General features: G+C 40.7%; 2 protein-coding genes, 1 non-coding gene and 1 pseudogene across 6 annotated transcripts; all 4 read right to left on the minus strand.

The window, feature by feature from the left end:
- Positions 1–25,140: 25,140 nt before the first annotated feature.
- Positions 25,141–25,243, minus strand: LOC113900582. Its single transcript, XR_003513212.1, has one exon. It is a non-coding gene; the product is annotated as a U6 spliceosomal RNA (small nuclear RNA).
- A 37,863-nt stretch (positions 25,244–63,106) lies between these two features.
- On the minus strand, positions 63,107–94,105 carry GCNT4 (glucosaminyl (N-acetyl) transferase 4). Of its 2 annotated transcripts, none has more exons than XM_027552891.1 (2): positions 93,908–94,105; positions 63,107–67,465 (listed from the first exon to the last, which is right to left on the minus strand). In XM_027552891.1, exon 2 carries the CDS (start codon positions 67,462–67,464, stop codon positions 66,100–66,102), a length of 1,365 nt encoding a protein of 454 aa, XP_027408692.1. In that variant the 5' UTR covers position 67,465; positions 93,908–94,105; the 3' UTR covers positions 63,107–66,099. The 2 variants fall into 2 exon arrangements, with proteins under 2 accessions (XP_027408692.1, XP_027408693.1); XM_027552892.1 differs by lacking the exon at positions 93,908–94,105 and adding an exon at positions 79,900–80,561.
- Positions 94,106–103,754: 9,649 nt separating this feature from the next.
- Positions 103,755–239,649, minus strand: ANKRD31 (ankyrin repeat domain 31). Of its 3 annotated transcripts, XR_003512955.1 has the most exons (29): positions 239,552–239,649; positions 239,298–239,446; positions 231,496–231,554; positions 229,611–229,646; positions 229,302–229,411; positions 220,695–220,735; positions 216,972–217,048; positions 215,146–215,189; positions 210,561–211,181; positions 207,717–207,985; positions 205,130–205,230; positions 185,685–185,840; positions 182,288–182,430; positions 174,178–174,322; positions 170,647–170,699; positions 168,153–169,656; positions 167,476–167,637; positions 165,158–165,295; positions 157,396–157,538; positions 150,167–150,329; positions 147,803–147,918; positions 140,557–140,644; positions 134,940–135,036; positions 131,401–132,400; positions 128,279–128,419; positions 119,245–119,347; positions 106,590–106,652; positions 104,643–104,910; positions 103,755–103,876 (listed from the first exon to the last, which is right to left on the minus strand). XR_003512955.1 is itself a non-coding variant. In XM_027552893.1 (28 exons), exons 2-28 carry the CDS (start codon positions 239,399–239,401, stop codon positions 104,765–104,767), a joined length of 5,823 nt encoding a protein of 1,940 aa, XP_027408694.1. In that variant the 5' UTR covers positions 239,402–239,446; positions 239,552–239,649; the 3' UTR covers positions 104,565–104,764. The 3 variants fall into 3 exon arrangements, 2 of the variants coding, with proteins under 2 accessions (XP_027408694.1, XP_027408695.1); XM_027552893.1 differs by lacking the exon at positions 103,755–103,876 and having other exon boundaries at positions 104,565–104,910; XM_027552894.1 differs by lacking the exons at positions 103,755–103,876; positions 106,590–106,652 and having other exon boundaries at positions 104,565–104,910.
- Positions 180,711–181,111, minus strand: LOC113899681 (annotated as a pseudogene).
- Positions 239,650–257,056: the final 17,407 nt, after the last annotated feature.

The following is a 257,056-nucleotide window of genomic DNA, read 5'->3' on the forward strand; positions in this document are numbered from 1 at the left end:
GTGGGTGCCATTGCCTTCTCCGAAATATTGGTGAGGATGTAGAAAAATGGGAACACTTGTACACTGTTGGGGGAATTTAAATTGGTGCAGCCACTGTGGAGAACAACATGGAAGGTCCTCAAGATATTAAAAATAGAACTACCATGTGATCTGTGAGCACTTCTGTAACTGGGTATATATCCAAATAAAACAACAACACTAGTTCAAAGAGATGCACGTACCCCGATTTCATAGAAGCATTCTTTGTAAGTGCCAGGATGTGGGAGCAACCTAAGTGTCCATCAGCAGAGGAACAGATAAAGAAGTTGTGACATACATATACACAATGGAAGACGACTCAGTCGTGAAAAGGATTGAAATTTTGTCGTTTGTCCCGACGTGGAGGGACCTGGAGGATGTCATATTTAATACAATATGTCAGAGAAAGATATACATTGTATGCTATCATTTATAAGTGGAATCTAAAAAATAAACTAGTCAATACAACAAAAATAAACAGACTCATAGATACAGAGAACAAATTCGTGTTTACAGTGGGGAGAGGGATGGCCAAAGGGGCAAGATGCGGTAGGGGACCAAGAGGCATAAACTACTATATACAAAATAAATGAGCTACAACATCACCAATATTTTATAATAACTACAAATGTAGTATAATTTGTAAAAATTTAGAATCACTATATGGTACACCTGAAATCAACATAATATTATAAATCAACTATATTTCAATTTTTAAAATATCTTTAAAAAAAGCAAGCAGAATTAACTAAAATACACACACAGCCTTTATATAATGGAAAATTTCAAATATGCATAACAATAGCATAATTGACTCATTAACCAACAACTGTCAACATTTTGCTAATCTTCTTCCATTGTAATAAAATGAAATTCCTCGCATTTCATTTATCTCAGAAGACCATGTTATTTTACTTGAAACACTCCAATGTAACACATAGGATATTAAAAAAAAAATACCACTAATCATATCCAACCAAAGTAATAATTCCTCAAATTCATTCCCAATTGGGAAAGATGTCTTTTACAGTTTGTTTCTTTGAATCATGGTTCAAACATGGCATTGGGTTGTTATTCTTCTAAGTCTCTTTAATTCCACAATAATTATCTTTTCTTTTTATCTCTTTTATGCCACCAATTTAATGAAGAAGCTGATAATTTGTCCTATAGAGTGTCTTACATTATAGATTTGGCCAAATATTTTCTTATGGTTACTTGTACCTCTGATCCCCATATTTTCCATAAGCTGGTAGTTACATCTAGAGAGGGAATCAAGTAAGAACCTTCTGGGGTGACGCCATGGACATCACAGAACGTTTGCTTCTGCAGCTTTTAGTGATGCTACGATTGAGTCATGGACTTAGAAATGTAACACATTTAAAAACAAAATCAAATAGGAGGAAACAACTGGGAGAATTCACTTAAGCAGATGATAAGAAGTACAGGGTCTGGATCAGTCAAGAGAAGGTGTACTTGTGTGTCAAGATTTGCAGACAGAAGGACTCGACCCAGGCCTTCTCGGCCTTCTATATTTTGTGATAGTACAACCCATATGAATGAGTTCTGTGACTCCTTTTGATGACACCATTCTCATAAAATTGGGGAGGATGTGACAATTTTAATATTGGTTCAGTTAATTCTTTGCAAAAACCTAATGCATTCTCTGGTTTGAGTCCACTACAGAAATGCCAGACACAGAGTAAACCAATTTCAGCCAAACGTGAGTCAAGGTCCCTACACTCCTTCAGCCCATTGAGGGCTCCTTGCTCACGACAACAGTCAGAACGGCCTCGCTACCCAGAATGCCATCTCCAAGTCATCCTTCACACCCCAGCTGCCAGATTCTCAAGTACAAATCAAACCATCTCTCTATCTGTGCTGGTTAGACTTTTCCAGTGGCTTTCCATGGTCTGCTGGAAAACTTGCAACTCCTTGTCACTCAAGGATGTTCCCCACCTTCCTTTTCTTCTGTCTTCTGTAGGCCATGCCTTCACCCAATACCGAATCCAACTCCATGTTGCTCTCCAGATGCTATGCTCCTTCACAACTCGGGGTCTTGAGGCAATTATCCCTCTTCGTAGAATGCCTTTCCTTTGGTCAGCCTGGCAGTTTCCCAACCATCCCTGAGACTCCTGGTGCCAGGCCACGCTGACCTCCCTGGTCTGACTTGAAATCTCCTCTCCCGTTTCTCTGTTTCCTCACGTCATATCATCACTCTGTCCCAGCAGACTTTCCTGGGCCTGGCATGTTGCAGGCACTCAGGAAACATTTGTTGAATCAATTAATTGAAAATGAAGCCCAGGAGGAACAATGAAGAAAGCTCTGGGTGAATCTGCCCTTGGGTAAATAGGCACGCTCAGAAGATGAGCTAAGTGCTACCTGACCACGTCTGCACTGGAACACCCCTGGCTTTGAACTTATTTCTGCCTGCTCAACGGTTTTATCCCTTTAAGAACTTGGCTTCAAATACAAATGACACCTCTTTACAGCTGTGTGGTCTTAGGCACTTTCCTGTTTCTTTTCTTGCTTTTATTTTTTATTTTTCTTATTTTATTTTTTATTATTTTTTATTTAAATTTATTTATTTTAATTGGAGGCTAATTACTTTACAATATTGTATTGGTTTTGCCATACATCAACATGAATCTGCCACAGGTATACACATGTTCCCCATCCTGAACCCCCCTCCCACCTCCCTCCCTGTACCATCCCTCTGGGTCATCCCAGTGCACCAGCCCCCAGCATCCTGTATCCTGCATCGAACCTGGACTGTGATTCGTTTCCTATATGATATTATATCAAAGGCTATGCTGGGTCTTCATTGCAGCTCTCAGGCTTTCTTTAATTGTGACACACAAGCTCAGTTGCCCACCCGCCCCCCACATGGGGGCTCTTAGTTCCCTGACTAGGGGTCAAACTCACATTCCCTGCATGGGAAAGTGGATTCTTAACAACTGGACCACCAGGGAAGTCCCTCTTACCAGTTTCATCATTTATAAACTGGAGACGATGACAGAATCCATGATAAAGCTTGTTTTGAGGAGTCAGTTAATATACATAATGTGCTTAGAGTGGTGCCTGGAACATTGTAATAGGAAGTTCTATTTAAATGCTTGTTATTAACATTTCTGCATAGGTCTTAACAGCTCTACTTGACGGCTGGTTCTTCAAATGCATAATTTATATCTGATTGAGTTGTATTTACTCCATAGCGTGTGGCATAAACGGCTGCAGGAATGAAATGAAATGAAAGAAAGCAATCAGGGAGATTGTTCAGGGTAGCCGTAAAGAGGATGGGCTTTGAGGCCAGGCTTCCTGGGTTTCCATCCCAGCTCCCCCATTGACCACCAAATGCCCTTCAGCACACAGCTTAAGCCCTTCGTGCCTCTGTTCTCCTTGTCTGTAAAATGATAATAGTTGTGGGTCTGTTGTGATGGTTGTGTGAGATCAGAGATCATTTGTGTAAACCTCTTAGCACAGTGCCTGCACATGGGAACTGCTCAATAGATTAAGTTAATATTATTATTTCTTTTCCTTCTTGAGGATATTTGCATTTTTGCATGAATAGGGAACCTATGCTGGGGCAAATTAGTATTTTGGACCTATGCCAATAATCCATCCTCTTTGGTTATTTTTTTCATTCTAAAGTCTGCTTATACTTACACAAATAAGGTAGCTGGAATCCTGTCTGTTCACCAGAATGAATGACATGTATGTCTGTCATTGGCTGTGTTCGGTGCAGCCCCTCCCACTAACTCAAAGTTAAAAAAAAATAAAAAGAGCAACCAGACCATTCAGGTCTAAAGATGGAACCAATCCAGGGAACTCAGGCCAAATGTGGTTCTTTAGCAGACTACCTATCAGTCAGGAGTGGGTGAGAATTCCCAAAGCTCTATGACCTAATGGCTAGGGCATCTTGGGCTAAAAACAGGCCCCAATGGATATTAAATTGGAATCCAGGCATGACTGCAATTCAGCACTAGGTTTGAGCTGAACTGACCATCCCTCTGGGAGTGCTCCTTAATGAAGAACAAGACCCAGTTAGCGAGCAGGATGGCGGACAGTGGCTTGGATCCCAGCATCCTCACAGGCTAAGAGCGCAGGGAAATGGACACCGGAAGAAACTGACTGGAGGTCACCTCACAATGACTTTTGTATCCTACATATGCCATATTTTTCCTGAAAGTTTATCTGGGGATGTTGTGAACATAGCTTCTTTGCTTTACAACCCAAGTTCAAATGTCCTTATCTTGTGACTACAGGTTAAAAATATCTTTCTTTATTTGAAAAAAAATTTTTATTGGATATGCATGCTCAATTGCTGAACTGTGTTTGACTCTGTGACTCCATGGACTGTAGCCCACCAGGTAAGAATACTGGAGTGGGTTGCAATTTCCTATCCCAGGGGATCTTCCTGACCCAGGGATTGAACCCACATCTCTTGCATCTCCTGCATTGGCAGGGAGATTCTTTATCACTGTGCCACCTGGGAAGCCCAATTTTGACTGGAGTATAGTTGATTTACAAAGTTGGTTAGTTTAAGGTGTGCAGCAAAGTGAATCAGTTATACATACACATATATTCATTCTTTTTAAAAGATTATTTTCCCATATGGGCCATTACAGAGAAAAAGAGCCTTCTTTCCTAAATGTCACTCCTCACTAATGCCCATAGATTACAGATACCAAAAAATTCTTATGATAAGCCATCAGACCATTCTAAAATATCTTCAGGCTGCCAAATGAAGTTCTATGTATCTATATAATTTGTAGTGATCAAGGAGGAAGATGATTTTGAGAATCTGGGATCTTTCTTATAATAATAACAGCAGACAACATTTCAAGGAGGAAGATGATTTTGAGAATCTGGGATCTTTCTTATAATAATAACAGCAGATAACATTTATTGAGCACTTTCTATGTGCCAAAAATGTTCCTTCATTATCTCATGCAGCCTCATAGGTGACAGGATTATGTACCAACATCCACCCCATTTCACATATCAGAAAACCAGTGAAGCAGAATTGAAGTAACTTTCCCAGGGTTGTACAGATAGCAAGTGACCAAACTACATTTCAGAGCAGGAGTGTCTGTCCTGGGAGCTGAACTTCTAAGTACAGTGTATGTATGGCTGTCATGTTCAGCAGCTTCAGTGGTGTCCAACCCTTTGTGACCCTATGGACTATAGCTCGCCAGGCTCCTCTGTCCATGGGATTTTCCAGGCAATAATACTGGAGTAGGTTGCCATTTTCTCCTACAGGGGATCTTCCTAACCCAGGGATCTAACTCACATCTCCTGCATTGCAGGTAGATTCTTTGCTGCTGAGCACCAGAGAAGTCCCTATACCTCTCCTCTTTTCCTACCACTTACATATAACTACAGATCTTCTTTGACTTAAGATGGGATTATATCCAGATGAATTTACCATAAGGTGAAAATATTACAAGTAAAAAATGCTTTTAATACCCCAACATATTGAACATCATAGCATTCTCCGAACACTTAATATTAGCCTGCTGCTGCTGCTGCTAAGTCACTTCAGTTGTGTCCGACTCTGTGTGACCCCATAGACAGCAGCCCACGAGGCTCCCCCATCCCTGGTATTCTCCAGGCAAGTGGGTTGCCATTTCTTTCTCCAATGAGTGAAAGTGAAAAGTGAATATTAGCCTACAGTTAGGCAAAATCATCTATCATAAATTCTGTTTTATAATAAAGTACTGAATAACCCATATAATTTACTGAATACCATACTAAAGGGAAAAACAGAATTAATAAAGTACTGAATAACCCATATAATTTACTGAATACCATACTAAAGGGAAAAACAGAATGGTTGTATGTAACAGAATGGTTTTAAGTTTATCAACTGCTTACTAGTCATGAGACAGTATAACACATATCACTAGCCCAAGAAAAGATCAAAATTCAAAATCAAAGTACAGTTTCTACTGAAAGCATTTCACCTTTACATGATCAAAAAGCTGAACAATCATAAGTCAAGCCATCATAATTTGAAGACTGTCTGTATATGCTATGGTATTTATTCCCCCTAAATTCATATGTTGAAATTCTAACTCCCAAGGTGATGGGATTAGAAGGTTGGGCATTTCTGAAGTGATTAGATCATGAAGGTGGGGCCCTCGTGACTGGAATTGTGGCTTTATAAAACAGAACCCCCAAAAGAGCTCCCTAGTTCCTTCCACCATGTGAGGGCACAATGAGAAGTCAGCCGTCTGAACCAAGAAGAGGGCCTCACTGGAACCTGACCGTGCTGTAACCCTGATCTCAGACCTCCAGCCTCCAGAACTGTGAGCTATATGTTTCTGCTGTTTGTAAACCACCCAGCCGATGGTATTTTGTTATAGAAGCCTGGACAGAGCAAGACAGTCTATAGGCACAGGGCAATATCACAGGGTTGGAAGCTCATGGTGATCATACCCTAGTTCCCTGAGGTCACAACCTTCTCTGCACTTACCATTCATCCTTTAAGTATCACTCAGTGAATATTTGAAACTGGGCATTGACAACATGTCACACCGAGAACAAGCCCTGGGGATACAGAGGTGATCAATAATTAACGCAGCCCTGCTCTTATGGAGCCTACAGTTTACATCAGATGCTGACGCACGTGAAGTAATTAAACACACGTGTGAAATTGCAGCTGGGCTAAGAGCTACAAGGCACAGGAATGAGATGCTGGAAACTGGGTAAAGCGCACTAGTTTGGGAGGTCAGGGAAGCTTTCCCTGACTCAGTGACAAAAGAAGAGATAGCTAAAGAAAGAGGAGAGGGGAAAGTCCCCCGGTGGGAAGCACAGCAGGGGAGGAGGCCCTGCATGAAGGGCATGTTGCACTCCTGGGACTGAAAACTGACCAGTGGCTGGGGGCACCCTGCTATGCTGAGGACTTGGTCTTGATCACAAGGGCAGTGAGAGGTCTTTGAATCCCAATTTTGACTCCTTTCTTAAAAAGCCGGTCGGAGCCAGCAGTGCCTCTAGAGTCAGCCCGTGTCTGCCTGGTACCTTGATGTCTGGAACATCAAGGAGGCAGTCTCTGCAGCACCAGCATCCCTAGAATTCAGCTTAAGTCATGGCGATGGCCAGCTTGGGAACAGGGAGAACGGGCCCTGGCAGCTTCCTGCTCTGCCTGTAAACACACTCCTTTGGCCTGGGAGCGAATAACAATTCCAGGAAAATGAAGGGTCACAAGATAGATAGTAACTATGGAATTTGCCCAGGACAAAGATTACCCATACTTCTTTGCAAGCAAATTGGCCCACAGTAAGGAGTAATTTTAGTGCACTGTGAACAGGATTTCACAGATTATATTCTCTGTCTCTGCCTTTTCTGCCAAACAATGCTAAAAATTCTTTCCTTGAGAAATGTGATTACATGTAGTTTTCTGACACAAAGCTCTCTGCTGGCATTCCATGAGCATAAAAGAGCGTGATTATGGTGACTCATTTATTACACTTGTGCTGTGCTCGTGCTAAGTCACTTCAGTCCTATCCGACCCCATGGACTGTAACCTGCCAGATTCCTCTGTCCATGGGATTCTCCAGGCAAGAGTACTGGAGTGTGTTGCCATGATTTCCTCCAGGGGATCTTCTTGACCCAGGGACAAACTCACATCTCTTGTGTCTCCTGCATGGGCAGGCGGGTTCTTTACCACTAGTGCCAACTGGGAAGCTTACTACTCCTGTTACTTAAATATTATTCACTAAACTTTACAAAGAATAAAAAGCTACTATAAAACAACTTCTCTGCCTCAATAGATACAATTTTCCCTTTGCATTCAGATGCCATTTCTATTGCCATCTAAGAAAACTCACTTTTTTGAAAGGTTTCTTCAGGGTTGCCGTGCTGTGCCTAGTCACTCAGTCATGTCCAACTCTTTGTGTTCCCATGGACCATAGCCCACCAGGCTCCTCTGCCATGGGAATTCTCCAGGTAAGAATACTGGAGTAGGTTTCTATGCCCTCCTCCACGGGATCTTCTTAACCCAGGGATCAAACCCAGGTCTCCCACATTGCAGGCAGATTCTTTACCATCTGAGCCACCAGGGAAGCCCCAGAATACTGGAGTGGGTAGCCTATCCCTTCTCTAGCGGATCTTCCCAACCCAGGAATTGAACTGGGGTCTCCTGCATTGCAGGCAGATTCTTTACTAGCTGGGCTACCAGGGAAGCCCTTCTTTGGTGTAGGGAGTGTTATTTATATCTCTCTTTCTCCATGAGGGTTCATCATTTTCTGTATCTCAGTATCAAAGGATGGGGCAGGAGACAAAGTAAGAGAAACAGAGGTTTTGGCTTAGAAAGTTCAGACTCTTGGTTAGGTGGGAGGGAGGTGGAAGACTGGAGGTCTTCTTATCCTACCTCCTACTCAAGGCAGAAGGGCTTTCCACAAGGTGCTGGTCATGCTCAAGCATGCAGTCCTCTGGTTTAGGCCTGAACACACTCATAGAGACATTGCTGCATGCTGGTTAAGAGCAAAGCTCTGAAATCTGACGCCTTGGGTTCTTCCTGGCCTCCACGTTTTAGTAGCTGTTTGACTCTGAGCACCCACACAAGGCCTCACTTGACTCATTTCTAAAATAGGGATAATAATAACACACATGGATTGTTAGGATTATCCCTTGAACTGGTTCGAAATGCAGAGTTCGGGTTCCAGGCAAAGTGCACACACCTTAAGTGTTGGCAGAAGGCTCTGACCAAGATGATGACGTACACAGGGCTAGTGCTAGAATTCTACAATAGGGCCCTAGAGGCCCCTTTGCAGTTTAAGCCTGCATAATGTTCAGCTCTGGCCAACATAATAAAAGTCGGATTTATAGGCGGGATTCTGAATAGTAGAAAGAGCAGAACTAGGGGGAGGCAGGACCAGGGCCATAGTAGGAGCTCCTGAGCTCTTCCATGGCACTGGCACCAGATGCCTCAACACCACCTGTCTGTGTGCTCAAGGCAAACTCTCCGATTGGCACAGCCTGCGTCCGTGCCTTCTTCTCTTGGATCAGTTGGCCCTGCCCAAGTTGAGGGGCAGCTGGGAAGGTGCTGAGCCAGGAGCCACCCCACTTTGTCTCCACCACAGAGACCATCTTCCAGGAAGATAGATGAGTCCAGATTTTTGCTCCAAGCGGCCTTCACAGATGTCCATTTAAATGAGCTATACGCATTGACAATTCTAGACAAAGTTAATGTAATGTGAGGCCTCTTAAACTTGCCTCAAGGAAGAAATCGTGAAGGGAGCCTGACTCAGAAAAAATTATTTTTGGAGAATAGTAGTGTATTTCCCTGATCAAATCATTGGAAACCACTAACACATTTGGTGTATGTTCTTCGTAGAGATTTTCTGGGGGGAGTTTAATCAGACAAAGGGTTCTTTGGGGATTGTAGCTTCCTCTGAAAGCGCCATTGTCACCACCAATGGGGGCTGAATCTGAAAAAATAGAGCCTGAATTTCCCAGAGAGCCGTGTCTGGACACCAGGACAGGGCTACGGTAATCTGAGGGAGAAAATAAGAAGAATTTCCACACCTTTATCTGAACTGCTGCTTTGATAAAACCCCAACAATCTGGAACTCAGGTCAGGAAAACACATTCTTGGCTCCCAGCCCTTTTATGCATTAAAGAAGTATCGTGGCCGTGTCTTCAAAAGGAATAACCCCACAGTTGTTTGAATTAGCTTGAGCTACACCTGGGGTGTGTCAGGTATGTGGGCTACTTTCTGAGAAGGGCGTTGGAAGTCAGAGGATTCCAGGTAAAGAGCATCAGAAAAATGAAGAGAAGTTCTGTACATCGGATTACACAAAGAACCATAAGATGTAGAACCAGGAATTGGGAACTGTGCTATTTAGGCAGAAGCTGCCTCTTCAGCCAGGCTGGCCAAGTGGACAAGGCAGACTACAGAGGTGTTTTCTCCTGCTCCTGAGGGGCAAACTGAGATCCTCAAGTGGTGGTGGTGATGGAGAAAGGGATTTTCAATGAATATAAATATCTTTATTTCTGACACAGAATCTCTATCATGGAGAAGATTGTCTGTGATTGGAGGAGATGCTGTGCTGCATCTAACTCGTGTTGGAGAGATTTCTGAAGCAGAAATGTCAGATTTTAAAGAATTAGAGGAGGTGAGGGAAACTCCTATCAAAAGGCAAGGAGATTCATGTTGATATATGGCAGAAACCAAGACAATATTATAAAGGAATTATCCCCCAAGTATGGGGAGGGAGGAGGGAGGAGGGTTCAGGATGCGGAACACGTGTATGCCTGTGGTGGATTCATTTCTATATATGGCAGAACCAATCAATATTGTAAAGTTTAAAAATAAAATAAAATTTAAAAAAAATTTTTAATACATTTTATAAAAAGAGTTAAGGAGTGGGGGTGTCGATTAGAGGCGAGACTACACATGTAGGGGGAGGGAGTAGAGGGGGAATCTCTGAAACTTTAGCTCAATTTTGCTGTGAGGCTAAAACCGCTGTAAGGAATAAAGTCTACTTTAAAAAACAGAGAGAAGCAAAAAGAGGTATCTGTTTGTTCCTGAGAGAGAGGAGTGAGTAGAAAAGGGAGATGGGGAGAGAGTAAAGCCAGCAAGAAGTGAGCAGGTGGCAGAATGGCAAGAGGCAGACCCAGGGAGGACAGAATGGATTTGAGAGTCAGAGCATCTCTTTGCTCCTTCCTTCCATCATTCATCTATATCTAGATCTAGAAATATTTTAAATGTTTGATTGAAGTATAGTTGATTTACTGTGGCTTCCCTTGTGGCTCAGATGGTAAAGAGTCTGCCTGCAATGTGGGAGACCCAGGTTCTCTCCCTGGGTGAGGAAGATCCCCTGGAGAAGGAAATGGCAACCCACTCCAGTACTCTTGCCTGGAAAATCCCATGGATGGAGGAGCCTGGCCAGCTAAACAGTCTGTGGGGTCGCAAAGAGTCAGACACGACTGAGTGTGACTTCACTTTCTTTTTTTTCTCCTTTGATTCACAATAACATGTAAGTTTCAGGTGTACACCAAAGCAATCCAGAGAAAACTCTAATCTGAAAAGATACATGCATCCCAATGTTTACAGCAGTGCTATTTAAAATAACCAAGACATGGAAGCAACCTAAATGCCTGTCAACAGATGAATGGATAAAGAAGATATGATACATGTATATAATGGAATGCTACTCAGCCACAGAAAAGAATGAAATAATGCCATTTACAGCAACAAGCATGGACTTAGATATGACCATACTAAGTAAGCCAGACAGAGAAAGACAAGATTCAGTAGATATTTTTGAGTGCTCAAACCTCTGTGCTAGGTGCTATCAGAGCCGCTGAGGACAGGGGGGTTAACACAGCAAACAGTGCCTACTCCCAAGCAGGCTCCCATTCTAGCGGGGAGATGCCAATAGGCCAACACATAAACACACAGTACATCAGCCCCTGGGAAGTGCCATGAGGAAAGAGAAAGCCGAGGAAAGCAGCTGGGCGAAGAGAGTGATACGGCCAGGTTGTACGGGTCTGAGGCAGTACAGAACTCACAGGAGCCTAGAGCCTGAGATAGTGTCCAAAACCCCTCACAATGTAAAGCACATTTGAAACTTGCAAATATCTTCAGGAAGACTTTAAACTTGAACATGCTCTGAAATTGTTAGGGTTGAAACCAACTCTACCCAGATTTTGCAGAATTGAGGAAGTCCTACATACACTTGATCATGAAATCTCTCTACAAGGTTCTCACAGGTGTATGAAACGTTCATCTCTGAAATAATCTACATCAAGGCTTCCAGAGGAGTGCTACTGCATTGCGTAGGAGGTTAAAATAAATAAAGTCTGGCATAGTACCAGGGTCACCTGGAGATTGTTTTAAAAATAGGTTTCTCAGCCTCACCTCCAAAATTCTGAATCATAATCTGGAAAATGGAGACCAGGAATCCATCCCCATTTAAAAAAAATGTTTCTGGGTTTCCCTGGTGGCTCAGTGGTGAAGAATATACCTGCCAATGCAAGAGACATGGGTTTGATCCCTGATCCAGGAGGATCCCACATGCTACAGAGCAACTAAGCCCGGGAGCCACGACAGCCGAGCCTGCGCTCTAGGGCCCGGGAGCCACGACAGCCGAGCCTGCGCTATAGGGCCCGGGAGCCACGACTGCCGAGCCTGCGCTCTAGGGCCCGGGAGCCACGACAGCCGAGCCTGAGCTCTAGGGCCCGGGAGCCACGACTGCTGAGCCCACATGCTGCATCTATGGGAGCCACCACACCCTACAGCCTGTGCTTCGCAAAAAGGGAAGCCTCCACAATGAGAAGCCCTTGCACTGCAACTAGAGAGTAGCCCCCATTTGCCGTAAACAGAGAAAAGCCTGAACAGCAATGAAGACCCAGCAGAGCTGAAAATGAATAAATAAATAAAAATTTAAAAAGTTTCCTACACCACCTAGAGATATGATCCAATGACAAAGAAAAATAAAATGTTTCTTACAAAAAAGTTTCCCTGGTACTTTTGATGCAATTAGAATATAGATTGCATTTGGAAACCACAAAATTAGATGACTTTTAAGGTTTTCTTCAGCTCAGAGTTTTTGATGGCATGAAATGTCAGCTCTTCTATGACGTCAACTCTAAACTTTCAACTGGAGTTTTAAACATCTTCTTATAGTTTTAAAGGAATACAGGTTTGTTATACAAATTTTGAATGATATAGAACTACAGGCTATACACCCTCAAAAATAACCATATTAACATTTACTATACCAGATTTTTCCATATATATGTGTGTATACTACTACTACTACCAAGTTGCTTCAGTTGTGTCCGACTCTGTGCGACCCCATAATGGCAGCCCACCAGGCTCCCCTGCCCCTGGGATTCTCCAGGCAAGAACACTGGAGTGGGTTGCCATTTCCTTCTCCAATATTTGTGTATACACATACCTAAATGCACATACACACATATGATAAAATTATTAATCTTTTGGTTCCTAAAAATTGGCCATAATTTACTGCAATTTGCTTTATCTACTTGATATATCTTCAAGGTCTTTCCACTGTATAGCTATGTTGTAATATAGTGGACTTTGGTTTTCAGTTTTTACTGTTACAAGCATTGCTGCAATAAACACCATTGCAGTATATTTCCTGGTTTTCCTTGAAAGTGTATTTGGCATAAATTCCTAGATTTGGAATTTTGAAGGTATTCCTATAAGGCTCTACCAATTTATACTCGTACCAACAGTTGTATTAAAAAGTTCCTGCTTCTCCATCCTCTCATTCTTCACTGGTATCATAAATCTTTTAAATTTAAGATAATCAGGTTCATGAAAAATATCTTCTTTTTGTTTCAATTTGAATTTATTTTGTACCTGCTGAGAATGGTATCATTACATATTTATGTCTATTGCTATTTGTTTTTCTTCTATAAATTACCTGTTCTTGCCTCTGTATTGTGACTTACAATAAGAAATGTGGTATTTGTCCATTTCTGGCACAGAACTCCTAAAACCTTCAGACTTTCATGACAAGCGCCTTTCAGCCACCCCTGAGTTTATGTTAATGAAGTGAATTTGGAAAGCCCTAAGGATAGGGGCTGGTTGCCAGGGGAAGCAATCTTATGATTAGAGGGCCGGAGATTGATTTAATCACCAACTTGGGCTTGTGAATGGCATCTGAAGTGTGTGTGAATGTGGCGGGGGGCAGTACTGTGGAACTGAACACTTACCCTATGGGATCCGATGCTAACTTTAGCTAGACAGTGTCAGGATTGACTTATGTTGTATGACACCCAGCTGGTGTTGTAGGATTGCTTGGTGCAGAAAAAATTACTACACGTTGGTGATCAGAAATACTGGGAGTAGCACGCCGAGAGTAGAGATAAACAGTAGAGGAGAGATTTTTCTGTGGGTCCCCTTTGCTAGCTTTCCTACCAGATCGAAACTTCTTATTGATTTGTGTGAACTTTTTATACTATTTTGGAGAAGGGAATGGCAACCCACTCCAGTATTTGTGACTGGAGAATCCCATGAACAGAGGAGTCCATGGGTCACAAAGAGCGACTAATACTTTATACTATTTACCATGGCTTCTCTTAGCTCAAGCTGCTATAAGATGAAGTGGCTTAAACAGCAGATATTTACTTCTTCCAGTCTTGGAAGTTCAGGACCTAGGTACTGGCAGGTCTGGTGTCTGATGAGATCCGCTTCCTGGTTTGCGAATGGCTGACTTCTCATTGTGTCCTCACAAGACACAGAGAGAGGGGCGTGGGCAAGGGGAGCACATGCACAAGCTCCAGTATCTCTCCCTATAAGGGCACTAATGCCATCATGTTAGTCACTCAGTCGTACCCAACTCTTTGTGGCCCGATGGACTGTAGCCCTCCAGGCTCCTCTGTCCATGGAATTCTCCAGGCAAGAATACTGGAGCAGGTAGCCATTCCCTTCTCCAGGGGAATCTTCCCAACACCAGGGATTGAGCCCTGGTCTCCTGCATTGCAGGCAGATTCTTTACCACTCAGCCGCCAAGGAAGTCATGTACAGTTGGACCGTAAAGAAGGCTGACCACTGAAGAATTGATGCTTTGGAACTGTGGCACTGGAGAAGACTTGAGAGACCCTTGAACAGCAAGGAGATCAAACCAGTCAATCTTAAAGGAAATCAACTCTGAATATTCATTGGAAGGACTGATGCCGAAGCTGAAGCTCCAATACTTTGACCACCTGATGCAAAGAACCAACTCACTGGAAAAGACCTTGATGCTGAGAAAGATTGAGGGCAGGAAGAGAAGGGCCAACAGAGGATGAGATGGTTGGATGGCATCATCGAATCAGTGGACATGAGTTTGAGCAAACTCTGGGAGATAGTGAAGGACGGGGAAGCCTGGCGTGCTGCAGTTCATGGGGTCGCAGAGATCGAACATGACTTAGTGACTGAACAACCACAGTGCCATCATGAGAACTCCAACTGCATTACCTACCTCCCAAAGTCCCTACTCCCTAATACCCGTCACATTAAGGGTTAAGATTTCAACCGTGAATCATGGGGGAACAAAAACATACAATTCTCAACATTTCATGATACAAGCACTCAGTCCATACCATGGCTGTTAATCTTTTATGAAGTTTCCCTAGAATGTCGTTTATCTTTCTAATCTAATTTTAAGAATCTAATAGATACTATATTTTATAAGATTCAAAAGTTAAAACTATTCAGAAAGGTAAACAGAGAAAAGTCTCATCTCCACCTCTATCCTCCAGTTTGTTCCTCCCCATCCCCTTTAGGAAACTCCTTTCCTGGTCTTCATTTTGTAAACATAAACAAAATTGTTTCTATAGTCTTTTCATTCTTTTTCTTACATAAAACATAGCAAACAAACAAACAAAAAATATGTTCTGACCTTAGTCTTTCTCTTAATTTACACTGTAGATCTGCAGGTGATCACTCCATATCCATACATAGGGGTCTTCTTCATCCTGCCAATTGCCCAATAGTCTACTGTGTGGATGCTCCACAGTTTATGCTGAATACTTGACTGATTTCCAGGTATTTTATAATTATAAGCAACATTTAAACGAATAATGCTTTCCATATATCTGTGAAGTATATTATAGGATAGATTCCTAGAAGTGAAACTGCTGTGTCAAAGAATTGTCACTTGTCTCTGAACTTTATGATGTCTTTCATTATAAAGAAATTTTAAGTTTTTATGCTATTTTTTTTCCTATTTAATACTTTTGGGTTTTGTTTTGCCTTCCTTGGGAAGACCCACTCTGATCCTAAATTATAAAAGCGTTCTATTTTCTCTCAAGGTGTGTAAGGACACATTTAAACACACACCTATCTTTATCATATATGGATTTCATATTGTCTGTGATGTAGAGTCCTACATCGTATTTTCTCGCATAAGGATATCCTGTAACACTTAATGCCTCATTCATGGAACTTATCACCTTCTTTCTCCTTCTTCCTGGAAAGGTGAATTTGTGTCAAATATTAACTTTCTATTTAACTGTGAGTTCCTGGATAGTAAACATTGTGCCTTATTCACTTTTATATGCCTGATAGCTCCTACCACAGTCTTAGCTTGTAATAGATGTTAAATACTTCTTGATGAATTCAATAGCAACTATAGAATGGCAGCCAGCCTTCCAATCTCAGGCATGATAAAATAAGAGAAAATAGACTTATGGTGCCATTAGAAACAGTGGAATTTGTGTTAAGATAAACTTCTAAAACTCCAGCAGTATGAGACACTGGTGTAAATGATAAAAGAAGGAATTCTTGGAGGTCTTACAGTCTATGAAAATTCTGGGTGAAACAAGTCAGAAGTGTTAAAAAAAAAAAAGAAGTTTTATAACATTGGCAGAAATAATTTTACAATACTGGGAGTGTGTTTCTGTGACTTCTTTAGAAATCAGTACCTTATGGGAGAAATCTCATCTGTTCAACAAGTATTAGACTGAGCCAGATGAAATTGCTAATACTGAACTGTTCTTTATCTATGAAAGCTGCAGTTTCATATGGAACCACCCAATATTTATTGAACTTTGTGCCGCAGGTATTATATAAATAAAGTGACATATGATATTTCATTGGAAAAAACAACTATGGTCCCCATCCTAATGGAGCTGAAAATTTAGTGAGCAAGACAGACTATAAACAAGAAAGTAAGAAAGAAGTATAAATAATGATAAATCTCTAGATTAGTATGTCTTTCTAATATTTATTTGACTCATTCAAAATGTGTTGAAGTTGCTATAAACTATAGTTTATAAGAAAGTATAACACTTTTTCATTACTTTATTTTATTATAACCCTTTGCTTCACTCTTAACCTTCTATATATCTTGTGTCTATACTTTCCAATCTTAATTAAATTGTGCTTAGTTAACATATGATTTTAAAGTCATTTTTATTGAAGTACAATTTAGATTGGCAATCACATTTACACTTTTTGAGTGTACCATTCCATGAATTTTAACAAATGGATGTATCTGTGTAACCACCACCTTGATCAAAGTGTAGAATATTTTTCTCACCTCAGAATGCTCCCTCATGCTCTTTGTAGTTTATGGTTGAGTTGATTAGCTTAACTCTCTGTTGTTAGACTGGGCCCCTCTGGATACCTACTCTTCTTTCACAGACAGCCTAGTCTTCTAGGTGTGAGGAGAGAGGTCTGGCCTTGAGAGAGGAAGTTTCAGGGACCTTGGTCATGCCCAGGAGATCTAGTTTATATGAAGCACCTAAAGGGGTGTGCAGTTTGGCTGGGATCCACCAGCCTGCATCGATAACCCATGACTCGCCAAACACGTCTGGACACATTTTCTCTCAACCACAGAGCTCAGCCCACCGGTGTATGTCTCCCTTTCAACTTACCAGTCTCTTTAGTTTGCCCACATATTGCTTATCTTAGCCTTCCCAAACCCTTGCGGTTCCTTTGAAGCCTTGAACATTTTAGGCATGGAATCCGTGGTCTGTGTAGGATGTGTGTATTGTAATAAATAGTTTGTCCTTCCTTTGAAGGGTCTGAATGCTGTAGAAAGGGAAAGATGAGTCTTCTATGAATGTCTCTGAGGAAAGAGGTTCAGGGACTCTGGCTCTGATTCACAGGAGACTGTGCTAAGTGACAGAGCTCATGACTCACATGTGGATGCAGCAGTTTGGCAGAGTTGGCAATGAAACGTTAGCTGCTGCTTTGTGCCTTTGCTAAGTATAACTGGATGAAGAATAAGTATTTCCAAGTAGTTGCAGCCATGTCACTATTCCTTTCAAACAAAGGAATACCAGCCAGTGGCCTCCTTTTCTAGTCTTCCAGATTTGCAGTCACAAGCAGGCTATTTATTTCAATAATGCGTATGATAAATGAAAGTAGCAACGATGTCTGAACTATTACTAATATGTGCTGTGTTAGATAATCAATAAATTAATAACTTGTATGCAGAGTACATCATGAGAAACACTGGGCTGGATGAAGCACAAGCTGGAATCAAGATTGCTGGGAGAAATATCAATAACCTCAGATAAGCAGATGACACCATCCTTATGGCAGAAAGTGAAGAAAAACTAAAGAGCCTCTTGATAAAAGTGAAAGAGAAGATTGAAAAACTTGGCTTAAAGCTCAACATTCAGAAAACTAAGATGATGGCATCTGGTCCTATCACTTCATGGGAAATAGATGGGGAAACAGTGGAAACAGTGTCAGACTTTATTTTGGGGGGCTCCAAAATCACTGCAGATGGTAATTGCAACCATGAAATTAAAAGACGCTTACTCCTTGGAAGGAAAGTTATGACCAACCTAGACAGCATATTAAAAAGCAGAGACATTACTTTGCCAACAAAGGTCTGTCTAGTCAAGGCAATGTTTTTTCCAGTAGTCATGTATGGATGTGAGAGTTGGACTCTGAAGAAAGCTGAGCGCTGAAGAATTGATGCTTTTGAGCTGTGGTGTTGGAGAAGACTCTTGAGAGTCCCTTGGACTGCAAGGAGATCCAACCAGTCCATCCTAAAGGAAATCAGTTCTAAATATTCATTGGAAGGACTGATGTTGAAGCTGAAACTGCAATACTTTGGCCACCTGATGTGAAGAGCTGACTCACTGGAAAAGACCTTGATGCTGGGAAAGATTGAAGGCAGGAGGAGAAGGGGATGACAGAGGATGAGACAGTTGGATGGCATCACTGACTCAATGAGCATGAATTTGAGTAAACTCTGGGAGTTGGTGATGGACAGGGAGGCCTAGCGTACTACAGTCCGTGGGGTCACAAAGAGTCGGACACAACTGAGTGACTGAACTGAACTGATGAATGTGTTTTTAAATAAACGTATTGGTTATCAAATACTACATATATTAGTATTAGATGTAATACTGGTTATCTAATACTAGATATATTCCTACAGTGAAGTAATTCCCACATACAATTAATTCTTGGAAGTATCTTCAGAGCTTATTGAAAATGCATATTCCCTGGAGATTCTGACTGAGTCATCTCGGGAAGGGTCTCAGAAATCTGCATTTTCATCAAACTCCCCAGTTGGTCCTGATAGCAGTAGCCAGGGTTGATCCTTGAAGGGCATCGCATTTGAAACAAGCAGGCCTGGGTTCTGGAGTTCTAGGGTTCCATCCACCAGCCGTGTGGCCTTGGTTTTGACATGTCACCTTCTGGGCCTCTGGGCCACTGGGAAATGGTTCACAAGCAGTTTCTGAGCAGAGCAGAAACATGGTGTGAGGTAGGCTTGGGGGAGGTTAAACTGGTTGAGTTGAGGCTTGAGACATGCGAGTTAAGAGATAGCTGCCACAGTGCAGGCAGAGCTGTGACAACGGATGATGGGAGGAAAGGCAAAGGGGGTCTGAGAGGAGAGCTGGTGCAGAGCAGGAGTCAGAGGACTCGGTGACTGCTACAGAGGGCGAGGAAGAGGAAGGGGAAAGGGAGCCCAGGACTTCACACCTGGGTGCCTAGGTCAATGGGAATTTCCTTTATAGAAATAAGGGAGTCGGGAAGAAGAGATGGATAAAACACCCACAGCGCCTCTGAGGGATGGTGGCCATGCACGGAGCTCTGTTCTGGAATGTGTCCCCATCTGGTTAGAGGATCTGTGACTGGGGTGCAGGAGAGGCAGACAGCAGCTCGTCATCACAGACTCCTTCCATCACCTTTGGCAAATCCACTCACCTCCTGGAATTCAGTTTCCTCATTTGTAAATTAAAGAAGAAGGACTAGAAACCAGGGATTCTTGCCGGATCTATGATACATGATAGGCAAGATGTTCATGAATGGGGCTATCTAAATTTTCTATGGAGAAGGCCTCGAGCTTTCATCAAGTTCTCAAAGGAGTAAGTGGCCCAAGAGGAGTTAGTAACTACAGGTAACAGACAACTTCTTTCAAAAAAACTTTCTATATGGAAAATTCCAAATTCAGAAAAGAGGATAAATGAGAGAGATATGCCCTTAATACTCACTTGACTTTAATAATTGAAATGATCTCTTAAGTCCTTTTTAGAGTGTTAGTATTTCATTGTATGGAGGTACCATACTTTAAGTGTGACTTTTCTTTCATGTATTGCCTCTGAGTAGGCTTGCCTCAAAAAAGTCACTGTTCCCTGTCAGAATGGTTATCATAAAAAACAAACACACACACACAAATATCAAATGTTGGTGAAGATGTGGAGAAAAGAGAACCCTTATACATTGTTGGTAGGAATGTAAATTGGTATAACCATTGTGGAAACAATACGGGGGGTTCTCCAAAAAACTAAAAATAGAACATATGACCCAGAAATTTTACTCCTGGGTATATCTAAAAAAAACACCACTAATTCAAAAAGATACCTGTACCCCAATGTTCATAGCAGCATTATTTACAAGAGGCAAGTTATGGAAGCAACTTAAGTGTCTGTCAATAGATGAATGGATAAAGAAGATTTGATTACATATATATATATATATATATATATACACACACACACACATATATATATATATACATATATATCTCACATCTTTTTATCCATATATCTGAATACATGTGTATGTGTGTGTATATATATATACATGTATATATATACTACTCAGCCATACCAGACATGGAACAATGGACTGGTTCAAATTCAGAAAGGAGTACATCAAGGCTGTATATTGTCACCCTGCTTATTTAACTTCTATGCAGAATATATCATGCAAAATGCCAGGCTGGATGAATGACAAATAGAAATCAAGATTGCCAGGAGAAATATCAATAACCTCACATACGTAGATGACACCACCCTAATGGCAGACAGTGAAGAGGAATGAAAGAGCCTCTTGATGAAGGTGAAAGAGGAGAGTGAAAAAGCTGGCTTAAAATTCAACATTCAAAAAACTAAGATCACGGCATCTGATCCCATTACCTCATGGCAAATAGATGGAGAAAAAATGGAAACAGTGACAGACTTTATTTTCTTGGACTCCAAAATCACTGTGGACAGTGACTGCAGCTATAAAATCAAAAGACGCTTGCTCCTTGGAGGAAAAGCTATGACAAACCTAGACAGTGTGTTAAAAAGCAGGGACATTACTTTGCCAACAAAGGTCCATATAGTCAAAGCTATGGTTTTTCCAGTAGTCACGTATGGATGTGAGAGCTGGATCACAAAGAATGCTGAGCACCAAGGAACTGATGCTTTCAAACTGTGGTGCTGGAAAAGACCCTTGAGAGTCCCTTGGACTGCAAGGAGATCAAACCAGTCCATCCTAAAGGAAATCAACCCTGAAAATTCATTGGAAGGACTGATGCTGAAAGTGAAGCTCTAATACTTTGGCCATCTGATGCGAAGAGCTGACTCATTAGAAAAGACCCTGATGCTGGGAAAGATTGAAGGCATAAGAAGAAGAGGGCGACAGAGAATGAGATGGTTTGATGGCGTCACCGACTCAAGGGACATGAATTTGAGCAAACTCCAGGAGAGAGTGAAGGACAGGAAAGCCTGGCATGCTGCAGTTCATGGGTCGCAGAGTTGGACACAACTTAGCAACTGAGCAACAACAACTAAAGCATCATGGCTTCAGAGGGTTAAGGTCTTTAAGTTCCTGCTTCTCTCTCTTTTTTCCCCCCAAAGAGAAGACTTTGTTATTTCTGCCAGAGTGAGTACAACATATTACTTAAACATACTTTGTATCCATGGAGATGAAGGCAAACCAGACAGTCACCGTTTTAAAGCAAAGAAACAAAAGAATACTCATCTGCTTTCACTTTTTAGATTATAAGCATCTAATTCTGTTATATAAAAGATTCATATATTTCTTCATCTGTATTTATCAATCTTCAAACACTTGTGAAAGTGGAAGTCGCTCAGTCATGTCCGATTCTTTGCAACTCCATGGACTTTACAGTCCATGGAATTCTCTACGCCAGAATACTGGAGTGGGTAATTTCACATATTACAGATGGAAAAACTCCATGCAACAGATTCCCAAAATGCAGATATTTGAATGGAAGGGTCATTCACAGCTAAGGTATGTCACTAGGAAATTTCAGAATCCGCTTCTTGCCGTTTTTTCAACCTCAAAATTCATTTTATTAAAAGTAGGGATGCATTTGACAGTCCCTGTTTCTCCGTCTTCACAATCAAATCTTGCTTTTGGCCATTGTCTCCTGTAAGGTTTCTGATGGCATGTACCACCCATTGGGTCAGAAAGGGGTGACTGTCATTGACACTGCAGCTGCTCAGGATCAAGAAACTGCTGTCCAGCTATTTACCTTGTCCTGGTGATCTTTGTTCTTACAGCACAGTTTTCCGATCAGACAAACGAAATGAGACATAAACGTTTCAGTCAGTCTTATTTGTGGTATCATCTTCGGCTCTTCTGCAACCAGAGGTACTGATGATGTTTGTGGTGTTTTTTGAGCTACATGAATCAGTCGTAAAAGACTTGATTGCAGGTTTTTAATACAAGGATATAACTCAGAAATGAAATGGTCAGATGGAGGCGATGTACAGGACAAAGTATGGGAAAGGGCATGGAGCTTTCATGCCCCTCCAAGCTCGCCAGTCTGGACACTTCCTGCTTCTCTTTCAAGAAGCCAAAGTGGATACTTCCCTGGTAGTCCAGTGGTTAAGACTCTGCCCACTCAATGCAGCGGGCCCAGGTTCCATCCCTGGTCAGAGAACTGGGGATGCCACGACTAAGACCTAGCACAGTCAAATAAATAAAGAAAAGAAGAAGCCAAAGTGATAGCTACTTAGAAAAATGCAAGACTGACTGTCATTAGCAGGCTTGTAGCTAAAGAAAGTGATGAATCTGATAGAAGTTGTAAGGAACATTTTCAGTAAATAGTATTAATGTGTAAGTCTCTTTTTTGTGATTTCCTGCTTTAACTGACTTTTTTCAATTACCAAACAAACCACCAATTTTAAGAGCTGGCAAAGAGGTTTGCAGAAAATGTTATCTCCCCCTCACTGTTCATGCTTCCCTTCTTCCACATGAAGAGATTCTCATTTTTAGCTGTGCTCTAGCCACCTCTCCATCCCAAATAAAAATATTTCTCTTAGTCCCTTGAAGTTCAGCATAACCATGTGACTAAAGCCTGGTGAACAGACAGACATATATTGAAATATCTTCTGGCAACTCCTGGGAATGTTCTTTAAGCAATAGCTATAATGTGCTCTTTGCTTCTCTCTTCTTTGTCTGCCTTCAATCCTGGTACCTGGAATGCATATGTGATGGCTGGAGCTCTAGCCACCAACTTGAGTTATAAGGAAAATGTAGAGGAGTCCTGGTCCTCTGAGGACTTTATGTACCCCAGTTGTCAGAATAACATGGAAATTTCATGTCTGCCTTCCTTAAATTACTATTATTTTAGTTCTCTGTGATTCACAATCAAGCTTCATTATAAATGATAAAGAGAGTTTGGGTCTTATTATTTTTTCTGAACTGAATTACAACTTGACCTGAATATTCTGGCAACCAATATTTATGTAGACATTATTACAACACTTAGGGGCTTAATAGAAGCAATACTGGAACTAGGAAGAGAACCCTCTCAGGTCTTTTAAACTCAAAGACTCCACAGTGCTACAATTTACTTGTTTTTTTTTTTTTTAAATCATAAAGTGTATGCCTTGTCCTGAGATAATCCTATTAAAACCAGTAATTCAGCTTAGTGGTCATAGTAAATACTTTTGCCTGCAAAATTTCCTCAGGCCATATTGATTTATTTTCCCTTGTCTAACTTGGAAATGGTTGCAGTTTTAGAGCCAGGACCAATGTGTTAACACAGATTGATGACATAAGTACCCTGTTCCCTCGGTTCTCTGTCAACAGAAGATGCATCACTGGCTTTGTAACAGCTTTTGAGAAAAGTATATTAAATGAACTCTTTTTTCCTTAATAAATGTTAATAGCAATATATGTGTGTGTGTGTATATATATATATATATATATATATAATGTGTATATACATTATATATATTCATTTTTTTTTCATCTTTTCCACATCTAATCTGAAGATTCTTTTGAATTACTTTTGTTTCACAATACACTGAGTCTCTGCTTTATCGAACAAGTTCTTGTGTTTTGGGGTCAATTTGCATCTGTGTTACTAACACTGTGAATGGTTAATACTACATGCTCCTATTTAATTGTCTTTAGATAAAGTTCTTTTCATCCTTTTCTCTATTTTTTCCCAATAGAATTAATCTTTAGGCCTGATTATTGTTTTGAAAGTTAATGAAATTCCAGAATCCAGCTTTAAAATGCAACTCCTCATAATGGACAAAAAGTTTCAGAAAAAATTGGAGCTGTGTCTTCCCCTGAACTTCAGAGAAGAAGGTTGATAGGGTCACATTGTGTCTATAGACAGCTTTGGGTAGTCTGGCTAACACAATGGCAGTTTACAAGTCACTTCCTAGAATGGTCACTGTTGGCATCCTGCCCAGAAACCCTTGGATACTTTTTACTAGCTCTGTTTAATCACTTTCTTTTCCCCCAAATCCCCTAGGGCATCAACAGAATATTTTACATAAAATATTTTACTTAAAAATGTTATCGAGTAAAGGAGGAATGTAGATAAATGGGTGGATGAATATATTTGTAGAATTTAATATATTTATTAAATCAATATATTATTTATTATAATTTATTGATTATATACTTGTTAATAATTAATAATGTTTAATATATAATTATTAATTATATATTAAATTAATATGTTTAATTTAATTTTTATTGAATAATTCATTAACTGATAAGGGAGAAAACTTGTTAATTATTATCCATTTGCCAGAATAGGTTTCAGAATAACAGAGATTTCGCTCAGGGAATGAAACTGAGGCAGGAACATTTATTCTCTTCTCCTGTGATTTGATTACTATTTTGAGGGTTGTATTTAGATTCCTTTTTGTGTGTGTGTGTGTATCTATTATAGATTTTTAGGTTGCAGTTTTTTTTTTTTGCAGGTTTTTTTTTTTGCTATACAAAAAAACATGAGGTTTTTTGTATAGCAGTCTCTCTGTCTCTCTCTATATATATACACACACACATATATATGATTGTTTTTAAGTTGCTGAACTCCTAATTTCAAAAGCATTAAAAATACTCTGATTTGTACTCTTTTCCCCTCATGATAACTGCTTTTGATACCATATTTTAACATTTAATTATTTTGTGTATCCTTTAACTGAAAAAATATGGAGGACTTCACAAATTTGTCTGTCATCCTTGCCCAGAGGCCATGCTAATTTTCTCTGTATCCTTCCAATTTTAGCATCCGTGCTGCTGAAGCACGAAGACAGGAACATTTACGGAGAAATTTCCAAGATCGGGCATGATAACCAGAGAGGCTTGCCCGGTTGAGTGAACGTAGAGGAAGGAAGATCTGCTTGTGTGGGGACAAAAGGAACACGAAGGACACGTTTATTTGGTCTTCATTTCCCTTCAGTAGACCCATAAAATATCACAGTTCTGTGTGCAAGGCAGACTGAGCCAGGAGAGGACAAGGCAAAGCACCACCGTCTGGTGACCAAATCTGGAAGGGTCGGAAACCGGCCAAGACACCACCCCGAGGGCAGTGAGGCTGTTCCGGGCTCCTAGACTGAAAAGAGCCTCCCAGCGTGGGGGGGGCTCGAATCACCCGGCTGCGTGTCTTTTTGTCTGCCCACCTCCCAGCTCATTGATTGGGGTGAGTGCTCAGCTGTCTTTTCCTGCTGAGAAAACTGCCTAAGTGCTGCTCTCCGCTCTCCTGCTCTTTCCGACACACACGCACAGACCCACTCCTAGCAGGAGATGAGCTCCAAGCGGCGCAGCAGTCATCTAATCTATTGATTGCCCTTTTCCGGTGGCCTTTCCTGAGGAGCTGCACTTACTGGGACGGCAATGTGTGGAGCTGACGTTTCAAGAAACAGAAGTTGAGAGGAGGTAGCAGCACAGACTGAGGCGCCTTGTTGTGAGAGCCAGGGTCTCATGGGTGGCCTGCACAACTTCCACGGGCCTCCCTGCCCAGGAGGGCCCATGGGTGACCTGCCCTTTGAGGGGGTTTGAATGGTAGCCAGTGTGTACACGCTCACTGCCTCAGCTCGGGCACTGTGAGTGACAAGACACAGGAGAGGGAAAGAGGTGGGACTGGGGGATTTTGCTCACTCACAGCTCTCACCAGCATCCTCCAAAGTTGCCCAAAATAAATATTAGATCCATATAACTGTTTCTGGCTATATAAATGCAGTTTCAAAATAAGTCCCTGACACCTCTTCCAACCATAAAGCTGCCCCAAGCCCTTTCTGGGAAGAAATTCTAAACTGAGGGACAACTTGGCACAGAACAGTTCCCTAAGAGAAGTTCTACAAATTAGAGTGGACATCAGCCTATCTACCAATATCGGATTCCTTTTGTAATCCAGGCCTGTGGAAGGCTGCACTTCTCAGCTTTTGTGTTCCTTGAAGTTGAAGAGGGCCATGTGACTAGTTGTGACAGCCACTGTAATGGCACACACCATTTCCAGGCTGAGACAGGGAATCGCCTGTGTGTGACTTTCCAGGCTTTTTCTTGCCCTACTGAGGCAATCGTGAGATGGAAGGTCCAAAAGATAGAAGCAGCCTGGACAACTCAGTCCCCGTGCAGAGGACAACTATACTAGAGAAATGCCTGGGCCTACAAAGGGCCTGGCATGAGAGAGAAATAAACTTTTGTTGTATAAAGCCTTTGAGTTTGGGGCTTGTCTGTCACTAATTTAGCCAATCCTTACTAATTAATATAAGACGTACTATTCAATGGAGTGCCTATTTTTCCCCCATATACACTATATTTTATTTGATTTGACTTTTTTTTTTTAATTGGAGGATACTTGCTTTACAGTGTGTTGGCTTCTGCTATACATCAACATGAATCTGCCTGTTAATTCTCCTCGGATGCCACGTTTCCTTCCTTCAGCTGAGTACTATCCTCTGAACCAGACCTCTCTCTTCCAATCTTCTCCCAAGCCAGATACCCCTTCCAGGCCTTGCTTCCACAGAGCCTGCTCAATTGTGGAGTTCATGCTTAACCACTCAAATCTTAGGGTGCTACAGACTCAAGAATCTTTCTCAGCCAGACTGGCCAAAGCAGGAAAGTCTGTTGAAAACTTATCCATTTGTTTCATGAACCAAAAAAATGTTAAGCCCCATGGGGAATTAGTTTGAGTATTCAGGGAAGAGAGACTATTTGCCTGTCTTCACTCAATAAGTATCTTTACCTGATTCAATTGTGAAGCAGATCAAGTATGTCTTCACTAGGTAAAGGTAAGACTACTTTCCTTTTTTCCTGACACCTGTAAGTCAATCTTAGGACTTAAAATGTTGGTGTAAAAATAATTGCTTTTCTATGTCTATGAAGTTAACACTTAAGTGCCCGGAGGCTCTGCCAATGACGAAACATGAAAACCCAAGCATTTCCACAGAAGGATGCCCCCTTGACCAAATAAAATGTCTCCTTGCTCTAAAAGTCAGGCTTGCAGGCTTGTGAACTGCTCCATTGATTTGTCTGAAACTTGCCATGACTGCTGGGAAGGAACTAACTAGGTCTCTTTTCTCACTGATCACCTCTGAGCCAAACCTACAGGATAAACAAAGCAATGTCTCCTCAGATGGGCTGTAAGAAATCTTCCAAGGTCACCTTTGAAGTTAGTGAAGTAGGCATCACTCAGACGGTATGTGCACTTGCAATTTTAACTTATTTAGAAGCAAGTAACAGAAAGTCTCAACACAGAGGTTTGAACAATTAGCATTCAATTGATGATTTCTCCTTGGTTTAATACTTTAGAGCTTCAAAGACCTCTTGAAGGTAAGAGGTATCCTTCAGAGAGCACTGGACTGTTATCCCTCGTCCCCAGGACACAGAAGCTTTTTTTTAAATGAGCTGTAGAAAGGCTGGAAAGCAGCCAATTGTCAGGAAAGTCTCTGTGGGTTATGTGCAGGGCAGTCATGCTGATCTTACTTTCTGCAGAAGACACTGGTAGTTGCCTCAGTGCTACAACCTGCTGCGTATCTATCCAACATCCAATGTTTCTCTCTTTCCTTCTCCAGCTCTTTCAGGGAGGCAATGGTCTACTGATAAATCATACCTAGCTTAAGCCAGTCATGACAGTGCCGTTTCCTGCTTTCTCAGATTCACAGATAAAGATGACCTCATTATGGCCAATGAGATATAAGGGTAGGTTTGCTAGGGAACTTCTGGGAAGATACTTGTATTTGTAATGAAATGAACAGGCATGGCTGGCACTAAATCCTGCCTTAAATGTAAAGATAATGCGTAGTGATAGAGCAGTCATTTTGCAATCATTAGACCAAGCAAGAGGGAGACGTTTCAAGAAAAAGCTTGAGATGCTAGCTAGCTCTCCCCTCAAAACCTCTGCATCTGGCTGAGATGGAGTGACAGGGATCAGGTTTACCCTTCTACCTGAAATGGACATAAAAGAGGACAAAATATATGAAGTGACAGATTTCAAGGCAATGAAAAACAGTGATATATAAGAAGCTGAGAGGAAAAAAACATGAGCTCTATGATTGCTCCAGATTTCTGCCTTGACAAGGGTTTCCAGGTTGTGGGACAGGAAGGAGGGACCCAGGCAGAGCTAGTGGCCTTCCTGAGTTAAAAAGATAGAGGAAGAACCTGAGGGGACAAGGGCAGCTAGGTTTGCAGGATGGGGTACTGGAGTAGAGGGAGCCACCGAGACAGAAATCCAGCAGTCTGCAGAGAGTTTTCCTTGAGTTTCAGCCAAATATTGATCAACACAGCATGTAAGAAAATTGTGTAAGGCCAGGGGAAAAAAACAAGTGAATTATGATATGTTGCCTGACCACATGGAATCAAATTAGAAATTAATAACAGAAAGATCTCTGAAAAATCCCTAAATATTTGGAAATTAAACACTTCTCAAAATAACTGTAATAAAGGAAATAAAAAGGAAAATTAGAAATTAGTTGGAACTAAAAAAAAAAAAGTATATCAACTTTGATGGGATGCAACTTGGCAGAAAGTTATAGCACTATTTTAGCAAAAAAGATTTTTAAGTACTTTCAAATTAGTGATCTAACCTTCTATCTTGAAAAAAAAAACAACAACTAGAAAAGAGCCAGTGAGACCCAAGATAAACAGAAGAAAGGAAATAATAAATTTTAGTGCAGAAATCAGTGACATAGAAAACAGAAAAAAAAAAAGATTGAAGAAATAAAAAGCCAGTCCTCTGGGAAGATTAATATATGTAATTAACAATCCTTATTAGTTAAAAAAGAAAGACAAAAATTAGCAATGTCAGGAATAGTAAAAGTAAAATTGCCACAGATCTACAAATCTTAAAAGGGTAACAGTGGAGTATTATGAATAAGTTTATGTCAATAAGTATGATAGATGAAAGGGAAAAATCCTTTGAAAGACCTACAAAAAACACACATAAAAAGAAATAATCTGACTAGCTCTGTATCTGTTAAAGAAATTGAGTTTATAGTTAAACTTGGTCTACATGACTTTGCTCATAAACTCTACCAAACACTTAAGGAATATTAATCCTAGAGAACTCTATTATAATTCTAACACAACTGACCCCACAGAAAATCTCCCCCCAAAATTGAAGATGAGGAAAATGTTTCCTAATTCAGTTTATATGGGCACATAACCCCGAGATTAAAACCAGATAAAGACATTACAAGAAAAGAAAACTACAGTGTAATATACCCCATAAATATGTATGCAAAAATTTTAAACAGACATTAGAAATGCAACATTGGTTTAACATTTGAAAACTGTCAATGTAATTCACCAAATAAACTAAAAACCAAGCAACTTTATGTGATCATCTCAATAAATGAAGAAAACATTTTTTAAAAACTCAGCATCCATTCCTTATATAAATTATCTGCAAACTAGGAATAAAAGGAATTTTCCTTAACCTGACAAAAGACATTTACAAAAATGTACAGATAACATCATACTGACTAGTGTCTTCCTAAGATCAGAAACAGGACAAAGATGACCTCTCTCAACAGTTCTATTCAACACTGCCATTGATGGCAGTGCGATCAGGCAAAAGTAAACAAATAAAAGCATTTGTTTTTATGGAAAAAACAAAAAGAAAGAAAGAAAAGGCATTCAGCTTGGAAAGAAAGAAATAAAACTATTTACATACATACACAGAAAACTGTGTAACCTATAAGAAAGCTACTAAAATAAAAAGGTGAGTTTGGCAAGGTTGCAAGATACATGCATAATCTATAAAAATCAATTTTATTTCTATATACTAACAATGGACAATCAAATATTGAAAGTGTAAAAAACAATACCAATTACTATAGCACAAAATATTTAAAATATTTAAAGATAAATCTAATGGAAGTGTTCAACATCTATATACTATACATATTATTAAAAGAAAATTCATAAGTTACAAATAAATGGACAGATCAATTGTGTTTATGGGTCTGAAAACTCAGTTATTACTACAATGCCATTCCTTCCCAAACTGTAGATTTGATGAATCTCAACCAAAATCCTAGCAAGCTTTTTTTTGTAGAAATTGACAAACTGATTCTAAAATTCATATTGTAGTACAAAAGACCAAAACTAGACAACCATCTTTGAAAAAATTTGTTGAAATTAAATTATTCGCTTTCAAGAGGTTACAAACCTACCATAATTGAGACAGGATGATAATAACACAGTTAGATAAATAGATGAATGAAACTGAATGGAGAGACCAAAAATAAGTCCATACCTATATCAATAACTTATTTTTCACAAAATTGCAAAAGCAGTTCAGTATAGAAAGATAACAGCAGAATAACTAAATATCCATATGCAAGAAGAAAAAGTGGAGTCTGAGCCTTGTGTGTGTGCGCTCATCACGTCTGACTCTTTGCAACCCTTTGGGTTATAGCCCACCAGTTTTCACGGTCCATAAGATTCTTTAGGCAAGATTACTGGAGTGGGTTGCCACTTTCTCCTCCAGGGGAATCTTCCTAACCCAGGGATCGAACCCACGTCTTCTGTGTCTCCAGCACTGCAGGCGAATTCTTTACCCCTGAACCCTACCTCATACTATACACACAATTAACTCAAAATAGATCGTAGACGTAAATGTAAAACCTAAAACTACATTAAAAAAAAAAAAAAAAAAAACTTCTAGAAGAAAGTATAGAAACTCATGGTGACTTTGGGTTACACAAAGGTTTCTAGATACTACAGTAAAAGCATAATTCATAAAAGAAATAATTTATAAATTGAATCTTATGAAAATAAAAAACGTCTGGGGACTTCCCTCTTGGTCCAGTGGCTAAGACTGCATGCTTCCAATGCAGGGGGGCCAAGGTTCATTCCCTGATCAGGGAACTGGATCCCAAATGCCACAAATAAGAGTTTGCATGCCGCAACAAAGATCCTATAAGATCCAGAGTGCCGCAACTAAGAACTGGCACAGCCAGAATGAATAAATAAATACTTTTAAAAATAAAAAAGTCTGCTTTTTGAACAACACACAGAGAATGAACAGGTAAGCCAAAAACTGGGAGAAAACATTTGCAAATAACATATCTTATAAAAGATTTGTTTCCAGAACACACAGAGAACTTTTAAAACCTGATAAAAAGGAAACAAAAGTCCAATCAAGAATGGGCAACAGTTTGGACGATGCTTCACTAGGAAAACACAAGGAAACAAACACAGAAAGGGAACAACGTTAGGGAAATACAAAGTGAAAACACAATGTGATACCACGGTAAACCCATTAGAATGGTGAAGATTTTTTAAAAATTATCATACCAAGTGTTGGATGAAGGATGAAGAATGGGAACTCTCATACTGACTGGTAAGAAGTTAAAATGGTGGAACCATGTTGGAAACAGAAGATCCCCTAGAGAAGGAAATGGCACCCCACCCCACTTCAGAATGGACCTTAAAATAATTACGCTGAGTGAAAGAATTCAGAGGAAAGGAGTCCATACTGTTGATTCTATTTATATAAAATTTGAGAAAATACAAATTAATCTATAGTGACAGAAAGCAGGTTAATGGTCGCGTGAGGAATGTGGGGACATGGAACAACAGGCTGGTTCAAAATCAGGAAAGGAGTACCTCCAGGCTGTATATTGTCACCCTGCTTACTTAACTTATATGCAGAGTACATCATGAGAAACGCTGGGCTGGAAGAAGCACAGCTGAAATCAAGATTGCTGGGAGAAGTATCAATAACCTCAGATATGCAGATGACATCACCTTCATGGCAGAAAGCAAAGAAGAATTAAAGAGCCTCTTGATAAAGATGAAAGAAGAGAGTGAAAGGCTGGCTTAAAACTCAACATTCAGAAAACTAAGATCATCATATCTGGTCCCATCACTTCATGGCAAATAGATGAAGAAACAATGGAAAGAGTGAGAGGTTTTATTTTGGGGGGCCCACTGCAGATGGTGACTGCAGCCATGAAATGAAAAGACACTTGCTCCTTGGAAGAAAAGTGATGACCAACCTAGACAGCATATTAAAAAGCAGAGACACTACTTTGCCAACAAAGGTCCATCTATTCAAAGCTATGGTTTTTCCAGTGGTCATGTACAGATGTGAGAGGTGAGTGCGGCAGAATTGATGCTTTTGAACTGTGGTGTTGGAGAAGACTTTTGACAGTCCCCTGGATAACAAGGAGATCAAACCAGTCCATCCTAAAGGAAATCAACCCTGATAATTCATTGGAAGGACTGATGCTGAAACTGAAGCTCCAATATTTTGGCCATCTGATACGAAGAGTTGACTTACTGGAAAAGACCCTGATGCTGGGGGAGGAGAAGGGGACAACAGAGGATGAGATGGTTGAATGGCATCACCAACTTGATGGACATGAGTTTGAGCATGCTCTGGGATTTGGTGATGGACAGGGAAGCCTGGAGTGCTGCAGTCCATGGAGTCGTAAAGAGTTGGACATGACTGAGTGAATAGAACAGAACAGAAGAATGTGGAGACAGACAGGAAGAAGGGATAAAACAAAGGAAGGAGTAAACTTTGGAGGGTGACAGACATGTTCACTATTTCGAGAATTGTGGTTTCATGGATATATACAAATGTAAAAATTTATCATATTGTATATTTAAATTACGCTGAGTCTCCTCCATGTCAATTATACCTCTAGAAAACTGGCTGGAAAAAGATGCTATCCCTGATGTTGTTAAGCCATTTAACCAATGGCTGTTTATTTCTAAATCATTGACTATGAAAAAAATCTAAATAATCCAAAATAAGTAATTTCCATATTTGCAGCTGGAAGAAAAATTTAATACTATATCTACCCAACACCTTGGCTTACATAATAAAAACCACAGCATATTAAAGCTTGAAGAGACCTTGAGGATTAGCCATTAAACTCTTCCCAACAACCCTCCCCCCCGTTTTTTTTTTTTTTTGCCAGATGAGGGAAATAGAAACCCAGAAAAGTGGAGGTTGCCCAGATATGTCAGGAGATCCATGACAAGAACCACAGTGTTCTCATTCCCAAAGCAGAGCTCTTTCCAGGATGCCATACCACAGTCTGCCATTTTAATTTTTTACTTTCTAAATTTTATTTCCTTAAAACAACAAAGAGAAAAAAAAATAACACAGAGTGGAATTTCATGCTTACAAGTGGAATTACCTATGGAACGGTTGTATGTTTTATAAATGAGGCAACAGAGCCTTGTGGTACAGGAAAGAAAGGTGATATTCTCTCCTAGAGTCTCAGAGCAAACATGAAACTTGCTGGTCCCTTGAAGAAAGTAAAGGAAAATGACATGACTCACGCCAGCAGTAATTCTCAAGTGTAGACTTACTTCCAGGAGCCAGGACCTGCTTCCCTTCACTGCCACTAAGTTCACACGGCTGGAATACTATCAGACATTTCAGTCCCGAGGCTTCCAAGGGTATTCACACATTAAAAGTGAAGTGCAACAACTCAGTCATGCTGTGTGGGTTGACGTTTTTTAAATGGCATGGGTTGTTTTTTTTTTTTTTTTTGTAACTTTAAATTTGTTTTAGATTAGGCTTACTCATGAAGAGCAGAAAGTTTCATTCCTTAAATGTTCCCCTCTTTGAGCAAAGCCCAAAGAGGGGCTTCCCTAGTGGCTCAGAGGTTAAAGCGTCTGCCTGCAAGGCAGGAGACCCAGGTTCAATCCCTGGGTCAGGAAGATCCCCTGGAGAAGGAAATGGCAACCCACTCCAGTATTCTTGCCTGGAGAATCCCATGGACGGAGAGCCTGGTAGGTTACAGTCCACGGGGTCGCAAAGAGTCAGACACGACTGAGCAATTTCACTTAACTTGAGCAAAGGCCAAACAATGAAAATTCTAACTGAAGTATGAGGGGAGCATGAATGTTTCTCTAAACCATGGGAGACTGAGAAACCTTCCTGGCTCCACATGCTGGGAGGGAGGCTGCTTTCTACTCACGCTTCTTCCTTTACCAGAAGGGTGACCAAATCTGGGCTCACGGGAGATGCTGGAAAGTCACAGTGACTCGTGGAAAAGTTACTAGAATGATTAAGCTTTGAAAGATATAAATGAGCTCTGAGGAAAGATGAAAGGAATGGCAATCACTGAGCCTCAGGGACAAGTTCAGAGGATACTGAATCTCTGCTACTGCTGCTAAGTCACTTCAGTCCTGTCCGACTCTGTGCGACCCCATAGACGGCAGCCCACCAGGCTGCCCCATCCCTGGGATTCTCCAGGCAAGAACACTGGAGTGGGCTGCCATTTATTTCCCAGCCTTCCTGTCCAACTCCTGCCGGAACTGCTCATGACATTAGTTACACCATATGGTGGACTCTGATATTTGCCCACTTGATATCCATTCCAGTTTCTTCCTCAAAAACAGAATTACGGTTTTGTTAAGGCATGGCAACGTGCCCAGCACAATTCCTCTCTACATCCCCTTGCAGCAAGTGTGCCCATGTGACCCTCGTCTGATCGATGTGAGACGAGCTGGGAGTTTCGAGGAATGCCTTCTCCCCTATCTTCCAGCACCCACTCCTCTACATCTTTTCTGACACATGGACAGGAAACCTGGAGGCGCAACAGATAGCTGGAGATGTAGGGGACAAGCCGAAGGAAGACATCCCAGGGGCCAACTGCCTTCCTGAAATTCTGCTAGGATTATCTCTGGCATTTCGGTCTCAACATTCCCCAAAGGGAATTCAGGATCTTTCCATTTCACACTTCGAGATTTCCTATTTTGCTAAATGGCATCACCACTCCTGCAGTTAAGACTGATCAAAAACCAGGACATCGTGTTGACCCACTCCTCTCATGTCCAAGTCCCCCTAATTCTACCAATCAAAATTTCCCTTTTTTTGTGGGTTCTTAGTTCCACAACCAGAGATCAAACCCAGCCCCCCAGCAGTGGAAGCCCTGAGTCCTAACCCTGGACTCCCAGGGATTCTTCTAACCAAATGTTTTCTAACAGGGTTCTTGCTTCCAATTTTTTACTCATTGTGGTAAAGTTCGCATCAATATAAAATTTAGTGTTTTACCCAAAGTGTAAGTTTGGTGGCATTTAGCACAAAGTTGTGCAAGCATCATCATTACTTTGACCTATATTTTTAGGGGTTTCCAAGTGTTTTCATATGTTTCATGATGAAAACATGTTTTCATCACCCTCACCCCTAAAGAAACCCCAGCCTCATTAAGCAACAGTTCTTATTCTCGCCTACCCTTGGCTCCTGGCAACCACTAATCTACTGCCTATGAATTTGTCTATTCTGGATATTTCATATAAATGAAATCATACAGTATGTGGCTTTCTGCATCTGGCTTCTCTCATTCAGCGTGATGTTTTCAAGGCCCATCTGTGTTGCAGCACACATCAGTACGTGTTCCCTTTCACAGCCAAATAAATTCAAGTGTGTGCATATGCCGCATTTTGCTTAACCATTCATTCCTTGAGGGACGTTTGGATTGTTTCTACGTTTGACTATCATGAATAGTATTGCTATGAACACTTAGTACAAGTGTGCATTATAACATCTGTTTTCAATTTGGGGGGAGGATATGTATTGCTGAGTGGATTTGCTGGGTCATATGGTAATCTGTGTTTAGCTTACTGGGGTACTGCCAAAATTTTTCGATAGTGGCTGCACAATTTTACATTCCCACCAGAAATTGGAGGGTTCCAATTACTCCACATCTTCATCACACACGTTCTTTTCTATTTGTTTTAAGTATAGCCATCCTAAGGATTGTGAAGTGGCATCTCCCCTCAGCTTCGATTTATATTTCCCTAGTGATGAATGGCACTCAGCATCTTGTCATGTCTTGTGGCCATTTGTGTATCTTCTTTGGGGAAATGTCTATTCAAGTTATTTCCCATTTTCTCTTGGCCTGTTTGGTTTCTTGCTGTTGAGCTGTGAGAGTCCTTTATATATTCTAGATAGTAGACCCTTATCAGATCTATGTTGGTGTTCAGTCACTAAGTCCTGTCTGACTCTCTTGTGTGCCCATGGACTGTAGTCCACCAGACTCCTCCATCCATGGATTCTCCAGGCAAGAATACAGGAGTGCATTGCCATTTCCTCCTCCAAGGGATCTTATCCACCCAGGGATGGAACCCCAGTCTCCTGCATTGCAGGCAGATTCTTTACCACTAAGATGACTGTTGAGTATTTTCTCCATTCTGTGGGTTGTCTTTTTACTCTTCTAGTAGCCTCCTTTGATCTACAAAAGTTGTTAATTTTGATGAAGACTAATTTACTTATGCTTTTCTTTTGTTGCTTGTGCTTTTCTTGTCTTTTATCCACTTTTAAATCCTTTACCTCATGCATGGCTCAGCTGGTAAAGAATCCGCCTATAATGCGGGAGACCTGGGTTCAGTCCCTGGGTTGGAAAGATCCCCTGGAGAAGGGAAAGGCTACCCACTCCAGTATTCTGGCCTGGAGAATTCCATGGACTACAGTCCATGGGGTCGCAAACAGTCAGACACGACTGACACAACTTTCACTTTCAGAGAAGAATAATATTTTAAATAGTAAAATCTGATTGTCACTTTCCTGCTTAAACCTTCAATGTTTCCCACTGTGATCAGGATAAAGTCCAAAATCCTCTCCATGGGCTACAAGGTTCTGCATAATTAGGTCCCTGTCTTTCTCTTTAACCTCGCTTTTCCACATTTTCCCTCACTTTCTTTGCTGTCGTTTCTCAAGTATGCCAGGCCCTCTTTAGTCCTAATGCTAATGCTCCTGCCTGGGGAGGGTGTCCACACCCCTTCTGTACAGCTAATTTTGCTAATTCCAGTTCATCTTTCAGGTTCCGTGTCACGTCCTCAGGAAAGCCTTCCTTAAACCCCTGGCTCCAAGCGTGTTCCCACTTGTGAGAGATGGAGTTTTGCAAGCTGGATATTAAACAGCCATGATTAAAAATTGAATTATGTAAACACAATTAGATAAATTATATTAAAAATCAATGCAATAAACACCTGGAACTCTTGCCATCCTAATTTCGTGTTACATTTACTATGACCCTCTTGAGGCATTCTCTACATACAAGTAGAATGTAGTGGTCTGCTATTGTGCATCCCATCCCACCTTTTCCCTGGTGACAGGGATAGGCTTGAAATCCATCATGGTGGGAGTATTTGGCCAAAGGCTACAAACCGTGAGTGGTTTTTTGGAGAGCAAGTGTTAACATTTACCAGCATACCACCACCAGTCAGATTTCCCATTACATGCTGACATGGCACTCTGAACTTGTCTGTGGTTTTTCTTTCCATGCTCACACTCTTTTAGTTTTTTATTCGCAATAAATATTGCATTTCACCCCTGTGTTTCTCACAAGAGTGAACTCTATGAGGGAAGAACCAGGGTCCATAGTGTTCCCCTTTGATCTCCGTACCCCTGCTGCTGCTGCTGCTTCAGTTGTGTCCGACTCTGTGTGACCCCATAGACAGCAGCCCACCAGGCTCCCCCGTCCCTGGGATTCTCTAGGCAAGAACACTGGAGTAGGTTGCCATTTCCTTCTCCAATGCATGAAAGTGAAATGAAGCCACTCAGTCATGTCCGACCCTCAGCGACCCCATGGACTGCAGCCTTCCAGGCTCCTCCATCCATGGGATTTTCCAGGCAAGAGTACTGGAGTGGGATGCCATTGTCTTCTCTGCTCCGTACCCCTAGCACTTAGCATACTTCTTGACACATGGTAAATAACTTTGTCAACAGATTGTCAACAAGGCCCAAGAAGCAAACTTCAATATTTTAAACATAGATGAATTGATGGCAGGGATTCACCTTAGAAAAGTATGAGGATTTAAATACTGCTGAACAGTCAATTACATTCAAAAGGCTTGAGGATTTAAATACTGCTGAACAGTCAATTACATTCAAAAGGCTAAAGCATTTCTTTGATGCCTTTTTCATTAAAAGAGAGCCCGCGATGGCCAAGGGCAATTTTCACCTGGCTCTCTGCACAGGCATACACCCCCTGTGTATTGGTTTTTCTAACGTGGTTTCCAACTTCATACGTCCAGCTCTGCCTGTTTCCACGTAGTGTTCTCTTATTTTTTCACTGTTTTCTTATAAGAACATCAGTCGTATTGGATTAAGGGCCCACCTTACTCCAGTAATGACCTACTCTTAACTAATTGCATCTGCAGAGACCCTATTTCCCCATAAGATCACATACAGAAGAACTGGGAGTCAGGACCTTACCATATTTTTTTTTTGGAGACAGTTCAAAATAACACACCTGCAAATGGCTCATTTCAAATAGCACTTTCTCAGTGTGTTGCAACCAATTGAACCCAGCAGATTGCAATTCGAATACGCAGCTTCACATGATCAGCCTAGGCAGCTCTTTACTTCCTCTAGCTCCAGAATTTGCCTTCACTGTCAGAGGAAGGAGTTCCCAGAACCTCAAAATAACCCCAAGTCCAAATACAGTCATTATGTTTTGTTTGAGGGTTTAAATAAACCCACCCACAGGCCATCATTGCCAGGGATCAGAAGCTGGCATCAGGGCACAAAGCATACTTTCCAGCCCTTGGCTGGGATACCTGAGAAGAGGGAGCCAATATTTACACAAACTCTACATAAGCCTTGAAACATCAGAAGTGATCACCATCCTTAGGATGCAACCTGTGAACCAGGTGGCTGACATAGAGGGTGGCCCATCTGGGCTTCCCTGGTGGGAAGAATTGGTAAAGAATTCACCTGAAATGCTGGAGACCCAGGTTCGATCCCTGGGTCAGGGAAGAGCCCCTGGAGAAGGAAATGGCAACCCACTCCTGTATTCTTGCCTGGGAAATGCCATCGACCTGGTAGGCTACTGCCTGTGTCTATGGGGTCACATGAGTCAGACACGACTTAGTGACTAACCCACCACCATCCTTTCCGGGTCATTTCTCAAATTATATTTCTACATTCCTCTGGGGATATATACTTTCAGTAGCCTTGGTATAGATTTAGTGATTGTAGAGCTAGAACTATCCAGAAAAGCTCTGTTCCAAGCCTCTATTTTACAAAACCCAGAAGCCTAGAGGAATGGAGAGGTAGCCTCGAGTCATCAGGCTGGAGAGTGATAGATCTCTCAGCAGTGGCTCTCAAACTGGGCTGCATACTGGAATCACTTGGAAACTCTAAATCCATACTGATATCTAGGTTCCCAGAGATCTAATGTGATGGGTCAGAAGTGCAGCCCAGGATTGGGGCTTATTTTAAGTTTTCCCTGGGTGATTATAATGCACAGCCAAGACTGAGAAACATCAATGAACCTACCAGTCAATATCTTCTTTTAAATGCTTCATTCCTGATCTTTTCAAAGAACGAACTTTTAGTTCTGATTTTCTCTATTCTTTGCCCATTTCCTGTTTATTTCATTGATTTCTCAACTTATTTCCTTTCTTCTGCTTATTTTGGGTTTAACTTGCCCTTCTTTTTTCAGTTTCTTAAGGTAGAAATGTAGAGCACTGATTTTAGACCTTTCTTTTTCCTCAGAAAATTTAATACTACAGATTCCCCTTAATGTACTGCTACAACGTGTGTATAAGTGTTGATGTATGGGCTTTCATTTTCATTCTGTTCAAAATATTTCCAGGTTCTCTTGTGATTTCTTCTTTGACATCTTATTTAGAAATATGCTGCCTGATTTTCAAGTATTTAGGTTTTGCGGTCACATATCCTTCTGTTACTGATTTTAAGTTTAATTCTACTGAGCAGAGAATATGCTTTGTGTTATCTTGATCCTTTTAAATTCAGTGAGACTTGTTTTAATGCCCAGAATATGTACTACTTGAATATTCTATGTTCATTTGAAAAGAATGTGTACTCTACTGTTGGGTGGAATGTGCCATAAATGTCAACGAGGTCAAATCAGCTGAGAGTATTACAAACCTGTCTATATGCTGATTCATTTTCTACTTCATCTGTTCATTATCGAGAAAGAAGTATTAAACTCTTCAACAATGATTTTAACTTTGTCTATTCCTTGAAGTTCCCAAAGTTTTTGTTTCCTGTGTTTGGAAGCTATGTTATTGTGGACCTACACACTTGAATTGTTATGTTTTCTTGACAAATTGTTCCCTTTATCACTCTGAAATATCTTTTTGTCTGTGATAATATTCTTTGTTCGAAGGACATTATTTTATTCGAATATGATCCAATACAGCCACTCCAGCTTTCTCATGGTTAGTAATTGTATGGCCTACCTTTGTTATTTACTTTTAACCTATTTGTTTTTATTTTGTAAGTAGATTTCTTATAGACAGCCTATAGATGGGTTGTCTTATTTTAAAGTTTAAAGATTCTTTTGATGGCATGACACAACACAATGACCCTCAGACAGCTGAAAGGCAGAACTCTGTTACTTTTAGGTCCAAAGGAGAGCAGGCCAGGGCCACACAGGGCTCTACACTCAGGGTAATAGCAAACTGGAGCTACAGAAGACAGTTTTCAGAGAAGGCAATTGCACCCCACTCCAGTACTCTTGCCTGGAAAATCCCACGGATGGAGGAGCCTGGTAGGCTTCAGTCCATGGGGTCGCTGAGTCGGACATGACTGAGCGACTTCACTTTCACTTTTCACTTTCAAGCACTGGAGAAGGAAATGGCAACCCACTCCAGTGTTCTTGCCTGGAGAATCCCAGGGATGGCGGAGCCTGGTGGGCTGCCGTCTATGGGGTCGCACAGAGTCGAACATGACTGACGTGACTTGGCAGCTTAGCAGCAGCTAGTTTCTTCAGGGTCTAGGAGATGGGGATCTCAAACAGAGACTGCAGGAAGCCCCCAAACAATGCTGAAGGGAAGCTGCAGGGTTACAGCTGTGCAGCAGCCCAGAGACAAATCAGTGCAGGTCATGGAGAAGGATAACTGAGGGACTGTTAAAAAGTGGGGGAGAAGGGGAGGAGATATTGTTATTTCCTTGATACGACTGTCCTGCAAAGAGCATGATTTAGCATGTTATTTAGAATTATGAAGGCAAATATGAAGAAATACAATGAGAAGATTTGAAAATGGTGGTTCTGGGTAGTGGGAGTTGAAGATCAGGAGGACCTTGGGGAGGTGATTGTTATTTTTGTTTTAATCCTGTTTTTCTATTTGATTTTTAGGATTGTATCCACGTATGACTTCAATACAGAAAAAATGAAACGGTAAGAGGCCTAAATCAAAATTCACAAATTCCAAGCCCCTTACTGGCACAAACTCTTCCCTGGTACCCTAAGGGGTGTGAATGTGACTGCTGTGTGAGTGAAGTCAGAGCATGGGGCTTGCACTCCAAGCCAGCTCAGGTCCAGAGTTCGGTCTTCCCCCTGGCGGATCTGAACCTAATAGGGTTAGGGTTGCTAGACTGCCTGCAAACTGGCTTACCATGTGAGTCTCTGAGAGACCGTGGCAGAAGGCCAGTTCAGCAGTTTTCAGTTAGAAATAACAGCTGTCCAGGACACTTGGGGGCCTTCCTGGTGGCTCAGGCGGTAAACCATCTGCTTGCGATGCAGCAGACCGGGGTTCAATCCCTGGGTTGGGAAGATCCCCTGGAGAAAGCCATGGCAACTCCAGTACTCTTGCATGGAAAATCCCATGGACGGAGGAGCCTGGTAGGCTATAGTCCATGGGGTTGCTAAGGACATGACTGAGCAACTTCACTTTCATTTTCACTTTTCAGAATGTTTGGGAATTCTTGTAGCAAGTCTGCTTCAAGAATTCCTCTTTAATAGGAAAACATACTCCGAAAGTCTAATAACATTCACAAGATTGCTTGAAAGAGGAACTCAAAGTGAAGGGTGTTACACAGCCCTCAGAAATATATCAGTCAGACCACAACAGCCGGGTAAGTCACTCTGCTCCTTTAATAGCCACTGAAGTTCAGCAAACTTTTCTATAAAGGGTCACATATTCAATGTTTTCAGCTTTGCAGACCATCTCCGCTGCAACCAGTCAACTCGAGGGTTACAGAGCAGCCACAGACGGTATGTAAATGGCGTGGCGGTGGCCACGGCACAACAGGACTTTACCTGAATCCATGCAGATGCCAGCTGGCCTGCCTGCCAGAGCTCTGTCCCCTGACACGCTGAGACTCACAGATTCTTATTCTCTGACTTCTCCTTTCTCTAACTATCTTCATTCCAATAATCTCAGAGTGTCTTTAAACTCTGGAGAAGGAAATGGCAACCCAATCCAGTATCCTTGCCTGAGAAATCCCAAGGGACAGAGGAGTCAGGCTGGCTACCGTCCATGGGGTCACCAAAGAGTTGACATGACTTCGCAACTAAAGAGCAAAAACAGAGAAAGAGTGACCTAATTTTAGTTCTAAATGACAGCATCTGGGTTAGATTAAGGAATCATCATAAGGTCAATAGTGGATCAGCCTCCAAATCAGCCTGCCTCAAAATTATTTGGGGAATTTTTTCCACTGAGGCAATGGGACAGAGGAAAGTGGGTTCTCCTGTCTTTCAGAAAGGAAGTTCCTTGCTTCCTCCTGCCCTCTCCACGTCCCTCCCCCCTCCTCCTTCCTTTCTTCTCCCTTCCCTCCCCCTTTTAAGCCTCTGTAGTTTTCATCACCATTGTTGCTAGACTTTTTTTCCTCTTTATCTACATGGCATAAACATCTTTCTGAGATACGTCATTATAAGCAACCTGTGATATGGCATGCATGCCCAGTCACTGAGTAGTATCTGACTCTTTGTGACCCCATGGACTGTAGCCCACCAAGCCCCTCTGTCCGTAGAATAATTCTGACAAGAATACTGGAGTGGGTTGCCATTTCCTACTCCAGGGGATCTTCCTGACCCAGGGATCAAACTCCCGTCCCTTGCATCTCCTGCACTGGCAGGTGGCACCATCTGAGAAGCCCCCTGTGATATGGCATAAAGATCTTTTTGAGATATATCATTAAAAGTGCCCTCTGAGATGTGTTTGCAGTGTTTGTGCTCATTGGGAGAAAAGGCTGCCAATATCAGGTGTGAATTAGGGTTGAGCTGGTTGTACAGCTGGTGAGCTGCTTTTGCAGTGATCTAGGCTCCATCTGTAAGGAAGCACCCAGCACACACTAAGGGGTGTCAGGCCAACCCTTGCTAAGATGCTTCCTAGACCCTACTTTGGCCTCCTATGAGGGCATGATGCTATTCCTATATGATAAAGGAAAGTATTTCCCTCACCTTCTCAGAGTCACAGAGCCCAAAACCCAAGGCCAGGCACATTTTCAGAGAAAAGGCAGAGGGCTGGATAATTCCGGCAGAGTAATTGCTTACTTGTCCTAATCCCCAGGTTTGATTCCACAAATCTGCTTGTCTAGGATTTTATCCTGGGATTATCCATTGATATGATTCTGAACCACTTATACTCCCTTTTAGAAATTCATATCTTATTGATCCAGAGATCTGGCTTCTCAGCGGATTACCAAGTCCAACGAGAGTTATAAATTTGAAGGGGATTTTGGCCATTCATGTACTCATTAACAGGCTGGGTGCTCTGGAAAAAATAAAAAGTTCATCCTTTAGGAAAGAGTTTACACCCACTGTGTGTGCCAGGCATTGTTCTAAGTGGTGGAAATGTTGCTGTTAACAAGAATCTGTGCCTTTCTGTAGTGGGAGTGTGGTTCTAGGCAGTACAGAGTAAGGGAACATACAAAATAAACACATCTGAGTTGGGTGGTGATGAGAGCTATTTAGAGAAATAAAACTCAACAAAAAGACAGGCATCTAGAGTTGGGAGGGGTCGGCAGGCTAGTTAGATGGGTGCTCAGGGAGGCCTTGCTTGGATATGGTGATGTCAGAGCAGAGACTTCACTGCAGTGACAGAGGAACCATGTGGATACAAGGGGATGAGGGCTCCTGGCAGAGGAAAACAGCGACTGCAAAGTCCTGAAGGGCTGATCAGTCTCAGCTGTACTCATGGGATTTCAGTTCATGAAGGTGACCAAGTGATGACGTGGAAACAATGATGCCATTGACAGAAGATTTCATTGCCTGAAGTTGCTGGGGGGATGGGGCATGCCACACCACGCAGGGCCACTCAGGGAAGAATGAGGTGGGGGCAGAGGGGAGTGAGGGGAGAGCCTCACCGCCAGAGCCTTGGATGGGGCTTCCACAGAAAAGGCAGGACCTGGCAGAAGAAACAGTGGAGAAGTGGCTAGTTTGAATAATGTAGCTGGGCTTTGGCTATAGAGGTGGTCGCTACCTGTTTGGTCACTGGCCCTGGGGTGATTTAGGGCCGTGGAAATACTGGTTCAGTGTGTGAGGATTAGACTAGGAAGTGGTTCAGTGTGGGCTCTGGATCACAGCCAAGTGTAAACAACTTTGAGCTTTAGTTTGGTGCTGTGATGAATGGATGCCAAACAGACGGAGAATCTAAAAAGGGCTTCCCTGGTGGTCCAGTGGTTAAGAATCCACCTGCTGATGCAAGGGACACAGATTCGATCCCTGGTCCAGGAAGACCCACAAGCCGTGGAGCAACTAAGCCTGTGAGCCACAGCTGCTGAAGCCCGCGTGGCCTAGCGCCCGTGCCCCACAACACGAGAAGCCCCACAACGAGCAGCCCCCACTCACCACAACTAGAGAAAGCCCGTCCATAGAGACGAAGACCCAGAGCAGCCAGAAATAAAATAAGTATAAAAGGTTTCAAAAAGAATCCACGGAAACTCAGAACACAATCACATAGGGTCATGAGAGCATAATCAGATCTTGTTTAAATTCCTACAGTGAGAAAACTGGATGCACCTCTGGAGAGTCAGGAATCCTTCCGGTCACCAGGACCTGTGTGACAGTAATAAAGATGAGCACTGACTGCTTGTACTCAGTTCTGAAGATTCCTACTGCCTCCGGTCTGATTTTAGACTCTATCTCTATGCGCATTCGTACAGCTGGTTACAAGTTTTATCTGAGCATTCTTGGCATCATTTAGCATGTCTTGTTTTTCCTATTTTTTTCCCTGTTCCAAGTCCTATTTTGTTTCTCTTCCAAGACAAGTAACAGCAGAACTTATAGCCAGGGACTTTCTAGAACAAGACCGATGATGACAAAGATGCCAGCAAGAGGCTGTTCTTTGTTATTTGTCATTAAGCTTTCATTTCATGGAAGAATGTAGCATGAGATTCACACTCATATTAGGACAATTTAAAGGTTCATTTTGTGAACTTAAAGATGCTTCTTAAAAAATTAAAGATGTCTCTCACAGCCTGGCTGTCTGACCAGTTCTGGCTTTTGTTCATTTTGTTCATTTGTTTTCACCGCAATTAAAAACCACAGCAATTATTCAAATGCAAAGAACTGAAAGAACCTTGTTATTGTCTAAACCTTGGAAATGAACATTTTGCTTCCCATATGCTGCATTCTGGTTTACTCAATCTGCTGAAAGCAAAAAGGCCAAATAAACAATGTCTTTGTAGAGCTGCCTGAGTTCATATGACAAAGAAACATCGATTGTAGGTTCAGTCACACAAAGCTCCGAATTTCATTCATTTGGCAAATATTGATGGAGCACTTACTGTGTGCCGGATACATAAGAGGATGTAGTGTTGAATGAAACAAACGTGGTCTCTGGCTTCATGCAACTCAGGTCTAGTGGCGAGACCTTTAAAACCGAAAAATGCCTAACTACATATGCAACTATAAACTGTGATATGTGCCAGAAAGGAAAAGAGGGGAATGTAACTTAGACTTGGAAGTGGTGTCTAAGGAGGACTCTTTGAAGAAATGTTATTTGATCTGGGGGTTAAAAAAGGTGAATAGGAATTTCTAGTTATCTATTACTCCCTGATGAAGTGAAGTGAATTTGCTCAGTCGTGTCCGACTCTTTGCGACCCCATGGACTGTAGCATACTACACTCCCCCGTCCATGGGATACTCTCTGATAACCCATCCCAAACTATGACATAGAATATCATGTTATTATACTCAAAAGTTCTGTAGGTCAGGATTTCAAACAAGACATGGTGATCACGACTTCTTTCTGCCCCACAATGTTTAGGGTCGTAGCCAGGGAAATGTGAGTGTCTGGGAGTAGCTCGAACACCTGGCGGGCGGGAATCATCTCCAGGCCACCTCACACACATGACTGGGGCTAAACAGTGGCTCCAAAGAGGTGGGCCAAGTCCTAGTCCCCCTTACCTGTGCAATTTGACCTTATTTGGGAAAAGGGTCTTTGTAGACACGATCACAGTTAAGGCTCTTGAAATGCTCTCATCCTGGGCTTAGGTGAGCCCTGAAGCCAATAACTGGTGTCCTTTTATGAGAAAGGAGAGAATTGAGAGGAGAAGCACAGGGGAAGGAGTATGAAGGTGGAGGCAGAGGTTGGGGTGATGTGTCGACAAGTCAGGGAACGTCAGCGATTGCCACATACCATTAGAAACTAGGACAGAGGAATGGAACAGACGCTCTCTTAAAGATGCAGGAAGCAGCAACACCTTTAACACCACGACACCCGCTGACATCTTGATTTCCGACTTCCGGCAGGATTCAGAACTGGAAGGAAATGGATTTCTGTTGTTTTAAGCCTCCATGTGGGCGGTAATTCATCATGGCGGCCACAGGAAACCAATATAGGTGCCTGGGAGGGATGCCCCGAAGGATGGAGCAGCTGCACGTGGCCTCTTCGCACAGCTTTGGCTGCTCATAGGGTGGTGACTACTTTCTGTGATGGAGCTTCCTGAGAGCAAGTGTCCCAGGCCTATGAGATCAAGGCAGAAGCTGCAAGGTTTCTTCTTTCCTAGCCTGGAAAGTCCTGTTGAAATCATTCCGGGACTTTGGGTAGCACGATGGTTAAGGCTCCGAGCTCCCGACACAGAGTTTGATCCCTGGCCAGGAAACCAGGACCCCCTTTGGTTGTAGTCTTAGTGGCTCAGTCATGTCCAACTCTGTGTAACCCCCTGGACTGTACCTGACAGGCTCCCCTGTCCATAGTATTTTCCAGACAAGAATACTGGAGTGGGTAGCTGTTTCTTTATCCAGGGGATCTTCCTGACCCAGGGATCGAACCCACATCTCTTGGGTCTCCTGCACTGCAAGAAGATTCTTAACCACCTGAGCCACTTTGGCTGTGGGTGTGCTGCCCACCCTTAATCACTTCTGTCACTAGGCACAAGCCCAGCTAGATTCAAAGAGAGGGGATATAGACCCATCTCTCAATTAGAGGCATGTCAGAGAATTTGTAACTACTCTCTAAAACCACCTGAAGGTGTAAGAAGCTGTGTGCCCCAGAGTAGTTGGGATCCGTACTGTCCATCCTGGCAGCTGCTAGTCACGTGTGATATACGTCTAAATATAAATTAATCTGATTTAATCTAAATATAAATTAATCTAATCTTAGTTTCTCAGCCATACCAGCCACATTTCAAATACTCAATGGTTACATGCAGCTAGTGTCTACCAAGTTGGACAACACAGATTAAGAATATCTCCATCACTAGAAGAGTCCTATTGGGCAGCCCTGCCTTAGACTAAAGGGACAGCATGGAGCAAGGCTCTGAGTTGGAAAATAAATGATCTTATAAGCCAAACAGATAAAAAGCTGGCTGTAAGGGTAGGGTCTGCCGCCGTGTGCCCACTGGACACGCAGCTCATAGCACGTCCTCACAAAGTATGTGTGTTACAAACAACACAGGCATAAGGCTGCAGTATTCCATGTGTCCTGCCAGAGAACGGTGGTATCAGATGAGACTGGACAAGCTGACAGAGTCAGATCACACAGGGCCTCTCTGACCCCTCTAAAGGGGGTATATATTTCATTCAAAGTGAAACAGAACTTGCCTATAACTTATTTTGCATTGTGAATACTTATGAGAGGTCTAAAAAGAAGCAGATTTGTGGTTAGTCGATGCATTTGTTAGTAAAATGTTCTGCTACAAGAGACAGAAGTCCAAACTATCACAAAGGCTTCCGGAAATTAGAAGTCTGTTTCTTAGTTTATGTAAATGCCGGCTGCCGTTGTCACCAGAGCTGCTCCAGGTCTTTGCTCACAGCCCTCCAACCCCCACCTTTGGCAGGGGTTCACCTAAATCTTTAAGTTGAAGTATCCATAGATAAGAAAGGAAGCTACAGACGAAAAACCAGATGGAACCAGCTGGGGCCAAGATGGCAATGAATCTGACCTCCAACAGACCTGAGTCTTATTAAACCTTGATTTTACTACATTAGCATATTAAGTGACACACCTACCAGTGACCAGGTGGTGCAGTGGTAAAGAACCTGCCTGCTAAGGCAGGAGACGCAAGAGATGCAGGTTTGATCCCTGGGTTGGGAAGATCCCCTGGAGGAGGAAATGGCAACCCACTCCAGTATTCTTGTCTAGGGAATCCCACAGACAGAGGAGCCTGGGGGGATATAGCAGCACCAGTGGCCATGATGGAACATTTAGGATCAAAAGAGGATGAAAAAAAAAAAAAAAGGGTGGGGTGCAATCGACTCCCTGAGAGAAAGCCTTTCCTGGTAGATTAGTTCATATACTTCCCCATCATTAGCCTCACTCCTTCTCCCTTTACTCTTTAAAATGAAATCTCTCTCACCAGGTGGGTGAGAAGTTGATCTGTGAACTTAGTTCATTTTCTCCATTCTTTGATCACTGAATAAAGCTTGTGCTGCATCCATCTCAGCTTCGATTATTATTTGGCTGCTCAAACCCCGAAAGGAAAAAGAACTCTCCCCTCCCAAGGCAGAGAGCTTCAGCCAGGCTAGGGCCTGAGCAAGGTCCATAGGACTTAACTCAGCAACACTATGGTGACTCTGGAGAAGGCAATGGCACCCCACTCCACTACTCTTGCCTGGAAAATTCCATGGACGGAGGAGCCTGGTAGGCTGCAGTCCATGGGGTCACTAAGAGTTGGACACGACTGAGCGACTTCACTTTCACTTTTCACTTTTATGCATTGGAAAAGGAAGTGGCAACCCACTCCAGTGTTCTTGCCTGGAGAATCCCAGGGATGGGGGAGCCTGGTGGGCTGCCATCTATGGGGTCGCACAGAGTCGGACACGACTGAAGCAACTTAGTAGCCGCAGCAGCAGCATGGCGACTCTACAGTCATCAGGAACCCAGGCTATCGGTTGAGGCTTCCACCTCATTGTCTAGAATGTCTGCTTTGGACCAGCTATTAATCTGTTTGCCAGCCAGAATACAACAGAAAAGGGAAGATGGAGAGCTGTTGCCCCTCATATCCAGGGCAAGCTCACTGCCAAATCTGTAACTTTGTTATATTTGCAAAAACCCTTTTCCCAAATGAGGTCATTCACAGTTATGGGGCTGAGGGCTTGGACACCTGCTTGATGTACATCCCATTGGCCAATACTTTGTCATATGACCACACCTACCTTGTGAGGAGGGCTGGGAAATACATGACCACACTCACTTTGCAAGGGAGGCTAGGAAATACAATCTTTCTTCCAGGGAGCATGTGCTCAGCTAAAGGAGAGTTCTGTCACTATGGAAGAAGCAGAGATAAGATGTGAACGGGCAGCAACTATCGATCCCTGGCATCGTTGTGAAACAGGAGGGAAGCGGGCAGGACACAGTGTTTAAAAGAATGACAAAGGCTGGTTAGAACTGACTAGGTCCAAGATGGTGGAAGATCTGACTTCCAGTAGACCTTAAGCCTCCCTGTACACTCATTCAATGTATTAGCATGCTAAATGCCACACCCACAGGGTCATGGCAGTTCTGAGGCTGTGAGCATTAAAAGCCCAAAATTGGGCAGTGGCTCAGCTCCTGGAAATTTCCTCCTCATTAGACTTTGAAATTACCCAGCCCATAAGAACTAACCACCCTATATTTAAGGGCCTGTGCCTTCTGAGCTGACCCAGACTCTGCATAGACTGTGCGTCTCTCAAGCCCTTCGTGCCTATTGAGATGGAGACTCTGTGCATAGACTGTGCCTCTCTCAAGCCCTTCGTGCCTGTTGAGATGGACTGTGTTCTATCTATAGAATGTGTACCTCTCTAAATAAATCCACTTCTTATCACTTTGCTTCTCACCGAATTCTTTCTACGATGAGACATAAAGAACTTGAACTTCATTAAGCCCCAAGACCAGATGTGTCATCTCAATTCAGACAGTGGGTTCAAGTTCCACTCCGGGTTGTACAGTTTCAGTTGTATGCACATATGCGTTTCCCCCTAGACTATGAGCTCCTTGGGGAGAGGGAACCAGTTTACCCTCAATCCCCAGCATTTAGCATGTAACAACCCATTGGTGATGTAGCATGTAACAACCCATCAGTGGTTACCATATAACCAGCCTTTGTCTTTCTGTTAAATGTTGTGTCCTGCCTGCTTCCCTCCTGTTCCACAACGATGCCAGGGACCCATAGTTGCTGCCTGTTCACATCTTATCTCTGCTTCTTCCATAGTAACAGAACTCTCCTTTAGCTGAGCACATGCTCCCTGGAAGAAAGATTATATTTCCTAGCCTCCCTTGCAAAGTGAGTGTGGTCATGTATTTCCCAGCCCTCCTCACAAGGTAGGTATGATCATATGACAAAGTACAGTAACAACCCTGCCTGCTTGATTTCAAAGTTCCAGCATCTTTTTCAGAAAGACTTATTTCCTTGAAGCAGCACCGTCTTTTCCTCTCTACTTGTTGGAAGTATGAGGGGACGTTTCTCTAGTCTTCACCTTGAGAATCTGATGATGCTTCAGGAAATAAACAAAAGGATAGACATCCTCCCCTATAAGCACCCCATCCCTCCCTGCCCCCATTGACTTTGGAATTTTCAACTCTCAAATTAGCCCACTCTGAGCCTCCAACAATTTGTCACTTACGTTTGCAATGTTCCCACCGCTACTGGCTCCAGCTGTGGACTTGTGCTTCTGGTAGGTTGAGATTCTCTGTATTTCCTCGTCCCTCCAACTTTCAGGGTGATGGTTGCCTTGTGACCTCAGTTTTCTGAGGGATCTAGGAAGAGGTGTTGATTTTCAGGTCAACTTTTCTCTTTTTGAGATGAGGATTTGAGAAGTGGATGGATTGGTAAGGGGAAATGAAGAGAGAGTGACATGGAGGAGAGGCAAGAAGCACAGGCAACGAAAAGGCTTGGAAGCCAGAGCCCCACCATCCTGTAACCATCGCACTTTTCTATCTGGCCAGGGATTCATCCAACTGACCACCCAATATCTGCTGCTGCTTCAGTCTCCAAAGCAGTGTTTTTCAACTCTGACTGTTCATTAGAATCAGCTGAGGAGCTTGTATAACTCCCTGCACCTAAGTCCTCCCTAGTTAGAAGCACATTAGGTGGCTCTAACGTGCTTCTAGGAGGTTAGGGGAGTTAGGTTCGATCCCTGGGTTGGGAAGATCCCCTGGAGAAGGGAATTGCAGCCCACTCCAGTATTCTTGTCTGGAGAATTCATGGACAAGTAGTCCATGGTGTCGCAAAGAGTAGGACACAACTGAGTGACTAACACTTTCACTTTAGGTGGCTCTAACATGCAATTGGTGCTGAGAACCAGTGATCTAGATTCTTGTTACTCGAAGAGTGGTCCACAGACCAGCAGTACTGTTATCACCTGCTAGCTTGTTAGAAAGGCAGCATCTTGGGAGCTACCCAAGATAGCACCAAGAGTGGTGCATGGGTGCTCAGTGGCTCAGTCGTGTCCAACTCATTGCAACCCCATGGACTGCAGCCCACCAGGCTCCTCTGTCCATGGGATTCCCCAGGGAAGAATACTGGAGTGAGTTGCCATGCCCTCCTCCAAGGGATCTTCCCAACCCAGGGACTGAACCCACATCTCCTGCATCTCCTGCACTAACAGGTGGAATTTTTACCACGGAGCCAGCTGGGAAGCCCCACCCTAAAGCTACTGAATCAGAATTTGCATTTTAACAACATCCTGGTGGGATTTGCATGCATATCAAAGTTTGAGAAGAAATGATGAGGTAATCCTCCTATACCTCCACTTCCAGTTGTCCTCATGAAGCAGCCAGCTCCCTGGGAAGTGCCATGTGAACTGGGCATCCTACTGACCATATCAGAGCAGTGGATCAGTCCAAAGCAGCTGGGATAGATGGTGTACCTGCTGTAATTCTCCAAGGCTAATATATTTGAAACGGACAGAATTAGATCTTCCAGCTGAGGGAGGTGCTTGGGCCCTTTAATCTGAAACACCAATGCTGGGGGTCACTAACTTCTGGCCCCACCAGAGTCAAATCACTCTAATTGAATATGTTATAATTAAAGAGCTGGGGTTAGCTTGGAGGCTGGGGTTGGAAGGAGGCTAAAGAGACTGAGCAAAAAAAAGAAAATAAATCAGGAGTTAAAGAGCAATGACCACTGGGGTAAGGAGGTGAGGGAAGGAAGACTAGAGGTCGTCCATTTTGGTGGGGGTGGGGGTGGTGAGGAGCATGGCAGCGAGGCTGGTGGACTCAAACAGGAATGCCTGGGGGTGGGTGACTAACGAAAAGAAGCGCAACAGACCACCCCAAATCCTGACTCCCCTGAGCCACATGGATGCAGTCCTTCAGCCCTGCTTACTTCCATAGGCTCTTATGTCCTTCTTCAGTACAAGATCTCAGCACTTTGTGAAATAAAATATATTAATAGGCGTGTGTTTGGCACTTCATTGCTCAGCAGGACTGGGGCATACTAGGCACAGATGGGGGAGGGGCTAAGAGCTTGGACTTTGGAGCCACATGGCCTGAATTCCACCCTCAACTCTGCTACTTACTAATGATGTTGGGCGAGTCAGCCGACCTCCTTGGGGGCGCTTCCTTGTTCACAAAACACAGACGATACTGGTAACCCCTTCGTGAGGGTAAACGCAGAATGGATGTGAAGCAAAGAGCACCCTGCCTGGCATAGGTGCATATCCACATGCACATACACATATATGGCATATTATTCAATGTAAAGTGTGGGTATAGTAAACAGTATAAACAAGGAGTTGGGACCTGATTCTTCTGACTTCTGTTTGAGGATTGCCCACCATCTCATGTCACCTTTCAAGGTTCCTTCAAGAGTGCTAAATGAGAGTGAGAACACTTAAAATGATATTTTAACCAAATCACTGTGGAGACTTTATTCAGATTCTGTTTGAACAAATGGTGGATACAGAGACATATTTGATACAAGTGGGAATATTTGAAAATGGACTTGGTGTTAGATATTAAGGAATTAATCTTAATCTTGTTAGGTGTGATAATCAGATCAGATCAGTCGCTCAGTCGTGTCCGACTCTTTATGACCCCGTGAATCACAGCACGCCAGGCCTCCCTGTCCATCACCAACTCCCGGAGTTCACTTAGACTCATGTCCATTGAGTCAGTGATGCCATCCAGCCATCTCATCCTCTGTCGTCCCCTTCTCCTCCTGCCCCCAATCCCTCCCAGCATCAGAGTCTTTTCCAATGAGTCAACTCTTCGCATGAGGTGGCCAAAGTACTGGAGTTTCAGCTTCAGCATCATTCCTTCCAAAGAAATCCCAGGGCTGATCTCCTTCAGAATGGACTGGTTGGATCTCCTTGCAGTATCAAAAAAAAAAAAAAAAGTCCTTAGCAGTTGGATTAGATTCATAAAGGGCTTCTCTGGTGGCTCAGATTGTGAAGAATCCACCTGCAATGCAGGAGACCAGGATTCAGCCCCTGGGTTGGGAAGATCCCGTGGAGAAGGGAATGGCTACACACGCCAGTATCCTTGCCTGGGAAATCCCATGGACAGAGGAGCCTGGCGGGTTACAGTCCATGGGGTCCCAAAGAGTTGGACAGGACTGAGCAACTAACACCTTCACTTTCAATTCATAATGAGGTATTAGATCAAGCCATATAATATTGCCAGTATTTGACCAGATAGCTTCAATATGAACAAAACTGGCCTTCGTTTGGCACCTTACTTTTCACCAGGACCAGTGCATAAAGCACAGGTAGATTGTAGGGGTTGAGTCGAACGTCTGGGATTTTCTTTGAACGTATTTCTAAGGAACAAAAAGGGTAGAAGGATAGACAGATGAAACAAGATAGTCAAAACATTAATAGTTGTGAAGCTGGGTGATGGAATGTGGAAATTATGCTCTTTCTACTTTTGTGTTTGTTTGCAACTTTCTGTAATAATCTTATTTTAAAGTTTTGTTTGATGCTTTTCGACTGTGTATCTATGACTACAATGGAAAGGAACCCAATTCAATCTTGCTTAAACAAAAGGAGGGATTTAACTGGCCAATGGGCAGCGTAGAGCTGGTCTGGAGGAAGATTGGATTTACTCCTTTGAATGCTTTGAGGACCCTCTTTGTCCTTCTCTATTCTCTGTTTGCTTTGGCACATTAATTTTGTTGGCTGGAAGGAACTTGTCCAGATGGTGAGGTAGAGGGCTGCCCTTACAAGTATATCCTAGGTTTTGTGATCAGAGAAGAACAAGAGGTTCTCACCCCTGGGCAGGAATTTGAAAAGCCCCAGGAAAGCTTAGTTTAAGTCATGTGCTTAGTTTGAGTCTTGTGTTTAGTTTAAGTCATGGCTTAGTTTAAGTCGTGTGCCACCTCTTAGGCCAATCACTGTGGCTGTGAGGATCTATAACTGGCCTATTACCCTGGGTCACCTGACCACCTCTGGAGCAAGGACGGTAGTTTTCTGAAGACTTGGGAGGGATGAGGGGAAGGACAAGGGCTGAGCAGACAGAAGCAACAGCTGCACTTATAAGGTTTCTTGTTATTTGCACTGTTAGATTACAATCAGCCTTTGATCACAGATCACGTCTTTTTCCTTTCCAGTATCTGTTTCCCCCCACCCCCAGTTTTTAGTTTAAGGTTTATGGAACTGCTTGCAAGGCTTGTTGAAAAAAAACAAAACAAAACAAAAAACCAGCAGTTTCCATCTCTTCCTCCATTTCCCTTCTTCAGAGGAAACTAGTTTCAGCTCTCTCAACTGGTTCTTTGGCTTTACTTTCACATATCTGAATAACATCCTTATACTCCTACACTTGACGTTTCAGTCTTAGGCATTATCACTGATTACCACCATGGGAGATGATTTTGACATCTCTCACATACACCTACACTCCCCACCCCACGGGTTCAATCCTTCTAATCTCCCCAAGTTCCCAATAAGTTATATCAGCATCCTGTTGATTAGATCAACATTTAAATATTACATAATTAACATTATATGATTATGCCTCTGAAAACAGTATCTAGTTAAGCCATAACTGTACTACTCTTTGTTCTCCTTAAATAATAATGATAATTTTTTTTCATAGACTTTCATTCAGTCCTCAATACTCTGATGATCTAATTTGCCTCTAAATAAATGCTCCCCTCATAGCTCAGTCGGTAAAGAATCTGCCTGCAATACAGGAGACTCAGCTTTGATCCCTGGGATGGGAAGATCCCCTGGAGAAGGAAATGGCAACCCACTCCAGTAGTGTTGCTTGGAAAATCCCATGGAGAAGGGAGCCTGGCAGGCTACAGTCCATGGGGTCGCAACAGTCGGACATGACTTATCAACTAAGCCACCACAAATACACTCAGATTTATTATGTATTCTGTGTTCATCATCCCCAAGAAATCTCTAAAGCCTTCTGACCTCTTCCAGTCTGTACTGGTTGCCACCCCCATTAGCACCCAGCTCTCATCCTGGGGTGTCCATTCAGCATCACCCTTGGGCTCCTCTTCACCTCTTCCCACATTGGAGTCCCTTTTTCCTGCACAATGATCTTCTTAACAAGTGTGAGAAAAACTACCTGTAAAACTGGTTTAATAATAATCTTTAATAAAAAATAATTAGTAGCCATTAAGACTAAATTAAGCAATGGTGAAACTTATCTCTTCCTTGTTGGAATTGAAAACAAAGTAATGAAAAAGACTCTAAAAATAGGAAGCAATTTCCTATTATTCAGTTCAGTTCAGTTCAGTCGCTCAGTTGTGTCCGACTCTTTGCAACCCCATGAATCGCAGCACGCCAGGCCTCCCTGTCCATCACCAACTCCCGGAGTTCACTGAGACTCACGTCCATGGAGTCAGTGATGCCATCCAGCCATCTCATCCTCTGTCATCCCCTTCTCCTCCTGCCCCCAATCCCTCCCAGCATCAGAGTCTTTTCCAATGAGTCAACTCTTCGCATGAGGTGGCCAAAGTACTGGAGTTTCAGCTTCAGCATCATTCCCTCCAAAGAAATTCCAGGGCTGATCTCCTTCAGAATGGACTGGTTGGATCTCCTTGCAGTCCAAGGGACTCTCAAGAGTCTTCTGCAACACCACAGCTCAAAAGCATCAATTCTTTGGCGCTCAGCCTTCTTCACAGTCCAACTCTCACATCCATACATGACCACAGGAAAAACCATAGCCTTGACTAGACGGACCTTTGTTGGCAAAGTATATTAAAGCACATACATTTTGCTGAGTTTTTTTTGGTTCCCTCCCCCGCCACCCCACTGCCTCTTTTTTTTTTTTTTTCAGTATCCACTCAGTGTTGAAGTAAAAACTTGAAAGCATTTATGAGATGGCACATAACTCTGTATCTATTTTGCATTGGCATTCCTGTAATGGCTTGAACCAGTGAAGAGTTAGAATGATAGGGCTGTTTCACTCTTTCAATAATTTTTCAGGACTGTCACATTTAGTTTGTGAAAAATTCCTTCTGGGTAGAGTCTGCCTCACCAGCAAATACCTTTGTTTAACAGAATTAACACATCAGTCTCAGCTTGAGACTTTACCACCACAACTTCAGGTTAAATTCATTTATTTTTATACATTTGATAAAATAGTTCCAAATAAGGTAGCAATGTGGTTGAAAATAACTGTAGGAGGACATGTAGATATGGAAATGTATATCAACTGTAGTCATTATTCAGAAAATAACAGATCGCTATTTCTTCAATGGTATAAGGAAAGCACACAAGGCAAAGCATATAAAACATATCTGGACTTCTGACCACAGTGCTTTAGGATCTGGAGGTATCTATTTTTATTGCCATCTATGTTTACTGGTGTTTTCTAAATGCATTTGCCCTAATGTTTAAGAAGTAATTTTGGGGAAAGATACCCTAATAGTAGTTCTCAAAATATGATCCGGAACAGCCTCATCTGGGAATTTGTTAGAGGTGCAAATTCTCTCCCCGCATCCACCCCATTTAATGAAAAGTTCAGGGAAGGAGGAGAGATCTGTGTTTCAACAAGCCTTCTAAGGCAAAGTTTGAAAAGCATTGTCTTAGAAAAACATTGTAAAAGTTAGGGCTCATGTTGTTCTGCTGTTAGTAATAGAGAACTAAAATAACAGTTGTTTAAATACACTTTTTTTCCTCCCATAAAAAAATACTGAAGGTAGGTAGAATTGGCTGATTCAAGTGTCATATTTTCATTGTCTTTGATTATAACTTATATACTCATGGTTTTAAAATGGCTGCTAAAATTCCAGCTATTACAAACACATTCCAGACAGTAAGAAAACGTAAGGGAGGAGGGAGGAAAGCAAGCTAAGTCAGCCACCTTTCAAGTGCATTCTCAGATGCCCCATGCAATGACTTCTGCTTTTTCTCCTTTGCCACCATTGATCAAAAGTGACTATATATTTCAGTTCAGTTCAGTTCAGTTGCTTAGTCTTGTCCGACTCTGCGACCCCATGAACTGCAGCACGCCAGGCTTCCCTGTCCATCACCAACTCCCGGAGTCTACCCCAAACCCATGTCAATCAAGTCAGTGATGCCATCCAACCATCTCATCCTCTGTCGTCCCCTTCTCCTCCTGCCCTCAACCTTTCCCAGCATTAGGGTCTTTTCAAGTGAGTCAGCTCTTCACATCAGGTGGCCAAAGTACAAAGTATTGAAGTTTCAGCTTCAACATCAGTCCTTGCAATGAACAACCAGGACTGATCTCCTTTAGGATGGACTGGTTGGATCTCCTTGCAGTCCAAGAGACTCTCAAGAGTCTTCTCCAACACCACAGCTCAAAAGCATTGATTCTTCAGTGCTCAGCTTTCTTTATAGTCCAACTCTCACATCCATACATGACTACTGGAAAAACCATAGCCTTGACTAGAGGGACCTTTGTTGGCAAAGTAATGTCTCTGCTTTTTAATATGCTGTCTAGGCTGGTCATAACTTTCCTTCCAAGGAGTAAGCATCTTTTAATTTCATGGCTGCAGTCACCATCTGCAGCAATCTTGGAGCCCAAAAAAATAAAGTCAGCCACTGTTTCCACTGTTTCCCCATCTATTTGCCAGGAAGTGATGGGACCGCATGCCATGATCTTAGTTGTCTGAATGTTGAGCTTTAAGCCAACTTTTTCACTCTCCTCTTTCACTTTCATCAAGAGGCTCTTTAGTTCTTCTTCACTTTCTGCCATAAGGGTGGTGTCATCTGCATATCTGAGGTTATTGATATTTAAGATCATTTAAAGAACAAAAAAAAATGAGTAACTGTGGTTCAGGCATCCAAAAGTGGAGGTGGGTGGCCACTGTGGATATAATTTCAGACACTTTCCTAAACCACTGAGAATTTGTATCATCTCTGAATTATATCAAACTCAACCACATAGCCAACCATTTTTAAAACAGTATCTGCTAGCAGCAGCTAGCTGCAAACTTGTAGTTGCAAAGTTCCCTCCCTCTTTGCAACTACGTAATCATTTCAGACCCTAACTAATCCTTGCTTAACACTCAACTTCTTGCCAGCTTCAATCCTAATTCATGACAATTTATTTAACTTTGTAGGGTTTTGCCTTTATAATCCTCCCCCATTTGCAGTCCAGGGCAACATAAGCACTTGCTTCTTGAATCTGTGTCTCCCTGACTGCAGTCCTAACAACTCCCCAATAAATGTCTCCTTACCTCAGTCAGGTCTCTGCTTCTGAAATTTTGGTTAACAAAAGGCTGGGAATTAATAGTTGCCCAGAATTAAGTCACTGAAGCTGGGGAGAATGGATACGAGAAGGAACTAGCAGCCTTTAGATCCTTACTGGAATGGAGTCAGTCATCAAAATGCAAACCTTTACTATTCTGAAAGGGCTTTCACTAACCATACAGCAAATGCCTTGATTTGTTAGAAGACTGGTTGCATCCTTGCTTTAAGCCAAAGTCTTTGCTTACCTTTGAGAATCAGACTAGCCTTTTATTGGAATAAACAAATAAAATTTATTTCAAATAGGTTGAGGCTGTAGTTGATATATACCAACTGGATGTCCCATACAATTTCTTGAGAGGGCGTTTTGCGACATACATGAAAATAAACTTTTAAAAATCCATTATCTTCAGGATTGTCACTTCTCTCTCAGAAATAAGGAAGTGACTCAAGGAAAGGAGAAGATTTATGTATAAAACTGTTTATAACACCGTTATTTATGACAGAAGGGAAAAAGCAGTTTACAATCCAAATGTCCTACAATCAAGGAAGGACTGAGGGAATTATGGTATGACCATTAGGTAGCCATAAAGATTAAGCAGCAAGCAACATGGGAAGTGATTGAAAGTATATTGGCAGTGGAAAGAGACAGAGGAGGTACATGATAATGGATAGATTAGAAGGGCATTCAAGATAACTATAATGGTTTTGTCAGGATGTTAGAATTATGAATATAAATGATTTCTGTTTAACTTTCCTTTATGCTCTATAGAAAACAGCAACATTAACAACAAAAAAAGGTGAAATAAATTTACCCTCATCATTGAACATGATTTTTTTCTCAGATTCTTTCCTGGCTATTTGTCCTCTGCATGACTTGGTCCAAGCTTCTCCCAGGAAGGACCATACATGAATGCCATACCTGAGGGCAGGTGAATAGTCTTTCTGGGGCTTTTATGCCTCCTCGTGGGCTGACACACTGATCATCCGTCTATGAGACAAAGCTCAAGCTGTTTACTATGCATCATCATAGGAATTTTTTCCCAGTAGTAGGAATAAATTTGCAATCATCTACTTTCTCTTGCCAAGCTTTCCTCATAATCAGTTTCATGAAACTAGAAGCCAGTTGCCCTAGTTTACATATAGATTTGTAGGCACCAAATGGGATTTTTAAAATATGGAATTGCTAATCTGGGAATCAAATAGCTTCTTTTCAAATACCTATGAAGAGAAGTGAAAGGCAAAGGAGAAAACGAAAGATATACCTATGTGAATGCAGAGTTCCAAAGAATAGCAAGGAGAGATAAGAAAGCCTTCCTCAGCAATCAATGCAAAGAAATAGAGGAAAACAATAGTACGGGAAAGACTAGAGCTCTCTTCAAGAAAATTACAGATACCAAGGGACCATTTCATGCAAAGATGGGCTCAATAAAGGACAAAAATGGTATGGACTTAACAGAAGCAAAAGATATTAAGAAGAGGTGGCAAGAGTATACAGAAGAACTGTACAAAAAAGGTCTTCACCACCAAGATAATCACTATGCTGTGATCACTCACCTAGAGCCAGACATCCTAGACTGCAAAGTCAAGTGGGCCTTAGAAAGCATCACTACGAACAAAGCTAGTGGAGGTGATGGAATTCCAGTTGAGTTATTTCAAATCCTGAAAGATGATGCTGTGAAAGTACTGCACCCAATATGCCAGCAAATTTGGAAAACTCAGCAGTGGCCACAGGACTGGAAAAGGTCAGTTTTCATTCCAATCCCAAAGAAAGGCAATGCCAAAGAATGCTCAAACTACCGCACAATTGCACTCATCTCACACCCTAGCAATGTAATGCTCAAAATTCTCCAAGCTAGGCTTCAACAGTACGTGGACCATGAACTTCCAGATGTTCAAGGTGGATTTAGAAAAGGCAGAGGAACCAGAAAAGGCAGAGATCAAATTGCCAACATCCGTTGGATCATGGAAAAAGCAAGAGAGTTCCAGAAAACATCTACTTCTGCTTTATTGACTACGCCAAAGACTTTGACTGTGTGGATCACAACAAACTGGAAAATTCTTAAAGAGATGGGAATACCAGACCATCTGACCTGCCTCCTGAGAAATCTGTATGCAGCTCAAGAAGCAACAGTTAGAACCAGACATAGAACAACAGACTGGTTCCAAATCGGGAAAGGAGTACCTCAAGGCTGTATATTGTCACCCTGCTTATTTAACTTATATGCAGAGTACATCATGCAAAATGCCGGACTGGATGAAGCACAAGCTGGAATCAAGATTCCCGAAAGAAATATCAATAAGCTCAGATATGCAGATGACACCACCCTTATGGCAGAAAGTGGAGAAGAACTAAAGAGCCTCTTGATGAAAGTGAAAGAGGAGAGTGAAAAAGTTGGCTTAAAACTCAACATTCAGAAAATGAAGATTATGGTATGCAGATCCATCACTTCATGGAAAATAGATGGGGAAACAGTGAAAATGGTGAGAGACATCATTTTGGGGGGCTCCAAAATCACTGCAGATTGTGATTGCAGCCATGAAATTAAAAGATGCTTGCTCCTTGGAAGAAGAGTTATGACCAACCTAGACAGCATATTAAAAAGCAGAGACATCACTTTACCAACAAAGGTCCATCTGGTCAAAGCTATGGTTTTTCCAGTGGTCATGTATGGATGTGAGAGTTGGACTATAAAGAAAGCTGAGCACCAAAGAATGATGCTTTTGAGCTGTGGTGTTGGAGAAGACTCTTGAGAGTCTCTTGGACTGCAAGGAGATCCAACCAGTCCATCCTAAAGGAGATCAGTCCTGGGTGTTCATTGGAAGGACTGATGCCGAAGCTGAAACTCCAATACTTTGGCCACCTGATGCGAAGAACTGACTCCTTGGGAAAGACCCTGATGCTGGAAAAGATTGAAGGCAGGAGAAGAAGTGGGTGACAGAGGATGAGATGGTTGGATGGCATCACTGACTCAATGGACATGAGTTTGAGTAAACTCTGGGAGTTGGTGATGGACAGGGAGGCCTGGTGTGCTGCAGTCCATGGGGTCTCAGAGTTGGACATGACTGAGTGACTGAACTGAACTGAACGGAATCTGGAAATCAAGCCTAATGGGTTGTCAATGCCATGCTGTATACCCACCCTACCACTGCCACTACCTAAAGCAGTCCGAATTCTTCCATGGGATTACTGTGGATTTGCAAAGTTGTCCAGCTTGGTAAGACCTAGAATTAATCTTAGGTTAAAGTAGATGTTAGTTTTTTATATTGAATTTTCCTAAAATAGCCTTATTCCTCAAGATGGATTGTGATTTATGAGTGTGACACGCATACTCCTTGTTAGTTAGGGAGGATGGTGACTGTTGCTGCTTTAGAAAGGGTGCTAGAAGAAAACTAACTGGCCAGGAGGATCTTCAGAGCAGGGGTGGAGGTGGGGGCGACAGTGATGCCAAATACCCCTCAGTTTAGTAGAGCTGCAAAGATGGTGTTACCCAGGACAGAGAGAAACTCATCCAGAAGCACCCAGCCATCGAGTCTGAGGATCCTGGTGCAGCCTCCTCATACCCGCGGGGCTCCCAGCCAGGGCAGGCATCCTGGTGCAGAGAGGAAGTATTGCTTTTCCAGGGACTGAGGAACGAAAGAGAAAGAGCTCAACCTACTCTGTTAAGAACAAACTTCCATAAAGTAATCAAGCAAGTGAGAATATTTCTCTATATAGTTAATCTGAGAGGAGAAACTAACCTGAAGGAGAATTAAGAGAAATTCTGGAACATTCTTTGAGACTTTGCCAAATTAAATTCAAATTTGTGAACCTATATTCTGCATATAATACACACACTGATTTTTAAATTTTGACTCTGAGGTGAAATTAACTGTCCTCTTCAAATACTGGGCAAGTGTCATCAACTGAAAGAGTGTGGGGAACCAGTACAACCAGAAAAAAGGAAACATCAGAGATTCCAAGGTCTTGGTTTTGGAGGCACATTTTATTTGACCGTACTAGAGATTAACATCTAGTAACAGCATAATACAAAAATGCAACCCCAATCTACTTAAAACTCATATAATGGGAACATGTCTTTCAAGAAACGTGAAAAAAAAGTTGGAGATTTCTAGACACGTTGATAAAAATGTTAACAAAAATCAAAGCTCATTCCATCATCATCATTCACTTTACAGTCTCATGAAAAGATTGTCATTTTGTTTTCTCCACAATATGTCAAAAATATATATACTTATGCATAATATTCACATTCTGGAAGGCAAGAGAAATCTTCGAATTTAATTCCCTAAATTTAAACATTACATATATTTCAATTAAAATAACCTAAACATTAAAAATAGCAGCAACACCAGTCTTTAAATTACAGTAGATTATTCACATAATGTAGACATATTTGGGTGGCTCTTTCATTATTATCTGATATAATTTACAAACTCCAAGGTAATGGTCTCATCGTCAAATAACATAGAATCTAGTGTCAATAAATACTATGCAAAGAATTATTATAAAACACAGATTGCCAAACATTCTCCAGACTAGAGAGAACCATACTAAAACATTTCAGGGGAGAATCAGGTTTGAAGGAGGTTTGAAGGCATGCAGGAATCTGTGGGATTCCCAAGGCAAGAGAGAATGATCTGACAAGCTCCCCCAAATGACAGGCAAACTGTCAGGAACTGAATCCTGAGAAATGTGTCCATGGGGACAAGGCACTGTCACCTCTTCATGGCGCCACGTTTCACTTGAATATGGCATTAAAGTGACTAACATCTGGAAAATTTCCCACTAAACAAAGGCTAGGATCATTTGTCACCAGGAGACAAGACATTGGACCAGGAGGTCGGTATTTCTCTATCATTTACATTATTCTGATGACCAAAAGCATAGCAAATATTTCAGCAGGGCTTTGTGTTTTTAAGCCTGGGTGGTAGGAAAAGTATTTCTACCCCTACTCCTGATTTAGGCCACTGGGCCAATTTCCTAATCCTACTGGCTTAAAAAGGACCCCAGGTGTCGGGACAGGGGTTTCTTCATAACTGGACTCAGTTACAGAAGTTGCCTTGAAGATTGTGCCTTCTTTGTATATTTGGAAGGTTTTTCAGAAAAGGTGCATGGTTAAGTATCACAATGGGGTTGGGATCTCCATTTCCCTCACAGTAAGACTGCTTGCTGGTATATCAATAATTTGTCCCCATCTTCAAGCCACTTCATACACGATTGCATCTGATACCCTCACACAGAAATCTGTGAGGCAGCCAGGACACACCCACGTGTTCCCTTTATAGACGAAGAAAACTGAGGCTCCTGGAGAGGAAAGCAACAAGCTTGTCACAGTCATACACATGGACAAACTGGTAATTTGAAGGAGGCAGAAAAAAAGAGAATATAAATGAATTCATGAGAAAAAGAAAGAGAGACAGAAGTGGTGCCACTTGGCAGACCGTATCATAAACTTTAAAACAAGCAAAAGGCATCTCACATGTAGAAAACAGACATTCAAAAACACATTTAAATACTTCAGTCTTCCCAACTGTCTCATACTAGCCTGGATTACCATATATTTATGTAGTCACTGAGGCTGACATTGAAACATAAGATCACCAAGAAATTCTGACATGAGTTTCATGATTTCCCAGTAGATGTAAAAACATCATAACCTGTTCTGAGGACCCTCACTCCTGTCTCATTTCACCTCCAGCACAGTAATTACAGGAAAATACATGTATATTTTGACTCATTTTGGTAGTTTTCTAAGGTGTAGTTTTCACAAAATATTATTAGTGAATTTCCTTGCTATGTCCTTAGGAAAATTAGCTTTTTCTCTCTTAGATCAAAGCTGAGAACACTGCAATAAACTTAGAGCTTTGATAATTTTACGTTTGAACTCTACTTGATAGTTGTTGGAGAAGAACACGTTTTAAATGACTAATAGTTAATTTAGAAAGCTGTCTTATTTCATACAATCTTTTGAAGAAAATTCAGTGATTTTTAGCTTGACAGTTTCACAAAACAAAATTGTACCTATTGCGGTGTAAAAAAAAAAAAAAAAAAAAAACAACAACTTACATATACTGATAATCTATGAATTGAAAGACTTAGGTTCAATGTTCTGGAGAGTGACGCTGAACTGTTAAGCAGTTTTTGATTTTAATCAGTAAATATGTTTTAAAGAAACAGCTGAATTAAAATAGGAGGCCATTCCGGACACCGCTGGGAAATGTGATGGAAAAGTCATACAGATCCCTTCATTCCCTCTCAGCAGCACTGCCGCTCCCCCAGGCACCCCACCGCCTTCCTGACACTCACACGCTAGAAACGCCCGGCCGCCTTCCTGACACTCACACGCTAGAAACGCCCGGCCATCGATGTCCCGGGCCGTGCACGCAACAGACAAGGTGCCACAAGGTAAGTTACGCTTTGGCAAGTAGGAAATCGAACAATTCTTTGAGTTCTTCTGAGGTAGTACAGTCTTTCTAATATTCTAATGGTTGAGAAGAGTCTAAGGAGCTGAATTAACAGGCAAGTGGAGTGCTGGTCACTGCGCTTGAACACTGCTCTGAAATTGGCGGCTAACACGGCTATGTAATCACTCCACTACTTCTTCAGCCGCACCCTGATTGTCATGTGGAGAACCTAAGATAGTAAGATTGCTGTGTGACTGGGGTAACTGTAACTCATGACAACTGGGATTTAATTCCTGTATGTTTTTTAAAAAGTGCCCGGTATACAGCAGAAACTCAACACATATCAGGTTACTGACTGTTTAAAATCTCCCACTTAGCTCAGTGAGATTACAAGTGAAAACAAACATAAAAACACCCAACCGATTGCAGACTAATTGTCACCAAAGGCCAGGTCTCTTTCCCTTGTTCAGGGAATTGTAGACACCTTTCAAATGGTACTGGCTGTGGTATAGCATGCAATTCCATCTTAACCTTTTTTCCATTACAGTTTTATCATGAGGTGGTTACGGAAGGTTTAGCCATAAATAACTTTGCTGAAGACAGTGTGATCCACTTTCTCTGCTGTTCTTCAAGCTTTTCTGCCAAGCATTTAATCAAGATGGGGTCCACCTTAGAGTCAAATTTATTAGCAAACCAATGTCCATATTTCATAAGCCACCTTAGTTCCGCTGCTCCATAGATACACACACTTCGGAGGTGAGAGCCAGTACAACTGGGATAGAAAAGGCCTTCTAGATAATTCCACTTGACCAGGCGGGTCTTACTCTGCAGGTCAGACACATCCTGGGCTGTCTTAGAAATCTCCCCAGGGATTCCTGGTACCCGAATTAAGGTAGCCCAGAAGTGCTCATCAGGTGAGTATGTATCTTTAGACCAGGCAAAAAAGTCTTTAACAAAGGAGTTGTTGAAAATATATTTAACAAATGCTCGACTTAACACAAAATAAGCACTGCCAACAAATATCTCGATGTTATGAGGGGGGGCCTCCTTGGAAATGTTCGTCCTCATCGGTAGTTTCACATATTCATAAGGTGCCTGTTTGAGCTCATGGTGATAAGTGAATCTTTCCGTCTTAGTGCTAGGGGGTTTCACTGTCTCTAACATATTTGATCCATTGAGTTTCTTCAACTCTGACACTAATTCGAAGTTTGACTTCAAAGGAAAATCCTGCCCACACAGGTTGATAACATATTTCCACTGAACTGAAGACTTGAGGAGGTCTGACAGGCAATTTAAATCAGCCTGGAGTCTGGAAATGTGTGCGTACTGCACAGTCTCTAATTTGGAAGCAATGAAAATATTGGAGAAGCACTTAGCTAAGTTGTTCATGGCAACTTTGAAGGTATCCGATGATTTTTGGTCATAATGGATGCAATAAATATTGTGCTGGTTGTATATGGCAAGGATTAGCCTTTCAACCATAATTGCATCTTTGTGAACAACCAAAGAATAGGCTATTGGGAAGCTCTTCTCCTCCTCTGAAACAAGCTTTTCATCGTAGCTTCGGAGGGCCTGATAAATCTCACAATCACTGGTGATTGCCACAACATCATCATCATCCAAGTCGATGATGGTTCTTCTTCTTATTTCCAGACTCTTGCCAATTTCCAAAGGCTCCTGTTCATAGACACCTGAACAGTTAATCTCATATCCAATTTCATTCTTGACATGGGTGTATCTGTTCCTTACAAAAGGCGAGGTACTTAGAGAGTACTCAACCAAGTAAATGCCCCGTTCAGGGAAGAGGAATCGTTTAACATTTAGGAGCTTCAACAACGAGAGCAGCCATAGGGTTAGAAACAGGATGAAAACTTTCTGTTGTAGGTGATACTTAAAACAACATTTGAATGTCTTCATTCTGTAAGAGAACAAACAAACAATTCAGTTGAAATAGGAAGAGAAAATTAGTTCAGTTCAACCAACATCCCCTAGGTGCCTACCACACACTAGGCAAAATGCGGGCCCAGAGATGATTTAAGTAAGTGTTCTTGCCCTTTAAAGAATCCAGAAATAAGGCAGTGGAAATATGTACAACAGTTGTATTTTGTTGTATTCTCTGTTAGATATCTAATTTTGAGAGATATTGGTTACCAAATATTAGAATGAAAAATAATGTTAACTCCTTAAATATAGGTACTGCTGCTGCTGCTGCTGCTAAGTCGCTTCAGTCGTGTCTGACTCTGTGTGACCCCGTGGATGGCAGCCCACCAGGCTCCTCTGTCCCTGGGATTCTCCAGGCAAGAATAGTGGAGTGGGTTACCATTTCCTTCTCCAAATATAGATACTAAGTATCTTAATTGTCTTATTTTCTGCTTAGTATATTTGTAGAAGGATTGCTGTGGTTTGGACAGAGGTCTAGACTGGACTTTTTAGTAGTCATATACAGATGTGAGAGTTTGACCATAAAGAAATCTGAGCACTAAAGAATTGATGCTTTTGAGCTGTGGTGCTGGAGAAGACTCTTGAGAACCCCTTGGACAGCAAGGAGATCCAACCAGTCCATCCTAAAGGAAATCAGTCCTGAATATTCGTTGGAAGGACTGATGCTGAAGCTGGAGCTCCAAAACTTTGACCACCTGATGCAAAGAGCTGACTCATTGGAAAAGACCCTGATGCTGGGCAAGATTGAAGGCAGGAGGAGAAGGGGATGACAGAGTATGAGATGGTTGGATGGCATCACTGACTCAATGCAGGTAAGTTTGAGCAAACTCTGGGAGAGAGTGAAGAACAGGGAAGTCTGGAGTGCTACACGCAGTTCACAAGGTCACAAAGAGTTGGACACACCTGAGCGACTGAATAACAACAACAAAGAGGTCACTGAAAATGTAAGTGACCCATCTGAGGCTAAAAGGAATACCCATCTTGATTTTTACCTTCAGATTCTGATTAGATCTTGATCTGAAGTCAAATGGGGAAAGCCCAGTGAACTCCACTGCTATTAACTGAATGTCTGCATCCTCCCCAAAATTTTAAGTTGAAACCTAATCACCAATTTAAGTTGATTATATCAGGAGGTAGGAGTTTGGGGGAAGTTTTTAGGTCTTGAGGGTGAAGTCCAAATACATAGGATAGGTGCTCTTATAAAAGAGATCCCAGGCAGTTAGCTCCCTTGCCCCTTCCATCATGTGAGGAAAACCCGTGGGAAGACTGTTATCTATGAGCTAAGAAGCAAGCTCTCATCAGGCATGGAATCTGCTGGAGTCTTGATCCTGGACATCCCAGCCACTAGAACTGTGAGAAATACATATCTGTTGTTTATAAGCCACCCAGTCTGTGATATTTTATTATAGCTGCCTGTGTAGACTAAGACACTCACCTTCAGAAATAAGAGCAGTGGGCAGACCTTAAAGGAGGCTATAGTAAATATTAGACATTGTAAAATTTTATTCAGATTACACAAATGTGGTAAACTTGCACATTTCCTTTATTTTGTTAGCTCCCGTTTCCTCACAGGGATTAGCAGTTTAGCCCTTAAAATGAAAAGAATCTGACTCATTGAGAGTATATTGTAGGGCGCCAGTTTGGCTGAATCTGTCCATTTTATGTACTCATCCAGAAGAGTTCATGTGTGTGTGAAGGTTCCCTGCAGGTCAGGCTAAAACCTGAAAACCACTAAAACATCCTACAGGGCAGTGGTGAATCACACCCAACCTGAGACGAATGTGTGTGTGCCTCTGTGGGACAGTCCACACCAGACTGTGAAACAGAAATAGGACTAGGCAGAAAACAGTGTAGAATGAGCTCACATGTGTGTCCAAAATAGACTGTATACACCCAGCAGCCTACACACAAGGAGCACACGTCAGTAAGCTTTTTCTTTCTCTGTCACAGCTGTTCAACTCTGCCACTATAGTGGGAAAGCAGCCACAGATAGTGTGCAAATGATTGGACATGACTGATTTACTTTTGTAGATTTCTTTTATATAGATTAATTGAAAAAGCTCCTGTAGGAATGACATTCTCTGATCCACCTTCACTTGAATCACTCCCTTTAAAGAATGACACCTTATTTATCAACAGTGAAGTGCCCTGCACAGTCTGTGTTCTCCTGCCACACCTCAGACCCTCCTCTGGTTTCCCCAGGGTCTTATTCTCAGCTTACTGCTCTTCTCACGAACACTGTCCCTTGCTTCCAGGATTTCACCTTCCATGTATACACTGCCAGCGTCTTTATCTTCAGCCTCCACCTCTTGACCAAGCTTCTGACATGAACATCCAATTGCTTGATAGACACCTCCACTGAGACAGCCCTTGGGCACCCCACTGAGACAGCCCACGGGCACTCCACTTCAATGAGTCGGTAAGTGAGCATGACACCTCTCCTGTGTTTTCTGTCTCAATTTATCCACTCAATGACTCAAGCTTGAAACACAAGAGCCACTTGACTCTTCCATTTCCTTTACACCCATATGGTCATCTCACAAATACCCCTCAAATTCATCTTTTCTTCTCCTTCCCAGTTACCAGGCCCAGACAACATCCTTGCTGACCATCATCCTCACACTTATTAAAAGCAAAGGCTTCAGCACCTGGGAGGATAACCTGCTGACTCTCCCCAGAGCTGGGAAGAGGCTGAAAGCCCCTTTCAGGATTTGATAAAAGCTCTTTCTGATCCAAGGGCTTGTACCTCCACCCCTTGTTCCTTCTAACTTGGGAAAGGGAGTGCTTTCAAAGGCATTTTTGGCCATAGTGAGCAGGTGAAGGGGCTTCACATGGACTTAGGACAGGACAGAACTGGAAGGCTGGTTACTTCCCTGATGTTAAAGGCTACCCTGGAGACAGGTAAGTTCTCCTTCTTAAAAATGCCTGGCATGTGGGGAGTCAGAAAGCAAGCTTCTGGGCCACCCAGATTCCCTCCCTGTCTTCCTTTAGAATTAACTCTTCTCCCTGGTTGGCGAAGCTCAGACCCAGGGCCCAGAACACTCCCATAGGACTTCTCTTAATGGGCTGCCACCTCTCCTGCCCCAGGCACCCTGCAACCCTCCCCTGGGCAGCCATGGCCTCCTGGCTCAGCTCAGACTGTCCTAGGAACCAGCACAGCCATGCCCCCTCGACAAGCACCCCATCTGCTCTTTCCCTCTGAATGGCTCATGGGCAGAGAGCAGGCAGGTGTGTCTCTCCTTGAAGTAGTCTTATAATTACATTACAAATAATCCCCCACTCCTGGGAGAAGGGGTTATTTCCTTCCTACCCAGCCAGGCAGGCGAGGAAGCTGATGTGCTGGGGAGTTATCACCACATGGGTGCAAGCGCCTCGTGATGACGCAGAAGGAAATGACAACAAAGGTTGACCGCTGCATCAAATGAGTTCTATCTGGATAATTCAATAAACCCCCAACAGGGACGAGGAATAAAGCATTCTTCCCAAACCATCTTCTTTCCCCTTGCCCTCCCAGGCATCTTTCACAGTCTTAAAGGAAACAGCAGGCACACCAAAGCACACCCCAGCTAAGTGGTTATAATTGCCTTCAGGGTTAAACGGCCACAGCCATTAGCAGCTCTTCAATGACCTCTCCTTCCTTCATCAGCAATTTAAAACCCAGGGCTGTCACTGCAAGACCTGCCTCCTCATGGGGGCAGGAAGGGGGACGGGAAATAACCAGGGAAGGAAAATGGTGAATGCGGTCTAGCTTGGGCACCGAGAATAGGGGGCCCACCGTCCATATTGCAGGCGAGCTGGCCTCTGCCCCACCCCCACCTCCCTCCCCTGCCTGCTCCCTCCCTGCACACCCGCACACCTTCCCAGGAGCGCACAGGGAGGGGGTGGGGGGGAGAGAAAGCAGATGGGAGGGCTCAGGCACCCAGACCCAGGCTGGAGTCCCCGGAGTGGCAGTGGCTTTAAGACTGAACAAGCGACCCTCTTGAGACACTCTTGAGTCTCAAACTGGGGACTGGAAAGGCTCCCCACTCCCCACTGGGCTGTGAAGGTTCAGGAGCCTGGGTGAAAGGAGTCCCCACGGAGGCCCTCGGAACACGTCCGGGTCTTTTCTTTCCCAGCGCCCAGCTTGCCTGGGAAGATTGAATCTTGGTTTTTTCCCCAGTGTATTACACAGGATGTACTGATTTTTTTTTTTTTTTTTTAAGAAAAGAATCCACTAGGTAATTATAGGCAGACGACGTGAAGGAAATGACCTGCACTTTTCTGACCACATGAGGAGGTGGAAAGGCAGAAGGAAGAATAGAGCGGCTGAGAGTTACGTTCCTGCTCCAGGCTGAGTGGGAGAAGAGGCGGTCACACGTGGTCCTGGCCGTACAGCCAGGCTTCAGCTCGTGGGAGGCCCCGTGAGCTCCTGGGCGAGCCCCTTACCCGCCACCTCTCTGCCCCATCAGTAAAAGGATGTAAATAACAGTAACTACCTAAAGGGATTTGAAGGCCAAATGAGGTAACGCACGGAGCTTGGGCACAGTCCAGATCCTGGCTCCCTGGTTAACGCTGGTGTGGCTTCCCCCTCAGCCTCATCATCTGCTCCTCAGCACCCCAGCCTCCTTCCTCCTCCCATTACCACCACTACTCACTGACTTCTTTAAAGATCCTGCCCAGACCTATGGCTTACTGGACTACTTTTCAACCTGTCTCCCATTTTACCCCAAACTGTTGACATAAATTCAATATTTTAGAATCAATGCCTGAATGCTTTCATGTAATGCTCTTTATTAATTTAACAATACCATGATTATTAATGTAGAACCACTCAGGAAAGAGTTGTTACATGGTTCTAAGTACTCCACATGTAGCAGGAGTTTCCTCCACAGATCAACCAGGTAGATGCTACCTCTATCCCTCTAACATGACAGGAAATGGAGGCACATGGAGATTAAGAAACTGCCCAAGATTATAAAGAGCTAGTACTGAAGAAGTGATGCTTTTGAACTGTGGTGCTTGAGAGTCCCTTGGACTGCCAGGAGATCCAACCAGTCCATCCTAAAGGAGATCAGTCCTGAATATTCATTGGAAGGACTGATGCTGAAGCTGAAGCTCCAATACTTTGGCCACCTGAGGTGAAAAGCCAACTCATTGGAAAAGACCCTGATGCTGGAAAAGAGTGAAGGCAGGAGGAGAAAGGGGTGGCAGAGGATGAGATGGCTGGATGGCATCACTGACTCAATGGACATGAGTTTGGGTAAACTCAGGGAGTTGGTGATGGACATGGAGGCCTGGCGTGCTGCAGTCCATGGGGTGGCAAAGAGTCAGACACAACTTAGTGACTGAACAACGACATAAAGAGCTAGAAAGTGCTTCAGCTGGAACTTGAACGCAAGACAGTTTTGCTGCAGGGACAAATCCTGTAGGCAATGCTGTTTTTTGGAATATAAATAAAAAATATTTTCACAAGAGTTTTAGTCCTCAGTTAAAATTTCTCATTACTATGTCTTATCTAACTGTCTTAAAGTTGGAACAGAAGTGAGCATCGAACCACGTTTGAGGTCCGGAGACCTTCCACCCGGTAGTTTAAGTGCTTGTTTAAATGGAGAATTAGCCTGGAGGAATGCTGGCTGATGAACAAGTTCTGTTCCTGCAGCCAGGGGCTGGAGTCAATCTACATGCTGATGAAGAGATCAGTCCACGGTTCAGTCAATGGAATCTAAGAAAGGAGAAGAAAGTGAGCTCACCCTTAGAAATTCTGCCATCACTTACTCTTGTGTTCTGTCACTGACTATTCACTGATTCACTTGTTCTTGTAGTGACCAGTGTTAAAAACTGGGTTCTCTGAGAATCCCTAATTATTTTAGAAAATTTTCTGGGTGCAATTTCTCTCTACCTAGTGAATATACCCTGTGTGTGTGTGTGTGTGTGTGTGTGTGCTCAGTCAGTCATGTCTGACTCTTTGTGACCCCATGGACTGTAGCGCACAAGGCTCCTCTGACCATGGAATTTTCCAGGCAAGCATACCAGAGCGAGTTGCCCAGGGCATCTTCCTGACCCAAGGATCACACTTTTATCTCCTGCACTGGCAGGTGGATTCTTTACCACTAGTGCCACTTGGGACAGCCTCCTATAAATTTTTAAAGTTTGAATCATTATACATCAGTGTAAAAAATAAGATTTGAAGAGTTTATTGATATAGAAATGTCAGAATTTTGTTTCTTTCTTACAGAGAGGAATTACTTAAAAACACTAATATAAAGATGAGCTCACTAAAAAAGAAATCCTGTCCTTCTACTGTAGAGCCTTGATTTCAACAAAGCCACTCATTCTCCCCTTGATGACATGCTCATCATCAAACCCAAGGAAAGTTATGGAGTAAGACCACGAGTGGAGGGATGGCACAGCCTAGATGCATTTCTTCAGTGCCCCCAGAGCACCTGAAGTCAGCAAAGGAGCAGGAAGGCCAGTTTTTTGCTCCGATGACCTTACATCTTCATTGTTCTAGAGGGACGATCGCAGTCAGTTCAGTTCAGTCGCTCAGTCATGTCTGCCTCTTTGTGACCCCATGGACTGCAGCACAGCAGGCTTACCTGTCTGTCACCAACTCCCGGAGCTCGCTCAAACTCATGCCCATCCAGTCAGTGATCCCATCCAACCATCTCATCCTCTACTGTCCCCTTCTCCTCCTGCCTTCAATCTTTCCCTGCATCAGGGTCTTTTCCAATGAGTCAGTTCTTCGAATCAGGTGGCCAAAGTACTGGAGTTTCAGCTTCAGTCCTTCCAGTGAATATTCAGGACTGATTTCCTTTAGGATTGACTGGTTTGATCTCCTTGCAGTCAAAAGGACGATTGCAAAAGGCAAGTAATTACCAGGCTGTGAGCAGGTAAAGAGAAGCAAAAAGCAAAGGAGAAAAGGAAAGATAAGAGCATCTGAATGCAGAGTTCCAAAGAATAGCAAGGAGAGATAAGAAAGCCTTCCTCAACGATCAATGCAAAGAAATAGAGGAAAACAACAGAATGGGAAAGACTAGAGATCTCTTCAAGAAAATTAGAGATACCAAGGGAACACTTCATGCAAAGATGGGCTCAATAAAGGACAGAAATGGTACGGAAGCAGAAGCAGAAGATACTAAGAAGAGGTGGCAAGAATACACAGAAGAACTGTACAAAAAAGATCTTCACGACCCAGATAATCATGATGCTGTGATCACTCATCTAGAGCCAGACATCCTGGAATGTGAAGTCAAGTGGGCCTTAGAAAGCATCACTACGAACAAAGCTAGTGGAGGTGATGGAATTCCAGTTGAGCTATTCCAAATCCTGAAAGATGAGGCTGTCAAAGTGCTGCACTCAATATGCCAGCAAATTTGGAAAACTCAGCAGTGGCCACGGGACTGGAAAAGGTCAGTTTTCATTCCAATCCCAAAGAAAGGCAATGCTGAAGAATGCTCAAACTACTGCAAAATGGCACTCATCTCACATGCTAGTAAAGTAATGCTCAAAATTCTACAAGCAATACATGAACCGTGAACTTCCTGATGTTCAAGCTGGTTTTAGAAAAGTTAGAGGAACCAGAGATCAAATTGCCAACATCCGCTGGATCATCGAAAAAAGCAAGAGAGTTTCAGAAAAAAACATCTATTTCTGCTTTATTGACTATGCCAAAGCCTTTGACTGTGTGGATCACAATAAACTGTGGAAAATTCTGAAAGAGATGGGCATACCAGACCACCTGACCTGCCTCTTGAGAAATCTGTATGCAGGTCAGGAAGCAACAGTTTAAACAGGACATGGAACAACAGACTGGTTCCAAATAGGAAAACGAGTACGTTAAGGCTGTACGTCACCCTCCTTATTTAACTTATATGCAGAGTACATCATGAGAAACGCTGGACTGGAAGAAACACAAACTGGAATCAAGATTGCCGGGAGAAATATCAATAACCTCAGATATGCAAATGACACCACCCTTATGGCAGAAAGTGAAGAGAAACTAAAAAGCCTCTTGATGAAGGTGACAGAGGAGAGTGAAGAACTTGGCTTAAAACTCAACATTCAGAAAACTAAGATCATGGCATCTGGTCCCATCACTTCATGGAAAATAGATGGGGAAACAGTGTCAGTCTTTATTTTTGGGGGGCTCCAAAATCACTGTAGATGGTGATTGCAGCCATGAAATTAAAAGACATTTACTCCTTGGAAGGAAAGTCGTGACCAACCTAGATAGCATATTCAAAAGCAGAGACATTACTTTGCCAACAAAGGTCTGTTTAGTCCAAGCTATGGTTTTTCCAGTGGCCATGTATGGATGTGAGAGTTGGACTGTGAAGAAAGCTGAGCACTGAAGAATTGATGCTTTTGAACTGTGGTGTTGGAGAAGACTCTTGAGAGTCCCTTGGACTGCAAGGAGATCCAACCAGTCCATTCTAAAGATCAGTCCTGGGTGTTCTTTGGAAGGACTGATGCTAAAGCTGAAACTCCAGTACTTTGACCACCTGATGCAAAGAGTTGACTCATTGGAAAAGACCCTGATGCTAGGAGGGACTGGGGGCAGGAGGAGAAGGGGATGACAGAGGATGAGATGGCTGGATGGCATCACTGACTCGATGGACGTGAGTCTGAGTGAACTCCGGGAGTTGGTGATGGACAGGGAGGCCTGGCGTGCTGCGATTCATGGGGTCGCAAAGAGTCGGACACGACTGAGGGACTGAACTGAACTGAGCAGGTAAACAGTAAGCACAGTGTGGCTTCCCTGGGGGCTCAGTGGTAAAGAATTCACCTGCCAAGCCAGGACACTGGGTTTGATCCATGATCTGGGAGGATCCCACATGCCGAGGAGCAACTGAGGCCTGCACTACAACTACCGAGCCTGTGCTCTGGGTCCGGGAGCCACACCTACTGAGCCGGCACTCTAGGGCCGGTGATCCAAAACTAAGCCTGTGCTCTAGGGCCCGGGAGCCACAACTACTGAACCTGCGCTCTAGGGCCCAGGAGCCACGACTGCTGGGCCTGCGCTCTAGGGCCCGGGAGCCACGACTGCTGAGCCTGCGCTCTAGGGCCCCGGAGCCACGACTGCTGAGCCTGCGCTCTAGGGCCCCGGAGCCACGACTGCTGAGCCCACGTACTGCAACTACTGAAGCCCATGTGCCGTAGAGCCCGTGCTCCACAAGAGAAGCCATCACAGGGCGAAGCCCGAGTACTCCAACTGGAGAGCAGCCCCTGCTTGCTGAAACTAGAGAAAAGCCGGCACAGCAAGGAAGACCCAGCACAGGCGAAAAATGAAAAGAAATGTGTGACTGCGTCAGTAAGACAGCACAGTATAAATCGAGGACAAACGGGCCTCAAATAATAAGAGGTTGTAGTCTCCAAAAGGAGGGGAAAAAAGGTTTTCCAGTCACTGTAAAAGTAAACTTTCTTTTTTCCCTATTTTTTTAAATCAGAAAGTCAGAATAGTCCAAGGAAGAAAACGAAGCTGACCAGTAATCCACCACCTGGCCATAGTACTCTGTGGACAGTGTACCCATCCAGACTGCTTTCAGTAAACATGCCTGTTTTGGCTTGTTCTTTTTGTTGTTGCTGTAAAAACACACTTTTTTTTTTTTTTTAATTAATTCTTAATGGAGGATAGTTGATTTTCAGTGTTGTTGTTAGCTTCTGCTGTGCAGCAAAGTGAATCCATTATATATGTAGATTTATCCACTCTTTTTTAGATTCTACATATAGGTCATTGCAGAGTACTGAGTGGACTTCCCTGGGCTATACAGTAGGTTGTTATTAGTTATCTCTTTTCTATATAGTAGTGTATATATGTTGATCCCAATTTATCCCCTTGCCCCCACCCTTGGCTTACTTTCAAATAAGAAATCTCACTTTATAAGCACGGTTGTAGCTATTTCTTTTATTTTGAAACATAGTGTGAATGAGTCCTATTCTAAACTGGGTTTGTGAACTGTTAGAAAATAAAGGATTTCTAACTGAGGTCAGCATACTTTTCTACAGGAAAAAACATTGAAACAATAGAATTGACTTTTTGGGGCTTTTCCCACAGAAGCTGATTTAATTATCCCATAATTCCTGAAGAAGCTTAGAAGCAAAAGCTAAAGCTGCCAGGGACTTCAGTGGCGATCTGAGTCCAAACTCCTTCTCTAAGTGAGGAAGCAGAGGCCTAGTTATCAATAGATGCTGTCTCACTCCTCACCTTCCCCCACTACATGCGCCTTTGTATTTCCAGCTGCTTCTCTTCAAGGAACTGGGCAGAGGGGGCCGTCTGCTGCCCCGCCCCCCAGGTCCCTCAGAAGGCACTCAGTCCATCTGGCTCCACTGCCCCCTTAGCTGAGGCTGTTCTGCCAGCGTGGGTGCACACAGGCCCATCTGTCTAATGGTCCATGCTGAGCCAGTACCATTTACAGTATCTTAGGAATTCCAGCCAGTAAACCTGTGGGGGAGGTACTGTCATCTCCATGTTTAAGATTAGGGAACTGAGTTTCAGAGGATAAAGAGCTAGGATGAGGAAGAGCCAAGATTTTCAACTGTGGCTGATTTCAGAGCCTACACTAGTAACTGTAAAGCAAGCCTGCCATTCAGTCTCCTGGCAGTAGAAGAACCCTGTTGGTTCTACAACTAAAAGGTCAGGGAGTCCACCCATCCCTTTCCACACTACAGGAGCCACCCTGATCCAGGCCAGCACCATCTTTTGCTTGTATATGAAGTAACCTCCTTACTCGCCCGCCTTGTTTCCCTCTAACCCACTCTCTGTACTGTATAGACAAAGGTATCTTTTGAAACCATCAGTCAGATCACACCCCCGGCCTGGCCCCACTCCCCACACCTACACCACCTTCATTTGGGTTTCACTGCATACAAAACTAAAATCCTAAGTCCTTGCCATGGCCAGAAGGCCTAGCTAGTTCCTGCCCCTGCCTTCCTCTCTAACTAACTTCATTTTATTCAGTCTTTTTTTTTTTTTCAATCACTCATTAAGCTCTAAGCAATTCCAGCCTTTCTATAAGTTCCTAGAACACCACCTCGGGACCTCTGCACTTTCCTGCCTCGGGACCTCTGCACTTTCCTTCCTCAGGACCTCTGCACTTGCTGTTCTCCCATTGGGATCATTTTTCCTGAATCCTGGCCTGACGGGCCCTTCCATATCCCTCAAGTTGTAAGAGAAATATTCTTCCCTCTGGTCCTCTCTAATCACCCTTCTCGAATCTCTTTCCTGAATGTCGTACTCCTATTTGCTTCTCAACACTCATCCCGCATAGGAGGCAGACTCTGCCCTCTGAGCCACCAGGGAAGCCCACCCTCATCACAGCAGCAGTTAACTTATTTACGTCTGTCTCTGGGACAAGCCTTATTTATACTCTACCGCCTGCCCCAAGTACACACCTACCTGGCCCAGAGTGCTGCTCAGCAGGACAAAGTCAGAAGACTCACGTTCCATCGGGGCTCTGCCACAAAAATGCCTCGAGTGACCCTGGTTAAGTCATTTAATCTTATCTGCACACGCATGCGTGCTCAGTTGTGTCTGACTCTTTGCGATCCCATGGATTGTAGCCCACCAGGCTCTTCTGTCCATGGAATTTTCCAGGCAAGAATACTGGAGTGGGTTGCCATTTCCTTCTCCGAGGACTCTTCCCGACCCAGGGATAGAACCTGCATCTCTTGCGTCTCCTGCATTGGCAGGCAGTGCCACCTGGGAAAGCCCCCATCTAATCTTGGATAAGTTTTTTATTTCCCAAGTGTTGAGCAAGATAATGGTTTTGCTCCCCAACAGTGCTGTTATGAATGTCTTATACCACCATGCATATGAAATAACTATGCAAAGAGAACTGTGATATGCAGAAGTCAGGTACTAGGACCTTTACAGGATGGATGATTTCTTGGGAAACCAACATATTGACTCTTTCCCAGTTTTATAAAATAGTACATTCATTATATTTCTAAAATAGTACATTCATTATTCTCTTCATTCTGACATTCAATTATTGTTTTTCACTTCCTGAAAGCATTCTTTTTTTGTTAATGCCTGATGCATAGTGTTCTTGAAGACATACACCTATCTTGGATTTTGAAAGGCAGAAAAATTTACTCTAGTTAAATTTAAAATTTTAAAATTTAGAATTTTTTCCCCACGTCTGCTCTATATCTTTTGAAAGATCAAGAGCCAAAGAATTCCTTTAAAAGACACCCAAGGAGAGCCAACAGAACTACTTCTGTGTGGTTACAACCACCCAAACTGTTTATGTAACTCCATGCATTGCAGTAGCTATAAACTTTCCCCGAGTTCATTATCTTTAGGGCGATTCTCTAGATAGTACAAAATTGAAGTGACTCCCTCTAGGATCCCTGGCAAGCAAAGCCAGCTCCAGGAACCACTAACAAAGCAGTCCTGAGAAAGCTGCAGCAATTTGAGTACCCAAAACATACCCTTGACCAGGGCCTCCCCTGGCTCAGTCGCTCAGATTGTCCGTTCAGTTAAAACTGTCCCACTGGGGCAACGAGATGCCCTTCATCCAAAGGGGAGCTGGTTATGGTCCCTGGGGAACATGTCACAACTGATAGTTTCCTCTACAGGCAGCAGGCTTCTGTTGACAAGTACGAGGACTATGGTCACAACTTTTCTTAAACAAAGGTTTACTTAACCCACAAGATGTGAGAACAGAGGTCTGAATAAAAATGCTGGATGGGAATCTCAGTCTATCAAACACCTCTTTACATTATAATTCTTCCAAATAGCAACTTGGCTGGCTCCTCTCAAGCTTAGGAGAGATTTATAGGGTCATTTAAGGTCACATGGAAACAAGCAACCCGAATCAGGATGTACTTACCTCACGTCCGACCCTCAAGGTCATCAGAAATCTGGGCTTGCAGCAATGGAGCAAAAAAGTGCCGAACTCAGCCAGCTTTTTATAGTCACACCAATTAGGAGACAGCCAAGGATTCTGGGCTTTGTTTCATCTGGTCCACAGGGCAAACCTCAAAACCTGATCGTGTATCCTGCTGGGCAAAGCTATATGACTTAAGAAGTCTTTGCTGAAGTCCATGGGGTTGCTAGGAGCTGGACATGACTAAGCGACTTCACTTTCACTTTTCACTTTCACGCATTGGAGAAGGAAATGGCAACCCACTCCAGTGTTCTTGCCTGGAGAATCCCAGGGACGAGGGAGCCTGGTGGGCTGCCGGCTATGGGGTCGCATGGAGTCAGACACGACTGAAGCGACTTAGCAGCAGCAGTAGGAAGTTGAAAGGACCAGAAATGATCTTACTGGGTGAAGTTTTTTATTTTGTAGCCATTTGTGCCCCTCATTATGTTGCAAAACAAGATTGGGGCTGGGGACCAGGTTGAGGGTTGGTTCAAAAATACCTATGCTCTCATATTTTAGCTCTGATGGCAATAGCTTAAATCAAATATTTCCTTCTTTGCAGATATAAAGGTTACAAACAAGATGTTTATTGATGTACTTAATCTTTATCTCCCAAGTTTATAAACAGCAAAGTTACATTCCTTTCTCTAGTTCTTCTCATCTCTGCCTTCCATACTTAGCTGGCCCAATACAAACCAATACATAGTTTATGCTTTATGTTCTAACTGTAAAATGTGGCTTTATTTTGGCTTCTTTTTCTATAAAGAGGAAAACCTTAATTGGAAAACATTTAACTCCTTTAAACAAACAAATGAACAAACAAATGCATGTTTAGTGTGCTAGAAAGAAGAAAGAACTTTCTCTGTGCAGCGTGTACCTGGGGTCCATCCCACTCCAGCAATTTCTGGAAGCACTTATTTGGTACTATATGGCTAACTCTCTATTTCACACTGGCCAAAATTAATTCCTCAGAGGGGTTATGCAGCAACTGAAGAGGTACAATAACTCTGATTTCCACATGTGCATTTAAAGTAGAATCTCCAATGCTCATAACTACATCACAGAGACAGCACAGGGACCCGCAGATGTGAATCAAGGTTATGGACAGCAGAAATGGCTTAAGGCCAGGCCACACTCTTCTTGAATGGATTAGACACACACAGTTTTAAATCATCAGAAAGGCTCCTTTGTTTGTCTTCTGTGTTCCGCCAATGTAGTGGGGAGCCGAGCCGGAGATTTCAATATGCTTCTGCACTTTCACTAAAAAATTCTAGGCTGGCAACACTGTCAGGCTGTCACGACTGAGTCAAGATCTGTATTGTCCTGAGAACTTGTGTGCACAGAGACACAATAAAGTTAAGATCCAGGAACTTAAAGGGATGGAACAAATAAAATAGGCAGGGCTCAGGAAAATTCTGCCAAAACAGTAATTTCAAAAGCAGAGGTTTTGTGTAAAATGTCTTACCCAAAGTCAAATCTAGAAATGACTTCAGAAAATTCTCCAGCTGGCATCTCCTAAAGGAGGCATTGTAGCAATGGTTTTTATTACTATGTTTATTTTTACTGAGGTATAGTTGATTTATAATGTTAAGTTTCAGATGTACAAAACAGTGATTCACAATTTCAAAGGTTATAGTCTATTTATACTTATTATAAAATATTGGCTATATTCCCTGTGTTGTACAATATACCCACGTAGCTTATTTATTTTATACATAGTAGCTTGTACCTCTTAATCCTCTACCCATATCTGGCCCCCGCCCCTTCCCTCTCTCTATTGGTAACCCATTTATATCTGTGAATGTTTCTTTTTGGTTATATTCTTTAGTAATGGTTTTAATTAAGATAACAGGTCTCAACATGGAGGTTTTATTTTTGGCTAATAAAAATTTTGAAGATTATTTAGTTAAAAACTAAGTATCTCAGCAAACTTATATGCCAACTCAATAGAATGCAAAAGTAGTAATCAGACTCTTCAGGTCTCCAAGTGAATTATAATGTTACAATCACTGAAACAGTGTGGCCAGAATAGACAGAATTCAGTAGGGTGAAATTCAGAAGCAGATCTGGTAGGGAAGGATTGTATTAATAGGTATGGCTCTGGTAAAGATGGCAATTGCCTCCCAACATCCACCCTCCCTTTACTACGAGAATCTCTATATTGTTGACAGCAGAACCATACCCCTCTAAAAGACTTTTCCCCCTGCCTCCCTTGTAGAGGAGCAGTCAATGAAATACAGTGTGGGGTATCTGGGAAAGCTCTTCAGATGAACCTGATTCACTGGTATGCCATCTGTGGCTTTCCTTCCCCGTTCATCCACTTTTCTGCTTGGAATTCTGACATGATGGCTCGTATGGTAGCAACCACCTTGGGACCATGAACAGGCCAAGAGAATACTAGCAACCTCAGCCCCCAAATCCTCAAACCATGCAACCAGCAGTGACCACCCACTCTACAGTTTTATTATGCTAGTAAAATAAGCCTTTATACGTGTAAGCAAATTTGCAAAGGTGCAACTTTGAAAGAACATATGAAAATGGTAATGCTTCACACACACAAACTGAAACCAGGTGTCCACTTGAACAACAGTATAATCCTATATACAGGCAAGCACAAATGTGTCTCACATGAGGCTGAAATTCTCATCTGTTTGGATTTAGAGGCAAATGGTGGTTTTAGATAAACCTCTGAAGAAAAGCAAACTCTCAGAGTTACCAATTTAACTCTGATACTGGCATGAACTGAGCAGTCTGCTCACCAGGCCTCAGGTAAGCTGTCTTCAGCTTACAGCATACCCCCTCTTGGATCTCTGAAGGTCACCTTGCAGGTTGGCTGCCTTCGTGAGAGCATGTTTTGCAACAAGCTTGTTGTATGTCAAGAAACAGAGTATCGGCACCATGGAGGGTGAAGTGTGTCCAGCTGTTCTTCCCTCCTCCTCTTGCATGCTCCCCTTCCTCTCCTCCCTGCCATACCCTCAGCTGCCTCCATCTCACCCTCCTGCTTTATCTGTGCATAGCATTAAGGTTTGGAATTTAAAGCCAAGGTTTCTGAAGTCCTAAACTGCACTGACAAGAGGTCACTAATCTTGTTAGAACTCTGCCTCCTCATCTGTGAAAGAGGGTCAGGGGTGCTCACTCCCATGAATACAGTGACGACTAACTCAGCTCATGCACTGGGTATATTTTGGCAGGAAAAGCCAATGGGTGCCATTTGAGAAAACCATTAAAAAAAATCAGTAGTGTTAAAAAGTCTTGTTCCTTAGCCTATCCTAGAAAAGCTGTCCCATAAATGTGGCGAGGTCATGGGTGGGTGAGTGTCTGGATAGATGGATGGAAAAATGGGTGGCTGGCTGGCTGGAGAGGTAGATGGACATGGATGGATTCGTGGTGAAAATTTCAGCCATTTTTTTTTCTCTTTAAAAATATTTTTTTTTAGTTGAAGGATAATTGTTTTACAGAATTTTGCTATTTTCTGTCAAACCTCAACATGAATCAGCCATAGGTATACATATGTCCCCCTCCCTCCTGAACCTCCCTCCTACCTCCCTCCCCACCCCACCCCTCTAGGTTGATGCAGAGCCCCCTGTTTGAGCTTCCTGAGCCATACAGCAAATTCCTGTGGGCTGTCTATTTCACATATGGTAAAGTGAGTTTCCATGTTACTCTCTCCATACATCTCACCCTCTCCTACCCTCTCCCCGTGTCCATAAGTCTGTTCTCTATCCTCATGTTTCTTTTTTCTTTTTTTTAAATTAATTAATTTTAATTGGAGGCTAATTACTTTACAATATTGTGGTGGTTTCTGCCATACATTGACATGAATCCACCATGGGTGTACATGTGTCCCCATCCTGAACCCCCCTCCCACCTCCCTCCCCATCCTATCCCTCAGGGTCATCCCAGTGCACCAGCCCTGAGCACTCTGTTCCATGCATTGAACTTGGACTGGTCATCTATTTCACATATGATAATATACATGTTTCAATGCTATTCTCTTAAATCACCCCACCCTCGCCTTCTCCCACAGAGTCTAAAAGACTGTTCTTTACATCTATGTCTCTTTTGTTGTCTCGCATATAGGATTGTCATTACCATCTTTCTAAATTCCATAGGCATGCATTAATATACTGTTTTAGTGTTTTTCTTTCTGGCTTACTTCACTCTGTATAATAGGCTCCAGTTTCATCCACCTCATTAGAATTGATTCAAATGTATTCTTTTTAATGGCTGAGTAATACTCCATTGTGTATATGTACCACTGCTTTCTTATCCATTCATCTGCTGATGGACATCTAGGTTGCTTCCATGTCCTGGCTATTATAAACAGTGCTGCGATGAACATTGGGGTACACGTGTCTCTTTCCCTTCTGGTTTCCTCAGTGTGTATGCCCAGCAGTGGGATTGCTGGATCATAAGGCAGTTCTATTTCCAGTTTTTTAAGGAATCTCCACACTGTTCTCCATAGTGGCTGTACTAGTTTGCATTCCCATCAACAGTGTAAGAGAGTTCCCTTTTCTCCATACCCTCTCCAGCATTGTTTGTAGACTTTTTGATAGCAGCCATTCTGACCGGTGTGAGATGGTACCTCATTGTGGTTTTGATTTGCATTTCTCTGATAATGAGTGATGTTGAGCATCTTTTCATGTGTTTGTTAGCTATCTGTATGTCTTCTGGGAGAAATGTCTATTTAGTTCTTTGGCCCATTTTTTGACTGGGTCATTTATTTTTCTGGTATTGAACTGCATGAGCTGCTTGTATATTTTTGAGATTAGTTCTCTGTCAGTTGCTTCATTTGCTGTGGTTCAGTGGCATTAAGCACAATTACACTGTTGTACAACCATCACCAGTACTCATCTGCAGAACTTATCATCTTCCCCAAGTGAAACTCTGTGTCCATCAAACACTAAACACTCCCCTCTCCATGGCCCCTGGCAACCGCCATTCTAGCTCATCTTCCTATGAATTCGACTACTCTAAGAACCTTGTTTTAGAGGAATCATGCAATATGTCACTTCATAGCTGGTTTATCTCACTTAACACCAAGTCTTCAAGTTTCACTCACATTACAGAGCACGTGTAAATTTCCTTCCTTTGAAGGCTGCATAGTATTTCCTTGGATGTACACAACCACATTTTGTTTTTCCACTTGCGGAAAGTGTCTGTTTATGGACACTTGCATTGCTTCTACCTTTTGGCAACCGCGAATGCTGCTGCTGTGGACACGAGGGAACAAACACTAGTTCATGGCTTTGCTTTCACTTGTGTTCATATGTTACACGTCTTTATTTTTATATATCCTATTTCTATCCCCCTTCCCTGGCTGCCCATCCATCCAGCAAACATTTACTGTGTGTCTACTACATCCCAGGCAGGCATGTTGTTGGATCCTGCAGAGATACAACTAGAGACTATGCTGTCTGGCGGAATAAATACACAGACAAAGAACTAGTGAGGTTCTGAGAGACTTGACAACACAATTTGAGGAATCCCAGTGGTTTTGTGACATTTAAATTTTGTTGTTTAGGGATAAACTCCCAGAAAAGGTAAGTCACTAGCTAGCATTTAGAAAAGTTTCTTTTCTTTAGAGATTCTTTTGCTGTGGTGTTCATCTTATGTTAGGGCTTCCCTGGTGGCTCAGACAGTAAAGAATCTGCCTGCAGTGCGGCAGACCCAGGTTTGAGCCCTGGGTTGGGAAGATCCCCAGGAGAAATGAATGGCTACCCACTCTAGTATTCTTGCCTGGAGAATTCCATGGACAGAGGAACCTGGTGGGCTACATACAGCGCATGGGGTCGCAGAGTCGGACACGACTGAGTGGCTTTCACATTTTCGCTTTTCCTTCACATCTCCCCTCTGGCTGCACATCCCTTACTCCAGTTGCATGATCTTCACATCACTTGGCAGTATTTTCCCATGATCCAGCCTTGGTGACTTACTTTGTGCCTACCTGTGTGTCACTCTGCCTCTCTCCCCCAACCCATCAGCTTTCACATCTCTCTGCTTCTGCCTGAGAGTAGGGCAGGCTATGGCTGGAAGGGCTGAAGGAAGGGAGAACCTGGGGAAGACGACAGCTGGCAGAGAGAGCCCTCCTTACTGCCCCCCAGAAGGAACGTGGGGGCATGGGGCAAGGATGCCACACTGCAAATATCCAGCCACGCTGCAGTGACGCAGAGAAGGAACACAGGGGCTGGGCTACGCCTAGTTCTTGCTGATCCTGGGCTTGCCCTCTGCTGCCATCTGAATGAGTTCTGCCAGAGGCTGTCCTGGTAGGATCTGGTAGATGACCAGGAAAATACCAAGGTCTACAGAAGCAGGATTGAAAAACAAGGTTTTCAAAGTCCTGCAGAACCTTTATCCAAGAGCAGACCAGCTGACAGACCTGAGTCTGAGCACAGCCAGGAAGCTTTCCTTCAAAGCGACAACCTCATCTATTTTCCCCTGAACTACACTGGAAAAACAACAAGGGGGGCAGGAAGAAGGAAAAGCAGTCAAAGAGGCAGAAGTACAGGATATCATGGAGATTTCCTAGAGATTACAAACAGTTCCCTTACCACCCAGCACTTCTTTTTTTCTTGCCATGCTAAGCTAGAATGTCACATCAAAAAAGGTTTGGTAGCATCCTGGAGGAGGAAAGTAGGCTTGGATTTTATTGGGATTTTTTGCAGTTTGGTTTAAAGCTGGTCTTTCAACGCAGCATGACAGAGGAGGGAGAGGGCTTGAGTAGGACTGCATAAAGTGCTAGTTGCTTAGTCATGTTCGAGTCTTTGCGACCCCATGGATTCGAGCCCACCAAGCTCCTCTGTCCATGGGATTTCCCAGGCAAGAATACTGGAGGGGGTTGCCATTTCCTTCTCCAAGGGTCTTCCCCAACCAGGGACGGAACCCAAGTCTCCTGCATTGCAGGTGGATTCTTTACCATCCGAGCCACCTGGACTGGATAAGGATCATGAATGATCGTGAAGGACCATGAATGTGAAAGTGCAGGGGTCCAGGCGTTTTTCATGCTCCAGCAACCATGGCTCAAAAGCATTCTCGCCATAAAACTGTTCTGCTTTCTGACTTTTAAAACTTTTGTGTGTGTGTGATTATTTAAGTGTACTCCTTTAAGAATCAACTCTCTGACATACATCACAGCAGGATCCTCTATGACCCACCTCCCAGAATATCAGAAATAAAAGCAAAAATAAACAAATGGGACCTAATTAACCTTAAAAACTTCTGCACATCAAAGGAAACTATCAGCAAGGTGAAAAGACAGCCTTCAGAATGGGAGAAAATAATAGCAAATGAAGCAACCGACAAACAACTAATCTCAAAAATATACAAGCAACTCCTACAGCTCAACTCCAGAAAAATAAATGACCCAATCAAAAAATGGGCCAAAGAACTAAATAGACATTTCTCCAAAGAAGACATACAGATGGCTAACAAACACATGAAAAGATGCTCAACATCACTCATTATCAGAGAAATGCAAATCAAGACCACTATGAGGTACCATTTCACACCAGTCAGAATGGCTGTGATCCAAAAGTCTACAAATAATAAATGTTGGAGAGGGTGTGGAGAAAAGGGAACCCTCTTACACTGTTGGTGGGAATGCAAACTAGTACAGCCACTATGGAGAACAGTGTGGAGATTCCTTAAAAAACTGGAAATAGAACTGCCTTATGATCCAGCAACCCCACTGCTGGGCATACACACTGAGGAAACCAGAAGGGAAAGAGACACGTGTACCCCAATGTTCATCGCAGCACGGTTTATAATAGCCAGGACATGGAAGCAACCTAGATGCCCATCAGCAGATGAATGGATAAGAAAGCTGTGGTACATATACACAATGGAGTATTACTCAGCCATTAAAAAGAATACATTTGAATCAGTTCTAATGAGGTGGATGAAACTGGAGCCTATTATACAGAGTGAAGTAAGCCAGAAGGAAAAACACCAATACAGTATACTAACGCATATATATGGAATTTAGAAAGATGATAACAATAACCCTGTGTACTGATGAATGGAACAGTCTTATGGACTCTGTGGGAGAGGGAGAGGGTGGGAAGATTTGGGAGAATGGCATTGAAACATGTAAAATATCATGTATGAAACAAGATGCCAGTCCAGGTTCAATGCACGATACTGGATGCTTGGGGCTAGTGCACTGGGATGACCCAGAGGGATGGTATGGAGAGGGAGGAGGGAGGAGGGTTCAGGATGGGGAGCACATGTATACCTGTGATGGATTCATTTTGATATTTGGCAAAACTAATACAATTATGTAAAGTTTAAAAATAAAATAAAATTAAAAAAAAGAATCATATATGAGCAAAATTTCACATTAAAAAAAATTAAATAACCCTAATCTCCCAGCAAAATACAGACTTGACCACAAAATATCTAAATTCTAGAGCCTGGAAGGATAGAGTCCTGAAGCAGAGAGAAATGACAAGGCACATTTTTTTGCTTCCCATTAGTTGGAAATTTCTGAATTCACCTTAATCTGACCATTAACAAGCTGAAACTTACCTTGGATCACCTACGCAAAAAACCAAGACGCTGATGGTATAAACATAATAGGGACGGAAAAGCAATTGTCAGAGACCAACTGCTCCTGCCGAATGTACTAGGGATACTGAACCATGGGGGGCACTCAGGAAGGATCTGGGAAACAGGCCTCACGTGGAGAAACCACGCGAGGGGCACTTCCAACAGCAGTAATTTAAATGCAAACACCAGTGGGGCTGATGACAAGCATTCTTCCAATTTTAGGCCCCCCAGGGTCCATAAAGATGCCAAGTTTTTAAGCCTCATTAACTGTGACAAAGGCCTCTAATCGAGATGCTCCTGTTGTTATTTACTTCCTCGGGCCAGGACACCAGCAGAGAGATCAGCAGAGGGCTCAAAGGTTCACGTGAAAAAGGACAGAAGGACCCAAACAGATCTGGGCAAACTTGGGTCTAGTAAGATGAAACTGAACAGAGATACATACAAAGGCTAACAGTCAGGTCCACGAAATTAACTGCATCGTACCAGCTGGAGAAACGTGATTTCACAGGAGCATCTGGAGAGAATGGTTCAGGGTTTTGGCTGACTGTATATTCAGGAAGAGTCCCAGTTTGTTTGGTACAAGACTGCCAAAAGATTTTTAAAAGGCAGAAAAACCAAACCAGAAACCAAACCAGTATAATCCTGGGCAACATGAAAACCACAAGCTGTAGAACGTTAGAGCCTAAAGGGATCTTAGCATTTTCCATCAGCGTAGACTGTAGGACAGAGGAACGGATGGGTCTGTGTCTGGGTACCACCCTCTACCAGGACACTGTCTGATGGAAAAGTAAGCAGCACAGTGAGCTAGTGACCACAGGAGGGAAACGGAAGGCTAAGACCAAAGAAGGGAAAAAACAAAGAGGCATGGCTGCAAATATTAATTCATAGGTTTACTGGGCCCCACTAGCAGAGGTTCTGATTTAGCCGGTCTGATGGCTGCAGAATTGGCATTTCTAGCAAGTTCCCAGGTGACGCTCGTGCAGCTTGTCCAGGGATCACACTTTGAGAACCGGTGCTCTAAGAAACAACATCTTGTTTTCACAATATATATATATATATATATATATTTCTAAGATTTTCCTAAGACACAATGGCCTGTTTTTCTGCTAAGTCCAAATTAGGGAGAATTTGCTGGTTTTGAAACACCACACATTTATATTTAAGAATATGCTCCTTTTAAAACCTTATTGTTTAGCAGAAGTTCCACCTTTGCTTTCTGACCCTTAGTATTTCTTACTAGCTCAGCTTCACAAAGCAGACTTCTGCTTCCATTTCTGGCATTTTTATATAATAGGCAGTTTCCCTCTGGTCTTCTACTTTTCCTGAATTTTCTATTGTGTTCAGCAAATCAAGCTTCATTACATATTAAGATGTGACCTGCTTTTACCAAATGGTATCTGGTTTCCCATATCTTCTAAAATAGTAAATATTGACCCAATCCTTTCCCTTAAAATCCACACTGAGCACACCATGCCTGGGGGCCCATTAGGTTTTGAAGCAGCTGCATTCAACTCCTGATTAATATAATTTGATCTTATATATGTGAAGCTTCAGCCTGTAGATCCCAGTTGGTAAATAACCAGCATGTGAAAATGCATATAAAATAGCATGCAAAGCAATGCAAATTAATACAAAACATATATCTCTAAATTGCTTGGGAAAAGTCTGTAAGCCTTGACATTGTTATTATCTGCTTTGCTTATTGCATTCTGACAAGCAGTGACCAGATCCTTTTATGAATTTCATGCAGCATCCAGCATGTTATACTTGTTGACTTGCTAAGGGGGAAGTGACCCTGCCTGTGAGTCAGGCAAATGGGATCCTGGCCTTAACTTCCACTGCTGTTGGGCTCTCTGGACTTGGACAGGATCTCAAAATTCTGAGTCTCCGAATCTACATCTGGAAAAGATGGGAATGAGATCATCATCATAAAACCACCCGCTCTAAGGCTTCCCGAGCATTCATTATGCACCAGGTACAATGCACACAGGCACACACTGTACAGAGATGACGTACACACAAGTGTTGTGCACACACAATGCACACATGCTTACCTTGTGCACACCTCATGCACACAGGCAATCCTCCCCACAGCCCCTGAGCAGGGACCAGAACACACACCCCTCCGACGTGGGGCCATTTCAGAGACCAGGAAACCAGGTCAGAAAGGTAAGGAAACGTGTGAAAGGTCATAAGGTAGGCAGTGGAAGGGTCAGAGCCAGGGACTCAGCAGTCACATTCCAGGGGCCGCTCTGAGCTACAGTGCAGCTCTCTTTCATGGTTGCCATCTATGTTCCTCCTCATCATTAAATTTCCACGATCTACAAAGTAAAACTTCAAATTTCACGGTCATGTGGGTTTCAAAACATCGCTTCAGTAGATGGTGATGGTTTATGTTTTATGAGTTTGACAGTGGAATGACAGCATAATCAGACTGTTTGTAACCTACTACATTAGTTATGTGGCTTCTGCTTAGTTACGTGGCTGCTACTCATCCATCAGACCACAATGATTGTGTGCTTAGTCACTCAACTGTATCCAACTCTTTGCGACCCCAGGGACTGTGGCCTGCCAGGCTCTGCCCATGGAATTTTCCACGCAAGAATACTGGAGTGGGTTACCATTTCCTCCTTCAGGGGATCTTCCCAACCCAGGGACTGAACCCAGGTCCCCTGTGTTGCCTGCCTTGGCAGGTGGGTTCTTTACCACTGAGCCACCTGGGAATCCCACTCATCCATCAGGTCCACCTTAAATCTCCCCAAGAAGGCTTCCTGCCTCCCCCAGATCAGTGAGCTACATCTGTCCCCCTGCACCTCAATATGGGCCTGGCACACAGTAAGGGCTCACTGAATTTGGGACAGATTGGCTTTTCAACCTCACATCACACAACCTTCCTATCTTATTGCTTTCTTCCTGCATCTAAACCAAAAAAGGAAACCACAGTTTTACTTCATAATCATAGTTTTAGCCATCACAGTTTTCTTCCAGTATGTGGGGCTATGATAAGGCCCAGGGCACCAAATCATACTGAGCAGTCACATTCCAGGGGCCGCTCTGAGCTACAGTGCAGCTCTCTTTCATGGTTTCCATCTATGTCCCTCCTTACCATTAAATTTCCATGATCTACAAAGTAAAACTTCAAATTTCACTGTCACATGGGCTTCAAAACATTGTTTCAGTAGATGGTGAACGTGTTGGCTTCTGTGACTTCTATCCTCAGTCATTCTCAGGGGACCAGGAACTGGACATCACTACAGCCCCACCTGCCCCCGCCCGCCCAACTGAGCTCATTCAAAGTCAGTTTGATAACTATTGACTGCCCACCTATCCTGAGGGTACTTAGTGTGAAGCCAAGCGCCAACCTTGACTTACTGCCCAAAACCCGCCATTCACTCTTACCTCCCTCTGTGCAGACCTTGTGGCATTCAGTAAATGTGCCTCTCAAAGGAGACAAATTTACAGTTGTCCCCACTTCCCGCCCCCAAACGAAATCCTTTCACTCAGTGCCACACAACCTGATTCTTTGGATACTGTTTCTCTGCAAATACAAGCATGATACGATTCAACAGCAGCTTAATCGATCATTTCTCACAGAGAATTGATTCTTAGAAAGTGCAATAGAGGAACTGCTTTCTGCAGTAACCTCCTGACTTTTAAAGATTTTACTTCCTCAAGACGCCATCAACAAAAGCTGTCAAAACTGACAGCTAGGTTCTAGATTGTCTTAAACTGATAGGTGGTTCAATAGGTGGTTCAACAAGGGCATGCTTCTGTAAAACCAGAAGAGGTGACTTCTATCTACCGAACCACATGAACATTTAATTTAATATCACTGAATGTCATCCCCAACTCCCTTAATCTGGTTTGCCTCTTTTCAGTTTAAAGGACGAGAAGAGGGAACGACAAGTGCCTAAGGGCGAAGGTCACCTCTCCCTTATCCAGCGAGAGGAAAACACGGTTCCCACTACAACCACAAGGAAAACCTCGCCGAGCAGGACAACTCAGTTCTGAAATATACATACAGTATCCATCCGCTCGCACTGTTAGCCTACGTGAAGATGGTAAACTGACTCGAGAGCCTAGATCTCTTGGCTCGGATCCTCGGAGGCTCCCAGCTCGATGGAAGAGGTGCCGCCACCTCACAAGGGGACGATCCGGGCCAGCTCTGCGGTACGAAAACTTGACCGTAAAAAGCGCAGAAGCTCGTCCCAGCGGCAGGCGCGGCGGGGAGGACCGCTCCGCAGCTTCTAATCCGCGACCTACTGAGAGACGCGCACGCCCACCTGGTCCTAAAGGAGAAGCCACGCCAGCAGCCCATTCCCGCGCGCCGCGTCCCGCGCCGCCCCCTCGCCTCCGCCGCCCCCGGGCAGCGCGGCGCGGCGACGCGCCGCGGGTCCAGGGCTGCGGAGAGGCTGGCGACGGCGCGGCACAGCGTGCGTCCGACCCCGGCTCCGCAGGTCCCTCACGGACCCGCCCGTCGCCCCTCACCTGGGCGGCTCTCGGCGGCCGGGAGGAGAAAGACCGCAGTATCCCCAGCCCCGGAAGGGGCGCGACGGGGAGCCGCGTCCTCACCGCTCCGAGAGAGCCCGGGACGAAACCTAGGTGCGGGTGCGCCCGGCTGCTGCCGGCCTCCCAGACCGGCCCTGCCCGGCGCCGGGAGCCCGGGGTGCGGGCACCACGGCCGCGTCTCTGCAGGGCAGCCTCAGGCAGACGCGCGCTGACCGCCCCGCAGCCGGGCGGCCTCGGAGAACTTTGCAGCGTCCGGCCACCAGCAGGGGCCCGAGTCAACGAGGGCGCGCAGCCGGGCCAGGGCTCAGCTAGGCTCGCGCGGCGGCTGCCCCGGGCTGACCCCTTCCTTCCTACCTCTCCCTCCCCCACCGAGCGAGGGACGCGGCGCCCAAGTTCTCCCCGGCGGGGAAATGAAAGTCGTGAGGAAGGGGTCCCGGGCATCCGAGGCTGGGCCAGGAGACCCGCACGCTGGCCCCGAGCGTTCCTCGCCGGCCTGCGTGGCCGAGTGGACTTACGAAAAGGGAGCGGGGGAGCCCCGGGCGCGGAGTCCCCGCGGATGGACGAGTCGCTCCGGCCCGGCCGCGAGCTGCGCTTTAGGCTCCCGGCCCCTCGGCGGCGGCGGCGGCAGCCTCTGGCTCCAGGCTCTCGCCTCCTCCTCGTCCTCCGCCGCCACCTCCTCGGCGCGCCCGGCTGGGGAGTCGCTCTCCCCCGGCCGGGGGCTGGGAGCGCGCTGAGCGGCCCCCGTGACGTGGAGGGAAAGGAGGAGCGTCGCCGCCGCGCTCCCGCAGAGGGAGCTCCGGCCCCGCGCTCCGGGGCCCCGGCGCCGCGCCGGGGACTAAGTTCCCAGGTGCGCGGTGCGCTGCGCTCTCCGCCGCCGCTCGGAGCGTCAGCCAGCTTCGGTTCCCTCCCCGCATTCAACAGCAAGAAAGCGGAGGTCTGGAGAGCTAAGTGACTTGCCCAGAGATGATCAGAGGGCGGTGACAGAGCAAACACATCTGCGACTCGTTGCTTTTTCCTTTGCGAGGCTCCGGTCCTGCAGGAATAGCCTCGCTCTCACTGGTTAAGACCCACAGGTCAGTGTCCCAGGCAGCCTGGAGAAATACCTAGGAGTGGAGTGGGAAGGTGGAGTTGTATGCCCCATAAATAGACTACAAAGTTGTTTTCCCGTCTGTATCTGCAGGTCAAATAGACACTCTAAGGCTTCCTCTTTACCGTCAAGCGGGGGTGAGGGTGGCGGGCCGTGCCGGCATGGTATCCGGTCCCATTTCTGTTCACCCAATTGCCGGAAACACGCCTACTTAACCAACTGGGCAATATCTACGCCTCAGCCTTGGTGGCGGGTTCTTGTGAATAGACCAACTCTGAGAAGTGGATGCCCTACCTTCCAGACCTTCTAATTCCCGACCTTCCAGACTTCTCTCGCTGCGTCCTTGGTGGCCAGCGAGGCTCCTGGGGGGCCACCTTACAGGCCAGGGATGCACCAGGGAAGTCAGTCCCAGCCGGTTTCTTCCTTCCGTCCTCAGTTAACCCACGTTGACTGAGCGCCTGCTGTATGCCAGGTGTGTTGGTGAGGAGCCAGATCGGACCAGGTAAAACCGGTTAGGCCTTGCGACCCAGGAATCCTAAAAGAGGGAGCTGCATAGGACCCCATATCCTTTACTCCTAGGCTCTGAAATCTGCCCACAGTAGTAGAGACTCTGAGATCACCCTGCTTTAAAAAAAAAAAAAAATCCCCAGTGTTTGGAAAAAGAAGTATTTTAATAAATACTCTAATACTTTGCACTTATTTTCAAGCAAATGGCCAACTTTGCATTTATCTCTCCAGTGGGGCCCCCCTGTTTCTGGAAGAGTCATTAAAGGTCACATTATTCACCCTTCTGGTCTCCCTCATGATAATGATAAGAACAACTAAGCCTTCTGTTACCTGCTGTGAGCACTGTTCTAAGCAATTTGTGCAGATTAATCTTTCAACCCTCACAACTTTATGAGGGAGATGCTATTTTTTCTATTCTTATTTTCCAGAGGAGAGGGAGGCAAGTGAGGGGAAATGACATGCCAGTAAATGGCAGAACCGGAACTCAGACTAGCATGGTCTGCCCCAGTGTCCATGAGATAACAGCTGAGGAAACTGTGACTTCCAGGGCTCAGTGGTCCACCAGCCACCCTCAGCCCGGCTCCCACCATAGGCCCCAGTTATCTAAGCAAGGGCTGCTATGAAATCCATACACACATAGTTTCTCCCAAATTGGTCAGTTTAAAAATTTGGATATATCATATCATAAAGTAGTTGTCCATTCACTTACTTGCACCCCTGTTTCCAACTCCAGGATCAACCTTTTGTCATAAAGTAAACTGTTTCTATGATAAGACCTTAAAAAATACCTGTATGGACTTCCCTGTTGGTCCAGTAGTTAAGAATCTGCCTTCCAGTGCAGAGGACACCCATTAGATCCCTGGCTCAGGAACTAAAGATCCCACATGCTGTGGGACAACTGAGCCCAAGAGCTTAAGATCCCAAGTGCTGCCACTAAGACCCAACACAGCCAAAACAGAATTAAATAAATAAATATTAAAAAGTACCTTTACCATAATGCTTGTAAACTCTTTTCTACCCAGACTATATTCAGTTCATTCCCTGTCATCTTCAGTTACCCTCTTCCCTTAAAGCCTTGCTCTGATCAGCATCCCAGGTCTTCAGGAAGGATGCCTCTCAGCTGCATAGGTATGTGTTTATGCTTAGTCACTCAGACATGTCCAATTCTTGTGACCCCATGGACTGTAGCCCACTGAGCTCCTCTGTCCATGGGATTTCCCTGGCAAGAATACTAGAGTGGGTTGCCATTTCCTTCTCCAGGGGATCTTCCCCACTCAGGAATCAAACCTGTGTCTTCTGTGTTGGCAGGTGGATTCCTTACTGCTGAGCCACCAGGGAAGCCCCTAGGCTGGGTGGTGGCCCCCTAAGGCCTCCACTACACCCTACAGTGTGCTTAGCACTCCTGGGGTATTAGTCTCCCAGGACTGCCGTAACAAGTCACTACAAACTGGGTGACTTCAGACAGTATAAACTTATTCTGTCACAATTTAGAGTCTAGAAGTGTGACATCAAGGCATTGGCCAGACTGTGCTCTCTTTGAAGGATCTTAAGTCCAGTATGGGCTTCCCTGGTGGCTCAGTGGTAAAGAATCTGCCTGCCAATGCAGGAGACTAGGGTTCGATCCCTGGGTCAAGAAAGATCCCCTGGAGGAGGAAATGGTAACCCACTCCAGTATTCTTGCCCAGGAAATCCCATGGACGGAGAGGAGCCTGGTGGGCTACAGTCCATGGGGTTGCAAAGGAGTTAGACATGACTTAGAGGTAAAACAACAAAGAAATCCACTATGACCTATTCATAACTTGATTACATATGCAAAGACATGAACTTTGAGGGGACACTTGTCAACCCAGTACAACCCCCAAAAGTCACTGTTAATGAAAGCACATTGTTTGAGCTAAGAATACAAAGAGGCATGCATAAATCACAGACCTTGCCCTCAAAGAAAGACACTGAAGTTACAGAGGTAGTAACTACACATGTCCTGTACTCAGAACATGCATCACCAACAAGACAGGAGATGCTTAGAATCAGCTGCCTGGGACCAAATGGCAGCCATGCCAGGGGAATTCAGAGGAATTCCCTTTGGACTATGTCCAAAGGGACATAATCACTGAGGATACCACTAAAGGACTTCACTCAGAGTACAGGGAGTTCCAAGCAGGTCCTTGAAGGAAAAGTAGGAAAGGCGAAGCTAGGTAAGGAGGGCTTGTCAAAAGCACAGCTCCAAAGGGGAAGGTGTGCCTGAAAGAATCTTACTTGTGAAGTTTTGCTATAGAAATGGGAGGCTGAAAAGGATGTAGGTAAGTGCCTTACAGAGTGGAAGAACTCAGTGAATTACTCTATGATAATACTATGCTGTAATACTGCAGCAGTGAGCATGCTGTGGAGTGGTCTCTAATTCATTCATGTTATTTGGTCTTTATGGCAATCCTGAGTGCTGTTATACAACCAAGGATCCTGGGGCTCAAAGGAAGAGTAACGTGTCCAGGTAAATCAGCAAATCAGTTGTAGAACTGGTAGGGAAACATTGGTCTTGCTATTCTTCATTCAGGAATTCCACCACAAAATAATGTGCCTCCTGGGTTACCCTTCCAGTCCTGATTGTGTTGTTCTTGGCCCAAGGAAACCATTTGAAGAAGACAGTAATCCTGGAAGAAATGGAAATGTCTTCTAAGAAAAGTCATGTAAATCCCAAATTGGAATTGTGGTAAACCCTTCCCAGCCATCTGAATTGCTTTCACGAAACCTTATGAGGAATTTCTAATGTATTTAAAAAGTCTTCTTAGGCCTTCAGAGACATCATAGGATCCAGTGTCTTTCTACAGAACTAACTTAGCTGGTTATCTTAAGGAAATAGGGGCTGAATGGAACTTGAAGGCATGCAGAGACGCTGGTAAGAAGTTGAGGGGAAGTTGAATCCAAAAGACAAGAAATTACACCACAGGTCAGCAGAAACTGATAATTCAAGCTCTAGGTCTGGGCTCACCAGCGTGGAGGCAAGCACAGACGACCAGATCTTGGCATGTTTGGGAGGCTTTCTAATAAGAATTTGTCACAGGCTACCAACGGGAAGCAAGAAGGAAGTCTAGCCTTGGGTTGGCTATCTGATACTTAATGTGTTTCCCTGGATTTTCCTTTACTTAGCAAGCATGTAGCTTGCCAGATTCTCTGCTGGCTGAGTGTTTAAAGGTATATTTAAGGATGAAATGCTTTTGAGACTAATGTGATTCACTGAACTCTTGCTTGTGCAAAATGCTGCACTGGTTGCTATGGAAGAATACAAAAATACAACAGCCCTTGACCTTGGAGAAAATCCCATTTAATTTAGGAGACATGAGACGTATAAAATGTGCATGATATAAGTGAGACTAAATGAAATGTGTAAGCAGTTTCTGATGTTTAGATACAACTTCTCACAACGAGGCCCTCCCGGCTCCCCTTTTTAAAGCCATGTCCTGCTTTGGAGAAAGGACCAGGAGGGGTGCAGCGAGTGGGACAGAGATGTGGGGGTGCTGGGGCAGTAGTGGCTGAGAGCGCGGTCCAGGCCCCGAGCTGGCCAGCCGGCTGATGGAGTTTCACAGAAAAGCGCTTCAGGGAAGAGCTTGCTCTCGGGAAAATAGAGAAATAGGGGCCCCTAAGGCTGGGGAGGCAGTAGACTTTTCCCTGTATGTCGACTGAGGGACTCATGTCATTTGGCTTGGCTTCTAAAGGAAAAGGAGACCCACCACTACAGAGACTTAGGGCCCTAGGGCTCACATTACTATACATAAAGTCATTTGTGGCACAGAGCCAAGCTCTTCCAAATTTAAGTGTTCACTCTTTTTAATCTTGGTTTTTTATTTGGGTCAAAATCACCATTTTCTTTTTTTCCCCCTTTTAAAAAAAATTGAAGTATAGTTGATTTATAATGTATTGGTTTCATGTGTACAGCAAAGTGATTCAGTTATACACACATATATGTTCTTTTTCAGATTCTTTTCCATTACAGGTGATTACAAGATATTGCAAACCAACCTTTTTTTAAACCTCTTCATTTCCATCACCAGCATTTCTTTTGGGGACATTTTTACACAAAGAGACATAGTTTCTGTTTTGTTTAATCATTTCACAACAGTTAATGAGTAGGCAATAATGAACAGAACCAAAAGAGCTGTGCTGAACTGAAGATGCTGGGGGATTGGCAAGGCTCACCCACTAGCTGGGTAACTTGCCTCACCATTTCCTTGCCTCCAGCTTTGAAGGACATGAGCCAACTTCGTATCTCAGCCACAAGGCCAGACATCATTGAACTTTAAGGTATCTCGTGAACAGCTAAAAACAGAAATGGTAACTGCTTTTACCTTTAGAAGTATCACTACTTACATTATAGCTTCAAATGTTCATACCTACTGTTCCTACTTTAAAGGAGCCTAAATGAAAGGATATGAACTTACAAATATGGCCAAGGAATTTAGAAGTTAACTATGCAGCCTATATGAGGGACTTTAAGATACAGGCAGCTTGATCTATTGTTCAGTCACCAAGTCGTGCCCAACTCTTTGCAACCCCATGGACTACAGCACACCAGGTTTCCCTGTTCTTCACTATCTCCTGGAGTTTGCTTGAATTCATATCCATTGAGTCAGTGATGCTTATCTAACCATCTCATCCTTGATCTGGCATGGCTTCAAATTCCATTCTTCTTATTTAACTGGTAAGAGAATTCAGGACATGAAAACATTACAATTAACATTTAAGCAGAAACTTTCCACATTTCTTGGCTTTTATGTGTTTAAGAGAGATGTATCCCTGGTTTCCTTTTGCAAAGCAGGCTTCAACAAAAATGAAATGAGAAATAGAAAATGAGAGAGTCCAAAGAAAACACATGTGGAGTTTATGTGCTCTTATCCCTCACAGTCTTGAGAACCCAATGAGACTTAAAACCCAAGTCTTATGGGCACATGCAGTCAATTAACAGGGTAGTTTTCCATGAAAACTGAGTTTGGGCAGTATCTCAGATGAATCAACTTTACTTTCTTTATGCCTGGGGCTCCTAGATTGAAAAAGAGAAAGCCCAAGAGCAGGGATCAACACATTCGTACTGAAGCTCTTCCAGCAGGACTTCTGCATTCCATTTTCTACCAGCGAGCATCCCTGTCTGCCCTGCCTGTCATTCACCAAAGTGAGTCAACACTGGCTCCTCAGAATGTGTAGGTGGCAGGAGTCAGTAGGGCCACTGTCACTCAGAAAGATGTCAACACTTTTAATCATCATGTCTATTTTTGGGGCAGATACCTTTGATTGAGAGAGAGGAAACATATGATACCTAACAGCGTGAGTTCTGAAACCAAATTGCCAGGTTTGAATCCCAGTTCTACCACCTGGTGGTACATGTGTGACTTTGGGCCAGTTTACTTCATCCTATACCTTGATTTCCTCATCTGTAAAATGAGGACAATAGTTCTACCTCATAGGGTGTGGTTAAGATTAAATAATACATTGGAAGTGCTTATAACAATGACTGGTATATGTTAAGTGCAATAAATACTAGCTCTTACCCCACCCCAGCCTTACTCACGTGCTTTTTGTTATCAGCAGAGTCCGGAGTGTGTACACCTGACTACTTTTCTGCACATGGGCACGTACTTACTTTTCTCAGCCAATCAAGGGTAGCCCGCTTCCCTGGCTAGTGACTGATGTGGGAACAAGCAGAAGGTAAAATTTTGGCTAATGAAATAAACTTTCCTGGGGTGGTGGTGGTGGCATTCGAGGAAGGTTTCTTCCCAAATGATGTGCGTTGGAGGGAATGTTTCTTTCTTCTTCTAATGATGCTGTTTCTGCATCTACATCTGCCTGAAACAGCAGAGTCATCTTGGCACCCTGAGGGGAGCTGGAAGAAAGACGGAAACAATCATAACACTGTTGAGTTAAAGAGCTAACCAACCCCCAGATTCCTACCTCTGGACTTGTTATATGAAAGAATAAAATTTCCATTTTGAATATGGTTTTCTGTTATGACTTGAATATACTCTGATAGTTCTTGAGTATCTAGTATGTCTGAGATATTTTATTGGAAACATGAAGTATAAAACTATAAAGCTGACCTCGACAAGTTTTCCAGCTACTTGAAGACAAGTTTTTCCAGCTACTTGAGGGAAATAAGCCATGAAAAGAACACTAATAATACCAAGCAGCAAATATTCAGTGCTTGGCCTGAGAAAGCAACCCAGGAGTATATGTATGAGGAGAGGGCTCAAAGAATAAGGAAAACATAAATGGACAGATGAGAGAGGGAACATTCTTGATAGTAAACAAAATATTGGGTAGAGTTAGGGATTGTGTTAGTTTGCCAGGGCTGCCAAACTGGATGGCTTAAACAACAGAAGATTATTTCTCTGGACGGGAGAAGTCTAAGATCGAAGGGTCAGCGGGGTTGATTTCATTCAGAGGCCTCTCTCCTTTGTTTGCAGATGGCTGCCTTTTTTCTCTGTCCTTATAGGGTCTTTTACCTGTTCATATGCACCCCGGTATCCCTTAGTATGGCCAAAAATTTTTCATAAAGGACACCATTCAGACTGTATGAGGACCTACTTCAACTGCCTTATTTTAAACATCTCTTTTAATGATCCTCTCTCCAAATACAGTCACATTCTGAGCGACTGCAAGCTAGGAATTCAACATATGAATTTTGAGAGGACACAATTTCAGCCCATAAAAGGGATGAAAAAGGAGTTTAAGAGTGAGTCAAAGGTTACAGATGATTGGGAGATTAAGCTGGAAAGTTATGTCGGGACCAGAGAACAGAAGCCTCAAACCTTGGGCTGAGATTTTACTCCCGCAGCAGCAGCAAGGAAGTAACAATAGACCTTTAGGAAGAATAATTTGGCACAGTGTGCTGCAGGTTTTTATAAGGGAAAGAACTGGGGTGAGAGAAATGGGATGAGGTTGCACGTAGTCTAGTCCTGATAAAGGACTGAACTCAGGAAGGGAACTTGAAGGGACTGAATGAAAGAGAAGTGGAAGAGAAAAGGGCAAGATGTATTCTTGGACACTGCCAGCTATCAGGCCAGTGGAAGCTAATCTGTAATTCAAGTCTTAAAAGGAGTGTTATTTTGTCATAACAGGATTCTGAGTGAGTCCCAGGTGATTGGGGTTCCATCTCTCTAGAATTTAGGAGTACCTGTCTGAAAGGGAACAGACTTCCTTGTTGGGTATGGAGTATCCTGGAGGTGTTCAGGAAGTTAATTTTATCGAAAGGATACAAATATCAGGGATTGAGTAATTGGATATTCTTGGAGGTCTCTTATATAGCTCAAGGTCTAGAAGTTAAGCTAATGCTTTAGGGTCTAAAAGCCTTTCATTTAGAACCCAGAATAGACAAAATGTCTTCCCATCACTCCAAATCGCCCAGTCATCTCAGAGGGATGATCTGGGGTAAGGTAGCTCTCTGGACCCCAGTCTGGCTTGAAGTAGACCCTTGTGCTTAGTTTGGGCAATACTCACATGCCTCCCCCAGGTGTTATGTCAGTTACCAGTTGGTATATTTAATGTTAAATGGGCTTGGAAAATTAAGTTTAAGAATTTGATTACTAAAATGAAAACTCAGAATTGCAAGATTGGAAGAATTGATGCTTTTGAACTGTGGTGTTGGAGAAGACTCTTGAGAGTCCCTTGGACTGCAAGGAGATCCAACCAGTCCATCCTAAAGGAGATCAGTTCTGGGTGTTCACTGAAGGGACTGATGTTGAAGCTGAAACTCCAATACTTTGGCCACCTGATGCGTAGAGCTGACTCATTGGAAAAGACCCTGATGCTGGGAAAGATTGAAGGCAGGAGGAGAAGGGGATGACAGAGGATGAAATGGTTGGATGGCATCACCAACTCAATGGACATGAGTTTGAGTAGACTCTGGGAGTTGATGATGGACAGGGAAGCCTGCTGGGCTGCAGTCCATGGGGTCACAGAGAGTCGGACATGACTGAGCGACTGAACTGAACTGAACTGAGAATGTATGACTTTTATAAACTGTAATCACTAATAAACAAAAGACCTGCTTTTAAGTTACTTTTTTAAACTATTTTTAAATTACAAAAGAAATGTTTGGCTTTTTAAATTTTCTTTTTTGGCTTTTTTAAAATGTTGAATGTAAACTGCAAAACATCTTTCTACCTTCCCCAGTCCAGCTCCCTTAGGGATAGGCATTGCAGTTTTATTTGTAACATTCCAGGCCTTTTACTGGACATTCCCAACACCACACAAATACTTCTGCATACAAATACACATTTCATAGCTTATAAAGTACATATACCATATATAAAATATGTATAAATATAAATATATGGCCTTACATATTATACATGGACTCAAGGCATATAATTTTTATTTAACATAACCAGGAGTTATACTAAATACTGTCTAACAATCTGCATTTTTTTTAGTTACTTATATATACAATTTCCCATGTTAGTACATATATTCCCAAATGGCCCATGTTTTAAATATCTCCTTAAGGAATGAAAGCCAAACAGATCACCAAATAAGGTAGGCTATTCAAAAATTAGAAAAACAGAGTAGTCTAAGAAAATGATAATGGAATAAAATTCTTGTCAGGTCTCACACATTACATGTAGGGTCACTTTATCCTGAACATTTTCAATTGACTCTCAAAGGAAGAAAAATAAAATGATCTGTCTTTACACTTTTATTAACAGGCAGAACTTTTCAGCTGCTTTCTTTTCAGATATTTCAAATTTTTATCTGAATAGAAAGAATAAACACAGTACCAATTTCAAAGTTGCCAAAGGGTGCACGTAGTTAGAAGTCCTTCTTTCCTGTAGGTCTCCAATCCCATAATTCTCTCCACAGGCAACTGCTGACACGGTTCTTGTGTATTCTAAAGACAGTTAAGATTCTGTACGTTTAAAACAAGAAAATATCAAGAAGCAACACATTATGGCTCCTCTGCATCCCCACCAAATTCTAGCACTTGCTAGAGTAATCTTTATTGCAGTCTGACATCTCTACCCAAAAAATGACAGAGACAGGCCACAGAGTTAAAAAGCATATTTGGGAATCTGGGGTAATTACAGATACGAATAAGATGGCTATCAAAGACAGCTAAGACACTTATTTTTTTTTAAAGCTTATGAAAACTTATAAAACTCTTGAATATAACTCTTTAAAAATATCTTCATGACAATGTAGCAAACTTTACAGGTAAAATATACACCCTACTTAAAATAATCAGCCCCAAATCAACCCTTGATTCACTGTTTGCTGTAAGACTTGGCACAGCTGCAATTCTATCTACACTAAATTTTATGAAACTTATGATAAACCTCTTTCATAATTCTACATTTTGATTTCAATATAAATTCCAAAGTAAATGGGGGGTACGTAGTAAGGTTTTAAGTTCTTTTTTGAAGTAGATTCACTTTACCAGGGACTTTTTAAGACCAATTATCACTCCTAGTTGTATCCTTACTTCCCATAGAGAACAACTGTTATTTATGCAAAAGTGAGGTGTTGATTTAAAGATTAAAAGTCTATGATAGTAAAAAGAAAGCCAGAGAGTCAATATTGTTTATGTCAAAAATGTCTTTAATTGCAAAAAGTATTAATCTTACTGTAATAGTTGAAGAGTTACATTTTTTTCTTATTATAGACATTATACTTACACATCTTAAGCAGCAGCTCATAAAATGTGTGTTAAATAGGTTCGCCAGTCCAAACAAGACGAAATATGAACATTGGCTAATAACATGAACAAATATCAAATAAGTTATTTAAAAGCAAGGCTTTAGAATGTTAGCTCCTCACATTCCACATAGAACTTCCAATGCTCATCCATTATATGGCATGGGAGGAATTCTTGATCGCTGCTTAACAGTATTTCTTTTATTTGAAGATAATGTGGTATGCTTTGCATTGATTCTTTGGAAGTTCCTGTTTAAAGAAGTGTCAACAAATTAGAAACTGCCTTTTGAAAAAATAAGATTTAAATTTACTTATTACAAACCTTAGACCCTAGTTAAGGGTATTAGCACACATAACAGGTTTTCTTGCCAGGTCCTTCTTCACTCACTCCATTTTCTATACCCAAGAGAAAGCTGTAAGTCAGCACTAACCCATCTGGGAAGAAAGAAGCCTGTTTGCAGTCTAAAGTACCAAGGCAAAAAAAGGATAACTGGAGGTTCTGAAGGTAGTTAAACAAAGTCCTTCTATGCCTCCATTTCCAATAAACTGAGGGTAAAACAGTTGTGAAGATTAAATGAGACACTGCATGTGAAATGCATGGATACTGCCTAATACACAGCAACACTCAATAATACTAGCTGCTGTTATTTATTTATACTTCATATTTATTACTGAAGACATCGTTAGGCTGAAAGATTGGTGATCAGTTTTCTAGGTCACACAAACTCGGCTGTGACCTGAAACAAGTTATATGGCTTCTCTAGACTTCCGTCTCCTCTGAGAGGTGAGGGTAGATTATCAACGGGGTCCCTTTTGGCTCTGCCAATCTGAACCAATGATTCTAAAACTGGCTTCTTTAAGCTCCCTGACAGTCTCAGAGATTCCTTTCTTGGAGATTGGCTACATGACCTGTAAGTCACTCAGCTAATTGAATCTTATCCAGGGATAGCACCAATATGCGTCTGTGTGACCTCAGCCAGGCAGTTTCAGATAGACACACTGTAAGCCGAGAGCTCTGCTCATAATTCTAAGGAGTACAAATGTTTACACAGTCACACATCCACATAGATATCTGGGCTTCTAATACCCAGCACTCATTTACCCTTCTAGTGGTGACCCCACCCTAATTTGCCTCTGGAGGACGATCCTGTCCTGTCACACTTGGCCCAGGTGCTTCTGGTGAAATTGCTCTCCCCTGTGTGGCTGAACCACACTGCCTGCCTCTTATCAGTTCCATCTTAGGTCTGCAGTCCATCCCCTCCCCTTTCTGCATGACCACACCTTCGTCTGCTTATGAGGAATGTGCCCATCAACCCACTCCAGTATTCTTGCCTGGAGAATTCCATGGACAGAAGAGTCTGGAAGGCTTCAGGGGGTTGCAGAGAGTCAGGACTGAGCAACTACCACTCACTCACTCAAGGAATGTGCCCAAGCCAGATAAACTCCCTAACAACTTGCCTTACCCTTGCTTTCTACTGATGTGAAAACTGGAAGAATGCCTTTTGCTGAGGTATGGTAAATGGTCGTGAGACCCCCAGGAAGGGCAGGGAGCTCCATCAGCACGGACCAGCCAGGCTCCTCCCTAGTAGTCAGGTTCTGTTCCTAGCTTTGGTCCCTTCAAGTCCTCCTTACCCTCTGCAGAGGCATGGAGCTCCGCTGTGAATGCTTCTGGATCATCTCCTGATCCCTCCTACCTGTGTGGAAGTTACCCACAATAAACACTTCACAACTGTACTTTAAGGAGTTGCCTGCTTAGTTTTTTGGTCTTCAAGTTCGTTCTCAGTTTGGGGGACATTATTCAATATCTCTGCTTTTCAACATCTATCAGATTTGTTTAGATATAACCCAATCAGTGAACAGACATTGATTCAAGGTAAGAACATGACCCATTCAGAGTAGAGTTACATGCAATGAGATCTTTGCTTCACCTTCTAGAAAAGAGTCACATCCAGGTTCTTCCCCTCTGGACTTGGATCTGAAAGCATGGAGCTCTGGAATGAGGACAGGAGAGGCTGTTACAAAGGAGCTAAGAAATGGAAAGTGAGAAAAACTAGTGGTAAGAAAGTGAGAAACACAGGCAGTGCCACTTCCTTGGTAAACCCACGGATGGTAGTGCTGTCTGAACCCTGGCTTAAGTCTGAAAACCTATTCCTAGTACACGAATCAACAAAATTTCTTTTTAGGGGGTTTTAAGGCAGTCTGATTTGGGTTTTAATCTGTTACTTATGACTCAAAGAATTTAAACATTTTTACAGATGGTCCATACGTAAACCAAATAATTCCTTTATTAGCAGCTTTGTTGTAGACAAAGCTGTCTATCTGAAGCAAGGTATCCCACCAAAGTTAGAAGTGGAGAGCATTCTTTCAGGAAAAACTCATGGAAATAAGTTTAAATGTGTACTTAAATTCATTTTGCTAATATTATCTTAGTTTCATAAGAGCAAGGATGGGCTTGTATACACAAAAAACCTATTTCCTCTCTCCAATGAGTGGGCCTTGCCTTGAAAGTCACAGACCCAAACATGGGCACTTGTGAAAGATGGCTGGGAGCACCTGCTGAGCTTTATCTTATCTGTAATGGGCATAACCAGAAAGGATCAACACGGTGCTCACACAGCAAAGGTCACCAACAGAAGTGCAGGGTGATAAGCAGCAGCAGCTGCAAGTGGAGCGACCTGCCCATTTTTCCAGCTGACATGCTCGAAACAGAGGGGCCCAAATCTGGTGTGCTGAGACGACACATCTGAAGTGTTTGAAAGACAATGTTCTCAGATGGACGTCTGTTAACTTATTAACCCCTAGAAGTGGGGTATTCAATCAAGTAATGCTAGTGTTAAACACTCTGATGCTGGGAGGGATTGGGGGCAGGAGGAGAAGGGGACGACAGAGGATGAGATGGCTGGATGGCATCACTGACTCGATGGACGTGAGTTTGAGTGAACTCGGGGAGTTGGTGATGGACAGGGAAGCCAGGTGTGCTGCAGTTCATGGGGTGGCAAAGAGTCGGACATGACTGAGTGACTGAACTGAACTGAGTGTTAAACATTCTTTTCCTTTCGCTTTACCATTCCCATCATTCATCACCTTTGTCAAATGAGGAAGTAAGAAATGTGAAAGCTTTCTGTAAAACTGTAAAGTGTTATTCAACATTGCTTTGCACTCTAAACGAGCTTTGCTTGGAGATGATTTGGGTTTCTCTCTCCCTCATGGGCTGTAATAAATTGAGAGAAAGGGACCATTTTAGGCCCATCTCCTCTTTTTGTTGTTTTTTGTTTGTTTGTTTTAAGCAGTGCTGACTTTATCACCAAAGTCAGTAGGGTGTGATGGTTTTAATGTATAACTTTCTCAACAGGTTAGCTGTGATATACCCACAAGGGTTATTTGGTTGATAGTCTAGCTAGTAGCTGTTCACATGGCTTCTCTTTCAAAGGGACACAGGTCATGGCAGCCAAAATCCCACTCCTAGATCCACTTTTTACTGTTAGCATACTGTTAGTAATTAGAATTACTTCTGAATTTCCTGTAATCTCAGGACTTTAGGAAAACTGCAAGGGGCTCTGTGGTAACGGGCAGTGCCACTTCCTTGGTAAACCCATGGACAGAAGTCCTGGGAACACACAAATCCCACCACAAAATGCATATTAAGAACATCTTCTACTTTCTCACAGTACAGCCTCTTTTCCATAATAACCAGCCTGGAAAAATCAGAGACACTCTACAAAACCCCTGCTCTCATCTCTGTTGCCTCTCTTGCCCTCTGCTGCCTCTCCCTTCTCCCCTGCCACCTCTTCTGCACCAGCCATCTCTGAACTCTGTCCACCACTCGTTCCCACCCATTTCATTCCAGCTGGTGCTGCCAGGAGCCGGCGCCTTTGGCTGACCACAACTTCTAACACTTCCAAGTTTCTTTGTTGTTATCTACTTCTCGATACATTGGGACCGGGCGGGCAACAAAACAAAACAAAAACACACATATATACAGAAAACTGAGCTAAACAGGGTAATCCCCATGTAAGAATGCAGCAAATTAATTTCAAATGTATGATCCTGGTTTGAATTGTGTTAAGTAACTATACAATTGCTACATTATCCTAGTACATAATAGTACAAGCTTCAAAATCATTTGAATCATTCCAGACAAGTAATATTCAGCAAAGTGAAAGACAAAGAGCTTCACTAACTTTCCTTTCTTTTTCGAAGCTGAACAAACCTTTTCTCCATATCCACATATGAAAGCGTATCTGAAAGCATCAATGCCAGTATATAATGTTTTAAAAACTCTTCACTTTTTCTTTTCATAAAAAATTAAATATATATGCAGTATACTATATGTACATAAAATGAGTAAAAATATATCGTGAGATGTATTATCAGTCTTCTGAGAAATAATAATAACCTGTTACTAACAGCAGCTGAGGACACAGTTACAGAACCAAGAGTCTCTTCCGTGGGTCCGCGTCTGGGCTCACTCTGCAAATCTCCTGGCTTCAGGGCTTTTACAGCTGAGCTCTTAGTGTCTTACTGTTGTCTATACTTTAAATTTGGCCTGTAGGCATGGTTTTCCTGAAACCCTCCCTCTGTTTCACCTCCCCTCCTACCCAGGTAACTAACGATAACAACCCAAGGTATATTACAGCCTTCTGTAGCTTGCTTCTGTGTTGACAGTATAGCACACATTTGTCCATCAATTTTCAATACTCTACTCTTTGCACAACCATGTGAGACAAGAAAGAGAAAGAATCCAAGTAGTTGGGAAACTGGGATTGAGATTTTTTAAATTTAATAACTCATTTATAGTATTCAATATATTTATTGTACTTGCTGCTGCTGCTACTGCTGCTAAGTCCCTTCAGTCGTGTCCGACTCTGTGCGGCAGCCCACCAGGCTCTCCCATCCCTGGGATTCTCCAGGCAAGAACACTGGAGTGGGTTGCCATTTCCTTCTCCAACACATGAAAGTGAAAAGTGAAAGTGAAGTCGCTCAGTCGTGTCTGACTCTTAGCGACCCCATGAACTGCAGCCTACCAGGCTCCTCCGTCCATGGGATTCTCCAGGCAAGAGTACTGGAGTGGGGTGCCATTGCCCTCTCCTGAAGCAACTAAGCTAGTGAGTCACAACTACTGAAGCCCACCTGCTCCAGAGCCTGCCAGTTATTAATACAACGACTGAACCGGTGCCTTAGAGCCAGAGCACCACAACAAGATAATAGCTTCTCCAAATCACAACAGAGAAAGCCCAAGTGCATCAGCAAAATCCCAGTATAGCCAAAAATAAATAAATACTAAAACTAAAAAAAAAAAAAAGAATTTGGCAGGCTTTGGTCCCCAGGTTGCGCAAGTCTGTTAAGTACTCTTGGAATATATTTATTTATTTACTTATTTATTTCCTCTTGGAATTTCCTTAGTGACTGAAATGGCTTTATTACTCTCCATGGGCCCTGATAATTTATGCTAACAACATGACCTACGGTTGACCACTAGTTTAATAATGGGATGACTCAGGTTGTGAGGCTGGCCATTTCACAAAGACCAAGGAAGTGACTAGAAGTTTGGGGCTTAGAGCCAGGTGGGCTTATTAGCTTCCCTGGTGGCTCAGAGGAGAAAGCATCTGCCTGCAATGCAGGAGGCCCTGGGTTCGATCCCTGGGTTGGGAAGATAACCTGGAGAAGGCTATGGCAACCCACTCCAGTATTCCTGCCTGGAGAATCCCATGGACAGAGGAGCCTGGCGGGCTACAGTCCACGGGGTCGCAAAGAGTCGGACACGATGGAGCGACTTCACTTTTCTAAGGAGAGGAGAATGCTGGAGATGTTACTTAGTAGGTACTTAATAGGTTGCACAAAATACAGGCACTTAAATAGAAAAGAAAAGAAAACAAGTCTGGCCTCACCAGTGCAGTCTATACTCTTACTACAAGCCTTACTATTCCCATCAAGCTCCGGGCCAGTTTGGAAGGATGGGAACAAATAAAGCAAGAAGGACATACTTAAAAGACCTGCTTCCAAACTGGAAGCTCCCAGACACTGGAGTTTTGCTTCCACTCTAACCTGGACAGTCATGTTGGAGGTGGTAGCGGAGAGGGAATGAAGCAGCAAGACTCAGATATTGCATGGAAAATGCTTAAATATAATATACTTTATAGGAAATGATTTTACTTTGGGTCCATTAGCAATTGTTCCTGTGCCATGGCTGCTGTGATCTGCAGTGATGTGAACTCACAGGCAGGGTGCTGTAACACCAGAAGCAAACACACACATGGAGTCTCAGCAGTCTGACGTGATCTACTATTCATTTTTCCCAGTCTTCACTGCGGGGAGGATTAATGTGTGGACTAGTGCTCAGAAGTTCTGTTCTGCTTAAGGGGCCAGCCATCTCCTGGTCCTGAAGCCCCCAAGAAACAAAGAGGAATACGAGGATTTAAAAAGTTCTATGACTAAAAGAATTCTTGTGAGTGAGGAAAGGAGAAATTAGAACCCCGAGAAACACTAACTTAATCCATTATTTGGTCAAGAAATTATCTTCTTTGCAATGATAACCAAGGACATCTATTTGTAGCTTTGTGACAAAAAACTTATTCCGTCAGCACTGTGAAAACTACCGAATCACCCCACTGGCAGGTAGGCGCCCTTCTCCCTTTAATTTTCACTTTTACTTGAGGTAGATTCCCTAGACAAAGTCAGTGCCCTCTAAAATTTCTGAACAGTAGCACATTTAGCCACCCAGAACAGCCAGGAAGAAAGCCATTTAATTGGGTCTTTGGCTCATCTTGACCCTAATCTCCAACAGGAAAGGCACAGCTAAGGAGACGTTCTGCTCATGGACAGGATAGGGAGAAATAAATCTCCTTCAAGTAGTATCACTCCATGTTAGCTACTCTGCACAAGTCTGCTTAAAGTGAATTGCTAGATTCACTAGTAGGCAAAGGAATGGGCTCATGCAACTATTCATGTTATCTAGTTGCCGAAACTAGCACTTCAAAAATGACAAATTGGTTTAAAAAAATATTTTAACTTTTACTGTTCTTTTTCCTGTTTTTTTTTTAATTCTCTTGATATGTCAAAACCAAAAAATAATCAGATTCATTATTTTAACTGATAGTTCACTTCAGACACACCTCTATCCCATTTTACTTCTCTTGCTCTCAAGTTTCATTATCTGTAAAACAGGTGCAAGACCTGTTGATGTATTAAAAGTTCACTTCTAACTTTAAAATTATTGAACTGAGACTTCAAGAACTTGTGCTTACAAATGAAGCATTCTACACTTCATTAAGATTATGGGATGAAACACCACTTACTGTAGTTAAAAATGAAAATTAAAATACTTATGTATACATTCTCATTCTGAATCAGAAATATAATTCCAATCAAAGGGAAATGATTAAGAATAATTTTAACAGACTGTAAAAATACATCTGCTCTAGTTATGATGGGGAAAAATTCTATTATGGCTATTTAAATGCAAAGTTCAATGCCTTCTGATAAAGGAAGGATCCTAACTCAAAAGCAGAGACATTACTTTGCCAACAAAGGTCCATCTAGTCAAGGCTATGGTTTTTCCAGTGGTCATGTATGGATGTGAGAGTCGGACTGTGAAGAAAGCTGAGTGCCGAAGAATTGATGCTTTTGAACTGTGGTGTTGGAGAAGACTCTTGAGAGTCCCTTGGACTGCAAGGAGATCCAACCAGTCCATCCTAAAGGAGATCAGTCCTGGGTGTTCTTTGGAAGGAATGATGCTAAAGCTGAAACTCCAGGACTTTGGCCACCTGATGCAAAGAGTTGACTCATTGGAAAAGACTCTGATGCTGGGAGGGATTGGGGGCAAGAGAAGAAGGGTACGACAGAGGATGAGATGGCTGGATGGCATCACTGACTCGATGGATGTGAGTTTGAGTGAACTCCGGGAGATGGTGATGGACAGGGAGGCCTGGCGTGCTGCGATTCATGGGGTCGCAAATAGTCAGACACGACTGAGCGACTGAAGTGAAGTGAAAGGATACATATGGTGATAAAGTATTATATGATTGGATATCTAAAACTAAATTAATAATTTGGCATATATTTACAGGGAAGGGCTTCCCTGGTGGCTCAGCTGGTAAAGAATCCTCCTGCAATACAGGAAACCTGGGTTAGGACAACCTCCTGGAAAAGGGATCGGCTACCCACTCCAGTATTCTGGCCTAGAGAATACTATGGGCTGTATAGTCCATGGGGTGGCAAAGAGTCGGACATGACTGAGCGACTTTCACTACACTGATAAAATCAAAAGCCATCTGTGAAAATTGGACTGGAGTCAAGAAACAGACTTGATCATAATATTTAGAAGTTTAAAACTATTTAGGCCTTCATTATTCAAGGGAAAACTGAAATTAACAGGCAGTTCCTTAAGCTGAACTGGGTTTGAGGGACTTGATCGTACATGTAAGGTGTTCAGGTTTTCTGTGTATCTGTTGTACAGATGTGAACCCTGGAGTTCACATCCTGAAAAGAAGCTCCTGTCTACCCTAATGTATGTAGCATAATCCAGCAGGGGATGGCACATGGCAAGTGCTCAACGGATCATTTGTTTTCTTCTCTTTCTTCCTCTATCAGTAGATGTAAACTACCAGGGTGAAAAAAAAAAATGACCTGTTAAAATAGTGAAAAAGAATCAAAAGAGTTTAAATAGGAGCTGAAAGAAACACCCGCTGCTCTGTTATCAGGCAACCGGCTTCCTTGGGTGTTTAACTTTAACCACATCAAACAGAAGCACCTGTGAATGTTTGTCTTCTATTACATATTCTTTTACAGAGAAATGAAGCACAATAACAGCACTAAAATGAATAAAACTGTTTCTTTAAAGTCATGTATTTACAACAGATTACACATACGTCAAAGACTTTTCAAAACAAAAAAGTCTACTTTTTAGAATGGAAAAATTGTGTTCTATTTCCGAATGAACAAGTGATGTTAGATCCTCATAAAAGAAAATTATAAATTATATAATCAGTGTGCATTAAATGATAGCTTGGGAAAAGAAAAGACCTCAGGAGACACCTTTTTGTTCTGTTTTGCTTAGATAAATACACTCAGCTTCAGGTGTTTTGAGTGTCTTGGTACTATGGTGACAGGGGACATAAACATATAAAATTGACTTTCCAGGTAAATGATGAAATGTGATCTATATTAACATAATTTTTAAGAGAACTTTATGAAAAGTATATCAGTATGTTTATACACAGTGTTCACAAATGATGTAGAAGTTTTGGGAATGTTCATTTTTTCCTATTCCAATATATACTGAAATATCAATGAAGAGTCCCTCAATAACACAAAAGGGAACTATAACGAAGTACGCAGTGGAGAGAGAGACTTGGGAGGAAGCTGTGAAATTTTAAGGGAATATGCACCACAGATTCACTCCATTTTAAAGCTTAAAAGGACGTTAGAGATAAATACTTCAGGGATTCAATCAACATTTCATTAACAGAATTTCATTTTTAAAGGTTAGCTTTGGTATGTTTAAAATCTTTTATTAGACTTAATATATACCCTCAAATGTGTTAATATACCACATTTTAACACCCTGTAGTCTATCAATATGTTGCCTCGTGTTGCCAAGTTAACTAGTTTTTGTGTAGAACTCAAAAAAATAAAAAGCTCTTCCATTATCTCTGACTTATTGAAGAAAGTCATATTATCTGTTATCTTCAGGACTCAGGATTTTCTTGATACCATGAATCCAAAATGATATGTATTAACAGAAGTAAACTGGATGAGGGGTAAAGAGAAATAGTTCTTTTAAATTTCTGGATGAGAAAATGTGAAGGGCCATCACTTCTTTCTTTTTTCTTAAAGTATAGTTGATTTATAATGTATTAGTTTCTAATGTACAGCAAAGTGATTCAGTTACACATAATATGTTTTTCATAAGACACTGAATATAGTTCTCCGTGCTATGTAGTAGGACCTTGCTGTTTATCTATTTTACATTTAGCAGTTTGTATCTGCTAATCCCAAACTCCTCATTTATCCCTCTCCCACCACCCCTTTCCTGCTTTGGTAATCATAAGTTTGTTTCCTATGTCTGTTAATCTGTGTCTGTTTCATAAATAAGTTCATTTGTGCCATATTTTAGATTCAACATACAAGTGGTATCACATGGTATATGTCTTTCTCTGTTTAACCTACTTCAGTTAGTATGATAATCTCTAGGTCCATTCACGTTGCTGCAAATGCATTATTTCATTCTTTTTTATGGCTGAGTAGTATTTCATTGTGCATATATACCATTCCTTCTTTATTTAAAAAATGTATTTATTTGACTGCATCAGGCCTTAGTTGTGGCACGAGGGTTGAGGTGCCCTGCACCATGTGGGACCTTAGTTCCCCAACCAGGGGTCAAGTCCACATCCCATGGATTGCAGGATGGATTCTTAACCACTGGACCACCAGGGAAGTCCCCTACTACATCTTCTTTATCCATTCAGCTGTCAGTAGACATCTAGGTTGCTTCCATGTCTTGGCTATTGTAAACAGTGCTGCTATGAACATAGAGGAGCCTGTATCTTTTTGAATTATAGTTTTGCCCAGATGTATGCCTAGGAGTACCCACTCCAGTGTTCTTGCCTGGAGAATCCCAGGGACAGGGGAGCCTGGTGGGCTGCTGTCTATGGGGTCGCACAGAGTCGGACACGACTGAAGCGACTTAGCAGCAGCAGCATGCCTAGGAGTAGGATTGCTGGGTCATGCGGCAGCTCTACTTTTGATTTTTAAAGTAACCTCCACACTGTTTTCCACAGTGGCTGCACCAATTTACATTTCTACCAACAGTGTAGGAAGGTTCCCTTTTCTCCACACTCTCCCCAGCATTTATTTGTAAACCTGTTAATGATGGCCACCTCTAACAATGAGGTGGTACCTCACTGTAGTTTTGACTTGCATTTCTCTAACAATAAGCAATGATGAGTATCTTTTCATGTTCCTATTGGTCATTTGTATATCTCTGGAGAAATAAGACAGCAACCTTGCTTGTAATAAGGTTAGAGGCTTTACATTTTTCTGACTTGCCAGGTCTTTTGATTTCTTTTAGGTACCATAAAACCAGGTACAAAAGAATCCTAAATCAAGGAATGTTTAAATAAAACTTCAACAGTAGCCTACAGACCTGTTTTATAGATTCCTAGGTCCAGATCAAGGTAGCAAGATGCTAGTTGGCATACTGGTGCCTCCACAGTTCTCAAATTAGTGCTAATATCTGAAATTTCTAAAGGAAAGAAAATTCAGGATTTCTGGAGAGACATTAGTAACAGGAAACTGTTTATACTGCCGGCAACAGAAGCAGAATCCATTTTTCAAATTTCATGCTCCCTTAGCAGGTGATCTATGAGCACTCTGAGAAAGGAGATGTATGGCTGGGGAATATTTTTCTGGGCTCCAAAATCACTATAGATGGTGACTGCAGCCATGAAATTAAAAGACGCTTACTCCTTGGAAGAAAGGTTATGACCAACCTAGATAGCATATTCAAAAGCAGAGACATTACTTTGCCAACAAAGGTTCGTCTAGTCAAGGCTATGGTTTTTCCTGTGGTCATGTATGGATGTGAGAGTTGGACTGTGAAGAAGGCTGAGCACCGAAGAACTGATGCTTTTGAACTGTGGTGTTGGAGAAGACTCTTGAGAGTCCCTTGGACTGCAAGGAGATCCAGCTAGTCCATTCTGAAGGAGATCAGTCCTGGGTGTTCTTTGGAAGGAATGATGCTAAAGCTGAAACTCCAGGACTTTGGCCACCTCATGCAAAGAGTTGACTCATTGGAAAAGACTCTGATGCTGGGAGGGATTGGGGGAAGGAGGAGAAGGGGACGACAGAGGATGAGATGGCTGGATGGCATCATTGACTCGATGGATGTGAGTCTGAGTGAACTCTGGGAGTTGGTGATGGACAAGGAGGCCTGGCGTGCTGCGATTCATGGGGTCGCAAAGAGTCGGACACAACTGAGCGACTGATCTGATCTGATCTGACATGCCTGGAACTAGAAACTCTGAGGAGCAGACAACCTTTCTAATATGAGGAAGAACCTATATTTCTGCTTTGACTCTTAAGGATAAAACTAGGAGAAAGGTTTGCTTGATCTTCCTTCAAGAAGTGTGTGTCGTGTGTGTGTGTGTGTGAGAGAGAGAGAGAGAGAGAGAGACAGAAAAAGGGAGAGGGGAAGGGACCGAGAATGTGAGTATGCAAGCCCTGGGGTGGGTATGCTTTGGAATCAAAGTGAAGGGCTGAATATAAAGAATTTTCAAATTATTACCTGCATAAGAAATCAGACACTACTAGTCATTCAGAGTCAGCTGTCAGGCTGGCTGCCTAAGAATCACTTCTAAAAACTCTGGGTCCTGGGCTCATCTCCAAGATTAGGTAGAACTGCAGTCAGGGTTAGGAACCAAAGGCCATGAATCACAACTCCTTCCAGTTCCTTAAACCCTTTAACTTCTTCACAACTGTTTTATTTTATGAGTTTCCCCAAAATGATGAGAAACATTTTTGAGGCTATCCTTAGAAAACTGGGGAAAATGCATCTTATTCTGAAGCCAGTTTTTGAGATAAAGGGCTCTGTGTAAAGTTAGGAACGTGCTGAATTATTGGATTTGTTGTAAGGGAGCGAGTGACCCTGGGAAGCCCTGGTTAGGGGCCTGGTGACAGTAATCCTGTTTGATTTTTGACTGGTTATTACAGAATTCTCATTTCTGTTTTGTACCTCTTTTCCTCATATATTGTCCCCAGCTGGTCTAAGACAGGGCCACTGGGGGAGAAAGCGGGAACGCTGCAGTACAGGAGGGTAACAACATTAGTTACGTCCACTTTTCATAAAGCTGCTGGCCTTTCCAACAACTCTGCAATCAACTGCTGACTGAAGACTGCATTCTCCTCAGTTTTCTGAAGGTTTATTCCATCAAATGAAGTGTATCAGTCTACATTAATAAGCAAAGCTTTATTCTAGCATCTAGGATTTATTGTTAGAAAATATGGGAAACTAACCAAATCATGCCTGAAAACAAAGGAAAAATACCATTTTCCCTCTTGTGCTAAGTTGCTTCAGTCATGTCCGACTCTTTGTGACCCTATGGACCACAGTCTGCCAGGCTTCTCTGTCCAGGGCGTTTCCCAGGCAAGAATACTTGAGTAGGTTACCATTTCCTCCTCCAGGGGATCTTCCCAACCCAGGGATGGAACCGGCGATTCTTACATCTCCTGCGGTGGCAAGCAAGTCTTTTACCACTAGCGCTACTTGGGAAGCCATTTTCCTTTTATGACACTTAAAAAAATCTACCTTACCAATTTTTATTTGGAGCTTGAGTTTTTACATGAAGTCGCATTATTGAAGACTTGGCTGTCTTGTGATGAATTTTTCATATGCATTCTCTGCCATACTATTGTTAAAATGAAATGCTGCTACTGTGAGATGGGTTTTAATTGACCTATTATAGGTTTCTTTCAGATGGCACTACTTTAGGGACATTCAAGCATTTGCTGCTATTGTTTGGGCCTGTGGATAATGTACAGATTTAAAAATAAATCTTATTGCTGATATGTCCATTTCTTTCCCTGCACTTTGTTATATCTGGGATGTAGTCAAACTTATCTGATTTAATAAGCATTTTTTAAAAAATGCCATGACTATTAAATACCTTGTTTACATACAGGTGAAATAAATTTATTCCAACCAAAAAAAAATCTACCTAAAATAAGTACATCATAGATTCACAGAGAAAGGAGCTGTGAGGAAAGGGTTATTCTTCTAGAAATTAAGTTAAATGGAGTTTAAATGGAGTGCAGTGAACAAACAGAAAATAATTTTTGGTGGGAATGTGGGAAAACTGGAACCCTTGTACACTGCTGGTAGAAATGTAAAATGATTCAGTTGTTGTGGAAAACATATGGCTGTTCCTCAAAAAAAGTAAATATATAATATATATTAGTAATACTGCAATTCACTCCTTGGTATATACCCAAAAGAACTGAAAACAGGTACATACAAATCTATGTATATACCTGTTAATAGTAGTGCTATGTCCAATAGCCAGAAAGTGGAACCCCAAATGTCAATCAAACGATGAATAAACAAATAAATAAATAAATGCCATTATATATATAATGGAAGCATAAAAAGGAATGAAGTGCTGAGAGATGTTACAGTGCAGACAGTCCTTGAAAACACTATGCTAAGTGAAAGATGTCAGACACAAAAGGTCATATATACTAGGATTCCACTTATGTAATATATTCAGAATAGGCAAATCCACACAGACAGGAAGCAGACCGGGAGTTCCCACGGATTGGAGGGGTGGAGAATGGGAAGTGCTGAATGGGTATGGGTTTCTTTTTGGGGTGATGAAACTGTTTTGGAACTCTTTTGTAACAGAGGTGGTGGTTGTACAACATTATGAATATACTAAATGCCACTGAATTGTTCACTTTAAAATGGTTATCTGAACATTAGGTGAATTTAACCTGAATGAAAAAAAAAAAAAAAAGACAAGTGAAATGCCTTCTCAGTGGATTAGGGTGTCGTTTTCCACAACTAAGAAATAGGTTTTGGTCTGCACATACCTGGAAGACAAGGTTGATGTTGTTGAGGTTCCAAGTTTGGGTCTGGAGGCATGGGTAATTCCTCAGAAACATACTTTAAAAGTTCCTTCCCCTGGTATGTTATCTGCACATAAGTAAACACAGAATTTCAAAATCATACAAAATCACCAGAAGCAAATGCACCTATCTCTTGCAAATTGTAACTCCAGTAGAGTACTGACTGTTGTATATTATGTATTGGCAAACTATAACTCACAGTCAAATGTGGGCTACCATCTTTTCTGTAACTAAAGTTTTTATTAGAACACAGTGATACCATTCATTTACTTAACATCTATGGCTGTTTTTATGCTACAAAAGGATCAAGTAGTTTTGACAGAGATCATATGCTCACAAAGCCTGAAATATTTATTATCTGTCTCTTTACAGAGAAAATTGTTGACCTCTGATATATATCATTAATTCTCTCATACATTCACTTACTCAACAAATGTTAATTCAGTACCTGCTACTTTACAACATAAAAAAAGTAGTGTTGCATTAATAAAATTAAGCCATAAAAGTAAAATGGTACTTTTCAAGAAATCAGACATGCAACTGATTAGACGAACAGCATTTCAGGTCTAAACATCAAAGCTTCCCCGCCTCCCCTGCCCTTGGTTTACTTGTGAACTTAGCTATTGTTTATCAGCCCCAAAGTTCAGAGCTTAGAAATACATACATAAAAATGGGCTGGACTGAGGCAGACTGGCAAACACCTGCCAGAAATGTATCAGCCCAAGAGTCTTTGCTTTCTCCAGAATGAGTTCTAAAGCAGTCTGATAACATAATCCCAGAAGCTAGGTTCACTATGGTTAACCCAGCAAATCTTGACTTGAACACCCCTTCCTCCAGGATACTCACCCAGAGATGCTCAAGTAGTGACATTCCTACAGGACCCCATAATCTCTGTGCTTATATTTCTGTCAAGCACTAAACCCACTTAAATGAAACTATGTATTAATGTGTCTGTTTTCACTAAAGATCTGTATCATACTAAGTTTTATTTTCTAGCACTTCACATAGTGCCTGACAATACAGGGAGAAAGCTCTGAAGTCCCAGATCTTAATCAGGATTCTTAAATTCTTTGAGTACCTCCAGATTTTTAAGTTGTGGGGAGTAAAATGGAAGATACTTATGAGAAATATACCTTTGGCATACTGTTGAGCACACCCTCGGTACTCAATAAGTGCTTGTTATTGAAGGGAGCAAGGACGGCCTAAGGAATATGGAATGGTTAGGCAGACTTATAGCTCAATCCTATGACCAAACAGAGCTTCACATGTTAATGTAACAGACTTGGCCTACTCAGCTTGCTAAACCCTCCTTACCTGCAACGGAAGAAGCAGTGAGGCCACTAAATGCCTTCTGTCACTTCTCCAAATAATAAACAGGTGAAAACAATGGATTTTGACCATTCATCCAAAAAAAAGAAGAATATACCTTCAAAGCGCACATGAAATCATATCAAGCATCTTTTCTAACCACAATATTAAGTGACTAGAAATCAACTACTAAAAAAAAAAAAAGAACAACTGCAAAACACACGAACACGTGGAAGCTAAACAACATCCTACTAACCAACCAATGGCTCACTGAAGAAATGAAAGAAGAAATAAAAAGTACCTAGAGACAAAAGAAAAGAAAATCACAATGATCCAAAATCTATGGGATACAGCAAAAGCATTTTTAAGAGGGAAGGTTCTAGTGATACAAGCTTACCTCAGGAAAAAGAAAAAACTCAAACAACCTAGCCTTACACCTAAAGGAACCAGAGAATGAAGAACAAAAAAAAACCTATCAAAAAGATTAGAGCAGAAATAGAGACCAAAAAAAAAAAAACAAAAAACAGGAAAGATCAACGAAACTAAAACCTGGTTCTTTGAAAAGATAAACAAAATTGATAAACCTTTAGTCAGACTCACAAAGAAAAACAGGGAGAGGGCCCAAGTCAATCAAATTAGAAATGAAAGAGAAATTATCACCAACACCACAGAAATACCAAGGTTCTTAAGAGACTACTACAAACAACTACATGCCAATAAAATGTACAATCTAGAAGAAATGGACACATTCTTACAAATGTACAATCTCCCCAAACTGAACTGGGAATAAATAGAAAATCTGAAGAGGCCAATTACCAGTGATGAGATAGAAACAGTAATTTAAAAATTCCCAACAGGGGGACTTTCCCGGTCCAGTGGCTAGGACTCCATGCTCCCAATGCAGTGGGCCTGGGTGTGATCCCAGGCCGGGGAACTAGATTCCACATGCCACGAGTAAGGCGCTGTGTGCCACATTTAAGACCCAACGTGGGCAAAAAAATAAACACACATTAAAAAACCCCACAAAACTCCCAACAAGGATTTCCCTGGTGGTAAATCCAGGGAAAGTGGGTAAAGCTCTATGCTCCCAATGCAGGGGGCCCATGTTGATATCACTAGCCTGGGAACTAGAACCCACATGCCACAACTAAGAATTCACAGGCCACAACTAAAGACCCCACAGGCAGCAGCTAAAGGGCGAAGATCCTTGAGTCATAACTAAGTCCCGGTGCAGCCAAATATGTAAATGTTAAAACAACAAACAAACAAACTCCCAACAAACAGAAGTACAGAACCAGAGAGCTTCACAGGTGAATCTTACCAAACATTTAGAGAAGAGTGAACACCTATCCTTCTCCAACTATTCCAAAAAACTGCAGAGGAAGGAACACTTTCAAACTCATTCTAGAAGGCCGGCATTACCCTGATACCAAAACCAGACAGGATATCACAAAAAAAGTCCCATAAATTACAGGCCAGTATCACTGACGAACACAGACACATAGATCCTGAACAAAACATTAGCAAACAGAATCCAGCAACATATTAAGAGGATCATAAATCATGATCAGGTGGGATTTATCCTAGAGTTGCAAGGATATTTCAATGTCTGCAAACTGATCAGTGTGATATAGCACATTAACAAACTAAAGAATAAAAATCATACAGTCATCTCAATAGATGAGACAAAGATTTTGACAAAATTCAATATCCATTTATGATAAAAAAAAATACTCCAGAAAGGGGGCAAAGAGAGAATATGCCTCAACATAACAAAGGCCATATATGACAAACCCATAGTTAACATAATAGTCACAGTGAAAAGCTGAAAGTATTTCCTCTAAGATCTCAAACAAGACAAGGATGACCACTCTTGCCACTTTTATTCACATAGTACTGGAATTTCTAGCCACAATAATCAGGCAAGAAAAAGAAATAAAGGGCATCCCAATTGTAAAGATATAAGTAAAACTGTCACTGTTTGCAGAAGACATGATACTATATATAGAAAACACTAAAAACACCACCAGAAAACTACCAGAGCTCATCAGTGAATTCAGAAAAGTTGTTGGATACAAAACTAATATACAGAAACCTGTTGTATTTCTGTATGTTAACAATGAACTATCAGAGAGAGCTAAGGAAATAATCCTGTTTACCACTGCATCAAAAAGAATAAATACCTAGGAATAAATCTACCTAAGGAGGCAAAAGTCCTGTACGTGGGAAACTGTAAGACACTGATGGAAAAGAAACTGAAAATGACACAAATAAATGGAAAGATATACTGTGTTTTTGGGCTGGGAGAATTAATATTGTTAAAATACCACACTAGCCAAGGCAATCTACAGATTCAATGCAATCCCTATCAAAATACCACTGGCACTGAACTAGAACAAATAGTTTTAAAATGTGTATGGAAACACAAAAAACCCTGAATAGTTACAACAATCTTGAGAAAGAAGAATAGAGCTCAAGGAATCATACTCTCTGACTTCAGGTTGTACTACAAAGCTGCTGTAATCAAAACAGTCTTGAACAGACACAGAAACAGACACACACATCAACAGAACAGAATACAGAGCCCAGAAGTAAACCCATGCACTTATATTCAATTAATCTCTGACACAGGAGGCAAGAATATACAAAGAAGAAAAGAGTCTCTTTACTAAGTGGTGCTGGGAAAACTGGACTGCTGCTGCTAAGTCGCTTCAGTCATGTCCGACTCTGTGCGACCCCATAGACAGCAGCCCACCAGGCTCCCCCGTCCCTGGGATTCTCCAGGCAAGAACACTGGAATGGGTTGCCATTTCCTTCTCCAATGGGAAAACTAGGAGCAACATGTAAAAAAATGAAATTAGAAGCATTTCTCACACCATATACAAAAAGTATACTCCAAATGAATTAAAGACCTAATGAAAGACCGGAAATCATAAAATTCCCAGAAGAAAACACAGGCAGAACACTCTCTGACATAAATTAGAGCAACATTGTTTTGGATCTGTTTCCTAAGGCAAAGGAAAGAAAATAAAAAATAAACAGGACCTAATTAAACTTAAAAGCTTTTATACAGCAAAGGAAACCACTGACAAAATGAAAACACTGAGGGGGAGAAAATACTTGCAAATGATATGACCCATAAGGAGTTAATATACAAAATGTATAAACAGCTCATACAACTCAGTATCAAAAAACAGCTTGTCAAAAAATGGGCAGAAGACCTGAATAGAAAATTTCCCAAAAAAGAGACATACAGATGGCCAACAATGACATGAAAAGATGTTCAACACTGCTAATCATAAGAAGAATGCAAATCAAAGCCACACTGAGGTATCACCTCACACCTGTCAGAATGGCCATCATCAAAAAGAACACAAATAACAAATGTTGCCAAGGCTGTGGAGAAAGGGGAACTTTTCTACACTGTTGGTGGTAACGAAAACTGGTGTAACCTCAATGGAAAACAGTACGGAGGTTTCTCAAAAACTTAAAACTACCATATGATCCAGCAATTCTGCTCCTGGGTATACATCCAGAAACAAAAACACTAATTCAAAACAGGTGAATGTGCACTTCAATGATCAAAGAAGCACTGTTTACAGTTGCCAAGATATAGAAACAACCTACGTGTTCACTGGGGCTTCCCTGGTGGCTCAGCTGGTAAAGAAGCCACCTGCAATGCAGGAGACCTGGGTTCAATCTCTGGGCTGGGAAGATCCCCTGGGGAAGGGAAAGGCTATCCACTCCAGTATTCTGGCCTGGAGAATTCCATGGACTGTATAGTCCATGGGGTCGTAAAGAGTCGGACATGACTGAGCAACATTCACTTTCACTTTAAGTGTCCGTCAACAAATGAATAGATAAAGAAGATGTGGTGTAAATGTACAATGGAATACTACTCAGCCATAAAAAAGTATGAAATCTTGCCATTTGCAACAACGTGGATGGACCTGGAGGGTTTATGGTATGTGAAATAAAAAAAACACAGAAAAAGACAAATATTCTGTTATTACTTACATGGGGAATCAAAAAATAAAAATAAATGAATGTAACAAAATAGAAACACAGATAAAGAGAACAGACTAGTGGCAACCAGCGTGGAGAGGGAAGAACGGAAGGGCAAGATAGGGGCAGGAGACTAAGAGGTACAGGTGACCACATATGAAATAAATAAGCTCTGGGGATACATTCTGCAGCACAGGGAATAGAGCGAATATGTCACAATAAATTTACATTCAGTTCAGTTCAGTTCAGTTCAGTCGCTCAGTCGTGTCCGACTCTTTGCGACCCCATGAATCACAGCACGCCAGGCCTCCCTGTCCATCACCAACTCCCGGAGTTCACTCAGACTCACGTCCATCGAGTCAGTGATGCCATCCAGCCATCTCATCCTCTGTCGTCCCCTTCTCCTCCTGCCCCCAATCTCTCCCAGCATCAGAGTCTTTTCCAATGAGTCAACTCTTTGCATAAGGGTGGCCAAAGTACTGGAGTTTCAGCTTTAGCATCATTCCTTCCAAAGAAATCCCAGGACTGATCTCCTTCAGAATGGACTGGTTGGATCTCCCTGCAGTCCAAGGGACTCTCAAGAGTCTTCTCCAACACCACAGTTCAAAAGCATCAATTCTTCAGCGCTCAGCCTTCTTTACAGTCCAACTCTCACATCCATACATTAAGTATAACATAAAAACTGTGAACCACTATGTTGTACCGCTGCAACTGACTATACCTCAAAAATAATATTTATTTAAGTACCTTTTCTGAAAACACGTGTCCCTTTTTATATAATAAAGTAATCTATAATTACTTCCTTTAACATCAGCTGCAAAAAACCCACTTATAATTAATCACAACATCTGTATTAGCTTGGTGTTCCATATATTTATGTTGTATTATTACTCCTTTAGAAATTCTATTGAGAGCTTAACAGTGTTACTGTGAGTTTATGTTAAAACTGAGTACAAGGTACTGTTTTTCTCTTTCCTTTTTTAAGGAATGATATTGGTGATTGCTTCTAATAAAAGTATGATCTGAAAGTTAAAAAAAATAATAATAATAATAACATTTATCTGCAAGTATATAAAAAGAAGAAAGACTGGGTTTTGTTCACATTATTGCCCTGATGATATCCAACACATGCTATGCCCTCATCAACGTGTAGGCTCAGTATGTTTTCATCTGTATCTCAAAATTTTAAGTATATTTTTAATCAGTTAGTGGTGTGTAAAATTTTACCTTAGTAGACTTAGGGGTCCTGAGTCCCCCATAAGCCGCAGACATATTACTAGGGATAATTCACGCATTCAAAGAACATAGCTTTAAGAAAATCCATTGAGTTAAAAATCTACTTTCCATAAGGCAGGAGTGCTTTAATGGACAGTGGTAACAGTGACTAGGCCTCAGACTGAACTGGCACCAAGTCCCTCAGGACACTGCAGCAGCGGGAGGAGCGCGTGCTGCCTGGCGGGTGAGCATGAGGACTCCCCTGGCAAGGCCGCACTGGCTCGGCTGCCTGGGTAGATCTGAGTCAGTTCTGGGGCTCGTCGCTCTGTCATCCTGTCAACGTGGATGTAGATGTAGGACGAGACCCAGTTTTCTGGCATTTCTTGCCTGACAACCTGGCTCTACATCCCCACACCACCTAGTCAGTGAAAATGTCCACATTTACCAAGACAGCAGAAACCTGTTCTCATCAAGAAGTGACTGTGAATTCAGGAGTCACCCCAAGACAAGAAGAGGTAAAGGTTACTGTGGTAAATTTTAAAGGAGGCTTTAAAAAAATTTGTAAACAAACTCAGTTTCTCAGCCTGTGTTATTTATGAGAAGTACATGAGTACTCTATAGTAATTTTTGAAACTATTTCTATTTCTAGGATAATTTAAAAAATCTAAGCTTGCTTAGATAATCTGTATGAATATCTCATATCCAAGAATTGCCCTAATTTTAGTGCCCACATTTGTATTTGGCTTCACCATCACCATCACTGTGCAACAGTATGACTCTAATTGACATGGCTAATGAGAGAAGACCAGAGGTAATGTGATATGTAACTGAGGCATATAAGTACAGCTGCTAAGCTGCTAAGTCGCTTCAGTCGTGTCCGATTCTGTGTGACCCCACAGATGGCAGCCCACCAGGCTCCCCCATCCCTGGGATTCTCCAGGCAAGAACACTGGAGTGGGTTGCCATTTCCTTCTCCAATGCATTAAAGTGAAAAGTCAAAGTCAAGTCGCTCAGTCGTGTCCAACTTTTAGCGACCCCATGGACTGCAGCCCACCAGGCTCCTCTGTCCATGGGATTTTCCAGGCAAGAGTACTGGAGTGGGGTGCCACTGCCTTCTCCCATATACGTACAGAGTGAGGGCCAAATGATATCACAGCCAGATACGCAAAACCAGAAAATGCAGTAACTCCAACAGAGATAAAGAGTGGGAAGACTGAGTCATCGCTAGGCACAGGCATGTCAGACTCCAAAGAACCTCGCTACAGCAACTACCCGTTCGCTCTGTGAGCAGAGATTCAGTTACACCAAAATAGTATCATCTATCATAACTCTAAGAAGCTTTGTAATAAAAAGGGATTTCCATGCATAAAATGTTAATTACTAACATGCAAATATAATTTATGAAACCACGGAAAGGATTAAGCAGGTTGAATTTAAAGCAGGTGACTCAAGTGGTCAGAAGAAAAAAATTACAGGAAAAGAGGAAGACAGAGACTATAAAGTAGAGAAAATTTAAAATATGCTCATGTAAGTGAAGGAACTGAAAACTGTTCTGGAAACACCTGTAACAGAGGTCCGGGAGACCAGAGTTCACAGTTTAGGGACAAAAACTGAGACAGAAGCCAGCAAAGAGGGTGCGCAGAGCTGAGTTGGACAAAAAAGGGGAGAGGAAACCGCCTTCTACTACTGGTGCATTAAGGCTTACTATAATGGCTAGTGGAGGCTGAAGGTATTTGCAACTCTATAAAACAGTAATGGTGACTGTCTGGTGATTCACACTTTTCTGGGTAAAACATTGCAATAGTGTTCCCTGAAATGGTGCCATGGACATCTGGAGATCATCTGGCTGATCATCAGACCTCAAGGGTGTTAGTCATCAATACTCTTCATATAGGTCGTTAAACTGGGCTTATAAATCAGAAGACAGAGCTGAAGGAGGACACTACTAAGTCTGGGAAGTCTGAGTAAAAATTCAGAAATTTTTCCTCCTGGAAGGCTAGCAATTCGTGGGAAAGACTATGTTCAAACATGTGGGTCTCAGGCTCCTTGATCATAACTTTCACCTTTAGGGGAAGAGTCTGCTTTATCATATCAGAATACTAGTAACATATTATTAACTAAATTATCCATACATCAGTGGCCCTGCATCTTCCATGTGGAATCACAAGGACCTGATATCTCTGTGGGGTGGCAGGAACTCTCGAGACAGGAAGATCGGGGCATTTGGTTTTCTGAGATGAGGTAAGGCACGAGGAAGGAGAGGCTTGGTCTGCTGTGCGACCCTGCTGCGGGGCGTTCTGGCAAACGCGGACTGCGGGAGAGCTTGTGGCGTGCTGCAGCAGGGACGCACAGAACTAGTCTGGAGAACCTTCAGCATCCTTTTTAATACAGGAAACAGTTTTATCAGCAAAGAATATGATGTTATCTCCAACTGAATATGAAGTTAAAGATTAATTTAGGGATGACCCACCTTACTCCAAGCATAATTCCAGGTCACATATCTGTCACCTCCTAGAAGATCCTTGAGCCAGGTGACTGGGTTTTGATAAATCTGACCATTTTCTACCTTAATTTTGCCACTCAATAAAACACTGGCTTTGTGGGTAGCCTCCTGAAGTGAAAAATAAAACAAAAATTAGGATTGAAAAAATACCTGAACTTCTGCTTCTGTCCATGATAAAGTAAACGGGGACCAGAATTATGTTAACACCCGACACAACCAAAAAAACAGACAAACTAAATATATGAAACAATGGTTTCCAAGCTACCAAACATCAGGGGGAAATGTATAGTGATACTGAGAACTGAGGAACTACTGAGGTGAGCCCTACAATCGTCCCAGCTCACTGCCTTGAGAGAGCTTCCAGGTCTTCATGCATGGATAGGAAATCCGGACAAAACCTGTCGAGTCTCTCAATTGAGTAGACAGAGCAGGGTCCAGGGAGGCATGATGGTTAGAGTTTGCAGGACAGAGTACTGAAGAAGAGAGAAATACACAGAGACAGAGAACTATATAGAGCTTCAGAGGGTCCTCTTTAAGTATTCTGCTGAGGTGTGATTGGCCATGTGCCAAGCCTGGGAAAAGAACCATCTGAAAGAATTAGATGTAATGGCATTCTCAAAGGGCAGAAACAGCACCTGTTCCCAATAGTAAGACTAGAAAAAGAAACTGATGGGGAATTGGTAGATACACAGAAGTCTTGCCTTTGCAGTGGGATATAATTAGCCTTAGACTGAACACTGCTCCAATCCTGCCTAACACACTATAAAAGGAAGACCCAAAAGGACTGGAAAAGGTCAGTTTTTATTCCAATCCCAAAGAAGGGCAGGGCATAAGAATGTTCAAACTATCATACAATCGCACTCATTTCACAAGCTAGTAAGGTTATGCGCAAAATCCTTCAAGTTAAGCTTCAGCAGTACATAAACCAAGAACTTCCAGATGTACAAGCTGGGTTTAGAAAAGGCAGAGGAACACAGAGATCAATGGCCAACATTTTCTGGGGGCTTTCCTGGTAGCTCAGCTGGTAAAGAATCCGCCTGCAATTCAGGAGATCCCAGTTCGATTCCTGGGTTGGGAAGATCCCCTGGAGAAGGGAAAGGCTATCCACTCCAGTATTCTGGCCTGGAGAATTCCATGGACTGTATAGTCCATGGGGTCACAAAGAGTTTGATGCGACTGAGCAGCGACTTTCACTTTCAATTTCTGGATCACAGAGAAAGCAAGGGAATTCCAGAAAAACATCTGCTTCATTGATTATGCTAAAGCCTTTGACTGTGTGGATCACAACAAACTGGAAAATTCTTAAAGAGATGGAATACCAGACCATCTTACTTGTCTCCTGAGAAATCTGTATGCAGGTCAAGAAGCAACAGTTAGAACCTTACACTGACAACTGACTGGTTCAAAATTGGGAAAGAAGTAGAAGTCTGTATACTGTCATCCTGCTTATTTAACTTATATGCAGAGTACATCATGTGAAATGCTGGGCTGGATGAAGCACAAGCTGAAATCAAGACTGCTGAGAGAAATGTCAACAACCTCAGATATGCAGATGACACCACCCTTACAGCAGAAAGGGAATAGGAACTAGAGCCTCTTGATGAGGGTAAAAGAGGAGAGTGAAAAAGCTGGCTTAAAACTCAACACTCAAAAAACTAAGACCATGGCATCCAGCCCCATCACTTCATGGCAAACAGAAGGGGAAAAAGTGGAAGCAGTGACAGATTTTATTTTCTTGGACTCCAAAATCACTGTGGACAATGACTGCAGCCATGAAAGTAAAAGACGCTTGCTCCTTACAAGGAAAGCTATGACAAACCTAGACAGCGTATTAAAAAGCAAAGACATCACTTTGCTGACAAAGATCTGTATACTCAAAGCTATGGTTTTTCTAGTCATCTATGGATGTGAGAGTTGAACCATAAGGAAGGAAAGTGGAAAGGAAAGTGAAGTCGCTCAGTCGTGTCCAACTCTTTGCAACCCCATGGACTGCAGCCTCCCAGGCTCCTCCGTCCATGGGATTTTCCAGGCAAGGGTACTGGAGTGGGTAGCCTATCCCTTCTCCAGGGGATCTTCCCGACTCAGGGATTGAACCCGGGTCTCCCGCATTGCAGGTGGACGCTTTTGTGAGAGTTGGACCATAAGGAAGGCTGAGCGCCAAAGAACTGACGGTTTTGAATCATGGTGCTGGAGAAGACTTGAGAATTCCTTGCACTATAAGGAGATCAAACCAGTCAATCCTAAAGGAAATAAACCCTAAATATTCATTGGAAGGGCTGATGCTGAAGCTGAAGCTCCAATATTTTGGCCACCTGATGCGAAGAGTCAACTTGCTGGAAAAGACCCTAATGCTGGGAAAGACTGAAGGCAAAAGGAGAAGGAAATGGCAGAGGATGAGATGGTTAGAAGCATCACCAACTCAATGGACATGAATCTAAGCAAACTCCAGGAGACAGTGGAGGACAGAGGAGCCTGGCGTGCTGCAGTCCATGGGGTTGCAAAGAGCTGGACACAACTGAGCAACTTACAACACACAAAACCCTTCCTGCTGAGTATAACTAATCTGGTCTGAGAGCCCAAAGGTACTTGTGACTAAAAGGAATAGGGCAATTTTAGGCTTCCCTGGTAGCTCAGCTGGTAAAGAATCTTCCTGCAATGCAGGAGACCCCAGTTTGATTCCTGGGTTGGGAAGATCCGCTGGAGAAGGAATAGGCTACCCACTGCAGTATTCTTGGGCTTTCCTCTAAGCTCAGCTAGTAAAGAATCCACCTGCTATGTAGGAGACCTGGGTTCGATCCCTGGGTTGGGAAGATACCCTGGAGAAGGGAAAGTCAACCCACTCCAGTATTATGGCCTGGAGAATTCTGTGGACTGTATAGTCCATGGGGTCACAAAGAGTTGGACATGACTGAGTGACTTTCACTTTCACTTGCTAAGAATATAATGGTCAAGTTTCTCCATTTAAACAGCCCAACCAAACCCTTTCCCCTAATAAGAGCTATACACTGACACTATGTGACAGCAACATTTTAGTCACTTATTTATAAAATTTACATAATTTTAGAGGGAAAAAAAGACCAATAGGATACCTGTGTTTTGAATTCCAGAATGTTATTTCCTGGATTAAGTCTTCCTAGCAATATCAGATCCTTTATCTGCATACATTTCTTTTTGAGAGTTGTGTTGTAGTTTGAAGGTTTTTTCACAGTATGTTGGTAGCCAGACCCAGAGAAGGAGGAGCTCTGAGTATCATTTGCATGAGGAACAGTGAGAGCTGATTTTTTAAAGTAAGGTTTCAGCTGTTGCCCCATGTCACTGCCAAAGGCACCAACCCCTTGCTGTGCCAGGGATTCTGGTGTCCCCCCGGGGGCTTGGTGGGGAGCTGTTTTCCTGTTTCCTTCTTTTGGATCACAATCAGAAGGAGCCTGATCACAAATAACACTTGATGGATGGGCATCATGGTGGGCAAACACACTGGTGGTTGCTGAAGTCTTTAATGTGCCAGTCACTGCTGAAGGACTAAAGGACACGTGCCTCTTGGCTGTACTACCTGGACCTGTAAGATCTTTTTGTGAATGCTCTGCTTCAGCAATAAAAGTAACAGATTGGGACTGCACTTTAATCTGATTAGTGCCATCTGAATGTCTGGATTTTGATAATCTATCTAAGGTACAGTCATGGAGATTTTGCTTAGAATTCACTTCACTGCCAGAAAATTCTTCCCTTCTCACTGTCTCCGAATTTGGACAAGTGTGGGTACTTTGGCTGTCGTGCCAGACTTCCTGAGACGACTGTGTTTCCTGCATGCCTCTACACACAAGGCTGACAGGAGAAAGTGGACCTGACTGGGGCTGCATGGAATTTTCCAGACTGATACACTCTTGCCTGTCCTTTTCATTAGAGGTTTCTGAGCTTGATGGCAGCTTCCTAAAACTAAGACCAGACAAAGATGTAGCATTCTTATAGGTGTGAAATTTCTGGCTTATTTTTTTCTGTTTTTTGGCTACGAGTAGGAGGCTCTTCTGTCTTGCCGCCAAGTTAGCCAGTTGCTCCCTCAGGACTCCATGCTTAAATGATTCTATGGACACCCTGTAGAAAGAAACAGAAAAGGGAAAAATACAAAAACAGTGGAAAACTTCTTTTTTAAGCAGTCATTTAGATTTTATAGACACTCTGTGTCAATTTAAATTTAATCAGCTCCAAGTACACAAGAGTCTCTCTTTGGCCTGTGTATTCTTTGAGAGCAAACTGTTGCTCTACATGAGGCAAATAAGTATGGCTTCTTTAGGAGGTGACAGTGTGCTTATCCACATTCATATTTACATTATTTATCAGTTGTGAGTCAGCCCTAAGACAGAAACACAACTTGCATTATCTATCTAGATATCTACTAGTCCTTTAGTTGGAAGGTACCAACTGATGACCAAGGAGCAATACGACCTTCTTTAAGTTTGGAATTGGCTTAACTGGTTTACAGCTAAATGGTATATCAGGAAGTCAAATTTGAGAGTAAGTTCCATCCAAATTCACTTAGCTATGGAGGACTGGGGTTGTTTTGTGAATAATCATAAGTAAGCTAGACACAGAAATGTCAGTTCATCAAGCGATCACTGTAGCTGTGCTTTCTGAACCTGCAGTGAGGTGCCTGGAGGCCAGACGGCGGCCCAGAGAAGCACTGTCCTGCGTGTCCCCCCAGACCACGCCTCTCGGGGCTGGAGGACTGAACAGGAGGCACTGACTCACTCACACCTCTGACTTCTGGTTATCCTCACCTATGCCACAGTGACCTTCAGGATACCAGACACTTTTGTTTCCAGTGGCTCTCAAACTTTTTGGTCTCAGGACTTTTTTATACTCTTAAAAGTTACTGAGCAACCCAAAGAGCTTTTGTTTATATGGGTCATATCTATCAATATTTACTGTTTTAGAAAATAAAACTGAGAAAATTTTAAAACACAGAAACACACAAGTGTACATTCCATTGGCTATTAGGATGATGATATTATTATATACCATGTAGCCTCTAGAAAATTTCATTGTACACTTTTAAGAAAACGAGAGTAAAAAAGGACAAATAACGTCTTAATATTATTGTAAAAATGGCTTTTGACTTCTTGGACCCCTTGATACGGTCTCAGTGACCATCTTTTAAGAGCAGCCGTTTTAAAGGGAAGCAACAGTATAGACAACTGTCTCTCCTAACACAGGTTAGAGTTGTTGGTACTAAACTCCTAACTGCCTGGATATTAAAGGAAGGAGCAGATGCAAGGGGAAGAAGTGTCAAGAAGAAATCAGAATTAGCAAATAACTAGCAGTACTAAATGTAAGAAGCTGGTTGGATAGAGAAGAAAAAAGAAATTAATATCACATTTAAAACTATGTGAAACAGAGTCCAGATAGAAAATGAAAATGCTCTTTAGATTACAAAATTTCAAGACTAATAACAACATTAGTAAGGAGACACACATATATAATGGAATATTTTTCAGCCATAAAAAGAAACAAATCCTGCTGTTTGTGACAACATGGACGCATCTTGACGGCATCATGCATCATGCTAAGTGAAACAAGTCAGACAAAGACAAATACTGTACGATCTCACTTATATTTGGAAGCTAAAATAAAAACCAAAAGTCACAGGTTCAGAGAACAGACTGGTGGTTGACAGAGGTGGAGGAAGCATTCGGGGGAAACGGGTGAAGGAATCAAAAGGTATAAACACCCATGGTGACTACAGTTGATAATACTGTATTGTATATTTGAAAGTTGCTGAGAGTAGGCCTTAAAAGTTCTCATCTTAAGAAAAAAGAAAAGAATACAAAAATAGAAAATAATACCCAAATAAGAAAAATATATATAACAAGTTTCTCAAAAAACAAAAAAGAAAAGAGATATATAATCAACATAATTAGGATAAAACTCTTTAAGGACCCTGAGAACTTAGAAGTACACAAGACTACAAAATACACATGATTACACTGCTTAGAAGAACATTTGTAATAGCATAGAAGAACCAATTTTAATGTAAAAAAATGTGAGTTTACTAAGGAAAGAAATTTACTTATGAGATTCATGGTCAGAAAGGCTTTCATTAAATTCATGGCTGTGGACATTTTAATATCCTTTTCTGAACATTTCAAGTAATAAAGTAGAAAAACATCTCTCTAGGAAGTACATATAATTCCTCGTGGACATAATAGATTAGATGACCTCATAAAGTCCTTTTCCAGTTCCACAAAACATCTGTAATCACAAGAAATTCTAGGCCAGGGTTTCCCTGGTGGTCCAGGGGTTTAGAGTCTGCCGGCCAGTGCAGGGTCACAGATTTGACCCCTGGCCTAGGAAGATTCCACATGCCATGGGGGCAACTGAACTCATGCACCGCAGCTACTGAAGTCTGTGCTCCGCAACAAGAAACATGCTCTGCCACTCCAATGAGGGCCCATGTGTTGCAACTAGAGGGTAGCCCCTGCTCACTGCTGCTAGAGAGAGCCGGTGTGCAGAAACGAAGACCCAGCACAGCCAAAAATAAATAGATAAAGTTAAAAAAGAAATTCTAGACCTATTATAGATTAAAAATAGATAAATTCTGAAAACTCCAAAGCATTCTTACCTTTTTTTAACTCACCTGTATTTTTTAGCTAGATCATCCCTTTCTGCCTTCTGTTTAGCAAGCACATTGTCCATAACTTCCTTTATCTCTAACATCTCAGCAGCGTATTGTTCTAGAAGCAAGATAATAAAATAAATTATTTTAAGTCAGTTAACTGAGAGACAGCAAATGTTAAATTTGATCACAAAGGACTTAGCCTTATTGTTAATTTAAAAAGCCATTATTTTCCTACCCTCTTCCACCATATCAATGGTCCAGATATCAAAGCTTATGGACTTATGTCACTCTAGAGAAGTACCCTGAGATGTGTGAGACCACATCAAGAAGGAGCGGGCAAGCCTGAGTTCTAACCCTGTTATCCCGCTGACTAAGCTTGGTGATCCTAGACAAGTCATTAACCTCTCTGGTCGCTGCCTTAACTGTGAAATGAGGGTACTAAAAGAAGATAAATAGTAAGATAATTTTGTCTGTTAAGATTATTTACTTTTTAAAATACAAAAGGAAAACACTGTCAATGTAAAGGAAATTTTGAAATAATATGAACGTTTACAGAGAAGAATGCTCGGAAAGATCAAAGGCAGAAGGAGAAGAGGGTGATAGAGGATAAGATGCTTGGATGGCATCATCAATTCAATGGAAATGAACCTCAGCAAACTCAGGGAGGTTGTGAGGGTCAGGGAAGCCTGGCGTGCTGCAGTCCATGGGGTTGCAAAGAACTGGACATGACTTGAACCCAACAACAGAGAAGTCAGGGTATTCCCACTCACCCATTCCTTCTCAATATTTCACTCCATGAAAGAGACTGCTTTTAATACTTTGGTAGGTGTGTGTTTAAAATATGTTTATTTTATATATATAGTCTATATATGTAGACTATATATAACTCTATTATATGTACTTAAAAATAAGAATCATGCTATCAGTTCTTGTTCTTTACACTTAACACTTAGGGCTATATGATATCTAAAGTCACTTATGAAGTGAAGTGAAGGTCTCTCAGTCATATCTGACTCTTTGCGACCCCATGGACTGTAGCCTGCCAGGCTCCTCTGTTCATGGAATTCTCTAGGCCAGAATACTTAAGTGGGTAGCTTTTCCCTTCTCCAGGGGATCTTCCCAACTCAGGATCGAACCCAGGTCTCCCCCACTGCAGGTGGATTCTCTACCAGCTGAGTCACCAGGGAAGCCCAAGAATACTGGAGTGGATAGCCTATCCCTTCTTCAGAGGAACTTCCCAACCCAGGAATCAAATCAGGGTCTCCTGCATTGCAGGTGGATTCTTTACCAGCTGAGCTACCAGGAAAGCCATAGATCTATATAAAATTATTATGATCACTTAAATTATTTTCCTACTTTCTTCCATTGCTTCCCAAGTAAAGACATCATGATCTCCCCCAGTACAAATTCATAGGATTTACATGTAAATTATGTCCAAACCTAGATTCCCAAATAGGAAATTATTTCTTTTACGCTACTTGCTATTCATTTAATTTTTGGCTTTGTTTCTTAAGTTTTTTCTTAATTTTTTTAGACCAAGGTGTATTTTTCTAGATAATTTAACTAGAGAACATCAGTGGTAGAAAGTGACATAAAGTTCATAGTTGGAATTTGCTCCAGAACCTCCTTTTACAAGTCAGACAATGATCTGACAAGTACAGAGTCAGTGTTCCCAGAGCAGTTTCTATCTCCCTAATCTCCTTAAATGATAATTAAGAATTTAGACACAGATTTGTTGGGAAGACTTGACACTTTAACAAAAGACATTTACATTATCTATATACCCTGCCACGTTTGGCTTTTCTAACTGAATTTTAAACCACAGGTAAAAATAGCATTATCATAGTAACCAAAGTTTCTATAAATAGATATAAAGATATTTTATGTCTAACCTGATACTATATACTTATCAAAGAGACAAAATTAATCAATGGCATCTTTGAGAAAACCTAGAAATTACCCAAATATGTGAGACTTTAATATGTGATAATAAGGCATTATAAAATAATGAAGATGAGAGGAATTATTCAACAAATAAGAGTAGGCAAAGGGGTAGTAATATGGGGGAAAGCCCTATTCTATCTTTCTACCATACCTGGCAAAGAAATTTCAGATGAATTATAGAGTTACAATGCTTAGGAAAAATAACATATAAAATGTTTAAAATGAACATTTTTTTCTGCTTCAATTCAGTTGAGGTGCTAAAAATATTTGATATAAAAATAAATATAAAACATCTATAAAAAATTTACAAAGAAATAAAATTCTTTACTCTTGGCTACCTCAACCAGATCAAAGATGAAAAGGCATCAAAATATGGAAGTGGTGAATTTGCAAAGCTATTTCTTTAGAGAGTTGAAGCTTAACTGGGTGGGATTCTCTGTTTTGAGAAGCAAACGTGAGCAGTGAGGGCGTCTCTCCTCTTCTGTTGTTGGTGTTCAGTCACCCAGTGGTGTCCAACTCTTTGGGACCCCGTGGACTGCAGTATGCCAGGCTGCCCTGTCCCTCACCATCTCCTGGAGTTTGCCCAAGTTCATGTTCATTGCATTGGTTATGCTATCCAGCCATCTCATCCTCTGATGCCCTCTTCTTTCTTCTGCCCTCGATCTTTCCCAGTATCAGGGACTTTTCCAATGAGTCATCTGTTCACATCAGATGAGCAAAATACCAGAGCTTCAGCTTCAGCATCAGTCCTTCCAGTGAATATTCAGGGTTGTGCTCCCTTAAGAGTGATTGGTTTGATCTCCTTGCTGTCCAAGAGACTCTCAGGAGTCTTCTCCAGCACCACAGTTCAAAGGCATCGATTCTTTGGCATTCTGCCTTTTTTATGGTCCAGCTCTCACAACCGTACGCGACCACTGGGAAGACCACTGCCTTGACTACATGGACCTTTGTCAGCCGAGTAATCTCTCTGCTTTTCAACCCGCTTCTCTTTACCTCGGCCTAAAGGGGTAGTTTCTCAAAGGACTGTTAAGACTGTAACAACTTTCTATTGAGGTGACAATGGACTGATAATCTGACTTGCTCTTTGATCTTGAACATCTGGAGGTTCAGAAGAACAGGGAGCTTCCACAGCAGTGCAAAGAGAAAGCTGCTGTTGTGCTAGGAATTAATTATCCTCCCTTCTGATAGTGGGTTCAAGATCTTCAGGATTGTGAAGACAGTAGGGAGACTGCCCTGTGGTCCTCCTTATGAGGGCTTATACTTGAGGGTGACAGTCTGTGTAAGGTAGACCACCAGGAGAAAATGGTGAGAGGAGACTGAGAAGAGCCAGGGGAAGAAACGTGCACTGTCACATTACAGGAGCTATGTAGAAGCTTCAGAAGAGCCTCAGAAATTTTGTTTTGATGAACCTTAGTTTTCAACAACTGTTAAAAAGCAATGGGACCAACAGCAGTCAGGACCTGATCATGAGCCAAGAACTCGAGTGTTCTACTGCTGTACCTCTCCTTTCCTAAAGGGGCAAAGAGACTCAAAAAAGGGATCATGATTAGAATAATCCCAGTGATAACATGATCACAACAGAATAAAATTAAGTTACAAAGCCTGGTGGTGAGGAGGGGAGAAAAGTTTCTAATCTTAGAAGCATTAAAAGCAACAGAAAAGAGGCTGATACATTCTACTATGCAGAATTTGAGAATCTCTGTATTTAACACACACTAATATGTTATAAATAAAAACACTGTTAAGGGACAAAAAATGTATTTACAGCAGTTATGGCAAAAAAGGGGTCAATAACTTGATTATATAAAATGGCTTCAATTTCATAACAAACAGGAACAATCAATTTATGAAATAGAAGATAAAATTAGTGAAAAAATACCATTAATAATCAATAAGTAAAAATAATATACATATTTTTTACTAAAATAGTAAAAATTTTTTCAGTAAAATTATTGTAAATGGAAATACTGATGCTATTAGCAGTGTAAAAGCAAACACAAATGTGTGTTGGTGGAAGTACAAATTATTATGTAACACTATAGGAAATCAACTTATCAATATGAACCAACAGATTTTACATGTTTATATATTTTGACCCAATAATTTCAATTATGTTAATTTTTCCTAAGAGGATAATCCTAAATCCAGAAAAAACTATGTATGGTGGTGTAATAGGAAAAAATTGGAAAAATCTACATGCTCAACAAAAAAGGAAAAATTAAGTAAACCATGGGACATTTACTGAACAGGATACTATGTAACCACTAAGAATGATGACCATGACAAAAAGAAAACACAGCATATCTAACAGGATCCAATCTATGCTTTTTAACAATTTTATTGAGGTATAATTGCATAAGCATTCTCTTAGAAAAAAAAAGAAAACTAAACACCAAAATATTACAGAAGAACAGTAGGTGATTTTTAGAATATTTTTCCTCATTATTGTTTTTGAAGTGTATCTATATACCTTTTATAATGAAAAAAGTATATTCTTGTAAAATTCACCTTAGATGTATAAGATACTATAAATACTAAATAAAATATATGAACTATACACACTGGGGATATAAATTAATTTGTATTATTTTCCTCAAAATATAACGTGTATCATGTGTTAGGCCAGGATAAAAAGTAGAATGGGTATAGTTTAAAAATAAATAATTTTTTAAAAAGGTATACAACATGAATTAGGGCTTCCCTCATAGCTAAGTTGGTAAAGAACCTGCCTGCAATGCAGGAGACCCGGGTTCAATTCCTGGGTTGGGAAGATTCCCTGGAGAAGGAAATGGCGACCCACTCCAGTGTTCTTGCCTGGAGAATCCCATGGACAGAGGACAGAGGAGCCTGGCCTCCATGGGGTTGCAAGAGTCAGACACAACTTAGTATCTAAACCACCACCACCACAACATGAAATTAAGCTAACAGACTAATTAACAGTTATATCCTGCTACAAAAAAGACTGATGAGGTACTATTTTGATTTTTTTAATTAATTTTTATTAGAGTATAGTTGATTCACAATGTTGTATTAGTTTCCGTTTTACAGCAAAGTACATCAGTTATACATATACAAATACCCACTTTTTTTAGATTATTTTCCCATATAGGTCATTATAGAGTACTGAGTAGAGTGCCCTGTACTATGCAGTAGGTCCTTACTAGTTGTCTATTTTATAAATAGCAGCATGTATGTGTCAATCCCAATCTCCCAGTTTATCCCTCCTACACCCCTTCTCCCTTGGTAACTATACGTTTATTGTCTACACCTATGACTCTATTTTTGTTTTGTAAATAAGTCCATTTGTACCATTTTTTTAGATTCCACATATAAGTGATATCATATGATACTTGTCTTTCTCTGATTTACTTCACACAGTATGACAATCTCTAGGTCCATCCATGTTGCTGCAAATGACATTATTTCGTTCTTTTTGATGGCTGAGTAATATTCTACTGTATGTACGGACCACATCTTTATCATTCATCAGGGCTTATAATGTGGACATTTTTGGGGGGAGGACAACTTCAACCTCACAGCACTCCTATTTTGAATTCTATCAAAAGTTTAGTTTTGCCTCTTCTTGGACTTTTTAAAAATGGAACCATACTATACCCACCCCATCCCCAAAAGAAAATGAGGCAGCAATGCCTTGGATGACTGAAATAATCAAATATGAGTGCATATTTACCTGCATCTTCAGGGGTTCTTATTTCAAACTCTAATAAATTTTCTTGTTTTTCTTCTATATTTTGTAGAATGGCACTGATGGTCTGATGCTATCAGACAAAATATTAAAAAACTCATTACAAGAAGGTAGATGTTTTTCTCTAACAGGCAGCTGAAAAATGCACAGTAAAAGTGCTAAATCAGATCAGATCAGATCAGTGACGTCCAACTCTTTGCGACCCCAAGAATCGCAGCACGCCACGCCTCCCTGTCCGTCACCAATTCCCGGAGTTCACTGAGACTCACATCCATCGAGTCAGTGATGCCATCCAGCCATCTCATCCTCTGTCGTCCCCTTCTCCTCCTGCCCCCAATCCCTCCCAGCATCAGAGTCTTTTCCAATGAGTCAAATCTTCACATGAAGTGCTAAATAAAGTACCACAAAAGAAGCTGATTTCCCTTTATGTTCCAAATATATTCAGGCCTCATTTAAACTTAACTATATATATATATATATATATATATATATATTTGGGAAAAAATTAAACTTAAATACATCTTGATTTATGTAGCAGATCTGCTCCTGGAAAACAGAATGTTAAGAGTGGCAACCATAAAAACAATCACAATTTCTCAATGACTCTTTTTATAGGTGTAATAACTCAGCAAATAATATTTAAAGATTACACATATGCAAGAAGTTTAAGGCTTTATGATTATCATTGCACACTATCAAGATTTCACATACAGTCTTAGAAATACAAAACACTCTCAAAAACCCACCAAGAGGATTTAAAACCACCTCTTTATATACTTGTCAGTATTAATAGTATTAATTAAACTATTAATATTAATAGTTTAATATTAACATTAAACTATTCAATGCAGATAGTTTCTTGGTTCATTGTTAGGGAAATTAAAATAGAGGAATATTCAGACTGAAATGCCTTCAACATATTGGGTTGGCCAACAAGTTCGTTCGGGTTTTTCCATAACGTCTTAGGATCATTTTTACTTTTGACACGTCTTTCACAAATTTGTATATTAAAGCATACTGGTTGAGAGCACAGGCTCTGGAGTCAGATTACCTGGATTTTAATTCTGCCACTGCTATGTAATAGAAATGTAATTTTGGATTGTTACCTACCCTCTCTTACTTCAGCTTCCTTAGCTGTAATGAAGAAGGTAATGATATTAATAGAAACTACTTTCATTATTATGAAGGCTAAATGGATTAACATAAAGCACTTAGAGAAGAGCTCACCATGTCATAAATACTCTGTGAACGCCAACTATTATCATTATGATAATCACTTTTGTACTCACTCTATATGGAGGGAGAGAAGGAGGATGCCTAGATGCTGTGATCTGAAGGTGTTAGAAGGTAGCATCAAACTAAAATCATCGCATTTCCTTTGCATCTGGCCACAGAGTCACCCCTCATCCTCAATTTGGTTTGAAATTTTCAGCACTCAAAAACAAATTTACATTTACAAAGGACAAATCTTTAATGACTTTAAAGTCTGTATATTTTAAGTTTTTTCTTAAAGCTGGTTTTCATTAAAATCTTATATTTTCATTATATTTCCCTGAGGCTTGGCATCTAAAGTGATACACATTATTCCTGAAACAAATACTCATACAGTTAGGGTGATTTTTCCATAATGTTTTAATCTTTACATGAAATATACCTTAAAGATACTAATGGTCAATAGTGTGAGCTGAGCTGATACAGAAGGACCCCTGTCTACTCCAAACACCTGGAAAAATACATTAGACAAAATACAATAAATTTTAACCACCCACGCCCAGCCAAAATTTGAAAAATAAAGGGAAGGAAATGAAGCTGGTAGCAGCCCATGAGGGATGTGGAACTAACATAAGTATTAGGAATTAGGGCCCATGTCCAAGGTACTAGAAACCCAAGTAAGATGGTAGGTGTTGTTAGAGGGCATCAGACGGCAGACACACTGAAACCATAATCACAGAAAACTAGCCAATCTGATCACACGGACCACAGCCTTGTCTAATTCAATGAAACTAAGCCATGCCGTGTGGGGCCATCCAGGATGGGCTGGTCATGATGGAGAGGTCTGACAGAATGTGGTCCACTGGAGAAGGGAATGGCAAACCACTTCAGCATTCTTGCCTTGAGAACCCCATGAACAGTATGAAAAGGCAAAATGATAGGATACTGAAAGAGGAACTCCCTGGGTTGGTAGGTGCCCAATATGCTACTGGAGATCAGTGGAGAAATAACTCCAGAAAGAATGAAGGGATGGAGCCAAAGCAAAAACAATACCCAGCTGTGGATGTGACTGGTGATAGAAGCAAGGTCTGATGCTGTAAAGAGCAAAATTGCATAGGAACCTGGATTGTCAGGTCCATGAATCAAGGCAAATTGGAAGTGGTCAAACAGGAGATGGCAAGAGTGAACGTTGATATTCTAGGAATCAGCGAACTAAAATAGACTGGAATGGGTGAATTTAAGTCAGATGACCATTATACCTACTACGGTGGGCAGGAATCCCTTAGAAGAAATGGAGTAGCCATCATGGTCAACAAAAGAGTCCAAAATGCAGTACTTGGATGCAATCTCAAAAAGGACAGAATGATCTCTGTTCGTTTCCAAGGCAAACCATTCAATATCACGGTAATCCAAGCCTATGCCCCAACCAGTAACACTGAAGAAGCTGAAGTTGAATGGTTCTATGAAGACTTACAAGACCCTTTAGAACTCACCCAAAAAAAGATGTCCTTTTCATTACAGGGGACTGCAAAAGTAGGAAGTCAAGAGGCACCTGGAGTAACCAGCAAATTTGGCCTTGGAGTATGGAATGAAGCAGAGCAAAGGCTAATAAAGGTTTGCCAAGAGAACGCACTGGTCATAGCAAACACCCTCTTCCAACAACACAAGAGAAGACTCTACACATGGACATCACCAGATGGTCAACATGGAAATCAGATTGATTATATTCTTTGCAGCCAAAGATGGAGAAGCTCTATACAGTTAGCAAAAACAAGACCAGGAGCTGACTGTGGCTCAGATCATGAACTCATTATTGCTAAATTCAGACTTAAATTAAAGAAAGTAGGGAAAACCACTAGACCATTCAGGTATGACCTAAATCAAATCCCTTATGATTAGATTATACAGTGGAAGTGAGAAATAGATTTAAGAGACTAGATCTGATAGACAGAGTGCCTGATGAACTATGGACGGAGGTTCAGACATTGTACGGGAGACAGGTATCAAGACCATCCCCATGGAAAAGAAATACAAAAAAGCAAAATGGCTGTCTGAGGAGGCCTTACAATTAGCTGTGAAAAGAAAAGAAGCGGAAAGCAAAGGAGAAAATGAAAGATATAAGCATCTGAATGCAGAGTTCCAAAGAATAGCAAGGAGAGATAAGAAAGCCTTCCTCAGCAATCAATACAAAGAAATAGAGGAAAACAACAGAATGGGAAAGACTAGAGATCTCTTCAAGAAAATTAGAGATACCAAGGGAACATTTCATGCAAAGATGGGCTCGATAAAGGACAGAAATGGTATGGACCTAACAGAAGCAGGTGTGGCAAGAATACACAGAAGAACTGTACAAAAAAGAGCTTCATGACCAAGATAATCACGATGGTGTGATCACTCACCTAGAGCCAGACATCCTAGAATGTGAAGTCAAGTGGCCTTAGAAAGCACCACTACAAACAAGGCTAGTGGAGGTGACGGAATTCCAGTTGAGTTATTTCAAATCTTGAAAGATGATGCTGTGAAAGTGCTGTACTCAATTTGCCAGCAAACTTGGAAAACTCAGCAGTGGCCACAGGACTGGAAAAGGTCAGTTTTCATTCCAATCCCAAAGAAAGGCAAAGCCAAAGAATGCTGAAACTACCACACAATTCCACTCATTTCACACGCTAGTAAAGTAATGCTCAAAATTCTCCAAGCCAGACTTCAGCAATACATGAACCGTGAACTTCCAGATATTCAAGCTGGTTTTAGAAAACGCAGAGGAACCAGAGATTAAATTGACAACATCCACTGGATCATTGAAAAGGCAAGAGAGTTCCAGAAATACAACTATTGCTGCTTTATTGACTATGCCAAAGCCTTGACTGTGTGGATCACAATAAACTATGGAAAATTCTTCAAGAGATGGGAATACCAGACCACCTGACGTGCCTCTTGAGAAACCTATATGCAGTTCAGGAAGCAACAGTTAGAACTGGACATGGAATAACAGACTGGTTCCAAATAGGAAAAGGAGTACGTCAAGGCTGTATATTGTCACCCTGCTTATTTAACTTATATGCAGAGTACATCATGAGAAACGCTGGGCTGGAAGAAGCACAAGCTGGAATCAAGATTGCCAGGAGAAATATCAATAACCTCAGACATGCAGATGACACCACTCTTATGGCAGTAAGTAAAGAGGAACTAAAAAGCCTCTTGATGAAGGTGAAAGAGGAGAGTGAAAAAGTTGGCTTAAAGCTCAACATTCAGAAAACGAAGATCATGGCATCTGGTCCCATCACTTCATGGCAAATGGATGGGGAAACAGTGGAAACAGTGTCAGACTTTATTTTTGGGGGCTCCAAAATCACTGCAGATGGTGGTTGCAGCCATGAAATTAAAAGATGCTTACTCCTTGGAAGGAAAGTTATGACCAACCTAGATAGCATATTCAAAAGCAGAGACATTACTTTGCCAACAAAGGTCTGTCTAGTCAAGGCTCTGGTTTTTCCAGTGGTCATGTATGGATGTGAGAGTTGGACTGTAAAGAAAGCTAAGCACCAAAGAATTGATGCTTTTGAACTGTGGTGTTGGAGAAGACTCTTGAGAGTCCCTTGGACTACAAGGAGGTCCAACCAGTCCATCCTAAACATCAGTCCTGGGTATTCATTGGAGGGACTGATGCTAAAGCTGAAACTCCAGTACTTTGGCCACCTCATGAGGAGAGTTGACTCATTGGAAAAGACTCTGATGCTGGGAGGGATTGGGGGCAGGAAGAGAAGGGGATGACAGAAGATGAGGTGGCTGGATGGCATTACTGACTCGATGGACATGAGTTTGAGTGAACTCCGGGAGTTGGTGATGGACAGGGAGGCCTGGTGTGCTGCGATTCATGGGGTTACAAAGAGTCGGACACGACTGAGCCACTGAACTGACTGACTGACTGACTGACTGACTAAGGAACAGGAGATAAGGCCTCAGGGCAACATAAGGAAGAGGTTAGAATCAGTCAGTTCAGTTCAGTTGTATCTGACTCTTTGCGACCCCATGGACTACAGCATGCCAGGCCTCCCTGTCCATCACCAACTCCCAGAGTTTACTCAAACTCATGTCCATTGAGTCGGAGTTAGAATGGAGCCCCACATAAAATTAGTGAGCATGAGTGGGTATCCTTTAGCTTAAATAAGGATTAGTAAAAACTCTACTTGTCACCCACTCAAGCCTTTGGGTAGAAAATTAGAGGTCAAAGGGTATCACACAGAATATAGTGCAGAGAATTAAAGAGATGGAAAATTCAAAAAAGATATAGGGAGACTGGTTTAAAAACAACCATCACAAAAAATATGAGTTCCATAAAAGGAGAATACTGCTAATGGGAGAGAGGTAATAGTCAACAGTCTAAGGGCTAAAAGTTTCCAGAATACAAAGAGAAATCTGTCATCAGACTAAAGGAACATGTTTAGTCCTTTTAGAGTAAAATTAATTAAAAACACACCCACATTTAGACATAACCTAGTGAAACAGCAGAATATGAAAAAAAAAAATCTTTAAAACTGTAAGCCTCAAAGACATATTATCTACAAGGGAGTGACATTTAGGTTGACAATTAACTTCTCATTCATTACAAGAGATACCAGGAACAATGTAAAATATTTTTGAAATGTTGAGGCAAACACAATTCATTTTAAACAGCATTTAAAATATTTTAGGTATAAAATAGTTGATTAATCATAGTTTATGTTCAATGAATTGTATTTTCCTCTCTATAGTATACAAAAAAAGTCTAATCCACACCCATAGTCTTATTCAAAATATTTCTTTGAGGAGTCTACTTTGCTTAAGAAGTTAGTGTCTAGGATGCTATGTGTTTTAATCAAACTAAGCATGTCCATCTCATAAATTAATATATGTGCCACTAAGTTATTTTCTTTAAAATACACCTTCACATGAGGGGTTTCACATATCGCAAACTATCACTATAAACCACGCGGGGTCCAGGTTGGTTAAACCAGGCTGCTTCCCTCTTCTTCGTCTAGGTTCCAAGGTCTTTTCCTCCTACTATGTATCCGAGATACTTCTGGAAGTTGGGTGGATGAAGACACACTAGAACACTGCAACAGTGACACTGTTTGTGGGATAGGTAAGTGCCAAAGAATCCAATCCAGGAGTAAAGGATAGCAGCTGAACTATACTTCTGTTCAATGCAGACAGTTGCTTGGTTCCTTTTTAGGGAAATTAAAATAGAAGTCTTATTGTGGCTTCAAAAGCAGGACAGCAGACCTCTCTGACCACCTGTCTGGGCACTGCCTAGATTCTGAACTCAGTGCCTGCCCTCAAGCACAGCAAATCAGGAGTCACTTTACATAAGAAAGGGAGTGGGTCTTAGAATTCTTGAGCCCCTGGAGGTCTGGTCAACCCTAGGATCTAAGAAAATTCTGACTGACTCACAGGTGAAACAGCACTGGAAAAAGGTATAAAGTAAAACCAGTGCTGCATTTTTGCATGCAAACTGATGTTGACATCAGTTTGTGGCCTGGGATTATAAACAGGAGTCCCTGAAACTGCAATCTGAAGTCTCACCCACAGGGCAGATGCACTGCCCAGAACCTGTCCCGATTGTGACTCCAAATCACTATTAATGAGGGACTTCTTAGTGCTGTTCAAGGCTGGATGTAGGCTGGCCCAATTGGTGATGCATATACACGCTGTTATTTCTCTCTATTGTTTCTATTTCTTTTCTTTTAATGCTTGCATATTGAAATTAAGTCAAATAATCTTCCATAAAAAACTGAAACTGTTCATGTGTGTAATGAGTGGTTTCTTTGGCTAATGAGTCCTTCAAACCTAAAACAAAAGTAAAACTTTTGGCAAAACATTCATTCTGCTCAATTATGCTGTATTATTATCTATGACAAAAAAACATTTTTAACCTGTACGTCCTTAAAATGGAAAGAATGCTGCCAATAGCCAACGGCTGGCTGGTGCAAAGAATGGCATTTTCTAGGCTAAAGAACAAAAGCATTTCAACTTCACTCACCATGGAAAGGTTTTCTTCTGTTTTTTCTTGGTGTGAAATAGAAGGTGTATCAACAGTTTTGGAATCATCACAAATGCACTGTTTATGTCTTCTTGCCCGGACGTCAGGAATTTTTACTTTAAAACATAAAATCAGAAAATATATTAAGAATGTGCAAAAATTTTGCCTAATTTTATCAATTGTAATGGTGACAGGAATAGGAAGGATAAATTAAGTCTATAATTACCATGATACCTTAATGTTGATTAGCACCTCATTATTTATCATCAATTGACTCATTTTAGCAAATCTACTGAATACTTATCACCTGCTGGATATCCAACTCTTTCCATGAATCATCTTATTTAATCTTCATATGAGCCCTGAGGGGTAGGTAGTTAATTACATCTATTTTACAGAAGAGGAACATGAAGCTTTGAGGGATTCAAGAAGTTGCCTGATGTGTCACACAGCTAGTACCGAAACCAGATCTGACTTCAAGTCCATGCTCTACTATGACCGTAATTCACTGTCTCTATAAAGTTCTCTCCAAACCTTTTCCCATTCTGGATTCCCTTTCTCCACATATGGGTACCCTATATCCCTCATTCTGTTGGGTTACCTGTCCAAGGAAAGGTATATACAAGGAACAACAGAAAAGTGGGAACAGATCTAGTACTTTATAACAGAGTGCTCAATAGCTCCACATATGGCTGTGAAGAGAGAAAAAGACATGCCTGGGGCTATAAGAAAAGTCTCACACCCTGTGGGCTTAGCACATGGGAGCAGACAAAGAAATGAGGATCTGTGTGTCAGTCTCCTGACTTTGACCTACATGTGGTCTAGCGCACCAGTGCAATAGGCACGATGACTATCCTTGCCTGTCATCAATCCTATCAGTTGGTAAGGAGAGTGGCAGGCCAGGGGAAAAGCACATCACAGGGCTTCTCTTCCCAATAATCTCCCTCACAGACAGCATGGATAAGCTCCTGGCTTTCTTCTTCCATGAGTCAAGGCTCATGCCTGAAGGAAAAGGAAGATCAATTCCCTCTCCTCAATGCTTCTAAAATTGTTTTTAACTGCCTGTTTTCTGGTTTATCTCTCCACAAGCCTGGAAGCTCCTCTTGGGCTGATCTGTATAGCATGTGCTCAACAATGTATGTTTTCTAAGTCAGTGCTCACTAAATGCTTCTTTAAAAAAACACAAACACACCGGTCACCTCACATTGTTACCTTGTGTGTTTGTGTGTGTGTTGGTGAGAACATTTAAAAGTTACTTTCTTGGCAAACTAAGTATACAATTTATTATTAAAAACTGTAATCATCATTTTATACATTAGACCCGCAGAACCAATTCATCTTTTAAGCGAAAGTTTGTACTCTTTGATCAACATTTCTCCATCTCCTCCACCACTTCCTCCCCCACCACTTCCTCCCCCAAGCCCTTGGCAACCACCACTCAACCATCTATCTGGTTCTTTAAGCTTGACTTTTTAAAGTTCCACATATAAGTGACACCACAAAGAGTTTGCCTTTCTGTATCTTTCTATGCTTATTTCATTTAACATGACATTCTCCAGGTTCACCTATGTTGCTACAAATGGCAGGACTAAATGCTTATTTCTTATAGATAACTCATTATATTATTTAAGTGCAAAATACTGCTAAAAATGGCTCATAAAAATTTCCCTGACTATATATTTCCTTGAAATATTCTTTCCACTATAATATATATTACACATACACTCACACACATATATAAGTATAGTATATTTGCTTAACAAATTCATATTTTAGCATTATATTAGTCTTGAAAAGTTGGCATGGGTCCAACTTTTGCATGAATCATTATAAATTCTGAAGTAATGGAATCTTAGTCACAAAGACTTTAGTATAACGTCATCCTTTTCCAGTCCCACTATAAAGTAAACCAATTTGCATAGTTTCAGTAACAGCTCTATCTCAGACCCAGTGTTATGAGAGATGAATGTTTGTTTAATGAATGTGTTTTGTTTCAACATATAATTCTAATACAATAGAACCATATAATCTATAAATTAAACCAAGTTTTGAAATGATGTTTCCAAAAATAAATTATGCTTTTCAAGAGTTTAATAAACAGACAAAAAATTATCCTTAGTTATGAAACAATTTCCACAAATCTGAGGAATTTGTTTTTCTAAGCAGAGGTATGCTGCTGCTACTGCTGCTGCTAAGTCGCTTCAGTCGTGTCCGACTCTGTGCGACCCCATAGACGGCAGCCCACCAGGCTCCCCTGTCCCTGGGATTCTCCAGGCAAGAACACTGGAGTGGGTTGCCATTTCCTTCTCCAATAAGCAGAGGTATACATCTGTATAAAATAGCAAGAAACATTGCTATGCATACCAATGACGACAGCGTCACTCCCATCTCTATTGTCAGTCTCAATCGCACCATAAGACTTCAGCAGCTCTTTCATATTTTCATCATCTGCTTCATCCAAAGCAGTCTTCTGCTTTTCATCCTTTTGATTAGGGTTTGCTCCATGTTGTAGTAGAATCTCAGCTGCCTAGAAGGCATTTTTCCAAAGTTATCTCTACAGACACCTAAAATCAATCATTTCTGCTTTCATTATAGGATAACACTATCAAATATTAAAAGTTATCCAAAAATTGCTCAAACTCTGACCAAGAAAATTTTGATTAAACTTGATATGACACTTGTAAACTGATTCACTGTTTGGCCTGATCTGTCTTCACAGGACAATCAAATACAGTGATACGAAAGTACCAGACACGCTGCTCTCATTGTCTAAGAGCAGACTTAGACAATTGATGCACAAAAGGATTTACTCCGTTTCTTTTACACAGCCTTTTGCCCTCCCCTAAGCTGCTGGAAGACAGGGTACAGAAGGGAGCGAGGATCATTTCAGGACTATATTATATTGTATTATATTATACTATACACTGTATTATAAACTGCCATTAGACAAAGTTGAATAAAGTTTTACTTGAACTATAACACTTCAGATATGTTACTTGTTTAGGAGTTTTTATAAGTTAGCTTGGGAACCTAATGTCCATTCTAATACTCTCTATGCAAATATGTTTCCTAAATAGATGACTTGTATTCACAGAATCTTAACAAGATAAAAGAAACAGAAATAATCTACTCCAACCCCATCTTTTACAGAGGAGAAAACTGACATCAAAGATAAATGTTGTGACATTCTGGGGGCAAAACTTTCTAATATAAATAATGCTTTCCTGAATAACTCAAACTTGTGTATTAGAATTAAATTAGTAATTCATCAAAGTTAAAGACTGTCATTTATTAGTTGATAGTAAAAGTCAATTTAGTAAAAAACAGTCAATGATTCCATCTGCACAATACAAGCAACTCAAATCACTGAAAAACCTTTTGATCAGGAAAAGATGGTCAGTATTTTGTTAAAGATATGTTATGTTCTAGTAGCTTTTCTCTTTCCATTTGTGTTCAGGTATGGAGAAGCATAAAAATTTAGAAGCAAATGCACCAGTAGAAATTATGACAGTTCCTTATTTGTTCTATAAGCCTAGAATTAGCCCAGCATGAAGGAAAATATATTTGTTTTAAGGTCAAGCATACAAAACTTACTCCTTTCTATGTTCTTGGGCAAGTTACTCACCATTTGAATCTCATCACCCATGAGGCTTAAATGTGAACCCATGTATAAAGTATTTGGCACATGGTGGGGCTTAAGGGAAAACAGTCCCCTAATCAGCTGTGTGTAAGCCCCAGCAACAGTTCTGCCAGTCCTCCCTGCAGCATTTTGCCTAACTTTACATAGTTTCCTTACACAGATTTATAGAACAGCCAAAGTGAGGAAGTTCCCCCTTTAAATCACTGGAGAGGTCTCTCTACGCAGATACATTCTGTCTGGTGTCTTGTCCTCAGAATTATAGCTGTTGGAGCTTTTTAAACTCCGAATTCTGTCTTCTCAGCTCTCTGAGATTGTAAGGCTATTTGTTTTCCTCCTCCCTACACTGCTGCCTGGAAACTCCCTCTAGCCCATAAGGTGGGGCAATCCACAGGGCTCATCTCATTTGCTTCTGTCCTCTCCTGCATGTTGTCTAATATCTCAAAACTGTTATTTTACATATTTTGCTCACTTTTCTAGCTTTTAAGGTGGGAGGGGATATCTTATCCCTGCTATTCTATCTTGTACAAAAGTGAGTGTCCATTCCCATTCATATTTTAGCTTTAAAAAAAAAATCTTTTCCTCTTGTTATCCTTTTCCTTATCTTTAAATACTCCACAGTTTATAAGGTAGAATACAAAACCACCTTGGAAGATAAAACAGAAACTAAGATTTTTTTTTTTAAATATGCAAGTTGAAAAAGAAAATAAGATGATGAACTCAACTTTGTATATAGTCATGCAAGAGAGAAAATCACAGGATATTATAGAATTGATACTTATTGGTTCTACAATTGGGCTTCCCAGGTGGCACAAGTGGTAAAGAATTTGCCTGCAATGTAGGAGACCTGGGACGGGAAGACCCCCTGGAGAAAGAAATGGCAACCCACTCCAGTACTCTTGTCTGGAGAATCCCACGGACAGAGGAGCAGGACAGGCTACAGTCCATAGGGTCACAAAGAGTTGGACACGACTGAAATGACTTAGCACACACACAGGTCTACAATACCATAGATTTATATATCTTGCTCCCTTACTTATCTTTCTAGATTATCTATCAATGTCCTACCTCAAAAAAAAAGAAAATAGGGACAAAAGGGAGGAAGTGAATCAGAAATAAGAAAAACAAATGACAAACTGTTACATGGAGGCAAAGTTAATGAAGATATAAGGAAAGATGCTGGCCAATATATGTGTTAAAGTAATTAAAATATGATTAAAAACACTACCTCCATTTTAAATAGAATATTTCGCTTTAAAGTGAAGGCAATAGAGATATGAAAGGTTAATCCAAAAGCAAACTTTATCTGTATCACCACCTAGGTATCAAGAACATCAGTGATTCTCTAGAATAAGCAATAATAGCACACTACGGTCCATGGGCCAAATTCTGTCTGCTGCCTGATTTTGTAAATGAAGCTTTAGTGGCGTACAGTCAAAACCCACTCATTTACAAACTGTCTAGGGTTGCTTTTATAACAGAACAGCAGATGAGTGATTGCAATAGAGGCTGTGTGGCCCAGAAAACCCAAACTACTGATTATCTAGCCCTTTGCAGGAAATATTTACCAACCCTTGCTCTAGAGCAGAGCTGTCCAACAGAGGTCTTTGTGATGATGGAAATGTTCTAATCTGCATTGTCTAATACGGGAGCCACTTGCCACATGTAGCTACTGAGCACTTCAAATGTGGCTAATGCAACTGAAGAACTGAATTTTTAAATTTAATTGATTTTAGATAATTTAAATTTAAATAGTCATTATGTGGTTAGTGGCTATAGTACAGGGCAGTGCAGCTCTAGATCAAACTCCTTATTTCAAGGGTAAAGTTATCTTTATCTTTTTCAAGCAGCAGAGCTAGGCCTAGAATTCAAGTTCTCCAACTTGTTGCTAAAACAAGTTCCCTTTCTGCTATTTCCTGTGGTTAATTTTCAGTTCTTGACATTTATCTTTACAGAAGACCCTCAACGTCTGAGTAATCATCTTCTCTGCCCCTTGAAGTTACCAAATTGCTATGAGAGAAGCTAGAGTCTTCAAAATAGGAAAATTCTCACTTATGAAGTGAAAGTCACTCAGTCGTGTCCGAATCTTTGCAACCCCAAGGAATGTAGCTTGGCAGGCTCCTCTGTCCGTGGAATTCTCCAGGCCAGAATACTGGCCAGAAAAATATACTACAAATTGATAACAGAGTCAAAATGTAAAGATGTAGGATTGCCTAAAAAGAAAGTGAAAGTTACTCAGTTATGCCCGATTCTTTGTGACCCCATAGACTATACAGTCCATGGAATTCTCCAGGCCAGAATACTGGAGTGGGTAGCTGTTCCCTTCTCCAGGGGATCTTCCCAACCCAGGGATCGAAACCAGGTCTCCTGCATTGCAAGTGGATTCTTTATCAGCTGAGCCACAAAGGAAGCCCAAGAATACTTGAGTGGGGAGCCTATACCTTCTCCAGGGGATCTTCCTGACCTAGGAAATTGAACCAGGGTCTCCTGCATTGCTGGCAGATTCCTTACCAACTGAGCTGTCAGGGAAGCCCAGGATTTCCTGAAGTCATTATATTAAAATAATATTGTAGAAATGCTTAAAGCACCCATGAAGAAAAACTGATAAGGGATAAACTAAAAGGTAAAACTGTTAACCTAAAAAAAGAAAAATCAGGATTTTAATGTCATGTCTGACTCTTGCTACCCCGTGGACTGTAGCCCGCCAGACTTCTCTGTCCACAGGATTCTCCAGGCAAGAATGCTGGAGTGGGTTGCCATTTCCTTCTCCAGGGGATCTTCCCAACCCAGGAACTGAACCTGGGTTTCCTGCATTGCAGGCAGATTCTCTACTGACTGAGCTACAATTAGAAAGAGTTAAATTTATTATATAAAAATTTAAAGTGTGATGTTGACTCTTTTGAAGATTTAATGTAGATTATAATGAACTAGCAGTATTAAAAATATAAGACTTGTCTTTAAATTAGCTTATCTAAATTACTTTGGAATATGGTGTTTTTAGTTGGATACCGTAAAGCCAAAGCCAAGAAGAACTACATGATCACTATATTCTTATTTAGATATTACCAAACTTTTTCTGGAAAGAGTCACATAGTAATTATTTTGTGTGTGTGTGCTGTGGTGTCTCCGGCATAACTACTCAGCTCTACTGATAGAGCACAAAAGCAGTCACAGACAACACATCAACAGATGAGCATGACTGTGTTCCAGTAAAGCTTTATCCATGGGCACTAAAATGTGAATTCCATGAAATTGTCATGAAATATTCTGTCTTCCCCCACCTAGTCATTTAAGAATATAAAAATTACTCTCAGCTATCAGCTATTCCAAAACAGGCAAAAGGCCAGAATTGCCCTGGGAGCTGTTTGCCAGCCCTTGCTCTAGACGAGAAATGTGTTTTACACAGTGATATGGATTAACAATTCTGAAAATGCATTACATTTATATGAGAGTTGGACAAATAAGTAAATAAATTGTGGATAAAATAACCAGGTTTATCATTGTTAGAAAAAGAAGTTGTAAAGAAACAAGATAGATAAAAGCTAGAATGAACTCTGTGAAGCTGGATTAGAGTATTTTAATATATACAGATAGATTAAGTCAGAGATATAGATATGAGTATACATGTATTAGTATACTCACATATTTTCCTGTCTTTACCCTCTGAAAGGCCAAGAAAGAGTGACAAACTGACAGCAATAAGCATAAAAAAAGAAAAATCAGGATTTTAATATAAGTGTATTAATACAGGACTTAGGGCCAAAACTGTGGCACCTTTCAAAATTTTTGAAAAAAAGAACTTCCCCGAGACCATGATGCAAAAAGTTAACTGTGAGATAAAGGATGTGCTGTCATACTATTTTGCCAGAAAAGCTAGGCCAAGAAAACATACTTTATTATAGTGTCTCTGCTGAACCAGAAATCAATCAGTATGTATTTCAGTTAGAAACTAAATACAATACTACTTAGAGGAGTTAACACAGCAGGCCTAAGACTGATCTCTAGAGAGGCCGCTTATGTGGCTGGCCTGTAGCTGGCATGTGAGAACTGGGCTGGCAGTCAGTGTCCAGTGCTGATATAAACCTGTCCCTAATTGCTGTGACTCTCTGTGCTTAAACTGTCTACACACACAATGTGGTGTATGCTTCTGGGAGTCTGGAATCTTGGTAAGTGCTAGGTAGAGGGTGCCCACATGACCAGCCCTCAATATAAATCGTGAGCATTCAATTTCTAATCAGCTTTCCTGGACAAAAACTTCATACTTATGTCACTACACTTTCACTGCTGAGGGAAAAGCAAACCGTATGTGGCCTCTCGTGAAGAAGAGTACATAGTAGAGCCTGCACACAGATACCTCCAGACTCTACCTTTTCCTCTGATAATCCAACTATGTATCCTCACTATATTGCTAGAATAAATCTTATCCATGAATACCATATGCTGAGCTCTGTAACACCTTCTAACAAATTTCCAGGTATAGGGGTGATGTTGGGGGGCGGTTCCTTATATTCTATATTGCATATATGCAATATTCTATATTGCATTTTTCAGGATAGTCTAAAATCCTAATTTTCCTACTGTGAATTTTTTGCCCTTATTTAAGTGCTTTCACTTTAAATGACCTTTTCCCTGTACAAATAACCAGCAGGTTCATCACTTCAGTGACTCTTCCTGTTTGTTTTCTTCCACTGCACGATCACATAACTTCAAGATTTTGTCAATTCCTTTTTAATGTAAACATCTTTAAGGTCAAATAGCTTCTTTGATCAAAAGAAGCCTCCCTGGACATTAGGCTACCCATCTGGTATTATTCTTAATTATTAGTTTATACCTTTTCTCTCTGCAAATCACAAATTCAATATTTTTCTTTCACATGACTATATTCAGGCTGAAAACAGTGGAGATATATTTTCACAAAATTAAATAAAAACTGCTGCTGCTGCTGCTGCTAAGTCACCTCAGTCGTGTCCGACTCTGTGCGACCCCACAGACGGCAGCCCACCAGGCTCCCCCATCCCTGGGATTCTCCAGGCAAGAACACTGGAGTGGGTTGCCATTTCCTTCTCCAATGCATGAAAATGAAAAGTGAAAGTGAAGTCGCTCAGTCGTGTCCAACTCTTAGCGACCCCGTGGACTGCAGCCTACCAGGATCTTCCATCTGTGGGATTTTCCAGGCAAGAGTACTGGAGTGGGGTGCCATTGCCTTCTCCAAAACTACCAGACTATTAAAAAATACCTAGAGACAGATAAAGTGGTATTAGTGAGAGATCCAAAATATTTTTTTACATGAATCTTGGTTTTATACTGTTGTTGTTGCTGGTAATTTATTCCTGAAATCTACACTATCTACAGACAAATTTTCTCCTAAGGTTTGTCAAAAAAAAAAGATAAGTTTAAAAATCTGAAGAATTTTAACATCTAGATTTGAAATTTAGTGTTACTCTAATAATTAACCTAGTAATTTTCCCATTATTTTCACCATAGTTGTTTATAAAAAAATGAGAAAAAAAATACAACAACCCCCAAAGAAACAAGCAACTTAAGCTTTTACCCATTTCTTTGAAACTTCAAACTCACTAAGAAATTTTTGAGTTTAAAACTTGTCTTGTTATCACATATATCATCACTATATATACTCTTTTATGTACAACAGCAAATCATTTCAGACAATTAAAATTAGAATGTATTACATTGATAGGCTGTGTTTACTCTCAGCCATTTCATTTTATTCTGATTTACATGAATTACACAATGAAGAGACAATGGAAACAGGATTCATTAGGAAATATATTGCTTTTCTAAACTATATGTAATATCATATACACTTGTACCTCTAAGCAGTTTTAAAAATTCTTTGTCTTAAGGAATCACTTTAATTAGCAATTTAAAATACCTTCACTGTCTTCATTCACTTTTTAAAGAAAAAGAAATAGGAACCTAATATGATGAACTATACCTTTAAATGGTTGTTTGCAACAGCATCATGTAAGGGTAGAATTCCATCTACATTTTCACAATTAACATTAGCACTAGCTTTTAACAACTCTACAATTACATCACTCCATCCGTTACTAGCTGCCTTATGAAGTGGTGTCCAACCTAAAAAAGGAAAAAAGAGAAAACAAAAGAAGCTACTTACAAATCAATACTCAAGTAGTATCCTCATTATTAAGTTTATTTGCACTAATGGAATGAATATATATATTGATTCAAATGTATATACTAAGTACTGGACAGGAAATAATATTGAACACGGGCTACTTTAACATCCTCTGAGCCCACAGCTGCCCTTGGACATGGCCCTGTCCACCAGAAGGCCCAGGACCCAGATCCTCCCATCGTGCACACACACTAGTCCCTGGAGCCCAGTTCTACCCACCAATGGGTGGGGACCAGCCCCAGAAACCCCTGGGCCTAAGCCCTGTCTATCAGCAAGTCTGCTCTAGCCTTGGGAATAGCCTCAGCCGCTGGCAGGTGGATGCCAACCCCTGGACAATTACAGCTCCACAGCCTGCCATGACAGAAGTCAGTCTACCAACAAGCAGACCAGCACCAGCCCTAGGACCAGCTGGGCCTGAGTTCTTGCTCAGCAGTAGGCCAACATAAACTTTAGGTCCACTGAACCCCACAGCCACCTGTAATAAGAACTGGTCCCACTCATCAGCAGTCCAGCACGAGCTCTAGAACCTGTGGGCCCTGCCTCCAGTCCCTAAGACCTGGCTCTGCTCACCAGTGGGCTGGCAGTAGTCCCAAGAACTAGCTTCATCCCCTGGAAGGCAGGAAAGAGCCCTGGGGTCTCCTATATCCAGACTCTGCCCATCAGTAAACAAGCATTAGTCCTGGGGTGCAACAGCCAACTGCCTTGTAACAGCTCCACCAACCAGGCCAGCAGCCTCCACACAAAGCAGGGCAACCAACCCAACTGGGGACAAGCAAGCCTACCAGACCACCCACAGCAGTCAGACTGACGCAAACAAAGGACACATGTAGCCCACATCGTGGGGACCCCTAGAATATACAGCTCTGCTAATCAGAGGGAAGTGAGCTCCTAGAAGCATAAGACATTTCCTATAAAAGGCTACTTCTCCAAGGTTGGGAAATGTAACAAACCTATCAGATACATAGAAATAAAACTAGTTAGTTAGGCAAAATGAGGCAACAGAGTTTAAAAGAAAGAAACAAGATAAAACCCCAGGAGAAGAACTAAGTGAAGTTGAGATAGGAAATCTATCTAAGAAAGAGTTCAAGGTAATGACTATAAGGACAGTCAAAGAACTTGGGAAAAGAATGGATAAACAGAGAAATTAGAAGTTTTTTAACAAAGAGTTAGAAAACAAAGACCAACCAACCAGAGACGAAGAATACAATAACTGAAATGACAAATACACTAACAGGAATTAACAATACACTAAATGATATATAAGAACGTATCAGCAAGCTGAATGACACAGCAGTGGAATTCAAAAAGTAAGGACAGTTTAACAGCTCTCTGGAACAATATCAAGTGTGCCAATATTTTCATTACAGGAGTCCCAGATGAAGAGAGAGAAAGGGACTGAAAACATATTTGAAAACATAAGAGCTGAAAGGTCCCCTAACCTGGGAAAAGAAAGAGACATCCAGGCCCAGGAAACAAGATAAAGACAGTCCCAAACAGGATCAACTTAAAGAGGACCACATTAAGACACATTGTGATTTAAATGGAAAAATTTAAAGACAGAGAATATAAAAAGCAGCAAGAGAAAAGCAACAAATAACATACTAGGGAACTTCCATAAGACTTTTGGCTAACTTTACAACAGAACTCTGCAGGTCAGAAGGCAGTGGTACCATATATTTAAAGTGATGAAAGGGAAAAATGTACAACCAAAAATATTGTACCCAGCAAGGCTTTTATCAAATATGATGAAGATATCAAAAGCTGTATAGACAAGGAAGAGCTAAAAGAGCTCAGTACCACCAAACCAGCTTTATGAGAAACGTGAAAGGGACTCCTCTAAGCAAAAAAAAAAAAGGCCACAACTAGAAACATGAATATTATTATGAAAGGAAAAAGTTAATTGGTAAAGGCAAATATACAGTAAAGATAGTAACTCAACTGGGTACAAAATTAATAGGAAGTTTAAAAGACAAAAGAAATAAAATCATCTATAACCAAAATAAGTAGTTAAGGAATACACAAAACAGATGAAAAATATGATACTAAAAACAGATACTGAAAACTCCTTACACTACTGGAGGAGTAGAGAGTAAATATGCAGGGTTGTTAAAATGCGTTTGAAACTAAGAGATCAGAAGCAAGTTAAAAAAATCATATTTTATATATATATATATATATATATATATACACACACACTCTCATGGTAACCATGAATGAAAATAGATATGCAAAATATCTGTATCTATCTATAATAGATATCTATAATAGATATGCAAAAAAGAAAATGGAAACTAAACACAACATTAAAGATAATCATAAAATAACAAGAAAATAAAAGAAAAAAATGAATAAAAAAAGAATTACAAAAACAACTCCCAAACCCTGAACACAATGGAAATAAGAACATCAGTTCAGTTCAGTTCAGTTCAGTCGCTCAGTAGTGTCCGACTCTTCGCGACCCCATGAATTGCCAGGCCTCCCTGTCCATCACCAACTCCCGGAGTTCACTCACACTCACGTCCATTGAGTCAGTGATGCCATCCAGCCATCTCATCCTCTGTCCTCCCCTTCTCCTCCTGCCCCCAATCCCTCCCAGCATCAGAGTCTTTTCCAATGAGTCAACTCTTTGCATGAGGTGGCCAAAGTACTGGAGTTTCAGCTTTAGCATCATTCCTTCCAAAGAAATCCCAGGGCTGATCTCCTTTAGAATGGACTGGTTGGATCTCCTTGCAGTCCAAGGGACTCTCATACATATCAACAATTACTTTAAAAGTTCATGGACTAAATGTTCCAATCAAAAAACGAAGAGTGACTGAATGGATACAAGAACAAGACCCATATATATGTATATATATATATATATATATACTGCCTACAAGAGACTCACTTCAGATCTAAAGACACACACAGATTGAAAGGCAGGGGATGGAAAAAGGTATTCCATGCAAATGGAAACAAAAGCAACCTGGAGTAGCAATATCAGATAAAATACTTTAAAACAAAAATTGTTATAAGAAACAAATAAGCACAACACATAATGACCAAGGAATAAATCCAAAAAGAAGGTATAACAATTTTAAATATATCTGTATCCAATACAGGATCACCTAAATATATAAAGCAAATATTAACAGACATAAAGGGGAAAATCAACAGTAACACAATAATAGTAGGGGATTTTGACACCCCACTTTCATCAATGGACAGATCATCCAGAAAGAAAACCAATAAGGAAAACTCATAAATGACACATCATACTAGATGGACTTAAACTGATATATATAGAACATTCCATCCCAAAGCAGCAGAATACACATTCTTTTCAAGAATGTGCACATGGGACATTCTCCAGGATAGGTCACATGCTAGGCAACTAAACAAGTATCGGTAAATCTAAGAACATAGTAATCATATTGAGTGTCTTTTCATTCTTACTGAAATCACTGAGACTAGAAATCAACCACAAGAATAAAACTGAAAAAACACAAACATATGGAGGCTAAACAATATACTGCTCAACAACCAATGGATCACTGAAGAAATCAAAGAAAAAAACAACAAACACCTAGAGACATATGAAAATGAGGACAAAATGATCCAAAATCTTTGGGATGCAGCAATAGCAAGTTCTAAACTTCTACAGAAGAAAAATCTCAAATAACAACCTAAACTTATCCCTAAAGGAACAAGAGGAAGAAGAACAAAAAATGTGAAAGGAGAAGGAAAGAAATCATAAAGTTCAGAGCAAAAATAAATTAAATAGAGGCTAAATAAATAGGAAAAAAATCAGTGAAACTAAGAGCTGATTCTTTGAAAAGATAAAATTGAAAACACTGTGGCCACATATACCAAGAAAAAAAGAGAAAAGGCCCAAATAAAATAAAATATAAATTAAAATGTTACAATTAACAGCACAGAAATCATAACAGATTACTACAAACAACTACATGCCAATAAAAAGGACAACCTTCAAGAAAAGGAAAAATCCCTAGAAATATACAATCTCCTAAGACCTAACCAGGAAGAAATACAAAATATAAACAGATCAATTACCAGTAATTAAATTGAGTCAGTAATTAAAACTCCCAACAAAGTCCAGATGGCTTCACAGATGAATTCTACCAAACATTTAGGGAAGAATTAACACCTGTCCTTCTCAAGTTATTCCCAAAAACTGCAGAGGAAGAAACACTTCCAAATTCATTGTGCACACCCAGCATCTCCTGGACACCAAAATCAGAAAAAGATATCACACACACAAAAGAAAATTGAAGGTCAGTATCACTGATGAACATAGGTGCAAAAATCAACAAAATTTTAGCAAATCGAATCCAACAATACATTAAAACTATCATACACCATGATCAAGTGGGATTATCCTAGGAATGCAAGGATTTTTAAATGTCTGCAAATTGATTAATGTGACATACCACATTAACAAAATGAAGAATAAAAATCATAGGATCACATAGATGCAGAAAAAGCTTCTGATAAAATTAAACATCCATTTATGATCAACTCTCCAAAAAGTGGGCATAGGCGGAACATATCTTAATAAAATGATTAATGCCATATATGACAAACTACAGCTAACATCATACTCAACAGTGAAAAGCTAAAAGCAGTTCCTCTAAGATTAGGAACAAGACAAGGATGCCCAATCTCACATTTATTCAACCTATTATTAGAAGGCCTAGCCACAGCAATGAGAGAAGAAAAAGAAATAAAAGGAATCCAAAGGAAGGAATCCAAACTGCAAAGGAAGAAGTAAAGCTGGCACTCTTTGCAGATGACATGATACTATACATAGAAAGATCCTAAAGATACCACCAAAAAACTACTAGGGCTTATCAATAAATTCAGTTAAGCTGCAGGATACAAGATTAATATACAGAAATCTGTTGCATTTCTACACACTAACAACAAATGATCAGAAAGGAAAATTAAGGAACTTTCTCATCTTCAGCTGCATCAAAAAGAATAAATACCTTGGAATAAACCTACCTAAGGAGGTAAAAAACCTATACTCAGGAAATTATAATAGTGATGAAAAAAACTGAAGATGATACAAACAGTTGAAAAGATAAGATACACTGTATTAGAAAAATAATTAATAGTTAAAATGACCATACTATCCATGGTGATCTAAGATTCAATGTAAGTTCTATCAAAATACCAATGGAATTTTTCACAGGGATAGAATAATTTTAAAACTTGTATGGTAGCACAAAAGATCTTAACTAGGCAAAATAAACTTGAGAAACAAGAACAGACTGGAGGAATCACATTCCCTGACTTCAGATTATACTGCAAAGCTACAGTAATCAAAACAGTCTCATATGGGCAGAAAAAGAGACACAGAGATCAATGAAACTGAACAGACAGCCCAGAAATAAATCCACACACTTATATCAGTTAATCTATGACAAAGGAGGCAAGAATAAACAATGGAGAGAAGACAGTTTCTTCAATAGTGGTACCGGGAAAAACTGAACAGCTATATGTTTTAAAAAATGAAATCAGAATAGTTCTCACACTATATATAAACATAAACTCAAAATGAACCAAAGAACCAAATGTATGACTGGAAGCCATAAAACTCATAGAAGAAAACATAGACAAAATGTTTTTTGAGTAAATTATAGCAACATTGTTTTGGATCTGTCTCCTAAGACAAAGGAAACAAAATAAAAAAATAAACAAATGGAATCTAGTTGAACTTTAAAGCCTTTTCACAGCAAAGGAAACCATTAACAAAAAAGAAAATCTACTGAATGGCAGAAAATACCTGCAAATGATATGACTGGTAAGGAGTTAATATCCAAAATAGATAAATAGCTTATACAACTCAACACCAAAAAACAAACAGGCCAATCAAAAAGTGGGCAAAAGACCTGCACAGACATTTTTCCAAAGAAGATATGCAGATGGACAACAGGCACATGAAAAGATGCTCAACACTGATAATCATCAAAACAATGCAAATCAAAGCCACAACGAGATATTACCCCACTTTGGTCAGAATGATTATCATCAAAAAGAACACAAACAGTGTTCACAAAAAGAATAACCACAGATAACAATGTTGGTGAGGATACGTAAAAAAGAGAGCCCTTACACACTGTTGGTGGGCGTGTGAATTGGTGCAGCCACTGCAGAAAAATAGTATGGAGGTTTCTTAAAAAGCAGAACTCCACATGATTCAGCAATTCCTGAAAATATATACCCAAATACTGCTGGGTATATATCTGAAGAAAACAAAAACACTAATTCAAAAAGATACATGCACCCCAATGTTCACAGCAACATTATCTACAATAAGCAAACGAGTACTGCTGCTGCTACTGCTGCTAAGTCGCTTCAGTCGTGTCCAACTCTGTGTGACCCCATAGACGGCAGCCCACCAGGCTCCCCCGTCCCTGAGGTTCTCCAGGCAAGAACACTGGAGTGGGTACTCAGCCATAAAAAGAATGAAATTTTGCCTTCTGCAAAAACATGGATGAACCTGGAGGGTATCATGGTTAGTGAAGTAAATCAGACAGAGAAGGATAAATACTCTATGTTATCATTTATACGTAGAATCTAAAAAATACAAGAAACAAGTAAATACAACAAAACAAAAACAGATTCATGGATATAGACTATAAACTAGTGGTTACCAGTGGGGAGAGGGATGAAGAGAAGAGCAAGATAGGGTAAGGAATTAAAAGGTATAAACTACTATATATAAAATAAATAAGCTCAAGGATATATTGTACAGTACAGGGAATACAGTCAATATTTTATAATAACTAAGTGGAATATAGTCTATCAATTTTGAATCACTATGTTGTACACTTGAAACTAATATATTATAAATCAAGTATATCTCAATAAAAACATAATCTTCATTTTTTTAAACAAATTAATCTCATCAAAAATATTTATTGATACAAGTGACAAAAGACTAACAGAACACAAGCTATCATGGGACCAAGTAAGTACTAATCAAGTCAAATGGTTTCAAGTCAGATGAGTAAAATCATCTGACCTTGCTATTTATATCTTGTATTGTCACATTTGTCTTTAAAAAGACATGTGAACAATCAGTCTGAGTTTTTTCCCTCTGGAATTTCTTACACAAGTTTTTTTGTGTGTGTGTGCTTGAGAAAAATGTTAGAAGATCAACTTAAAAATGGAGCTTTAAGATAAAAACAAGACCTGGAAGAAAAAAAGGAATATTATCAAGAAATAAGAAAAGAAGGGACAGGGAAAGAATAAAATTTGGCATTCCCTATAAAGTTAGGTAATGATATTAAAGTCTCCAAGGAAAATGCCTAAAGCTTCTTTACTGAAAAATGAATGAAAATAAATGAATGCTCCCAAAGGTATATTAAAAGCTGTTTCAATGGATATTTTGGCAATTGGTGGGAACTGAGATAAACCATAAAATATTATAAAAAGAATTTTCAAAGTGAGCTTCTATATAACAGTCAGGATCAAAATGGGGGAGGGTGGGTGAAATGTATATATCAGTGAGTTCAAATTATAAAGACATTTACAATTTAAAAATCCAAACCTGCATTATCTTTTAGATTCACGTCTGCTCCAGATTCTATCAGAGCTTTCACCAGAGACAAATGTCCTCTTCTGGCAGCCAAATGAAGCCGGCTTTCCCCTGTGGCATTCCTCTTATCGATCCCAGATGTTTTCATTTCTGTAAATTTGCCAAGCAAAACTGAGTTTTCTGCCAAGTGCTGATTTTAATGAAGGATCTTAGAAAACACAAAGCAACTTCCTAAAAACATCCTAAAAAGGATTCACTACACAGAAAGTTAAAGTCGTTCCGTCATGTCCGACTGTTTGCAACCCATGGACTGTAACCCACCAGGCTCCTCTGTCCATGGAATTCTCCAGGCCAGAATACTGGAGTAGGGTGCCATTCCCTTCTCCAGGGGATCTTCCCAACCGAGGCATCGAATCCAGGTCTCCTGCACTGCACGCGGATTCTTTACCATTTGAGCCACCAGGGAAGTCCCACACAGAAACATACGTCAATTAATATTATAATTGCTGTTGCTATTTTAAAACACAATTTGTAAAGAAACGGTAGAGCATCTGAGCACATTAATTCATTCTAGCTGTTGTTCACTCTATCCTAAGCTTGACTGAAGTAAATAAGACTTGCTTCATTTCTATACTCGTTTCACTCAGTAGTCCATAATCCACTTTCCACATTTATTCTCATATCTCAACGAGTGTGTTTCTGATGACAAAAGATGTCACGAACCAAACTATGGCCTATTGAGCATTTCATTTTTCTTTCACAGAAAACTCAGTACAATATTATTATCTAAATATTTTTATTTCTTTTCCTTACATCAAAAGTTAGAAATACTAAAAATAATGAATTTTTTCCCTAAACTATGCTAAAATGATATACTAGAAGATATTTTTGTAATATTATATAAAGAAAATAGAAGACACTATCTCTTGAGTGGCCTGCAGCCTAGGGGAATGAGAGACATGTAAAAAATTACATTAAAATCTGATTAAGTGCTACCAGAGTAGCATATAACTAGTAGAAACATACTAGTTTCTTGTGGTTCTGGAGACCAGAAATCCAACACCAAGGTGTCAGCAGGGCTGTACTTTCTCTGGAAGTTGTAAGGAAGAATCCTTCCTTGCTTCCTCCAACTTAGCTTCTTTGGCTTTTGGCCACATTGTTCTTTTGTCTGGCTCTTCACATTATCTTCTCTTTCCTTGTGTGTCTCAAAGCTGACTCCATTTTTCTTTTATAAGGATACTTGTTAGATTTGGGTCCTATTTGGAAAATCCAGTACAATTTCCTCATCTCAAGGTCCTTAACTATATCTGCAAAGATTCTTCTTCTAAATAAGGTAATATTCACTCTTTTTTATATATATTAAATGCAACAGTATCACCGATTCCAGGGATTAGGATATGGACATAGGTTTTTTGGGGGGCCACTATTCAACCCACTATAGGAGGTATATATGCTGCTACTGCTGCTGCTAAGTCGCTTCAGTCGTGTCCGACTCTATGCGACCCCATAGACGGCAGCCCACCAGGCTCCCCCGTCCCTGGGATTCTCCAGGAAAGAACATTGGAGTGGGTTGCCATTTCCTTCTCCAATGCGTGAAACTGAAAAGTGAAAGTGAAGTCGCTCAGTCGTGTCTGACTCTTAGCGACCCCATGGACTGCAGCCTATCAGGCTCCTCCGTCCATGGGGTTTCCCAGGCAAGAGTACTGGAGTGGGGTGCCACTGCCTTCTCCAGAAGTATGTATAAGAAGTGCTTTAGTTTACATGAGAAGGAGACAATGGGGAAAAGTTCAAAAAGGATGCCTAGTATTCCTACCTCTAACTCTATCAACTTTTTCTTACTAATCAACTTCACAGGGCTTAACATTTGACCTGAGGTAGTCCAGCCTATGGTTCACCACAGAACCAGCTCCAAGAACTACCAAAGAATAGTCATTTATCCATATTGTCAAACACTGACAAAAAGAAACTAGTGGCTATGCTTCTTTAATTTCCCTTATGTTAAAAGGGCTCAGTGAAAGTTCTAAGGGATCGGACACAATCCAGATCTGCTGCCCCGACTCAACCTCCTTGCTGTCTCTACTGTTTACCTTATCTCCTCTAACATAACAAATAGACAAAAATATGACAATATATTGGAAGACTAAGAGATTCTCAAGTGGTGTATTATAGTAAAACCACCTAACAAATAGAGCCAAAATAATCTTATAATTTAGTGAATGACTAAAAAATAAACAGTAAATATGAAAGTATATATAATTCTTTGAAGGAGAGTGGATTGCTAGGAGTGGTCATGCAAAAACCTTGTCCCTATATAGTACAGGAATACAAACCTTGGCTGCAGGTAGCTCTGGAGACATTTTTTCTTTTTCTGAAATTCTGAATTTTTTTGTGTGATTGGATGTGAGTAGGCATATGAATTTCTGAATCTGGTTTTTCTTTTTTCTCTTTACAGTTTCTTATAGTGTTTTCATCTCCATTGACAAATTCCTCACCTGAAAAAAAAAAAACATTTTTAAGTATCAGTGTTGTATTTCTCCTTACTGGTTATAGGACTAAGAAAGAGTCTATAATTGCTCCATGTTTCTGTTCCTTTCTAGACTGCTTTTTTATTTAAAGGAATGGAAGCCTTTAAAAATGTTTTCATGCAACAAATGTAAATTAGTTTCCTGGATACAATTTCAACAGTGAATCACTAAAATCAATGGAGCTAACATTTTCCTGCTATGAAAATGTTGTTAGGTTTCTTGACATCAAGTAGGTGCTATATTAAAAAGAAAGCTAAAAACTCATAGAAATACTGTTTTTTTAACTTCTGTCAATATTAATTTAGCACCTTCTTTCAAAGAAAATACCATTACTTAACTAATTAATAATATCTCTAAATTGTGATCCACATGTCCTCATTCTGATCAGTTTGGGCAGAGGTTAAGTGAAATTCAGTTGGAAATTTCTATGAAATAAGTAAATCTATAGGAAATGTGTACAAATTGAACACTACTACTAATACCTGGTTTGTGAGAAATCTCCTTCTCTTCTCTTTGACTAAGTTGTGAGATGTTGGTCAATTCTTCACTGTCAGTAGAATGAAAACCTATATTTTGTACGGCTTTGCTCTCTTGTCTTTTTTCAACTTTAGTTGTTTCCATTACTTGAAAAGGAACACCGCTGGATGAAGGCCTATTTGAAGGACTTGTTTCTTGGCCTGTGTCAGTATAATTCCTTTTAGTGTCTCCTTCCTTATTCACCTTTTCCACAACATGTAGATCTGTTTGATTCATTAAAGGAGTTAGTATGCTAGGGCTATAATCCTGAGGATTCTTGATTAGCTTCTCATGACTGGTCAACTCTGAAACTTCATGTGTCAAGACTGTCCCTATACAAGCCAGAGGAGTATGTTCAGGATTGCCATGTGAGTGATCAAAAGAAGTTCCACATGAACATTGTTCATAATTTGAAACATGTTCAGAAACTATTATATTATCTGAATTAGAAAAACTAACAGCTTCCTGTTGTGGAAGTATGGTTAGGCTGTCTTCTTTTAACTCATTTTCCTGTGGAAAATGGTCTTGAGAAGGTAAAAATTGTTGAAAATCCATTTCTTCTCTATTTGTTTTATTCTCTGTATAAGTATCATGGTTTTCGCAACCTGAAGAACTTATCACCTTTTTAGATATTACAGTCTCCTCAGAAGCACAGGAATCACCATGATCATCATTATTAAAGTTTTCCTTTATAAAGGATGGGGAAAATTTTTCCCACTTGAGGCTCTCATCTTTTTGACTTGAGTTACTGTTTTCATGAGATTTATAAGGGCTAATGTGCTCCTGGTCTTGGAGAGTATGAGGCTGCTGATCTGTAGTAACAAGTAGTAACTTGGTTTTTTCATGTAGAGAAAGTCCTAAGAGAGAAACAGCTTCAGCTTGGTCAATGGATTCTACTTCCATACATTTTATTTCTTGACTGTCTGATAAATCCAGGCTTTGAACATGTGTCTCTCTGGGAATTGAACAAGTTTCAACATCATTACGCAAACCATTGTTCAGGCCTGATAGAGCTTGGCTAAAAGGTTTACATGACTTTTCTGGAAGGTCATCAAGGATTTGGAGAGCTTGTTGCTGACGAGTAACTGATCTGCTTATTCTTCTAGAAGAAGAGACAGCCACTGTCTTTCTTGGACTGCTTTCTTGGCTTGTATCATCCACTTGAGTCCTTTTATGTTGTGTATTTCTTCTTCCTTTATCTTTAGACACACTTGTGCTGGGATCCTCAGCACTATGGAGATTGTCCTTTCTGAATCCTGTAGAGTGTATCTGGTTAAGAATTGATTGTTTCTGCTTGGATTTACCAATTCTCATGTTTGGGGAATCTTTTTGATAATGTTCATATATATCTGTATTTATAAATAAACTCTTCTTGCTTCCTTTATTGACTTCTACATGTTCTGGCTTCTGTCTGTTGGAATTTTCATCATAAACAAACCCACTGTGATTTTTAGAACTGAATTTTGGTTTCTATAGAAACAAAATACACAGTTTTAACTGTCAGCTGTAATTCTGCATTCAACTCATTCTGGATTGGAGAAAAAGAAAACTATTATTCCATTCAACCTTATAATTTGATCTAACCACAGGGCCTTATAATTTGATCTAACCACAGGGCCTGCTGGGATATATACAACCTGATATATATTTCAGAAAAAATAGACTAAAAGCAGGAAGACAAATGTAATAGATTCAAACTCCATGTATGTGCTAATTGTTATCTTTTCCTGTACATTTTAATTTGTACTTGCCAGTATTTTAGCACAATCAATCTTATTACTAAACATAATAAAAAATTTTAATCAAGCTAATCCATATAGGCTTTTAAAACAATCAGATAATTCCTTCACAAGGAATCTTTGTAACTATGCTTTAAAACCACTCTCCTCTCCCATTTGTTATAGAGACAGAATTAAGTTTCTTCTTCTGGTATCTGTTAGCATCATAGGTAGGGTAGTGGAAGAAGGGATTTAAAAACAAAAAGACAGATATGCAACCAAGTAGGCGTGTGCGGAAAGATTACTGTGGGCTGACAAGACTGAGACAGGGCCAGGGCTTCCTCTCACACATCACAACCTAAAGCATCAGATGGGAAATAACTGCCCACCACATAAAGTTTAACGGGCTGGATTAGCACCTTTGACTCTCATACTGTGCTCAGGCCAGAGGGAAGTCAACATGGCTGATAAACCTCATGGCTTTATAAAGAGGAGAAAGGAAGTAGGAATGGTTACCAATACATTAGTGTGCCCACATACACTACATTTACTCAACTGCTTCCCAAACTAACAGCCCAGAACCTTCTGAGTCTCATGTAATTATTCCAAAGTGTCTAAAAAGCAAAGGCGAAGTCACTGTTCCTGATGAATGCTTCAGCGGTCTTTCTTTCCCCTCCGATGAGCAATAAAATAACCCGCAGGTGTGCTCTATAAACACGTTCACTGCTGAACAGAGAGCTACCTTGTGAGGGTGTGCATCCTCTCCATCTGAGGGGTCAAGGCTATTCTTCTGAGCTGTAAACAAAAAGAGAAAATCAAAGAAAACAGCCTCCAGAGGTCAGACTCTAGGCTTCTAAAACCACAAGGCCTTTGCCATGAGCAAACCAAGTGGAAAAAATAAAATTATGGAAACACATTTTATTAAAATTGGCACATATAAAATTACATAATTCATGATTTCCATATTTATTATAAAACAAATACTATCTTGAGAGAGCTGAAAACACTTCTGTAGGAAAAGCAAAACAGACCCAACAACATAATGCTGAAGATGGGCACTGAACTCGGTATTTTTATATTCCCCACAGTTATACTCAGATATGCAAGTGTACAAGCTTTTATAAGGCAAAAATTCTTTCATAATGAATTGTATCATTATCACTTCCTAATACATCTGCTTACTAAAGTTGAAGGATACATGATTAACATACAGAAATCCACTGCTTTTCTATACACTAATAGGGAACTATCAGAAAGAGAAAGCAAGGGAATTAAAAAAAAACATACATTTACAATCTCACCAAAAAGAATAAAATACCAAGGAATAATCTTAACCAAGGAGGTGAAAGACTTATACTTTGAAAACTGTAAATATCAGTGAAGGAAACTGAAGATGATACACGGAAAAGAGAAGACATACTGTGTTCTTGGACTGAAAGAATACTGTTAAAATTTCCATACTACCCAAAGTAATCCACAGATCTAATGCAATCCCTATCAAAACAGTCACAGCATTTTTCGCAGAACTACAAGTAATCCTATAATTTATGCAAGACCACAAAAGACCCTGAACTGCCAAAGCAATCTAGAGAAAGATGAACAGAGCTGGAGGAATCATGCTCCCTGACTTCGGACTACACAAAACTACAGTAATCAAAACAGCATGGCGACAGCACAAACACAGACACAGATGGATGGGACAGACTAGAAAGTTCAGAAATAAACAAATGCAGTTATTTTCAACTAACCTGTGACAAAGGAGGCAAAAATACACAATGGATAAAAGAAAGTCTCTTCAATAAACGGTACCTAGGATAAGTAGTGAAACTGGACAGCTACATGTAAAAGAATGAAATAAGAACATTTTCTCACACCACATACAAAAATAAACTCAAAATGGATTAAAGACATAATTGTAAGAACAGAAACCACAAAACTTCCAACAGAGAACATGGGCAGGATGTTCTTTGAAATAAATCATTGTAATATTTAATATTATTTTGGATCTGTTTCCTAAGGAAACAAAGGAAATGAAATAAAAGATAAACAAATGGGACCTAATAAAACTGAAAAGCTTTGCATAGCAAAGGAAATCACTGGCAAGACAAAAAGATGACCTACTAAATGGAAGAAAATATTTGCAAATGATATGACCAATAGAGGTTAATGTCCAAAATATATAAACAATTCATAAAATGCAATATAAAACAAAAAACTAAAAAAATGGGCAGAAGATGTGAATAGACATTTTTCCAAAGAAGATATACAGATAGCTAACAGGCACATGAAAAAATGTTCAACAGTAATAATCATCAGAGAAATACAAATCAAAACCGCATTGAGATGTTACCTCACACCTGTCAAAATACCTATCATCAAAAAGTCTACAAACAACAAAAGTTGTTAAGGATTTGTAGAATAGGGATCCCTTGTACACTGTTGGTGGAAATGTAAATTGCAGCCACTATGCACCGACTCAGTGGACATGAGTTTGAGCTGGGAGACAGTGAAGGACAGAGAAGCCTGGTGCGCTGTAGTTCATGGGGTCGCAAAGAGTTGGACATGACTTAATGACTGAACAACAACAACAACAACAATGGAAAACAGTATGGAGACATGGAGACTTCTCCAAAAACAAAAAGTAGAGCTAAGATATGACTGGACTTCCTTGGTGGCACAGTGGATAAGAATCCACCTGCCAATGCAGGAGACACAGTCTGATCCCTGGTCTGGGACGATTCCACATGCTGTGGAACAACTAAGCCCGAGGGCCACAACTACTGCGTCCATGCTCTGGGGCCTGTGAGCTGCAACTACTGAGCCTGTGCACCGCAACGAGTGAAGCCCGAGAGCCCACACGCTACAGCTACGGAGCCAGCGCGCTGCAACTGCTGAAGCCCAAGCACCTACAGCCAGTGCTCTGCAACCAGAGACGTCTCCGCAGTGAGAAGCTCGTGCACCACAAGGAAGAGCAGCCCCTGCTCTCCACAACTAGAGAAAGCAAATGAAGACCCACTGCAGCCAAAAATAAAATTAATTAATTAAAAAAAAAGAAACCATGACATGACCCAGTAATTAAACTGCTGGATGTATCTCCAAAGAAAATGAAAACATGAATTCAAAAAGATACTAGCACCCCCATGTTCATAGTAGCATTATATATAATACCAAAGATATGGAAACAACCTAACTGTCCATAGCAGATGAATGGATAAAGAAGATGGAGTATATATTCATGCAATGGGATACTGCTCAACCATAAAAAAGAATGAAATTCTGCCATTTGCAACAACCCAGAAGGTATTATTCTTGGTGAAATAAGAGAAGGACAAATACTCTGTATTACCACTTATATGTGGAATGTAAAAATATAAATCAATGTATAAACAGAAACAGACTCACAGATACAGAGAACAAAGTAAAAGTTACCAGTGGGAAAAGGCAAGAGGGGCAAAAAAAAAAGGTTTGGGAATTAAGAGATACAAAATACTTTGTATAAAATAAATAAGCACAGGGATATAGCCATTACTTTGCAATAACTTTAAATGGAGTATAACATATAAAAATACTGAATCACTACATTGTATACCTGAAACTAACATAATATTGTAAATCAATTATACTTCAATAAAATATAAACGATTCTTATATAATCTTTTTGAAAGTGAAGTTTAACTTAACTGTTCCTTTGCTGTTTAACTTACCAGTGTAATGATGAATGACAACGCAAAAGTATAGCCATAAGAAAATATTCTTAAGGAATGAAAGTTAACAATCCTGGCCATATTCATTGAAAAAGATACAGCCAAGCATAAGTCACAACTTACAACTCATGTTATTCAGTCAATGGATTATGGGGGGAAAACCCAGAACTGTATAAAAGTTTTCTGTTTGCAATGCATATCCTGGGGAAAAGTACATTTAGTATTATCTTTCTAGTTCCTTCAGAGTTCTTCCATTTGGTGCATTTGCAAACAAGTCAGTGTGCTCTACTAATGGAATGAAGCGAAATTTCCTCAAAATTTCTGAGGAAAATCAATTTAATTTCTATAATTCTAAGCTTGATTTCTATAACTCTCTACTAAGGATGACATGGTTGGATGACATCACTGATTCAATGGACCTGAGTCTGAGCAAATTCCAGGAGACAGTGACAGACAGGTTAGCCTGGCGTGCTGCAGTTCATGGGGTCACAAGGAGTCGCACACAACTGAGCGCCTCAACAGCAACTGCTGACATGATGAACAGATGTAATAGAGCAGTTTAAGTTTACCTGATGCAAGACGGTTTCGATGTTTAGGAACAAATTTCTCAAGGAGACGCATCATACGTGAGTCTTTGGCTTCATCTAAAGCACACTTTCCATTATCATTTCTAAATAAAGGATCTGCTCCATTCAAAAGAAGTAACTCTGCCACCTAGAGGAAGATTGTTTCATGTGAGGAGCCCAGACAAAAAGTTTATTATTATTATAAATGTATGCTAGCATACAACTGTAAGCAACATCAAATATTTCTTTCCAAATATTTGGAATTTACCAACCATACAGAGTTTGGGTTTACCTGTAACATCGTTGCCCAACAACAAAAATCAATGTAACCACTACTGAATCATAATTTGTTGATGTACATATGACTTCTCTTACCAGGAAAAGAGACAGGAAGCAAGGAAGAGGGAAGAAAGCAGGGAGGGTGGGTGGGCAGAATGTCTATGGTTTGGCTGATGATGAAATGGAGCTAGCATATATTCTGGGAACTTGAATTACATTCTGGGAACCTGAATTACATTAACAGGTTCCAGGAGATAGTATGTCTTCTACACATACCTTTGCTGCTGCTCCTCCTCCTCAGCGTCAGAGAGAAACCAGGAAACTCTTACTCTGTTACTACTCCTCAAGTAGCCTCCTTTATGAAGCACTCCCTGACCTCCTCACCCACTGATGCCCTAGAGAAAAATGACCTCTTCCTTCTTTTATGTACATATTTTATGTCCAATATATACTATATTATATTATACTTACCTCTTATACCTCTTGCCTATATTTCAAGTTTTTTAGGGTGGGACTCTGTTTTTCTTTTAAAATTAATATTTTTGGGTAGAAAATTAATAAATATGGTTCAGAATACAGAAGGCTCAGAGAAACAGACAATAAAAACTAAGTTTCCCTTCTCTACCCTTGTACATCAGTCATCTAATTATTTCTTCTAAGTTAGCTCTGGTTACAGTTTCCCCTGAATTTTCCCAGTGTCTAGTCCAACAGGTATGTATGTGTATATCATAAATGTGTATATATGTTGTTTCTTACACAAGTGGGCCTATAATACATATATTTTTCTGTGCTTTAGCTTCTTTCCTGCCTACCCTACCCTGCATCAGACTCTGAAAACTGTTTCAAATCAGATAGATTGAACTTCCTCATTCTTTCTAGCAGCTAAGTAATAATTTACTTTTTAATATACCTATATGAATGTATTAATGCTTCAATTTAGAAGACTCTTGAGAGTCCCTTGGACAGCAAGGATCTCAAACCAGTAAATCCTAAAGGAAATCAATCCTCAATATTCATTTGAAGGACTGATGCTGAAGCTGAAGCTCCAAAGCTTTGGCCACCTGATACGAAGAGCTGACTCACTGGAAAAGATCCTGATGCTGGGAAAGACTGAATGCAGGAGGAAAAGTGGATGACAGAGGATGAGATGGTTGGATGGCATCACTGACTCTCAATGGACATGAGTTTGAGCAGAGTCTGAGAGATGGTGGAGGACAGGGGAGCCTGGCATGCTACAGTTCATGGTGTCAAAGAGAGTCAGACATGACTGAGCAACTCAAAAACAACAACCCTACTAATGGATATTTAAGTTGCTTCCAAGTTTTCACAACAGATATATGTCTTAATCATCTTTATATTCCCAGTGTCTATTTCAGTATCTGGAAAAGACTGTATGTTTAATAAATGCTGTTTAATAAAAGAATGAATGTTGGTCTAGGAGGATGTGTGGAACAAGCTTTAAAGAACATTATACTAAAAGAAGCCTAGATTTCCATGTAAATATCTAGAATGAGAGATAGGTCAGAATTTCTATAAATTTTAAGCATATAAAAATTATATACATATATACTTATATCTATATATATTTAATATGTATTTCCTTTTACATGTATGTATTTCCTTTTACAAAAAAAGCATTCTACAAGAGAAAAGTGCCCCATCACACACAGGGATAATATAAGCCAAATCCTTTCAAAATTAAGATTCAGAAACTTGATGATTCTGCTTTTCAAACGACTTTGTTATGGGAGTTTAAAGCTAGGTAAGAGGATTGAAAGTAATAGTAGGTATAATTAAATCTATAATTCATATGCCTAGATCTGCACATACTGTTCAGCAATACAAATGGAAAGCATATTGCTTTCTTTCAGGAAAAGTAATTCCGTAAGTTTGTTTATCTCTGGAGGTTTTATGTCAAATAATAAAGCATGCAGTATGAGAGTATCTGAGGGTCAAGGAACATGAAAAAGAAGACAGGAGGAAGGGAAGAGAGCCTCACTTCTCTGGAAATCCGGATGGTTGCCCTAAGCGAGGGAATACATTACTTTGGCAGTCTCTGTTTTATCCACTGCCTAGTGGATACTCTCTATCCATGTACTCTATGGACACCAACTATCCACATTTACCAATTTCCTCTATAGCCTGCTATCAGGACTTCTGAAGCCTACTTATATTACACACTCTTTAACTTAAAAAACTCTCTCTCTTCTCATCAAATGGCAGTAAATAAGTTATTTCCATGGAGTTTTTAACCCTGTATTTAAAACCTGCATTTGATTCTGTATTAGTTATCTGTTGCTACCTGACAAGTTACCCCAAAACTCAGTAGCTTAATAATAAATATTTATAATCTCATGGTTCTGTGGGTCAGGAATTTGGGAGTGGTGGAGGTGGTTAGTTCTGCCTTGGGGCCTCTCAGGAGGTTGTAGTCAAGAGGCTGGCTGGAGATACAATCATCTAGAAGCTTGACAGCACCTGGAGGATCTGTTTCTAAGATGGCTCACTCATGTGGCTGTGGGCAGGAAAAAGCTCAGCGCGCTGCCAGAGCACCTCACCATGGAGCTGCCTGAGTGGCTACTTGATATGACATCTGGCTTCCTTCAGCTGTTGAACGAGTGGCTGACAGAACAAGGAAGACGCCACGATAGCTTTCAACCGGGTCTCAGAAGTCATATGATGTGTTACTTCTGCCACATCCTATTTGTTAGAAGCAATTCACTGAAACTGCAGCCCACACTCCTGAGGAGAAGACTCAGGTTCCACCTTTCAGACAGAAGAGTGTTAAAGAACTTGTGGCTATTTTAAGGCCACCACATATTCTTAACTGGAACAAGCAGAGCCATTTCAGTAAGTGGCTGGCCTCACAATCTCCACTTATTTAATTCATCAAACAGTAGACCCCTGAAGGAAATACTTCTACTGAGAGCTTGCCTGTGGCTTTTCACCTTCAACAATATTATTGAATCTAGTGCTTCTCCTTCTAAAATCAGCTGACTTCTGTATTGCTGAACCACTCTGACTCCATCTTGTCAGCTCTACTTTAGTCCTTCCCCTCTCCTTTCTGCATGACTGCACTTTAGCCTACTCATAAGGAATGTGCTCAAGCCAGATAAATTCACTAACAACTTTGCCTTCATCAGATGTGGAAGCTGAAAGAACGCCTTTTGCTGATGCAGATGGTTAATGGTCATGAGACCCAGGAGGAGGAAAACTCTCCATTCCAGTCAGTGCGGATGTGCTTCTCACTTGGTGGTCAGATTCTAATTTTAGCTCTGGCCCCTTGAAATCCCCCTGGACTCCTTTCTGTGGTGTAGAGCACAACTGTGCATGCCTCTGGATTGCTCTCTGCCCAATCTTGCCAGTATATAAGTTATCCACAATAAACTTCATGATTGCACTGTATGGAACTGCTTTGTTAATAAAGCTCTGTTTTACAGACTCAAAGTTCCTCTAAGTTTGGAGGATATTATTTCATATCTCTTCCTTCCAATAAATCCCTTGTGTAAGAAGCCAATAAGACAGAGAATAAAATTCTTTCAAGTACTTGAAAAGCCAGTATTTTGACTATACATTCCTAATGGGGTATAAACAAAACAAAAAGCTTCATTAGTAGTTCCATTGTTATTACTATTGTTAATAACAGAAATATCACTAATAGTAATATTGTAAATAAAATGTACAATAAAGAAATAATATATTAAGAAACAAATGCTTAGCATAAAAGAAAAAGAGATACAAGTAAAAAATAAAGTTATTATTAATCTATAATATTAAGTTTGAAATGGAAATATCAGTAAGAACTCATGATTTTTCTTTCTAAAAGTATGATTTCATGGAAAATGCCTAAAAACAATAACATCCAATAGCAATGAGCACACCTCGCACCCAAACTATGGTCTCTAAATAGATTTTCCATTAAAACAGCCATTTACAGAAAATACGGGAAGAAACCATAAAAATCAGTCAAATCCAGAATTTCGGAAACCCCAACCAACAAATTACCCAGGCTCCAGAAGAGACAAAACACAGGAAGAAATGTTATAGATTAAAACATACTTGAGACATAAAAAACACATGTAGTACATAGACCCTGACAGATCCTCATTCAAACAAAACTTTTAATAAAAACCACTTTTAGATAATTTGGGAAAATTTGAATATGGACTGGGTAGTATTAAATGGTATTAACAAATAAGTTTTATTAGGTAAGATGATTTAAAAAATGTGGGTGTGAGAAAAAAGTCCTTATCTGTTAGAGATGCAGGTACAAGTATTTATCGGTAAAATGGTACGATGTCTGGAATTCAAAAAAAATACTCCCAACAATGACAAAACACTATCCATGGTCCTGCCTACTATGTGGTATGACTTTCTATAGTGCAATAGAATAAACAATCAAACTTTATAAGATAGCTCACTCCAGACACAAATGGAATGGATAACCAACATGTCTGGGGATATCTTTTTAATATCTGTGAATCCTAATAACACAGTCAATGAACCTCTAATTCAACATCTCAAATACATATCACAAGCATGCTCCATCAAATAAAAGCTTGCTGCTGCTGTTGCTGCTAAGTCGCGTCAGTCGTGTCCGACTCTGTGAGACCCCATACACAGCAGCCCACCTGGGATTCCTCTGTCCCTGGGATTCTCCAGGCAAGAAAACTGAAGAAAAGCTTGCTAAAACTGCGATACCTTATATCAACTTGTCATGCCATTTCCTTCACAAATTAAGCCTAATAAAGGAGGATCAAGGTCAGTCTGACATGATGTGTTCTTAGCGATGTCTGCTTATGCTCAAAGATCATTATGCCTGCCTAAATGTCTCCCGCTGTATGTTTAATAATTTATCCCAGATTTTTCTAAGTAACCACAGTAAGCTGATCATCTTAAATTCACAAATTCTACTTTTTCCACACACTTAAAAGAATGTATTTAAGTGTTGTTGCTGTTGTTGTTTAGTTAGTAAGTCATGTCCAATTCTTTGCAACCTCATGGACTGCAGCATGCCAGGCTCCTCTATCCTCCACTATCTTCTGAAGTTTGCTCAGATTCATGTCCACTGAGTTGGTGATGCAATCTAACCATCTCATCTTCTGCTGCCCCCTTCCTTTGCCTTCACTCCTTCCCAGCATCAGGGTTTTTTCCGATGGGCTGGCTCTTCGAATCAGGTGCCAAAGTATTGGAGCTTCAGCATCAGTCCTTCCAATGAATAATCAGGTTGATTTCCTTTAGGATTGACTGGTTTGATCTCCTTGCAGTCCAAGGGACTCTCAAGAGCCTTCTCCAGCATCACAATTCAAAAGCATCAATTCTTTGATGCTCAGCCTTTTTTATGGTACTTGACTACTGGAAAAACCATAGCTTTGACTCTACGGACCTTTGTCGGCAAAGGGATCTTTCTGCTTTTTAATATGCTATGTAGGTTTGTCATAGCTTTCCTTCCAAGGAACAAGCATTTAACTTCATGGCTGTAGTCAGAGTCCACAGTGATTTTGGAGCCCAAGAAAAAAAAATCTGTCACTGATTCTACTTTTCCCCCCATCTATTTGCCATGAACTGATGGGACTGGATGCCATGATCTTAGTTTTTTAAATGTTGAGTTTTAAGCCAGCTTTTTCACTCTCCTCTTTCACCCTCATTAAGAGGCTCTTTAGTTCCTCTTCCTTTTCTGCCATTAGAGTGGTATCATCTGCTTATCCGAAGTTGTTGACATTTCTCCCAGCAATCGTGACTCTAGCTTGTGATTTATCCAGCTCAGTATTTCACATGATGTACTCTGCATAGAAGTTGAATAAACAGGGTGACAATATACAGCCTTGATGTATTCCTTTCCCAATTTTGAACCAGTCAGTTGTTCCATGTCTGGTTTTAACTGTTGCTTCTTGACCTGCATACAGTTTTCTCAATAGACGGTAAGGTGTTCTGGTATTTCCATCTCTTTAAGAATTTTCCAGTTTGTTGTGATCCACACAGTCAAAGGCTTCAGTGTAGTCAATGAAGCAGATGTTTTTCTGGAATTCCCTTGCTTTCCCCATGACCTAACGACTGTTGACAATTTGATCTCTCGTTCCTCTGTCTCTTCGAAAACACAGCTTATACACTCAGAAGTTCTCAGTTCACATACTATTGAAGCCTAGCTTGTAGGATTTTTTTTTTTATGCTATAAGTTTATTTACAAACATATCTAGGATGCTGAATTCAAGGGATTGATCCTTTTAAGAGACTGCACCTCTTAATGTGCTCCTCTTCCTATCTGTCTCATGGATTACTTTTTAAGCAGTTGGTGTCTTACTATAAAGAAAGGTGCAGCAAATCCAGACCCAAAGAACAAAGTCATCATAGCTAGTAATCTCCACTTGTTTTCCACTGAAAATGGTATATTCTTCCCTGGACCCTCCTCATAGTGGCTCCGACGAACCACTGAGGTTGTGAACCTCCGGACGCTCTGTCCCAACACAGCACTGTTGGACGCTCTACGAAAGATCCAGAGACCGGAGGCGGAAGAAATGGCGGCTGCAAACCTACCGCTCCTTGCCTCACGACCTTGCTCCTCCAACTGCCTCTTGTAGGATTTTGAGTATAACCTTCCTAGCACATGAAATGAGCTCAACTGCATCTCTTCTAAGAGATTCTTGCCTACAGCCTTCCCCAGCTCTACCTGTGGCAGGTATTTCTTCTGGAGAAACACAGAACATATCTTCCTTAGCCCTCTTCCCTTCTCTAGAGGTTTTAAACCCAGAAGCAACTTCCACCACTTTAAGTAAACAATAAACTATTTTCAGGAAATGCCTCAGCCCAATGCAGTCCCTGGACCAGAAAAAAATGCCTAGGAAGCTCAGAGTATATATGATAAAGCATTTGTGCCAGTCTTAATTAACAGTTTCATAATTGCGGGCTTCCCAGGTAGCACTAGTGGTAAAGAACACAGCTGTGAATGCAGGGGACGTAAGAGACCTGGGTTCGATCCCTGGGTCGGGAATATCCCTAGAGGAGGGCATGGCAACCCACTCCAGTTTTCTTGCCTAGAGAATCCTATGGGCAGAGGAGCCTGGTGGACTACAGTCCATAGGGTTGCAGAGTCAGACATGACTGAAGCGACTTAGCATTCACGTACCATTACTCTAGTTACTATTAACCAACATATATGGAATTATATTATAACCATTGGTACCTCTGTGCTGGTGTGTACTGGTTGGTCATTAAACCTGAGAGGTTCTCATGTCTTAGTCTGATTTTGAAAGTAACAATAGACTACAAAAAGCTGTGAGCCTGCTGCGACCCTATCATTGCATAACATACTAAGAAGGAAATGTTCTTCTAGAGCCTGTAAGGGTGTCCCTGGTGACTCAAGCACTAAACAATCTGCCTGCAGTGAAGGAGACCCGGGTTTGATCCCTGGGTGGGGAAGATCCTCTGGAGGAGGAAATGGCAACCCACTCCAGTGCTCTTGCCTGGAGAATCCCATGAACAAAGGAGCCTGACGGGTTACAGTCCACCGGGTCGAAAAGAGTTGGACTCGACTGAAGTGACTCAGCACGTGCACACAGAGCCTATAAAGTACTATACAAAAAGAGTCCTAAGGAAGTTGAAAAAATACTATGTACAACCAAAATACACATCATGTAGTTATTAAAAGTAACATGTAAAACTGGATCTGCCATATTAGGCACAACCAATCCATCACAGTAATATTTTATTATAAATTCTGAGTACTGATTAGCAGAATGAACTGAAACTGAATCCCTATCTGTTTTTCTATTGTTTTCCCAGAGGTTTTTAATAGTTGCAGAGTGTAGTGTTTTCTCTGCAAACGAAAGAATTACAGTACCTGATAATGTCCATTAATCACAGCATCATGTAGGGGAGTGATCTGGTACATTCCTCTGATATTCACATCCGCTCCACCTTTTAACAGTTCACTTACTGTCTGATAAAACCCTCCTAAACTAGCTTCATGAAGTGCTGTCCAACCTATGACACAAAAAAGTAATGGTGTTTGTTATATTTGGCATCTTAATAATGTCTGTGCTTGCCCTTAAAATAAGAACTCTAAGTTGTTGCTTTAAAAATATTTTGGCTATATGAAACAAGATAATCTCACCATTAAGCAATCTGTATTATTTGCAGATTCAATTCAAATTTTTATTAAAACTCCTACCCTTAACACTGTTGGTATTAATATGGAAAAATATGAAAACAGTAAAAAATTTGAAAACACTCCTGCCCCCCTCAAATAAAAAGGCTGTAAGGAGGGGGGTCATTATTAGCTCATAGAGAATGCTGGTTGCAGGTTACTTTTCTGCAGAGAAAAGGGAAAAAAGCCTTATTCGTAGCTCAAGGTACTTTCGTTAAAGTAACCCAGCCAGCAGGACCTCACAGAAGTCAGTTTAAAAGTTGACTCTTGAACTTTGCAGGTCTATCTTATACACAGATTTCTTTCCAACAGTAAATACTACGCTATCACATAATCTGAGGTCATTGAAGGAGAAACCATGAATAGGGAGAGCTAACTATAATTTATACTCAGATTTTTTACCACAATGAGAGTCAGGACCCTAACTCCCACACTATTCAAGGGTCAACTGTATAATTTTTTCTCCCAATTTGCAAAAAGTTAGTTACAGTAATTCAACTAACATACTACAAAGTGCTCCAAGAATACCAGTCATCCAGATAAATCTTTCTGTTAGTCAGACACAATGATATAAGTCAAAGATATCTATTAAACTCCAAAATAACAAATCTTTTATTATCTCCCCAAACTGCAAGTTTGGAGATCCTCAAGCAAACTTTTTTTCTTTTTAAAAATGTAACTATCTTGGAGGAAATTTCCTCAAAGCTTTCTGAGAGGACAGATTTCCTATAAAGAAAATACAATTGAACACATTTGTTTAAAAAAATTCCATGTCATAATGATATTAGTTGTATGATCTAATGCAGCAACTGTTAACACCCACAGAGATATGCAGTGTACCTTCTTCTGTATTACAGTCCTCAACAATTTTGCTCCTCATTTTTAATGTTTTTATGCGTCTCTTGCCTTGTTGTTGGCTTAAACTTCTTGCTATTATCAATATCCTGGCCTGAGTCAATCTTTCTTTTCAGTTCTAATGTGTCATAAGCTCAGGAATCTGTGTAAAATAATCCTCAATTCATTGATCTGACAGGGTTTTAGCAAAGAAGCTTTATTAGATCTATTTTGGGTATTCAGAGTTTATTTTCATGCTATTTCATGGTTTTCACCATTGGTTTTGATAGGTAAAGAATTATTGAAGTAGGTTTTCTTTTTTAAATCAAAGACAAAAATATCACAAAATGTAAATGAGGACTTATGAAATGCAAATGTTACCTATGAAAAGATAATTGGGTATACTACATTTTATGTGCACTTAAGTCTTTATCGGATTGTATCAAAAAATAAATATATTTTAACCTTTCTAGTAGATACTGTGTATTTTTTTGTTTCCACAGTATTTGGTGCAGAGGAGGCATATGGTAAAAGCTCACTACATTGAACCAATATGTTATAAGGAGGCCATACATCTCTTGTCAGTAGTTCTTGAACTTTAATGAGAATATAAATCACCTAGGGAGGGACTTCCCTGGTGGTGCAGTGGCTAAGACGCTGCACTCCCAGCACAGGGGTCCTGGGTTTGAGCCTGGTCAGGGAACTGGATCCCGCACATTGCAACCAAAGACGCTGAGTGTGCAACCAAAGATCCCTCAGGCCGCAATGAAGATCAAAGACCCCACGGGCCACGACAAAGACCCTGTGCAGCCAATAAATGAGTGGATATTGAAAAAACCATCTAGGGAAACTAGAGCTCTAGATTTTAACCTAAAGATTTTGACTGTGATTTTCAGTGATTTTGTGTGTGTGCTTCAGTAAAGGTTACATTTTAAACAAATATTGTAGGTGACTGATAGGAAAATGGCTTATGGACAACCTTTTGCAAACCCTGCTCTCTGCAATTCTGTGAGACATGGTAGTCAGAAGTAGTAAGGTCAGAGTAAGATGCCAACTGAGAAGAAAAAGTAGAAAACAGGGGAGTTCAAAAGTCTGGAAAATATGGACAGGTAAGGAATTCATGAAAGTCACAGAAGTACATGGGGCAGTGAGGAGAAGGTGTATACTGCCAAGCAAAAGACAAGTAGGGAATAGCAACCAAGGATGCTAATAATGGCACAGGAAAGAAAAAAAAAAAAAAAAGGTTAATGAACAGAAACCTGTAAAGACTGATGTTTGGGAAATCCATAAATTCCAGTTGGAGGCACGCAGAACTACTCCTGAACCTAAGAAGCACACAGAGACTTAACAGAAAGAACCATGTGTTTCTCAAAATCAAAGAAGCAAGTGCTCTGGCTAGCAAGTAAGGATCCATGGTTTAGGGTTACAAGACCATGATAGATAAACTGGTTACGAGACTTAGAATAACAGTCTTTAAAGCTCTGATTGATTATAGTACAAACCCAGGTCTTGCTAAAGTAAGTTCTGGGGGAGCACTTGTATCACCTGCTTATCTGTGGATTGTGCCGCCGATCTCTGTGTATCAAAAGACTTTATGCACTGTTTCATATGCCAAGAAAGTCTAGAAACCACAGTAAAAGCAAGGACACACAAAAGGTGCTGGCCCAGTGCTGCTCAGTGCTTTAAGTATGTAAGCGCCACTGAGGAATCATTCCTCTCTGAGAAAATATGCCAGGTTCTCCCCACAGGAAGACTACCAGAGATCCAACCTGGCAGAAAGATTGTTCTTTCTGAGCTTCCTGCTCCACCCTCTCCAACTCATCTAGTCTGTTCTCTTCATTTCCCTGGCAACTGTTTTGCTGTCCCTCTACCATTAATTTTCCCAGAAGCTCAATGTATCACCAGCTTCTTTCAGCTCTGAACCTCATTCCTCTTCCATTAAAAGCTGAGTCTTATAGTAACAATGCTCACACAAAGCCAGCAAGCTGGCCCCAGGAGCCCCATCCCTCTGTGGCAGCTGCTGCACGTGGCCCACCAGGTGGGCCCAGGCAGGCACAACCTTTGAAGGGGAAATGCCTCTCCCCTTATCTTACCACTTCCTGGAGAGGATGGTAAAGCATCACCTAAGAAGAAAAATTACTTGGAAGCTTTCTGTTTCAGGCTTGCCTTAAGCCTACTTTGCCATAATTTCATAGCAGTAATTCAGCTGAAAGAAAAAACACTCTGAAGATAACTGTAGGTGTTAACCACAACCTACCGGCATAACTTGGCTGATTAACATTTCCACCTTTTTCGATATAATGATGAACAAGACCAATATCATTGTGCACAGCAGCTTTATACAGTAAGTTCTCTCCAAAAATGTTTCTCCGGTTAATGTTAGCAAGAGTTACTTTATTCATCTTCATTTTTTCTGAAATAAAGGCATAAACAAAAGAAAACCAAAAATATGAGTAATTCTTATTTGAAAATCAAGAGGAACATCAGTAACAGAATGATTTCAGTTAACATTCTAGAATAGAGATATATCATATCATGAAGGACCATTTCATTCATTAACCCAACTATAACGGTATCTACATGCAAAAAGGTGAAAGAGGCAAATGTCATTAGTTTGAAATATTTGAGTAAACTATAGATCATGCAAGCATTTATGTAGATTGAAACTCTAGGAAAGCTGCATATGTAAGAAGACGAATAGATTAGTTTCTTAGAAGTTCTAATGAAAGGGACTATTTAGATGTTATTACACCTAACAAAATGTTACAATACCAAAATGTCTTATAAGACCATGAAGAGAAAATCTCAGAACTGTATCAGAAAGATACAAAAATTACCTCCAGGAAAACCAGAAAAAAGAATGCTACTAAATTTTCTTTCTTTACTAAAAATAATTGTCATGAAATTAAATAAAGGACTATGATCTTGAGCTGTATAGTAGTTTTGACTTCCTAAGCCGGGAAATACACAATTAAAATAGTTCTCCAGGTTCTGCATCAGTTCAGTTTAGTTCAGTCACTCAGTCGTGTCCGACTCTTTGCGACACCAAGTATCATTTCTCCACTGTGCCTCCTAAAATACTGAAACTCTTCATTTAGATAACCCAAATCCTGTCCACTTTTACCGATAATACTCATTTGGTTTTCCCAAATTTCAGAAAAGCTTTGATGATAGCTTTTCTAGTTTTCATGTAAATACCCTGCTCCATCCTAAAAAGTAACTGAGTACTGCAGCAGATTTTCTCAATGGATCACAATTCAACTGCTTTGTTTTTATGTGATTCTCTCCATTCAGTCCCACTGTAAACTAAAACCAACCAACTGCTGAACACTTGAGCCTACCTTCCCCTACCCCAGACTACAAACCATTCTGCTCCCACCAGATAAACTATATATAAAGACCAATAGTCTGTAATCCATATCTGTCTTTGCCAGTTGTACTTTCTATTATAAATATGCAATTTATTAAAAACAAATTAAGAATATAAAAATTTTCAATGAAAACTAAGTTGTGAAAGACATTCACTTCCAATCAGGACTAAATGACTGCTACGACTTACTGTCCCGTTGTAAACAACTAGAAAACTAAATAAAATATACGTGGTGGGGGGGAACCCTTTATCCAGAAATTAGAAAAACGGGTAGTTCAGATCTATGACTCCCTGAGTGAAGGCAAACAATGCAGTGAGACCTAAGGTCACTCCAGCTTCCCGTCTGGGGTTTTCCGAAGATAACACCAGCATATGAGGTGCTCCTGCTGGGCAGAGGAGACAGATCAGCGTCTAGGGAGGCCGGGGTAAAAAAATTTACAGGGCAGGGCACCAGAGATGAGGGTGTAGAGAAAAGGCACCAGAAATCTAGAAAAAGGGCTCTTTGAGTCATTATCTGAATACTAAATCATTCATGGGTAAATAGTCATGAGACTGGGCAAGAAATACCCAGGAACTATAAATTATTAATAACAACCATCGGAGATCATACAGGCTGGGGAACATTTACATTCCTGCTCATCTGGGGAGAGAGACTTTGTTGAACAACTGGAGCATTTAGAGACACCTTTAGTGGGTCATATCTTAGGGGCAGAGCTAAACTAGTCCTAGAGTAAGGCCTACACTAGACCTACCTAACCAGAATTTTCTAAATGTATTGAAAGGACCAAGCTGAACTTGTTGGCCAAAACAAAAATAAACACTCTTAAAATACAGAGAATAACACTTAATAATATTCTGCTGCATACAGATTTTCAATTGTTCTCAATGTAAAGGCCTGTGCCTTTGTCAAAACTCAGGGTTTGCTTCTGAACTCCCTTCTCTTCCACTCATCTACTAATATTTCCCTATATTGATGACAGTACCATGCTGTTTTGATCACCACAGCCATAAAATAATAATAATTCTTGAAATAAGGTAGTGTTAGCTCTCAAAACTTTGTTATCAGAGTTGTCTATTTAGATCCTTTGCATTCCATATGAATTTTAGAACCAGCTTTAGAATTTCTACCAAAAAAAAAAAAAAAAATCCTACAGGGATTTTGATTAAGATTGTGTAGATTCCATAAATATATCTCAGCAGAAAGAAATCTTAATCATATCGAGTCTTCTGACTCAATGAACAAGATATGTTTCCATTTCTCTCCATCAAATTTTGTTCTCTATGTGTAACATCTTCTAGGTTTCAGCGTACCTGTCTTTTACATCATTTGTTAAATTTTATCTGTATTTCACATTTTTTTGAAATTTCAGCATAAATTTCACTTCCTAATTGTTTGGCTTTCAAATTTAACTAATTGTTTGTTGCTAGAATACAGAAGTGTAATTAATATTAGTATATTGATCTTTTATGTTGCAACTTTGCTAAACTCATAGTTGCTTTTATTGTAGTTTCCATCAGATTTTCGACAGACGATCATGTGACTTGTGACTAAAGACGGTTTTCTTTCAATGATCAAAAGAAGTAGTGAGAACAGACTTTCCTATCTTATTTCTGATCTTGGGGGGAAAGCACTGTCTTTCACCATTAAGTATGAGAGCTGTGTATCTTCTTGTAGATGCCCTTTATCAGGTTGATCCAGTTCCCCACTATTATAAATTTGCTAGGTTTTTAATCAGTAATGTATATTCAGCTCAGTTCAGTCACTCAGTCGTGTCCAACTCTTTGCAAACCCATGAAGCACAGCACTCCAGGCCTCTCTGTCCATCACCAACTCCCGGAGTTCACTCAGACTCACGTCCATCGAGTCAGTGATGCCATCCAGCCATCTCATCCTCTGTCGTCCCCTTCTCCTCCTGCCCCCAGTCCCTCCCAGCATCAGAGTCTTTTCCAATGAGTCAACTCTTTGCATGAGGTGGCCAAAGTACTGGAGTTTCAGCTTTAGCATCATTCCTTCCAAAGAAACCCCAGGGCTGATCTCCTTTAGAATGGACTGGTTGGATCTCCTTGCAGTCCAAGGGAGTCTCAAGAGTCTTCTCCAACACCACAGTTCAAAAGCATCAATTCTTCGGTGCTCAGCCTTCTTATCAGGTGTTACCAAAATCTTTCTCTGCATCATCTACTGAGGTGATCATACGGTTCTTCTCTTTTAGCTTATTAATGTAACAAATTACAGTGTTTCAATTTCAAATGTAAAGTCAACCCAACATTCCTGTGATAAATCTCACTTGGTTACAATGCACATATGCACATATGTTGCATATGATTTGCTAAAATTGTTTAGATTTTTGCATCTCTGCTTATGAAGGATACTGAACTGCAGTTTTATGTTCTTATAATGTCTTTGATTTTTGTATCAGTTTAATGGTGACCTCATAAGATGAGCTGGAAACAGTTCCTCATTGTCAGGTTTTTGGAAGAGTTTGTGAAGAACTCTGTCCTGGCTTCCCTGGTGGCTCAGAGGGTAAAGCATCTGCCTGCAATGCAGGAGACCCGGGTTTGAACCCTGGGTCGGGAAGACCCCCTGGAGAAGAAAATGGCAACCTACTCCAGTATTCTTGCCTAGAGAATCCCATGGATGGAGGAGCCTGGTAGGCTACAGTCTATGGGGTCGCAAAGAGTCAGACACGACTGAACAATTTTACTTCACTCACTTTGTGAAGAACTGGTATTATTTCTTCCTTAGCTGTTTAGCAGAATTCACTATTAAAGGTATAATGGACTGAAGTATATTCTCACAAAATTCATGTGTTGAAGCCCTAATATAATAGGTTTGCATCCTTATAAAAAAGGAAGAAACACTAAAGCTCTCTGCACACACAAAAAAGTCACTGCAGGAAGGCACTGTCTGAAAGCCAGGAAGAGAGGTCTCAGCAGAAACAGAATTTTGTAGCACCTTGCTGCTGCTAAGTCACTTCAGTCGTGTCCAACTCTGTGCGACCCCATAGACGGCCTCCTACGAGGCTCATCTGTCCCTGGGATTCTCCAGGCAAGAACACTGGAGTGGGTTGCCATTTCCTTCTCCAGTGCATGAAAGTGAAAAGTGAAGTCGCTCAGTCATGTCCGACTCTTAGCAACCTCATGGACTGCAGCCTACCAGGCTTCTCCGTCCATGGGATTTTCCAGGCAAGAGTACCTTAATTGTGGACTATCATGGCATCTGGTCCCATCACTTCATGGGAAATAGATGGGGAAACAGTGGAAACAGTGTCAGACTTTATTTTTCTGGGCTCGAAAATGACTGCAGATGGTGACTGCAGCCATGAAATTAAAAGACGCTTACTCCTTGGAAGAAAAGTTATGACCAACCTAGACAGCATATTGAAAAGCAGAGACATTACTTTGCCTACAAAGGTTCGTCTAGTCAAGGCTATGCTTTTTCCCAGTGGTCATGTATGGATGTGAGAGTTGGACTGTGAAGAAAGCTGAGCGCTGAAGAATTGATGCTTTTGAACTGTGGTGTTGGAGAAGACTCTGGAGAGTCCCTTGGACTGCAGGGAGATCCAACCAGTCCATTCTGAAGGAGATCAGCCCTGGGATTTCTTTGGAGGGAATGATGCTAAAGCTGAAACTCCAGTACTTTGGCCACCTCATGCGAAGAGCTGACTCATTGGAAAAGACTCGGATGCTGGGAGGGACTGGGGGCAGGAGAAGAAGGGGACAACAGAGGATGAGATGGCTGGATGGCATCACTGACTCGATTGATGCGAGTCTGAGTGAACTCGGGGAGTTGGTGATGGACAGGGAGGCCTGGTGTGCTGCAATTCACGGGTCGCAGAGTCAGACACGACTGAGCGACTGATCTGAACTGTGGACTTTCAGCCTCTAGAACTATGAGAAAGTAAGTTTCTGTTGTTTAGGCCACCCAGTTTGTAGTACTCAGTTATGTTAGCCTCAGTCAACTAATACAGGAAGCATCTTGGCCTAGAAGTTTTTTTGGTTTGTTGTTGTTTGTTGATTTGCTTTTTGGTGGGGAAGTTTTGAAATAAAGATGCAATTTACTTAGTAGATTTGTTATTACTCAGGTTGCCCATTGCTTTATAATACTTATGTCTGTCAAGGAATTTGTCCATTTCATCTAATGCACTGGCAAAAAGTTGTTCATAATATTCCCTTATTATCCTTTTGCTATCTGTAGACTACGTCATGATGCCGCCTCTCTTACTTCTGACGTTGGTAATCTGTGCCTCTCTTTTTTTTTCTGGTCAGTTTGAGAAAGGTTTATCAGTTTTACTGATCTCCAAGATTACTTTTATTGACTTTCCTTATTATTTTTCTGTTTTCAACTTCATTGATTTTTGCTTTACCATTGTTTTCTCCTTTACCATTTCCTCTGTTTACTCTGGATTTCATTCACTTTTTTTTCTAGTTCCTTAAGTTAGAAGCTGATATCACTGATTTGAGAGGGTTCTTTATTTCTAACATAGGCATTTAGTACTACAACTCCCCCATCACTCTTTTCATGACATCTTCATGAAATTAGCTGACTATTGTTGACTATTAGTATTAGTTGACTAAGGCTAACATAACTGAGTACTACAAACTGGGTGACTTAAACAACAGAAATTTATTTTCTCATAGTTCTAGAGGCTGAAAGTCCACAATTAAGGTGCTACATAATTCTGTTTCTGCTGAGACCTCTCTTTCTGGCTTTCAGACAGTGACTTCCTTCAGTGACTTTTTTGTGTGTGCTATGTTGTATTTTCACTCTATTTTAGCTAAGCATAATCTCAAATTTCCTTTAAATTTCTTTGACCCATGGGTTATTTTAAAGTGTGTTACTTACTTTCCAAATATCTCAAGATTTTATAGAGATCTGTTACTGATCTTCTGTTAATTCTATTTGGAATCATAAAAAACACTCTATGATATTAATCCTTTTATGTTTATTGATACTTCTTTTATGGTTCAGCATATAAACTATCTTGATAAATATTCTGAGTCCTTGAAAAGAATATGTTATCTTCTGACCTTGAGTGGAAAGTTACACAGATGTTAAACAGACCGAGCTGTCTGACAGCGTTGTTTTGAATCCCTTCTATCCTTACTGTCCACTTCAGTCACTATAATGAGTTAACGATCACTGAAGACTGGCATTAAAATCACTGACTATAATTGTGGATTTGTCTATTTCTTCTTGTACTTTTATCAGTTTTCACTTCATGTATTTTGAAACTCTGTTATTAACAGAGTAATTGTTTATTTCAGATAGATACCCAGGAGTGGACCTGCTGGATGATATTGTAGCTCCCACTTTTTGAGGAATCTTCACACTGTTTTCCATAGTGACTGTACCAATTTACACTTCCCACCAACAGCGCACAGTGTTTCCTTTTCTCAACATCCTCCCTAACACTCGTCATTTACTGTCTTTTTGATAACAGCCATTTTAACAGGGGTGAGATGGTATCTCATTGTGGTTTTGACTTGCACTTCCCTGATGATTTGTGACGTGGAGCACCTTTTCATGTGTCTGTGGCCATCTATTTGTCTTCTTTGGAATAACGTCTATTCAGATCCTCTGTGAAAACACTAACTAGAAAAGATATATGCACCCTTACGTTCATTGCAGCATTTTTAGAGATATAGAAGCAACCTAACTGTCCACTAATAGATGAATGGATAAAGATGTGACATATGTATACGATGGAATATTACTACTTTTTGCGACCCCATGGATTACAACATACCAGGCTTCCCTGTCCTTCTCTATCTCCCCCAGTTTGCTCAAACTCATGTCCATTGAGTCAATAATGCCATCCAACCATCTCATCCTCTGTCGCCTCCTTCTCCTCCTGCCCTCAATCTTTCCCAGGCTCAGGGTCTTTTCCAATGAGACGGTTCTTCACATCAGGTGGCCGAAGTATTGGAGCTTCAGTTTCAGCATCAGTCCCTCTGATGAATATTCAGGGTTGATTTCTTTTAGGACTGACTGGTTTGATCTCCTTGCTGTCCAAGAGATTCTCAAGAGTCTTCTCCAACACCACAGTTCAAAAGTATCAATTCTTCAGCACTCAGTCTTCTTTATGATCCAACTCTCATATGCATGTATGACTACTGGGAAAACCATAGCTTTGACCATACGGACCTTTGTCGACAAAGTCATGTCTCTGTTTTTTATGATCACATGGATCACAGTCTTGTGTGCCTCAATGAAACTATGAGCTATGTCATGTAGGGCCATCCAAGATAGAAAGGTCATGCGGGAGAGTTCTGACAAAACATGGTCCATTGGAGAAGGGAATGACAAACCACGTCAGCATTCTTGCCTTGAGAACCCCATGAACAATATGGAAAGGCAAAAATGGAGTATTACGCAGCCATAAAAAGAGTGAAATCTTCCCATATGCAACAACATGGGTGGACATAAAGGGTATTAAGTGAAATAAGTCAGACAGAGAAAGACAAACACTGTACAATTTCCCTTACATATGGAATCTAAAAAACAAAACAAATGAACAAACGTAACAAAACAGAAACAGAGTCACAGGTTCAGAAAACCAACAGGTGGTTGCCAGAGTGGAGGGAGTGAGGGGATGAGAGAAACAGGTAAGGGATCCTAAGAGGTACAAAACTCCAGTTGCAAAATAAATGAGGCCCAGGTATAAGTGTACAGTGTGAGAATACAGTAATATGTAATATCTTTGTATGGTAAAAGATGGTATCTAGACTTATCATAAAGATCAACTTAAAATGTACAGAAACACTGAATCACTATAAAGCCAATGCAAAGTTGAGGTCATTACACTTCAAAAATAAACAAGCAAATAAACAAACTCATTGGAAAAGAGACCACATTTGTCGTTATTGGGAGTAAGGGGAAGGGGTTGGGGGGATTGTATCAAGGCAGTCAAAAGGTACAAACTCCTTGTTATAAATAAGTACTAGGGATATAATGTACAATATGATAAATATAATTAACACTGCTGTATATTATGTGTGAAAGTGGTTAAGAGTAAATCCTAAGACTTCTCAACACAAGGAAAAAAATTTTTTTCTATTTCTTTAAGTTTGTATCTATATAAGATGATGGATGCCCACTAAACTTACTGGGTAATCATTTCATGATATATAATGTCAAATCATTAGGTTGTACACCTTTAATTTATACCAAGCTGTATGTCAATTATATCTCAACAAAACTGGAAGAAAAAAGAGAGAAAACTTATTTAGATTTATTATGTACTCTTGGGGAAGAGATCTCCCTGTAGCTCAAATGGTAAAGACTCTACCTGTGATGCAAGAGATCAGGGTTCGATCCCTGGGTCGGGAAGATCCCCTGGAAAAGGGAATGGCAACCCACTCCAGTATTCTTGCCTGGAGAATCCCATGGACAGAGGAACCAGGTGGGTTACAGTCCGTGGGGTCACAAAGAGTTGGACACAACTGAGTGACTCACACACACACACACACACACACACACTTGGGGAAGTAACCCCTGCATCATTATGGAATAACTTTATCCCTGCTAAGATTCTTTGTTATAAAATTTACTCTGTCTGGTGCTAATGATGTATTATATAATGTATTATAGTTCATAATATATGCTGTTCTATATAACAGTATATAGTGACTTCAGCCATCTTCTAATTTGTGTGGTAAGATAAACAACGGTCCTCCAAAGATGTTCATATCTTTTTTTTGAGAGTTGCAATATTTTATTTTATATAAACATGTATCTATTCTTTTTCAAATTCTTTTCCCATTTAGGTTGGTATATTATGTTTAGCAAAGTTCCCTGTATACAGTAGGTCCTTGTTGGTTATCCATTTTAAATATAGTAGTGTGTACAGTTCCATCCCAAACTCCCTATCCCTCCCTTATCACTCTTTCCCCTGGTAACCTTAAGTGTGTTCTCTAAGTCTGTGAGTCTGTCTCTGTTTTGTAAATGAGTTCATTTCTATCACTTCTTTTTTAGATTCCATATATGGGATATCATACAATATTTCTCTTTCCCTGACTTACTTCACTCAGGATGACAATTTCTAGGTCTATCCATGTTGCTGCTGCTGCTGCTGCTAAGTCACTTCAGTCGTGTCCAACTCTGTGCGACCCCATAGACAGCAGCCCACCAGGCTCCCCCGTCCCTGGGACTCTCCAGGCAAGAAAACTGGAGTGGGTTGCCATTTCCTTCTCCAATGCATGAAAGCGAAAAGTGAAAGGGAAGTCACTCAGTCGTGTCCAACTCTTTGCGACCCCATGGACTGTAGCCTACCAGGCTCTTCCGTCCATGGGATTTCCCAGGCGAGTACTGGAGTGGGGTGCCATTGCCTTCTCCACTGCAAATGGCATTATTTCATTTGTTTTAATGGTTAAGTAATATTCCATTGTATATATGTACCACATCGTCCTATCCTTTCCTTTGTTGATGAGTATTAAATTGTTTCCATGTCTTAGCTATTGTAAACAATGCTGCAATGAACACTGGGGTGCATGAATCCTTTCAGACCATGTTTTTCTCCCAATATGTGTCCAGGAGTAGGATTGCAGGATCATATGGTAGCTCTATTTTTAGTTTTGAAAGCAACCTCCATACTCTTCTCCATTGTTCAGTTCAGTTTGGTCACTCAGTCGTGTCCAGCTCTTTGCAACCTCATGGACTGCAGAACGCCAGGCTTCCCTGTCCATCACCAACTCCTGGAGGTTGCTCAAACTCATGTCCATTGAGTCAGTGATGCCATCCAACCATCTCATCCTCTGTCATCCCCTTCTCCTCCCGCCTTCAATCTTTGGCAACATCAGGGTCTTTTCCAGTGAGTCAGTTCTTCGCATCAGGTGGCCAAAGTATTGGAGTTTCAGCTTCAGCCTTCCAATGAATACTCAGGACTGATTTCCTTTAGGATGAACTGGTTGGATCTCCTTGCAGTCCAAGGGACTCTCAAGAGTCTTCTCCAACACCACAGTTCAAAAGCATCAATTCTTCGGTGCTCAGCTTTCTTTATAGTCCAACTCTTACATCCATACATAACCACTGGAAAAACCATCGGCAAAGTAATGTCTCTGCTTTTTAATATGCTGTCTAGGTTAGTCATAGCTTTTCTTCCAAGGAGTGAGCATCTTTTAATTCCATGGCTGCAGTGATTTTGGAGACCCCCAAAATAAAGTCTGTCACTGTTTCAACTGTTTCCCTATCTATTTGCCATGAAGTGATGGGACTGGATGCCATGATCTTAGTTTTCTGAATGTTGTATTTTAAGTCAACTTTTTCACTCTTCTCGTTCACTTTCATCAAGAGGCACTTTAGTTCTTCTTCGCTTTCTGCCATAGTGGCTATACCAATTTGCATTCCCACCAATGGTGTTGGAGGGTTCCCTTCTCTCCACACTCCCTCTAGCATTTATTGTTTGTAGATTTTTTGAAGATAGCCATTTTGACTGGTGTGAAATGATATCTCACTGTAGTTTTGATTTGCATTTCTCTTAGTAATTAGTGATGCTGAACATTTTTTCATGTGCCTCTTGGCCATCTGTATGCCTTCTTTTGAGAAATGTCTATTTATCTCTTCAGCCCATTTTTTGATTGGTTTGTTTTGATATTATGCCACATGAGCTATTTGTAGATTCTGAAGACTAATCCCTTGTTGGTCACATCATTTGCAAATATTTCCTTCCGATCTGTTGTTTTGTTTACAGCTTCCTTCATATCTTAATCCTCCAAACCCTGAGAATGTTCTCTTATAGACAGGAAAAGAGACTTTGCAGATGTGATTAAGGATCTAGAGAAGAGAATCTTACCATGGATTATCTGGGTATCTATACAATCACAAGAATTCTTTAAAGATGAAAGGGTTGGTGGGAATGTAAATTGGTGTGGCCACTTTGCAAACGAGCATGGAGGTTTCTCAAAAAAATAAAAATAGAACTACCACATGACCCAGTAACTCCTATCCTGGGTATACATATGAAAAAAACAACAATATTAATTTAAAAAGATACATGTACCCCAATGGTCATAGTAGCATTATTTATAATTGCCAAGATATGGGAGCCACCCAAGTGTCCCATCAACAAATGAATGGATAAAGGACATGTGGTATGCATATACAATGGAATATTACTCAGCCATTGTTGTTTAGTTGCTCAGTTGTATGAGACTCTTCACAACCCCATGGAGTGCAGCCCACCAGGCTTCTCTGTCCATGGGATTTCCCAGGCAAGAATACTGAAATAGGTTACCACTTCCTTCTCCAGGAGATCTTCTGGACCCAGGGATCAAACCCACTTCTCCTACATTGCAGGTGGATTCTTTACCACTGAGCCACCAGGAACTCAGCCATTAAAAGGAACTAAATTTTACCATTTGCAGGAATATGGATGGATTTGGAGGCCATTATGCTAAGTGAAATAAGTCAGAAAGATAAATACTACATGGTATCCTTCATATGTGAAATCTAAAAAATACAACAAACTAATGACTATAACAAAAAGACTCACAGATACAGAGAACAAACTAGTTATCAGTGGGGTGGGGAGGGGCAATATAGGAGTGGGGGAGTGGGAAGTACAAACTATTGGGTGTGTGACAGGTTACAAGGATATGCTGTACAATATGGGGGAGATAGCCAGTATTTTGTAATAACTGCAAGTGGAGTACAACCTTTAAATTTTGTATTAAAAATAAACACAGAGGAAAGGAAAAAGATTAAAAGAGGGGAAGGCAAAGTGACAAGAGAACCACAGATTGGACAGATGTAGCCAGCAGCAACAGCAGCAGCAGCCAGCAGCAAAGGAATGCCATAGCCTCCAGCAGCTGGAAGGGAAAGGAACACATTTTTCCCTGAGCATAGAGAAGGAACCAGCCCTGCTGAGACCTTGGTTTTAACTCCCAGCACTCATTTGGACTTCTGACTTCAGGATTGTAAGAGAATGTATTTGTGTTAAGTCACTAACTTTGTTGTAAATTATTATCACCATAGGAAACTAATACAACTGATGCTAGCAAAGTATATGTTCCCTCTATTCTTTTCATTTTAACCTGTTTATGCATTTATATTTCAAATATGTTTCTGAAAGTAAGCATATAGTTTCAGTTCAGTTCAGTTCAGTCGCTCAGTCGTGTCCAACTCTTTGCAACCCCATGAATCGCAGCACACCAGGCCTCCCTGTCCATCACCAACTCCCGGAGTTCACTCAGACTCACGTCCATTGAGTCACTGATGCCATCCAGCCATCTCATCCTCTGTCGTCCCCTTCTCCTCTTGCCCCCAATCCCTCCCAGCATCAGAGTCTTTTCCAATGAGTCAACTCTTCACGTGAGGTGGCCAAAGTACTGGAGTTTCAGCCTTAGCATCATTCCTTCCAAAGAAATCCCAGGGCTGATCCCCTTCAGAATGGACTGGGTGGATCTCCTTGTAGTCCAAGGGACTCTCCAGAGTCTTCTCCAACACCACAGTTCAAAAGCATCAATTCTTCAGAACTCAGCTTTCTTCACAGTTCAACTCTCACATCCATACATGACCACAGGAAAAACCATAGCCTTGACTAGACGGACCTTTGTTGGCAAAGGAATGTCTCTGCTTTTCAATATGCTATCTAGGTTGCTCATAACTTTCCTTCCAAGAAGTAAGTGTCTTTTAATTTCATGGCTGTAGTCACCATCTGCAGTGATTTTGGAGCCCCCCAAAATAAACTCTGACACCGTTTCCACTGTTTCCCCGTCTATTTCCCATGAAGTGATGGGACCGGATGCCATGATCTTCGTTTTCTGAATGTTGAGCTTTAAGCCAACTTTTTCACTCTCCCCTTTCATTTTCATCAAGAGGCTTTTGAGTTCCTCTTCACTTTCTGCCATAAGGGTGGTGTCATCTGCATATCTGAGATGATTGATATTTCTCCCGGCAATCTTGATTTCAGCTTGTGCTTCTTCCAGCCCAGCATTTCTCAAGATGTACTCTGCATAGAAGTTAAATAAGCAGGGTGACAATAGAGAGCCTTGACGTACTCCTTTTCCTATTTGGAACTAGTCTGTTGTTCCATGTCCAGTTCTAACTGTTGCTTCCTGATCTGCATACAAATTTCTCAAGAGGCAGGTCAGGTGGTCTGGTATTCCCATCTCTTTCAGAATTTTCCACAGTTTATTGTGATCCACACAGTCAAAGGCTTTGGTATAGTCAATAAAGCACAAATAGATGTTTTTCTGGAACTCTCTTGCTTTTTTGATGATCCAGCAAAAACTCTGCTTTTTAACTGAGAGTGTCGTAATCATTTATATTCAGTGTGATTGTTAACATATGGTTGGGTTTGAGCGTATCATCTTATTACTTTTTTTCAATTTTTCTCATGTATTCTTTATTTTCTTTTCCCTCTTCTACCTCCTTTTGGATTAAAAATGAATATTTTTGTTAATCCATTATAACATCTGTGCTGACTTCTTGTGATTATTTATTTGTTAAAATGTTTTTTTCAGAGTTTATAGTGTATCTTCAATTTCTCATGAGTGAGTGAGTAAGTGAAAGTCACTTAGTCATGTCCGACTCTCTGCGACCCCATGGACTGTAACCCACCAGGCTCTCCTCTGTCCATGGGATTCTCCAGGCAAGAATACTGGAGTGGATTGCCATTCCCTTCTTCATCAACTTATCACAGTCTACCTCCAAATGATATCTCCTTACATAAATTTTACAGTGGTATACTTCCATTTCTCCCCTAAAAGTCTTTTTATGTTATTATTGCCAGGCATTTTACTTTTATGTACATTTAAAATCTCATAATCAATTGTTATTTTTGTTTAAATAGTCAACCATTCTTTAAAATTGATTAATAAGAAAAAATTTGTATTTTTATCCATCAGTTTAGTCACTCAGTCATGTCCAACTCTTTGCAACCCCACGGACTGCAGCACATCAGGCTTCCCTGTTCATCATCAACTCCTGGAGCTTGCTCAAACTCATGTCCATTGAGTCAGTGATGCCATGCAACCATCTCACCCTCTGTCGTCCCCTTCTCCTCCCGCCTTCAATCTTTCCCAGCATCACGGTCTTTTCCAATGAGTCAGTTCTTCACATCAGGTGGCCAAACTACTGGAGTTTCAGCTTCAACATCAGTCCTTCCAATGAATACTCAGGACTGATTTCCTTTAGGATGAACTGGTTGGATCTCCTTGCAGTCCAAGGGACTCTCAAGAGTCTTCACAAACAGCATAGTTCAAAAGCATCAATTCTTTGGCACTCAGCTTTCTTTATAGCCCAACTCTCATATCAATACATGCCTACTGGAAAAAAAAAAATTGCCTTGACTAGACAGACCTTTGTCGGCAAAGTAATATCTCTGCTTTTTTTTAACATGCTGTCTAGGTTGGTCACAGCTTTTCTTCCAAGGAGCAAGCGTCTTTTAATTTCATGGCTGCAGTCACCATCTGCAGTGATTTTGGAGCCCAAAAAAAGAAAGTCTGTCACTGTTTCCATTGTTTCCCCATATTTGCCATGAAGTGATGGGGCCAGACACCATCATCTTATTTTTCTGAACGTTGAATTTTAACCCGGCCTTTTCACTCTCCTGTTTCACTTTCATCAAGAGGCTCTTTAGTACCTCTTTGCTTTCTGCCATAAGGGTGGTGTCATCTGGATATCTGAGGTTATTGATATTTCTCCTGGCAATCTTGATTCCAGCTTGAGCTTCTTCCAGCCCAGCATTTCTCATGATGTACTCTGCAAAGAAGTTAAATAAGCAGGGTGACAATATACAGCTTTGATGTACTCCTTTCCCAATTTTGAAAGAGTTTGTTGTTCCAGTTCTAACTACTGCCTCTTGACCTGCACACAGGTTTCTCAGGAGACAGGTAAGGTGGTCTGGTATTCCCATCTGTTTAAGAATTTTCCACAGTTTGATGGAATAATTTTTATACATATAGTTAACAAGTCCAATGATCTTCAAGGTGTAAATGCAGATTTCCATTGAGTGTCATCTTTCTACTGCCTGAAGAATGTCCTTTAAAATTTCCTATAATACGGGTCTGCTGATGATGAGTCCTTTCAGCTTTTGTGTGTCTAAAACTATTTCACCTTCATTTCTGAAAGATATTATGTTGGGTATGGAATTCTAGGTTCTAGTTATAGAATTCTAGGTATAGAATTTTTTTTAGTACTTTAAAACTGCTGCTTGCTTTGTTTCCAACAAGAAATTTGAATCACTCTTATTACATGAAAAAAAATAGCTTTTTTTCCTTATCCACATATTTATACTCTTCTGATTTCATAAATGACTGAATATTATTTAATTGGTTATATTGTAATTTGTTAACCATTCAATTTAGGTTGTTTCTAAGTCATTTTATTATAGTAAACAATGCCGTGATGAACATCCTTATGAAATATATCTACATATTTGAGTAAACATAGCCATAGAATAAATCCCTGTAAGTAGAATTGCTGATTCAAAAGAATTGTGATTTAAAATTCTGATAAATATAAGTAAACCACCCTGTAAAAAGACTGAACATAAACCATTATCAAAAACATATTTTGTTACATTCCTGTCTCTGAGAATTCTCAAATGTTTACTGGCATTCTCTTAGGTGAAAATTACACCTCTTAATTTGCATTTCGTTAAATGTAAATGAGATGTTAATCTTTTCAAGTATTTATGTATTTTTTCCTGTGAATTCCTTGTTCATATCCCTTACCTATGTTCTTTATAGTTAACTGTTTTGTAAGACGTTTTTGCATACAATAATAATTAACTCCTTGTCATTGTTATTAATATTTCTTCTGTGTTTGATGACTGATTTTCTTTAGGATATTTTTCCATACAATTTTTTTAAAATGAATGTGGTCAATTTTATCATTCTTTTCCCTCTTGGCTTCTGGGTTTGAGTTGTTCTACACAAAGGTTTTTCCAAGGTTGCAAAAGATTCACTTGTCTTTTCTTCTAGGGCATTTGTTTTAAACATTTTGGCCAAACAGGAATTAAGTTTGGTATAAGGAATGATACAGGGATGATCCAGTTTTGTGTTTTTCACTACTTATTGCTTAGTTCTCTCTGCCACCAATTTTAGATGCCGTGTCTATCACATACCTGACCCCATGTTCCCATTGTATCTGGCTTCTACATCTAAACACTTTATTCTGCTTCACTGATTTATCTGTTGATTCTTGTGTCAGTATCAAATCATTTTAATTTTTATTGCTTTTCTAATTGCTTTCATATTATGTAGAGCTGGTTTGTTCCTCTCTATTCTCCCTTGGCTTTTTTTTTTTTCAGAATTTTCTTGGCTAGTTTTTATATTTACTTTTCCAATTGAAATTTTATATTATTCTCAAGCTAGCCTCCAGACCTATAAAGCAAAAAAAAAAAAAAAGAAAGAAAACAATTAACAAATATACGAAATCTGTTTCTGACTGCACTGCCATGCATTTACAGAATAATTTAGGGAGAAGTTTCTTACAATACTGGATCTTTATTGTCAAGAATACGGTTCTCCTTTCCATTTATTCATCTTTTTTATATTCTTCTGCATAATTTTTACACTCTCTTTATGCAGGCACGGCAGAATGGCAACCCACTCCAGTACTCTTGCCTGGAAAATCCCCTGGACAGAGGAGCCTGGTGGGTTGCAGTCCATGGGGCGCTGAGGGTCGGACATGACTGAGCAACTTCACTTTCACTTTCCACTTTCATACACTGGAGAAGGAAATGGCAACCTGTTGGGGGCCGGCGTGAGGCACTCCGCCCATGACACAGGTCATGAGGAAGGAGGCTCGACATACACAAAGGCGGGATCGAGCCTCAGGAGTCCCCCTGGAAATCCTCAAGCATCTACCCCCATAACCACAGCTTGCCTACTTTACTACTTTATGCTCTCACCTACACCTCTGACTTTATGGGGGGCTGTCTCCCACCACCTCTTTCGGAAAAGGAGTTAACCTAGAGCTCCAGTTAATAAAAACTCCTGGGCGTGACAAGAGTGTTTTAACCTACAAACTCCTCTGAAGGTTCTCTGGCCTGCCTGATAGGCTCGTCCAGCCACATGTGATTGCTCACAGCCTCCCAACCATGAGAGGCATGAGATGCTTTAAACCTTTTAAAAACAGGTTCCTTAGAAAAGTTAGAAAACCATTAGTATAAGTATAGTGGGCTGATTAGAAATTGTATTGGTGAAGGGTTTTTCATTTGTCGAGCCAATGTTTGTTGCTAAGTCTCCACATCCCCTGCCCTTACACACGTTAATGAATATATAGAAGAAATAAGTATTAACCTTTGATATAAATCACATTAGACCTTAGGCTAAGTAAATTCTTTCCCTAACTAAAACCCACTACACCCTCACCCTATAGGAATGTAACTTTATTTGGGTGGCGTCTGTTTTAAGAATAATCACCCCTGGAGAAAAAAGTGTTCTGGTTGACTGACCACTGTCACAAGGAGAGGGTCATAAATTGTCAGCAGGCCCCCCTGGCCAGAAGATGATGTAACACCCCTAAGACCTCTTGTATACATTTGTATGAAGCACCTGACTTTAATACAAGTCAGGACTGCTGTCCCCACGTGACTTTTGTATAACATCTCAGTGTATAAAAACAGACTCTGGAAAATAAAGAATGGGGATCAGTTCCTCGAAATACTGGTCTCCCCATGTCGCTCTCTCTCTCACTCTGGCTGAGTCTCCATCTGGAGCACGGAACCCGCCATGCTTACTAATTATGCCTGGGCTTCTAAGATCCGACTGGGGAGGCTTCAGTGTCTCCTCTCCTTCAGGAGAACGGAAGGATGCCTGCGGCCTACGTAAGTGGTGCAAGCTTCTTGTCTTGAAGTTTTATTGGTCTCCCGCGTAAACCAAGCTACTCAGCCTCTTTTCTCCACTGAATTTTCCTACTGAGCTATCCTCATTCTCTTATTCTTTATATCTTTGATGAATACTTAAATAGTCACCGAAGCCGTCTCCCCTTCGAATACCCTGGATCAGCTGGGGCTGGACCCCGGCAGCAACCCACTCCAGTGTTCTTGCCTGGAGAATCCCAGGGACGGGGGAGCCTGGTAGGCGGCCATCTATGCGGTCGCACAGAGTCGGACACGACTGAAGCGACTTAGCAGCAGCAGCATATAAGTAGGTATTTTCTCGCTTTTGTAACTATTGTAAATGGGATCTTCTTTATATTTTGAAAATGTGTAATATATATATGTGGAGAAGGCAATGGCACTCCACTCCAGTACTCTTGCCTGGAAAATCCCACGGACGGAGGAGCCTGGTAGGCTGCAGTCCATGGGGTCACTAAGAGTCGGACACGACTGAGCAACTTCACTTTGACTTTTCACTTTCATGCATTGGAGAAGGAAATGGGTACCCACTCCAGTATTCTTGCCTGGAGAGTCCCAGGGATGGAGGAGCCTGGTGGCCTGCCTTCTATGGGGGTGCCCAGAGTCGGACACGACTGAAGTGACTTAGCAGCAATATATATATGAAAGATATTTATTTGTCATCTTTTGTTTTATTACATTTTTTAAAGCATTTTAGCTGGAAATAATTTCAGATTTATAAAACAGTTGTAAAAATAAAACAAAGGATCCACCCATTGTTAACATTTTGCCACCACTTAAATCATTCTCTCTCTCTCTTTATATATACATGCACACAGACATATATACACACAGAAACAATAATTTGTATATACCATGCTCCTTTACTCAGTAATACTTAAGGATATATTCTCTAAAAACAAGGATACTACCTTACATAGTGATCAAATTAAGAAAATTCAACACTGATAAAATATTAATCTTTAATCTACTATCCATATCTCAATTCTACCAACTGTCTCACTATTTTTTGTAACCAGTCTTTCTGTTGCTGCTGCTAAGTCGCTTTCTAGGTTCTTATTATTTCTGACAGTTTTAAGTTCATTCTTTCAGGTTTTACATATAGGAACAAAGAAATAACATCTACAAACATAATACGTTTGCCTTCTTTCCTCTATTTATTCTTCTGGGTTTAATTTCCCAAAGCCTATGTTGGCTAGTTACACCACAAAAGGTCAGACATCTGAATCCAAAAAGGATTCTGAAATTACTGTCTTAAAAGTACCAGTTTAGAAAATACATGACCCTGTGAGGTAGAAGTTAAGGATACTGACTGAGCCACCAGGGAAGCTTATAAGGTAGAAGTTAAGGATCAAGTCCTAGTTACACTGCTGATGAGCTGCACAGCGCTGGGGAAAATCCTTTCTGAACTTCCTCATCAGTAAAATGAGAAAGTTGAGACATAATAATCTCTAAATCCTTTTTAGTACCAGAATTCTGTTTCTGTAAGTTACTTATTAAAGAAATAAAGAAAACAGGCCTCACCTCCAAGTTTTCTGTTTTTCTTGATCTGTTCTCCATTCTTGAGCCTGGATGAAGGAACAGTCTTCCCTTTACCTTCAATCTTTAAAGCAGGGTTCTGCATTCTTGAAAATCAAACGTGTTTTTAAAATTACTATCATGTTCTCCACAAATATTCACAGAGAATCATACCAAGCTTTTGACTAATATTTTTTAAAACTCAAAGGCATTTTACTAGGCTGTTGTCATGCATGATGGCAGTTTTAAACATGAAGATTGCTCCTGAGTAAGCTGCAGATAATTCAGTGACATATATGCCTGTTATTATGGTTTCTAGGCTTATTTTTTTGTCATCTATGGTATCTCTCCTTTAGGGAAAGTCAGTCACAAGCGTGAGTATTTTGAGTCTCTTGTCCTTCACTCCCCACCTAGGCATGCCACTATCTACTCTATTTCCAACTTCTAGGGAAAAAGAGGCAGGCTCTCTGCAAGAAAGAAAGGACTTGCCATGTAGTATGGCACTGATCAAAAACTGTAAAAAACTGAGATAAGAACAGACATATAGATCAATGAAACAGAATAAAGAACTCCAAAATAAACCTACTCATATATGGTCAATTAATCTACGACAAAGGAGCCAAGAATATACCATGGGGAAAGGATAGTCTCTTCAATAAATGGTGTTACGAAAACTGGACAGTCATATGTAAAAGAAAAAGACTGGACAACAATCTTAAACCACATACAAAAATCAACTCAAAATGGAGTAAGGACTTAAACACAAGACATGAAACCATAAAACTCCTAGGAAGAAATGTAAGTAAGCACCTTGACATCAGTCATGGAAATGATTTTTTGGATTTCACACCAAAAGCAAAAATAAACAAGTGAAACTACATCAAAGTTTCTGTATAGACAATGAAACTATCAACAAAATGAAAAAAAAAACCTACCAAAGGGAGAAATATTTGCAAATCATATATCTGAAAAGGAGTTAATATCCAAAACATATAAAGAACTCATACAACTCAACAACAAAACAGAAAATAAATCCAATTAAAAAATGTGAGAGGAGCTAAAGAGACATTTCCAAAGAAAGCATCCAAATGGCCCACCATCCAAATGGTACATGAAAAGGTGCTGAGCATCACTAGTCATCAGGGAAATGTAGATTAAAACCACAATAAGATATCACCCCATACCAGTCAGAATGGTCATTATCAAACAGTCTACAAATAATAAATGCTGGAGAGGGTGCAGAGAAAAGGGAGCCTTCATGCACTATTGCTGGGAATGTAAATTAATGCAACCACCATAGAAAACAGTATGGCGATTCCTCAAAAAATTAAAAATAGGACTACCATATGATCCAGCAATTCCACTCCTGGGTATCTATTCAAAGGAAACAAAATCACTATCTCAAAATAATATCTGCAGTCCCATTTTCACTACAGCTTTATTTTTAACAGTCTAGACATGGAAGTAACCGAAGTATCCATTGATGGATGAATGGATAAAGAAAATGTCACACACACACACACACAATGGAAAAGTATTTAACCATAGAAAAGAAGAAAATCCTGCCATCTGTGACAACACAAATGGGCCTTGAGAGCATTACGCTAAAAGAAGTAAGCCAGACAGAGAAAGACAAACAATGTATGACCTCACTTATATGTGAAATCTAAAAAGACAAACAAACTAATAGATACAGAGAATAGACTGGTTCTGTAGGTTAGAGACAGGGTGGGTTAAGTGAAATGACTAAAGGTGGTCAAAAGGTAATAATGTATAGCATGGTGGCTATAGTGAATAATACCATATTACATGTTTGAAAAGTTGCTCAGAGAGCAAACCTTAAAAGTTCTCAACCCCCCCAAAAAAAGAATTTGTAACTATGTGTGGTGATGGATTTTAAACAAAGAAAGAAAATTAGCATTAAGCTAAAATACAATTTCCCATTACTTTATCTTAAAAAAAGAAAGTAAAGGTGTTTTCTGGGGTTTTTTTTAATTGAAAAATAAATGTAACAACACTGAAAAATAAAGTTCTTTACTTAAACATAACTGTGAAAAAGCAGAGACATTACTTTGCCAACAAAGGTCCGTCTAGTCAAAACTAGCTATGGTTTTACCAGTAGTCATGTATGGATGTGAGAGTTGGACTATAAAGAAAGCTGAGCACCTAAGAATTGATGCTTTTAAACTGTGGTGTTGGAGAAGACTCTTGAGAGTCTCTTGAACTGCAAGGACATCCAACCAGTCCATCCTAAAGGAGATCAGTCCTGGGTGTTCATTGGAAGGACTGATGTTGAAGCTGAAACTCCAATTCTTTGGCCACCTGATACGAAGAACTGACTCAGTGGAAAAGACCCTGATGCTGGGAAAGACTGAAGGCAAGAGAAGAAGGGGACGACAGAGGATGAGATGGTTGGACGGCATCACCGACTCAATAGACATGAATTTGAGTAAACTCCGGGAGTTGGTGATGGACAGGGAGGCCTGGCATGCTGCAGTCCGTGGGGTCACAAAGAGTCAGACATGACTGAGCGACTGAACTGAACTGAACTGTAAACTTACTCTAATGTCCCAAGCATAAGTCTATAGCATACCTGAAATTCTCAGTTGAAGAGCTATTATTTGTTTGATCCTCACGGCCAAGTATTTTGGGTAAAATTTTCTCTGGCATCTTATACATGTCATCTGTGGGCTTTACCTCTCTGACTACTTTTAGTCTGGACGATCTTCTTAACACATGTGGAGGGTCCTGGTCAGAGTTATTTTCCAGATATGAGTTTCTCTTATTATTTATTGGATCACAAGAGGTGACATTTTGATGAACCAACATTTGCAATTCAAATGGATTTGGGTCTTCTAGACTCTGTAATAAGATGTAAATACATATACAAATGATTACAACAATTCAAAAAATAAAATTAGAGGAAATTAAGTTTTATCTTGTCCTTTGATTACACAAAAATGCCTCATAAGATGAAAACATAAAAATCCATGACATATGTGAACAGAATGAAAATTTCATATTAATATAATAAATGACAATATGGATTTAAAAGCTTAATACAAAAATATACTACTTGTATTACATAAGTAATATTCATCCTTAAAACTCAAAGGTAGGGAATTCCCTGGCAGTCCAGCAGTTAAAACTGCCTTCCAGTTCAGGGGGTGTGTATTTGATCCCTGGTCAGGGAGCTAAGATTTCACATGTCTTAAGGTCAAAAAAAACAAAACATAAAACAGAAACAATATTGTAGCAAATTCAATAAAGACTTTTAAAAAATGATCCACATCAAAAAAATAAAAATCTCCAAAAAAAAAAAAAAAGCTCAAGGTCAAACCTAAGGTCACTCTGGGTGCTTTCATTTTATAGGAAATGAGTAGTACAAAATGATGACTGGCACATAAATACAGAAATATCATGCCAGGCCAGATCAATGTTCTATTCAGTCTAGAATTTTGCTATTTGACAGCAACAGTAAGTGGTATTTGTGGGACAAGATAGTATTAGTATATAACTTCCATTACACTGATTTAAAAGGTTAGCCAGTATATCATGAATGGCTCAAATATCCCCTTAATAATCCATTATGGATTTAACTTTCACGAGGATACATGTTTTTACACATATCATATAAACCTTTCTTGAGCTTATTTATATATTCAGCATCTGAAGCTTCACAAGGTAACAAATTTCATATTTTCATTACAGCTAAGTAAAAGAGTATTTAATTTGATCTGTTCTAAATCAATCTCCTTTCTACTTTTATGTAGACTTTTTTTTAAGCCTGCCTAAGTCAAAGCTTACTCTGTCAATACCAGTCATAATTTCCTACACTTTACTAATACCACCTCTTTTTAGATGAGAATATTGGAATGTTTAATTTAATCCTCATGTCCTATCCCCATGATTAGTTTCTCTTTTTCTGGATTTTTAAAAATATCATTAAAAAATGTCTATATTGAAATTTTTTTATCAGAATTGCATGCAGTATTATTCTAGGTATGTATGTTATGTGAATAACATGAGCTTAGTATCATGTTCGGAGAAGGCAATGGCACACCACTCCAGTACTTTTGCCTAGAAAATCCCACGGACAGAGGAGCCTGGTAGGCTGCAGTCCATGGGGTCGCTAGAGTCGGACAAGACTGAGCAACTTCACTTTCACTTTTCACTTTCATGCATTGGAGGAGGAAATGGCAACCCACTCCAGTGTTCTTGCCTGGAGAATCCCAGGGACGGGGGAGCCTGGTGGGCTGCCGTCTATGGGGTCGCACAGAGTCAGACACGACTGAAGCAACTTAGCAGTAGCAGTAGCAGTATCATGTTATTTAAACCTTTCAAGAAATGTTCAAAAGAGCATTTTGGTAAGAGCCAGAGGAAAAAAGAAAAAAATCCAAATGACTTAGTGAATTGGTTAAATAAATTATATGTATTATTTTATACACACAATATATATATGCCCACACAGTGGAATAGCACTCAACAAATAATAAGACTTAAGTAGTGCTACCTGGAGAAGGAAATGGCAACCCACTCCAGTATTCTTGCTTGGAAAACCCCCCTTGGACAGAGGAGCCTGGCGGGCTACAGTCCATGGGGTCACAAAGAGTCAGACACGACTTAGTGACTAAACAACAACGACAAGTAGTGCTACATTCATGGACGTAGAAAGATAACCAAGATGTATCATTAAAATTTAAAAATAAGTTACAAAGCATTATGTATAATATAATCCCATTTACTTACAGAGACTGTACATAGCAAAAATGGAGACATACAGTAAATGGTTAACAATTATCTCTGGTAAGTGGAATTGTCAGATACTTCCTCTTACTGTAATGTTTGATTATTTTTATATATAATGAGGATGTATTACTATTGTAACCAAGAAAAAGTTGCCAACATGAAAAGTTGGTAAGTTGGTTAAGTGATAGGTACTGGAGGGTCTCCCAGCACAAAAGTCCAGGAACTCTAAACCAAACTGTGTCACCGGACAGTATCCTCAGCCACGAAAAGCAAAGCCGTACTGAAGCCAGGCAGACCAACTATATTTCCCTCTCCTGGAAGAGCAACTGCATTTATGTCCAAGTAGAAATTAACATGGGGTATCTTACCTCTACTTTGCACTCAGGTAGACACAGTGATTTTCTGAGCTAACAGGGAAAAAGTCTGAGAAAGAATTTTTTCTTTCAACTATATAAGCAATGTGATAAAGATATATCTTCTCAGGTTTTCAAAGGATAAACTTGACTATTTTAACTTTCAATTCCTTGAAAACTCTATCCTGGGAACTTTTCAAAAGATCACTATATGCTTCAAAGTCAAAAAGTTGCTGTTTAGGTAGGTTTGAATTTAAAATAAAGTGTATGGGCAATGAAGACTCGTTAAAGGTCACTATAAAAGGTAAAATTGTCGGTTTATACTTAACACTTACTTGCTGCACTGGAAGATGCTTGTCCTGAAGCTCAGCTAACTTGGAATCTTGTTCAAATGGTGGAGTAGAACAAAGAGTCTCAAAATCCACCTCTGTTATCTGTGTACAGTCTTCATCAGTCTGAGACATACCGGGCTCCACTCCTGAACATTCATTTCCAGCACCGAGACTGATGCCTCCCTCTTTCCTGTGACAGATGGGTTCCACCTTGGCATCTGACAATGTGTTTAAGGCTGTTGATACCTCCACTGGCAATGCATCATCCTTTGGGTCTTCTAGAAAATCTCTGTGACATGTCAAAGGTATTGATATGGAGCTCGAAGAGTTGCTCAATGGGTTCGCCAGCTCTCTAGGTTCAAAATCATTCATTTTTCTAAACAGTCTTTCCTCCTGGCTGATTTCTGGTGATGTGAGTACCCTTTCTAAGGCAGATACAAAAGTTTCAAGAGAGCTTTCTTCATCTTTGTTTTCTTCCGAAGTCATGGTTAATGCACCTTCCTCACTAGGCTCCTTCTCTGGCTCTAATAATGACTTCTCCTTTACAGCAAATGTATCAGATTCTTTAATAGAAGTATTTGAGAGAAGGCTTATTTCAGGAGAGTCTCTGTTTCTACTAAGTTCCTATATATTCCAAATAGAAGTTACATTATTAGTACATATACCAAAAAGTGTTTAAAATGAAAATGTTATAGTTTTCTAGTTCACCATGTTGCTAAATTCCACTAAAAAGCTTTATCAACTTTCCTCCTTTCCATAAATATAAATATTCTTTATTACTTCCTCCAAATAGGAAAAGGAGTACATCAAGGCTGTATATTATCACCCTGTTTATTTAACTTATATGCAGAGAACATCATGAGAAACGCTGGGCTGGAAGAAGCACAAGCTGGAATCAAGATTGCCGAGAGAAATATCAATAACCTCAAATATGCAGATGACACCACCCTTATGGCAGAAAGTGAAGAGGAACTCAAAAGCCTCTTGATGAAAGTGAAAGAGGAGAGTGAAAAAGTTGGCTTAAAGCTCAACATTCAGAAAACGAAGATCATGGCATCCGGTCCCATCACTTCATGGGAAATAGATGGGGAAACAGTGGAAACAGTATCAGACTTTATTTTTTTGTGCTCCAAAATCAATACAGATGGTCACTGCAGCCATGAAATTAAAGCTTACTCCTTAGAAGGAAAGTTATGACCAACCTAGATAGTATATTGAAAAGCAGAGATATTACTTTGCCAACAAAGGTCCGTCTAGACAAGGCTACGGTTTTTCCAGTGGTCATGTATGGATGTGAGAATTGGACTGTGAAGAAAGCTGAGTTCTGAAGAATTGATGGTTTTGAACTGTGGTGTTGGAGAAGACTCTTGAGAGTCCCTTGGACTACAAGGAGATCCAACCAGTCCATTCTAAAGGAGATCAGTCCTGGGTGTTCATTAGAAGGACTGATGCTGAAGCTGAAACTCCAATACTTTGGCCATCCCATGCGAAGAGTTGACTCACTGGAAAAGACCCTGATGCTGGGGGGATTTGGGGGCAGGAGGAGAAGGGGACGACAGAGGATGAGATGGTTGGATGGCATCACTGACTCGATGAACTTGAGTTTGCGTGAACTCCAGGAGTTGGTGATGGACAGGGAAGCCTGGCATGCTGCCATTCGTGGGGTTGCAGACTCGGACACAACTGAGCGACTGAACTGAACTAAACTGAACTGATACCAAATTACTAATGACAGTGAACCCATGGTTAAACATTTAATAGTGAATCAAAGGTAAAACTGGCTGGACCATAATTACAGATGACAAATTATCTATTCATTTAAGTTTAAATTATCCGGGCTAAAGAAAGAGGCAGAGATAACATAACATGGATAGTTAAACTAACAGATAACCTAAAAACTTCACTGCACTTAATGGTTGGAAAATTCTCCCTTGCTAAAAATCCCTATTGAATTTTATTAAAACCATTAACCAGGAACAAAATTGGTGTAGTTTCACCTTCTTTTTGTTCCCCACCTCTGTATGAATATGTAAATGTGAAGTAAAAAGGCCAAAGGACAGGAGGTCAGTGGGGATAAAAGGAGAAATGAAAACACAGATCTATGTAAATATTATCAGCTCTGCTATAAATCAATGGTTCTGACCTGTGGTTATTTTAAACAAAAAGCACAAAACTACAAAACTATTTTTTTTGTTCTTTTTTTTTTTAATTTTATTTTTAAACTTTACAATATTGTATTAGTTTTGCCAAATATTGAAATGAATCCGCCACAGGTATACCTGTGTTCCCCATCCTGAAACCTCTTCCCTCCTCCCTCCCCATACCCTCCCTCTGGGTCGTCCCAGTGCACCAGCCCCAAGCTCTCAAAATATTTCCAGTGATCAAATATTATTAGACTTCTTCTTTTGAAAGTGCTTTTAAAATCATTTATAAGCCATTCAAGAAAATCAGTTTCAATAGCTTAAAGGCACTAAGCTATTTTTCAACATTTCAGATTGTTAATTTGCATAACCTTAAATAACAGAATGGGTTTCAGTGACTTTTGCCTGTTTCTAAAAATCAAGTCCACCTTCACTGACACACCACTGCACTGTAATTTGTAAGCCCTCTAATATTCTGATTTGAATAAGAGAAGTGAAGAACATTTTATTCTCCCTCTCCTCCTTTTCCACCTGCTACCATTTATATTCTCTGTACATAGCATGCAGAGCTTAAGAAGATATATTTACTTGTTAGCAACACAACCTATAAGTTGCTCCAAAAGATAAAAGAAATTTAGAAGGAACTGAAGAACTGGACCCTACCCATTCTTTAAACATGGTCAAGCTTTCCTTCCTATCTGAAATCCTTATATCTACTAAACTCAAGGTCCTCAATCAAATAAAACTTACATATATATTGAATTGAACTCTGCCCTAAAGGAACTTAACTCCTAAATTAAAACTGAAAGCATTAACTAACACATGACATTAAATAAACTGTAGACAACATCAAAAACACTGCACTAACTCAAATTAATAGCGTAAACCATAGCCCTAGTGTTACAAGAATAAGTTTTCTGGAGCAGAAAAAGAGGAGGCAGTAAAGAGTTTTCAACATAGCCTAAAATTGGTTAAATAGGTTTCTTTACCTCAGGACTTTTCAGAACGTGTGTTATCAATCTCTGAGGAGACTCTGGCATACAGTGCTCTCTAAACTTCTTTGCTCAAAAAATCCTTTCTCTCAAATATATTAATGTCATAGGAGGCAAGTGATAGGTAAATACTGACATAGTAAATAATGAATGCTAGATAGAGAGGGAGCAGTTACTTTGGTCAAGATCACTAAAGTTATCTGAAACAGATCCAACGAGATGGTACTTAAGCCAGAAATTAATGATTTGTGAAGGAATAAAAGAGAAAAACACACATTTCTTAAGCACCAACTAGTACCAAACACCATGAGCTATCATTGCTCACAGCCCTCATTGTAAGTCTATGACATATCATTTTCCATATATCACACATGTAAATGACATACTTCCCTTAGAATGCAACCTATATAGTTCCAAATGTTATGCTTTCTCTTGCTTTCTGGCTCCTGACTTGAACAAAGGCATAGAGGTGGGAATGCTAAGGTATATCTGAGATGAAGTAAGGTACAGCTATGACAGGGTTGGCCTTGGGAGGTCCTTGACTGTTGGAGTCTGTTATGCACGGAGCCAGTCTTATCGTCCTCTGATTTCCCATAGCACCAAGCAGAAAGCAAAGCGAAAACAAGCACTCAGGACATGTTTATCAAGTAGCAACTGGAAGATGAGAAAGCACTATCCAATAGGAAATATCAAAAGAAAGAGGGTAATAGATGTAAGAAAAGTGTCCTCATGCTTTCTGTCTGTCTTTGGCAGCCCAGATTGAATGGGGGAAGACAGGGGGAAAAAGTATTTCCAATTCACAAAAAACCTTGTGAACAGTAAAAGCCTGCGTTATTCCAAAGAAGGATTTATAAGAGTTTATAAGGAAAGTATTGGAAAATTATTCCCCTTTTAAAAAAAAACACTGAAATGGGTTTATAGACACATTGTTTTCCAGGTAATAAACAAGGCAACAGAACGCATTTTTGCTATATTACCTCAGCAATTAATCTGATATTATATTCTCCTCCTCTAGATAATGAATAAGACTGACAGAAAAGAAGCACAGATCAATAAAATTCTATTTCATTGGAGACCAGAATAAATACTGCAATGGGTTTCTACTACAGATGTAAGAAAAGTGTCCTCATGCTTTCTGTCTGAGGCAGCCCAGATTGAATGGGGGAATGTAGGGGATAAAAACTTTTGCAATTCACAAAAAACCTTGTGAACGGTAAAAGACTGCTTTATTCCAAAGAAGGATTTATATGAGTTTTCATGAAAAATATTGGAAAATGATTCCCCTTAAAAAACAACAACAACAACACTGAAATGGGTTGTTACACAATTCTATTGAAATGGTCTAGTCACATTTCTGCTTAGGGGAAAACTTAAATGGGCTTGATACTTATTAATATAATTTTAAAAAATCTAAACCCAAGATCTGAATAGCTAATTTCCATTATACAGACAAACCTTTTCTGGGTGTGTTAACACTTCAGGATTTTCAGCCTCAGGTCCTAGAAGATAAAATTATATGTTTTCATTCCAGTTTTATTAAAACAATAAAACATATTGTCTTACTCAGCATTTCTTAATCACATAACTTGAAATGATTTCCTCAGACATGCATGAGATATATCAAACACTTTATAAATGTTATACAAATTTATTAAAAGTATCATGTTAGCAATAAAGTTGTGAAATTCTTCCATTCCTTAAGAAATATTTCACATGAAGCAAGGTAAAATGATAATTATTTGGGATTAGTCGAATTAAAAACCGACCTCTCAGGCTTCCCTGGTGGCTCAGTGATAAAGACTTTGCCTGCCCAAGCAGGAGATACGGGTTTGATCCCTGGTTCGGGAAGAGCCCATGTGCAGTGGAGCAACTAAGCCCCTGTGCCACAACTACTGAGCCCGTATGCCACAGCTACTGAAGCCTGCAAGCCCTGGAGAACACGTTCCTCAATAAAAGAGAAGCCACTGCAATGAGAAGCCCAAGTACCACAACAGATAGCCCCCAAGCAACCACAAAAAGCCCACGTACAGCACCAAAGACCTAGGGCAGCCAGAAACAGAAATACGTAAAATTATAAAAACAACAAAAAAACAAAAACCTCTCTACTCTGGCTGAGTCCTTCTAAGTATCTGCAACTACATGAGGAAAAATTGTATCTGCTTTCTCAGTGTCATCATCTTCTCCATTATATGTAATAGAATTTAAATGAATGAATGTGGTTAAGCATAAAAGGAACATTCATGTAAGGGCCAAAAGGAATCAGGAAATGTTCTAAATGTACATGTATTAAAAATCTTTACTTCTTAAAGTCATAAAAATTTTTTACACATTTTGCTATAGTTTATATATATGTATAGAGAGAGAGACTACATTGCTAACATTTTTTGAGTACATGAACTCATGGTTTTTTTCACAAACTTATTTCTATAAACCAAAAGCATTGTTCGTTTTTTTCCTCAACTAATTTGCCACAGGTTGGACAGTGGGAGCACAACTGATCTTGATCCTTTAGCATTGCCCCCAGACACCCTTGAAAACATTTTTGTTTTCCACCAATGGTAAGACGGTTCAGATCCATCCTATCTTCAAGCTCCAGATCAGCTATCCTTTTAGGATCCCTGGTTTACTTGGCATTTGTACACCCATAGCATCCATACGCCTGTCACTCAGCAGGCTCAATACATATTTGTTAAAATAATGAATAAATAATATTACAGACCAAACTCCAGGCACTAGGAATACCTAGTTGAGAGTTGGTGCTGGGCTTAAGTGGTAATTCTATTGTTATAGCGGCAACAAAACAGGAGAGGGCAGAACTTTTAAAGCTTAACTTTTCAATTTCAACTATCATGTCCTTGTACCTTTTCTTATAATACAAGGTTTTAATGACCACTAAGAATATTTTCTACACTGTCATACAACATACTTAGGAGACACTTCAAAGAGAAAGACAGCCATCCTCTAATACAGCTGAAATCAAGCCAATGGTCTGCTATGAACAGAGAAAACAAACACTGTTTTTAAATTTGAGCCCCTGAGTTGCAAGTAAAAGAGCAGACATATGGAGGAGCAAGTATTGACTGCACCTGAGCTGCTTCTCACATGAGCAGCTTCAAGCAGCAGGATCCAAGGTCAACAGCAACACTGATTCCATATGTAAAAGTGTATGGCAGCAATTACAATAGACCAGCCTATTTGTAAATAAATCCGTACCTAACTAAGGCTTCTATTTTTAGGCAAAGACAACTTCATTTTATATGACTCTACCCATAAAAGCATACCTAGACTACTTCGGTGGTTCAGTGAAAGTTCAGCCTGGGGAAATGATACTGTGAACACTGGATGACTTTTTCTAAACCTCAGGGAAAAAAAAAAAAAAAAGTCAATCAATTAATAAATAAATACAAAATTTTAAGTAGAAAAAAACTATTTCTCATTCAGATAAATTTAAATTTCTTTTTAATTTAAAGGAATTTCAAATAGGCTTTGTCTTTGCTCCATCATTCTAGTTACTTTTACAATTACTACCAATTTATTAACATGTAAATTTCAAATGGCTTCAAAACTGGAGAGAGCCAGAATATTAAGGAATGAACTTCAGGAGTGTAAACAAGCTAAAGTACACTTAGACCTGAAAGTAACTTTGGAGATAATTGTCTACCAAATACAGGGGTGGGGTGAGAGAGAAAAATTTGTCCTAATTCATGTAGCATGGCTATTTAAATCCTCAAATACACTTAAAGTTTGTCATTATAGTTTAAGATGTAAGTGAAAGTCAGTAATGAGAAAATTCTCAGACATTATTCACCTTAGTAGTATTTCACAGCAAGGGGAAAAGAGTAGGAAATGCTGAAGGGAAGAGATTACAAGCAAAATAAAGGTCATGCTTAATCTACAATTTTGATCACCTACCCTGGGATAATTAAAAGCTGATTGAAGAAAAGCAATCAGTAAACTATTTTTTTCTCAATCTAATTTACTATACAAATGCAATCAAGATATCTTCCTTAAAAAAAAAGAAAAAAAAACACTGCTCGTTTCAGTTGTTTTAAGTTTTCATGCACCAGGCATAGCTACTTGAATCCTAAGCAAGAATAATAAATTGAACATTCTCTCCTGCCTAAAAAATAGAAGCAATCAATATAAGCTATCTTGAAAATGAAACTGCTCATACAGAATAATTTCCATGAGGCAAACAGAAAAAATGCCAATTTTTTTCCTAAAATATGATTATGAGTACAAGCTGATCTAAAATAAAACAAAATCATAGTCTGAATCAGCAACAGGATTTTTTTTTCCTTAATTATAAAAGAGAATTTTGAAATTAGAGCAAACTTTCACCTAAGTTATTAAAAAACTTATTTATATTAGGCATAGTTATTTAGATAAGACTGCAAACAACAGTGACTAGTGTAACAATGGTAACTAGTCCACTCTGTGGCCTTTTGACACACTGTTTTTATAATTTGCATCATTGGCTAATTAGATGATATTTAAAATTCTCTGACGATTTCTCTGTGGTTTCATGCTTGATTTCTTTCTGAATATTTGTAAAAGAACAGTTCTGTATGTTTTCCTTGCTGTTGGAGTTCTCTGACAGTGTGTCTGCTTTCATCATTGGTTTTGATTCCCTCTCTCATCCTGTTGTCTGCTTAGTCATCATGAATCCAGATCCCCCCCAGCCCCCGAGGCTGTAGTTTACCCATCCATCTCCCCTCCCCCGTCCCCTCACTTGCTCTGGTCATAGCCGTGCTGTGGTCCACAGCGTGTGTCCCCTTAGTCGGGTTTGTGCTTTGTCTTCATGTCTCATTAAATGGTGTTTTTCCCCCATAGCAGTAAGTTGAATTGGTGTATCACTATGCAGTTACAGGAGAAGGCAATGGCAACCCACTCCAGTACTCTTGCCTGGAAAATCCCAGGGGGATTTCCCCCCCCATGGACGGGGGAACCTGGTAGGCTGCAGTCCATGGGGTCGCACAGCGTCGGACACGACTGAAGCGACTTAGCAGCAGCAGCAGCAAACAACATACACGTCCAATAAGAGAAAAATGATTATATGAATTATAGTATAATAAGTTATACAATGAAAAAATGAGGTCATTAATGCGTTTTTTAAAAAATATTAAAGATGTGAAATAGTAATTATGGTAAACTACTACTTAAAAATTTAAAAACAAGAGGAATTCCCTGGTGGCCCAGTGGTCAGGAATCCAGGCTTCCACTGCAGGGGGCAGGAGCTCGGTATCTGGTCTGAGAACTGAGACTCCGCAAGCTACATGGTGAGGCCAAAGAAAGAAAGAAAAAAAAACAAACAGGAAACAAAACTATCCGCAGATGAATCTCAACTTGGTTGAAAATACAAACAAAACAAAAATATACAGAAAGCCTGAAATAAAATGTTCCAAAATGTTAACAATGGTTCTCTCCAGGCAGTGAGATTATAAATGTTGTATTAGTCTTTTCTTTTTCCAATTCTGAAGATGAACTTATATTGCTGATATATTCATTAAAAGGGTGATTCTCAAACTTTCAGCCCTTGGACGCCTTTATAATCTTAAAAATTAGTGATGAACTCAAGGAGTTTTTATTTATGTGGCTTATATTTACTTGTATTTACATGTTAAAAATTAAGATGGAGAAAAAAATGTTAATCGTTAACTTAAAAATAACTAATAATCTAATAAATTAATATATTTTATTAAAATTATTGTATTTTCCAAAATGAAAAATAGTGTGAAAGTTTCACATTTTTAAAAATCTCTTTAATATTCAGCTTAATGGAAGACAGCTGCCATCTGAACTGCTACAACACATTCAATCTTTTGCCATGTATTTTTTTATTTGAAGTATATTACAAAAGTCTGGCCTCACACAGACATGGAGTTAGCACTTTAGTAGCCTTTTTGGATAATTGTGCGTATTCTTTTTAGATGACATACCAAGACTCCAGAAGCAATCATCTCCTTAAAGGTTACTGGAAATGTGAAAACTGAAACAAAACCAGTCAACTTTTGTATTGGTCTGTCTTGCCCTTTGACCGGATCTTTCACTTGTCTGTGGATGCTGTTGTGATACCATGCATTGGTCTTTAAGAAAATACTCATGTGTTAAGTTATGCAGATCTTCCCTATATTGATACAGTTTATTACAAAAATTTCAAAAAGGTCACCTTCATAAATATTTCCACCAATCTTCCCAGAAAGTTCAAGAAAATATCTGCCATTTACTTGCGCAAATAACCAGTTTGTCATTCTTTCAAGTTAAAAAAAGTAAACCATGTTTTTTGGGTTTTTTTTTTACAAATCTTGTAACTCAATCAAGTGCTCTTAACTATCACACTTTAAACAGAAGTATAAAAAGATATATATTCAAGGTAGAAATTTAATAAAACTAACAACTTTTCTGCTTCATCAAATGCACTAAGTAAAACTGGCCTTTTTTTTTTTTTTTAAACTGTAAGTACACGGCCGGGAAAAACAGGACTATTAGTACTATTTGGTGCCCCTGCCCTGATTCCTACTAAGGCTCCATCATTTTATCCACCATTTGCTTTAGCACTATAAGTGCAAATGTCAATACCATGACATAAGCAAATAATGTGTTGGCATTATTATGAAAATAGTTTTGACCTCACAGACCTCTGGAAAGTCTCAGGGACTCCCAGGGGTCCACAGGCCATGCTTGGTTTTTTCAAAAAAATTTAAAGGACAAGGTCTCTTTAAATATAACAGTTCTATGAAGTCTAATTTCAATAAGCTCTACAAATTCTTCCTTCATGCTATGCTACAAATCTGCTTTTTAAATAATCTTAAGTCAGAGAATCAACCCTATTCAATTTTGCTCATGAAATAAAACTTACCTAGAATGTTTGTAAAATAACATATTTATGCTGCTACAGGGACAATTACTCAAGAACATACAATAACCCTAAAATTCTTAAGAAAAAGACTTATTTTAAAATGATTTTTAAAAATCTACAATAATCCAAAAATCATTATACTTACTGTAACAAAGCTCCATTTTGTTCCATTTCATCCTGAGGTTGCTAGAAAGAAAAAACATTTATTTTCAACTGAGGAATGCTAAGCTAATGCAACAACTAAAAAACTTAACATTTAATATAATTCTTATGTCATTATTTGTTAGATTCTTTTTTATTGTGGCAAAATATACATAAGATTTATCATTTTGACCATTTAAAAATGTACAGTCCTTTGACATTATGTACAGCCCCACTGATGCATAATCATCACCTCCATTTCAAGAACTTTTTGATCTTCCCTAACTGAAACTCCATATCTAAATAATTTTCCATTTACCCTTCTCCCAATCCCTGGCATCCATGCTTCTACTTTCTGTCTCCATGAATATGACTAAGTGCCTCATATGAAAGGAATCATGTAATACGTGTCCTCTTGTGACTGGCTCATAATAAGTAATATTATTAGTCTTCAAGGTTTATCTATGTATCAGCAACTATCAGTATTTTGTTCCTTTCTCAGGCTGAATATTCCATTGTTCGTATGTACCACATTTTATTTATCTACTCATCTATCAATGGACACTTGGGTTGCTTCCATGTTTTGGCTACTGTGAACAGTGCTTCTATGAGTGTAGGTGGACAAACATATTTTCATGTCCCTGCTTTCACTTATTTTGGGTATATACCCAGAAGAGGAGTTTTTAAGTCATATGGTAATTCCATGTTTAATTTTTTGAGGAATGACCATACCATATTTCACAGCTGCTGCACCATTCTACATTTCCCACCAGCAGTGGGCAAGAATTTCAATTTTTCCACATTCTCATCAGTATTTGTTATTTTATTTTGCTAATAGCCATCCTAATACATGAGAGATGGAATCTCGTCATGGTTTTGATGTACATTTCCCTAATGGTTAAAGATATTTAATATCTTCTCATGTGTTTATAAGCCATTTGTACATCTCTTTCTCTCTCTCTTTCTCTTTTTAAGCTGCACTACACAGCTTGTGGAACCTTAGTTCCCGGACCAAGGGTAGAATCCAAGCCCAGCGATGAAAGCCCCAAGTTGTAACCACTGGACCACTAGGAAATTCTCTATATCTTCTTTACTGAAATGTCTATTTATGTCCATTGCCCATTTTTTAGTCAGGTAGTCAGTTGCTGCTATGAGTTTCCATATATTTTGTGCATCAATCTCTAATCAGATTTATGATTTACATATATCAACATGTTCTCCCTTTCTTCAAGTTACTTTTTCACTCGGTTCACAGTGCCATTTGGGTTTCCCTGGTGGCTCAGAGGTTAAAGCATCTGCCTGGAATGCGGGAGACCCGGGTTCGATCCCTAGGTCGGGAAGATCCCCTGAAGAAGGAAATGGCAACCCACTCCAGTAGTCTTGCCTGGAGAATCCCTTGGAGGGAGGAGCCTGGTGGGCTACAGTCCATGGGGTTGCAAAGAGTCAGACATGACTGAGCGACTTCACTTTCACTTTCACACGTTCTCCCTTTCTTTAAGTTACTTTTTCACTCTGTTCACAGTGCCATTTGATGCAGATAGGTTTTAAATTTTCATGAAGTCTAGCTTACCTATTTTTTATTTGTTTGCTTATGCTTTCATGTGCATGAAATCACTGCCAAAGAGAATGTCATGATACTTTCTCCCTGTATTTTCTTCTAAGAGTTTTAGGGGTTTGGCCCTTATGTTTAGTTTTTGTCTTAATTTCTTTTCACAAAAGAATTTGTGGAACTTAGGTAAAGAGAAAGGGAGTGTTCCTTCTTTTTAATTCCTAGTTTTCTCCTTTTCTTAGTTCATTAATCCATAATGATTCTGATGAGACATTCTTGTCAGGTTCTGAGTTCTATATTTCTCCCGAGGGCCAAAAATCATACAATCTCTGTGTCACAGTGTTAAATGCTTAATGGATTCTACTCAATCCTCAGGTCATGCCCAAAAAGCTGAAGTTGTTGTGTCCCTTTCAAAAAAGCTAAAATGCTCTGATAAAATGCTTACATTTTAAGATTTCACAACACACTGGCTTTCATCACTTTAAAAGAAATCCTTACCTTAAATATCTTATTAGAATCAAAGAAAATCTTTAGAAAAAGATCTCTCTTTGGGGGCCTTCTACATTTGTTTCTATGATCAATAATAAAGCTTTCTGAAAATAAAACTATTAGTCTGAACTTCCAAACTATTTTTGATCACTGACAGTCATAATAACAAGAAAACACAAAGTAATGTGAGAACTTCAATGTTCTCCAATTAGTCAAAGTGAAAGTCGCTCAGTCGTGTCCGACTCTTTGCGACCCCATAGACCATACAGTCCATGGAATTCTCCAGGCCAGAATACTGGCGTAGGTGGCCTTTCCCTGCTCCAGGAGATCTTCCCAACCTAGGAATCAAACCGGGGTCTCCTGCATTGCAGGCAGATTCTTTACCAGCTGAGCTACCAGGGAAACCCTCTCTAATTCACTGTTCACTGTTATTTATTGATAGTGCATCTTTACACTGCTCAAGGTTACTACATTGGTTCCACACATATATACTTCCTAAGACTTTACAAAAAGCTCAGAGACACACAGCGAAGAAGGAATTTTAAGAAGTAAACTTAGAAAGTCCCAAGGATTAATTAAACAATTCACTTCAGTCGCTCAGTCATGTCCAGCTCTTTGTGACCCCGTGGACTGCAGCACGCCAGGCTTCCTTGTCCATCACAAAATCCCAGAGTTTACTCAAACTCATGTCCATTGAGTTGGTGATACCATCAAACCATCTCATCCTCTGTCGGCCCCCTTCTCCTTCTGCCTTCAATCTTTCCTAGCACCAGGGTCTAATTAAACAGGGTATACTTATATACTTGGCTTCCTAAGTGGCTCACTGGTAAAGAAACCACCTACCAATGCAGGAGACGCAGGTTTGATCCCTGGTTTGGGAAGATTCCCTGCCATTCCTTAAATGGCAACTCATTTCAGTATTCTTGACTAAAGAATCCCATGCACAGAGGAGCCTGGTGGGCTACAGTCTATGGGGTCACAAAGAGTTGGACAAGACTGAGCAGGCACATGTGCACACACACACACACACACATTATTTATATATTCACTAGGTAATTTCTGAGTCTTCACAAAGCAATTCATTCAAGCATCTATAACACCCACTTATCTTACTAGAGGACCAGTGAATTTTCCTGTTGAGGGCTAATTATTCCTTTGCTCCTACCCACATAAGGAAAATGCAAAAGATAAGAGAGCAAGTAAGAAGGAAGTTTGCTCCTGACTGCTGATTTTTTCCCTCTTCCACAGGCAGAAATACTCCTCAAGAGATAATGCCTCAGAATATAATGGGTGCTGGAGCTGTTCATTTGTTGATTATCAAAATACAAGGATACACTCAATGCATTCTTTCTTAAGCAGTACAAATTGCTATCTGTGCTGTTGATACATGTGACATCTTCCCCCTGCCCCTTCCAGGTAATTCAAGTGCAGACATTAAAAAAAAAAAAACCTATTGGGGGTAGGGTGTGAGAGGTGAAAGAAGGTTTAATTTGTATTAACTAAGAGTACTTGAAAAAGGAACAAGTCTGCTTATAAATCCTTAACCAAAACACAATATTCTACTATCTGAGATCTTCTTCAACTGAATAATGGATTGCTGGGAGAGAAATGGGAGCCTGGCCGACCAGGTCAGCCAGATCAACCCTGGCTCTCCATAAGGCATGAGATGTCTATCCTCAAACTATCCTCACATTCCACAGAACGGAATACACATTCCTGCAGTGCTTCAGTGATCTTGATGAATTATTGATAACGTGTACTTAAAATACCTTTCTCTCACACTGAGGTAGTGAGATTTGGTTATCTATACAGATTTTTTTTATTATTTTAAAATACCTGCATGATTGTCTTTTAGACTGTTTAATCTGGATATATAGTACCATCTTTACATTGCTTCTGAGTTATAAAATGATAAAACGGTCATTTTAAACTGCACTAAGTGTGCATGCTAAGTCACTTCAGTTGTATCAGACTCTTTGCGACCCTATGGATTATAGCCCTCCAGGCTCCCCTGTCCATGGGATTCTCCAGGCAAGAATACTGGAGTGGGTTGCCATGCCCTCCTCCAGGGGATCTTCGCAACCCAGGGATCAGACCCACATCTCTAATATCTCCTGCACAGGCAGGTTCTTTACCACTAGCGCCACCTGAGAAGCCCTAAACTCCACTGCTGCTGCTGCTGCTGCTAAGTCACTTCAGTCGTGTCCGACTCTGTGCGACCCCATAGATGGCAGCCCTCCAGGCTCCTCTGTCCCTGGGATTCTCCAGGCAAGAACACTGGAGTGGGTTGCCATTTCCTGCTCCAATTCATGAAAGTGAAAAGTGAAAGTGAAAAGTGAAAGTGAAGTCGCTCAGTCGTGTCCGACTCTTCGAGACCCCATGGACTGTAGCCTACCAGGCCCCTCCGTCTGAGTAGTATCTAAATACAACTTAAACACAAAGTAATTTAAACACTGAATGAGAATTGTCTTTACTCTGGCTGAGTTAGGAGCCAAGGCCCTGGTTTCATCCTATTTCTTTCTAAAATAATCCTAAGCAATGGCAACTCTGGGCAGAGACAGCAATTCTAGGACCCTAAGAATTAAAGAAGGTCAGGATGGGTTAGAGTCAGGAAAAAGATACCAAAGACACTAATAATCAGCATAGTAGAGTCAAGGAATTCCCTAAGTTTTGCTCACTCACACTGAATTTGACTGGTCCAGCTATTCATGCCTCAAGAGAGGTAGCTAGTAAGAGAGAATGCTACCTTCTCCTGGGGCTTAAAAAGACCCTGCAGGATGCAACCTACTATATACAGAATAGATAAACAACAAAGTCTTACCATACAGCACAGGGAACTATATTCAATATCCTGTGATAAACCATGAATATGAAAGAGAAAAAATATATGTGTATATATGTATAACTGAATCACTTTGTTGTACAGAAGAAATTAACAACATTGTAAATCACTACACTTCAATAACAATTTTTAAAAGCCCTTACAGTACATATTAATATACACATAATCTCTGTAACCTCTGGCTTTACCAACAATGATCCTTCTTCCATTACACAACAAGCCTGTCAAACAAGCCTGTGGTTGTTCATTTCTCTTTAAAGGTTCTCTCTAACGTTCGTTTTAACTGATTTCACCTTTACATATGGATAAGGCTGGAAAGTGGAAACTGCATAATGGAAAGGAAAAGTGAAATTCAACCTGATTCAGAACTCTTAGACAGCATTTCAGAGAGCAGAAGATGGAAGAGGCAACCTGACAGTAATAATCACAGGACTAATCATTATTCCCTGTCAAATAAGCATCTTCCAGATGATTAAACAGAGAAGGCAATGGCACCCCACTCCAGTACTCTTGCCTGGAAAATCCCATGGACGGAGGAGCCTGGTGGGCTGCAGTCCATGGGGTCGCTAAGAGTTGGATACGACTGAGCGACTTCTCTTTCACTTTTCACTTTCATGCATTGGAGAAGGAAATGGCAACCCACTCCAGTGTTCTTGCCTGGAGAATCCCAGGGATGGGGGAGCCTGGTGGGCTGCCGTCTATGGGGTCGCACAGAGTCGAACACGACTGAAGTGACTTAGCATTAGATGATTAAAAGCTAATTATATTAATAGTAAGATCAATGGTGCCTACTGTATTAGTCAGGGTTCTCCAGAGAAACAGAACTAACAGGATATGTATATACAGAGTAAGAGATGTGTCCTAAATGGCTCATGTAATTATGGAAACTGGCAAGTCCAGATCTGCAATGTGGGCTGTCAGGCTCAAGACCCAAGAAAGCTGACAGTAGACCCAAAGACCCAAAGGCTCTCTGCTGGAGAATTCTCTCTTGCTCAGGGAGGCTGGTCTTTTTCTTCTATACAGGCCTTCAACTGGATGGATAAAGCACACCCTCATCCATAATTGGCCCATTTGATTACGGAGAGCAATCTGATTTACCCAAATCCACTGACTTAAATGTTAATCTCATTCAAAAACATCCTCAAAGAAACTCCCAGAATGTCTCACTAACTATTTGGGTACCCAATGGCCCAGTCAACATGTAAAATTAACTATTATATCTTCTAATTTTGATAGTAATGTCTCCAATTATCTCTCCAGATATACTACTAAGCTAAACAAAATTTTAAAAATTTCTATGTAAAATTTAAAAACTGCTTGCCGTATCACCTATAAAGAACAAAACTGCTTGCCATATAGCACCTATAAAGAACTGCTTGCCTATAGCACCTGCAAGACCCAACAAAAATGATATTTTAAAACACTTCTTATGTTTTTAAAAATTAGCATGGTACTTGTCAAACCAAAGATTCTCATTATCATCTTCATAGTTTGCCCTTACTTAAAATGTTCCACCATTTTTTAAAAAAAAATCTTTATTGGAGTATAGTTTCTTTACTATATGTTTACTATAACTTTAATGCTGTGTTAGTCTCTGGTGTAAAGTAAAGTGAATCACTTATATGTATATATATATCCCCTCTTTTTTAGATTTGCTTTCCTTTTAGGTCACCACAGATCACTGAGTAGAATTCCCTGTGCTAGACAGTAGGTTCTCATTAGTTACCTATTTTATACATAGTGGTGTATATATGTCATTCCCAATCTCATCATTTCTAAAAGTGTTTTGAAGTTGAAATGTCAGTATTATATCTGAGTTTTAATGAAAATTTTGTTTAGAAATCTGTTTAGTAACTGAACTTTTTAGAATTTACTCAACATCCGATTTTGAAGCAATACATATTCAAGTTTCAAAACAATACATTATTTTTTTCTTTAAATTAACTTTGGGAAGTTATTTAAAGAGACCAGTGCCTTTCCTGGTCTATTTATTTGATAAAATCATTATCTCTCACATAGTTAAATTTCTAAAGGTTTATTTTCAAAGAATACAATTAAAAACTGTGAAAGTAGCAGTATCTTATCAATTAAAAAAAACACTAATTAAAATTTGCTACAGATGTTTAACACTTTGATAACATGGCCTAACTTACTGTTAAAAGAAAAATAGGGGAGAAGCAGGGGAAAGTTAAAGGAGGTATCTATTTTACTACCAATGAAATTCTATGAAGGCAAAAAAAGAAGGACAAATACCAAATACTTCATTTAACCCTTCTTATCTTAAGAAGCCCATGGTCAGCAGATAGCTGATTTACAATCTGATGAAAGAATCTTTGAAAGATAGTCAGGCCTCTAAGGCAATTGTTTCAATCTAGCTGATCATTAGAAATTTCTTGGGAGGCTTTTGAAAAATGGAGAGTCCTAGGTTCTACTCAAATATGAGTCTGAGAGTCTATATTTTTAATTAGATTTGACTACCAAAAAGGTTTGGTAATCAAGCTTTCAAAATTACCATTCTGAGGTACAATCTAGAGCCAAGTACAATATTCACATAATAAACATTTCTGAGATAAAGAGAAAAAATTTAATTTTTATTTCCCATTTCACAGTTACTAAAGCTAAAGGGGAAAATTTTTTTCTTCTTAATTCAGAAGTTATAAAACTTATATTTAAACGAACTGTTAGAAACTAAATACAGGCATCTCCAGCTTTTAAAAAAATATTTGGTGTTGTATTTTTCTCTTTTGACTAGTTACACAAGTTATACACCTTCCTAGATACAATATCCGGAGAAGGCAATGGCACCCCACTCCAGTACTCTTGCCTGGAAAATCCCATGGACGGAGGAGCCTGGTAGGCTGCAGTCCATGGGATCGCCAGGAGTCAGACTCGACTGAGCGACTTCACTTTCTCTTTTCACTTTCATGCATTGGAGAAGGACATGGCAACCCACTCCAGTGTTCTTGCCTGGAGAATCCCAGGGACGAGGGAGCCTGGTGGGCTGCTGTCTATGGGGTCACACAGAGTTGGACACGACTGAAGCGACTTAGCAGCAGCAGCAGCAGATACAATATCAAAGAAACCCTCACAGTCACTCTTTGAAACTTCTGTCAATTTCTGCTATTAAAATACATGTATTCTGTCTTCCATTCCTTAAATTCTGTAGTTATCTCTGGTTAGTTAACTTATTTATGGCAAGGTGCTAAATGAATCATCCCTTAATTTTCCCCATGGTGACTGCATTAAAAAGAAACAAGTGAAAATTTGTGTATATAATGTATGCCTGCACACATGTACTCTCTCTCTCTCACACACACACACACACGCGCACACACACACACACACACACACACAGGACAATAGAGGGGGTCTTTCAGTGGCCTGTATCTCAAATTACACCACACAGATTAGTATCTTATTCACAAATTTAAGGTGACCTCTAACATACAACGGAGATGAAAACTGTTAATTATTATATCTTATTTTAGCCTATTTTAACTGTCTCAATCCCACATTTCTATGAGAAAGAGAAATAAATAAAAGAAAAAGAGCCTAAAACATTTGACTTTTACATAAGAAACAGAGTGACTGGCTAAGAAATGGGAAAAAAAAGAAAAAAAGAAAGAAAAGCAAAACAATAGCAAAAAGAATTAATCATGAGTAATTTTCCCTTATTTCAAATAGCATTACTAATTTTTAAAAAGCATGCATTTAATCAGTATGCTACACACCTGTAATACTGTATCCTCAATAAGAATAAGCATCGTTTGATTTATTCTCATTTGCTCCTGTGGATCCTCTCTGAATCTGAATCTAACCTGAATCTCTGGAGAAGATGCACCTAAATGAAATACAATCACAGGTCATTTGCAATAGTGTTATTGCTCTGCTTTAACAATGACCCAAGGCTTCACTCACTCACTCACTCACACACACACACACACACACACACACAACTGTAAATGGTTAATATTAAAGTATGTCTAACCTTGGCACTCTTCAAAAATGCAAATTAAAATAAACAGATACATTTTACTTACCAGTTTGGCAAAGGTTGCGTATGTCCTGTGCTGGATCTAGAGAGAAAAAGCCATCTTTTATAGGAGGCAATATATGTCAAAATCTGACATGTGTTCATCCTTTAAAATCAAATTAATTTTAGCTGCTTATTCTAAGGAAATAATCAGAAAAGTAGGCAAACATACTGAGAAGCATCAAACATTATCAAGTTATTATGTAAAGGTATATTCATATAATGGAATAAAGGCAGCAATTTAACAGGCTGGGGTAGGTCAATATAACAAAGAAAAAATATATGTAGGACAATGCTAATGATTAAAAAACATATTTATATTGGTACACAAATGTCTAGAAAACAACACAAATACTAAACACTGGCAATTGTTAGGTGCTAAATTAACAGAGAAAAGTAGGCGATGGGATCTTTCACTTTTTACATTATATAATATTACACTTTAAAAATGTTATACTTTTAATAATTAGCAAAATAATTAAGGTCTATCCACCATTTGGAAAAGGGAAGGGAAGCAAAGGGAAAAAACTTTGTTGGAATATTGAAACAGAAATCCAACTTCTTCCTAGTGGCATTTTATACATCATAAGAATACACTTTGGAGACCAATGTTACACAATATCCCTTCCAATTACATGTAGGAAAAACTGTTCCAAGATCAAACTGTAATTTGCCATTGGGGTATCAGGTGCGATGATGTACAGCAAGGACTTTGTGAACTACAGTTGACCCTTGAATAACAGGGGGTCCACTTAAACAAGGATGTTTTTTAATGGATATACATTCGGCCCTCCACAACCGTGAGTTTGACATGCACAGATTCCACCAACCACACATGAAATCGTGTACTGTGTTTACAATTCACAGCTGGTGGAGTCTATGAATGTGCAGTACACAGATGTGGAGGGCCAACTACGGGACTTGGGGATTTGGGTGTATACAGAGGCTCCTGCAAACAGTCCCCCACAGATACCTAGGCACAAGTGCATACACACAAGAGTTCCATGATGGTTAGGATATTTTCCTTCTGTCCTACACCTATTTCCAGATATTCTCCAATAAAAAATGGCTCACAGGAAGAATCATAAAAGGAAATAACCCACTACTTGAATGGCTTTCTGCAAAATTAATCTTTCTGAACTGCAACAATCAGTGATAGATTTTTCTGGAAGTGTAAATATTGATCTAGAAGTGGACTCAAGGAGGTTTGGAGAATTTGTAAGTGAAAGGCTCTTTTTAAAAAATACATACCAAGGATACTTGTACTCAATTTTAGTCTGACAGAATCAGACTGATTATTAAAAAGTATTATTCACTTTGCAAATAGGAAAGTTCGAGAGTTAAGTGGGAGATCTCTGGGGGGAGAACTGCTATCCCAGTGCTACTTCCACATTATCAGTAGCCCTCTTTAGGAGTCATAAACATCTTCTAGAAGTTACAAACCCCATTGCTATCCTTAAAACAACAGATCTTAAGATCTGTTACGGATGCCTGTAAGAAATTTATTCTGTGTAAAGTTAAAGAATAAGACTAAATATAAAAGAAGTTAATAGAATAATAATACTTGGAAAATTAAAGGGACTGCTGCTGCTGCTAAGTCACTTCAGTCGTGTCCGACTCTGTGTGACCCCATAGACGGCAGCCCACCAGGCTCCCCCGTCCCTGGGATTCTCCAGGCAAGAACACTGGAGTGGGTTGCCATTTCCTTCTCCAATGAATGAAAGTGAAAAGAGAAAGTGAAGTCACTCAGTCGTGTCTGACTCTTCATGACCCCATGGACTGCAGCCTACCAGGCTCCTCCGTCCATGGGATTTTCCAGGCAAGAGTACTGGAGTGGGGTGCCATTGCCTTCGCCGTAAAGGGACTACTTAGTGAAAAGAATTATTTCTCACCTTTACTGGGATGGAGACTGAACTCAGATCTAAGAGACGTGTCTTGATTAAAAAGCAACCTTTCAGAAACAAAAAAGAAGGTATAGATGTTATGATGTTTCTTAAAGACTAACAATTCAACTGTCATTTAAGTTTTTTTTCCAGTTTTACTGAGATGTAACTGACATATAATATTGTATAAGTTTAAGTTATACAGTGTGATGATACACAGCATGCATTGCAAAATGATTAAGTGAATAAACTTTTAACATAGTTCAATATAAACTACTCATAAAATTATAACTAAATTTGCTAAAATTCCTAGTTATACCGCTGTTAATATTCTATATCAATCCATTTTTTCAGAAATATAGTCTTTAAAACTTATCCACGATGACTCACACACCTACGGGTACCTTATTTTTGACAAAGGAGGCAGGAGCATACATTGGGGCCGACAGCCTCTTCACTAAGTGGTGCCGGGAAAACTGGCAGCTATGTGTGAAGGAGTGAAGTCAAGCACTTCCTAACGCCACGTGCTCGGTTGCTCAGTCGTGTCTGACTCTGTGAGCCCCTGGTCTGCAGCCCGCCAGGCTCCTCTGTCCATGGGATTCTCCAGGCAAGAATACTGCAGTGGGTTGCCATTTCTTCCTCCAGGGGATCTTCCCAACCCAGGGATTGAACCCAGGTCTTCCACACTGTAGGCGGATTCTTTACCATCTGAGCCACCATGCATGCCCTCCTAATGCCACACAAAGATAAACTCAAAATGAATTAAAGACCTAAATGTAAGACCAGAAACTATAAAACTCTTAGAGGAAAATATAGGCAGAACACTTGATGACATAAATCAAAGCAAGATTCTCTATGACCCACCTCCTAGAGTAATGGAAATAAAAGCAAAAATAAATAAGTGGGACCTAATGAAACTTAAAAACTTTTGCACAGCAAAGGAAACTACAAACAAGGTGAAAAGACAACCCTCAGAATGGGAGAAAATAATAGCAAAGGAAACAACTGACAAAGAATTAATTTCCAAAATACACAAGCAGCTCATACAACTCAATACCAGAAAAACTAAAAGCCCAATCAAAAACTGGGAAAAGACCTAAACAGACATTTCTCCAAAGAAGACATACAGATGACTAACAAAACACATGAAAAGAGGCTCAACATTGCTCATTATTAGAGAAATGTAAATCAAAACAAGATACCATTTCACACCAGTCAGAATGGCCATCATCAAAATTCTACAAACAATAAATGCTGGAGAGGGTGTGGAAAAAAGGGAACCATCTTGCCAGTCGGAATGTAAATTGATACAGCCACTATGGAAGACAGTATGGAGATTCCTTAAAAAAAAAACTAGTAATAAAACCACTATATGACCCAGCAATCCCACTCCTAGGCATATACCCTGAGGAAACCAAAACTGAAAAAGACACATGTATCCCATTGTTCATTGAAGCACTATTTACAATAGCTAGAACATGGAAGCAACCTAGATGCCCATCAACAGATGAGTGGATAAAGCAGCTGTGGTACATATCTACAATGGAATATTACTGAGCCATAAAAAGGAGTGCATTTGAGTCAGCTTCTAATGAGGCTATTATACACAGTGAAATAAATAAGAAAGAGAAATATAAATATCATATACTAATGCATATATATGGAATCTAGAAAGATGGTACTGATGAATTTATTTGCAGGGCAGCAATGGAGAAATAGACATAGAGAACAGATGGACATGGGGGATGTGAGGAGGGAGAGAGTGAGATGTATGGAGAGAGTAACATGGAAACTTACGTTACCATATGTAAAATAGACACCCAACCAGAATTTGCTGTTTGACTCAGGGAACTCAAACAGGGGCTCTGTGACAGTCTAGACAGGTGGGATGGGGAGGGAGATGGGAGGAAGCTTTGTGAGGGAGGGGACATGGGTGTACCTATGGCTGATTCTTGTTGATGTTTGACAGAAAACAACAAAATTTTGGAAAGCAATTAAAAAATAAATTAAAAAACTTTTCCAAGATGAAAATTAAGACTTATTCATGTGCTCATGTTCTTTTTAAATAAATACTCTGCTATTTTTGGGTATTTTGGAGTAAGGGGCAAACATCAATATAGTTTTTGAACAGAAATGAAATGAGGAGATGATGTGAAGGAACCAGTGCTGGTGGGTTTTTTCATTCACCTTTCTCTACATCACAGAGAATTTAAGATCCCAGGGTTAAATTCAAGTGTATATTTTCAGAACATAAATAACAGAAATTTAAGTTTTGGATTCACATCTTACTATGTTCTAGGCAGCACCAAGGTAAAGAGAAAAGATAGTCCTTGTTCTCAAGAAGCTTCAGATCTGGTGAGTGATAAAAACAGCAGATATATCATGGCGAGTATGCTACTAAGCAGAGCATTCTAAGTATGCTACTATATATCATTCTAAGTATGCTACTAAGAATTTCTTCTGTTTAAAAAATCTTTAAAGAATGAAAAAAAAAATGGGCAAAGGATTTGAATAGACACTTCTCCAAAGAAGATATACAAATCAGTTCAGTTCAGTCACTCAGTCACGTGTGATTCTTTGCAACCCCACGGACTGCAGCACACCAGGCTTCCCTGTCCATCGCCAACTCCCGGAGCTTGCTCAAACTCATGTCCATCGGGTCAGTGATACCATCCAACCATCTCATCCTCTGTCGTCCCCTTCTCCTCCTGCCTTCAGTCTTTCCCAGCATTAGGGTCTTTTCCAATGAGTCAGCCCTTTGCAACAGGTGGCCAGAGTATTGGAGCTGCAGCTTCAGTATTAGTCCTTCCAACAAGCGTTCAGGACTGATTTCCTTTAAGATTGACTTGTTTGATCTCCTGGCAGTCCAGGGGACTCGAGAGTCTTCTCCAAAAACACAGTTTAAAAGTATTAATTCTTCGGCACTCAGCTTTCTTTATGGTCTTTCTTTACGGTCCAACTCTCACATCCACACATGACTACTGGAAAAACCATAACTTGGACTAGACAGCACTTTGTTGACAATGTGTCTGCTTTTTAATATGCTCTCTAGGTCTGTCATAGTTTTTCTTCCAAGGAGCAAGTGTTTTTTAATTTCATGGCTGCAGTCACCATCTGCAGTGATTCTGGAGCCCAAGAAAAGAAAGTCTATCACTGTTTCCATTGTTTCCCCATGTATTTGCCATGAAGTGATGGGACTGGATGCCATGATCTTAGTTTTCTGAATGTTGAGCTTTAAGCCAACTGTTTCACTCTCCTCTTTCACTTTCATCAAGAGGCTTTTTAGTTCCTCTTCACTTTCTGCCACAAGTGTGGTGTCATCTGCATATCTGAGGTTACTGATATTTCTCTTGGCAACATGAAAAATGCTCAACAATACTAAGCATTAGGAAAACCATAATGAGATACTACTTCACACCAACCAAAAACAAATAAACAAACAAAAAACAAAAATAACAAATGTAGCAAGTATATGGAGAAACTGGAACTCTTGTTCATTGCTAGTGGGAATGTAAATTGGTACAGCCACTGTGGAAAACAGTATGGTGCGTCCTCAAAAAATTAGACACAGATTTACAGTTTGATCTAATAATTCCATTTCTGTGTATGTACACAAAACAACTGAAAACAGAGACCTGAATTTGTACGCTTATGTTCACAGAAACACTATTCACAACAGCTAAAAGGTGGAGATTGACAAGTGTCCACTGACAGATGAGTAGATAAACAATGTGGAACCTACATATAGTGGAATATTTTTCAGCCTTAAAAAAGAAAGAAATACTAATAAATGCTACATCATGGACAGACCTTAAAGACATCATATTAAGTGAAAAAAGTCAGACATAAAGGAACAAAAATGGTATCATTCCACTTACATGAGGTACAGAGAGTAATCAGATTCATAGAAACAGAAAGCAGAATGGTGGCTGCCAAGGGCTGATGGCAGGGAAGAATGGGGAGTTATACACAGAGTGTCAATTTGGGGAGATGAAAAAATTCTAGAGATAACTAGTAGTGATGGCTGCACAAGAATGTGAATGTATTTAATGTCACTGAATTACACACTTGAAAATGGCTAAAATGCTATTCTACATTATATATATCTCACCACAATTAAAAAAAAATGTTTTAAAATCTTCCCAGAATCCAAGAATGTAACAATGTACTAAGGCATAAATATATGATTTGGAACCCGGGTGGTTTTTTTTTACCCATTTTACTTTTTTATGGAAAATTACAAATAATCACAAATAAAAGACAATAGTACACTCACCATCTGAGTGCAATAATTATCAGTACCCAGCCATTATTGCTTCCTCTATAACCCTTGCCATCCTCTCCACCCAGTGTGAGTCTCTTACTAGATTATTTTTAAAGCAAATCCTGAACATCTTATTCCATTTCATCTGGAAATATTTCAGTATTCAATTCTAAAAGATAAGGACTCTTTTAACATAACCATAATAATCACACCTGTAAAAACAGCCAAAACTACATATTTAAAAAAGCTAATAATTACTTAATGTTATTAAACGTTTTATAGTCTATAGTAAGCAACCTCTTTAATGGCTCTCAGTATTTATACCCTTGTATATGGTATTTATCCTTGAGTATGGACTGGATCCAGCAACTCTTCTCATAAACAAAACACAGCAAACAGGTTGGGATGTGGCCTCACTGGCTTCCATCTTCTCCTCTCATTCTCTCGCTGCTTCCCTCTTGTGGAAGCCAGCCTGCCAGGTTGCGGATGTCCTTTGCAGAAGCCTACATACCAGGAAACTAAGGGAGGCCCCCGTCAACAGAGAGGAGCCAAGGACTAAAGTCAACAGCCAAAGAAGGAGCTGAATCTCACAACCACCGTTCGGGTAGTGGCTCCTTCTCATGAAACCGTGAGATGAATGCAGCCTTCTGAGTCCTTGAGCCTGATGATTAGTCAAGCAACTCCTCAACTCCTGAACCACAGAAACTACACAGTATGTTTATTGCTTTAAGAAGTTAATACGTTTTGGAGTAAGCTGCTATACAGCAATGTAAACTAACAGACAGATTGCAGTCAGATTTCCCTGTCTCTTTTTTCAATGGTTTTGTTCATATCGGGATCCAAACAAGATACACACATTGCATTTGGTTGTATGTCTCTTAAGTCTCTTTTAAAATCTGCAAGTTATACCTTTCCCTGCCCCTTACAATTTATTTGTTGAAGAAACTGGGTTGGTTTTCCCATAGAGTTTCCCACATTTGGGATTTGAAGACTACATGTCATGTGTTCGTCTGTCCTGTATATTTCCTGTAAACCAGTTATTAGATCGAGAGGTTTGATCTGATTCAACTGAGGAGGCAATATGTGTACTTTCTACAGGAGATAACAAAGAATGTGTTGAGAAAGGCAGTCGTGCGCATATCACCTTTCACCCCTGCTAGGCCTTGGGTCTGGAACATTTTCCTCCTAAAAGACAGAGTCCTCCCAGCCTGTACTGGACTTACCACCTTGTATGGGAATACACTTCCCTGTCTAGCCTCAGGGTGTACTCCTCTGTTCTGTTGAAAAGTGTGTGCCAACCCCACTACTCTGTGTGTCCTCTGTGGGGAGAGGATGAAGTCCTTCGTCCGGTGGCACCAGAGAGGGGTGTGCAGGCCAATGACCCTGCATCAGCTGCAGAGAGTGGCTGCTGGCCATGGGGGACTGATGCCCACTACTGAAGCTAATCTTGCTCTATCTCTTCTCTCAGAGTTTACAGCTTTAAGAATAGTACTTGGCACCATTCTGTTTTAATCACTGGAGGAGTAATTATTTTGACATAGATCCTGACCCAAAATGTTTCTTACTTTAGCTATTTTAGTCCAATTATTCATTGTCTCATTGTATCTTGCTTTATATTTTTCCCTTCTGCAACTGTATCCTTTATAACAGGTATTTTTCATCTAGACAATTCATGAGGACAGTGCCAGTCTGTCTTAAAGGACAGAATGAACACTCATTTTATAGGGTATTTTATTCAATTAGCCTTTATATTCACTTATAATGTTCACAGAATATGATTTGACCTGAACATATACTTGCTGTTGCTGCTAAGTCGCTTCAGTCATGTCCGACTCTGTGCGACCCCATAGACGGCAGCCCACCAGGCTCCCCCGTCCCTGGGGTTCTCCAGGCAAGAACACTGGACTGGGTGGCCATTTCCTTCTCCAATGCATGAAAGTGAAAAGTGAAAGTGAAGTCGCTCAGTCGTGTCCAACTCTTAGCGACCTCATGGACTACAGCCCACCAGGCCCTCCGTCCATGGGATTTTCCAGACAAGAGTACTGGAGTGGGGTGCCATTAGAACTCCTGAATTGGAATCCACCTTTTAACAGGATTCTGAAGTGATTTAAAGAAATAAAAAACTTTTCATTGGAATTTACAAAGCCCCGATCCAGGGCATGCATGAGTGAATGAAAATCTGATTATGCTACTCCTCCACTTAAGATCTTAGAGACTCATACAAGCTCTAAGAAGCCTTACATGACCTTATCCTACCTTTCTCTCCAGGCTCATCTTTCACCACACCTATCACAACATTTAACACATCAGTAATACTTAACTGTTTGCACGTTCCAGCACACATAACACATTGCTATGTCCCACCACGACACCCTTACCCAGGCAGTTCCCTTGGCCTAAAAACCTCTTCACCTGACTTAACTCCTATCCATCTTCACGCCTCTACTCAGAAGCCAACTCTGTATAGCAGATGGGAATCCACCTGTCAGTGCAGGGGACATGGGTTTGATCCCTGGTCTGAGAAGATTTCACATGCCGAGGGGCAGCTAGCCCCCTGCCACAACTACTGAGCCGGCACCGGTGTGCCGACACCCTACGCTCAACAAGAGAAGCCACCACGATGAGGAAGCCCGTGCACCCCAACAAAGAGTAGCTCCCCAATGACTGCAACTGGAGAAAGCATATGCGCAGCAACTCAAAGGAACCAAACATAAATAAATAAATTACAGAAGACAACCCCCCTCTGAGCTCCTAAACCAGCCTGCACCTACCTCCAACCCTGAACTTCCCACACAATATTGAAACGATCTGTTTATGGCTTTCCTGGCCTGCAGGTTTCTCAAAGGCAGTGGCCTCTTCTCTTTTATCTTCTCCCCGTGTCCAGCACAGAGAACTAGCTATGTTTTGATGAAAGAACTACCATCTTCTCTTGATTCTTATAAAGCTATCCGTCTCCAGTTTGGCAGTAACCAGTTCCCCCATCACACGATCGTTTCTGGAAAGTATAGGAACTGCCCCTTACACGTTAGTTAGGAGTCGCTTGAAGCGTAACGCATGAAGGGTTTAGACCCAATACTTTTGTACCTGTGCAAAAAAGCCCCAGGCTAAGAAAGCGGACTTTTTTAAAATGCCGTAATGTTGGCTCAGAGGTTCAAGAGTCTGCCTCCAATGCAGGAGATCCGGGTTCGATCCCTGGGTTGGGAAGATCCCCTGGAGAAGGAAATGGTAACCCACTCCAGTATTCTTGCCTGGAGAATCCCATGGACAGAGGTGCCTGGTAGGCTACAGTCCACGGGGTCGCAAAGAGTCGGACACGACTGAGCGACTTTACTTTCTTTCCTTCCAATGCCACTTAACTATAAAGCTCATTCGGTCCTAGGTGAGGGGGTATGGGGAGGGTTTGGGGGTCTTTATCTACAAAGTTCTTAGCTCAGGCCTGGGCGCCCACAGGCCCTACTCCCGCCTGCACGCAGTCTGGCTGGGAACACCTCCCCCTCAAATCTCGGAGGGCTACCCGCCGCCAAGGCCCCGGCCCAAGGGCGGTCACCTTCTCCAGGGCAGCGCCTCTTCCTCGGGGTCGCTCTCCGTCACGGACCCCTCTACCACCGTTTCATCGCTGTCCCAGTCTGCGGCCTGGGAGCCTTCTTCCATCTCCACGTCGCACTCGGAGTCTTTCTTATCCTCCTTCTCCAACTCCTCCATTTCCGCAAAACAAAAAAAATGTTTTTTAATTAAAAAAAGTAAAAATCACAAAACAAAAAGTGCTCTGAGGGCCAGGAGAAATTATGAATTAATAAGCACCTTCTTGGCGGGAGACCGGCCTGTTCCGCGAGTGCAGCGCCTCAGGCCGCGAGTGCGTCGTGAGGGAAGCGGGCCAGCGCCGCGGTATGATCGCACGCGGCCGGCAGGGGGAGCCTCACGTGGCCGACAGGCGCAGCCGCGCGCCGCCTGCAGGGGGAGCCGGGCGCCGCACGTCAGCACGCCGCACGACGCCCCCGCCCCGCCTCGCCTCGCCCCGCCCCGGCCCTTCGCCCGGGTCGTGGCCGGAAGGAGCCGAGCGACTTCCAGAGGGCCCAGGGATTCTCGGCGATCCAGGGCGTGGCTTGCTACCGCACCCACTTTCCGCACTTCTGCTTTGAGGCCCAGCGGTCCTCAAAGGGACCGGAGGTGCGGCCGCGGGGATCAGACAGGAAGCGTTGCCGCAGACAGACCGCAGGCCGAGCCCGCCTAACGCTTCCGGCAGAGAGGGAGAGCTGGGTCAGGTCCCCCTGCAGCGCCATCTCCAGGCTTGTGAGACGCAGACCCCGGAAGGAACTGTCGCCTCCGACTGACTTCTCTGAAGCCAGAATGTAATCTTAGCCCCGAAGAGTGCTTTTGAGTCCTCCAACTGCTGCCTTTTCCACATCCCCTTCCCCCCAAAGTCGCCTTAAGTAGGCAAAAACAAAAATATTAATCAGGAGTTTTTAAATCACCAGCTGATTTATTAATAACTGATGTATCTTGCATTTCTTTTTTTCCCCCTCATCAACTCTTTGGTTACCCTGGAATACAAATGCTTTATTTTTTCCCTTTATTAATTTTTATAATAATATGGGTGCCTGAGTGAGTGAGTCAGTGATAGTCGCTCAGCCGTGTCCGGCTCTGCGACCCCATGGACTGACAAGCCCACCAGACTCCTCTGTCCATGGAATTCTCCAGGCAAGAATACTAGAGTGGGTTGCCATTTCCTTCTCCAAATATGGGTGCCTAGCAACATCCAAAAATTACCAATTATTTTTAAATGAAGTGACTAGATTTTTATATATATCATTTCAGCCTGTTAAAATGTTTTAAATTGAAACTCTTAAAACAAAGCCAAGTGGGCCCCACCTGCCAAGTGAGAGGAAGACTCCAATATGACAGGCTGCTTCTGCATAGCAAGTGTTTAGTACCCATATTGGGTCTTGGAAGGTTTATCATGTAAATGTTAGGAAATAGGATTTTCTGACTCAATTTACTTCATTTTTCAGTAGATGGAATGGCTTTGTCATGCTATTATTTTACTGTTTAGATCTAATTTAAGCCATTGCTATCTAAAACAGTGGTTGTCTTTTAAACTTATTTGATACTGGTGAAGGTGTGGAGAAAGGGGAATCCTCCTACACAGTATAGAGATTCCTTAAAAAACTAAAGCTAGTAATTATGCTTGTAGGCATATACCTGGAAAAGACAAAAACTCTAATTCAAAAAGATACATTGACCCAATGTTAAAAGCAGCACTATTTACAGTAGCCAAGACATGGAAGCAACCCAGATGTGCATGGATAGATGAATGGATAAGAAAGACATAGACACACAAACACACACACACACACTGGAACATTACTCAGTCATAAAGAATGAAATATTTGCAGCAACATGGATGGGCATAAAAAAACACTAAGTGAAGTAAAGCAGAGAAAGATAAATATTGTATGATATCACTTATAAGTGGGGAAAATAATACAAATTAATTTATTTAGAAAGCAGAAACAGACTCACAGACATACAAACAAACTTATGGCTACCAGAAGGGAAAGTGGGAGATGGGGAGGGATAAGTTAAGAGTATGATATTAACAGATATTATGATATATAAAAAACAACAGAGATTTATTGTATAGCACAAGGAACTATATTCAATATCTTACAAAAACCTATAATGGAAAAGAATCTAAGAAAAGATCTGAATTACTTTGCTGTACACCTGAAACACAATATTGTAAATCAACTGTACTTCAATAAAAATAAAATAAAATTACCTACAGTAAATATACAAAAAAAACTTACTTGAATATTCCTCACCTCAACCCCATAAGCCAGGCCGAATAGTAATAAATATGCAAAGAACTAGACATCTTTGTGTTTTTAATACATCTCCACCTACATCCTGCATTATTCACTTCAGTTTAGTTGAGTGCTTCAGTCGTGTCTGACTCTGTGACCTCATGAATCCCAGCACGCCAGGCCTCCCTGTCCATCACCAACTCCGGAGTTCACTGAGACTCACGTCCATCAAGTCAGTGATGCCATCCAGCCATCTCATCCTCTGTCATCGCCTTCTCCTCCTGCCCCCAATCCCTCCCAGCATCAGGGTCTTTTCCGATGAGTCAACACTTCACGTGAGGTGGCCAAAGTATTGGAGTTTCAGACTCAGCTTCAGTCCTTCCAATGAACACCCAGGACTGATCTTTAGGATGAACTGGTTGGATCTCCTTGCATTCCAAGGGACTCTCAAGAGTCTTCTCCAACACCACAGTTCAAAACCATCAGTTCTTCGGTGCTCAGCTTTCTTCACAGTCCAACTCTCACATCCATACATGACCACTGGAAAAACCATAGTCTTGACTAGACGGACCTTTGTTGGTGAAGTAATATCTCTGCTTTTCAGTATGCTATCTAGGTTGGCCATAACTTTCCTTCTAAGGAGTAAGCGTCTTTTAATTTCACGGCTGTAGTCACCATCTGCAGTGATTTTGGAGCCTAAAAAAAGAAAGTCGTACACTGTTTCCACTGTTTTACCATCTATTTCCCATGAAGTGATGGGACCAGATGCCATGATCTTCGTTTTCTGAATGTTGAGCTTTAAGCCAACTTTTTCACTCTCCTCTTTGACTTTCGTCAAGAGGCTTTTTAGTTCCTTTTCACTTTCTGCCATAAGGGTGGTGTCATCTGCATATTGGAGGTTATTGATATTTCTCCTGGCAATCTTGATTCCAGCTTGTGCTTATTCCAGCCCAGTGTTTCTCATGATGTACTCTGCATATAAGTTAAATAAGCAGGGTGACAATATACAGCCTTGATGTACTCCTTTTCCAGTCTGTTGTTCCATGTCCAATTCTAACTGTTGCTTCCTAAGAGGCAGGTCAGGTGATCTGGTATTCCCATCTCTTTCAGAATTTTCCACAGTTTACTGTGATCCACACAGTCAAAGGCTTTGGCATAGTCAATAAAGCAGAAATAGATGTTTTTCTGGAACTCTCTTGCTTTTTTGATGATCCAGCAGATGTTGGCAATTTGATCTCTGGTTCCTCTGCCTTTTCTAAATCCAGCTTAAACATCTGGAAGTTCACGGTTCACATATTGCTGAAGCCTGGCTTGGAGAATTTTGAGCATTACTTTCCTAGCATGTGAGATGAGTGCAATTGTGTGGTAGTTTGAGCATTCTTTGGCATTGCCTTTCTTTGGGATCGGAATGAAAACTTACCTTTTCCAGTCCTATGGCCACTGCTGAGTTTTCCAAATTTGCTGGCATATTGAGTCCAGCACTTTGACAGCATCATCTTTCAGGATTTGGAATAGCTCAACTGGAATTCCATCACCTTCACTAGCTTTGTTCGTAGTGATGCTTTCTAAGGCCCACTTGACTTCACATTCCAGGATGTCTGGCTCTAGGTGAGTGATAACACCATCGTGATTATCTGGGTCGTGAAGATCTTTTTTGTACAGTTGTTCTGTGTATTCTTGCCACCTCTTCTTAATATCTTCTGCTTCTGTTAGGTCCATACCATTTCTGTCCTTTATTGAGCCCATCTTTGCATGAAATGTTCCCTTGGTATCTCTCATTTTCTTGAAGAGATCTGTAGTCTTTCCCATTTTGTTGTTTTCCTCTATTTCTTTGCATTGATCACTGAAGAAGGCTTTCATATCTCTCCTTGCTATTCTTTGGAACTCTGCATTCAGATGCTTGTATCTTTCCTTTTCTCCTTTGCTTTTCGCTTCTCTTCTTTTCACAGCTATTTGTAAGGCCTCCCCAGGCAGCCATTTTGCTTTTTTTGCATTTCTTTTCCATGGGAATGGTCTTGATCCCTGTCTCCTGTACAATGTCATGAACCTCAGTCCATAGTTCATCAGGCACTCTGTCTATCAGATCTAGTCCCTTAAATCTATTTCTCACTTCCACTGTATAATCATAAGGGATTTGATTTAGGTCATACCTTAATGGTTTTCCCTACTTTCTTCAATTTAAGTCTGAATTTGGCAATAAGGAGTTCATGACCTGAGTCACAGTCAGCTCCTGGTTTTGCTTTTGCTGACTGTACAGAGCTTCTCCATCTTTGGCTGCAAAGACTATAATCAGTCTGATTTCGGTATTGACCATCTGGTGATATCCATGTGTAGAGTCTTCTCTTGTGGTGTTGGAAGAGGGTGTTTGCTATGACCAGTGTGTTCTCTTGGCAAAACTCTATTAGTCTTTGCCCTGCTTCATTCCGTATTCCAAGGCCAAATTTTCCTGTTACTCCATGTGTTTCTTGACTTCCTACTTTTGCATTCCAGTCCCCTATAATGAAAAGGACATCTTTTTTGGGTGTTAGTTCTAAAAGGTCTTGTAGGTCTTCACAGAACCGTTCAACTTCAGCTTCTTCAGCATTACTGGTTGGGGCCTAGAGTTGGATTACTGTGATATTGAATGGTTTGCCTTGGAAACGAACAGAGATCATTCTGTCGTTTTTGAGATTGCATCCAAGTACTGCATTTCAGACCCTTTTGTTGACCATTATGGCTACTCCATTTCTTCTGAGGGATTCCTGCCCACACTAGTAGGTATAATGGTCATCTGAGTTAAATTCACCCATTCCAGTCCATTTTAGTTCGCTGATTCCTAGAATGTTGACGTTCACTCTTGCCATCTCCTGTTTGACCACTTCCAATTTGCCTTGATTCATGGACCTGACATTCCAGGTTCTTATGCAATATTGCTCTTTACAGCCTCGGACCTTGCTTCTATCACCAGTCACGTCCACAACTGGGTATTTTTTTTTTTTTTTTTTTTTGCTTTGGCTCCATCCCTTCATTCTTTCTGGAGTTATTTCTCCACTGATCTCCAGTAGTATATTGGGCACCTACCGACCCGGGGAGTTCCTCTTTCAGTATCCTATCATTTTGCCTTTTCATACTGTTCATGGGGTTCTCAAGGCAAGAATGCTGAAGTGGTTTGCCATTCCCTTCTCCAGTGGACCATTCTATCAGACCTCTCCACCATGACCTGTCCATCTTGGGTGGCCCCACATGGCATGGCTTAGTTTCATTGAGTTAGACAAGGCTGTGGTCCATGTGATCAGATTGGCTAGTTTTCTGTGATCATGGTTTCAGTTTGTCTGCCCTCTGACGCCTCTCTTGCAACACCCACTGTCTTACTTGGGTTTCTCTTACCTTGGTCGTGGGTATCTCTTCACGGCTGCTCCAACAAAGCCCAGCTGCTCCTCCTTACCTTGGACAAGGGGTATCTCCTCACTGCCGCCCCTCCTGACCTTGAATGTGGAGTAGCCCCTCTCAGCCCTCCTGCACCTGAGCAGCCACCGCTCCTTGGACGTGGGGTAGCTCCTCTCGGCCACCGCCCTAACCTTGGGCATGCAGTAGCTTGTCTCGGCCACTGCCCCTGACTTCGGACATAGAGTAGCTCCTCTCGGCCGCCGCCCCTGATCTCTAAGGTGAATTAAAAGTAGAGTGTCAGCTTGACCACCTCAGATTTCCATTAGGCACTGAAAATTTCAAATTTCAGGACCTAAATTTGTTTTGAATATCCAATAGCATATATGAAAGTGAAAGTGAAGTCGCTCAGTCGTATCCGACTCTTTGCAACCCCATGGACTGTAGCCCACCAGGCTCCTCCATCCGTGGAATTTTCCAGGCAAGAGTATTGGAGTGAGTCGCGATTTCCTTCTCCAGGGGATCTTCCTGACTGAAGGACAGAACCCAGTCTCCTGCATTGCAAGCAGATGCTTTACTGTCTGAGCCACCAGCAGCTGACTAATAGCATATATGCTATGTCACAAATGTTCATGAGGATCAATGCCCTGGAGGAGGGTTGGGAATTAGGGCCCTTCCTTTACTGCCCTCTCGTCTTAATGGATGAGGCAGATGATAAACAAGTACATGAATAAATGAGATAACTCAGAGAGTGATCTGTGCCTGAAAGAAAGAGGGTGCTGATTAGACACCATGGTCAGAGACCACCTCTCTGAATAGGTGACATTTGACCTAAGACCTACAACATGAACACAAGTGCAAAGGCTGAGACATCCCAGGAGGCTTCTGCGCCTGGAGCTGGGGAGTCAGGGGAGAGCAGCGTGGAATAAGGCTCAGGCACTAAGCAGGAAGTGGAGTATGTACAATCTGTAATGTAACGAGAATTGCTTGGAAGTGTGGATTTTGAAAAAGAAGTCTCAGGATTTTATAGCTACACAATATATGTGGCTTTTATAATGAAAATTTTTTCCTGCCTATAGTTTCATATCATCTCCATTCTACCCAGGATACTTTATTTTTTTTAACCTTTTATTTTGTATTGAGCTATAGCTGATTATGGAGAAGGCAATGGCACCCCACTCCAGCACTCTTGCCTGGAAAATCCCATGGACGGAGGGGCCTGGTGGGCTGCAGTCCATGGGGTCCCTAGGAGTAGGACATGACTGAGCGACTTCACTTTCCCTTTTCACTGTCATGCATTGGAGAAGGAAATGGCAACCCACTCCACTGTTCTTGCCTGGAGAATCCCAGGGACGGGAGAGCCTGGTGGGCTGCCATCTATGGGGTCGCACAGAGTTGGACACGACTGAAGCGACTTAACAGCAGTAGCAGCAGCATAGCTGATTAACAAAGTCGTGATAGTTTCAGGTGAACAGTGAAGAGACCCAACCATATATTTACATGTATCCATTCTCCCCCAAACTCCTCCCCCATCCAGGCTGCCACATAATGTTGAGCAGAGTTCCGTAAGTTATACAGTAGGTCTCATCAGTCATCCATTTTAAATATGGCAGGGTGTACATGTCCATCCCAAACTCCCTAACTATCCTGGTTACTCTGGATCCCAGAACTATACGATTTGAGACTTTTATGGAAGGTTTGACTAATCATAAATACAATACAACTTGAATATCTAAGAGAGTAAACCCACATTTCACTTTATTACTTTATTTACCACCTCCCACAATAAAGATAGATAAAATATTTCACTGACTATTTCATGGTAAGTATTTTAAAATACATTTTCCTAAAAGAACATTCATTTTCTCAATGATTTGTATTTAAAAAGAAAAAATGTTGATGTTCATCAACCCAAACAGTTTATATGGTGTTTAGCACAAATCAGAACTGTTTTGTGAATTGAAAATTGAATGAGAATATTATGCAATCAGAAAAATTGGGATACGTGAGACCCTTTCTCAAAAACTGCAAAATGTGGGAAAACAAACAGACAAGTTTGCCCAGGATTAGATGTTGGTTCAGTACCTAAATTTATTCTGCAGTCACATTATAGTTGATTCACTGCAGAAATTTGCCAAGCACAACTCCTACAGGCTATGCCCTTCTTAGTACAGAATTTAATAGAGAAGTTCAATTTTACTTTAAAATAGCATACATAGAATAGATATGAAAGTACTTCAAAAAGTTAAAAGTACTCTGAAATTTAAGATAGTAGCCTGCACGTGTGCACACTAAGTAAATCAATCCTTTCCAACTCTTTGCCACCATACGGACTGTAGCCTGCCATGCTCCTCTGTCCATGGGATGTTCTAGGCAAGAATACTGGAGTGAGTTGCCATTCCTTCCCCAGGAGATCTTCCCAACGCAGGGATCAAACCTGCATTTCTTACGTCTCCTGCATTGGCAGGCAGGCTCTTTACTGCTAGTGCCACCTGGGAAGTCGTTAAGATAGTAGCCTAATATGCAATTAATACTTCATTTTTTAAAAATCTGAAAAATAACTAATAGCATCTGTTATTCTGATAACAGACAAAAAAATATAATGAAGTCCATAAAATCAGCAAAAGATGACTGCAAAAACATTCAGCATTTCAAAAATGAGAAACAGAGGATCAGACATGCCTAGTAATAAATCATAACAACCCTCCCTGACCCACTGCCCCAGGATGCCTGCAAGGTGTTGCTATTGTGTGTGATCTTTACTATTATAGTTATTCATTGCTTAGCTCTACTGGACCATGAATAATACATTTTTTTTTAGAAGGGAAAATGCAAAATGTCCCAGTTAGGGGAAACAGTTATACACTGATCATCTGTCTAAGAAAGAGAACTACAACATTTTATCATTTATGATGACATGAAAAAGCAACAATATTGTAACATGATTATGAGGGTTTTGTAAGGATTCTTAAGATTATTTTCCCCCTATAATATAATCACCATATGGTCAATACCAAAATCAGATTGATTATAGTCTTTGCAGCCAAAGATGGAGAAGCTCTATACAGTCAGCAAAAGCAAGACCGGGAGCTGACTGTGGCTCAGATCATGAACTCCTTATTGCCAAATTCAGACTTAAATTGAAGAAAGTATGGAAATCCACTAGACCATTCAGGTATGACCTAAATCAAATCCCTTATGATTATACAGTGGAAGTGAGAAATAGATTTAAGGGACTAGATCTGATAGATAGAGTGCCTGATGAACTATGGAATGAGGTTCATGACATTGTAGAGGAGACAGGGTTCAAGACCATCCCCATGGAAAAGAAATGCAAAAAAGCAAAATGGCTGTCTGGGGAGGCCTTACAAATAGTTGTGAAAAGAAGAGACATGAAAAGCAAAGGAGGAAAGGAAAGATATAAGCATCTGAATGCAGAGTTCCAAAGAATAGCAAGAAGAGATAAGAAAGCCTTCCTCAGTGATCAATGCAAAGAAAGAGAGGAAAACAACAGAATGGGAAAGACTAGAAGGACAGAAATGGTATGGACCTAACAGAAGCAGAAGATATTAAGAAGAGGTGGCAAGAATACACAGAAGACCTGTACAAAAAAGAGCTTCATGACCCAGATAATCACAATGGTGTGGTCACTCACCTAGAGCCAGACATTCTGAAGTGTGAAGTCAAGTGGGCCTTAGGAAACATCACTACAAACAAAGCTAGTGGAGGTGATGGAATTCCAGTTAAGCTATTTCAAATCCTAAAAGATGATGCTGTGGAAGTGCTGCACTCAGTATGCCAGGAAATTTGGAAAATTCCTTTTCTAAAGGACTGGAAAAGGTCAGTTTTCATTCCAATCTCAAAGAAAGACAATGCCAAAGAATGTTCAAACTACCGCACAATTGCAGTCATCACACACACTAGCAAAGTAATGCTCAAAATTCTCCAAGCCAGGCTTCAAGACTACGTGAAACAAGAACTTCCAGATGTTCAAGCTGGATTTAGAAAAGGCAGAGGAGCCATAGGTCAAATTGCCAACATCCATTGGATCATTGAAAAAGCAAGAGAGTTCCAGAAAAACATCTACTTCTGCTTCATTGACTACACCAAAGCCTTTGACTATGAGGATCACAACAAACTGTGGAAAATTCTTCAGAGATGGGAATACCAGACCACCTTACCTTCCTCCTGAGAAATCTGTATACAGGTCAAGAAGCAATAGTTAGAACTGGACATGGAGCAACAGACTGGTTCCAAATAGGAAAAGGAGTACGTCAAGGCCGTGTACTGTCACCCTGTGTTTATTTAACTTCTATGCAGAGTACATCATGAGAAACGCTGGGCTGGAATAAGCACAAGCTGGAGTCAAGACTGCCAGGAGAAATATCAATAACCTCCGATATGCAGATGACACCACCCTTATGACAGAAAGCAAAGAGGAACTAAAGAGCCTCTTGATGAAAATGAAAGAGGAGAGTGAAAACCTGGCTTAAAACTCAGCTTTCAAAAAACAAAGATCACGGCATGTGGTCCAACCACTTCACGGCAAATAGATGGGGGAACAACAGAAACAGTGACAGACTTTATTTTCTTAGGCTCTAAAATCACTGCAGATGGTGATTGCAGCCATGAAATTAAAAGATGCTTGCTCTTTGGAAGAAAAGCTATAACAAACCTCCTCATAGTAATAGTGTTAGTCACTCAGTCATGTTCGACTCTTTTCGACCCCATGGTTCCTCTGTCCATAGGATTTTCCAGGCAAGAATACTGGAGTGGGTTGCCATTTCCTCCTCCAGGGGATCTTCCCAACCCAGATATCAAACCCACATCTCTTACATCTCCTGCATTTGCAGGAAGGTTCTTTACCACTAGTGTTACCTGGGCAGCCCTAGCTTACAAACCTAGACAAACTTAGACAGCATATTAAAAAGCAGAGACATTACTTTGCCAACAAAGGTTTGTCTAGTCAAAGCTATGGTTTTCCAGTAATCATGTACGGATCTAAAAGTTGGACTGTAAAGAAAGTTGAGCGCCAAAGATTTGATGCTTTTGAACTGTGTTGTTGAAGACTCTTTAGAGTCCCTTGCCCTGCAAGGAGATCAAACCAGTCAATCCTAAAGGAAATCAGTCCTCATTATTCAACGGAAGGACTGATGCTGAAGCTGAAGCTCCAATACTTTGGCTACCTGATGTGAAGAACTGACTCATTGGAAAAGACCCTCATGCTGGGAAAGATTGAGGACAGGAGGAGAAGGGAATGACAGAGGATGAGATGGTTGGATGGGATCACTGACTCAATGGACATGAATTTGAGCAAGTTCCAGGAGTTGGTGATAGACAGGGAAGCCTGGTGTGCTGTGGTTCATGGGGGCGTAAAGAGTCAGACATGACTGAGCTACTGAACTGAACTGAGGGGGATTGAGGAAATAAGAGGGTATCAATCATATCAAGCCACCACCTGACCTTGCTACTGAAGAACTGTATAATTGTTTAATATCTTTCCTTCATTAAGGGATAATTTACATATAATGATATTATATAACTTAGAGTTTGGCTCAGTATGTAGTGGATCTTTTTAACTATTGTAAATTTCTATATTTCTTAAAAAAGCATACACAACCTATAGGAGGAAAATGGGAGTGGTAGGTATAAAAATGGTAATAACTCAAATCCTAAAAGTATAATTTACATAGTTGATATATAATAAAAATATAGATTTTAATTGATTTTTGGACTCATAAAATTGCAAATTTACACATGGTAGGGGTCTTTTTTGTGTATAATTGAAACAGTCACATAAACAAATTTCAGTTCAGTTGCTCAGTTGTGTCTGCCTCTTTGCGACCCCATGGACTGCAGCACACCAGGCTTCTCTGTCCATCACCAACTCCCGGAGCTTGCTCAAACTCATGTCCATTGAGTCAGTGATGCCATCCAGCCATCTCATCCTCTGTTGTCCCCTTCTCCTCCTGCCCCCAATCCCTCCCAGCATCAGAGTCTTTTCCAATGAGTCAGTTCTTCACATCAGGTGGCCAAAGTATTGGAGCTTCAGCTTCAGCGTCAGTCCTTCCAATGAATATTCAGGACTAATTTCCTCTAGGATTGACTGATTTGATCTCCTTGCAGGCCAAGGGACTCTCAAGAGTCTTCTCCAACACCACAGTTCAAAAGCATCAATTCTTCAGCACTCAACTTTCTTTATAGTCCAACTCTCACATCTATATATGACCACTGGAAAAACCATAGCTTTGACTAGACAAACTTTTGTTGGCAAAGTAATGTCTCTGCTTTTTAACATGCTGTCTAGGTTTGTCATAGCTTTTCTTCCAAGGAGCAAGTGTCTTTTAATTTCATGGTTGCAGTCACCATCTGCAGTGATTTTGGAAACCAAGAAAATAAAGTTTTGTTTCCCCATCTATTTGCCATGATCTTAGTTTTTTGAAAGTTGAGTTTTAAGCCAGCTCTTTTGAAGGACACAAAAATCCTAGCCACAAAAGGTTAACCAGAATTTTGATGTAGTTAATGATGCAATTCAATAATTTTAACAATATATTTACACTCAGGAAATCACTGCTTAAAACAGAATAAAGAATATTTCCATTGCTTCTGTCCTTTCCTTGATACCTACCCCCAGACAAAGATTTTCTGATTTCCATCATGTAGAGTAGTTTCTCTACACCACAGAGTGCTGTTTCATACAAATGGAATCATATAATATGTATCTTTTTTAAATTGGCTTCTTTTAGTAAGTTTGATGCTTTTAAGATTCACTTATGTGGTTTATATTAATTCCTTTTTTTGCTGAGTACTATTACATGTATGAATACACCAAATTTATTTAGTCCATTCATTGTGGACAAATATTTATTTCCACTTTGGAGGCTATTATAAAGAGATTGCTATTCATATTCTCATTGAAGTCTTTTTTGTGGATGTATGTTTTCATTTCTCTTATGAAAATACCTAGAGTACAACTGCTGAGGCTTATGGTAGGTATATATAAGAAATTACCTTTCTGTACTCCTACCAGCCACATATGAAAGCTCCGTTTGTTCTGTATCTTCACCAACAGTTGATACTGTCAGTCTTCTATGTATTACCCATTCTGGTGGGCGTGAAACAGTATTTTATTGTGCTTTTTTAAAACAATTGTATTTATGTATTTATTTTTGGCCATGCTGGGTCTTCAGTGCTTTGTGCAGGCTTTCTTTGTTATGGAGGGTGGTGGCTACTCTTCGTTGCAATATGCAGTCTTCTCGTGGTATGGTTTTCCTTGTTGCAGAGCACGGGCTGCAGGTGCACAGGCTGAAGTGATTGCTCATGGACTATTTCATGGACTTGGCAGTTGCAGCCATGGGCTCCAGAGAATGGCTCAGTAGCTGTGGTGCACAGGCTTAGCTGCTCTGCAGCATGTGGGATATTCCCAGACCAGGGATCGAACTCGTGTGTCCCCTGTATTGGCAGGCGAATACTTAACCTACTGTGCCACGAGAGAAGTCCTCACTGTGGTTTTAATTAGCATTTCCCTCATGGCTAAGGATACTAAGCACCTTCTGTATGCTTTTTGGCTGTACTTTTTTTGAAGTGTCTGTTCAAACTTTTTCCCACTTGCCAATTTGGCTACTTGTATTTTAATTGTTTGTTTGTAGGAGTCCTTTACACATTCTGAATGTGAAGCTTTTGTCAGATATATCTATAATAAATACTTTTTAATGTGTCTCTGGCTTGCCTATTCATTTTATTACTAATGTCTTTTTATCAGACAAGAGGTTTTAATTTGGATGATGTCTGGTGTATAGATTTTTTTCTGTATGGTTAGTGCTTACATTAGTTTCCTAAGGCTGTCATAATAAATTACCACATACAGGATGGCTTAAAATAATAGAAATTCATTATCTCACAATTCTGAAGCCGGAAGTCTAAAATCAAGGTGTTGGCCAGGACAGGTTCTCTCCAAAGCTTCCAGGTGAGAATCTATTCCATCCCTTTCTCTTAGCTTCTGCTGTTCCTGACAGTCCTGGTCATTTGTTGCCTTGATTCCAATCTCTACTCCATTATCCAGTGGTGTTCTCCCTGTACATCTCTTTCTCTGTGTTTCTTCTCCTCTTCTTGTAAGAACACTAGTCAGATTAGAGTAGAGCCTACCCTATTCCACTTGACCTCAGCTTAAGTTATATAATGACAACAAAACAACCCCATTTCCTAATAAGGTCACGTTCTGAGGTTCCTGGAAGGCTATGAGTTTGTGGGAGAGGACACTACACACCCCAATGCAGTGCTCTTTGGTCTTACGCTAAAAATCTTTGCTTAAGCCAAAGTCATGAGGATACTTTCCCTTGTTTTCTTCTGGAAACATGATGGTTCTAACCCTACATTTCATTCTATGTTTTATCTCAGATTATTTTTTGTGTATGTATTGAGGTTGGGGACAAGATTCTTTTCTTTTTTCCACATGCATGTCCTGTTGTTCCAGCTCCTTGTGTTATAAGGTTAGCCTTTCTTCATTTTATGGCTTGGCACTTCCACTTATTTTTATTACAGGTGTGACATCTTTCCTATATGATAACTACCAGAATTAAATATTGATAAAGCGTAATTAGACCATAGGCGAACGTTGGTTTCTTCTTGCATCATCTGTATAGTGAAAAAAAATACGATTGTGTGTCCTTTAGCTTAAATTTTCACACTGTGGGCAATAATAATGAAAGGAGGGGTTCAGTAGAGGAAAGTGATAAATGAGATGAGGGGAGGTTGAACTGTTTTCCAGACACAGAAGGAAGAAAGGACATTCCAGGTAGAAAGACCGAAGCTCATGACTCAGGGGCAGAAGGCCCTGCATCTAGAACTGGCTCTTTATAACATGATTTCTTTGTGGCAGTTCAAAGTTGAGTTCTAGTTAATCATTTTACAAGCCAGTTACATGCTGAAAGAAATAGTCACTGTTGGTGAGCCTCAGTTGAGGAAGATTATACACAGGCAAAGGGACCACAGCTACCCAGCCCCAGGCGCGTGGTCGTTACTTCTTTCTGTCACCGTTCTCCTTCAACAATCATTTTACCTTTTGCTTTTCTTTCTTTGGGCTTCCCTGGTGGCTCAGCTGGTAAAGCTCAGCCTGCAATGCGGGAGACCTGGGTTTATCCCTGGGTTGGAAAGATCCCTTGGAAAAGGGAAAGGCTACCCACTCCAGTATTGTGTCCTGGAGAATTCCATAGACTGTGTAGTCCACAGGGTCGCAAAGAGTCGGGAAGATTCCCGGGGGAAGGAAATGGCAACCCACTCCAGTACTCTTGCCTGGAAAATTCCATGGATGGAGGAGACTGGTAGGCTACAGTCCATGGGATCACAGAGTCGGACACAACTGAGCAACTTCCCTGGTTCACTGATTTTTCTCTCTTTACTGTCCGCCTCTAGTCTTCCACCTCGTATTTGGTTTTCCTACTATGTCTATACGTTGAAGAATTAACTCACTTTCCCTCCCAAGTAGGACTCAGAGAATTGAGACTTCCAAAACTTATTCTACATTATTATTGCTTTTTCTTTTTTGTTTCTCTTCTTCCCCTTAATTAAACTCAGGCTGATCCTTTCAGGACTGGACTATGGGGAAGACAGAGAGATGAGGGTGGGAGTCAGGGAAGTCCTTTCTAGAGTAGTGTCAAAGGAGACTTGGATCCAGCTTCAACTAGTTTGTAAGATCTGATTGTTAAATTTTCAGGAATTTGCAAGTCAGTTATTAAATACGGTCACTAAGGAAAAGGAAAGATAGCACTAAGTCATGTCTGACTCTTGCAATCCCATGAACTGTAGCCTGCCAGGCTCCTCTGTCCATGGGATTCTCCAGGCAAGAATACTGCAGTGGGTTGCCATTTCCCTCTCCAGGGAACTTCCCAACCCAGGAATTGAACCCAGGTCTTCTGCATTGTCAACAGATGCTTTCCTGACTGAGCTACACAGGAAACATGGGAAATATAGTCACTATTAAAAATTAAAGTATATGAGCAGAATTGAACAAATTATATTAAAAATAAAGGCAATAAATCACCAAAACTCATCACTTCCCAAATCTTTTGTTATATTTTACTATGGGGCCAAATTTTGTGTTTTACTGAGCAGAGGAAGAGAACCAAGAAAGAAGAACTAATAATGTATAGAATAAGTTTTGCAGTATTTACACCACCAAAATCTACAAATTCTACCGAGTCCCCTTCTCCCCTCTACCTGCCCTGCTCCCACATATCATAGGGCTAGCTATTAAACATTTGCCAGCACAGTGCTAGTGATATTTTTCTAAGGTAGTTTTGTACTCTCTGGGTCTGAGATTTGTATCAGGCCAACTCTTGGGCTTCCAGATAGCTCTAGTGGTAAAGAACCCACCTGCCAATGCAAGACATGAGTTTGATGGCTGCATCAGGAAGATCCCCTGGAGGAGGGCATGGCAATCCACTCTAGTATTCTTGCCTAGAGAATCCCAAGGATAGAGGAGTCTAGCAGGGTGCACAGAGTCCCATGAGTCAGACACGACTGAAGCACAGTCGTGCGACTTAGTAAAGCACAACTCTCTCCTATAGGACTTTGTAATATTTTTGGAGACCTGACCCGCCACTTCAGTTATCTTGATCTGGGAGTATTTCCCTGTTTTAATGATCCCTTATTCCAGCCTTGGATATGGAATACAGAAGTCCATCTCCAGCTTTTCTGTGGAGAACTGTTCTCCTTCTAGACTACCCTTTGGGCAGGATATAACGAGCATGTCCCCTATCTAGCTCAGAGAAACAAATTCTGGTTGTGCACATCGATTACCCCCTTTGCTCTGCCATCAGAGCCAAAGAGTCTCCTACTCATCAGTTTCCTCAGGTGTGAATCAGATACCAGTCTTTCTCTGGAGAACTGGTCTTCTTTCAACCCTTCCTCATCTCATTAAATGCTTCCCTCTGCTGAGCTGCCTCTTTCATAATCATTGTCCACAGTGTGATGTTTTGTTTTATTTTATTATTTTTGGCTGCACCATGTAACATGCAGGATTTCATTTCCCCAACAGGGGATCGAACCCGCACTCCCTGCGTTGGAGCCATGGAGTCAACCATTGGTCTTCTAAGGAAGTTCCCAATGTGATATTTTAAATTAAAGCAAACATATTTACTTTTTTCATACTATATATGATGGCAGAAGAGACCAACACCTACCTTATAGTCTCATACTTTATCAGGCTTTCCTGATGGCTCAGTGGGTAAAGAATCAGCCTGCAATGCAGGAGACACAGGAGACATAGGTTTGATTCTTGGGTCAGCAAAATCCCCTGGAGTAGGAAATGGCAACCCACTCCAGTATTCTTGCCTGGAAAATTCCATGGACAGAAGACCCTGGCAGGGCATAGTCCATGAGGTCACAAAGAATTGGACACGACTGAGTGACTAAGCATGCATACTTTATCAATATTTAACTCTGGCAGTCATCACATATCAGGGAACATATCATGATTGTGATAAAAGTAAGCGGAGGTGCCAAGTCATAAAATGAAGAAATGTTAACACAAGGTGCTGCGGGCACAATTGGACAACCATATGGGAAAAAAATAAACCTTGTCCTTTATCTCAATACATATACACAAAATAATTTGAAGTAAATCATGGGATAAGCATCCTATAATCCAGTAATCCTATTCCTGGAGAAATCTTCACCCACCGGTACCAGGACACACATACAACGTTACTCATAACAGCCTCAAAATATAACCGGCCCACTTATCCTTCTCAGGAGAACAGAACTAAATGTTCTTGAGGAGGAGAATGGACAGATCACGGTATACTGTAAGATGGGCTATCTTATGGCTGAGAAAAGGAATGAACTTAGCAGCATGGATGACTTTTAGAAACCGTTCTTACAAAGTTAAGAAACAAACAAAGCTGAACAGTATATTAGGGTCCATTCATATGTGGTGAAACTCAAAATAAAGGGATGTTCCAAAAAAAATTCAGGGTAGTGACCACCTCTCTGGGAGAGGGAGATGGGCAGGACGGGAAAGAGTTCATAACTGAAAACAACTGGCAACATCTTATGTCTTGACATGTGCATTTCATCACAGTATCTATTTTGTCATTATGTTTCATAGCTTCCACAGGATGCATGTATGTGTATATATCGT

Source organism: Bos indicus x Bos taurus, chromosome 10 (genome assembly GCF_003369695.1).
Source record: "Bos indicus x Bos taurus breed Angus x Brahman F1 hybrid chromosome 10, Bos_hybrid_MaternalHap_v2.0, whole genome shotgun sequence".
Taxonomy (NCBI): Eukaryota; Metazoa; Chordata; class Mammalia; order Artiodactyla; family Bovidae; genus Bos; species Bos indicus x Bos taurus.

Bases quoted from the DNA above. Each gene is read 5' to 3' on its own strand.
- GCNT4 (XM_027552891.1), bottom strand. From the start codon at position 67,464: ATGAAGACATTCAAATGTTGTTTTAAGTATCACCTACAACAGAAAGTT.
- ANKRD31 (XM_027552893.1), bottom strand. From the start codon at position 239,401: ATGGAAGAAGGCTCCCAGGCCGCAGACTGGGACAGCGATGAAACGGTG. The intron at 217,049-220,694 runs GTAAGTATAATG...TTTTTCCCTGAG, and splicing joins CAAAATGGAGCTTTGTTACA to GTTTAGAAAAAGTCATCCAG. The intron at 170,700-174,177 runs GTAAACTTAAAC...TTTTGTTTACAG, and splicing joins TCGAAACCGTCTTGCATCAG to CTCAGAAGAATAGCCTTGAC.